This window comes from Balaenoptera acutorostrata, chromosome 7 (assembly GCF_949987535.1).
Source record: "Balaenoptera acutorostrata chromosome 7, mBalAcu1.1, whole genome shotgun sequence".
Taxonomy (NCBI): Eukaryota; Metazoa; Chordata; class Mammalia; order Artiodactyla; family Balaenopteridae; genus Balaenoptera; species Balaenoptera acutorostrata.
Window position 1 is genome coordinate 43957585 of NC_080070.1, and position 288358 is coordinate 44245942.

Consider the following 288358-nt stretch of genomic DNA (forward strand, 5'->3'; position numbering starts at 1 on the left):
GGGCGTATGCCCAGTAGTGGGATTGCTGGGTCATATGGTAGTTCTATTTTTAGTTTTTTAAGGAACCTCCATACTGTTCTCCATAGAGGCTGTATCAGTTTACATTCTCACCAACAGTGCAAGAGGGTTCCCTTTTCTCCACACCCTCTCCAGCATTTGTTGTTTGTAGATTTTTTGATGATGCCCATTCTAACTGGTGTGAGGAGATACCTCATTGTAGTTTTGAAATTAGTGATGTTGAGCAGCTTTTCATGTGCCTCTTGGCCATCTGTATGTCTTCTTTAGAGAAATGTCTATTTAGGTCTTTTGCCCATTTTTTGATTGGGTTGTTTGTTTTTGTATTGACTATATTTAAAAAATTTTTTGTATCCTTAATACTCTGGCATTTGGTGCCTTGATCTTAGAGAGACTGCCCCTCCCAGGGCCAGCTAATTCCTAAAAATAGCAAATGATTTCCCCAAGAGTGCACCTGTCATATACAAACCAACCAACCCAGAGCCCACATGTACGTCATCTCCTTTACCAAACTTGCACACAACAAGTCAGTATTCCTCCTGCTCTTAATCACCCTAGAGCCAGGTGCCAGACACCTAGAGACCACCCACACAGCCCAGAGCCTGCTGAAATTCTTCAAACTTTCCCATCCTAAGTTTACTCATTGTACCTACCCTGCCTGGCCCATCCTCTCTGGGGAAAACCCTAATAAACGCTCTGGGCCATGTTCTCTTCTCTTGCCTCTTCTGCCTCCTAACCTACCCTGGTGCTTCTCATGTGGCCCTGCATGGCATGGCATGGTGTACTTGTTTCTAGGGATCTGTGAGTATGAATTTCTTCTTCTGTGACAGTCTTGTCTGTGTCATACCTGACTGAAGCAAACCTGGGTACATTTTAACACAGAAACAGACCCCAGGACCGAAAGCTCTGGGTAGGGAAGGGTGGAAGGGTGTGCGTATGTTGGAGGGAGGATAACAAAGAACCCCCTTCTCATCTTCTGAGAGGACATTCAGTGGCAGAGGCTATGTGGACAGTGGCCTTAGACCCTGGGATGGATTCATGAATTTCATGCCAATGCACAGAAGACCATCTGCACTGCTCAGAAATAAGTGGAAAAAATATTATTTGGAATAGAATTTGCAGGAATTTCCAGTAAAAGGGTCAGAAAAGAAAACATTCTGTTGAGTATCTACATTGTGCTTGTGTCAGGGACACAACAGCCTCCCAAAGAAGGTACTATTTAGCCTCTTGTTACAAATGGTGAAACTGGGGCATGGAAGTCCGTTGCCCAGCTTGTAAGTGGTGAGGCTGGGACTGGGGCACATGTGTGTTGCTCCAAGGCCTCCCTGACCCCATCCGCCTGTTGTCTCTAGACCAGAGTGACGTCATCAGACATGCACACAGGGACAAGGGAGCCTGAGGTCACCCCCGTCCTTTGGGCAGTGGGGGTGGAGAACAGAAGTAAAGAAGAGAAAGGAATAAAGAGAAAACCCTATAATCCTGTCATCCTACCACCCAGATATCTATGCATCTATATATCTAATGTGTGTGTATTTGTAAAATTGGAAGTATACTGTTTATTATATACTACAAAACATATACATGCACACACACACAAAAACAATTGGAGTTACACTATAATATTGGCATTTAACTACCTTTTGTTAACAGCATTTTGCACAGTTGGATGGTAGTATTATTTTGCATAAATCAATACTTTTCAAGTTTGGCTGTGCTTCATAACAGCCTGAGGAGCTTAAAACTTTTTGTAAATTCCTGGGCTCTTTCCCACATGCTACTCTGTCAGAATTTCTAGGTTTGAATGCTGCAATTTCACAAGCCTCCCTGGTGGTTCTGACATAGCCCAAACTGCTGTGACCCATTTGCAGAACCACTGGTGTCCGTGTGCCGTCGTGAGTGGTAGGAAGTAGCAGAGGGCCCAGGACCACCTGCAGCACGTGGTGAGAGCAGAGGAGCCAGGAAGGCCCCGCTGGCTGAGCTTCTGGCTTTCTCCTTGAGGGCATCACGCAGTCAGCCTCCTGGAGCTGACATGGAAGAGAGGACTCCGGGAAAGAGGAAAGGCTTATCGAAATGGATAAGTGCCGGGGTCTTCCTATGTGTGACCTCATTTTGTTAACGCCTCACAGGACATATAGTCCACCCCCCACCCTGTTTCTCACCTTCCAACTAATGCCACCACAGGTATCCTTCCCCCCACCCCTTTTTATTCTGTGAGCATCTCTGATCATTTCTTTCATCCTCTTCAACTCTTTCCCAAGGGCTGGACCCTGCTGCTGTGTCTGGGTCTGCTGAGGGGACAATGGCATCATGGCCGACTCCAGCTGAGTGGCTTCCTCACAGCCTCACAGACACCCCTCAGGTGTCAGCTCTAATCCTGTCCCTGGGGGCTGAACAAATCTCTAAGCCCTTGTGCGTAAACACACAGTCCCAGACCAGCAACAGTAATCTCACCTGGAAGTTTGTTAGAAATGCAGAATCTCGGGCTGAATCCAAACCTGCATTTTCACAGGATCACAAGGGATTCCTATACACATTGAAGCTGTGTTCTAAGGGGTAACATCTTCTAAAGAGCATAGCTGCTTCCGGTGCCCTACACTCAAGGGCCTGTTTTGAGGGGTGAGATCAGAGGCTGCAAGTTCAGGCAAGCCACTGAGAGTCCCAGTAAGGGCACCGGGACCTGCAGCTCCATCACTGGATTGGCCTGGAGATCCTCAAGTTTAAGGTGAGGAATCAAGCCATTCTCCAAGAGGGTGTCAAGCCCCAGCACTTCCTGGAGGCCTCCAGCTGTGCTGGCTCATGCCCTTGGTGACACCTGGCTGCTATTGTTAGGGGAGAATAAGGACCAGCAGGGACAGTGGCACTGCAGATACTGACTAAAAAGGCGAGGCTCCTATCTGTATTTGGAATGACAGGCCAGATTCTGTTTCGGAAAGAAACAATGGCTCTTTCTTCACTGGATGTTACAGGATTTCAATGGCAGGAACCAGCCAGATAGGCGAGGGGATGATTAAGAGACAAAATGCAAGGCACTGTGTGTACACCACACTTAGTCCAGCCCTGAAAGCATTATTGTAACAGCCTTTGTTCACATAGCCCCTGCCTGGGCCCTACCACCTTCCTCAGAAATACTGTAGGCCTTGGACATGCCGAGGTCTATTCAGCTCTTCTCCAGAAAATGAGGGTGAAGCTACAGCAAACTCTGATGGAGTCTTGGGAGGGGGAGTGGGGAGGGGGAGATGAAGGGGCAAAGGACATGTGGACAGAAGAAGGTGACAGTGAGCGTTGGTTAGGTCATAGACCACAGCAGATCAAGGAAGAGATGTTGGGAGCCAGATCAGTAAATGTTGTACTGGGGCTTTGAGGAGAAGAGAGAAAGAAGAGGGCAGATGAGGGCAGGGAAATGTCACCACTGGTTCACACCATGAGACAGGATATCAGAAAGCCCGAGTTCAAACCCCACACGCTTTAGGGCTATGTGGCTTGGACATTTTGCGTGCCCTTTTTGAGTCTCATTTTCCTCATGTCTAAAGTGCAGATACTGACATGTGCCTCTTGAGGGGATGTGACAATGAAATTAAATGAAATGGAGCATGAGAAAGTAGCATACTTGGCACAAAAATCATGAGTTCTAGTTCAGAAAGATGTCGCTTTCTGTTGCCTTCGACTAATACACACCACCACCCCTAGCCCTGCCAGTTTCACCCTCTAAGAAAGGTTCAAGTTGTGATTCCCAAAAGCAGTGTGTGGGGAGGGTGTGAGGCAAGTCTGGTGGTAGTTAGAAGACTATGGCAATTATCCTAGTGGTAGTTAATTATGGTCTGAGCTAAGGCGGGGCGTGTTGGAATGGAGAAAAGGCAGCGATTTTAAACAGGATCTGATGTCACCAAATTTGCATTTTAGAATAATCAATTTCAAGCACTCTGAATGACTGGGCCTGTGTTTTCTCCCCTTGAATTGTTTTATTGTTTCACTTGAATTGTTTTACTGTCCAATCCCTGTTTCACTGATTCTTGCCCTCACCTGGTAATGAAAGACAATTCCTTCCTCGCAGTTTCCAGAGAGTGTTGTTCAGGAACAGTTCTGTCTGCTATCATACTGGGTCCTGGGTCAGCCCTGTCTTGGAGGGTGGCAAGGTGGACAGTCTTCTTTCCGTGGTCATTATGGGACTCTCTTCCTCAGAACCCTGGCCCGAAATGCTGCGCAGAGTGAGCTTTCCTGTGAGGTCTTTCCAGTTCCTCACGAGAGGTTCGTCTCAGCGCCACCTGGAGCCACTGCTTCCTGCAAACAGGCTTGGTGTTGCCGCCGGGGCCCCTCGTCGTCTGGCCGTCCCCACCCAGGCCTTTGGCAATGTGAGGAGTGGCGGTACCTCTTTCCCCATCTGTATTCTATTTTGACGGTGCTGGAGGGGGGACAAAGCAGCCCTGATGGGTTTAAACTGGAGTTGCTGAGGTGGCAAGCACAGTGCCAGATACCACAGGACTCCCAGTTGCTCTCCTCTGAAGAACCAGGCCTGTGTTACCGGGCCGTGCTGGGCACCCAGCTCTTCCCTTTCGTGGGAGTTCACTCTCTCTCATGCCAAGAGCAGGCTCACCGCCACCCACCTCCTAGACAAGCGCAGATGCTGCTGTGTCCCAGAGGTGGGCCCTGCTAGGGTTGACGCTGGGTGTCTAGTGCAGCTGTATGTTCAGATCTCATCCCTTCCTTTGACTTGGGGGATTACTCTCTGCTGAGGGACCTTCAACTCTCATTGGTCAGGGATGCTGAAATTCCCAGTCTCAGTGTTCTCCGCAGCTAGGTCAGAGCTACTCAGAGATGGATGAGCCAGGCAGGCATAAGGGAGTGCGGGGAGGTGCTGGCTGGGGGATGCTGAGGGGAGGTGCTGAGGGGTACTGCCGCCTCATCTCTCCCTAGCTTTCTAGTGGAGGATAATGAGGGGTTCCAGACTCCAGCTCGCTGTTACTTCTGGCATACCCCCTGAAACCTGCCTTTCTCCTGCCGACTTCTTGCCCTTTAATAAAGGAAATTCACCAGAGGTTTATCTAATAGTATTCTAATGTACACCAGATTATTTGGCTCCTTGGCTAGTTTGAACTGTCAGTCAAATTCATCTCATTTGATGGCCTCACTAACTTCTTTATTTTCGGGGCAGAAGATTGAGATAATTCAATATATTATAGCTTCCCATGTTATAAATTTTAAAGATTGGGAATTTTTTTTTTTTTTTTTGGCTGCACCGCACGGCATGAGGGATCTTTAGTTCCCCGGCCAGGGATCAAATCAGTGCCCCCTGCAATGGAAGCGCAGAGTATTAACCACTGGACCACCAGGGAAGTCCCAAGATTGGAAACTTTTAATAAAACTGACGGGCTTTCTCCATCTGGGGTAGATGTGCCTCATTAGTTTATTCATTCCACAGATTTCAAAGTGCCTCCTTTTCATATCTGAACTCCCTTATTGAATGTGAGACTATGCACACGCACAATGTCCAGCACCACGGTGTCCTTGAAGAAACCTCCTTTGTTTCCCCATGTGGCCTGGAGAATTCTTCTTGCTGTGATGTCTTCTCCTTTACCCTAAACTCTGAGCCGCATAATAACCTAAAGAATAAAGCAAAGATTCACCTACTTATTCTCCTTTCTTCCCAAAGTGCTGATCTTGCCAAACTCTCTATTATTTATTCACAACTTCTTCCCAAAGCTAGTTGCTCAAGCCACCTGACAGGTAGGTGGGAAGAAGCTCACATGTTCATGGTCTTCTAAGTGATCACTCATCACAGTCTGATAACATTTATGGAAATGATTTGTCCTAGTCAGACAAGGCACAGTGATGCACTCAAGTTAAGTCAAGGAGAAAGAGGGTTATTATAAGGACAGTTGTAGAAGGAACTGAACAACTGTCAGGATCCAAGATACCGCCGTGGATGGGTTCCTCCAAACTGTGTCCTCTCCCTCTCTTTCTTTCTCTCGGGCCTCCCTCCCTCCTCCTCTCTCCATTTGCATTTCTCTGTACAACTACCCCATTGTCCTTTCTCTATCAGTCAACTTCCTCTGCTTACTCATGGGTCCTGCTGTCTTATGGGCTTGAAAGTGCCCATTGTGACCTCTCCCATTTGAATCATATGAAATTTAGGTTTCAATTCCCACTAAATGACTCAGTCTCTTGTCCATAGTATGCTGACCAGTCTGTGGATGAGCCCCCATGGATTGGGGGTCTACCTTGGTCTAATCTGCTTTGACCAGGAGGTGCTAGGCCACATGGGACCAAACGTTGGCCTGAGTATTTAAGGCTGTGCAGGACAGTGTCCTTCAGAAAAGACTGTGGGTGTGGTAAGCACACTAAAGGGAGCCCAGGCCGGCATTATTCCTGCTATGGTGAGGATCTGAGCTTTTCTCTCTCCATTTCAAGCAAAGGAAGGTGGTCTCCAGGGCAGGTGGGCTCTGAAGCAGGGAGTTGCTGAGGGCACAAACTTCCCTCAGAAAAAGCCTGGTGATTTGTAAGTAAATGTCACTATTCTTTAAAAAAAAAACAATAAAAGAATGTGCTAAGGATCTCCTGTTATGTCTACCGAGAATGACCCTTTGTGGACTCTGAAATTGGGAGCAGGTAGAGAGGCAGGTCAAGAAAGGTTGTTTCTCCTTTAACTTTCACCCAACTTTGTCCAACGAGGACTATTTGGCTGGCTTTCCGTGGGCTAGTCACAAGAGAGAAGCAAATGTAGTTCTCCTCTATTTTATACCTAAGGAAGTTAGGAGGGGGTGTGTCTTGAGAAAGAGCTAACTGAATCTGGATGGGGAGCAAAGGAAAGATTGTTGGAGGTCAAAACAGGGGGTGCACAAAAAGAAAACACTCTTTTGGTGGGGAGATAGATCCTTCCCTGGGAAGGTGTGATCATTTTAGTCTCTGGAAAGAGGACCCCTCAGTCCTACCTGGTGGAGCTTAATCTGATTGGTTTGAATGTGGGAAGATGACACTGAGCATGCTCAGCTCGGCTCCACTCTCTTCCTCCTGGGCTTGGGCTGTCCACAGGGTACAGAAGTTTTCTTCTGCTCCTTTGTGTCTCCCCTGCACAGCTAACTCCCTGCTGTAGGAAAACCTATCCTGGGTCAGTGCTTCCAGGAACCTGGTGGGCATATCAGGCAGGGTGACCTAAGTGCTGCAAGAAACAACTTCTGGAAATTGCTTAGCTTCACCCTTTTCTAAGTTCTCAGAGTTCTTTCCATTCAGCTTGCAGATGGAGTTGGGAAGAGCATGAGAAATACTCATGGGAAGTTTTTATGGATCATGCTAAAAGGGAGCACATAAGGGTGTTGTTTTAATTTCCCTTCTGTCATCTTTTGTTTTATTTTATAATCTGTTCAAAGCTCTCATGGGAAGAGAGAGGCTATTTTTGGACCCCTCAACTCCAACATTTGGTGCAGGTCCTTGGAACATTGAGGAATAAAACATAGGAGTTGAATAACAAATTGGGAGGGAATTGGACTCTAATTTTCCTAGAACCTTAACTCACAAGGGGAAGAGAATATGATTTTGGACCTTAAACCCTTTGGACTTTAATATCTTTGGACTGTAACTTAATCATTGACTTTAATCATTGAAATTTAATTTCTTCCCAGAAAATTCATGGTGAGAAGGGGTTGATACTCAAACTTGGAACATCTTGTAATTGGTATTTTATTGCTGGAGTATATTACCGTCATTTAATTTCTTTGTAGAACATATAATGATCTATATTTAGAGTGACAATATAATTTATCACCCAAACTAGGATAGTTTTGAGAGAGAAAGGAGGCTCTATTAATAATTATGCTGGGACAACAGGCATAAACCTATACTGTTTGGATCGAACTGGGCTGTACAGTCACTCTAGCTATATTGGACAATGTGGAGAGACATCATTAGGAAAGAGAAATGGAATAGGGAATTAATTTCCAGCAATGTAAAGATTTAATTAATGGAGATTTTCTGACTCATGTAGGAACCCTCTGGGGATCAGTTCTAACTTGTCCACCAGTGGTCCCAGGAGGATCCACAAAGGAGCTGTACCAGTCAGGGGCCATCCGAGGGAAAGAGCAGCTACCATCCCTCAGACTGGGGGAACAAAAGGAAAGACGTGGAGTTACCCTACGAGTTCAGAGGAGGGCCCCCAGGGCAAATGCTGGGATTCTTGGAGCAAGCTCTATGCACCCGAGGAGAAGTGTGGTCTGAATCCTGCTAGTAACTCTGAGGAGATGATGAAGCTGATGATTGGAATACAAGAAAGAAGCCCCTCATACTCCCCAAAATGTGTTCTTTTTTTTTACAGTATCCTGCCCATCTCCCTTTGGTGGACCCTACCTAACAAGAAACAACTGTCAAAGGAATTGGGAAATGTGGTTTGCAGAGTTCCCGCCCCAGCTTCAGCATCAAAAGTGGAGTGGAGGGTGGGCTTGGAGCTGAGAAACAGTAGGGACATAAAGGGCCCAGATGCTGTGGATGGTATTGGGGGAGTGTCTGATGAAAGAGGAGTAGAAAGGTCTTGATAGGACTTCTGGTCTCCTCATCTGAGGATCACCACACCCCTGGTTGACCATAGGCTAAATAGTTAAAGCACAAGGGGTTGAGAACAAACAACTGGGGAAAGTCGATGGTGGGTGATGCTTCTTCATTTCTGATGTTTCCTTTCATGTGGAGATGCCACATTTTCAACTTTTATTTGCTCTTCAGTCGCCCAAAGGGGAAGGAATGGCCTAATCTGTGTCAGGAATTTGGAGAGAATAAACTGGGCATGCTCAGCTCAGCCCTCCTCCTCTCTTGGATGCAGGCTGCTTGCAGGATGCTGATGTTCTTCTCTGCCCCTTCTGTAAATCTTACTAGTTCACTAATATTTATTGACACCTACTCTATCCCAGGCACTGTTCTGGTCCTGAGGATATAGCAGTGAACAAAATAGACAAAGATACTTGTCTCATGGGAGATGCAGGCAATAAGCAATAAACATAATCAATAAGTACATTATATAGTGTATTGGGAGGTGATAAATGCTGGTGCAAAGAAAAACACAGAACGGTGTGAGAGATCTGGATTGTGGGGTTGGCAGCTGCAGTATTAAAGAATGTGGTCTGGGTAGGCTCACCTAGCAAGTGCATTGAGCAAATGAGGAGAGCCATTTGTCTGCCCACACTCAGAACCCTGTAAACACCACAGCTTTTGAGGTGAATACTGGCCAGTCTGTTTCTCAGTCCAAGCACCACTCGTCCCCAGTCCTGGACATGCCCTGAGTATCTTGTTTGAGTAGGACTATGGGCTGTGGCTCCCAGCAGAGACAGGTTTAATCACTAGGTTTACCTGTTGAGGTGTCATCTTGGAGCAAAGCCTCAATCATAATTGCCTATAATTAGTGCTTTACCCGGCTTTGCAAACAGAGGCATGTGGACCATTAGCCTACCCACCTCACCCTGCCTCAGTTTTGCAGCTAAGACAGCAGTATTAAAGCAATAGCTATTGCTATTGGCAAACAAATGTGCACACTGTTTTTCTTTAAGGCAGCAGTCTTCAAAGTGTGGTCCAGATCCTGGTGGGTGGAGAGTACCTTTCAGGGAGGGTCTGTGAGATCAAAACTATTTTCATAGTAGCACTAGAACGTTTTTTGCCTTTTTCATTTTCATTCTCTCATGTGTACAGTGGAATTTTCCAGAGGTTACATGGCATGCAATAGCACAACAGATTGAGTGCAGAAGCAGATTAAAATACTTCTTTTTTCCCTAACTACATATTTGTGTGAAGCCTGATTTCTTTATATATTTCTATCAAAACAACATATTGCCACAGATTGAATGCAGATCTGAAAATCCAGCTGTCTTCTATCAAGCCAAACTTAAAGAGACTTGCAAAAAGTTAAAACAAGTCACTCTTCTCGCTAAATTTTTTCTTGAAGGGGGTAATACAGTTACTTTCCATATAGGAGATATTTATGTTAATATGTAATGAGTTTATTATTGTAATTTATAAATGAATTCATAAGTAAATATTAAACATTTCCCCCCTTTAAATTTTAATGCAGTAAATATCTGTGGGTATAATCCACATAAACAAGCATAAAGGGGTCCTGAGATCAAAAAGTTAAGAAAGGCTGCTGTCAAGGGCTTCAGTGTGATACCCCATTTGCATGTTGTTACGGCCCCCAAAACATCCCTTCAGAGGTATCCTTCCTTGTTCCCAGACATCACATAAACTTGTGGCCATACTTCCCCACTTGACTTTCTTTTGGGGTATCTACCTGCATGCAGAACTACTTTATACTAAGGTCTGTCTTCTTGGGTTGCGGGGGAACAGCATTTAGTTCAGACTGGAGGGAAGAAATTAGAGTTGTCCTGGGTTTACCTAACAGATATCTGGAGAGTTGCAAGGTGATCAAGTTGGACTCTTAGAAGAACATTTGTCCTCAGGTTGGACCCAGGGCAACTGGACAGAGGTAAGGAAAGGTGGCCCACACATTTCGTGGCCATGAGGAACTTGGGTTCTAACGACCCGGCATGCTTTTGAGTGCTGGCTCCTCAGTACTGGCCCATTGAAGAGCTGCACCAGAACCCCTTGCACCAGAATCATCTGAGTTGCTTGCTGTACATATGGATTTCCAGGCTCTACCCAGAAACCAGTGAATCAGAATGGGGTTGGGGATCTCAAAATCTGTACTTTTTTCTAACCCCTTGGGTGATTCTGTGATGCAGCCAGATTTGGGACCATTTGATCAGCCTTCTTAAACCCTGTCAAATCGTTATAGAGATGAATTACATGATTTTGGCCCCAAATATTTCTTCTAGCCCCCTCCTGCAGGCCCAAAGTACCTACTTTTTAGCAATTAGTTCTTTGGGTATAGGTAACACCACCTCAAATGTTACCTATTTACATGATATCCTATCTAGAGGAATGCTGATTCAGCTGTGATCTGGGAGTAACATAGCAGGTGTATTATCTATCTGCTATACATGAGGGATGAGAAAGGGCAGAAGGGATGGAGACAAGGAAGAGGAGACTCTTTGTAAGTACATGGGAGGCTAGGAGTAAAAACTTCAGGACTCAAGGACCCCTCAATAGGCAACAAGAGAACAGAAGCTAGTTATGGATTTCTGCTGAACTGACACCCAAGGCTCTGCAGAGGAGCCAAGATATATTTCTGCAGATTTTGAAAAATGTTGGCATCAAATATTCCTATTACTGGATACTAATGATACATGCTGGCTCGGATGCAGAGAAGGAACCCAGAAGGATCTTTCAGCCATCTTATCTGTGCTGTTTCTTGTATGTAACTGAGACCCAATTGATCACCTCTCTGTTTCTAGTCTGGCTCCCTTCTCTGCACAGCTTCCAGAATACTGGTCCTAAAAGGCTTTTAAAAAATACAGTCTTAGAAACTCTTTTTATTGTGCAATGTAACACACATTCATAAAAGTGCACAAAACGTAAACATATCGCTTAATGAGTAATTAGAAAGTGAACACCCAGAGCAAGAAGTAGAACCCTGCCAGCCTCTTCTCTGCAGGCTCCCTCCTAAGCACAGCTCTTCCCTCCCCACAAAGGTGCCCCAATCTTGGCTTTTATAAAAAGTAGTTTCCTTGCTTCGCTTTAGAATTTTATCGTCCATGGGTGCGTTCCCAAATACAATAGTGTAATTTGGCTGTTTTTGAATTTTACATAAATGAAATCATATAGTATCTTTTGGTATCTATCTTCTTTACTTTTATATTATGTTTTTAAAGAATGTTTCATGTTGTGGCAGGCAGCTAACGTGGGAGTTTTGGTCATTTTTGCTGCTTCAAAGTAGTCTATTGTATGAAATATACCACAATCTATTTATCTGTTGTACTGGTGGGCATTTGTTTTCCTCCAGTTGGGGTTCTTATAATCAATGCTATTATGAATATTCTTTCACAGATATCAAGGTACACATAATTATACTCTTCTGTAGTATCTGTACTCAGGAATAGAATTTCAAGGCTACAGGGTACACGCATCCTTAATTTTTATTAGTTAAAGGCTAGAATGGTTGTACTAATTATTTACCCACAAGCACAGAACGAGAATTTCTGATACTTCACGTCCTCTCCAACACTTGATATTGTCAAAGTTTTTTAATTTTTGTCAATCTGGTGGGTGCATTTAGTATTTCATTGTGGTTTAATTTACTTTTCCCTGACTTTTAATGAGATTTAACACCTTTTCATGTGTTTATTGGCCATTTGGAAAATCTCTTTTCTGAAGTCAAGCCTTGCCCATTTTTCTATCTGCCTTCTATTGTCTTTTCTTAGTGATTTGTATGAGTTTTTATATATTCTAAACACTACATCTTGGTCATTTGCAAATATCATTTCTCATTCTATAGCTTGCCTTTTCACCCTTTTTTTGATGTCTTTTGGTGAACAGAGTTTCTAATTTTAGGTAGTCAAATTTATCAATCTTTTCCTTTTAGAGCAGCAGTTTTTGTGTTTTGTTTAAAGAGCTCTTTCCCTATTCAGAGATCTTAAAGATATTCTTCTACATTGTTTCTTCAAGGTATTTTGTCTCATGCAGTTAGATCCAGAATCCACCTGGAACCACTTTTGCATATAATCCACCAGGCTTTCATTTTCAATTTTTCCCATGTAAATGCACAATTGCCCTCACATCATGTATTGAAAGGAACACCCTTTTCCCATTCCTCTGCAATGCTATCTGTGAAATAAATCAAGTTTTCCTATATTTGGTCATCTTTTTCTGAACTCTTTTTTCTGTTGCGTTTGTTAATTTGTCTACTCTGACACAATACCACAACTTTTATTATTATGGCTTTGTGATAAGTTTTGGTATGTGGTCAATCAAACATTCCCATTTTTTTCTTCTTAATCAAGAGTATCTCGGCTAATTTTGGCCCTCTGCTTTTCTATATAAATTTTTAGAAGCACCTTGTACAGTTCTATAAAATTCCTGCTGGAGCTTTGTCATTGTATTAATTTTATGGATTGATTGGAGAAGAATGGATGATTTTATGATATTCAGTCCTCCAAATAATAATCATGATGTATTTATTTCTACATTTAGTTCTTTAATACCTCTTAATAGTATTATGATTTCTCCATAGAGATTTATACACCATTTATGAACTTCATCTTTTAAGGATTGTAAATAATAATTAAAAAAATAAATTTCTATTTGTTGCTGTCGTGTGGAGATGATGTAGGTTTTTGTATATTGATTTTGTATTCTGCAACCTTACTAAACCTCATGATTACTTCTAATAATTTATCTCATTTAGAATTATAATAGAATTAATAATTCTAATAATTGTATATTATTTTTGATATTCCACTATACATTTATATCATTAATACTGATTTTAATTACTCATTACCAGTTCTTACACCTTTCTTCTTCTTTTTTTTGCTTGCTCCACTGTATTGGCTAGGATCTCAATATGATATTGAATAAAAGTGATGATGCTGGCATTCTTTACTCATTCATTCTTTATTTCAAAGGGACCACCTCAAAGTTTTATCATTAGGTTTTTTGGTACATAGCCTTTAGATTTAGGAATTTCTTTTTATCTCAAGTTTTTGAAAATCTTTTATCATGCCTGAATGCCCAATAATTTTATCAAACATTTTCCTGTATCTATTACACTGATTTTTTTTAATCTTGTAATCTATCAGTGTAATGAGTTATTTGAGTGATTTTCTAATATGAAGCCAGCTTTGCATTCCTGGAATGAATACAACTTGGTCACATGCTTTAGTCTTTTTATATTTTGCTGGATTTGGTTTGCTAACATTTTATTTGGAACTTTTTATTTTCATGACAGAAGTTCACTTGTAATTTTCCTTTTGGTAATATCGTTGTAGGGTTTTGGCATTAAGTCTTTTTTAGTCTCATAAATATTTTAAAAGTCACTCTTTTTGTAGTCTCCTGAAGACTGTATAAAATTGGAGCTTCTTTGTACTTCATTGGTGTTAGAACTCACCAATGAAGGCATATTCTTTCTTTAGTAGTTATGATACTTACTACTCATATTTTCTGTTTCTTCTTCTGTCATAGTAAGTTGTCCTGTTCATTTATATTTTCAGTTTGTTTTAGTATAAGCTTGATCATAATATCTTTTTATTATCTCTTTATTGACTTTAAGACCTACAGTGATATCCTTAAAATAAATGATACTGCTTATTTGCGCCTTCCCTCTTTTTTCTCCTTTGCCAGTCTCACAAGAGGTTTATAATTTTATTATTTTTTCAAAAAACAGAATTTTATCTTTTGAGCTTTTAAAATTATACGTTTGTTTTCTTTTCTTTTTTTTTTTTTTTTGCCATGCTATGCACAGCTTGCCGGATCTTAGTTCCCAGACCAGGGATTGAACCCGCACCCTTGGCAGTGAAAGCTCAGAGTCCTAACCACTGGACCACCAGGGAATTCCCATATGTTTGTTTTCTATTTCATTAATTTTACTCCTACTCTTATTATTTTCTTCCTTATATTTCCTCTGGGTTTATTTTGGTGAATTTTCCTAAGTTCATAAAATAGATGATTTATTCATTGACTTAAAGGAAAAGAAGAAAAATTCTTCTTTTTAGTGTTTGTCTGTATCCTGCACATTTGATATAATTTCATTATCATTCAGTACAATTATTTTCTACTTTCCATGTATTTTCTTCTTTGACCATAAGTTATTAAGAAATATATTTCCTAATTTCCAAACATATGGTAATTTTCTAGTTATACTTTTGCTCTTGAGTTCTAGCATAATTGCATTGTGATCAGAGAAACCAGACTATATGAGCTCAATCTTTGGAAAGCTTTTTATTTTTTAATTAAAAAAAAATTTTTTTTTTGGCTGTGTTGGGTTTTTGTTGCTGCACGTGGGCTTTCTCTAATTGTGGTGAGCGGGGGCTACTCTTCGTTGCGGTGCGTGGGCTTCTCATTGCGGTGGCTTCTCCTGTTGTGGCTCGTGGGCTCTAGAGCACAGGCTCAGTAGTTGTGGCGCATGGGCTTAGTTGCCCCGCGGCATGTGGGATCTTCCCAGACCAGGGCTTGAACCTGTGTCCCCTACACTGGCAGGCGGATTCTTAACCAGTGTGCCACCAGGGAAGCCTCCTCAATCTTTGAAAGTTTTGAAGCCTGTTTTATGGCCTGGCATATGGTCAGCTTTTATAACTGCTTCACATGTGCTTGAAAAGACTGTTTACTCTGGGGTGGCAGGATAAAGTGACCTACCTGTGTTACTCACGTTGTTCCAGTTGTGCAGATCATTCCTTATTTTTGCCTGCTTCAATTACTGGAATTAAGAGTGATAAAATTCCCCACTACGGCTGTGGATTTGTCTGTTTGTTTTGTAGTTCTGACAACTTTTTGGAATACATACTTTGAGGCCATATTGTAAATGCATAGAAATTTAGAATTATTGTATCATCTTACTGAACTAAAACATTTATCACTTGAAATGTCCCTGTTTAACTCTACTAGTGCTTTTTGCCTTAAAGTTTATTTAGTCTTTATTAATATAGTCTCACCAGCTTTCTTTTAGTACTGTTTCCACGGAATGCCTTTGTCAACTCTTTTACTTCCAGACTTTCTGTGTCGTCGTGTTTTAGGCATGTCTTTTGCAAACAATAGTCTGACGATCTTTGATTATTAACTGGAGCATTTAATCTGCTTACATTATTACAGTTACTGATATATTTGGACAAAAAAAATCCACCATTTTCCTATGTGCTTTCTATTTGTACCAGATGTTCATGTTTCTATATCTCTTTTTTCTTGCCTTCTTTTGGACTGCTAGAGTGATTTTATCATTTGTTTTTCTTCTCTTTTACTTTCGAAGTTATATATTTTACTTCTATTATTTTAGTGATTACAACATGGATTCTTGAAATTAAAACATGCATTCTTGGTGTATCAATGGCTAATGGTAATCTATATTTTACCCTCATTCCAGATAATTCAAGGATTTTAAGCAATTTAACTATCTTTAGTTTCTTCTAGACTTACACATATACTATTGTTGTGTGTACGAATATGAATACTGAGTCACCTCTTTGGGACTTCTCAGGGGGTCCCTGAGCAGACTGAAAACCATGAGACTACATGACCCAAGCCTCTGTCCACCTTAACATTCTATATGCATGGAATTGCACTTTAAAAATGTTAACCAAACCAGCCCTGCTGAGGATAATGCATTCTTAAAATGCAACTGCAGAGAAATGAAGCATGTGTTTTTCAGGTTTCCAAAAGCTAGGAGGTTGGCCCCTAAACAGGACTATCTCCTTTCAATCAAATACAATTGAAAAGCTGCAGAAAACACTGGTAGATCTGCATATAAAATGAGGTATATTCAGATGATGATAAAAGAACTGTAGTTGCCAGTAGCCCTGTAGTTCACCTAAGATGATCCTAGAAGAGCAGAACTGCTTTATTTCCTGCCAAAAATATTTTTGTTTTCCTATTTCCCCAGCAGACTCAGGCTTGTGGTCCCTTTTGACACTGTGGATGCAGAAGGAAGAGTCAAAGTCCTTTCTGTATATGGATGTACAGATTTGTCCAAATGAAATGAGGAAGCAAATTTAAGCTGCATGTTTGTTTGGTTGAGAAGGAATACTTTTTTTCTCATCATTAATCACAAATTAAAGCCATTAAAAAGGTATTACCAGTTTCTGGGGGGAAAAAGTGGGAGATGTTGCTTGGCAAAATTAAACTTCCATTAAATTATGCTCAACACAAGCCCTGAAAGTAGAGAAGTTTTTACCATTTATATTTTAGTTCAGTAAAGCGGAGACACATTTTCTCTAGCATGGCTAAATATATTAAACACACTTATTCTCGTTATCCTGAATTTTCACCTGTGCCTAAAGCTATGCGATAATGCAACCATAGGTTTCTTTGACATCTTGGTGTGGGAAGTAAGCACCTTTATTTTATATAGCACCCTGCTGGCTTCTCTGCCCCAACTTGGGCATCCAAGGCTACAAACAGTGACATCACAACACTAAGCTGCTCACTTTCTCCAAGAGCTCAAACTGTATTTCCCAATTAGGAAATGATGTTTCTCTCACTTCATGGTGATAGAGGGGGAAGTGACAGCTTCTAAAGAGCAAATAACTCAGCTTTGAGTCATATAGTCATTGGTCCCCTGGGGAAGAAATTCCAGAAGCTCTGACTCTGGATGTAATTTAAGTCTTTACAATCTCAGAACCTGTATCTCTAAAGAACCCACAAGACCCTCTGCTCCAGACTTATTTTGTTCCCGTCCTACAGATGAGACAGTTGATGCTCAGAGACATTAAATAATTTGTCCAAGGTCATAAGACTATGGAACAATTACCAGTGTTCCTCAATGTTTAAATCATGTTTCCTCAAGCTCAGAAAATACATGAGAATGAAGATTCTAGAATCCACACCAATATGAAGCAAGTTTCATTTTAATGGCCGCTTACCCTGCAGCAGCCTGTACCATCATCTTACTGATCTCCAGTCTTCACTGGGAATGGGAGACACAGCACCACAACAACTACAATATCACATTCACAATTTTTAAGGAGCACAAAGCCCCTCACTCAACTCTCTCCTTAACTTTCAGGGTCTATTGATAGGTGAGGTAGGCTTGTAATGTCTTTTGCAGACCAGAGCTTGACAGAGATTGAAAGCATCTGTCAAAAGAACCCAGGCCTCCCATTTTGCCATTTAGGACAGCGGCCAGATTTTGCTCTGTTAATCGGCTCCCATGCAGGCAGTTATTTTAGCAGTGATTCTGTGGGTCTTCTGTAGCACATCTTGATTTAAAGTGAAATGTCAAAAAGCACTTCTCAACCACTCAAAGCTTCCAGGGTGGGCTTCCCTGGTGGCGCAGTGGTTGAGAATCTGCCTGCTAATGCAGGGGACACGGGTTCGAGCCCTGGTCTGGGAAGATCCCACATGCCACGGAGCAGCTGGGCCCGTGAGCCACAATTGCTGAGCCTGCGCGTCTGGAGCCTGTGCCCCGCGACGGGAGGGGCCGCGATAGAGAAAGGCCCGCGCACCGCGATGAAGAGCGGTCCCCGCACCGCGATGAAGAGTGGCCCCCGCTTGCCGCAACTGGAGAAAGCCCTCGCACGAACCGAAGACCCAACACAGCCAAAAATAAATAAATAAATAAATAAATAAATAAGAAAATCCTTTAAAAAAAAAAAAAAAAAAAAGCTTCCAGGGTTTCTCACTTTTAACTGATTGGACAGAAAGGAAGGCAGCCTTCAAAACTGTTCTGTAGACATACAACTAGATTATTCAGTCTCTTCAAATTCAGAAAATAATTCGGAGAGATGGTGACTGAGGAATCTGATTTCTGCCTAAGAAATACTTTCCCTAAGGTCAGATGGAATTGGAAAGAGAGTTTATGGGGAAAATGCCACTGTGACCTTAAATGTGAAATCTTTGGGTTGACACCATAATGAGGAATAGAGTGCTATTAAAATATATTGCAGATTTTAATAACCCCACTAGCAGTAGACCAAAAAAAAAAAAAAAAAAAAAGGCTTAAGCTCAGAATAATTCTGGGAAGGAGGGTTTTGCCAAGGAGATTTTAATGTCAAGAATGTATGTGAGGCTAAAAATAAGGAGCTCACGCGCATCCCAGAGCCGTGGGTGTGGATGTATATATAATCAAATTAAATTATTCCACTTCTACTTATGGAAAAATCTGATGATAAAAGTTGACTAGAAAACATTTAGTCATATTTCACTTGGATTATGCTTATATATACCAAACTCTGGACTTGTCAAAATAAGCCTCACCAGCACTTCCCAGCCAAGGTGTTAGATAGACAATGGGTACAACATGCAAAAATGATAAAGATCTTACAGCAACATCATGCCTGGAAAAGCCACAGGAATTCAGCTCCCAACTAAAGAGAGAGAAGTGTCCCTGAGGTATGATGAATAGAGCCCAGAGTGGCCTAAATGTAGAATGCAAAGGGAGGAGCTTTCAGAGAGCCGAAAAGCCATGTGTTGAGACCCAGGTCCCAACTCTCAGAGCCTGGAGGTCAGGAACCCATGACTTTTTGCACTATTTCTTTTCCTACCAGGGAAAGTACCCCTCAATTTCAACCTTGCTCTGGAGGGCCAGCATTTGTGTTCTTTCTACAAATCATTTGTTGATACAATGAGACTGTGAGGTTGGCTGCTGCCAACACATCCATCTGCCAACCAAGGCCATCTGCAGAGGAGACGCAAAGCTTCAATGCCTGGAAGTGAATTTGTTGGCATTTCAAGACAAACATCTCTTTGGCTACAACTACTGAAACTTAAATCCAAAAATGGGAGGAAAATCTAGGCCCAGGTAAGACTTTTATTTACTTCTTAAACTGTAATTATAAGACATATGTACCATGCTTCTTTAGTTCCCTCTGCTTGCCCAAGCCTAGGCCCTGGGCCAGTGAAGTCTCTGTCCATTGATTTCTGGTGCTGACCAGTGGGACGGACAGCTGGGAGTGGTGGGGAAAGAAGGGGCATCTTTCCTGGCTGGTGTGAACAGTATGTGACTTCATATTGGCTAAAACTTGGCAATGCAGGTGACACACACTCATTAGGATGTTTTCCTTGTGCATCCCCCAAGTGATGAAAAGTGCAGGGTGGAGAAGTTGGCTCAGGCTTCGTGCACATGCCCAGGGTGCTGATGGGGACCCAGGAGAGCTGATGGGGCTCAGCCTAGCAATACCACTGCCTCAGGGTCTACATGAATTCTGGCTTGGACAGAATCTGCATCTCATGCCTCTCAGTTCTCTCCCGACATGTCATTCTGGAATCCCGTGATCTTTGCTCCCTAGAGAAAGAACAGAGCAGAGAGGAAAAATAATTTGACCTGATGAAAAGGGAAGTAGGGATGTTAAGAGCTAACAGTTATGGAGAATGTATTAAGAATCAGACATTATGCTAAGCACTTTATATATAATACCCCTCACCTTCCTTCCCCACCCCTCACAGCCCTCCTCCCTACTGGTCAGCACCAGAGCCCAATGGACAGAGACATCACTGGCCAAGAGGTAGGCACTGCTATTAGCCCCTTTTTACAGGTGAGGAAACAGAGGTTTATGGAAGTTAAATAACTTTTCCTAGGTCACATGTAGCTATGAATCAGCAATGACAACATCAAACCCAAGCCTGAAACCATTCTATGATTCTATCACGGAGACAAGAGGAAAGGGGAGGGGAGCGGAGGGGAGTGCGGCAATGAGCGAGAGGCCAGAGGCAAAGCGGGGCAGGGGATGGTAGCCATTCTAGTACTTATCAATGAATTTTAGGATCATTGAGAAATGCTACCATCCATAATTCTAGAAGGACTTGAAAGATCTTGTCAGTTGATGGAGGAGAGATCCAGTGGAGGGCATCAAACCCAAACCTGAAACCATTCTACGATTCTATATCCTATGGATTTTTCCACCTACTCCCTGTAGCTGTGCAGTAAAACAGCTGAAAAACAGCAGACTGAGTAGATGTGGGAGGGATCTAATTTCAGCTCTGCAACTAATTATTCATATAATCTCAAATGTCATGTAACCTTGTGAGCCTGAATTTATCTGTAAAATGATAATAATGCTTCATGTTCTGCTATCACCAAGGCATTGTATTGCGACAACTCATGTAGAGAAGCTTTGAACTAAAAATAAAAAGGTCTTCTATATGTGACCTGATTAGGATGGTTGCTATAGGAGGTGATGTGATATAGGAGAAAGCATGAGCCATGGATGAGGCTGGATATGAATTTGTCATACTAGCGGAACATTTTTGACCCTCCAGTGTCTCATCTATAATCTGCCAGAGAGCTCTGGCATGAGGAAGACACAGGTTGGAGGTGACTGCAGTGGGCACCCCCATGTCTGACCCAGGCAGGAATGCCCCTTACCCACAAGGGAAGCAGATGGAGCTGCTGAAAACACAGTAGATGAGGGGGTTGATGGCGCTATTCAAGGCCGGCAGGTTCTGAATGATCACAGAGGCATAGAAACGCTCCTTAGTGTTTGGAAGGAGGCTGAAATTGTCCAAGATATCGAAGAGGAAGTACGGACTCCAACAGCAGATGAAGGCTGGGGAGAAAAGAGCCGTTAGCACCATAGCAGCCCACAGCCCAGGGGGCCCTCTGTGTCGGCCCTGATTGCAGCTTCAACTAGGAGCTTCCTTAGCACCTGGAATCTCTCAGGAATATTTAGAACAGTTGTGTGTGTGTTAACATTAATGTCATATTTACTTAAACACACATATCTACACATACATACATTACATCCCACAGATGCATTTCTAAAATTGAGTAAATTTGCTGGAGCTTCTCTATTCGTAAAGGGAGGCTCCAATTTGACCACTGTAGGGATTACTGAAAGGCTGGGAACTGTTCAGCACGGCCTTAGCCTCTCATTCTACACAGTGTGAAAGAAAACCCAGCAAAGCCCTTTGGAGACTCTATGGGAAAAGACAGAAAAGGGAGCACTTTGCCCAGATAGTGACTCCTGATTTGGGGTAGACAAGGGGAACGATGGTACCTAATGTTTCAAAACACAGCCTGGCTAAGTCACAAGATTCTCAATTTTCTTTTCCATTTCTAAGTCAACCACTCCAGAAAACACCGACCCTATACCTCTTACAAATCAGGTGGTGTGGGTAAGACTCTGTCTGATTTCTGTTTGGATCCAAATCCTCAGAGGAAGGGGATGAGAAATGGAGATCCAGAGTGTGATGGCCAGTTTTATGTGTCACTTTGACTGGGTCATGGGGTGCCCAGATATTTGGTTAAACGTTATGTCTGGTTGTTTCTGTGAGACTGTTTCTGGATGAGATTAACATTTGAATTTGTAGACTAAGCAAAGCAGATTGTCTTCTCCACTATGAGTGGGCATTATTCTATCCACTGAAGTCTTGAATACAATGAAAAGGCTGAGTGGGACTTTCCTGGTGACTAGTGGTTAAGAATCCACCTGCCAATGCAGGGGACATGAGTTTGAGCCCTGGTCCAGGAAGATCCCCCATGCCACGGACAACTAAGCCTGCGTGCTGCAACTGCTGAGCCTGCGCTCTAGAGCCCACAAGACACAACTACTGAGCCCACGTGCCACAACTACTGAAGCCTGCACACCTAGAGCCCATGCTCCACAGCAAGAGAAGCCACTGCAATGAGAAGTCTGCACACTGCAATGAAGAGTAGCCCCCGCTCGCTGCAACTAGAGAAAGCCCGTGCTCAGCAATGGAGACCCAACGCAGCCAAAAATAAATAAAGAAAAATTTTTTAAAAAAGAAAATATCTTCCTAACACTGGTTAGGGGAAAAAATTTAAATAAATAAATAAATAAGGCTGAGTGAGAGGCGAGTCACTCTGTCTGCTTGACTGTCTTCTAGCTAAGACTTTGATCTTCTTTTGCCTTCTCACTTTGACTCAGACTGAAACTATACCTTTAGCTCTCCTGGGTCTATAGATCTGGGGACTTCTCAGCTCCACAATCATGTGAGCCAATTGCTTATAATAATCTCTTTACATATATATCTATCTTTTATTTCTCTGGAGAACCCAGATTATTACCACAGAGATATACCTTCTTGGGGTTGACTGGACACACACATGTGCTCTTCTACTTTCTTGCAACATCCTCTCCACCCTTTTTCTCCCCCTTTCTCACGCAAAGGATTTTTTCTGCAGAGAAGTCAGGCTTCCTTTACCATCTGGCTGTAGGAACCAACTTTCCTCCGTAACGCTTTGACTGACACATTTTTTACCCCAGACCTTGGCAATCTATTAAAAACAGAGCAATTCAAACACAAAGACCACTAAACATTCTGGGCTAAGGTAGTGAAGCCTGGCATTGGCCCAGAATAGTGGTTCAGGGGCATGGAGGGGCAAAGCTTCCATTTGGGGGAATTTTTTAAATGCATGTTTATGTATTTGTGTGTGTTAGGGGAGGGTTCCGGTTTTCCTAGGGATACCGGTCCTCCTGCACGATGCGGGCAGTCCCACCCATGTCCCATACATCCTTCAAATGTTATGTAGCAGAGAACCCTGTTTATAATGACCCCAATCTAGAAACCTAACTCTGTTTTATATATGAACACAATATTTTAAATAAATACTGAGTCTTCCAGAAGTGTAATTCCCTTGGAAACAGAGGAAAGATTACTTTGTTTAATTTGGAACTTTAGCAGGATTTGCTCACCTGCTGGGAAAATAAAGTCACTGGCAGCAATACTGCTTTATTTTTCACGTCTCCATGAAAACACACCTGCATTGGTTTTCATTTGGAGCTATTACTACTTCACTGGGCTGTGCCCAAGTATTTCTATATTGAAATCTGTGTTATTTTATTATAAATTATTTTCTTTCTAGTCCTCCCTTATATTATTGTATATTGATCCTTTAAGAATTACGTTAACTAGATAGTTTTATGTATACGTTTCATTTCATGGTGGTAAAGGGGCATTACAAAATATTTGTTATAGGAAGGAGCGTTTTGGTCTGACTGGGCTGTTGACACTGGCTGACCTCCTTGTGGGCATCGCTGTTCTCTGACTAAAGGGAGCCCAGTGCCCGGGAATATAGTCCCTGATTACGAAAGGCTATATTGGCTCTGAAACACATGATAAGTTTCCTAACTCAACATCCAGGGAATGTGTATCTGTGCTTCTGATTATCTGGGAAGGCAAGATAATCTTTGATCTACTTCAGAAGCTTCTGGGAAGGGATTTTGAGCTCTGGTGGGTGGTATATGCTCTATTCCCAGGTCTGCCTGCAGTGTTGTTTTGTGACTGTGTTCTGCTTGCTGAGTCACACTGTTTGTGGTCTATTTGGCATTTTACAGTTGCATTTTAGAAAGGTGAGATGGACGGTTCTGGTGATTTGATACACTAGAAGAGCTAACATGAGAGCTATGCTCCCAGAGCTCCCAAGAGCTGCAAGAAGGGTAGGGAGGGGTAGTATTTGAGCTAAATAAAAAGGAAATGGTACAAATCCCTTTCCTTCTTGCATAACCTCATTCATTCATTCAACTAATATTAATTAAGCACCTAGTGTGCGTGGAACCCCTAAGGCCTTGGTGATAAAAATGTAAGGAACATAAAAGCAAACATCATTGCTCTTGTGGATTTCTTATGCCAGCAGGGGAGACAGACAATAAGCAGATCAATATATATCCTATACTGTCAGGTAGAAGTAGAAATATGAAGAAAAATAAGGTCGGGTAAAGATTACAGGAGAGCTATTTAAGACTTACAAAGGAGGTCTTTCTGAAGAGGTGGTATTGTTGGAAAACAAGATGATGTGAGGGATAAGCCATGCCACCATCTGAAGGCAGAACATTTCAGGTGGGGGAAACAGTGCAAGGTATGAACAAGTTGACATTTTGAAGAAATAGCAAGAAAACCAGTGTGACTGTTATAGAATAGGAAAGGGGGAGAGCAGGGGAATGGGGCTGGAGACTTGGCTGGGGGATAGATCACACAGGCCATATAAGACATGGGAAAAAGTAGGACTTTATTCCAATGTAATGGGAAGCTATATGTGGGTATGCAGTGTAGTGATAGTGTCTGATTTACATTTTTAAAAAGATCACATTGGCTGCTTTGCAGGGAAGGAATAAGAGAAGATCAGTTGCAGGTTCCAGGGAGAAGTTGGTGGGAGCTTAGACCAAGGAAATAATTGTATAGATGCTGAGAAATGGTTGGATTCGAGATCTCTTTTGTAGGTAAAGCCTCTAGGCCTTACTGATGGACTAGATATGTGAGGTGGGAGAGAAATAGAATCATGACAGACAGATGATTCTTAGATTTTTGGTGTGGACACTGGGTGAAAGATGCTGTCATTTACTGAACTGGGGACAACAGGAGGAAGAGTTATCTTGCAGGAGGTAGGAGAGCATGCTGAGACTTCTGGGTTTTCATGTCGAGTATGATAAGCTTATTAGAAATTACACACAGAGATTTCAAGTAGAAATCATAGATATAATTTCCAAGCAAAGGAAGAATTCCAAAGAAGGACGAATCACATGTTGCTTAGAAGTCAAGTAAGGTAAAGATTGAGAATTGATATTTGGCATTTTGTTGGTTGTGGTGACCTTGATAAGGATGCCTTTACTAGAGTAATAGGAAAGAAAGCTAAGAGAAATAGACTCCAGAGAATGAGAGGTGAAAAGTGGTGGAGTTCTGCTAGAAAAGAGAGTGTTAAAGAGGGTTATGGGAGAGTTTATCGAGGGAGCTATTACAGTATGCTTGTGTGCATATGATCCAGGCAAGGGGGACATCTGTGGGGGAGAGGAGATGACTGGAGAAGCAAATCTTGAGTTGGCAGGAAGGAATGGGATACAGGGCTCAAGTGAGCATTTTGGATTTAGAAAGAAGCAGACAGTTTATCCATAGTAATAGGAGAAAAGACAGAGATGCAGGTAGGTCCATGGATGTGAAGGCAGGAGAATGAGGAAGTTCTATTCTGGTAGAGTATTTTCTAAGTGAAATAAGAATCAGGATCATTAACTGAGAGGGTAGAAGGTAGAGAAAATTTTGAAGGTTTGAGAATAACAAAGAACGTACACCAATCTGACATAGATTAGGTACTCTAGAAATACCTTTTTTTTTTTTTTTTCCCTGAGATGAGGTGACTTTATGGGTGTTAAGAGTAGAGAGAAAGGAAAAGGAAAGGGAAGACGACAGTAGGGTGGAGAGAAGATAAGGCATCCATTAAGGAAGGATTTATAGTGACCTTGACATTAAATATCCAGAAGAAATGGAATGCCACTTTTGTCTTCCTCTGGTTGATGGACTTCAGCCCTGAGGAGAGTGTGCCTTCAGGAAAGCAACTGGGTCAACTGGATGACGGTGAGCATCAGCTTCAGCCAGTTATGTCCTAATTAGATTTTCTCCACATTATCCACCCCAGGGCTGTGGTGGACAACAATATTCATAAAGAGACTGATTAGAAACCAAATGTCAGCCCTTGAAGGAGGCATAGATGGACTGATTAGCTCCACATATTCTTATCTAATCAGACAAAGGTAGAAGTGCCTGTAGACAAATTTTTTAATTGTATGGGCTCTCTACCTACCAGGTTCTAGGTACAAATTTGCTTTTGGAATGTCCACACAGTTCTGCAACAAAAGGAGGGACGTTGCTTACCAAGAATGATGACAATGCTATACTTGATGGCCTTGATTTTTGCCTTTGAGATGAGCCCTCGGTTGGAAATGGTGCAGCGCTTTCCATCTGCAGGCACAAAAGGAGAATGGTAAAATAAATGCTGCTTCTGCCAATAGGAGCATCATAGGTTAGACCCACAGTTGTCATGGGACCACTTCCATCTTCCTCACCTATGCCCAGGAAGACCCCCCTTGGACATTTTCCTAAAGATGGCTCTGGGCTGGATGCTGGAAACTGCTCAGTTTGCAGCTTAATGTAAAATGCAAATGCATTGGGACATCCAGACTCTCTCAAGAGGCTTGGCTGGATGCCCTGAATCAACTGAAGCTGGAATTAGCCATGTGACCACAGGGGGCGATGCTGAGACACCCGTCTTGTCCCTTCAGCAACCTAGGGCAAAGCGGTTTGCCTAGAATTGTTACCCCAGACTAGCATACTCATTTAACTCAGAAACCCTACTCTCAACAAAAGCTCAAGCCAGGGCTATAATAAAAAGCTGTCCCAAATAGGAGCCTGGTTATAACTTTAAGCCTATGTGGGTTGTTTGATAGTAAAACATGTGAGGGTTAAATATAAGAATCCACTAGAATGTAAGCTTAATGGAGACAGAGACTTTGTGTTGTTTCTGCATCCTCTAAACTTAGTGAATGATTAACAAATATTTGTTGAACGAGTTAATATAAACCTCTCTCTAGTCAAGAAGTAGTGGTAAAACAAATATTGATTAGGATGGGCAGAATTCAGTGCAATAGTTCTTAGTAGAAGGAATAGTTAGATGACAAATTTGGGGATGGAGATGTTGTACACAGGGTGCCTTGATGTGGGAGAGTTTTTACTGTCAGGGCTTCCACCAGCCCGTATGGTGCCTTTGTGAAAATTGTGTAAAGGTGCCCTCCCTCCGGATATATGCAGACCTGCCCCAGGGCATACCTTCAATGAGGGAGTCATGGATAGAATGCTAGCCCCACACACCCTCAGCTGGGTGCCATTGATTAAGGCTCAAGGGGTACAACTCTAGTGGTGGCCCAGGTCAGAGGCCCACCCAGGGCGCCTAAGTCATATGGGGCAGGGCGGTTATACCCTAGAGGCCAACCACTGTGCTCGCTGGTCCTCACTACATTATTCAGATTTCACGTTTGAAGCGTATTTAAATCCTCATGGAAACTGGTGTGAAATTTACCTTTGCACTATTTATTCTACCCCCTCTGCAATCCAATGCAGTCCAACCCACCAAGCATAGCACATCTGCTAAGAGATAAGGACTGAACAAGATAGGCTAAAACAGAGTTCCTCTTCTCTAGGAACTTTCAATCCAGCAGGAAAGATCACACACTCCGCACACGGCTGGGTGAGATGAGAATGAGGAAAACCAAAAAACCGACTATGAACGAAGACGGAAGCCATCCCCCTACCGTTAGGCAGAGGAGGCCGTGCGGCAGAGGCAGAGATTCCCAAGGCAGAGCTGGGGATAGGGGCGTGGGATTGGGAAAGACGTGTGAAGCAGAGGGAACGTCCTCAGCCAAGACACGGAAACAAGAAAATGTAGGAAGCGTTTGGACCTCGGTGAGTCATCTCGCTTGGCTGGAGCCTGAAAGGACGCTGGATTTGAGAGTGGGGAGAAGAACTGAGGCCAAAGTGGGAAGACCTTAAATGTCTCCCTGAGGAGTTTGGGCTGAATTTCTGAGGCAGCTGCAAGCCATCGAAGCTTCTGAGTGTTTTCACAGCGGGAACACTTACTCACTGGAGAGGACAAACGGTTAGCAGGAATCCTAGGAATAAGGGGCTTTTTATGTGCAATGAACTGAAATGCTAATTAGAATTGATTTTTATTTCTTAATGTCTCCCCTGGAAGGCCACTCTTAGGCACTATTAGGGCCTTCAGATCATTCTGTGCATTTCACAGCACCACAAAACTTCAGTGGTGTAAGGAAGCAAATGCTTCAGAAGCATTTACAGCCGTGGTTCTCAAGTGAGGGCAATATTGCCCCCTGGGTTATATTTGGAAATGTCTGGACACATTTTTTTTTAAATTTATTTATTTATTTATTTATTTATGGCTGTGTTGGGTCTTCGTTTCTGTGCGAGGGCTTTCTCCAGTTGCGGCAATTGGGGGCCACTCTTCATCGCAGTGCGCGGGCCTCTCACTATCGCGGCCTCTCTTGTTGCGGAGCACAGGCTCCAGACACGCAGGCTCAGTAATTGTGGCTCACGGGCCTAGTTGCTCCGCGGCATGTGGGATCTTCCCAGACCAGGGCTCAAACCCGTGTCCCCTGCATTGGCAGGCAGATTCTCAACCGCTGCGCCACCAGGGAAGCCCCATGGACACATTTTTGATTGTCACAAATGTTTGGGTGTGGGTGCTACTGGCATCTAGTGGGCAGAGGCCAGGATGCTGCTAAACATCCTTCAGTACACAGAACAGCCCCTCGCAAAAAAGAATTATCTAGTTCAAAACACTGATAGTGCCAAGGCTGAAAAGCCTTGATTTTCAAGGTGATATCTTGGGAAGGATACAGACTTTAGGGTCAAACCTGAATACACCCTCCAGCTCCACAACTTACTAGCGGTGTCACCTTATGCAAATTGCCTACTGTTTCTAGCCTCAGTTTCCCACTTCCAAAAATGAAGCATAAAACACCAAACTCACAGAGTTATTTGGATAATTAAAATAAAATAATGTATTCAAGATGCCAAGCCCCACACTGAGAATGTCAATTCCCTTATTAGTTGAGATGATGGGTTTTAATGGTATTTCAGGAGGTATGAGCTGCCTTTATGGAAGTGAACAGACGGTATTACCATATACATTTAGATAGGCTATTATACAATGTTATCTGTATATAGGAATTGTATACATCAAATAATTATCAGGGTGGGATTATAGCCATGGGAGGCAAGTAAAAGACAGCAGATCAAATTGTATCTTTTTGGGTTTCCCTGATGGCGCATTGGTTAAGAATCTGCCTGCCAATGCAGGGGACACAGGTTCGAGCCCTGGTCTGGGAAGATCCCACATGCCGCAGAGCAACTAAGCCTGTGCACTACAACTGCTGATCCTGCGCTCTAGAGCCTGAGAGCCACAACTACTGAAGCCCGTGCGCCTAAAGCCCATGCTCTGCAACAAGAGAAGCCACCGCAATGAGAAGCCCACGCACCGCAATGAAGAGTAGCCCCTGCTCGCTGCAAGTAGAGAAAGCCCACGTGCAGCAACAAAGACCCAATGCAGCCAAAAATAAATAAATAAATAAAATTAATAAATTTATTTTTAAAAAATTGTATCTTTTCAAAGTATCTCCATTTGCTGGACTAACAGCTGGCTCCTAAACAGTATGGCTCTGAAGACTTAGTTGGTTTTTCAGAAAACTTCTCGAGAATGACATTTGTGCTCTGAAATCTGCTTAAAATGGAAACTTGCAGTACTTTCCACAGAGCAAATGGGTGACAATATAATCAACTCCTGCCCTTCGATCTCCCAATGAAATCAGTGAAAAGCATATTTAATCTAACCACTCTAGGAAATGCAAAGCCTCCAGCTCCTAAAGATGGCTCTTCAAAGTGAGCTGAGCTACAAAATCCCAGTATTCTCCTTTATTGGGAGATAAAAGGATTATTTCTACTCAGACCTTGGGGCTGAGCTGAGGCCAGAAAAGCAGTGAAATTCAGCTGTCACTGTGCATTAATAGGGGGCAGCCTAGAGGCGGTGGGTCGATTAGATTCAGGACTGGAAGCAGCATGCTGCCTTAGGCTGTCTTAGTTCAAGGATGCAACCCTAGTGGCGGCCCATGCTGGAGGTTTAGTCTCCAAGTGGCCAGTTCCTGCCCCTTACCTTCCCCATGCTTCATGCCCCTTGCAGAGTCACTGGGAACCTATTTTTCTTGTGCACTGAGCCCATGAAGGGGGAGCAGTTGGTATCTAGAGATTTTGAGTGAAGCAGAATTTATTCCTGGTGGGTGGAGGGGCCATCAGTGGACCTACAATGAGTCCAGGTGATTTGTTTGTTAACAAGGAAGACTACCTGGTTAATATTTTTAAATATTTTTTTCATATGTTGGGAACTTTATGTACTTCAGGTTTATTTAAAAAAATTAAACATTTTAACAGTTAGGCCTGATTGCCTGATTTCTAAAATTTTTAAACTTAAAATTCACTTTCAATTTCTGATCATTGATGACCTCTTTATCTACGAATATAACCTGAATGTTAACTATTTTTAGCATGTTATGTCTCATCTGCTTAGCTGCAGGACTTTGGCCACTTCCTTTTGTTTTTTATAGGAGGTCATAGCTAGATATGAGGAGGTATGACCTAACTTACCTAACCCTGACAGACCTAAAATAATTGTGGCAGAGACAGGTTAGCTATCCACCAAATCCTTTCTTTGCCCCCAGGGCACACAGAGAGACTACATTTCCCAGTCTCCCTTTCAGCAGGGGGTAGTCATGTGACTAAGTTCTGCATGTAGGAACATGGGAAGAATCCATATGTACCATTCCCAGGCCTGGCTCAGATAAACCCCATGAGTAATCCTTCACTCTCTCTTCCCCCCTCCCCAGACTGCTGGATGCTGATGCTAAGCAATACCTTAGCAGCCATCTGTTAAGAGTGGCAGAATCTCCATCTGCTTGAGTTTCTGAATGACTGTGTATCCATCCCTTTGACCTTTACTGTTAATTGGACTTTAATTGAACAAGAAACAAACTTCTATTTTAAGGCTGCTGTATTTGGGGGTTTCTCTGGTATAGCTTCTAGAGTTTCCTTAACTAAAGCAGAGGTTGGTGCTTCATACGCAGCGCTGTCATAACACAAACCTAAAACATGTGGCATTGGCCTAGTGAGCAGGCAGCAGGTAATAAGGAAACTGATAGGGAAAGCTGGGACACTAGAGATGCATTGGATAGAACCGTTATATATGATGCTTGGGAAGGCAGATTGTGTGCCTACTGAGACTGGACCCCCGGGGAGGGTACAAGGGTGGTGTGGAGTTAGGACTCTCCAGAGAAACAGAACCAATAGGATATATATATGTGGAAATTTGTAATAGAAATTGACTCATGCAGTTATGGAGGCTGAGAAGTCCCATAATCTGCTGTCTGCAAGCTGGAGAACCAGGAAAGCTGGTGGTATAATTCAGCCCAAATCCAAAGGCATTTTCATGGGAGAAATACCAGGGGAGATGATGGTATAAGTCTAAGTCCAAATGCTGGAGAAACAGGCAACCAATGGTATAAATCTCTAAATCCTAGTCTGAAGTCCCAAGAACCAGAAATGCTGATGCGCGAGAGCACGACAAGATGGATGTCCCAGCTCGAGCAAATTTACACTTCCTTTGCCTCTTTATTCTATTCAAGCCTTCAGTGGATTGGATGATTCTCACTGGCATTGGTAAGGACGATCTTCTTTACTTAGTCTACAGATTCAAATGCTTCCAGGAATGCACTCCAGACACACCTAGAAATAATGTTTTGCCAGCTATCTGTCTAGGGCAATCAAGTTGACACAGAAAATTAACTACCACAGTTGATAAACAGAATGTTAATAGTGTGTGTTGATTGCCACCAGCTGTGTTTAGCAAGTATTAAAAAAAGAGATGAACTCAGACAAGAGTTGGTTGGTTTATGAACAAAAATGAAAGGAAGTTAAGAGAATGTTCTAAAATTTGGGATCTTGTAGAATTGCAAGGGTCAGTTGCTCCTAGCCCCTCGTAGCACCAGCTATATACTTTGCGTGGCTGGGTACAAAATGAAAATGCGAATGTGTATACCTTCTGAGTGTGCAGGTCTTGTGCCGATGAAGCCTGAACCCAAATTCAGTTATTACAGTGAGGAGTTTAAACCAGCAATGAGGGGAAGATCAGACTAAGGATGTGGCCTCCCACCTATGGTTTCAGGTGGCCTCAAGCTAGCTTCTGTTCAGTTAGGGGAAAGGGATTGGGTGAGGAAGCAAAGAAACAAGTCAGGCCTGAGAATTATTTTCAGAAAGACTTTTTGAATATGATTGCTGGCATGTGAAACTGACTGGAAGCAAATAAATCAGAAGTCTACTAAGTTTTTTAGGAATGATATTGCCAGATGAACCATGAGGTTTATATCTTTGTCAATATTTAGAAATAACAGACTTCAAAATTTTTACCAGTCCTGTGAGTGGAAAATTGTATCTAATTGAAGTTTAAATGGGCACTTTCCTGATTTATCAATGAGGTTGAGAATCTTATTTTTGGCTATTTCTCTTTTCCCTCCTGTGAAATGTCTGTTTGTGCCTTGCTCATTTTTCTTCTATTTATCTTTTTCAAAAATATATTTGATTGATTTTTAGGAGTTCTTCATACATTCTTCCTACATTTTCCCAGATTATGTGTTGCAAATAGCTTCTCCCACTTTTTGGCTTGACTTTTAAATATAAATAGAGTCAAATTTATCCATGAGTTTTTTTGGTTTAATGTACCTTGTATCTTGTATCTCGTTTAAGAATTCCTTTATTCTAATGTCATAAAAATAACACCCTACATTTTCTTTAAAAATTTTTTAAAGTCTTACATTTCACATTTAAGTCTATAATTTCCTGGAATGTAATTTTGCCTAAGAATTGAGGTGAAGTTCCAATTTCATTTCTTTCCCTATGATCTTCTGACATGTATCAAGTTCTCATATATGTGTAGTTCTATTTGGGGGCTGTTTTATTTTCCATTTTTCTATTGAATTGTGTCAATACCACACTCTATTAATCATTCTAACTTTATGATAAATCAATATTTCGTACAGTAAACCTCTACTACCTTGTTCTACTTCTCCAGAACTGTCTTCATGGCTTTTTCTTGGCTCTTGAAATTTCCATGTATGTTTTTTTTTTTTTTTAAATATAAGCAACTTTTTTTTTTTTTTTTTTAAGATTTCTTTATTGATTGATTGATTGATTGATTGCTATGTTGGGTCTTCATTTCTGTGCTAGGGCTTTCTCCAGTTGTGGCAAGTGGGGGCCACTCTTCATCGCGGTGCGCGGGCCTCTCACTATTGTGGCCTCTCTTGTTGCGGAGCACAGGCTCCAGACGCGCAGGCTCAGTAGTTGTGGCTCACGGGCCTAGTTGCTCCACGGCATGTGGGATCTTCCCAGACCAGGGCTCGAACCCGTGTTTCCTGCATTAGCAGGCAGATTCTCAACCACTGCGCCACCAGGGAAGCCCCCATGTATGTTTTTAAATTGGCTTGTCAAGCTCAATAAAATGTCCCGTTTCAATTTTGATTGGAACTGCATTAATCTGTAGATCATTTGAGGAGAATTGACATCTTTATGGTACTGAATCTTACTATCCATGAATATGCTATAAGTGTCATTTATTTATATATGTGTATATATATATATTTTTTTTAAACTTTGGGTTTATTTATTTACTTATGGCTGTGTTGGGTCTTCGTTTCTGTGCGAGGGCTTTCTCCAGTTGCAGCAAGTGGGGGCCACTCTTCATCGCGATGCGCGGGCCTCTGACTGCCGCGGCCTCTCTTGCTGTGGAGCACAGGCTCCAGACGCGCAGGCTCAGTAATTGTGGCTCATGGGCCCAGCTGCTCCGCGGCATGTGGGATCTTCCCAGACCAGGGCTCAAACCCGTGTCCCCTGCATTGGTAGGCAGATTCTCAACCACTGCACCACCAGGGAAGCCCTGTATATATTTTTCATAAAGTTCTTTATGTCTTTTGCTGAAGGTGTTGTTTGCAGAGAAGCCATTATACTCTCATGTACTGATGAAGAAAGGTACTTAATGGGCTTATTTCAAGTTCATTTAGTTAGAGGTGAACAGGACTCTAACCCAGTTCCTAATCCGAAGATTTTTCTTCACCTCGTTCTGCCCCATTTAATTGGAAACATGTACTTTGGATATACATATACTTTGGACAGACTCAGTTATATCAGATAGGTTATACTTCATCTATTTCATGGGTGCACCTCCCCCATCTCCTGCCTCCATGCGATAAATGTTCTGTTTTAAAGGAGTAAACACCCCTGGGCATCAAGAGCAAGCTCATTTATGAAAGATAACCTACGGGATTGGAAACCTCATATTCTCTACCTCTCACCTTCCACGCACTTGTTTTTGGGAAAGTCTGTAGATCATTTATTAAATAGTTCTTTCTTTTCCTTTCTGTCAGCCTTTGAGGGGGAGAAACTTGATTCTTAAACTTGAATTTTGCAGCCCATGTTTACAAAGTGAGCTTCTGTTCACACTAATCATTGCTTATGTCCCCTCGTTGAGGAGCAGTAATCCTGGGGTACTAACACCACTGGAGATCCTACTTACCAGCCAACTCCAGAGCTACTTGGCTGTAATGACAGATAAAAAACCAAGTGGGTTCTGCTTATGAATAAGATATAGAGAGTATACCGGCTTTTGAAACCACCATCTGCCTGCTCCTCATTCCAGAAAGGGGTCAGTGATGCTGATATAAAGATATAGACAACTAAAAAATAGGTGTGATGGACATATAAACTTGTATTAAAGAATAAAGACTGACTGTAGCCATTTCCACCTTTGGGGAGGAGTAATGGCGTACTGTGTATCAGTGGGAAAATGGATCTCTCTGTGGCTTTGTAATATCTCAGGGACTAGAGGATGGGGGAAACCCAAGAGTGCAGGGACTGGAAAATCGAGTAGCAGGGAGATACGGGGCACCCTGGGGAGAGACAGGGGCCCAACCACAGTGGTGAGAGGCCTGCTGAGAAAAAAGGGGTGGGAGACACCCCGGGTGGTGGGGTAGCTGACAGAATGTGGAAACTTTTCATCACCTCAAACCTAAGGAAAATAAGGTGAATTCCATGGTTCATTGGACCAGGAGCAGAGGGAACAGAAGAGCTGTTGGAGGTGAGACAGTGGGGTAAGAACCCAGAGGGACAGGGAGAGAGGACACAGCAGTCTCCTGGAACTGGCAGAAGCCACAGGACAAGGGTTTAAAGCAATCTGATTTAAATCTGAAAGTACAGGAAGACCTCAGCCTACTTAAACAAAATTAGGTCACCTTTTAGATTTTTAAATATATCAAAACAAAACATTTGGGAGATGACTCTGGAATAGTGCTCTGAAGGCCAAGCACAGCAGGGAGGCTGGTGAAAGACGGCCATGCCAACAATCCTGTTTGGGTTTTTTAATTAAAAAAATGGTTTGTTTGTTTTTTTTTAGCTTGAGCTCTTTTTTCAGTCATTGACCACCTTCCTTTCTGTCATGTCCTTCTTTCTGAGAGGGAGCTTGATGTAGAGGAGAAAACATAGGCTTTCTAGCCAATCATATGTGCATTTGAATCCTGTTGTGTCATGCGCTACCTATGAAAACAAGCAAATTGCTTTACCCTTGAGCCTGTCTTCCATGTGCAAAAGATAGACGATAATATCACCTTTCAGGGTTCTGTAAGGATTCAGGGAGGTAAAGTATGGAAAGGACCCAGAAGTGGCTGACAGTAAGTGCTCTATCTGTCCCTCTGTCTTGTCAGTCTGTGTTGACAGACGGAACAAACAAATGGATGGTGGCCAGATCATATTTTAAGATGGAACTCTGACCCACACTCTGCAGCAACCAGCCCAGGAAACCAACCCATTGTCTACAGTAACCAGACCAGGAAGCCAACCTGCTATGTGCAACTCAGACTTGGAGGAAGTGAGACCACTGTCTCTATCTCGCAGTCCATAAGCCAAATAAGAATACCTGTAACAGTCTACCCCAAATAGCCAAGACTTGATAAATGACTGACAGCTTCTTTAATATTTGCCCCTATTTTTTACTTAAAGCCATCCTGAGAAAGCCAAATATACACCCCTAACCCATCACACAGGATGCCATGCTTCTAGTCAGTGCACTTACAGCTTCCACATGCCAACAGCCACCAATCAGGACGTACTGGAGGCTTTCTCACTCCACTGCCTGCTTTTGTATTTCTGCCAAGAGACAAGTGATGGTGGCTGAGTCCCTTGCTATAGCAAGCTTTGAAAAAATAGCCTTTGTCTATTCTCATTTGGTTGGTCTTTGTTTATTTCCACCATCTCTTTTTTTTTTTTTCCTGACTCTTCCCCTGTTATGGACTGAATGTTTGTGTCCCCACAAAATTCATAGGTTGAAGCCCTAACCCCCAATGTGATGGTATTTGGAGATGGGGCCTTTGGGAAATAGAGTTAGATGAGATCACGAGAGCAGGAACCCTATGATGGGATTAGTGCCCTTATAAGAAGAGACATTAGAAAGATTTCTCTGTCTCTCTCCTCTCTGCCGTGTGAGGAGATAGCAAGAAGGCAGCAGCGAACATCTGCAATCCAAGAAGAGAGCTCTTACCAGGAACAGAACTGACTGGTACCTTGATCTTGGGTTTCGAGTCTCTAGAACTGTGATAAAATAAATTTGTTGTTTAAGCCACTCACTGTGGTATATTGTTGTGGCACCTGAGCATACTAAAACATCCTCCTTTTCCCTATGCATCCTTCCAACCCAAAGCTCTGGACCTTCCAAAGCCCTCTGGTCACACTACACTTGATCTGTTCACCATCACACTAGGGTCATGCACTCTGTTAAGTGACAACTCACTTGAAAAGCTCCCCAGGCAATGCAATGATATATCTATATATCTTTATGTATATGTATAAAGATATGTGTAATTTAAAAATTAATATGATTTCCATTTGTAAAAGATAGAATATAATTTTTACAAAATGAATATATGTACACAGTCTCAGCGTTAGACCTTTCAGTGTCCAAGCACAAAAAAAAAAAAAAAAAGAAGAGGAAAATAAAAATCAGCTAAGATTCTACCACTCAGAGATAATCACTATAACATTTAGTATTTGTCTTCCCTGACATTTTCTATCTGTCTATCCATCCAGCTATCATCTATCTGTACATGCACTTATATATTCTATTGTATATTATATATTCACACATTTATAAAGGCAACACCATACAGCTTTCTCCTTCTTAATCTAATACATCGTAAACATCTTTCTAAGGCAATAAGTATACTATACAATAATCTTTAGAGCTGTAGTATTTCATTGTATGGCTGTATAATTAATGTACTTAATCCCTCATTGTAGGATGTTCATACCTTTTTCAATTTTTCCTGATTATAAACAATAATTCATATATTTTCTTTTCTTTCCCTTAATCAGTAGTTTATTTCCTTATAGCATATAAGGTAGCAATCATGTGTATTTATTTTATTTATTTACCTACCCATCTATTTTCAAATAGTTGGTTAGTTTTCTCAACAACACTAATTTTCAAACAATCTCTATTTCCCTATCAGTCTGAACTACTTCATCATACCCTAAATACCTTAGGTTTCCTTTAGAGTTTCTGTCCTGTTCTATTCCCCCTTTCATGTAATTCTGTGATTGTTCAACAACTATTTGGTGTATTTCTTTGATATCTGATATAGGAAGGATGCCTTCATCCATCTTTTTTTTTCAGACAAATATTCTGATCTTTGACCATCACCAGCCACCCACAAAGAATAAAATGAATGTATCCCCTCTGATTACTCTTGTTCTTCTAGAAGAACCAGAGTGCAAAGACTAGACCAACATGAGGGAGGCACAAGGATCTGTGCTGAGCCACAAGCAAATGATAGATTCTTCATGGGTGGAAAATTTCCCAGCAGCCTGTGAACACCTCTGGGTTATACTCGTCACTCAGAGTGGAAGTCTGCTGCCTGTGACAGTGTCTCCTCCTAGACCAGAGGCTGTCAAACATGGATCCACATTAAGATTATCCAAAGAGCTTTTCCAAAATAATGATGCCCAGACCCCACCCCAGATGAAGTAAATCAGAATCTCTTAGGCAGCAGTTTCTGGGTACTGGTGCATTTGAAAAGCTCCCTGGGAAACACTCTTGTGCAGCTAGGGCTGAGACTCAGTGCACGAAACTGTAGGCTTCCTATAGTCAAGATCCATGCTATTTACTCCTTAGCATTCTTGGTCCTTTGGACCACTCCTGACACGTGTTGGAACACAGCAGCATTGAACTGAATTCAGATGAAGTCACCAAGACTTATCCATCTCTACTAATTCTCCTAGGGAAAGGGATACAGATTATTAGTGCCCAATAATGAATCCTCTTAACTTTCTCTCCGTTACACTAAAAGAGGTAGCTTCGATGTGGAGGAAAACAAGCTCTGTCTTGGTCCAGTAAAGGTAACAGCTGAAAGTCTGAAAAGAGGAAGACTTAGAGAGAATCTAATCTGTCCCCTCATTTTAACCCCTTGGAGTCCAGAGAGGTTAAGTGCCTTTGCAAGGGTGGCCCAGCTCTTAGTGGCACATCTGGAACAGAAACGAGCTCTTCTTACTCCAGGGATTGGTGTTGTACCTTGCTGCCCTTGTGTGAGCCTGTGTGGGTGAGTATGTATATGTGTGTGCATATGGCCGTGTAAGTGTGTGTGTGTGTGCGTATGTGAGACTGGGTGTTTCAATGTGTGTGTACATGGAATGGGAAGAGGTGTGGAAGCTCCATGGGCGCAGAGCTGGTCCCCTCCTTCAGAACTAGTCGCATTAAAGTAACTAGACACCCAGGAACACTTTCTCTTTTCTTTCGGGCACGTTGGTTTGCTGTGTTCTCTCCAGGTTGTCCTCAGAGGCCCAGCAGTGTCTGCCTGGGAAGCAGGGTAGGGTTCCAAGTCTCAGCACCTATTGTGTAGGCGGTGCTCGGCATTAAGGTTTGCTGAAGCGGGATTTGGGGAAGGGTTGTAGCTGGCAGCCTCAGGCTCATTCTGCTGTGCGGTGGTGTGCTGGGACAGTGGGGACGGCATGAACCATGCCTTGACTGTCCTAGGGTCCAGGACTGTTCTGTGGATAGATGGCAGTTTTCTTGTGAATGTAAGCCAAGCAGAAATGTTTGTCCTCATGTTTTGCTGAATGTGCGGCTTCCTCCCTGCACTGTCCTCTCTTTTCATCCCAGAGTCCTCCAGGGGGCCTCTCTCCCAGACCTGCCAGACTAGGGTGACCCTCAGATCCTGGCTCAAAGGCTGCTTCGAAGGACTCTGCTGGTACTACTTGGTCAGGCCCAAAGTCCTCCTTCCTCACTTTTTAGGGAAGCCACGTGGAGAAAGCAGAGCCTGCCCGGGACAGCCTTTGGGGGTCTGACCTGCCAGCTGGGCCCTGATATAACAGAGCAGGCTTGTTATAACCACAAAACCCAAGCTCATATTTGCTAGAGGAAAACCTGTACAGAAGCAAAATTAGCTAAGAGTTGGGTAATGCAGATGTGAGACTTACCTGAGCAGCTGGAAATCACCGTTTCATGGGCTTTGCTTTTGACCCAAATAGTTCTGATCACAATGGCATAGATGACACTGCGGAAAGGACCAAAGATACTATTAAAATGTCTGGTGGGTCCATTCTGTGAAGACCGCTCCCAGTTCCCTGAGTGTGAGGTGTGGAGTCAGAGGTCTCTCAACCACGGTCTGCCCACCTCTGTAGAATCACAGTAGATGGCAGCTACTTCTTTTTTTTTAAGCCAGGAGGCTTGGACCTCGTGAAGTTAACTGATTTCGCCAAGATAACTCATGTGGTCAGAGGTATAGCTGAGGTTGGAATCCAAACACAGGGTTTGGGGTCAGATTTAGATTTGTAACCAGCTCTACTACTTGCTGGTTATATGACCTTGATTTTAGACAGGCTTTCATGTGCCTCCATGATTCCCGCCTCGAGTGTTCACATCACTGTGTCATCCTCTCCCCTTGAGTGTGGCTGGACCTGTGACTTGCGTCTAATCGATGCATTGGGGTGAAAGTGATGGGATGTCTGTGATTACACAAGTGTGTAGCACCTGTCTTGCTAGTGTCTCTCTGTATTCCTAGCTTTGAAAAAGCAGGTTGCTGTGAGTCCTACAGCCCCAGGAAATCAATTCTGCCAGGAGCCCAGGGGAGCTTGGAGGAAGATCCTTCCTCACTTGAGCCTCTGATGACACCCCAGCCTTGGCAGACACCTTGATGGCTGCCTTGCCTAAGCAGAGGACCCAGTTAACCCATGTCCAGACTCCTGACCCACAGAAACTGTGAGATAATAAGTGTATGTTTTAAGTCACTAGGTTCATGATAATATGTTACCCAACAATACATAACTAATACACTGAGCGAAATAGGAGGAATGTTTGTGTCCCTCTCCTCCCCCAATTTACATGTTGAAATCCTAACGCCCAATGTGATGGTATAAGGAGGTGAGGCCTTTGGGAGGTGCTTAGATCATAAGGAGGATGAAGTCCTCATGAATGGGATTAGTGCCTTTATAAGAGGAGACCCCACAGAACTTTCTTGACCCTTCTGCCATGTGAGGCTACAAGGAGAAGTCTGCAACCTGGAGGACAGCCCTCACCCGAATGTACTGGCAACCTGATCTCAGACTTCCAGCCTCCAGAACTGTGAGAAATACAGTTGTGTTGTTTAGAAGTCACCTACTCTGTGATATTTTGTTATAGCAGCCCGAACCCACTAAGACACTGGGCCTCAGTTGAGACTGTCAAATCGAGGTAGTAATACAAACCTTTTAAGAGGTTTATAGGGATCAAATGTGACAACATTTAAAGTGCTATGCACAGGGCTTGAAAATTAGCAGAGGCTAATAAATGCCATTTTCTTTCCTCTCTTTCTTCCCCAATTTTCACATAATATCACACCTACTTTTACATGATATAATCTGTACCTAAAAGGAAAAAAAGTGTTAATGACTCAAAAGCATTAGCAAATTTTGTATCCTTTGTTCCCTTTGATAAATATAAACATGCATGCCTTTCTTTAATTAGTTATTTGACATTTCTAATTTATTAAGAACCTTGACTAAAAACTTTGAGACAAAGCACTTCTTCATTTTAAAACTGCACTAACTTCCCTCTTGAGAATCACTTGGTTGAAAAAAAATCAGTTCTAGTTTGCAGTAGCTGACAAAGCACTAATTGCTTTTAATGATCTTTAGAATATACCTTAATTAATGGCTGTGGTAAAACCCTCCTTATTGATTTTCCCCTGCTCAGAGGAGCGCTCTGAGTGTTCCAGGAAAGCTCAGGGCCTTTTTGGAGCATCCTCACTCCTTCTCGTATACCTGCCCAGGGACTTTTCTGGAAATTGTTTGTCTACATTAAAGAAAAAATGAGAAAGAAAACTGCTAATGAGTCTATTCTTTACCCTGAGTTGAATATTTGTTAGAGCAGGGAAACTTTTTCCCAGGTAAATGAAATACAAGGAAAGGTTACAACCACCATCAAGCATTAATTGTGTACTACAGTTGCAACCCCAGGGCTTAATTGATCAATAATTCAAATATTTGTTGACCATCAACCATATGTACAATGGAAAATTAAGAAAGATTTTATGTGTTAGGGGTTTGGGCTTTAGTCACCCCCACCTCGTTTCCTTAGGATCAATCAGGCAGGTGGAAAGCCAGTACCAGCTTTACTGTTAGCCAGGAAAACTAATAAGTAAGATGCCTCTTTAGTTTATTCCCCAAATCCAGCCACTTCTCAGGGTGTAACAGTCATGCGTCAGAGAAGACTCTGAATACATTGATTTCCTTCTTCTTGCTGATTTCTTTCATCTAATTAATCAACAAGTTCTGTGGACTGTCCTTCAAAATGCCTCCATCACCTGCACCTTCCTCTCCATTCCTGATCTTCACTATCACTTCGGACCCTTATGATCTGTTTTTGTTTAATATTGATATTTCAGTGATTTTTTTATTGTGGTAAAATAAACATAACATAAAATTTACCATTTTATCCATTTTTAAGTGTATAGTTCGGTGGCATTAAGTACACTGACATTGCTATGCAGCTATCACCATCATCCATCTCCAGAACTTTCTCATCTTCCGCAACTGAAACTCTGTACCCATTAAACACAGAAGTATGCATTACTTCACAAATTAATGTGTCATCCTTATGCAGGGGCCATACTAATCTTCTCTGTATCATCCTAATTTTAGTATACATGCTGCCAAAGCAAGCACCCCTTATAATCTCTTGCCTGATTATTTGCCATAGTCTTCTAAACACCTCCGCTCTGCTAACATCTTGAATGCCCACACCTCCTGCCATCAGAACTGGAGCTCTGGGACAGAGCAGCATTCCCTGGCTTAAAAATCCTCCAGTGCCTCCACTCTCCTACAAGATGATATCCAGTCTCTCAAGCAGGGCATCCAAAGCCTCCCACAATCTGTCTCTGCTTTCTTCATCTCTATCATTATCATCCTGCCTCCCTCCCTGCCCACTGTCTCTCAACACATTTTTTCTGTGTGGGCAACAGGAGAAACCAACTAAACTAACCCCGATTCCATGCTTAGTTTGTGGTTGACTTTGGGTGAATGTGAGATCCAAGGTCTTCCATTTCTCTGTGTCTGCTTTCGTTTCTTCCTGAAAATATTTTTTTTAGCCCATTCTCCATATATCACTTTGCTGTGAAACCTTTCTGAGCTGCCTCTGTCCCTCAGTGACAGTTAGCTCCCCCTTCCTTGGGGCTTCCATGCTGGTGTAACACTAGGCACGCTGACTTTTGTCTACGACAGTTGTATCTTAAAGATCAAGCAGACCTAGAAATAGCCCATTCTCAGAAACAGAGCTGAGGAATAGCACCTCCATTCTTTTGGGTCAACTTCTTCCATGTCTTTTCTTTATCTCCACTCCCTCAGCAGGTGTAGCTTTTCTTCAAGTTTCTTAAAAATCTGAAAACCTAAGGGTCACTAAGATTGGGTAAAATACCTCTTCCCTGCAACTGGCTGGTTTATTTCTTGATTTTATGGAAGACAGTCCAGACAAAGACCCGTTTTCCTTCATTACCTTCATGAAGGCAGCTCCTGGCGGTGGGAGAGTGCGGGAGTCCAAGCCAGAGGAAGACCTTTCAAGTGGCATTAAGTACTTAAGAGGATGCCTGAGGCCAGTTCCTGAGTCTTGCTTCTGGATTGTGTATGAGGAGTGTCAGGAAACAGAACAAAAATTCTCTCTGTCCTCAAGACACATGGAGAGCATTCCACTCAGACCAAAAGTGCCCCTTTCACAAACGCTGCAGGACTCAGCAGAGGCCTGGGGACTTGAAGGGTGCCCATCGCAGTCTTGGGGCCACAGGCTTCATCTCTGCCTCCACCTTTGCCTCATTTTGGGGCCTGAGGATGATGTCCAGTTGTGCTCTGAAGTTCTCATTAGACGCCAAGCATAGGGAGGGGGAGTAGGGGGAGCTGATGCTTCACTTAACACGGTCCTTTTTACTCTTCTCCTAGCAGGGGCTGAAGGATGCTCCCTGACCAAAAGTGTCTCTCCCCTTTATTAGTTAATTTCACTAGTACTAATGCTATGAAGATAAAATATAGGGAGATACAAGAGTATATAATAGAAGGCTTGGCTTGTTCTGGGGGTCATGGAAGCCTTCCCAGAGGAGGTGAAATTTCAGCTAAGATCTGAAGGATAAAATTGATTTTTTAAATGCAAAAGAGGATGATCATTCAGGCAGAGGGAACAGCACGTGCAAAGTCGCTGAAACAGGAGGGATCATGTGCATTTGAAGAACTTAGAGAAGGCCAGCATGGCTGAAGCATGGTGAGTAAGGCAGCTTGTGTGCCTTAAGATAAGGATGGAGAGTGAGGCAAGAACCACATCACACATGGCCTTTAGTGCAGGGTTAGAGGTCTTGGACTTTATCCTGAAACAATGGAAATCCACTGAATGGCTCTAAACAGGAAAGTAAAATGATTGATTAACATGTTTTTTCAAAGATCAGACATTGTTCAGTGTGTATAATTTGTTTCTATACATATGTATATGCTGGTGTATAAATTGAACAGTCCTGGAAGGGTATATAGCAGGGGTCCCCAACCCCCGGGCCGCGGACCGGTAGTAGTGCATGGCCTGTTAGGAGCCAGGCTGCACAGTAGGAGGTGAGCGGCCGGTGAGGGAGTGAAGCTTCATCTGTCACTCCCCATCGCTCGCAATTCCGCCCAAACCAGGCCCTCCCTCCCCATCCCCCCATCCCCGCCCGTGGAAGAATTGCCTTACACGAAACTGGTGCCAAAAAGGTTGGGGACCGCTGGTGGATACGAAATTCTTAACAGTGCTACTTCTGAGGAGGGGGACAGGGCAGAAGTGGAAGGAAGATTTTTATTTTTCATTTCATACTCTTTTGTTGCTTAGAATGGGGAAATCTTCCAGAAGCTCTTCAGAGAGCTCACATTTCATTGGCTAGACCTGGATGACGTGGCCGTTCCTGAACCATTCACATGCCGAGGGGAGGGGTTGCCATGAGTGGCTTAGAGTGGAATGGATATGGGAAATTCAAACGCAAGCGTCCACCGTAACCTGGCAGGCTAGTGATAATGGCTTTTTCAAAAGACCTAGCTCTTGCCACCCCTCAGGTAAAAATATATAGGATGTCACTTCCTTCACTGATGCGATGGGTCATCTGACCTTGGCCTTGGACTTCATGTCATGGACAGTGCTGGCTAGGATCTTGGGCCCTTTTCCCCACCATGGCCTTGTAGGCCATAGAACTGTACTGACCTCAGCCTGGGGCTTTCCCACAGTCTGTTCCCCTTTCCCCAAGCAAAATAAGATGGATTTTTTTTTTTTTCGTGTAACATAAATCAGTGCTCCATGACAAACGTCCTTTCTTCCACTTATTCCTTTGCAATTGTCGGCTCTGGATCTTTTAAGCCTCTACCTTTGTCTCACAGAGTAAAAATGATAGGAGAATGAGAAATCAATTAGGTAGCAAGAAAATAACCATAGCTAAAGTAAAGCAATTACACCAGGGCTAAAAACCTTTCCCAGCAACAGTTAGACAGTTGTGTCAAATAAATTTTGAAACAACAGGAGTTGTGTTGACCCAGAAAAACAGTGTATTGCCTTTATTGTCAGTCACTGTGGTTTCAAGTCTTGGGAGCCTGATTTAATTAATGAAAGAACAGCTAAATCTTTATCCATACACAGCTCTCATGACAGTTTGCCACTGACAATACAACTCCTTCCTTCCTCTCTTTCCCTCCCTCTCTGCCTTTCTTCCTTCCTTCTTTCCTTTCACATATATCTATGGAGTATCTACCATATGCCAGAAACTGATCCAGGCACTAAATAACCAGAAATTTCCATACTAGGGGTGTGTGTGTCTCTGTGTGTGTGAGAGAGAGAGAGAGACAGAGATGGAGTGACATGACACTTCTGTCTGATTGATGAAGTTCATCAGTCAGGTCTGCATTGTTTATTTAATCAAACATTTATGAAGTGTCCGTTGTGTGCTGGGTTTGGAGTCTAGAGATTAAGAGACAAGAGTCCATGTACTCAAGAAATGTAGCCACGCTAGCAGGCAATGACTCTCCCGTGAAGCCTTAATGGCAACGTGGACAAGCTGAGGCGGGATGCGGCCTAGGATTGGCAGGGGCAGCTCCGTGTGGGGTGGGTATTTGAAATGAGACAGAAAGAATGTGAATCATTTTGCCAGAAGCAAGGCAGGGTGAGTCTGGAGGAGTGCTCAGGCATAAGGAGTGATGTGCACAAAAGCCCAGGGGTGAGAGGAGTGCGGGGTGTTACAGAAACAAGAGATGGCTTGTTCTGGCTGCAGAAGTGGGTGCAAGGAGAGTGTGTGAGCAGCTTCTCCAGGAATAGCCACGGAATCTGAAAAGGACCAGCGATCAGTCTTAGCAGATATTAAATATATATAAAGCTAGACTAATGAAAACAATGTGGTGTTAGGGGCAGAAAAACCACTAATTTAGTTATTTGTGTGTTTTCTCCTTTTCTTAATTATGTCAATCACTACTAACTGGAAACAAAATGAAACCATATTCAAAGTGAAGAAACAAATGACAAACTAGGGAAATTTTTGCAACATATTAAAAAAGAAAAAGGTTATTGCACAAAGAATTCTCTAAAGATAGAGAATAGAGAAAATAAAAACAGAATAAAGTGAAGGGAATAGAAAGCTCAGAAACAATAAGAGCATTTATAATATAAATATGCATATGATAAAATTACCATTTCATACCATAGAGAAAAGATAAATCACTCAGTAAGTGATATTGGGACAAATGACCCAGCATTAAAAAAAAAAACCAGACAAATTTAACTTAGATCTCTAATTCATATTACATAAAAATCAAATTAAACATCAAAATCAAATAAAAAATATTTTAAGGTGATATTTTTAACATGTTCTCAACACTGAAATTATTTTCAAATAATTAAAATTATAAATCATTAAAAAGTTAAAGTATAGATAAGTTTGTGAAAGGGACAATTTCCTAAGAAAGAAAAGAAATGAAAAAATGTAAAGAAAATTGTGTGTAGATGTGAATACATTAAAATATAAAATGCTTATTTATTACAGAAAAGCCATATACATTTCATTCATATTTTCACATGCATTTATATAAAGTTTTGCAAAGTGCTTTCCTATGATTCTTTTTTTAAATCGAGTCATTTGACTTTCTAATTTAGGTATTCATGATTTCTCTCCTTGATTATGTCAGTCTTATTAACTGAAAGCAAAATAAAATCACATTCAAAATGAAAAGGCAAACTAGGGACAAACAAGGGAAATATCCTAATCGTATAAAAATAGGAAAAGTTTTTATATAAAAAATATCTCTAAAGAGAGAGAATAGAGAAAATAAAATAAAATGGAGAAAAACGGGTAAAAGAATACGAATAGGTAATTTACTTAAAAAACAAAAATAATAACGAACATATAAAATGTGTTCAACCTCATCTGTGATGAAAGAAATGCGAATTAAAACAACAATAGTATATATGTATTTTTGCCTATCAATTTGGTAAGAATATACATATATATATGTATATATATATCTGTATATAAATGTGTCACACATGAGCTTCTTTTGTCTACTCAATCTTGGAATTAAGAATTTAACCTTATCTGAAAGAGTCACTAGCAACAGAATCAAGCTCAGGGTACCAAAGTGTGATTAAGAAAAACAACAACAAAAAGAGTTGAGCTTTAGCTCTGAGATGAAATTATAGCAACTTATCCCTCAACTAGCTGGCAAACAAATCCTTCACAAAACTCCATCTGGGCCTGGTCTTGGTTCAAGAAGCGGGGAGTTGCTATGCTGCATCCCCCAGAGAGAAGCTTTCTCTCCCGCAGAAGCCTGGCCATGGAAGAGGAAGAGGGAAGATGATGACTGAGTAGGTAGGAAATGCTTCAGGGAAGCTCAAGGACAGACAGAGCAAGGTCACTGAATTTTCATGGTTCTACCCCAGCTGGAAGCAAGGAGCAAGGAGCAGGATTTACTGAGGCCTTTGTCTGACAAGGGCTGAGTGATTTTGAAATCATCCCCTTTAATCATTAAATTAGACTTTGCGTTTTCCAAGGACACTACAAAAATGCACAAGTTGGGCCGTAGGCAAGTTGGAGGAGAAGAAGTGGCAGCTCGAATTAATGGGGGAAATTTCAGACAGTGAAAGGCCCGCATGAGGGATCTGGCCAGACAGCACGTTGTGAGCCTGTGGTTCACGGCTGCATCCGCCCTGCTGAGCAGGGGTTTTGACTGATTTCAGGAGCTGATGGGAAATTAATCAGGAGAGAAGCAGGGACATTTGCTGCCACCGAAATCGTTATGTCAGTTGCCTGTGACGGCCTGAGTCACTTCCTTACAAATACTTTCTTACCGCTGCAACTGGCCTCTTTCCTCTTCCATGGGCTTCTTTTAATGTGGCTGTTACTTACCTTTGATTGATTGTCTAAATAACCTTCATCTTCCCTTCAGGTTTCCCCCCAGATTCAGCTTGGTGGAGAGGAGAGCAGTAAGTTGAAATACAATATAGATGTTAACTTGTAGATTGAGCAGAGATGACTGGACAATATCTAATCTCAGTAAGGCTGAGGGACTAACTGTGGGACTCACTCTGCTCCTGTCCAGCTCAACCTCTGATGCTGATGGAGAGGAAGTCATTTTGCATCTTTTAGCCCTAAGTCTACTCGTGAAAAGTTTAGGGGCTGGACTATGTGGTAGATAACATTTTTTCCAGCTTTAGTATCTTAAGGGACTAAAGACGAACAAAGAGCAAGAACAAGAGATTCCTATAATGTCAGAAAACACTTGAAAAATACCCAACCACTTAATCTAAGAAATGCACATTGAAACAATGAGGTACTTTTTTAAACCTCTGTGGTCAGCAAAGACTTAATAAAGAAATGATACCACCTTCCTCTGGATCAGGGGAGGTAAAATGAGAGCTCTTGTTTACTGTTGGCAGGAATACACATTTTTTAATAGGGCAGTTTATGCATATGCATCAAAAGTCTTAAAATGAGCATCATCTGTGATCTAGCAATTCCATTAGAATGAGTTCTGAGGAAATAATCAGAGACTCATGAATAATTTTAAGTACAAAGATTTTTATCACAGCGTTATTTATACTATTGAAACCCAAAGGCTGATTGATCTTCCTTTGCCCAGGACGAATTACGTGACACTCGATGGCAGGCTTGGGGACACTCAGAAGGTGCAGGATGAGCAAGGCCCATGTACATACTCAACATGCCAGGTGTCTCCCTGCAATTCCTGATCCCATCCACCCCTGCAGAGCCACTCTTTCAGAGATGATCCTGCCATGTGACCAAGGGAGACCTTGCCTTGTCCTGGTGGTTGTGGTCTTCTCTGTTGAAAGACCATCTTTGGCCCACCATTGGCTGCAGGACAAAGGGAACATACTATGGCTTGTTTCCTAAGGCCCTTCACAATTGAGTCTCACCCCATCCAGAAAGAGCTTATTGCCAACTTCTTTTCCATCGGCACTGCCTGCCTGTCCTTTCCTGTCACCATACGCACTTTGACCCCCGGTTACCAGGGAAACTGCTTTCTCTCCACCGTCCCCTTCTCCTATCTGAAGCCTTCCTTCCTTCAAAGGATGCTTCCAAGAAGTGTTCCCTGCCATTTTTTGACCTCATTGCATACATTGTCTAGCATATTTTTGTGTGTTCTTCATTTTTTTTGCTCAGTTTTGTTTCAAGTTTGTCTTTTCGATTATAAGATCTCTGAAACTGGTACTACTACATCTTATATATGAAAGGTTGCATGATATAGGAGAAAGAACAGGGTATGGAATCAGACAAACCTGGGGTTAAATCCTGCGTCATGTTGGGTAAGTTACTTAAGCTCTCTGAGTTTGAGTTTGATCACTTATAAGATGGGGATAATAGTTATTTCATAGAGTTGTAGTGTGGTTGATGAGATCAGTGCTAACCACTTGGTACAATGCCTGCCCCACAGCACATACTCAGAAAATGTCAGTTCCCTCCTCTTTATCCCACTTTGGAGGAGTTGAGCTTAGCACAGAGCAGCTTTAGGTAAAATCTTGTCACCTAGCCCATTCCCCAAAGGACACTAGGAGCAGTGAGTGACCTGTAAGGGAGGAGAGCGGCAGTTGGTGAACAGGGAAAGCCACTGTATGGGTCTGGCCTGCTGGCCTCTTACCTGATGATTGTCAGGGGGATGAAGTACACCAGGAAGGCCACGATGGTCATGTATGGGGTCCAGTAGGAGTCGTCGGGCCACAGGGCCCAGCACTGCACTTCACCATTGGAGAGTTTCCTTTTCCCAAATATGATAAGGGTGGGAATGGAGAACAGGAAAGAGAGGCTCCAGGCAATCACGCTGAGGACCTTGGCCTGCTTTTCTGCTCAAAGAAAAGAAAGGGATGCTTGGGCATCTGGAAACATCCTTTGGGGGCACGCTTGGTGTCTAGTGTGGAAAAAGATCATGGTGGAAGAGGGATTCTGGAACTCTCAGAGCCTCAGTTTCCTCATGCATAAAATGGGGATAATAGGACCAGCATCTAAGGCTGATGCAGGGATTAAAAAGAGTATGCTTACACAGAAGCTAGAACACTGCCTGGCATAAGGTCAGTGTTCCCCAGTTTCTCCTCTTTTTCTTCCCCGATTTACCTGCTTGACTTGAGATGCTGATGCATCCATTCCTAAAGTATTACGGAGCTCAGTTTGTACCGCATACATTTGATAGGTTGCTGTGCAAATGCTTGTCTCTTGTACCTTGCCCATCCTCAAAGGCAGGGATGGGACCTTTTGTCTGTCTGTCATCCTTCTCTCGTACCTAGCACTGTGAAGCACTGTGACAGTGTTTGAAAGCTGTTTGCCAAACGTTAAGTAACCTTCTTTCATTTGAAGGAACAAGGGAGGAATTGTAAGGCAGAGAAAGAACACTGGACTTGGTTCTGGAGAGCAGGGTTCATTCAAACCAAGCCCCGAAGCCTGGTAGATATGACCCCACACACTAGATTTGGGCTCTTTCACATGTGATATTTTGACCTTGGGCAAATCACTCAGTCTCAGCCTGAGTTCTTCTCTTAAGTGGGATTAAAAAAAAATACACACTCTGCTCACCTAACCAAGTCATGATGGGGCTAGAGAGAGACAATTAGTATACATGAGAGTGCTTTTTGAAAACAGTTGTTTTGATGTGATGCTTTCTGTTAAGCTGTTGTTGAAGGTTTTCATCTTCATCCCCATGGTAGCTCTGCTGTCTGTGCTGACTGGTCCTGGCGGCCCTTCTTCATCCAGGGACAGGAGACCTCCCTCCACCTTCCAACTTTCAAATTGGAAAGCAGGTGCATGTTTCTGGGTGGGGAGGGAAACGTAGAGTCCGGTGGTATCGTAGAGAGGTGTGTAGGGTGTGGTCAAGGAGCTATAAGAAGTGAGAACAATTCTAGAAGAAACTTGGGACTCTAGTAGAATCTTGAATCCCAAATACTTGGGAGAATAATATCTGGGGTTCTGTTCTTGCTGAATTGTCACTCTGAAAAGAGTTATTAGAAAGATTTAGAAAACAGATACTACTGGCACACTGAACAAGCAGGAACCTCGGGGTGGAATTATAATACAGTCTTTTTAGGTCTTTCCGTCGTCCCCGTACATGGATCCAGTGATCCAGTGGAGTGGGAGCTCTTCTGCTGCTGTTTGAAAACTCAGCCCCTTGGTGTCAGTGATAATTAGGCAGTTAAAAAAAACCCTGCGGTCACCTTAAGTGGTAAACAGTGCTTCAATGTAGTAATGAACTTAAAAATTAATAAGTAGAATCCCAGATAATAATAAAGATTCAAAATTCCTAAGATGACTTCAAGTTAAGTCTTCTCTCCTCAGATGGGCCTGCATCAGGCATGAACATGGAGTCTGGGAAGGGGGCCGAGCCCTCTGCTTGCTTTTCTCATCTGCTGTTCCTACTCCTCCTCCAGGCTGCCAACAAGTCTGGGGCCTCTCTAAGCTGGGGTCGGGGGGGCAAGGAGGGGAGAGGGGACAGGACAGCTCTTACTTGACTAGTAGTGTCACAAGATGGCTTTTTGTCCTGGCTCCTGTTTAAGGCAGATGCTTCATCTCCTGAGGAACTTTCCCGGGTTCTCTGGAAACTCCTCTCCAGTTTCCAGTTGCCTTACTTGGTTGGCCTCTTTCCACTGGCTGACTGCTCCCGTTCCTCCCTGGTAACCTCCAGCCTCTTTCCTTTTCATGTTCTGGTAGCTCAGGCTGAGGCTGGGTGACAGCCAGGATCTTCCAGACCTGTCCTGGAGCAGGTCCACAAAATAAACCCTCCAAGGGCCAGTGTGTGAAGTGCAATTTAAAAAACACGGACAAAATAACATTTTTCCATGGTTAAACTAAACTCCAATTTTTCAAAGTATTATTTAAATTGTTTCCAATTATTTTGTATTATAAATAATTCATATGCATCTCTTTGCACTGCTCTGGTTATTTCCTTAGGATGAACTCTTAGAAACTGAAGATTTGGGCAAATATAGCTAAGTTTCCCACAAAGTGTCTACAATTTATGGCTCCCACTGGAAGTGTACAGAAGTGTCCTTTTCCTTATAGTCGCCCAACACTGAGGATTCTTCCTCTTAGTCTAGTTATCTTGTTGGTAAGATTTCCTATCCAAATGTTTAATCTTGCAGTTCTTCAATTAGCAGAAACAATAAGGGAAATAAAAATAGTTTTTACTAAATACAAGTTTTAAAATTATTTATAAATAGGAAACATTGTAAACATACTTAAAAAGTAAAATGACAAATAGGAAATATTTGTATATGACAAGCAAAGGGCTAATATCCTTCTTATAAAGAACACTGGCAAAGAAATAAGATCACACCAATTGAAAAAGTGGGCAAAGGACATGAAAATATTATGAGAAATTTTTAAGAAACAAAGCGACAACTAAATGAACGATATATAGAAATGATCTTTTTGACTACTAAAGAACTGCAAGATTTCTTTCCTAGAAAGATATTTTCCTCACCAAAATGATGAAAGTTTTACCCATACCCATACCCTCTCATGTTTAAAATTTTTGCTTTTTCAATCCAATTGGAATTTACTTTGTAATGAACTGTGACATGTAGTGATCTATTTTTTAAAAATGGCTAGACAGGGGCTTCCCTGGTGGCGCAGTGGTTGAGAATCTGCCTGCCAATGCAGGGGACGCGAGTTCGAGCCCTGGTCTGGGAAGATCCCACATGCCACGGAGCGGCTAGGCCCGTGAGCCACAATTACTGAGCCTGCACGTCTGGAGCCTGTGCTCCGCAACAAGAGAGGCCGCGATAATGAGAGGCCCGCGCACCGTGATGAAAAGTGGCCCCCACTTGCCACAACTAGAGAAAGCCCTCGCACAGAAACGAAGACCCAACACAGCCATAAATAAATAAATAAATAAATAAATAAACAAACAAAAAAGTAAAAAAAAAAAAAAAAATTAAAAAAAAATGGCTAGACAGCATTCTAACACCATACACTGGCAAATTCATTCTTTTCTAACTGATTTGGAATTCTATATGCTTTAGATAGGTTCCAGTATCATATGGTTATAATTATCAAAGTTTTATATTATATTTTCATACCTGCCACTATATATCTCTCTTCATTATGGGTTGATGTTTTTCTAATTATTCTCACAGTTATTTTTACTAAAGAGCTTTAAAACTGACAACTCCTCTGGAGCTGCTGGCTAAGGAAATTACCACTTTAGTAAAAAGCAATAAAACATCAGTAAAAATGTGCCACCCCCCGCCCATTTCTGCTCTCCTTCCCTTGGTTTTGTTACCATTGCCATGTGCTTGCTCAGCCACTGGAGGGGTCCCCCTGGCTTCCACTGGCTCCATTTTCTATGCTGCTCTGTGGGGAATCTCTTTCTCCTGCCTTCTCTCAGCTCCGTCACATAAACCCCCAACCCTGCCCCTCACAGCTGCCCTTACATTCCAACGTGCTGGAACACCAAGGTGACTCTAGCCCAGGGTTCCCTGGACCTTCTTACACCCTGTTCCACCAACTGCCACATCCTATAACCCTGCGGATCTTTTCAACTTCCTGCAAGGCCATGAAGCTTTCCTAGGGGGCTTGGCATCCTTGTTAATATTTAATCTGCTCCCTGTGTGCTGGGAATTCCTTGAAGTTTCTGGTCTTTGGATGGTGTCTTTCCTTGGCTCCCATCCCAGCTGCAGGTCTCCTCCTATTTGTATGCTTCTTGCATGACTTCAGTTGGGATTGGGCAGAGGAAGGGAAGATGGCTAATTTCTGTTTCCAAGCTTGCATCTTTCCCTGAAGCTATTAGAGATGATTATTTGCCAAGTGCCCTAAATGAAGCGTCTATTAATTTTATAGTGAGGAAGTAAATTGCTTTACATCTTTTAAAGAACACTATAATATTCATTCCTGCCTTTCCTGTAACTTAGGACATGATTTATAATACTGCACAGTATCTCCCAGAACCAGTCATATTTCCCATAAACTAAACAGTTGATTAATTTTTATCTAATGAATACGGTGGTGAGACATGTAACTGACCATGTTTCCCTCTTGACTGTGGATCCCAAAGCCTTGACCTCCAGCAATTGTCCTGGGACACCCCTCACATGTTTTCTTATACTTATGTTCACTTTACTCCTATTTCTTCGCCTTGAAATACTCTGGTGTGTGTGTCTTTTTGTACACCAAATGCAATCCTTCCCAGAGCCTGCAGGATGTAAATAAGTGGTTGGCTGAGTAAGAGTATCACACTTTTGCATACATATATCATAAAATGTCTCTCCCATTTACCCTTGTCCCCTCCCCTGCATCCTTCTCTGCCGGGGAAGATGCTAGAGCATGACACTGTCTGGAAAGCTTGGTGCGAATTGCACACCTTCCTACACTCACACAACCTACAAAAAGCCTGAGAAACAGGTATAAATTCGATCTTAAAATTACTTTCAATTGCACACAACACACTGATATGTTTCTGGTATAAAAATTCCCTAAAGGCATGTAAGTCCCTGTGTTCTCTATGGAGAGTCCAGCTCCCATCCCCAGAGGTGAGGACCAGTTGGTGTGCATTTTTGCGGGCAGTTGTTTATTATTCTGAGACCTCACTTTTTCTTGCATTCTCTCACACTTTTCTCTCTCTGTCTGTACACAATATCTAGCATTGTTTTGAGTTTTTCTTTACAATAATGTTATCATACAGTATGCATACTGCATGTATGTTGTTTTTATTACTCAATATATGATGTAGATGTTTTCATGTCAATGCATATTACTCTCCATGGCTCTACCACCTCCTCACTGAGAGACAGTAATCAAGGACACCTAAACCGAACCCAGACCATCTGGGTTCAAATCCTGCCTCTGCACCTACTAGCTGTGTGACCTTGGGCACACTACTTTAACTCTTTGAATTGTAATTGCCCAGATTAAGATGCAAATAATAATAGAATTTACATCACAGAGCTGTTGTGAGGATTAAAGTATTTAACATATGTAAAGAACTTAGAATCATGAATAGCACATAGTATGCAATCAATGAACCTAAGCTACTGAAACTTCTACATAGGATGCTAGCCTTTCCTCCATTGAGGGACACCAAGGTTAGCATTGAATTCCTGCTATTCTAAGCAATGCTGCAACACACAACACATGCGTGTGCATGCACAGATGTGAGTGTTTGTCCAGAGAAGATACCAAGAAGTAGAATTTCTATGTCAAAAGGCTGCACATTTTATATTTTATTAGATATTATTAAGTTGCCATTCAAAGTATCTGTGTAAGTACTGCCTGATGTATTTAGTAGTATCTGATGACATTAATTCTACTTATTCTAAAGTTCTGCTTGCTCTATTAATTTTACTTCCTTAGCTGTAAATTCTGCAGAATGGTATTTTAAACGTATTATCTATTTTCCACAGTTTGGCTTTCGTCACATTTTTTGTGATATTTGATTGCACCTCATTTTTGTAGGGAAGGTTTCCTATTAGGTTCTTCATTTTATCAGTTTCACAGCCTGCTTGGGAAAGTGTAGTATGTTGGCTTCTTATTTGCTTTTGGGGGTCAAAGAGGTAAGTGGGCTCTGCCTGTGGGCGGAGCAATGGACAATTAGTCCTGTGACTAGGTACCCACCATCCCTCTAAGCTGTCATTGCTTCCCAGGGCCCCACTCTGTTTCTCCAAATCCAATGTCTCCACGACTTGGAAGCAGAGACCTCCATCCCTCCTGCATGCCTGGGAAGGGGAAGAGCAGTGGGAAGGGAGATGTGCTGTGATTAAATGTCCTCATTGTACTCCAGGAATCATCCTGCCAGTTTCCTTGAGTCCTTCTTGCTCTGGACATTTACATGATCTATTTAGGAAAACCTCTGCCATATTGCTGCATCATCATCTGTGTGTATTGTGGGTTGTGTGGTTTCAACCTTCCCTCTGACCCATCTGCTTCCTTCTTTCAGGGATTCTTTGCTACCTCTGGATCAAAGAGGGCTTTCCTTGTTTCTATTATAATTATAAATTAAAACATCTTTCCAATTATTTCCATGGTTTTAGGGTAAGGAGAGCAAGGTGCTTGTTTCTGGAAAATAAGCAAGTAGAAGTGGGATTGTTCATTAGTTTGGATAGGTATGCGTGTTGACACTGCTCTTAAAAAAAAAAACCAAAAAACCTGGCAGCGTCAGCGTCAAGGTAAATGGTCACAAAGTAGGCCCAGCAAAGCACCTTTCCTAGTGGCTCTTGGCCATGTATAGAAGCCATCAGCATTTTCCCAGGCACCCAAACTTTCTTTTCTGCATCTTTTTGGACAATCAGACTCATGAAGTGGGGGACGAAGTGGGAGAGGAAAAGACCATTACTAAGAGGATAATATTAGTGAAAACCCTCACCCAAGGATAGTACTTGTTTGAGCCAGCTCACCTCCTTGCAGGAACTTCATGGGGTAGACGATGGCATGGTACCTGTCTATGCTGAGGGACACCAGGACATAGGTAGAGGCATAGAGCAGCACAACCTGAAGATAGAAATGAGAGGAGGTGAGTGGCCTCACAGAGGTGAGGAAATGCACATCATGGAAAGAAGAGCATTTTGTGCTATTTAGAAACCTTGGCACTGAACCAGAGGATGGATGACATTTGGAGTATGGACAGGAATGACTGACTCCCATGTCAGGAAGAAGATTGCTGTTCTTGGTGCTGGGATTTGCACTGCTGGCTGTGACAGGTGAGAGTGCTTCCAGCTCTCGCTTGCTCACTCATTCACTTGGCTTTTCGGAGACGCCGCATTTCTCCAAGGATCAGTCCCTCTTGACATTTGCGTGGTACATTTGTTTGTAATTGACTTTTAAAGCTAAACTAATTTTCTCTGCCACAATTGACATTCCAGAATAATTAGAAACAAACGTTCATTTGCCTTTTATCAATGTGAGCTGTTGAGAGATGATAGAAGGGATCTGGCTTCAGGGAGCCCATGTGCTGTTTTGAATCATTTATCACCATCTGTGCTGACACTCTCAGAGCTCCCCTGCCTCATCCACTTCTGCAGCAGAGCAGTTCACTAGGGTCAGCCCTTGGGTCCCCTCTTCTGCCTTCCCACCCTCTCTTTTATTAAGCTTACCCATGCCCTTTAGTGATATTTGCATACTTTGCAGAGAAGGAAATTGGGATATAAGAGGTTAATATCTCTTCTGTGAAGAGCATACTCAAAATGTAATTAAATGAAATACCCCTGAAAGGATGATCAGGGTGGAAAATTTTTGAATAATTTTGAGCCTCATTTCTACCAGGAGTCTAGCCATATCACTGCTTTGTAACCTTTGGGTCAAATTCAGAGTGGTAGAAAAGTAGCTCGAAGAGTGAAATCTAAGGGTGAGTGTCTGAATTTCTTCTAAGATGAAATAGAAATAACATGACTTTGGTAGTAACCTTTGTCTGAATTTGTATCTTTTTGTTCATCCGCTGGCTCAGACAAACAACCATCAACTACATCGTTGTTCTTTATTATTTTTATCTCTGTAACACTACCACAAATGCATCCCAGCATCAGTGTTGTAGAAGGTGCCGTAGGGAGGGCGTTCTGAAGACTGATCAGAGATTGAAGGCTCCCCTGAGGCATATAAGAAGAAATTCTCGTCTTGCTAAAAAGGTGATGAACGGTCAGAGAGATAAATGATGGCCAAATTTTACAACAACAAAAATAAGATGACTGTCTCCTTAGAGAAAACTGGGATTTTTATATGGGATCCATGAATACAGAATTGTTAAGGCTGGCCACACTCAGTTGAGGAGATAGCATCAGAGAAGGATGGGAAAGAGAGCTCCCAAGGGCAGAACCCCATCGGGTAGAATGTTGTGATGAGACAGTCATAAGAATGGCGGCATCCGCGGCTGTGTTGAGTGAGATGGCTCACACAAGTTCAGAATCTGAAGCAGGAGGAAAGGTCACAGTAGAGTGCCCAGAGGAGCAGGCAAAGTCGATAAAAAGAGATCTACTTTGAGACACAGTCAAAAAGAATATTTAACTTCAGAAGTCTTCAAACATCTAGGCAGGGTGGGAGGGAGATGCAAGAGGGAGGGGATATGAGGATATATATATATATGTATAGCTGATTCACTTTGTTATACAGCAGCAACTAACACAACAATGTAAAGCAATTATACCTCAATAAAGACGTTAAAAAAAAAAATAGAGTGATGGCCAAAGGTATACTGAGCAACTGAAAACTAAAAGAAGGCATTCATTACAGTACTACTGTTAGACAAATTAAGTTCAAAGAAAATAGCACTACATGGAATAAAGGGATTATTTATATTGATAATAGATACAAGACACAATGGCAATAGAATATTAATAAACCTAAATGTAACAAGTAACATAACTCTAAATATATAACTAAGATGTTCAAAGTTCTACAGAGGAAAAAATCACAATAATACATAGGTAGAAATAATTAAACAAACTCTAAGAATAATACACATTATTGTAAAATATCTCGGCAATATTTCAAAAATTAGTCATACACTAAACTACCAAGAAGAAAAACCCTCAATAGATTCCAAAAAGTGGAATTTATACAATTCACATATCTAAAACAACAAGCAATAAAAGCTGAAATTAGTATCTTCTTTTTTAAAAAATACCACTTGGAAATTTAAACATCCTTATAATTAACTTGAGTCAAGAAGGAAATTAAAGTATAATTATAGTCAATTCATAAATGTCAACAATGAAAATTCTACATGTCAACAACATATGGGATACCATTTGTAGAACAGATGGCAGCTTGAGGACATATGTCTAAATTCTCACTACCCCACCCTCGATTCTGACAAAAATGACCTAGGAAATATGAAACCAAAAAAAAAAAAAAAAAATCCTTGTAGAAAAGTGAGACTTAAATGCAGAAAACTTAAAAATTTTTATTTAGAAAAATGCCAGATTGGATTCATTTAAAGTAGAATCTCTGGACTGACTTTTAAAAAAAGTCAATATACTTTATTTTTTAGAACAATTTTACTTTTACAGAAAAAATTGAGCAGATAAGACAGAGAGTTTCCATATTAGCCCCCTTTCCCCACACTTTCTCCTCTTATTAACATCTTACATTAGTGTGGTCAATTTTTTAAAATTGATGATCTAATATTGATACATTATTATTAACTAAAGTCCAAGGTTTATATTGAGATTCGCTCTTTGTGTTGTACAGTTCCATGGGTTTTGACAAATGCGTAATGTCATTTATCCATTATTGCAGTATCATGCAGAAGAGTTTCACTGTCCTAAAAATCCCTTGTGCTTTATCTATTCGATCCCTCCAAATCCCTGGCAACCACTGATCTTTTTACTGTCTCCATGGTTTTTCCTTTTCCAATGTCATGTAGTTATAATCATACAAAAGTAGCCTTTTTAGACTGGCTTCTTTCACCTAGCAAGGTGCATTTAAGATTCCTCCATGACTTTTCATGTCTTGATAGCTCATTTTGGTTTATTTATCCATTCAGCTTTTCAAATTTTCTTTTTTAAATTTTACTTATTTATTTTTGGCTGTGTTGGGTCTTCGTTTCTGTGCGAGGGCTTTCTCTAGTTATGGCAAGTGAGGGCCACTCTTCATCGCAGTGCGCGGGCCTCTCACTATCGCAGCTCTCCCGTTGCGGAGCACAGGCTCCAGACGCGCAGGCTCAGTAATTGTGGCTCACGGGCCTAGTTGCTCCGCGGCATGTGGGATCTTCCCAGACCAGGGCTCGAACCCGTGTCCCCTGCATTGGCAGGCAGACTCTCAACCACTGCGCCACCAGGGAAGCCCCTATCCATTCAGCTTTTGAGGGGTATCTTACTTTTAGTTTCTGGCAATTATGAATAAAACTGCTATAAACATTCTTGTGCAGGCTTTCATGTGGATATAAGTTGTCAACTCAATTAGGTAAATACCTAGGAGCACAATTGCTAGATCGTATGGTAAGAGTATATTCAATTTTATAAGAAACTACGAAACTGTCTTCTAAAGTGTACCATTTTGCATTCCCACAAGAAATGAATGAGACCTCCTGTAGCTACACATTCTCAGCACCATTTCATATTGTCAATTAAAAAAATTTTTTAGCCATTCTAATAGGTGTCTAGTGGTATCTCATTGTTGTTTTTCTTTGTAATTCCCTAATGCCATGTAATGTTGAACTTCTTTCCATATGCTTGTTTGTTACCTGTGTATCTTCTTTGGTGAAGTGTCTGTTCAGTTCTTTTGCCCATTTTGAAGAGGGTTGTTTGTATTCTTATTGTTGAGTTTTAGGATTTTGTTGTATATTTTGGATATAAATTCTTTATCAAATATATGTTTTGCATATTTTTTCCCATTCTGTGCCTTGTTTTTCCAGTCTCTTGACAGTGTCTTTTGCAGAGAATAAATTTTAAATTTTCATAAAACCCCAACTTTCAACTTTTTCTTTTATGGATTGTGCTTTTGATGTTGTATCTAAAAAATCATTGAAAGACCCAAAGTCCCCTAGATTTTCTCCTATGTTATCTTCTAGTAGTTTTATAGTACTGCATATTTCATTCCAGTCTGTGATCCTTATTTAGTTAGTTTTTGTGAAAGGTGTAAAGTTGGTTGGATTCTTATTTATTTATTTTTGCAAGTGGATGTCCAATGACTCCAGCAGCATTTCTTAAACAGGCTATCCTTTCTCCATTGAATTGTCTTTGCTCCTTTGTCAAAGATCAGTTAGACTTTTTGTGTGTATCTGTTTCTGGGCTCTCTATTCTGTTCTATTGATCTGTTTGTTGATTCTTTTCCAATATCATGCTGTCTTGATTTCTGTAGCTTTATAGTTATTCTTGAAATCAGATAGTGTCAATCTTCCAACCATGTTCTTCCTTTTCAATATTGTATCTGCTATTCTGTGTCTTTTGCCTTAAACTTCAGCATTTGTCCATATCTATAAAATAACTTGGTGGGATTTTGATTGGGATTGCATTGAATTTATAAATCACATTGGGAACAATTAACATCTTAACAATAGTGAGCCTTCCTATCTATGAACATGGAATATCTATACATTTTAAGATATTGTTTGATTTTTTTAAACAGAGTTTTTCCAGTTTTCTTCATATTGCTCTTGCATATATTTTGTTAGATTTATACCTAAATATTTCATATATCTGGTGCTAACATAAATGGTACTGTGTTTTTAACTTTAACTTCAAATTTTTTATTGCTGGTATATGAAAAAACAACTGGCTTTTGTATATTAACCTTGTATTCTTCAACCTTGCTATTTTTCACTTAATTGTCTACATAGACAAACTTGTCATCTGTGAACAAAGATGTTTTTATTTCATCTTTCCCAATCTGTGTACCTTTTTATTTCTTTTTCTAGTTCTTTTGAATTAATTGGAACTTCCAGTATGATGCTAGATAGGAGTGTTGAGAGGAGACATCCTTGCCTTGTTTCCAATCTTAAGAGGAAAACTTCTAGTTTCTCACCATTAAGTATGAGGTTAGTTGTAGGTTTTTTGTAAATGTTTGTTATCAAGTTGAGGAAGCTTTTCTCTATGCATAGTTTTCTGAGCGTTTTTATCATGAGTGGGTATTGGATTTTGTCAGATGCTTTTTCTGTATCTATTGATATGATCATATAATCTTTTCTTACCTTTTGTTGTTATGAATTACATCAATTGAATTTTGAATGTTGAACTGGCCTTGCATACCTGGAATAAACCCCACTTGGTCATGGTGTATGAGGAAATAATGAGAAATCTGCAGTCTGGAAGGCAGCCCTCACCTGACCATGCTGGCACACTGATCTTGGATTTCCAGCTGCCAGAACTGTGAGAAATAAATGTTTATTTTTTATAAGCCACCTACTCTGTGGTATTTTTGTTATAGCAGCCTGAATGGACTAAGACAGCCAGAATACGTCAAAAGGAATAGTAACCCAGAAATTTTACCTAATGCTTGAAATATGAATGTTTATGTTCTTATTGTTTCTTATTTGTATTTTCTTTATATAGGTATTATTTTTAACAACCAAAAAAAAAAAAAAACCATGAAAAAAATCTTAGAAATTTTGCTTCTCGTTTCAACTAGAAAGAAGTGAGCCGTTTGTTGCATCAGAGTGCAGGGTTTTATATTATCTTCCTTATGAAGAGTCCAAGAGCTAATTTTGGTGTCAGTTTGTCTCATCACATTTGGAAGGTGCTACATACCTGCAAATAGCGGACTACTCGGCAAACCAGATCAGGTGCCATGAAGTCTCCAGTGAATCTCCAAATGATATCTGTCAAGATGTTAACCAGTCCTGTGAAAGAGTCTAACAAAAACACACAAGTGGTTGATTTCAGTCTCTTTCAAATTTGCAGCTATGCTACCGTAGAAATGAATTCCTGGGGAGATTTTTTTTTTTTTTTTTTTTTCTGATTTGTTAGGTGGCCATTGAGGGAATGTAAGACAAGGCAGGAGTTACTTGACTTTATTACTAGAGCCTGTCGCCACTCAGATGTAGCTACGCAGGAAGGAGTTTTGTAATGACTGAAGAGGAATTATATTAATCACAGAGTTGACCTTTTAAGTCAGAGAAGAGGAGTTTTAAAGGTGTTTAGACCTGTACTAAAACAAGGACTGTGTGAGGATCAATAAAGGGCAAAATTGAGAAAAGGAAAATATTTATTCTCATGAAGCCCCTCAAAATTTCCCTTTCTGCACCCATCATTTTACAACTTGGACCTCTCGTTACCTCCCTATATCCAGGTATGACACCCTTCCCCAGGTTCCTCTGCTTTCTTCTTCTTTCCCCTTTCAAATCCACCTTTGGAAAAAGTCAAGTGCATGATTTATCAATTTCATTGACTTAGTTGGTTAAACTACAGAGGAATTGAGGCCAAGATATGAGACCAAGGTTAGAGATTTTGTGCTCATTTCTATAGTTACAGACTATATAAGTTGTACGGATGTCTCCAGAAGCTATGGTAAAATATGCTATATGTCTAGAAGTTACTTCTCCCCCCACCCCCATGACAAATATCTTTAATTGATTATGTGATCCAGAATCTTTCTCAAAACAGTGCTTCAGGGATTCTCTGCTGATTGATGAATAGGACTGGAATTTAAGACTGATTCACTGACTTAGGGTCACTTTCTTGGGAGATGAATTATAACACTTTGTCAAGGACCTGAGAGGCAGGAGGGTAAATCTTCCCTTTCTGGATCTTCACCATTAATAGGGTGAAGTCTGAGCCCCTAGTTTAGCATCAAAGCCTTCCACGATCTGGTGTTGCCTGCCTCTTGCCAAGTCCCTAGCTGGCATTTTTATATTGAACACCAGTGTTCTGCCTGTCTCTTCCTTTTTGTTTCTCTATAAGTAACAACAATTAGAAGCATTGGCAAGCACACGGGAACTACCAGAAAATTGTCAGAAAAATTGGAGGAGAGAAATCTCATGGCAGTTCTGGGTAGTCAGAGAAGTTCTAACTGAGAAGGTCAGATGAGAGCAGGGTCTTCAGAATTGTGGGCTTGTGATTTGATCAAATAGGAATTTTACAGAGCTTTTCATGGCAGATGTGGACTCATTGAATGAGTGGAATGGACATTGGAGTTACTTGGATATGCTCTTTTGGTTTATTTATTCCTTAATTTAAAAATAATGAGGAAAAAACCCCCAAGCTTATATTTCTCTAGAGCTAAGTGGCTCTATGAACAATTACAATGTACTCCAGTAAAAAAACTTTGCCCCTGGAGCTCAAGCTTAAATAAGCCCATCTCCGGGAGGAGACTATCAATAGACTGTGCCACTGCATTTGTTATTTGTTATTAAGCAAATGCTGCTCAATCTGATCGGTAAAAGCTATTTAGTTGCCTAAGTAATTGAGGACATTGCAAATAAGCCTTTCCTAAATGGTAATTAACAGGACCTTAGGAACAAAGGGTACACTTTAAAGGCTTAATCACTTCCATGTATTACTCTTGCTTTTTAAAATTTCTTCTGTGAAGGATTCTAGGAAACTGTTACACTCAGAAAAGCCAAAACCAGCTCCTGGCAGGCTTTAGTGTTCCTTTGACAGGTTCTTGTGGGTTCCCAGTCCAAGCCTGAATATGGGTGGTGTGGGGAGAAATCAAAATAAGATGACACCTGGGCTGAACCCTGAAGGGTCAGTAAGGATAGGTCAGGGGAAAAGGGAGGGAAGGACATTGATTCTGCCATAGATGACAGCATGAACAAAGTTATAGGGGTGAGACAAAGTGAGATGAGAAATTAAATGGCTTGTGCATATGAAACAACAACAATTTGTTGAAGCATAAAATAGGTACTTGAAAGTGGCAAGAAATGGGCATTGAGAGACAAGAATCCAGGGATTTTAGGGTCTTATGTGCCAATTAAAGGAGCTTTTGTTTTTTCATATACTGAGGGAACAATTAAATGTTTATGTACTCAGATATGTTTTAAATAGATTTATTTAGTTACTGTAGTGGTTGTGGCGGGGAGGGACGGGGAGATCAGTGTGGTAGGTCCAGTACTGGAATTACCATTTAGATTTGTTAGGGAACTGTGCAGAAGTTCAAGAAAGAGATCATAACAATGAAAACACGACGATCTAAAACCTATGGGATGCAGCAAAAGCAGTTCTAAGAGCGAAGTTTATACCAATACAATCCTACCTTAAGAAACAAGAAACATTTCAAATAAACAACCTAATCTTACACTAAAGCAATTAGAGGAAGAAGAACAAACAAACCCCAAAGTTAGCAGAAGGAAAGAAATCATAAAGATCAGATCAGAAATAAATGAAAAAGAAATGAAGGAAACTATAGCAAAGATCAATAAAACTAAAAGCTGGTTCTTTGAGAAGATAAACAAACTTGATAAACCATTAGCCAGACTCATCAAGAAAAAAAGGGAGAAGACGCAGATCAATAGAATTAGAAATGAAAAATGAGAAGTAACAACTGACACTGCAGAAATACAAAGGATCATGAGAGATTACTACATGCAACTCTATGCCAATAAAATGGACAACCTGGAAGAAATGGACAAATTCTTAGAAATGCACAAGCTTCCGAGACTGAACCAGGAAGAAATAGAAAATATGAACAGACCAATCACAAGCACTGAAATTGAAACTGTGATTAAAAACCTTCCAACAAACAAAAGCCCAGGACCAGATGGCTTCACAGGCGAATTCTATCAAACATTTAGAGAAGAGCTAACACCTATCCTTCTCAAACTCTTTCAAAATATAGCAGAGGGAGGACACTCCCAAACTCATTCTACGAGGCCACCATCACCCTGATACCAAAACCAGACAAAAATGTCACAAAGAAAGAAAACTACAGGCCAGTATCACTGATGAACATAGGTGCAAAAATCCTCAACAAAATACTGGCAAACAGAATCCAACAGCACATTAAAAGGATCATACACCATTATCAAGTGGGGTTTAGCCCAGGAATGCAAGGATTCTTCAATATACGCAAATCAATCAATGTGATGCACCATATTAACAAATTGAAGGAGAAAAACCATATGATCATCTCAACATATGCAGAGAAAGCTTTCGACAAAATTCAACACCCATTTATGATAAAAACCCTCCAGAAAGTAAACATAGAGGGAACTTACCTCAACATAATAAAGGCCATATATGACAAACCCACAGCCAATATCGTCCTCAATGGTGAAAAACTGAAACCATTTCCACTAAGATCAGGAACAAGACAAGGTTGCCCACTCTCACCACTATTATTCAACATAGTTTTGGAAGTTTTAGCCACAGCAATCAGAGAAGAAAAAGAAATAAAAGGAATCCAAATCGGAAAAGAAGAAGTAAAGCTGTCACTGTTTGCAGATGACATGATACCATACATAGAGAATCCTAAAGATGCTACCAGAAAACTACTAGAGCTAATCAATGAATTTGGTAAAGTAGAAAGATACAAAAGTAATACACAGAAATCTCTTGCATTCCTATACACTAATGGTGAAAAATCTGAAAGTGAAATTAAGAAAACACTCCCAGGGCTTCCTTGGTGGTGCAGTGGTTGAGAATCTGCCTGCCAATGCAGGGGACACGGGCTCGAGCCCTGGTCTGGGAAGATCCCACATGGTGCAGAGCAACTAGGCCCGTGAGCCACAATTACTGAGCCTGTGCGACTGGAGCCTGTGCTCCGCAACAAGAGAGGCCACAACAGTGAGAGGCCCGCACACCGCGATGAAGAGTGGCCCCCACTTGCCGCAACTAGAGAAAGCCCTCGCACACAAACGAAGACCCAAGGCAGCCAAAAATAAATAAATAAATAAATAAAATTTAAAAAAAGAAAAAAAAGAAAACACTCCCATTTACCACTGCAACAAAAAGAATAAAATATCTAGGAACAAACCTACCTAAGGAGACAAAAGACCTGTATGCAGAAAATTATAAGAAACTGATGAAAGAAATTAAAGATGATACAAATAGATGGAGAGATATACCATGTTCTTGGATTGAAAGAATCAACATTGTGAAAATGACTATACTACCCAAAGCAATCTACAGATTCAATGCAATCCCTATCAAACTACCACTGGCATTTTTCACAGAACTAGAACAAAAAATCTCACAATTTGTATGGAAACACAAAAGACCCCGAATAGCCAAAGCAATCTTGAGAAAGAAAGATGGAGCTGGAGGAATCAGGCTCCCTGACTTCAGACTATACGACAAAGCTACAGTAATCAAGACAGTATGGTACTGGCACGAAAACAGAAATATAGATCAATGGAACAGGATAGAAAGCCCAGTGATAAACCCACGCACATATGGTCACCTTATCTTTGATAAAGGAGGCAAGAATATACAGTGGAGAAAAGACAGCCTCTTCAATAAGTGGTGCTGGGAAAACTGGACAGCTACATGTAAAAGAATGAAGTTAGAACACTCCCTAACACCATACGCAAAAATAAACTCTAAATGGATTAAAGACCTAAATGTAAGTCCAGACACTATAAAAGTCTTAGAGGAAAACATAGGCAGAGCACTCCATGACATAAATCACAGCATAATCCTTTTTGACCCACCTCCTAGAGAAATGGAAATAAAAAGAAAAATAAACAAATGGGACCTAATGAAACTTAAAAGTTTTTGCACAGCAAGGGAAACCATAAACAAGACGAAAAGACAACCCTCAGAATGGGAGAAAATATTTGCAAATGAAGCAACTGACAAAGGATTAATCTCCAAAATTTACAAGCAGCTCATGCAGCTCAATATCAAAAAAACAAACAACCCAGTCCAAAAATGGGCAGAAGACCTAAATAGACATTTCTCCAAAGAAGATGCACAGATTGCCAACAAACACATGAAAGAATGCTCAACATCATTAATCATTAGAGAAATGCAAACCAAAACTACAATGAGGTATCACCTCACACCAGTCAGAATGGCCATCATCAAGAAATCTACAAACAATAAATGCTGGAGAGGGTGTGGAGAAAAGGGAACCCTCTTGCACTGTTGGTGGGAATGTAAATTGATACAGCCACTATGGAGAACATTATGGAGGTTCCTTACAAAACTAAAAACAGAACTACCATATGACCCAGCAATCCCACTACTGGGCATATACCCTGAGAAAACCATAATTCAAAAAGAGTCATGTACCACAATGTTCATTGCAGCTCTATTTACAATAGCCAGGACATGGAAGCAACCTAAGTGTCCATCAACAGATGAATGGATAAAGAAGATGTGGCATGTATACACAATGGAATATTACTCAGCCATTAAAAGAACAAAATTGAGTTATTTGTAGTGAGGTGGATGGACCTAGAGTCTGTCATACTGAGTGAAGTAAGTCAGAAAGAGAAAAACAGATACCGTATGCTAACATATATATATGGAATCTAAGAAAAAAAAAAAAGGTCATGAAGAACCCAGGAGCAAGACGGGAATAAAGACGCAGACCTACTAGAGAATGGCCTTGAAGATATGGGGAGGGGGAAGGGTAAGCTGGGACAAAGTGAGAGAGTGGCATGGACATATATACATTACCAAATGTAAAATAGATAGCTAGTGGGAAGCAGCTGCAGAGCACAGGGAGATCAGCTCTGTGCTTTGTGACCACCTAGAGAGTTGGGATAGGGAGGGTGGGAGGGAGGGAGACCCAAGAGGGAAGAGATATGGGGATATATGTATATGTATAACTGATTCACTTTGTTATAAAGCAGAAACTGACACACCATTGTAAAGCAATTATACTCCAATAAAGATGTTAAAAAAAAAAAAAAAGAAAGATCACTGGTACCTAGTATATGTCAAATTGGAGTAAAAATATAGAGAAAGATGCAAAATTGACATATGTTTTATAAGGTAAAATAAGAAGGATTTGGTGACTATTAGATGTTTTAAAGGTGAGGTAGAGGGAGAAGTTGACAACGTATTGAGTTGGCCAAAAATTTCGTTCAGGTTTTTTGTGACATCTTACGGAAAAACCCAAACGAACTTTCGGGCCAATCCAATGTTAAGGTCCTGGCTTGTGCGGCCATGGTAGATGGTGGCGCCTCCTGCAAATACGGGAGGATAAGCTCACTCTGTTTGGGTTGCTTCCAGGCTTCCTAAGATTTTGTGTGAACATAAGTTTTCATGTCCTCAGGGTAAAAGCTCAGGAGTAGACTGTTGGGCCATAGGGTAAGTATGGCCTTTCATAAGAAACTGCTGAACAGTTTTCCAGAGTTGCTGCACCACAGTGATGCTCACCGAAAAAGTATGATTCAGTGCTTCTGCATCCTTATCAGCACTTGGTATTGTCTGTATGTTTTCTTTCAGTCATTTGACAATGTATGTAATGGCTTCTCATTATGGCTTCAATGTGCATTTCCCTAATGGTTAATGACATTGTTGCTGTGGTCATCCTCACCCTGTACAGGCTTCAAATTCCTCTTTGGATGCTCTGTTATGGTGGGAGCTGGGGTGCTGGAGGGTTTTAATGCTGCACTCCTGGCTTTCAGATGCATCTCTATTCCTGTAGCACTGTTACTATTTACCACGCAATGCTTGCTAAGTTGGTGGTTGTAATGCTCTGTTTTGTCCTGGCTCATCCTCAGTCTCACATAGACCTGTACACCTGGGCCTTGGGGCTGGGACATTTTCAGTGTTCTAATTCCTCCCTCCCATGGCAATCAAACTCCTGCCTTGTTCTGTGGTGGGTCGTGTGTGGGAGAGAGTTTCAATCTCTTCCCCTAGTGGTAGGAGACTTCTAATGGCATTGGTATAGTATCCTGGACCAGCTGCTTTTTACCTCCATCCCAAAGACTGAGGGTTTTTTAATGTTTCTGTGCCCTTCGCTGTGCTCTGGGGGCAATAGAATTTGGTCCCACAGTGGCCTAGGGTTTTTATTGAGAGAAGTGACTGACAGGAGGGCAGCATTTCATGCCTTTCCTGCAGGCATGGCCTAAACCTGCCTGTATACCTGCACACCGTCTCTGTAACAACTCCTCAATTCTGCCATTGTAGTGTAGAAACAGCCATGGGCACTCCTCTAACTGAATGGGCATGGCTGTGTCCCAATAAAACTTTATTTATAAAAATGGGCTTTGGGCTGAAATCGGCCTGTGGGCTGTAGTTTGCCAACTCCAGGTCTACAGAATAAACTCCAAATGCCCTGTTGTGACTTTTGGATCCTTCCTGCCTTTCTCTTCAGTGTGATCTTTTCTCATCCTATCCTAAATTCATACTTCAAGAGAAACCCTTTCAACCAGCACATTAATAGTGACATCCAGTTAGTTGGTCAAAACATTGGTTAAAGAAAGGAAACACACCCACAAACTCATCTTAAAACATCTTAACGTAAAACATTCACGGACATTTATTTGTCTTTTCTTTAACACAGGGCCAAGACTTTTATTTGATTTTATGCCTCATCTTTTTTTGTATGCATAAAATACCTCCATAATGCATTTTTTATGATTTCCAGTTCTGGTTTCTTTAGATTAGAATGAGAACTTGAGATATCAGCAAAGCAATTTGAAACAGAATCTCATTGTAGGGATTTTTTATAATCCTCCTTCATTCTTTTATATTTCCATTCTCTGGGCTTAATTCTATTGCGACTTCTTTTAGTGACTCAGTAAAAATAAAAAAGTCAAGTCTTTTCAAAGTATCCAACTTAATTTTCACAGAAACAACAACTCTTCAATGTTGTTTATGTTAATTATATAATTTCAGTAATGAGTACAACTGGCATAAACTGACTGGGAACAAACATCTGTGACTCAAATAAGCCAAGAGGTGGAAGCAGAAATGGACAGGCTTATTAGGGTCCATCCATCTTGTCATGGATGCTAGTTAGTCAGGGTGTTTTCTGCTAGTTTGCAGAAAGAGTGGAAGTGTTCGTTAATCCAGTGAGGCACTTAAGATGTAGCTGAGAGAGCTTCTACTGGGAAGCCCTTACTCCCTTGACCATCCCCAGCTGTTCCCTCTGCCATCCCCTTTCTTTATGTTGGCCCCTTGACTTAGGAGGTTCTTTATGCATCTCTACCTGAAGGATATCTCCTAACTTTTTTAAGGTTTAGTTCAATGTTACCTCCTTTATGATGCCTTTTCTCTTCTTCTTCCTGAAGACTACTGAGATTGGCTGATTCCCTCTTCTGGGCTTCTCCCTACCCTACTATCGAAGTACCTGTAACACATTAACATTTTAAAAATTTCTTTCTAATTCCACTATACTGTGGGAGGATAGAGATTTTTTTTATTCACCTTCACGTCTCCGGACCCTAACATTGTCTTATTTAGTGGTAAGAGCTTGGTAACTTTCCACTCAGTGAATGACTACATTATTACTGCTGTTGCTTGATTGGCTGGCTGCAGCAGAGGCGGTGCCACAGAGCAGACTGAGCCACATTAACGATCTCCTTCAGTGTAGATTAAGATGATGATTACAGAATCCAGATGCTGGAAGGAAGAACGTGATTGGAAATTTTGATCCCTCAGCAGATTTCTAAAAGAGCTCTCTCGATTCTAAGATCTCTGCTAGGTTGCAAGACCACAGTGGCTGTGCCTGACTCATGTTTATAGTCTCATCCCTTTTTATAGTGTCTTGCAAGATACTCAGTGCTTGCTAGATAAAGAAGGAAATGTTGGCTTATAAAACAGATTTGCAAACGTCTTGAAAATGCAAGAGCACCAGGGTAGGATTCACTCTGCATAGAGAGCAAGTTGAAGCTCCATTTCTTAGATTTCTACTTGCTCTGAGTTGATGATTGAACTTTCCCATGCAGAGCAGAACTATTGGAACAATGAACACCTAGCAAGCTGAGTAACTATTTTTCTTGGTAGGTGAGTAGTACATGAACATTTGTTGCACTGGATAAGGGGCTATTGAATACAAACACAATTTTTATAACATCAACATTTCTGATAATGTAAGATCCTTTTAGCTCCAACTATGGGTTACGGATGAGAGGTGCTCTGGTTTTACTGTAGGGACACTCTGGGTAACAATTTCAACTGTGAATCTCCAGGGTTTATGATGCTTCTAGCTCAATTCAATGTCTTTAGTGTTGTTTGTTTTGTTTTTAAAGCAGGGGAGGTGATAATAGTTTATTTGCTTGCAGTTGCACAAGAAACTATTTTTGATATTACTAAGGATCCCACTCTCTCCCACTTTTCTTTTTTAACAACCATATGCTTGAGAGCACTCTAAATGAAACAAGATTTCAAGACATTATGTGAAAGATTTTTAATGATAGTACTTGCATTGCCCAAACTGATGTCAGGTGCTTAACTGCCAATTAAAATTATTTCTCAAAAAAGTAAGTTCTTGTGTCTCTAAGTTTTGGGCTCATTTTACAATACTAATATGATTCTGGCACTGTGCCCTTCGCCAAGGTTAAGTACTAGCTGAGCTTAATGGCCTAAACTGTCAACTCCCCAAGCTCTTTATTAATCCCGGGAAAGTGGCCTGCACCTCAGTCATTACTGCTCAATTAGGTAAATAATCATCACATCCATTCTCATTAGAGCACTCTTCACAGAAAGCTTTGTTCCTGAGATTTTTCAATTAGTCTTAACAAGTCATAAAATGCCACTAATGTCTTCCTTTCTCCATTGGTCCACCAAACAAATAAAAATCATGTGTCTAATTAAAGAAACCCAAGTCCTCCTAAAACCTATTCCCTTTGATTCTGTTGTGCTCAAAAGCCAAGAATCTCATTGAATGAGGCCAACTGGCCAGCCTGGGTCACTGATCATTGCTGAGTGGTGAAGAAGTCTTATACTGGTAAGTGCAAACATCAGGTTCAGCAAGAGAAAATGTTTGCTTGAGATGAGGGAAGATAAGGCACTGAGTCACTGCTATTTCTCCTCTTCACTTTAAGGGGAAATTTCTTGAGGCAGGGTCGTACTCAGTCATCATTGCACAACACGGGACTCAGATTGACTCAGTATAAATATAAGAAATGGACAACTTGTTTCCTCTTTTAATGAGATTGTGTTTTCCTAGTAAGAAGAATTGACATCAATGACCTGGGATGTTTAGACATCTAAGTGTAGGGGTGGGGAGTTCCATTTGCAGTTATCCAAGAGACAGTTCTTTGAATGTCTTTTTTTTTTCCCTTTGCACTCTTGCCCAGGGACAGCTGAGTTGTAGCAGGTTGGGACGGAAGTGGTCAATAGTAACAAGAAATATTTGGTTCTCATCTCATCCTGCTGAAACCAGGTATAAATTTGTACATAGGGACATGAGGCAGACATGGAGATACACTGCTCAGATCCCTCTTCAGGAAAGAAATTGCTGTCGAGCTGCAAGGAGTGTGGTTCACTGGCATCCCCCAGCTGTTAGATTCTCAAGGTTTGCCTCAGCTTGAGATCATGTTATTCTTAATCCAAGCTCTGCCAGTGCCTGAGGTGCAGGTAGAAGGGTCTAGTCATTTCTATGCAACATGGGAATCCTTTAATGAGCTGGCAGAATCTGGTAGGTTGCCATCATGCTCTGATGGGTCCTCCTGACCATTCCTGTTTCTTTCCTTTTCTTTTCATAGGTGTTACTTCCCCCAAAACCTTTGCATGCCTAATTCTATTCTAACATCTCTTTCCCAAAGAATCCAACTTGCAACAGGAGGTAAGGCAGGAAGGGAGACAAGATCATTCATTGTCTTGGGATGGTCTTTATGGCTGCCCTCTTGCATAATCTAAGATCTTAGCAAATATCCTATTTCACTGACCCTACCCAGGACTGTACTGTGCACTTCTCTGTCATCAAGGGCTTTGTAGTTAATATATATTGTTTAATAATCATAGAGGACCAGGTAGCCTCTATGGTCTGTTAATCCCCAAACAATGAAAACCTTCGCTGATATATACCTGACGCCCATGAGACTAGTTACCCATCCATAAATCTTAAGTTAGGAATGCATGTCCTGTTTCCAAGCACCTACCCCCATACCGTAGATTAACTATAAAATTGTCTCAGTGGCCCTTCGTCAGTGTGGACTACAGCTGCGAATGCTTCTGCATCGTTGTCTGCCTGAACCTGATCCCATCCTGTGAGTAAGTTACCCTATAATTAACTGATCCATTGAGTATATGGAGCTTCCTGCCTCGTTTTTTTGGTCTCAAGATGCCTTCTCAGTTCAATGGGCACTTTTCATTTCCTCTGTCCTCCAACAGGCTTCATGCTTTCAGATCCTATTGAAGGTCTGTGAGAATCACTGATTCAGTTACTGTAAAGATGTTGTTGAGAACATTCTACTGAAGTCTTACCCAAGTCCTGTATATAAGGCTCCACAGAATCAGTGTTCATGCTCAGGAAACATCTTATGGTGCATTTCCCTCAAGGCTGGAAGGAATCATATCTGAGGAGTTTTTACCCTTAGTTTTGGCTACTAGGAAGCACAGAATGAAATATGCTCAGTCGCAGTAACTTTGTAGTACCTCAAAGCTTAAATTTGTTTTTGATGTTGTTGTCTCTGTAGTTATGGTTTAATATTTTCCATGACTCTCGTATTTTATTTTGCATTTTTCATTTTATTGGGTACGTCTTACATGTTATAGGCAGTGGATGCAGCGTGGATCCTGGAGCCTGACTGTAGGGATTTCAATGCTGGTTCTGCCACATAATAGCTGTGCCATCTCAGGCATGTCACTAACCGTGCTGAACATCAGGTTCTTTGTAAAAATATGATAATAAGAGTACGTGATTTATAGGGCTATTGTGAAGGTTAAATGAGATAATGCATGTAAACTGCTTGGTAAAATGCTTGGTGTAAACCCTGAGTACCTCTGATGGGGGGTGATGCGATGAGTAGGGCTGAATGACTAGATGGAATGCTGCATGGACTGGAAATGAAAGGGGCTTCATTGTAAGGTAAGTTCTGAGCTCATAACCAATTTCTGGAAGATAGTTTTCTGAAAAGAATTGATAAATAAGTGGTTGAGGCTCTGATTAAACTAGATCAACAGTAAAGACTGGCTGTTTTATCTGCTATAAGGCATGGTAGTTAATACATTGGGCATCCACTAAGAAGAGGGTGGTGATTAAGTTAACTGAGTGCCTGACAAGGCGAATAGAACCAAGCCAATACTTGAGGGAGCAGAACTCAAGATAGACGAGCTGTGATGAGTGGCTCAGGGATTGGATAGCTATTTGTTAGCAGGGATGCTGTTTGAGGGGCCATGCTTTGTTAGGCTAGACCGCTCTGCGCATTACAGGAAATTTCACATCCTTGGACTCTGTGATAACTCCAAATGCCCCACCGTTTCTAAATGCCCAAGGACTGCTTCTAGTTGAGAATCACTGAAGTATGAAAGGATATTTGGGCTTAGATTGAGAATATAAGCTGATGTCCCTAGAACATTCACAGTTCCTGTAACCCTTTCACTCAAATGTATCCTGGTCTACGTGGCTCCTTGGAGTTGGCTGATTTCAGGCCTGGGGCTGGGAAGAATACAAGATGAGCCTGGAAGTAGAGAAGTGCCTTGGCCTCATCTTTCCAGGTGATGCCTTTCCCAAGAAATAGCTCTCTGAGTCTGATCCTTGTCTTTAAGCAGGATGGGGACAAATATTGGCAGACTATCCTTGTGCCAGGCATTGTGCTAGGCAATTCACAGACATTCTCTTATTTAATGCAGTGTTTTGTATGAATGTATCTGAGCCAAACTCTACTTTGCACATAAATAGAATTAGTGACCACTCAGAGTGTGCATTCAACTTTGGTTCAGTGAAATTTGGAGTATAAATTGGACTTTTATGTACTTCTAATTGAATAGAATAATTCTAACCAGATGAAACAAGACAAGACTTTAGATTCACTCTAAAGTGCAGTACAACTACAGATACTAAAAAAAAAAAAAAAATCACAGAATCTTAGAAGAAGCAGGAACACTATCATTGAACCAACATAGAGACTTCTGCATATGATGAGGATGAACCTCAAAAAACAATGAAGGCCAAGGTAGACAAAATTATGTACATAATCTCTTTCTAACAAACACCGTAACTGTCCAAAGAAAGGCAGTAATATAATTTCTGCTTCTTGTGGTCATTATGAGGATTAAATTAAGTAAAGCACATGTCTCAGTGCTAACCACAAAGGAGGACCTGAATGCATGGTACCTGCTCTGCTCATTTCCCCAGAGAGAAAGGAAGCTAGGAGAATTTAAGTAATGTTTTGAAAGCCACAGAAAAAATAAATGGTAGAACCAGGCTTCAAACCCAGATCTCTAGACTCTGCCACCTGTTTTTGTACAGTTGTCAGACTAAGAATCTTTTTTTTTTTTTCAAGAATTTTGAAAACATTTTTTTTCTACTCAGTAATTTCATATCAAGGATTCTCTAATAAAAAAGATAAAATATAAAGACTTACATCTATCTCAGATGAAGAATCTTTAAAAATGTTTTAATTTTTGAAAAAATCAAGAGAAGAAAAATTTTCTGTGGCACATGAAAATTATATGAAATTCAAATTTCAGTATCCACAGGTAAAGTTCTATTGGAACACAGCCATGCCCGTTCAGTCACATATTGTCCATGACTGCTTTTGTGCTACAAAGGCAGAGGTGGTTGGTTGAGACAGAGACCATATGACCCCCAAAGCCTAAAATGTTTAATATCTGGTCCTTAACAGAAAAAGCTGGCTGACCTCTGCTCTAGAACTTAAGACTCTGCTCTTTTCATTATGCCCAAGTGCTGGTGGATCCAGATTGCTTGTGACTTTACCAAATCTTCTGGCATTCTTGGGGAATTATTAAATTGCCATGCAGGTTGCACTGAAGTGCTTCCTGCTGGCTTACGTTGGAGAGGTTTGAAGGTATCAGATGGGACAGATTCCTTTCTTTCACCTTAGCCAAAATCCAATCTCACTCTCTTTCATGTTCAAAAGGATCTGATTAACTAGGACATGAAGGGGGAAAAGAACAATCCATGCTGTTGGGCTGGGCTGAGCGGGCGTTTGGAGCTGCTGTATTTCAGCTCCTCCTCCTCACTTCTGACCGGCTCCCCGGACGCCCAGCCCTGTCTAATGGAGACTGTGCACCAGAGGTTAAAGTACAAGGGTCAGGGACCTGTGTTTGAACTCCGCTTGCTAACTATGACTCTGGGCAAGTTATTAAAACTCCCTCAGTCTCAGTTTCCATAGGTCAAAAATGAGAGTAATAAGAGTATCTATAGCTCAGATAATTTGGAGGATTAAATGAGAAAATAAAAAGTTTTTTTGTTGTTTTGCAAAGAGTTGGTTCAGTAAGCATTCAGTAAATATTAGCTATTGTTATTAATTTTTCTGCTTACTTGTCAGCAGGGAAGGAGTGAAGTCTCTGATCCAAGTTAAAATGCCCTAGAAGGTGTTTTAAAAACATGTTTTCCATGTTTTTTTAAAAAAGTAACGCAAACACACAATACAAAATTCAAACAGTACAAATAATAAAAATAAATGTCTCACCAAACAATGAGTCTGAGATGTTCAAGGCAGTAATAGTCATAATAGCTCTAAACTGGAAATTACCCAAATGCCCATCACTAGTAGAACAGAGAAATCGACTGTGGTATATTTATACAATGGAAAGCCGTTCAACAGAGTGAATGGTCTATAACTATAGGCAACAATGATGACGAATCTCTAGAACAAATGCTGAGCAAAAGAAGCCAGACAGCAAAGCGCACACCTAGATTCCATCTAGATAAGGTACAGAATCAGGAGAAATCTCACCTTTGCCTCAGGGATTACCCTGGGTGCGGGTGAGGGGTGATGATGGGAAGCTGATGGGAGGAGGCTTGGGGGGCAGCTAGTAATGCTCTGTTTCTTGATTTGGGTGCTGGTTACACAGGTGTGTTCAGTTTGTGAAAATTCATCAGCTGATTCTTGTAAATGCTTGCACAGGATTAGACTTCATATTTTGACAAAATAATAAAACCTAAAAATAAAAAGGCACCCTCCTCCTGCTCTTGACTCCTAGTCACTCAGTCCCCTCTTCAGAAGCAGCCACTGTTACCATCAAACAGAATATCCAGAGACAGTCACTGAGTGTATAAGAACGTGTCCGCCTGTATGTAATATGTGCATTATTATTGTTCTTCTTCTTCTTCTTTCTTGAGAGCAAATTTTTGTTTTATTTTATAAGGACTTTATTTTTGAGAGCGGTTTTAGGGTCACAGCAAAATCGAGTGGAAGTACAGAGCATCCTCATATATGAGGGTTCACTCCTGGTGGTGTACATCCTAGAGGTTTGCACTGAAGTATAGTAACAAGTATCCATCATTATAGTATCCTTCACTGCCCTGAAACTCCTCTGTCCGAGAGCAAGTTTTGATGTACCTTGTCTTATGTCCAGTCAACCACCAGCTGCAAAGGGGATAGTAGATCTCAGGAGAAGGTCAGGTAGAGCAGAGGAGATGAGAAGGGGTCCTGATGCTGGGTGACCCTCTTGGACCTGGCAAGGTTTCCACAAGTGTTCGTTGAACTGTCAAAGGGAATTTAAGTGCTTCAGGATGGCTGGGCCTTCTTCCTAGTGTTGGGCTGGGCCCCAGATAAAGTCATCCTATGCTTTCTTCGTGTTTAAAACTCTAGGTATCCCATTGGGCAGTCCTGCTCCCCAGGCCTTCTGTTCATGATGAGCATTCAGCTCGGGCTGTGATTCAGAATAACACCCTCTTCTCTGTGTAACAATATTCCTCATTCTGAAGCTGGCAATGTCTGACAATAGGGTGAGATACTTGAAACCAGGACCACCATGAAATATCTGGGAAGACATTCTTGTATTTCTGGTCTTTTATTCTGTCTTACCCTTGTAGCTGGTAACTTACTCCTATACTTTTGGCAACATCAACAACCCCAAATGTTATTCATCCTCTAAGACCCAATGCAAGCTCCACCCCCTCCATGAAGTTTCCATCAGGTTTCCCTGGAGGTCTCTGATTTGCATCACTTTATTTAGCACTTATTTACATAATCATCAGTCTATAATTATTGATTTCTGTCTACTAAGCTTCAAATACCATGCCATATGCTGGGAATTCAAGAAAGAAAACTCTATTTCTGTCCTCAAGTAGCTCACATTCCAGTGTCAAAGGGAGGCATGTAAAATATCAAAGAGTATTACATGATATCGGTATAAAAGATACAGTAATTGATTAAATCTGTTACAGTAGGAACCAAGAGTACAAGGCAAGCTTCACAGAGGTAGCCCTTGAGCTCTGCACCTTGAAGAATGAGCCGGGCTTTGTTAGACAGACCAGAGTGAGAGAAGGGCACTCAGGTAGTAAGAGCAGCACATGTGAAGGTATGGAAGTATAAAGCACATATTGTCACTCACCATCTAATATGTCTATGTCTAATATGTCTTAAATTTACTAGTCTTTCCAACCAGATTGTGAGAGACTCATGGATAAGACTCATAACTTAGGCTTCTTTATCCCCCATTTCCCCAAAAACCTAGTAAAATCCTGGTTATTAAATTAGATAGATATAAGAGTAAGGGCAAACACAGGAAGAGTCTCTTAAAAGATGTAACCAAAGACCTGAATTTTAAATATTCTAACAGATTTGCATTTTTAGAATGTGAACTTCTCATCAGATTTGGAATATAAAGGAAACCTTCTAAAGAGATAAAATTGAACTTTAATTGGAGCAGTTGTTATAATCAGGGCCAAACTGAGATGAGCAGCTGGTGTCCTCCCTTTCTGCCCTATTCAACGCCCCACCCTTGAGTCCCCGGGGCTTGGCTCTCAGGTTCTCAGGAGGATAGGAATTATTATTATTGTTATTTTTTTAACATCTTTATTGGAGTATAATTGCTTTACAATGGTGTGTTAGTTTCTGCTGTATAACGAAGTGAATCAGTTATATATATACATATATTCCCATATCTCTTCCCTCTTGCATATCCCTCCCTCCCACCCTCCCTATCCCACCCCTCTAGGTGATGTTCATTGCAGCTCTATTTACAATAGCCAGGACATGGAAGCAACCTAAGTGTCCATCATCGAATGAATGGATAAAGAAGATATGGCACTTATATACAATGGAATATTACTAAGCCATAAAAAGAAACGAAATGGAGTTATTTGTAGTGAGATGGATGGAGTTAGAGTCTGTCATATAGAGTGAAGTAAGTCAGAAAGAGAAAAACAAATACAGTATGCTAACACATATATATGGAATCTAAGGGATAAAAAAACCACATAGGAATTATTTTGATTGTAATTGGGCCTGGCCTGTGACACAGTCACTATCTGAATCCATTGTTGGCCACTGAATTGCTCCGTGACCTCAGGCAACTTACTTAGACATCTTGGGTCTCAGTGGCTACCTTATAAAACTGAAGTAAGTATACTTACTTCGTCAAGATTAAATGGTATAAGTGTTTGAAACATAATAGACTCTCAATAATGTAAGCTTTCCTTCCTTTCTTCTCCTCACTTCCTTTTCTACACTCTTCCCTTTTTCCTTGGAATGTTCAGGAGGAAATTTGGGGGAAGAGAGAGGCTAGAAGACAGTGAATGAAGAGATTCTGAGCAGCTTATGGAGACCTTGGGAGAGGTAAATGGATGGACCCAGAGGCAGTTTAAGACATTTTGCCGTGTTTCGTGCAATTTACTGCCGCAGGTAAATGCCATTGCCTCTGAGAGGTTTCCTTGAGACCAAAGGTGGAGGTTTCTTTGGAAGAAACGTCAAGCCGGGACCAGCCACAAAGAGGGCTCGGAGTTGTTAGGGCTGCAGGGAAGGGATAGGGCATGATTTATCCGGAAGAAGAGGAGATTCAAGGTCAAGCTCTTGACTTCAGCGTGTGTGCCTGTCACGCCTTCCCTTCAAGGCTGTCACCTGGGAGGAGCATTAGACTTCAGGGTAATATAGGGCTGGGCTCAGGGTCTTCTCTCTGTATTATCTTGGAGCTCCCAAGTTGCTTGCCTTAGGAGGAGATGATTAGCCCCGGATCCTCAGTCCACTTGTCAAGAATTCAGGCACTGCGGGGAGAGGGATGCACCTGCGTCTATGGTTCTGTAATGACTCACTAGGATCCTTCCCTGTGTCACCCATCCCACTCCCAGGCAGGAGATTCCCAGCGCTCCACTTAGCCTTCTCCCACCTGCTCCCACCCCCACGTCAGCCCACCAAAGCCAAAGAGCTCTCAGCTGTAAACAAATCAAACTGACAAACTAATTCTCGGGAGCTAATGGCTAAAGGCACTTAATTCTCTCAACAGCATTTTCGTTTTAATGGGGGCATCAAACCTTGGCCCAGGAGGGACTCTCTAATGGAGGGATTCCAGGTGGTGTGGGATGCAGAAAGGAACAGAATGTGCTGGCAGCTTGCCCAAGGTCACACAGCGAGGTGGTGGCAGAGCTGTGAGTCAAACCCAGCCACCTCGACTTCCAATCTCACACTGATGGAGGCTGCCTCTTGTTTGGTCACACTGGGACTCCCTGCCCCATTCTTGAGCTGCGTCAGTGACTGTGGCCCAGCTTGAGTGTGCAGAGGCTGTGATGTGAGCCTAAACCGTCCACCTGCACTGCCAGAACCTCTCAGGAAGAACAGTAGCATTGAGGAGGCTTGATCAATAAATATGATGCAAATGCCTAGAGCAATAACATTCCCTTCCATTACCAAGCTAACAGTCCCCGTCAAGAGCCTGCCTGCTTTCTGACGGTTTTATTTTTCCTGGTTTGTCAGCCTGAAATCAGGGTCTGACTGATGTCCGTATGAAGCATAAAAGGTACATGACTGGCAGAGGCCCAGTTCCTTTTTCTCTGAATTAGAGACCCTTGCTCCATGAGCTGGCAAGAGGCCCGGCTTTGTGCACAACAGTCATGTTCTCTGACTGAGAGCCTTGCTGAGCAGAGCCAGACGATAAACATTCCTGGAGCCATGATGAGCCTCATTTGTGATGCGGTCTCCATAGAAAGAAAGCAGCGAGGCAGCGGTACCCAGATCCCTTCCCTCCATCCCCTCTTCATCTCTTCCCACCTGTCACCCAGCTAAGGGATCCCGGAATCCGAGCATTCGTTACACTTCTGTTTGTAGTTGTACAAGAAAAATAACATTCTTCATCTTCTAAAACTGAAATTAATTGCTACTATGAACTCTTACTGTGCTGGATGTCAAAACTTAATTGCAGTCAATTAAGTGTTTACCCTTCTCTTGTCTCTGTAGTCCTCTTAAAGTTCTAGAAAGCTTATTCAGTATCAAGTCCTGTGTGTGCGTGGGCGGCGGGGTGGGGGGGGTCTGGTCACTGGCGTCATTCCTTACCCTCATTGACATCTACTGAGTTGATGTCCCCAGCTCCATCTTGCATTTGGTTGTCAATAGATCAAAGTGGTGCCTCCCTTTTTTCTAACTGCAGGACCCCTTTAAGGCACCAGCTCTCTCTGCTCTTGGTTGCTCAGAATACATTCTCTGTCCCCACAACAGAATGCAGGGTCCAGAGATCATATGTGGCTGTTTCAGGCTCTCTGCCTAGATACCCACATACACATTTCTTCTCACTTTCAGCGCTACATGGAGGGGGAACCCAGTGCCTCACTCATTCCCTGGACTGTCTCTCGAGAAAGTGGGTAGAGTGAGTCACAGATCTTCTTCCTCTTGAATTTCTCCAGCTTGTATCTCCCCTCCCATATCCTCTGCAATGTTTGTCCTGTGGTGGCTCAGGGCTCAAGGTCTCCTTCCCAGCAATGCCCTGATGTTCAAGCTCCTGTCTCCTGCACGTGCTCTCCGCATCCCTTCCCATTCTTAGATCCACATAGCCTGGCTTTTCATTTTTTCTTCCAAATCATTTGAAACTCAAAAGTCAACAAGTAGACTATTTTGTTTTCATGTTCCTTTAATAAACCTTCATTGTAGCAGCAAAAACCTCATGATATAGCTGTCTAAGTGGAGGATTATGTAGTGATAGAAATTCTAAAGAGGAGAAGGGGAAAACACATTGGTTAAGAATCAAAAATATTATGTAGCTATATGATGTATTTTTTAATTGCTTGCAGTCTATCTCAACCAGAGTTCCAGAGAAAATGATTGGAGCTTTCATTTTCTCAATGTTCCCAGCGTTGGCATCTTCCTAAAAGTGCCACGGGCAACTCCCAAGGGTAATTCTCGATGCATAGGAGAGAAAGAATTCATTTAAATCAATGGATGCTTTAGGGAGGTGATTCTCAGTGTGATCTGAGGATCCCTAAGGGTCCCTGAGACCCTCAATCTATCAGATCAAAATTATTTTCATAATAATACTAAGACTTTATTTGCCTTTTTTACTTTCATCTCTCATGAGTGTACTATGACCTTTGAAAAACTCCACTGTGCAAACATGAACATCTGTGTACACACAGAAATCAAGGGTTCAGAGATTTCATATATTGGAAATATCAGAAAAACAATATTATATAGCATTTAAAAATACATTAAAAGAAATAAAGCAGGGGATTATAAATTTGATTATATTAAAAAGTGACTCTCTAATTGACCAGGTATATTAAAACAAGAACAAAGTAAAACTTTTAGAAATGACAAAAAATTACATAATAATTAAAATTAGTATCTCAATAAACATGATAAAGAGAAGACTGGAAACAGATGAAAAGAGAATCAGTAAACTTGAAGAGAGATCTGAAAAAATCAAATTGAACGCAATAGAGAGAGACAAAGAGGTAGATCAAAGAGAAGTTAAGAGACATAGTGAACAGAATGAGAAAGTCTAATAAAAATCTCATTGGAGTTCCAGGAGGAGATGATAAAGAGAATGGAAAAGAGGCATTATGCAAAAAGATAGTGCCTAGAAATTTTATACAATCAATGTAGGATGTCAGTCTCGGGTACAGGAAACCTGAAAAAGTCCCCGTTTAAAATATCTCATACTATTTTCAGACAACGTCACAGCTTTTGGAAGAGGAAATGGTGTCTCAGAGATAATGGATGTTGTTCTGAATCACAAACCAAATGGAGTGTTTATCGTGAACAGAACACTTGGGGATCAGGGCTTCTTCATTGGACACCTAGAGTTTCAAACACAAAGAGGTCATGGGGAAACTTTATCTGAGTCCAAGGCCAACACTGGAGAGAAGGCCTGGTCATTTAATTCACTTTGATGCCAGATGAAGGATCAGGGCTTCTTCGCATCTCCTCTGCTCTCCCTGTTCCTCTTATCCTGAGGTCTACACCCCACCCCTTGGGAGCAGGTGGTCAAACTGGACACAGGGCTAGACACATGAGTACTTGTTCTCAGGAAAGCAGAAAAAGGAAGCACCTAAAACATAAAAGCTAAAAATATTAAAATAAAAATGACATATGAGTAATATGTCAAATATTAAGTAAGAGAAAGACACTATAGCTACACCAATATAAGATAAAGTCCTTAAAGTTAAAAGCATTACTAGAGACAAAGAATTACTGAATAGTGACTGAAAGTTCAATTCACCAGGAAGATGTATCGATTCTAAACCTGTTAGAATAAATAAAGTAAAAACTTAATAAAACTGCAGGGACAGGCTTCCGTGGTGGCACAGTGGTTAAGAATCTGCCTGCCAATGCAGGGGATACAGATTCAAGCCCTGGTCTAGGAAGATCCCCCATGCCACGGAGCAACTAAGCTCCTGCGCCACAACTACTGTCTGTGCTCTAGAGCCCATGACACAACTATTGAGCCTGTGTGCTGCAACTACTGAAGCCTGTGCACCTAGAGCCCGTGCTCCGCAACAAGAGAAGCCACCACAGTGAGAAGCCCGCGCACTGCAATGAAGAGTAGCCCCCGCTCGCCGCAACTAGAGAAAGCCCATGCGCAGCAACGAAGACCCAACGCAGCCAAAAAAAAAATAAATCAATAAAATAAATAAATTAAAAAAAAAAAACTTCAGGGAGAAATCGACAAATCCACCACCATAACTGCAGATTTTAGGAACCTCTTTTAGTTATTTATAGATCACTAAGGATAGAGAAAATTTGAATCACGCAGGAAACAACCTTGATCTGATGTAAATAATTAATAATACTTCTCAAATCTGGAGCACACGTATTTTCAAAGGCACATGGCACATGGCACATTATAAAAATGTTATGCATTACACCGTATGTCAAGTTTCATCCAATTTCATAAAACCTAAAACATAGAAGAAGTTAAGCTAGAGAATAATAACAAAGACAAGCCTGGTACTTTTGAGAATTAAAGTACTAAATAAAAATTTGTCAAAATTGTCAAGAAAGAAATCATAATAGAAATTATAGATTAATTAATCATAATGAGATAGGATGAAAATAATATCTATCAGGACTTGTGAGATGAGATTAAAGCATTTTTGACAAATACTTATGGTGCCTAAATGCCTATAATAGAAAAGAGGAAAGTGTGAAGCCAAATTATCCAAGTATCTAACTTAAGAACATAAAAAAGGTGGGGGTGATGTTGCTGAACATGACAGAGTAGGGAACTCCAGTGCTCCATCATCCCAGTAGCTAACACGCTAGTGAAAACTGTCAGGATCAACTTCCACAGAACTCTGGAATATGTTGGGCTGGCCAAAAAGTTCGTTCGGGATTTTCCATAACATCTTACGGAAAAACTCAAACGAACTTTTTGGCCAACCCAATAGTAAATAACTTACAACAACCAGGAGAAGGCTTAGTGAAGAAAGAAATTGGTGCACTGTAGTAAGAGAACACTACAAAATTTTAAATTGCCCACTTGCCATCCTCCACTCCCCAGGTCAACAGTGGCCACAAAGACACTGCACACCTAGTGCAGGTTGCTAGTGCCACAGGGAGCAATACAAACCTTATTCTCAAACAGCTGTGGTTGTTTGTTTTGACCTGTCTGTCTACTTCTAGGGGACTCCTCTGCATGATGGAGAAGAATCTAGGAACCGTATTTTCTAGATTCTCTTTCCCCATGTGGTTCCAGGTTAGAGTTTTTCAATGCAAAATTTGAAAAGGAAAAGTGAGGAGAAGGCATTATTGTCAGTAGCCGTAGAAGGCAGATGTATGAGCAACTGCACGGTGTATAGCTTCTCAGGCTTCTGGAAGAGCCTGCTTTGCTTCTGCAGTTGAGACAGTTGACGGGAGCTTTGGCATAGACCTTGAGAAATGCTGCAGTTCCCCAAAGAACATTTAAGAACCACAAGCTTTGGAGGTATTTCTTTGATCTTCTGGCTTCAGTCTTCTTGATCTTCACTCTTGTAACTCTGCTCACACTTAGGAAAGCACCAATTTATCTACTCAATCCCTTGATTCCTATAATAATTAGAGTAACTCTGATTTCCAGACCAAATCTTGACTAGTACAGATGAGAAAGAACCCAAATGGAATAGGTTTGGGGAGGGAAGATCAGGAATTAGTTTGGGACATGAATTGTTTGAGATATCTTTTTGCAGCCATGTATAGTAGGGTTGCATATTCAAGTCTAGAGTTCAGGAGCAAGGACTAGTCTGGAGATATAAGTGGGAGACTTGTTGGCATATAGATGGTATGTAAAGTCATGCTGCTGTGTGAGGCCATTAAGGAAGTGTGGCTAGATAAGAGTAAAGATCAGTGGACCAAGTTCTGGGACACCCAGCACTAAGAGATCAGGGAGAAGATGAGGAGCAAGGAAAGGAGATGGAAGGAGAGACCAATGGGTGAGTGAAAAACCAGCAGGGTATGGTGTTCTAGAAGGCAAGTTTGGAAAGCTTTTTGGGAAGGAAGGAGTAATCAACTGTGTCAGATTCTGCTGACAGCTCAATCAAGATGATTGAGAACTGAACATTGGTTATGCTTACCAAAAATATGGAAACTAAAGAAAAGTAGAAATTTGGAAGAGGAGGATCATACGTTGTATCATCACCAAAATCAACAGTTATTTGAGTTCATTTTTCCATGTAAGTCTTTACTTTTTTATATAGCTGGAGTTCACTGTGCGTATATAATTTTCTATCTTGCTTTTCACTTATTTAGGAGAGTTTTTCTATATTATTATAAATTTATTACTAAAATTATTTTTAATGGTAAACTATATTCTTTGGATGTAGCATATGTTATTTAACTGTTCTTTCAAAGTTGGACATTTAATTTGTTTACAATTTTCTACTTTATAAATAGCTTTGCAAAATGTCTTTGCAAAAAGCTTTATCAGCAGTTTTATATGACTTCCTCAGGGTAGATTCTCAAAACCTTAACCACTATTTAAAAGAAATGAACATTTTTAAAGCTCTGTTTTAGGCTTTTGGAAATTAACTCATTAAGCATTACTTTTCACAAGCCCCATTCTTTTTTCTCTGGGTCTGGAGTTGAGACCTCTCACTTTTCCAGCTCTTTTATTCCAATAATCACTCAGTTCATCTTTTGGAAGAAAGAAGGAAGGCTGGCATGGGGTTTGTAGGAACCATATGTGTGGCACCCAAGTGTATATTCATTTATTCATTCATTCAGTTATCAAAGTCAGCAAAAAAGAGGAGAGGAACAGGGCTCTGGGATAAGAAACAAGAGGGATGGCCTGCCATGAATGGCACTACAAGTTGGCCTTCATTTTAGCTTTAACCTCCAGGGTAGTCTTTTCTCTGAAACTTCCAGGGCCTTCCCATGAAGCACGACCATCTCTGCCTCCACACATGGGTATGCATGGAGACTGGGGAGGGAACACAGTAAACCATGGATTATTCCTGTGAATCACCCAGCCATGGTGAGGCTCAGGGAAAGGGAAAGTCAGAGACTCACTGAGGTTTTACTGGTCATCTGTTGGTTTTGCTTACCCTACATATATTTCTTCTCCTGATGACAGTATCTCAATTACCTTTCCCAGAGAAGGCCTTAATCCACATGATTTAGGTGGTGTTGACTCCATGCCCCCTGCCTAGTGTGGACTCATGACCCAATCAGAGTTGTCTACTCCATTGTCATAGTGATTGTTTATTAGCATTAAGGATAATGTAAGCCTAATGCTGCTGGGGTTCCTTGTGGAGAGATCCTGCCTGAGAGAAATACCTTCGCAGGGAAAAATACAACCATTAAATGAGAGAACAAGCAAGAGAAAAACAGGTAAGACCAGTAGGAGTTGACAGAGAACACATTTGCAGGTGGACGTGGGTTTTCAAGAAGACTGAAATCTAAGAATTGCTATGAAACTTCATAGCCATATAGACCAGTTTGCTGAGAAGTAGTGTCCTCTGATGAGATACTCCAACTCAGTCTTAAAGAAAAGGAATGATAAATCTAATCTCAGATAGGAGCAAAATCTTCACAATGAGATGTTGCTATTTCAATATCCAGATCTCCGTTGAGAACAGGCATCTATAATCAAGCCATATTTTTCTTGTAACTTTTGAAAGAATATAATTTTCCTGACATTAGCAAAGAATTATTTTTCAAATTATATAAGCTTTCTTTGCTGATTGCCACTCCAAGTTTGTAGATTTGTAGGGCAGGTTAGGTTTTGAAAAGACTACACGTGTATTCAAAGCTTGAAATATATTCAAGAAGTTCTCCATATTTTCCATCTTAAGTGCCACCCGATCCTCCAAGCTGTTCAAGACCTACACCATGAAGTTAGACACTTCCTTTTCCTCCATTTCCATCAGTCAGCCATCATGAAGGTCTATCTCCTAAATGTTTTTGAATATATCCACATCTATTGCCATCGCGTAGTTCAGAGCAGCATTCTCACTTCTCATCTTGCACCAGAATCATCTGGGGAACTTAAAAAAATAGTGATGCCCCAGAGATTCTGATTTGTTTGATCTGGAATGGTATTCAGGAATCCATAGTTTCCAAAGCTCCCCAGCTGACTCTATGATCCAACCAGTGTTGAGGACCACTGGATTTGAGATCCTTATCATCTTTTTAGGACAATGAAAATAGTCTCCTAAGCTGTTACCTTGACTCCTCCAGTCTGGTTTCTTACCAGTCTGTCTTCCACCAATCTGTCTGTCCATTTCCAGGGGAATCTTTCAGTGAAATTGGTTTCCAGGAGAACCAATCTGATTCCATCACTCTTATGGTTGTGAGCCTTCCGACTTAATCCCTACACATGGCTTGAAACTCAACTCATGGTCGGCTTCCCGCCTCCCATCTCCTCAGTATCATCTCCCGTGACTTCCCCCTCCCAGTTTGTTCTATAGCGGTACCAATGTAGTCTTTGATATTCTAAGACAGAAATATCTCAAGACAGTTGTAAAACTCCGTTTTCTTGAATGTCACATAATTTCTTTCTATAACTGAAAAATTTGTGACTTCCATGACTCTGTAACTGCAGGACTAGGATGATTTAAATAGCAATCACAGTATATTTGTCATGAAAATAATCTCCAGACAATATTACATTACATCTCTACAGTAACACTAACCAAGAATGATGAATGATGTTAACTATTCTTATAGAATCCACATTTGTACAGAGGTGTGTGATTAAGGTACCTCACTTCAAAAAGGCCTATTATCCACATTCTGCAAGGAAAAAATATATTTTTAAAATTTCCAACCAACTTTTATTTTTCAACATATACTATTTAAAGCCTTTATGGCACTTTTGCTGGGCAGGGGTTCCTGTACAGTCAAACACCTACTAACACTCTAAGTTAATCACCATTTTATCATTCATTTATTTTATCTCTAACTGGATGAGCAGTTTTTGAATTAGTGAGGCAATCATTAAAACAGTTTCATGGATCCCCTTTACCTCTTTCTAAATGTTGCCCTTGTTATCACTCAAACTCTAACCGATAACATGGGTTAATATTTCTCTTCTTTGTCATTTACCTAGAACTTCTCTTTTCTGTTCAAGAACTGTTAACCCTTCGCTCTCTGTCACCTAGCCTTGGCAATTAGTACAAAAAAGTAGTTTTGTGGCTACTTTTCACAAAAGAACAGCCTTGTATCATAAGCGTGTATGTGTATGTGCTGACAAATACACAAAAAGACGTCTAATAGAGACGTGACTGCTGGGCATGTAGTTAACCTCAGGCACTAGTTTTGTGATGTATTCTGCACACTACCCTTAAAGCATGGATGAGTCAAATCCAGCCTCAGTGAAATTAAAATCAATGAAATATATGGACCCCAGAATAGTCCAAAAGTGACCCTAAGATTCTGTTACAGATAAATAGAATAGTCCAAAAGCAACTTGGGAATTCTCACCGAGTGGCCTAGGTGATGAGCCAGTGGGGACAGTGGGTTTTCCCCAGGTCAAGAGGTAGGACTGCACCTGAACTCAACTCCCATGGGTCTCAAGCTGGCAGCTGGCTTTCCTAAACAACTGCGGTAAACAACTGACCTCTACACCAGACTGCCTAGTGGTCAAGAGGCCCTTTTTCTGCCACCACCACACCCTTCCCCCCATTGATAAACTTGTTCTATCCCTTGGTAAATAAGAAAGGTGAGCAACTGGGGAAGCTGGGTCCCTCCCCTGGAAGGTACACTCTGGCCAGTCCCAGCACTCCCCGGGGTAAGACATTAGGGAAATGTGCTCTTTTTACTAACCCTCGCTTTGTAAATTTCATTAAAAAATCTGTCTTTTACCCATAACCAGTGAGGTGAACTCCAACCTGAGCCCTATTACCTGATAGACATTCAGTGTCAAGTGTGAATTCTGGAAACTGAGAATTCAAGTTATTACTGCACCCCATGCTGTCCTGTGCCCATCTCCTTCTTGCACATTCTATTCTGCCTACAATCCATTCCTCCTTTGGGCACCTGGAAAACCTCTGCTGAGACTTCAAGATCCATCTGTGCAGAATTAACTCTCGTCCCCTGGCCTTCATCTAAAGCAGAGAAAATCATCACCCTCTCCTCTGTGCTACCAAAATTGCAACAGACCTAGGCTGTTCTCAGTATTGGGACATTGTTTTCCATGATTGGCCCAACCTAGGAGACAGGGATTTACCCTAACTATTCATTTTTAATGTACAATTACTTTTTTATTGCATAAGTAATATATAATGATGAAAAATTAAAAAGTATCGAAAAGCAAAACATGACCCATAGATAAACACTTTCTAATGCTTTGTTGATACCTTTTCAGATTGTATTTAATAGAAATGGCCTGATGCAGTACCAGTTTCCTGAAGCCTTCTTTCTTTTCTTAGTAGGCAGACATGGCATCTCATTGTTATTGTTTTTTGCATTTATTTAGTTCATGACATTAAACATTTAAAATAGACAATGATGAATTGCATTTCCTTTTCGTGTTTTCCTATTCACATATTTGTGTTTGTTTTTCTATTAGGTATTTTTCTTTTTATTATTGATTTGTAGGAAGTCCTTATTTGGTGAGTATATCAGCTCTCTATCAGCTATGCAAATACTACTTATATTGTAAATATTTAAATTAGTTTATAATTTTATTTTTAAAAATTTTAACTTCATAATTTAAATTTTATGTTTTATATTTTTGAATTCAAATCTGTTAGTCTTCCTTAATAATTTCTACCTTCATGTCCCACTTAGAAAAATTCTTCCCCACCCTAATTATTGAAATATTTTTCCTAAAAACAATTTCATGTTTATGTTGGAATTTTAACTCTATTTTGATGCTTATCTTAGTATGGCTTCCTCCTTTCTTCCTTTCCTTTCTTCATTCCTCCAGCAAATGTTTTTTAAGTACCCATTCTGTTCAGACACTAAATTTTTTGGCACTGAGGAAACATCACTGTATAAGGATGACACAGTTCTATCTTCACAGAGTTAACATTGTAATGAGAAAAACAGATAAAAACACAAAAACCAAATAATATAGATTATAATGGCACGAGGGATAAGTGCTATAACAAAATATCAAGCGGGGTATTGACATTGAATCGGGTGGAAGTGTGTTATATAAATAAGCCAAAGATGGTCTCTGTATATTAGCTCCTAGGTTGCTTGTTTCTTCATTGCAGACTGAGATCCGTTAGCTCAAAGGCCCACTGGCACCAACTCAAGTTTTTACATCTAATTATTTTATATATAGCCCATATAAGCAGATTTTTAGCCACTGACAGCCTTCCTGTTTTGTATACCCTGAAAAACTGTGCCCAACATCTGTTAGCTTTATAGCCATAGCTATAGCCATAGACTGTAAAGACCTCAAGCAGATGCTGTCAACTTTGGAACTCCCTGACCTAGACTCCCTGCTGTGCTGCTGAATGACATCACCTAGACACATAAACCCCTCTCTGATCTCACTCCCACCTTACCTTCCTTCCCTTCTGAACGGTGACCCCTGCACCGTAGCCACTTGACAGTCTGGCTGTGAGGGACTTCCTCACATGCAAACTTGTCAAAGTGGCACCTAAATAAAGCTTGTGTGTGATACTGGTACCTTGTGGTCACATCTTTTTCATTGATCAACCCCCAAATCCCTTAAACCCTCTACAGGGTGCTATTTTAGTTAGGAAGACCAAGGAAGCCCTCGCTGTGGAAGGAACACTGAGCAGAGACCAGGAATAGCTTTGGGGGAAGACTTCAAGTCAGAGGGCCAAGCCAGCACAGAGGGCTGCGGGCAGCACAGAGTTAAGTATGTGCAGGAAAGCCGGAGGGCTAATCTGCTGGAGCACACATCCTGCTCTGATTATTCAACCACCTTTCTTTCCCCTTGTTCATTTCAAAAGCATTTTTCTTATTTCCTGAAGTCCTATGTATATTTGATTTTTCCCGGCTTTTCATTCTGTTCCTTCATTTTTGAATCTCAAGGCAACATAGCCTTGTTTCCAGATGAGCAGTTACATTTTACTTATTGTTTCCCTTGTTATGAATTTCTTGGGAAAATATCACGAATATGTGTTTCCAGATGTGCTTTAAAATAGTATCTGCTAGTTTTAAAATTAACAATCCAACTGGAGTCTTTCATCTGAATTGCATGGAACCACAATTTTAACTGCAGTCTTTACAATGTGGACTTTTCTGACCAGAAACATTGAATAATTGAAAAATTATTAAATTAAAAAAATGTCACTAAGTTAACTTCTATTGATATAATTTTCTTCGTATAAGTCACTACATTTATTTTAAAGTGTATTCGTATGCATTTTGTGTTATTGAAAATGCAACCTTTAGTTTTTTATTATATTTTCTAATAGGTTACTGCTAGTATATAGAAAAGCTAATTGCTTTTTATGTTTGTTGGTTTTATAATCAGCTACTTGAATTAAATCTCTTATCAGGACCAATGGGATTTCCAAACAATCTTGTGTTTCCTTCTAAAATAGTCACATCATTTGCAAACTGATAATTTCACTCACTGTTTTTCACTTACACCATTTATTCTGTTGTCTTCTTATTGGGTTGTATTAGCTAAATTCCTTAGAGAGTTTCCTTTTGAACTACAGAAACTTTGTATGTGTTCATTGATTTTTCTATCAGAGGTTGTTCTATTTTTTTCAAGATGTTTAAATCTTGTAAAGTTCAGGGATATAGCTCTTCACTGGGATTGAACATACTTTGATTCTTTTATTCACAAGGAGATGGAAATTTTAGGACACAGAGAGGCAAATAGAGATCAGTCAATGGGCTTTGCTCCTCCTCTATTCCCTCTCAAGTGAAAGTCTCCAGAGATCACCGCACTGCTACAACTCCAGGGCAGGTGGGATGCTTGCATAGACTGGATCCTGGGGCTGACAAGGCTCCTTGGGAGAGGATGATGTGCTCAGGAGTGTTTTACTCAGAACTGAACCTCCGACGGGGGAAATAGGTGATGGTTCTTGCAAAGGGTAGGTGGGAGGGGTTAAGACACCCTGATTAATATCCTTAGGTCAGAAACTGTGGGCACACTCTGAAATCGAATCTAACTTTCAGTTTTCTCTTGGGAGCCAGAGGAGCAAGTTTCTCTACTCTCCTTAAAAAAGCAAGCAAAAATGCGTTCTAAACAAAGAGCTGTAATGAGAAATTTTACGTTCTCTCTCTGCTCCTATTTGCAGCTTTTCTGAGAAGTGACCCACAGAAAGCGTGGTTAAGTGCCACAGTCTTCAGGCCGATGGGCTTCCTGTGAGAAGAAAAACAGTGGATATAGTTGTCAGGGATCTCAAGCCCAGCAGAGGGGATTTTCCTGAGGGTCTTTCATAACATCAGATTTGGAGCTGAGAGTATTTCTTCAGAGATGCTGTTCAGATACTTATGTTCAGATACTTGGATGGTTTCTGAAAAACCTTAGATGAGCAGACAAGAGTTAAGGGAGAATCTTGGCCAGATCAAAGTCCAGTTATTTTTGGAGACTAAGGCCAGAACACTAGCTCCACCTAGAGCTTTTGAACTTTGTCAGGGGCTGAGACACTGCCCCATCTCTTGGTTTTCTGAGTTCTGGGCTGGAGAATGGATTCTTGACGGGTATCCCTTCCACTTACTACAAAGGAGGTTTTTGTTTTTCTTCCCACAAGCTGCTCTGAATCTGGTTAGAAAGTCTCAATTTTTTCTTTTTTTTTTTTTTTACCACATGGATAGCACTCTTTCCTATCATCAAGGATACATATATATATATATATATATATATATATACACATTTCCCCCTATATTTATGTTATATTATTTCAATAACAATGCTTTGGGGGAGGGCAACTAAACCCATGTAGGCTCAATTAACCAAGTTGAAATGGCTCTGAATAGTGTGGTGGTGTGCTTCCAATCCATGCATTTATAAACACCCGTCAGATCAAGACTTTTTAAAAATAAAAATGATTCGTGAGACTGACCCTATATTCAAGTAAGATCTATGTGCCATTTATTTATGTCATGCATTCAGTCCTCCACTCAGCCACTTGCTTATTTGTTCATCCAATGAGTCTTTAATAGTATCTTTATTATCTTAGTCGGCACTTGAACAAGGTATTGGGGTGGTGGTTATACGAATCAACATATGTGGCAAAATGGCACAGAGCTATACCCACACATTTTACCTATGTCAGTTTCCTGATTTTGATACTGTATCAGAGTTATGCAAAATGTTGTACAAACATCACTGGGGAAACTAGATAAAAGGTATGAGGACCTCACCTTACTGTTTTTGTAACTTCCTTTGAATTTAGTATTGTTTCAAAATAAATTTTTAAAAATCTAACAAGATGAACATGAGTCTTTCCCCACTTGGAGATCATTGTTTATAAATGAATTATAAAAAGCTGCACGTGTTGAAGATTAGCATCCACTTCTTTTTAAAAAAAAAATAGATTTAATTTTTTAGAGCAGTTTTAGGTTCACAACAAGATGGAGAGGAAGGTACAGAGTTCCCATATACCCCCTACCCCCCGACATACACAACCTCTACCCCATCAACATCCCCCGCCAGAGTGGTGCATTTGTTCCAATCAATGAACCTCCAAAGTCCATGGTTTACATTAGGGTTCACGCTTGATGTTGTACATTCTATGGGTTTTGATAAATGTATATAATGACATGAATCTACCATTGTAGTATCATACAGAATAGTTTCACTGCCCTAAAAACCCTCTGCACTCTGCCTATTCATCCCTCCCTCTCTTCTAACCCCTGGCAACCACTGATCGTTTTACTCTTTCCAGTTTAATTTTAGAATAGAATGGTCTTAGAATAGTTTTATCTTTTCCAAAATGTCATATAGTTGAATTCATACAATATGTAGCCTTTTCAGATTGGCTTCTTTCACTTAGTATATTGCATTTAAGTTTTCTTCCGTGTCTTTTTATGGCTTGATAGCTCATTTCTTTTTAGTGCTGAATAATATGCCATTGTATAGATGTTCCACAGTTTATTTATCCATTCATCTACTAAGGGACATCTTGGTTGCTTTCAAGTTTTGGCAATTATGAATAAAGCTGTTATAAAAATCCATGTGCAGGTTTTTGTGCGGATATAAATTTTCAGCTGTTTGGGTAAATACCAAGGAGTGTGATTGCTGGATTGTGTGGTAAGAGTATGTTTAGTTTTGTAAGAAACTACCACACTGTCATCAAAAGTGGCTGTACTATTTTGCATTCCCACCAGCAATGAATGAGAGTTCCTGTTATTCCACATCCTCACTAGCATTTGATATTTTCTGTGTTCTGGATTTTGGCCATCCTAATAGGTGTGTAGCAGTATCTTGTTTTAATTTGCAATTCCATAATGACATATGTGGAGTGTTTTTTCATATGCTTATTTGCCATCTGTATATCTTCCTTGGTGAGGTGGCTATTCAGGTCTTTTGCCCATTTTTTAAATTGGGTTTTTTTTTTTTTTCTAACTACTGAGTTTTAAGAGTTCATTGTGTATTTTGGTTAACAGTCTTTTATCAGATGTGTCTTTTGCAAATATTTTTTCCCAGTCTGTGGCTTGTCTTCTCATTATCTTGACCCACTTCCTTTTCATTAACAAGCTGGTGACAACAATTAGCTTGCATAGTGCGCTGAACAGCCTCTCCACTGGGTTTTGCCCACGTTCTGGGGACACTACTGTTCTCTTGACTACATGAGCAGTTCTGTGTGTGGGTTCTGATTAGGAGCACAGGCTTTGGGATGTGTTATCCTGGATTTAATCTGGTTCTACTGTCCATGAGGTGTGCATAAACACTGACTTAATCTCTCTGTCCTCAGTACCCTCAGTCGCAAATGGAGATCAAACCAACGCTCATCCTAGGGTGGCTGTCAGAATGAGCTAATTCCAGTAGGGGATTTGGCATGACACAGTTGATGGGACATAGTCAATTCTCTAAAAGTGTTATTATGGGTGTTATGATATGTATTGTGATGTCTTTTTTTGGCTGAGTGTCTTAATTACTAAGTTTTACTCTAAGAAATATGTTCTCTTTTTGGAATATGAGTGATTTCAGGAATGGTTATGAAAGCTGTATCTACAGTCACCTTGGTGACAGTCAGCAGTCTACTGTTCTGAGAGCTTGTGCTGAGAAGGGGTTTAGAGATCCCCTCCCTTTTTTGTTCCTGTTTAAAGTGGAATTTAATTGGATTATTAATTTGGGTAGCTTGATAACACGTATTGTGTGTTACCATTAGACATTTCTCTCACCTAACTCCACGGGCAATAGACATATGGGGATTTGTGCTTAGTTAGTTCTGTCCAAGAAAATGAGGGCTTCACTGCATACTATATTACTATCTAACTTTTCATATAATATAATGGTAATAATAATTACTTCCATTTATTGATTACCTACTGTAATCCTGACGCTGGGCTAAGCACTTTGCATATATACATTAGCTCATTAATTTACATATATTATTATCACACCCACTTGATAAATGGGAAAACTGAGACTTAGTTAATTGGCTTGCCACCTTCACCCAGTTGGTGACACAAAGAGCTGGGATTTGACTCTGGACCCTATGATGCCATGTTCCTAACCACTATGTGCATACCACCACCAAATACCTGACTCGAGATTCTCAAAACATTGTTCCAAAACCACCTGGGTAAGGAAAACTTTGAGGGGGTTGTTTAAAGAAATCCAGCTTCCTGGGATCCCCCGCCCCCCAACACCTATTGAATCAGGCTGTCTGCTTTCTGTCCCTTTCTGAACACATCTTATCCCCACAAATGTTTTACACTTATCAGAAGGAAGAAAACTTCCAAATCATGGGAGGAGAGAACAGATGTCAGGAAGTAAAGTTGTGTGGGCTTATTGGTAGAACTAAATGAGTTTATAGCCAACTATGAACAAAGGCTGCCAAACTCTAAGGGAAAACTTACATAATATGTTTCCTTTCTCTAGCATTGTCAGGTTTGTTTTTCTGAATCTGTTTCTGTGGCAATATGGCTATACTATTTTAGAGGTTTTCCTTTATACTAGTTATGCTGAAGGTGATGAAAATAAAAGTCAACATTAATTACACTTTTCGAGAAACCAGCCGGTAACTCAGGTTTGGATGACTTTGAGGGCAAAGGTCAAAGCAAATGTTTAATAGGTCTTTCTTGATAACAGCATATTCTTTAAAATAAAAGCCTAACTCCTCAGTGTGGGAGGTAGATGGGTTTTGGTTCAATCAAATGGACAAATTTTCTCCCTGACATCTGTGGAAATTGTTACCTTCTTCATGTTGATTGTTATAAAGATAAAATGAGATAGGTTTGTGATAGGGTCTGGCAAACTAAGAAATATTCATATTATTTCATTATGATTATCATTATTATTGTTAGAAATTATATCTGGTAAGAAATGTTGAATAGGTCAAGTGAAAAACAGTCTTTTTTGGATAAAGAACTTCAGTGAAGATTTGGAATGGAAAACCCATTGACCTGTCCTATTGACTTAAAAAGTCTGCTAAAGGGCTTCCCTGGCGGCGCAGTGGTTGAGAATCTGCCTGCCAATGCAGGGGACACGGGTTCGAGCCCTGGTCTGGGAGGATCCCACATGCCGCGGAGCAACTGGGCCCGTGAGCCCCAACTACTGAGCCTGCGCGTCTGGAGCCTGTGCTCCGCAACAAGAGAGGCCGCGATAGTGAGAGGCCCGCGCACCGCGATGAAGAGTGGCCCCCGCTTGCCACAACTGGAGAAAGCCCTCGCACAGAAACGAAGACCCAACACAGCCAAAAATAAATAAATAAATAAATAAATAAATAAATAAATAAATAAATAAATAAAATTAAAAAAAAAAAAGTCTGCTAAAAATAGATAATTACAGGCTACTGTATGGTGTGCCACTTAGGAATTTGTGCCCCCTTCACCCTGCATATAAAAGGGTGCTTTGTTCAAATCCTCTGGCACTTGGGGTCTTCAGGGAGAACCTGTCAGTGTGATGGATCTTCATGTTCTGACAGGAGCTCCCATACGCTGGATGGTATTTTGGATCAGGTCCTTGTGGGAAAGGACCCTTCATTCCCAGTGAAGGTCACAGTGATTATTACTGGGTAATGGGACATTGTTCTGTTATTGTAAGTCATTGGGGTCAAAAGAAAATTTTCTGGAAATAGTAACTGTGCTGTGCTTGGCTGGTCCAGGATTCCCAGGAGTTCTCCATTCAGGTGTAAATGAGGTGCTCAGCACAGAATAAGCCTTTTCTGCAAAGCAGCCTTGGGCAGCCTGTCTGGAAACTGCTACAGCCAGGATGGATGGATTCACTTTGACATAATGTGCTCAGGGTTTCCAGAGGGAATTATGCTTTCCTCTCCCTTTGAAAATGTTAATTCAACTTTGGTGGGTGTGTTTGCAATTTGGCTGGGAAAGACCACTGTAAGACAGGTCAACTAATGGGACACACACTTCTGGCTGAAATGGCCTTCCCTCCCTCTCCATCTGGCTGACTCGTCCTTATTTTAAACTCCAAGGAAGCATGATTTCTTACTGCACTGTAGGTATCTGCAGCCTCACTCCCATAAGTAACCAATCTCCAAGCTCTTCAGTTCTTGTCTTTGGAATCACTCAAGTCTGCCCACTTTTGCCCATTCCCACTGCCACTTCCTGGCTTCTGGCTGCCATCATCTCTCATCTGATTTGCTTCAATTACTTTGTCTCTTATATTGGCCCTGCAATCCTGTTTCTACCCTTGAAAATCTAATTATGTCACAGCCTTATTTAAATCGCTTACATGCACCTTGCAGAAAAACTGGAAAATCCAGATGAGCCAAACAAACTAGGATAAAATAGAAAATAACAAGCATGCAAAATCTTGCCATCTAGATATAACAACTATTAACATTCAACTGCAGAAATTTTTAGAATTTATTTTCTATTTACATGCATATATTTTTTTCTAAAGTAGAATTATACTGTAAATATTGGGGTTTAAGTTGCTTTTTTCTTTTTAACATGACAACATATTGTAAACAAACAGGACAGGGGATCCCTGGAGAAAGAGAACCAGGCATGGCTTTCTTGACATAAGAGAAGCCATTTTTGGCCTAAACCATTTTGTGATCTAAGCCTGGCCACAATGCTTGCCCTTGAACACGTCTCAGTAATTAATGATCTTAAAGGAACAAAAGAACAAACAGCTATTATCAGGCAAAAGAAGAAGCAATAGCAAAGATTATATATCAGTTGTTAAAGACTCCCAGTTTTGTTTCAATGGTAAAGATTATCCTAAAACGTTCAACCACCAGATCAACTGGAACCCAACGGATGCTGATGTCGACGTTTTCTGACCCTTGTGACTTCTGTCAACTAAAGCTTGGACTCAGTGGACCACCCAAGCCCCTTCATGAATATGCATGAACCCTTAGCTTAAAACTTCCCCAGTTTTGCTGTTGGGGAGACACTACTTTGGGAAAGAGTCTCTGTGTTCTCCTTATTTGCTGCAAGTAATAAGAAATCCTTCCTTCTCCCAATCTTTGGCTTGGTTATGTCTTTTGGCTTGACACCTACCAAGAAGTGAACCCATATTTTGGGTAACAATATCACAGCTTATTACCCTATAAATGGACATTATCTACATTGTTCTATTTTATTTCGTCGTAGATATAAATTATTGTTTATATAACCAAGGCCACCACTGTTTTATTCTTATTCTATTTTTTTTTCATTTTGTAACTAACATTGTAAATTATATCCTTGTTTAGAAACCATTATACCATCCTTAAATAATGGCTTGGGGGAAAATTTTCTACTCATAGAATTGTTGCGCTAAGGGTATGTACATTTATATACATCCTTTTTCTAGTATAATATTTGATACATGTTTTCAGTTTACAACCACATGTACCAATTATTTATGATTATCTGTGTTTTAATAATTTTAGGACTTCTGTACATGAATGACTTCTTCAGTTTTAGGCCTTTAATGCTGCTCCAGTTCTCCACTAGTTGTGGAAAACATTTACATATATTTTTAAATATTCAATACTAATGCCATGGTTTTTACACCACTGTGAAACCAAGCAGGAACCTATGGGGCCGTCCCGGGTACAAAAGCCCCTCATGTCCCCCATTTCTTGTTTGTAGAAAAAAAGCTTTAGTCTCCCAGCCCTTCCCTGAGTTCCAAAGACCAGACTCAACCAGTTACTAATTAGGGAAGTGAGGGAACGCAGAAGCAAAGGAAAAGCAGTCAAGATCAACAGTTCAGCAGTAGTTCCTCCTCAAGGGATACATATATAACAATCTGACATGTGTCTTTAAGTTGTTCTGCAGGAACAAAGACCGCCCCCCACCACTGCCCAGGTGGAGGATGGTGGTATACCCCAGACTGGTTGGAACCAGAAGGTTGATGTTTAAGATTCCTGAAACACCACCCTGTTACCTCACCATGAACCAGTCAGAAGAAGGTCCATGAGATGGCCATGCTCCTATGATCCCCTCCCCTAACACTGTCTTTAAAAACCCTTGCCTGAAAGCCGTGGGGTGTTTGGGTCTTTTGAGCATGAGCTGCTCATTCTCCTCGCTTGGCCCCTGCAATAAATGCTGTAGTTTCCTCCACCACAACCTGGTGTAAGTAGATTGGCTTGGCTGTGAGGCAGGCAAGTGGATCCAAGTTTGGTTTGGTAACAACTGCATACCTGCATTTGTCATTTTGTTATGTTCATACAGGAAAGGTAGCTTGGAAGCCTAAGAAATCCCTGAGCCCCCAAACTATCCCTTAAGATGATAGATGTCTTCTTCTAATGATCTGATATTTGGTTTACGGTGGGTATTGTAAGTAAACAATTTTGTTCTACCTAAATCTTTGAGGACTTTTCCTTCGATCATTATAATTGCAGTGCCTGGCACATAAAATAAGTATTTGTTGAGTGAATGAATAAAAATGCTTTGCTAAGACATGACTAGATGATGGTGGAGGTGGGGATACCCCAGGTATATTTTCAGTTACTGTGCCTAAGTATGGTAAGCTTTTGGAATCTGCTTCCACAAGCCTCTTTCACCCCTTTTTTGCAAGCTCAGGCAAGATTTCTTATGTTATAGGTTTGATTCTGCTTTTCTCTATTTTTGTTTCTCTTCCAGGAACACTCTTTGCTGACTTGATTCCTGTCTCCTCTTACTTTGTTTTGACTTCCTTATGCTTTCACTTGGCATTCTGGAAAGGCTTCTCAAACCTGCCCTTCCAGTAATTGATGGGATTTTCTGCACCGCAAACTGACCTTTTTTGGTTGTCGTTGCCTCACGCGTTGTTCTAGTGGCTTCTTTCCCCACAATGGCACCTTTCGTGCCATCCTCTTCCTCTCCTCTCCCTGCCTTTTTGCTTCCAACACTGTTCCTGCTTATGCCTTCTTACATCTCTGCATGACACTAAAACATTTCCTTGAAATATCTTTTTTTCTAGTCATTGAGGTGTATTTTTTTAGAGATGTCTTTTTCTTCTGAGCCTTCCAGATGTTATTTCTTTTTTCTTGGTGTAAATTATGCTTCTATAGTTAGAAATTATTTGATGGATTTCTTCTTTTTCTCAAAAAATAACCAGATTTCTTTTCAGATTTGATGCTTAGAAGCAGATAGGGTAAATGAATGACTCTTATTCCCACTCTCTGTTCAGCATATGGTGAAGCAATAATAACCACCCTTTATTGCATCCGGAGGCCAGGTCAAGGTGCACAAACAGCTCCAGGCCAACTCCAAGTTTCTGATGGGTCTTTATCCAAGGGAACTCATCCCTCTCTTTCAATTGCCTTATTCTTTAGGAGTCTTAATTATAGTAGTTAGGTATATACACACACACCCCACACATACCACATCCACATACATATATACACCAAACACATACCACATACGCACACACATACATGTATCACATACACACACTGCATACTCACACATACGTATTCACTCAGTACATCATACACACACACACACACCACACAATACAATGCAACACATACCACACATTACACATGCTACATGCGCACACAGGCATACACACATATACTACATGCCCCACGTGCCACACCCACACACGTACCACACCACACAAAACCACACAACTCCCAGTGCGGCCCGTTACCAGGGGACTTCTCTCTGCTCATACACCCGGCTCCTCACTTGTGGGACTACACGTGACATTATATCCTGAGTCTGCTCCTACATCCTGACCGTCAGCCTCTAAGGATGAGCTTGTCCTCGATGGGTGGGTCAGATCAGGCTGCAGACAATGCCTCTGTCTCGCTTTGTTGACAGTCTGTGTTTTGCATGGCGCACAGGGCTCCTTGGCTCAGTGTTTCTCAGTGCGACTCCATCTGCTTTATAAGTAGTGTCTATTCCTCTCTGATTCAGACATTAGATTGTCTGTCAATGATGGTTTTCAACAGTAATGAGAGTTTTCATTTTTTCCCATATTTTTAGAGTGAGAAAATGGGACAGGTTGTATCGAGGGCTGTTAGCCAGGCACAGTCGTGAGCTGGAAGTCCATCTAGATTTTTTGCATAAGAAAAGGAAAACAATCTGTCTGGCAGAAGTATGGGAATGCATTTGGAATCCTAGTTAAAGAATCAGGTATGAAATATACATTTATTTAGTCAGGTGCCAGCTGTATGAAAAATCCCTTTCTTGTTTCCCATAATATTTCTGAAACTTCTTAACAGTGCATAGAGGCAAAATATCATCATTATGCAGGGACAGCGTGTTATCGCTTTTTTCTTAGGGCAGATCTTTTCTAGGTCACCTGCTGCTTCAACATAGCTCTGAACAGTCTAGCGTGCTAACCATCTGACTCCATTCTCCTAAGTCGTGAGAGAGAAAATGGCTTTGCAGCAAATTATGCCAGGCATCAGCATTTAAATGAAAGGAGGGACAGGCTTCCCTCCCACCCTTCCCTTGAGAGGTGCGGGGATGGGAGGGTGTTTGCATACCCAGCACACGTGCTCTGAGGGCCTTTCTCCTCACTCTAGCCCTCTGACAACCAGTGAGGTCCATTTCATTTCCCACTCATTGTATATACCTCCCCAGTGCCGTTATTAGGTACTGAGTACTCATTCACTCCTGGCATAGTCACCATACGCCATGAGCTCTGGATAAACTTACAGAACAAACCCCATCTTCCACCATTCTCTGCTCCGTGCTGTCTCTGGACACAAACTCCAAGGACTCCTTGGAGTCTTCATCTTAAATCTTAATTATGAAAAAGTGATTTTTAACCTTTTTTGGACCTTTGAGACTTGTATGATGTATTCTGGAGCTAAGGATGGATAGTTTCAGAACAGTCCAATCACAGAAAACAATCCTCTAACACAGAGGTCTTCAGGTGGGGTCTAGGGACTCCTGGGGTCCCTTGAGACCCTTTCTGGGGGGGGGGGTGGTCTGCACAGTCAAAACTATCTTTACAACAATACTAAGATGTTATTGCTTTTTCTCTCATTCTTTCATATGGTGTTTTCCAGAGGCTACATGATATGCCTCTGTTTCTCTGACACCAACTGGGTATTCAACGGTCCAACTCAATCCTGACACTGACCGTCAGAGTTGGTATGGACTTCACGGGTTAAGAGTTCAGTCCCACAAGAATGCCCACTTCAGCCACCTGCCACAAATGGGGAGCCCAGGGGACCCACACTTCTGCCTGGCTGACTGCAGATTTGGGAGTTCCCACAACCTTCCCTGCCCCTGTTTGATAATTCATTAGAACAACTCACAAATCTCAAGAAAACCCTTTACTTATGTTCACCAGTTTATTATAGACGATACAACTCAGGAAACAGAAGAGAAGCACAGGGCAACGTGTAGGGGTGCGCACATGGCTTCCGTACCCTCTACAGGAGCACCGCCCTTCACCACTTTGATGTGTTCACCAACCAGGAAGGTTCTCAAACCCTGTTTAGGGGACTTTATGGAGGTTTCATTACATTCATTACATTACATTAAATCATTGGTCATTGTTGATTGAACTCAATCTCCAGTCCCTCCAGAAGGGGTGGAGCTGAAGTTTCCAACCCTATAATCACAGGGTTGGTTCCTCTGTGTACCAGCTCTCACCCTGAAGCTATCTGGGGGCCCTCCAAGAGTCACCTCATTAGTATAGACGCAGGTACAGTTGAAAAGGGCTTCTTAGGAATAACAAAAATTGCTTCTCTCACCCCCATCACTCAGGAAATTCCAGGGATTTTAGGAGCTCTGAGCCAAGGATGGGACAAAGATTAAATATATGTATTTCCTACTATATCACACATATAATATCATAGCTGACTGATGAAGAAACAAAGCAATCATTTTTTTTTTGGAAAAAAGTTACTTTTCATAGTGTATGTTATTTCTGTTAATATTTTATTACTGTTATTTAAAATAAATTAATAAAAAATATTTTTAATTTCTCAATTTTACTTTCCAAAATGGTAAATAATTCTAGAGATAAGTTAATCCACATAAACAAAAGTTCTTTGGGAGCCTCAATATTATTTTGAAGTGTGTAAACTAACAAATTTAAAACTTCTGCTCTAAAATATGATGCCCAAATAAATCCCAGCTAGATTTGCTCATCCATTTTGTTTATTCCTATGTTTATACTCCTCCAAAGGGCCACAGTGGCACATTTAGAGGTCCAGGCGATCTCAAATCCTTTAACTGAGTAGCAGGGTGGGCATTTGACATATTTATTGGCCCTCAAAATCCCCCATGCAGGACGTGTCCTAATAAAAATGCCTTTGGTTCCAAAGCCCACACTTGCTGGATGGGCACTCTGATTACTTCCTGTTCGCGGATGAATAGCTCCTCAGATTACTGTTATACACTCTGCAATCCCAGGTTGAAAGTAGTCTCCTCCTCGGGTGAGACCCTGAGAACCCTACGAGGCCTCTGGGGGTATGACTCATTTGGGGACATGGCCCATTCAGAGCAGCCCTGCTCCAAATGGTACCTCCACAGTGACCATCTCTGGAGTTCCCAGGGCTCTCATTTGGATCCTTTTCCTTCTCAGCTGCTTCTCAAATCCTCAGGCTTTTCATCCTCTCTTATATCTCCCCCTCGTCTAACCTGCTTTCAGAAAAGAAATCTGAGAAATTCATTTGTACTGAGGTAAATGTGACCGATCACTCTTCCTATGTATCTTCTCCCTGGAATTTTTATATTTTAGCTAAACGAATGTGCCCTGCCTTACAGAATTTTAAACATCAGAATGTGAATGGTGGTAAAATGTTATTGGTAGTGGGAATTTTCTGGTATCCAGTAAAGCGCACCAAGAAGGGAATTGTCTGACTTCTCTCCCTCTAAGAGAAGCCCTCGTTCACAAAGCAGCAGCTGCAGGGCTCGGTGTAATCTGCTCCTGAACACCCCAGTCTAGGCGTGAAGCAGACAAGAATAGTGGCAAGTTAGAGACAGAAGGGAATTAGGACCCTCAAGCTGTGATGCCCTCATCCCAGAGCGAGACCCCACAGTGCAGTTCTGTGCTCCCAGGAACTGTGTGGCAGGTGTGGAGAGGGGAGAAGTGACCTGTCTTAGGCATTTAGATGGGAAAAGGGGGGAAAGGGAGTGGGTAGGGATACCTGTCCAGTACTTTAAAGGATCCTGGTTAAATCATGATATCTAGCATTATTTAGGACTCATGTATCAGACACGGTACTTAGCATTTTTCTTCCTGATCCAGTATAATTCTTGTAATGACCTCATGAAAAAAGAAATACTTTCATCTCCATTTGACCGATGAGGAAATTGAAGCAGAAAGAAGTCAAATAACCACCTTGCAAGATCTCCCAATAGAAAGTGGGAGAGCAAGGATTTGAAGCAGAAACACTATGTCTGCAACCTGCTGCCTGTATGTATGCTCTCCGCTCTTCTCAGGTCAGGGTTAATGTAGGAAGACAGCGTTTTTGTGACAATGCTCAACTTTTCCAAGGTACCAGCTAAAGTGCCCAGAGGGGTGTGATGTTTGCCATCATTTTATACGTTGGTAAATACCATACATGGGCTCATTTCCTCTGTGGTGGATAGATGACAATGCCTTTGTTATAATCATCTCACGCTTCAAGTAACAAGACTCTCCATTGATAGAATTTAGAGCACAACCTTCATCTGAAGTACGTTCTCTGCTGAATGGGCACTGAAGCATGTCTTACCTGTTTGTAAGCTGAGACCTGAACAGCTCAATCCCGAGCACTATTTATACCATGTCCTGGCACCTCAACTCTGGGGGCCACCACGTCATCACTCCTTCTCCAGGTTTTCTATGCTTCCTTCTTTGAGTTTAACCAATACTATTTCCCTCATTCTGACTGTGGCTTCACTCAGCTTTCTTCTCTTGGAGGCACATCCTAGGATTGCTTCCGCTAACACCTCTCCAAGCTGAACAACAAGCTTTCCCACCCCTGTGCTGCCCCCACCAATAGCTCTCCCATGAGAGGGCTCCAGCATCAGGGCACCCCTAGGGCTACAAAATGAGCCCACCAGGTCTCCAGAGTAACAGCGTAGATGAGGCTTATGCTGCCTGCAGTAGCAGACGACCTCCAAATGCAGAGTGAGTCAGGCTGCTTTGCTCTAAAGACCCTGACGTGTCAACACAGCCTCCATACTCATTACTGCAAGTGGAGAGACAGACAGGGTAATCTTTTTTTTTTTTAAACATCTTTATTGGAGTATAATTGCTTTACAATGGTGTGTTAGTTTCTGCTGTATAACAGAGTGAATCAGCTATACGTATATGTATATCCCCATATCCCTTCCCTCTTGCGTCTCCCTCCCACCCTCCCTATCCCACCCCTCTAGGTGGTCACAAAGCACCGAGCTGATCTCCCTGTGCTATGCGGCTGCTTCCCACTAGCTATCTGTTTTACATTTGGTAGTGTATATATGTCCATGCCACTCTCTCACTTCGTCCCAGCTTACCCTTCCCCCTCCCTGTGTCCTCAAGTCCATTCTGTATGTCTGTGTCTTTATTCCCGTCCTGCCCCTAGGTTCTTCAGAACCATTTTTTTCTTTTTATTTTAGATTCCATATATATTTGTTAGCATACGATATTTGTTTTTGTCTTTCTGACTTACTTCACTCTGTATGACAGACTCTAGGTCCATCCACCTCACTACAAGTAACTCAATTTCGTTTCTTTTTATGGCTGAGTAATATTCCACTGTATATATGTACCACATCTTCTTTACCCATTCATCTGTCTATGGACACTTAGGTTGCTTCCATGTCCTGGCTATTGTAAATAGTGCTGCAGTGAACATTGGGGTGCATGTGTCTTTTTGAATTATGGTTTTCTCAGGGTATATGCCCAGTAGTGGGATTGCTGGGTCATATGGTAGTTCTAATTTTAGTTTTTCAAGGAACCTCCATACTGTTCTCCATAGTGGCTGTATCAATTTACATTCCCACCAACAGTGCAAGAGCGGTCCCTTTTCTCCACACCTTCTCCAGCATTTATTGTTTGTAGATTTTTTGATGATGGCCATTCCAGACAGGGTCATCTTAAAGGTACTTTTTCATGGCTTCAGCCTGGAGGTGACACAATCACTTCTGCTCACATTTCATTGGCTTGAACAAATTATATGACCCAATCCAGAAGGGAAAAAATATTTCTGCCAAGCATTTAAGGTAAGGTCACACAGAATATTCTGTACGGCTGACTGACAATTCCTTGGTAGAGGCTCCAATGATATGATTTTCTGAAGCATTTCTAAATGTTTCATTGCATGAGCTACTTTATAATCCACTTGTGCTGGATTGGCTGTCAAAAAGGGGATTTCCTTGGGAGAAGGACTTTCTGAATTCACATCCCCATGTGCTTATTCCAACAGGAATGCTGGCTTGGGATAGCATTGCCTTTACATGCTTGAGCTCCTTGATTTATTAAATTAGGTATTCTTTCTTTGCCGCCTTTCAAGCAGTCCGAATTGTGAGGCAGTCATAGATCTCCACTCTATTCTGAAGCATCAGCAGGGCAGAAGGGAACCTGCCACAACCTTGACAGCTATGCTCCTCTCACTGTCTTCCCCACATAGGCTGTCCTCAGTTAATCTTCTTCCAGACAGAGGAAACACAGTAGGACTTGTCATTTGTGCTAATCTGAGCAGACATCTCCACTGTGAATTGTGCTACCCTGGGGCTTCTGTTCAGAGATCAGTGCTGGGCGGACATGGGAGGTTTGTGATCCTGGTAAAGTTTCTCATAAACGTGCGTGTGGTCTTAGGTCCTTCAAAATAATGGCACACCTTCATTCGTTTGGCTGCTGGTCTCCGTGGCACTCCTTGATGCATAGTTAAAGTCACTTGGGAGCCCATCTACCCATCTAGCCCCGACCCCAGCTCTGCTTTACTCCTGAGGCTAATCAGGAACTGGGTCTGGGTCTTCGATGGGGAACAACCCTGCAGACCCCCACTTAGTCAGCCTTGGAGCTCACATCCCAGGTAAATGTCACCTACCTTCTACCTGACTTCACCTTCCAGGGGACCTATCACCTTTGGGAATTCCGAGGCAGTCCTGCAGGTGCTCTAATGAGAAGAGGTCCTTCTATGGGAGGAGTTTTATGATCATTTCTGAAGGGCGCCATTGGATTGTCTTATTCTGAATCCATGTTTCTATTTGGCTTTTACACGGGAATTCCCACAACCGCAGCCAAGGACTGACACATTGCCTGATTCCAGTAGCGTGGTCACTAGTCTCTAAAAATCCACTCCCGGCCCGCCTCCCACGGCAAGAACCATGTTTCCTGTTATTCACACCCTTGTGTGGTCTCGTCTTGAATCCTGGCCGGCGGGTGGCTCATGCCTGGTCAATGAAATGTGGCAGAAGTGAGACGTCATGACTTCTAAGCCTGGTCCATAGGTATGCTTTCAGCTTCTACCCCGTGCTCTTGGAACCCAGCTGCCACCCTCCAAGGAAGCTCTGGAGACACCCATGTGAAGAGGAGCTGTGGAAGCTGTCTTCTAGTCCTTGCTAAGCTCCCGTGGTCAGTCAGCGTGACCATGCCAGCCACGCCATTCAAGCTATTCCTAGACAAGTCCCAGACATCATGGAGTCCACGTCATGGACCTTGCTGTGTCCTGCTTGATTTCCTGACCCTCAGAAACAGGCGGGGCAGTAAACTGATATTCTAAGCCACTATCTTTTGGGATTATTTGTCACATAGCAATCAATGACCAGAACAGGGGACCCTTGTTTATGTGAAAGATGTCCTCCAGAGGTGTCCAGTGGACTTGGTGCCTGGTGTGTGGTGCACAGTGGGTTTGAGATCCTATTTCCTGAGGCTCTCATATCTGCAGGGACCTGAAACAAGGCCTAGGACAAATGGTTGGCTTCCCAGTCAGTGGGGAGATTTTCCATTTCTCAGTCACAGACGATGCAGTTTCCCCAATTCCAGGCTTCATTCAGGCAGTCCAGTTCTGTGCTCGAGTCCTGAAGCCTTGACCGTCTCAGAGATGTGACAACACGGCACCTAAAATATCACATCTTGATTCCCACTATATTCTGCAGGGCTTCAGCTCCCATAGCCTTCCAGCCTAAGGATTTGCTCTTTATTTCTGACACGTGAAGATTTCGCCTTCTGCCTTTAAGATAAGTTATTAAGTTTTAAAAATATATGTTTTTTCTTCTAGAAGTTTTAATTTGGGGTGGGGGGTGAAGGTGGGCTGCAAAGGAGGAGTTCCAGAGGCTGCTCCATCTGATATTTTAACCTCATTACCTTATCTTCTTTCTAGAATATTTTTGGGTATTTGCCCCCTACATCACAAGACTGTGCTAGCAAAACCATGAATGTGCTAACTCTTTTAAAAGATGCAAATTCTTTCAGAAAAATGAAACTAGGTCGTTGGTTTCTAGATGATTAAATTCATAGTTGTAGTCTATTGTTCCAGGATGGCTCTGACAATTGAAATGCTATTAGCTGTGGGGACCAGCAATGGCAGTTACAGATCAGGGAGACACCATCTCTGCCCAGTCTGGTCTTCTTTTTAACAAAGAGCTGTGTCCTTAAGATCATGACCGCTCGTAATCCATATCCACTGTAGACAACAGCTAATGGTGCCAGGCTGCTGACATGGATCTCCTAGATGATGTAGAGGGTTTTTCCCCCATTTATATTTAAATAAAACTAGCAGATGGGAATTCATCTGTAACATTCAGCAAGAGAATTAATATACTGAAATGTGGCCCTTTGACAGTTGCTCAAATGAGTATAAGGCTATCAGGGCAAGTGAATGGAGGAAAAAATAATTATAGAAGGAAGGAAACTGGAAACAGAACTGAGATGATTATGTAAGTCCTTTGAGAAATGAATAAAGGACCCTCTCAGAAGTAATTAAATCTCTCTCTTATATCCACATGCTGCATTCTGGCTTATACACTTAAACACGTCTCCGGTTCCACTGCATCTCTGCTCAAAGACATCAGTGATGACCCAGTGCCCGCATTTATTACACTCCAACTCCTAGAGTTGGTCTTGGGTCTCGGATGCTTCTGCAATCTGGCCTCAATCTACCCCTAGAATAGTGATTCTTAACCTTGGGTGCATTTTTGAATCACTGGGGACATTTGTAAATTGTGGGTACCTTCTCACATACACAAAAATAGACCAAATATTATAACTCACATGCATGCTAATTATATCATTGTCTGTATAGTATCATACCCACCGACAGACTTCAATGATAGAGTTGAATTTTGAAAAGATCATTTTGGCTACAGTGTGAAAAAAGACATGAAACAACAACAGAAGAAAGTACAGCTGGGAATGTAAGTGAAAAAGTAGATTGGAGAAGTGGGAGAGCTTCAGATGGGTATCTGCAGCATTAGACAATTAATTAAATTAATATTACTTAAATATATACAAAATGTTAGAACTGTGGTGGGTTCTGAGTGTAAGGGGAAAGAAAATGTATAAAAACAATATGAAACAAAACATCCACCTTGACATCAGGTGGTTCACAGTACAGTGAGAGAGATAATATAAACAAGCAGCTGTAACTGAAGTGGCATAAAGAACTACAAATAAATTATAATGGGGGAATAGAGATCAGATCATGTGGCGATGTTTGTGGAATAATTAATAATAATACTGATGTGTGGGCCCCACCCCAGTGGCGCTGATTTAATTGGTCAGGATAGGACCAGGCATCAGTACTTTTGCAAAGTCTCCATTGACTGGAATGTTCAGTCAGTGCCAAGGAGTGTGTTGTATGGTCTTATCCACGCTTCTGGGCTGCTGTGGGGAAATGGAAGGGACACTCCTCCAAGAAGCCTGGGCTCAAGTCTCAGATTTCCCAACAATGACAGCAGAGGACAAGAGCTAACATTTCTTGAGCAGGATCTGTGCTGAGCATTTCATGGACATCTTCTTAGTGTTTCTCAACCCTGGCTGCATATTAAAATAATCTGAGAACTTTGAAAAACTACTAATGTCTTGGTTTGGCCCCAGATCAATTAAATCAAATCTTTGGTATGAGTCTGGACATTTTTTTTTTTTTTTTGTAACTGCTCTTGCAGTTGATTATCTGCAGGATGTTGAGAACCACCAGCTTTGGGGTCCACTAGGTGATCATATTTTTATAAACCTACTCACTCCTTTATGGAGTCCCTGTTCCCTAGCCAAGCAAGCCTGTTTGCCATATCCTGAAAACATCACTAAGAAGACCCACAGGCCAAGGAGAGCTTCTCAATTATCCAATATCAGGCCAGGTAAAAAGGTCTTTCTCTTATTGGCTAAAGGACTTCTTTTCAAGCTTCTGATTAGTCTGTGAGGCTCCAGTATAGGAAGTACAAAGAGCACATTAGTCACTAACAGTGGAATCTAGAAATAGGTAATTTACATTTCCTCCCTCTGTTTTCACTCCTCTACCTGAAGGGAGGCCATTGTATATTTAGTTTAAGGATCTTGGGGAGAGGGCCAAAATAACTGGGGATAGTCCTTCCCATACAAACTTACTGAAGTTTGGTCAGAAAGTAGCCTTTCTAGGTATTCCAAGTAGGAAAGGTTTTAGATACAGGGAATGAGACTTAAGAGGGCTTAGGGAAGCTTTGGCTTGAGTTCATAAAATCAGAAAGCACCTGAGTGGCTACAAAGCACCTGCAGATGACCTTAGTTTGCCCATGGCACAAAAGCAGGTGGTTTACAGGAGCTCACCAGGAGCCTGCAAACTTCAAGAATCTTTGGAAGCACCAGGAAATCAGGTAACTTCCAAGAACTCGCTTAGAAGTTGCTGCTGATAATCGCATGTTTGCCATCTGCTCGTGTTCTGGCAGAACGGCCACTGGAGAAAGTGGTTTCTCCTTCTCAACTATCTTCCAGATCTCATGTCTGTACCCCTCAGGGGCAGAATGTGACCTGGAAGTAAATGGGAAAAACAATTCTGGGAAATGCAGCCTTCTCCCCTGTGATGCAAAGCAAAACCTGGAGAGAGGCAGTGATGACATGGAATTAAGAACAGACAATCTGGCAAAATGAACTCAAGGTAAGTCAAGACAAGCTTATTTGGGGGAAGACTTAGAGGGGGAAAAAAAGAAGAGGTGAGAAAAAATGTAAATGGGAAAAAGAAAGAAAGCTGAAGAAAAAATTTCTCTTGAAAGCAGAGTATGTAGCCAGCAGGAAGGTGCCTCTGTGTACTTGTCCCCACGAGGCTCACAGAGTGACTTTCCTGTGGTGATTTGAAATCTATGGTTTAGTCCTCAGCACGGCATCTCCAGAAATTAGGTGTTCAATCTGTAGCCACCTTCCCCAAACCTCACAGTTTCCTGATAACAATCTATACGAGAGACTTAAGTAGTCATCAGAAGGTGGTTTCATGATCGTATAATCAGAGAAAGAATTGGTGGCTGGTCTTGGAGACCCCTTCAAACTGTCCTAGACCAGTGTGTGTTTAATATCTGCACCCACACGAGACTTCTGTTCCTCAGGGCTTGGCACACTGTCTGTTTTGCTCACCACTCAATCCCTGGCGCTTAGCATAAGCCTGGTGCATGGTAGATGCTCCATGAGCTTTGATTAATTGAATGGATACATAATCATCGTGAGGCCTGATGACATATCCTTGATTCAAAGGACAGAACACTACACTAGTGACCTGATTTAGTACTTCTCTCTCTTGGTCAGTAGTAGATACTTAGTTCCATAGTTTCTCTCCTTTTATTAAAAAATTTCATATTGTCAGTCTTTTTGAATCTATAGATCTATATGTATATATATGATATGTGATATATAGACATATAGGTATAATATATATCCGTATATATAATATATGATATAATGTATCTGCATGTATTGTAAACTGTATCTCTGTATATTATATATATTTCTCTATATATTATATATACAGTTACAGAAAGTTATAGATATATATTACATAATGTATATATCTAATGTATATACATGTATTATTACATATTATATTATCATATTACTATTTAGAGGATTGCATATTACTGAATAATCTATAGCAAAGTAACTATTTCAGTGGATCTAGAAGACTCTGCCTTTTCCCATCATGGATCGGTTTAATAAATTTAACTATTAAATGGAAACCTTCTTTCCCTTTCTTTTACATCCGGGGCTTGGAGCTTTGTGAGTGTCCATCAGGATTTCCTACATGCAGATGCCAAGAAGCTCTACTAAAGGCATACCCCTCACCTGTGCTCTTCCAGCACTACCTGGCCAGGTGTCTTCCAGAGGGCTCCATGTTCCCTTCTATAGCCTGTTTTCTCTGCACTGACTCTCTAGGTGGATTAGACCATGCTCCTCCATGTCCCATTGATTAATTGATTGATTGATGCTTGATGGAGGAAGATCAAAACTTCAACACTAGATTGTTAAGCTAGGGCTGACTAATAATTTGCTGAGCAACAGGTGTGGTAAAGATTGTTCTTCCTCGCTTCCCTGGCTTTGCTTATGCTGTGCCCTTCATATGCAATACTGTGAGTTCCTCCTGCTACCCACTGTTTAATTCAGTTTAATTCTCTCTACTTTTCTGGGAGTGGTTCATGGTGTTCAAAGGAGCCTTCCCAAACAACTCTGTCCTACTTTGTTCTCTTTTATTCTAATCTACTCTGTACATTTGGCTATACTAGTCTTTTTAGTGCTAATTATATTCCATTATACTTTTCCTAAATTCCTTCAACTTTGTGTGTGATAATAAATTCTTGAGATAAAGGAAGATGTCACATATTGGGGAGTGTGTGTGTGTGTGTGTGTGTGTGTGTGTGTGTGTGTGTATTCCCCCATAGTGCTTAGCAGAATGTTAGGACCTGTAAATATTTTATATTCATTTTTCATTTATTCATTTGTTCATTCATTCTCTCAACAAATATTTATTGAATGACTACTATGTGTCCAGGCCCTTTTCTAAGTTGTTATAGAACAAAAATTCCTGCCCTATATTTTAGGGAGTGTAGGCAAACAATAAACAATAAACTCAATGCATAAGTAAATTATAGTATAGTAGAATGTAACAATTGCTGTGCAAAAAAAAGGAAAAATAGAAGAGTGTGAAGGAAGTCTCAGGAATTCTGGGATCTGGGGCTGGTGGGTTGTGTTAATTAGAAACCCACAAGAAACTGATATTTGAGCAAAGATTTGAAGAACACGAGAGAGTGAGCCATGCAGACATCTGGAGAAAGAGCTCTCTAAGCTGAAGATACAGCATGTGCAAAGGTTCTGAGGTAGGATTGTGCCTGGCATGTTGGAAGAACAGCAAGGGGTCCTTTGGGCTTGAGCAGAGTGAATGAGGGAGATAGCAGTAGAAGAAATCAGAGAGGTAATGGAAAAGCCAGATCATGTAACCTTAAAATGTATTTGTAAAGCTTTTTGGATTTTACTCATGGTAAACTGGGGAGTCATAGGAGGGATGTGAGCAGTGGCATCACCTGATCTGATTTTTATTTCAAAAGGACCTTTCAGATTGCCAAGTCGAGAGTATTCCAGAGACCTAAAGAGAAGAAAACCTTCTGTTTAAAGGGTCAGATAGTAAATATTTTAGGCTTTGTGGGCCATATGATCTCTGTCAAGTCTGTTCATTTCTGTGCCATTTTAGCACATAAATAGCCATGGACAATATGTAGACAAATGGGCCTATCTGTGTTGTAATAAAACTTTATTTACAAAAAGAGGCAGTTGACAGAGTTTGACTTATGGACTATAGTTTGCCACCCTTGGCATAGACTATAAAGAGGCAACTATAGAAACAGGAAGACCTATCAGGAGGCTACTGAAGTAATCCATGCAGGAGATGTTGAAAGCTCAGAACTGAGTGGAAGCAATAGAGATGGCAAGAAGTGGTTGAATTTTTTTTTAAGGCAGATGATTTTCTGATGAATTGCATGTGTGGTGTGAGAGAAAGAGATGAGTCTAGGATGACTTCTTGTTTGTTCTAAGCAATGACAAAGATGTGCTGGCAGCAGTTGAGGTGTGGAAAGCTGTGCATGAAGAAGGGCATTTTTAGACGTGTCAAGTAAGCGGTTGGCAACACAAGTCAGAGCATCGTGAATTGGATTAGCCTAAAAAGTATGCTACAAGGACACGTTTTAAACTCAAGTGTTGATTGCTCAAATTTTGAGACAATGACCCAATTGTACAAAAAGCTGGGGAATTCAGAAGCATGCAATGATATTACCATGGAGGAAGGAGTTGGTCATAGATCATGTCCAGCCTCTGTTTGTATAACAGTGATCACACTGTTACTGCCCAAGAAACAGTAAGCCAAAGAAAACTGAGTTAAAATTCACTGAGAGTTGTAAAACTTCCATTAATTATTAAAATTAGAAACAGGCAACAATTCTTAATGTTAAAATTTTTGGCAGAGTTCATCTAGAATTGAGCCAATAATTTCTGAGCCAAGGACAGAGTTGCACAGGACAGAGTTGTGGTGCCTATCTGTATACTAAGTTGCTCTACTCTGAGAATCCTCAAGGTGTGACCACAAGGACCCCTTGAACAGGTGCTGGTGGCTCTCAAACCCCTTTAGGGGAAAAGGACCACCTGCAACTCCAGGTTCCTCATTCTTGCGTCCTCACGCTGCAGAGGGGCTATGGGGCAGGGCAAAAGGCACTCGAAGACTTTTGCCAGGCCACTTACCCTCTCGGAGCCTTGTAATCCTCATCTGGAAAACGGGAATATTTATCTCACAAAGCTGGTATAAAGTTGAAAGTGATGATATTTGTAAACATCCGGAAGGTTTGTGCTCACCAATCACCCTTCTATCTGAATATCAGGGAGACAAACAAAATTGCAGTTCATTTGATCTGTGTAAGTTCCTGAGTTGAATCGAATAAGCTAACTTTATAACTTCATAAATTTTACTTTTCTCAGGCAGAGTTTTATTGTTTTTAATCTTCAAAGATATTTGGAAGGCTCCCAACTCTTGGGTAGAGATATATTCTGCCCTGCTCTGGATTCCAGGCATTAACTGCCCAGCTGCCCCAGTCCTGAAGCCCTGAGAAAAATCTCCCCCTGACCCCTCCCCTGAATAGAAACTCCTGAGGATTAAGGACTCTGTCTTTTCCCCCCTACCATTTGTAATGAGGTTATCTCTCCAACATCCACTTCTTCTTTTAGTAAGAACCCAACTTTTAGTTCAAATATCTCATCCCAGCCAGTGTGCTCTGGGGAAAGCTAAATCCCTAGGAGTGGGGCGTTTGACTTCAATCTGAGCTCATCAGTAATTGCATATCTTGTTCACACTGATTAGTTCACATATGAGCATATAGCTCAAGTTAGGTTGGTGAGGTGCATGTACGTGTTTGCTAAGCACTGCCGGGAAGGGTGGCTTCCTACATTTCTAAGGAAATTCCTAAAAGTCAGTCTTTCTCTGTGCATGTGGACAAGAGTTCCCCAGGAGTCATTAGTAAGCATCCTTTATGGGTTCACTTGTGTCCCCCTACCCCCCCGACAAAATGTTGTTGAAGTCCTAATTCCCAGTACTTCAGAATGTGAAAGTATTTGGAGATAGGGCCTTTACAAAGGTAATTAAGGTAAAATGAGGTCATATGGGTTGGACTTAATCCACCTGACTAATGTCCTTATAAGAAGAGGAGACTAGGACACAGACATTCACACAATCGAAGAAAGACCATGTGAAGTGTAAAAATTGATAAAGAGAAACCTCAATTAAAATAGAGTCAGGAAGCCAGAAGGGGGAGCTCTCCTGTCGTATGAAGACAGCAGAGCCCAACAGGAAGAAGAAAGACTTTCTCTTCTTGCCTGGCAAGAGCTCAGCCAATGAGAAAACGTCAGCACAACTCAGCCAATGAAAAGCCATTATCGTTTGAACTCTCAAGTCCTCCAGTGGACCCTTTGTTTCCTGTAGCCATCCCAGCTTCCCTTTCCCCTCTTTAAAAGAGTTCTCCTCTCCTTCCTGTGAGAGGACTTGCACATGGCTTGCCATACTTGCACACCCTGAATGGCAATTCTTTACTGATCCTGAATAAAACCTTTTTTTTCTGGAGAAATAATTGTCAGTCTATTTGTTATAGGTCAACAGAAGACAAAAAAAGAAGATGGCCACCAATTCAAGGAGAGAGGCCTCAGAAGAAACCAAACTTGCCAACATCATCATCCTGGACCTGTAACCTCCAGATCTGTGAGAAAAAATTTCTGTTGTTTAAGCCACCCAGTCTGTGGTAATTGTTATGGCAGCCCTAGCAAATGAACACAGCATCCTACAACCAGGATGAGGAACAAGGCTGAGGGGGATGCCTTCTACCATGTCAGAGACAGGGTCCTTGGTGGCATTCCTGAATTGCTAAGCAAATCAAGCCCAAAGCTTATTCTGTCACTGAACTTTGCCTGACAAAAGCAAAATTGTCCCCCATTTTGCTTTATTGTTTCAACTGTAACTAATAACCAAGTACACCACTGTGTCCTTAGTACCTAGAACCAAGCCTCATCGTGGTAAGTGCTTAATAGTATTTGTTGAATGACTAGAGGAAGGAATGAAAGAATAAGCCACCAAAGGAATTGTAGTGTGTTGATCTGGGAAGCCCAGTGAGGTAGCAAGCAGCAGAGGAGTGAGTCAATCTTATTATTATTACTATTATTACTACATTCCATTGGACACGTTCTATGTGGACCAGGAGACAGATATTACCATTTTTAAGCAACAGAGCTAATTCATAAAGGTGACCTGTACTCATTATAACAAAAGTTGTTTAATTGGCAGACATCTGAAAATGTAAAAATTCCCCTCAATTTCTACAACTGGAAATTTCTAATTAGAAGCACAGGACTACTAGAGCCAGATCACTTCTGGTCTCTTAAGATCATCCAGATAACTCCTTCATTTTAGAGATGAGAAAACGAAGGCTTAGTGAGGTTAACTGCCCTTTCCAGGTCACACAGTGTGCTAATGGTGGAGCAAAGGGAGGGAACAAAAAAGAAACCCAGTTTCTCTAAAGAAGAAAAAGTTTTCCTGGGATAAGAGTTCATTCCTTTTAGTTAAATTATTCCCATAGTAATAGGACAATACCTTCTTTTCCTGTTCAAGAGAAACTGATTTTCTTTACAAACATAGACCATCTCTTCTCAGAGTGGGAAACAATGATGGTATTGTATAGCCACTGTATGAGTAATGTAAATGAAAAGCATGCACATTTATTCAGATGTTAGCCAATCAAGCAACTTTTAGTGGAATGAGTGAGTCATATGGTAGAGAAATTTTGTAATGTTAAGTAGAAAAGAATACACAAATGTCAGAAAAAAAATCCTTTTAAAAAAACCCTTTTAGTTCAGGAAACATACTTAAATCTTAAGCAGTGTGTTTTGTGTTCTTTTTACACTTTAGAAAAACTTTGGCATTGTGGCATAAAAGGTGAAAGATGAGATAATAAGACATTAGGTAAGTTGTAAAAAGAGAAATACTGAGAAGTTGACAGCGATAAAACGGTACTGGATAATATAAGGAATGAATGTTTTGAAACTGTTCAAAGGAAAAGCAACTCTTAAGATACTTTAGAAACATTAAAAAGTAGAGTTAACACTGCTAATCAAAATCAAATCAATAATTAGAAAAAGTTTTAATAGTTAGAAGAATAGGACCAAGATATCTAAATGGTGAGAGACAAGGACCATAGTTACTGACGTATGAATAGTTAGTGCTCCTGAACATAAGAACAAATGGAAGATAATCAATATTCAGACATAAATAAAATGAGCTAAGAAATCACTTTAATCTGCAGATCCAAAGAGCTTACTTGGCAAAAAGCAGAACTGATATAGTGGATCAATAAATAGATATAAACAGGTAAAAGTATGAATCCTCAAAAAAAAAAAAAAAAAACTAGGGGACTTCCCTGGAGGTCCAGTGGTTAAGACTCTGAGCTCCCATTGCAGGGGGTGCAGGTTTGTTCCCTGGTAAGGGAACTAAGATCCTGTACCCAGCTCAGTGCAGCAAAAAAAAGGAAAAGAAAATCTGGAAACAAAAGGAAAAATCTGGTAAGCTATAAAGGAAGAAATTCCAGGCTGACTTTAGACTTCTCTGTAACGTGGGGTGCCAGAAGTCAGTGGAGCAACATCTATGGTGATCTGAGTTGTGAATTCAAGATGTCCTCATCTATACTGCCATTGTTGTGGAGGCAAGAGAAAGTCTTTTTCATTGATGCCAGGTGCTTGAGAATCCTATCCAGGCTGAAAGAGGAAAAATATTAGCACTCAAAGTACTCCAGAAAACTGGAAGCTCCATCAAAATAAAGGAACCAAGAATGGGGAAGCCAACTATTGGTGAGCACTGAAACATTCAAATATAGAAATACTTGCTGATAATTATTGCAAGCATAGTCACAAAGCAGAAGACAAATGCGATAAATATATTTTTTAAATGAGATTTTATTAAAATGCTTAGTCCCGTGCTTGGAAAGTAAATGCAATAAAAATTAAATAGATGCATTTAATATTAATATCACATAAATAAAATTTAAGCAAGCTAATAAAAGAAACTAGAAGGATTGTGTGTGTGTGTGTGTGTGTGTGTGTGTGTGTGTGTGTGTGTGTGTGTTTGTAACATTAAGCACTCAGACCTATATTAAAGATATATTAGTCAGGAGCCTTTAGGAGCCAAATAACAAAATGTTAAAATTTATAAAATAAATATTGATTAAAAATACTGGGAGAAAATGAGACAAAGTGTGAAACTTTTTAACAGCACTTTTAGTCACTCATGACATATCAAACAGGCAAGAAGTACATGTATGGAAATACAGAAAATCTGAAGACTGTAAATAAGGTCAAATTCAGAAAGATAAGCACAAAGAATACCTTGAGAGGGCTTCCCTGGTGGCGCAGTGGTTGAGAATCTGCCTGCTAATGCAGGGGACATGGGTTCGAGCCCTGGTCTGGGAAGATCCCACATGCCACGGAGCAAATAAGCCCGTGAGCCACAACTACTGAGCCTGCGCGTCTGGAGCCTGTGCTCCGCAACAAGAGAGGCCACGATAGTGAGAGGCCCGCGCACCGCGATGAAGAGTGGCCCCCGCTTGCCGCAACTAGAGAAAGCCTTCGCACAGAAACGAAGACCCAACACAACCAAAAATAAATAAATTAATTAAAAAAAAAAAAAAGAACCCTTGAGAGACTGAATATACATATGGACAATGACCAGACTGTATATAAAAATGGAACTCTGAACCACAACCTGAAGTAACCAGCTCAGGAAGCCAACCTACTATCTGTAGCAACCAGTCCAGAAAGCCAAACAATAACTGCTGTCGTGATCTGCCCCAAATAGGCAGCCCTTGATTAATAACTGACAGCTTCCCTTATTAATAACTGACTCTGCTTCCAACTTAGGACCAAACAGAGAAAGACAAATATGCAATGCTAACCAATCACATAGGATGCTGTACTTCTGGATAGTCTGCCTACTGCTTCCCATGCCAACAGTTTCCAATCAGGGCACACCTGCAGTCTTTTCTTTCTTTTTTTTTTTTTGCGTTACAAAGCTTTCCCACTCCTCTGCCTACCTTTGAGTCCTGCCAACACAAATGATACTGACTGACTTCCTTGCTATAGTAGGCACTAAATAAACAACCATTGCTTTTTTTCATTTAGGTGATTTTTTTTTAATTTCCACAATTTTAATATGTCCTAATTTTTAGTAAATGTTAAATATTTTTCAAAATAAATAATTACTTGTTATACCTCAAAGGTACTTTTAGTAAATTCCAAAGAGCAGGAATCCTTCTAAAAATATTCTCTGACTGCAAGGCAATACAATTAAATGTGAATTACAAAATGTTAAAGAAAAATAAAGTCACCTGGAAATTAAAGATAAAAATAACCACAAACTACTAAATAGTTATTTAGTAGTGAAAGAGGAAATTAAAAATTCAACACTAAAATATTTGGAAAATAAAAACAATAAGAATTATCTCATAAAATTTATGAATTCAGAAAAAAATCCATAGTCTTAAGCATTTTCATTATGAAAGGAAAGAATTACAAGTAATGTCATCAAGATGGCAACATAGATCATTCCTGACTTCAGTCCCCCTCACAAGAAGACCGACTAGCAAGTGTCCATAGACAAGACATGATTGTGAAAATGCTAGAACACAGGGGTGAGGTGAAACAACCCCCTGGACCACAGAGACCAAGAAGGACCACGTTAGAAGGGTAATTTGAAGAACTATACTCTGACAGCATCATCCTTCCCCCAGGCAGGCACAAGGCCACACTGAGAGGGCCCTACTGGGCCTACAACTTCTCCAGTGGGGAAAAAATATCCCAAAGTGAGCATCCACTTCCCCCAATGTTGCAGGATGCTTCCCAGGATGCCCTCTCTGGTCTCAACTCACAAGAATCACTGGGGAAATCTGCAGGGCTTGACCACTGTGGATCAGAAACAAGCAGAGAAGAAGGGTGGAGCTTATAGCAACCAGTGCTCAGATCTTGGCAGATGACATTTCTCTTCACACAGGCACCAGAGCAAAGATCACAGATGGTGACCCCATTTGGCTAGGGAGCTTAGTTGGTATTTTTGCCTGATTTGGATTGCAGGCTATAAAATCAACATACAAAAGTCAGCTGCATTTCGATGCACTAACAATTATCTGAAAAAGAAATAAAGGAAACAATCCCATTTTCAATAGCATCCAAAACAATAAAATACTTATTAATAAATTTAATGAAGGAGGTGAAAGATCTGCACACAGAAAATTGTAAGATACTGATTAAAGAAATTGAAGAAGACACAAATAAATGGAAAGATACCCCCTGTTCATGGATTGGAAGATTTAATATGTCCATAATACCCAAAACAATCTATAGATTCAATGCAATCCCTGTCAAGATTTCAATGGCATTTTGCCACAGAAATAGAAAAAAATTCCTAAAATTCATATCAAACCACAAAAGACCTCAAATACCCAAAGAAATTCTGAGAAAGAAGAACAAAACTGGAGGCATTACACGTTCTGGTTTCAAAATATACTACAAAGCTGTAATAATCAAAACAGTATGGTACTGGCATAAATATAGACACATAGACCAATGAAACAGAATTGAGAGACCAGAAATAAACCCATGCATATACAGTCAACTAATAGTTGACTGTAGGGAGCCAAGAATACTCAATGGATAAAAGATAATTTCTTCAATAAGTGTGCTGGGAAAACTGGATATTCACATACAAAAGAATGAAACTGGACCCCCTATCTTACACTGCTCACAAAGATTAATTTGAAGTGGATTAAAGAAAAATGTAAGACCTTGAAGCCATCAAACTCCTAGAGGAATACATAGGGAAAAACTCCTCGATATTGTTCTTGGCAATGATTTTATGGATATGACACCCAAAGCATAGGTAACAAAAGCAAAATAACCAGGCAGGAATATGTCACACTAAAATGCTTATGCATAAAAAAAGAAATGATCAACAAAATGAAAAGGCAACATATGGAATGGGAGAAAATATTTGCAAACAATATATCTGATAAGGGGTTAATATCCAAAATATATAAGAAACTCATACAACTCAATAGCCAAAATAGAAATAATCCATTTAAATTATGGGCATAGAACATAGACATTTTTCCAAAGAAAATATTCAAATGGCCAACAGGTACAAGAAAAGATACTCAACATCACTAATCATCAGGGAAACGCAAATCAAAACCACAAAGAGTTATCACCACAAATGTTAGAATGGCTATTATCAGAAAGACAAGAGGTAAGTGTTGGTGAGGATGTGGAGAAAAGGGGACTTTTGTACATTTTTGGTGGGAATGTAAATTGGTGTAGCCACTATGGAAAACAGTATGGAGTTTCCTTAAGAAATTTAAAACTCCCATATGATCCAGCAATTTCACTCCTGTGTATATATATCCAAAGGAAATAAAATCTCTATCTTCAAAGTATCTGCACCTCCATGTTTATGGCAGCATTATATACAATAACCAAAACATGGAAACAACCTAAGTTTTCATCAGTGGATGAATGGATAAAGAATACATGGTATAGGGCTCCTCTGGTGGCACAGTGGTTAAGAATCTGTCTGCCAATGCAGGGAACACAGGTTCGAGCCCTGGTCCAGGAAGATCCCACATGCCGCGGAGCAACTAAACCCGAGTGCCACAGCTACTGAAGCCCGCACGCCTAGAGCCCATGCTCCACAACAAGAGAAGCCAACTCCGTGAGAATCCTGCGCCCTGCAACAAACAGTAGACCCCACTCGCCGCAATTAGAGAAAGCCCACACACAGCAACAAAGACCCGACGCAGGCAAAAATAAATAAATTTATATAAAAAAAGAATACATGGTACACATACACAATGGAATATTATTCAACCATAAAAAGAAAGAGATCCTCCCATCTGTGACAACATAAATGAATCTTGAGGGCATTATGAAATGTCAGAGAAAGACAAATGCTATATGTGGAATCTAAAAAAAAAAAAAAAAAAAAAAGAACTCATAGAAACAGAGGACAGATTGGTGGTTGCCAGAGGTGGGGATTGGGGGAAATGGGTGAAGATGATCAAAGGGAACAAATTTCTCGTTATAAGAAGAATAAGTTCTGGGGGTGTAATGTACAACATGGTGACTGTCATTAACAATACTGTATTGTATATTTGAAAGTTGCTTAGAGAGTAGATTTTAAAAGTTCTTAACATACTCCCCTCCCCCGCCAAACACAAATTGTAACTATGTGAGGTGATGGATGCTAACTGAACTTATTGCAATAGGTACATACAGCATATCATTACTTTGTACATATTAAGCTTATACATAGTCTATGTCAACTTTATCTCAATAAAGCTGAAAAAATATTTAAAAAATGAATGAGCAGAATTAAAATAAATAAATGAACTGAGTATGCAACTCAAAACCCCAGGGAAAAAGTGAGTGAAATTAGCATTGGAAGTGGTAGTGAACTCCATGGATGGCCTTGAATACCTCAGTCTTCCTGGTCTCACCTCCCTTGCTGAACCTCTCAATTTTCTCTGCTGTCAGATAATTAACAGGAAGGCTTTGAGGGTGGCACATACCTTCGTTTATTAGTAAATTGCTCTCCAGAAAGTGCTTTGAGGCAAAGCTAATTTCCACCAATGTGAGAAGATTTGGTCCTATCAGAAGAAGGACGTTATTTGAATATGTGCCAAAAAAATATATTTTCTGTCTTTCCTTGGTTGAACACTCAATGGGAGTTACTCTCATTAGCTCCCCTTCTTTATGGCATTTGAATAAAACAGACAAGTCAGTCTTGAAGATGATAAATGACTAATAAATTTTAATTGGCACTTTAGCTCGTAAAATATAAACAGTCATTAAATTCATCCAGTAGATTGTTAAAATGGAAGTGCTAAAAATGGCAGAATATGCCAAAATAGCAGCTTTAAGAACTTCTGGTTTCCTTCCGTTCTCAAGGCTAATCCTACAGTCAGAATTCCTATGGAAGATATAGAGAAGAATTAGGGATCAGAAGTGTGGAGAAGAGGGAAGTGAATTAAAATATACAGATGCAAAATAAAAACAATTCTTCAAATGTCTGGTAAATGATGTGTTCTTTGTTTTCACAAATACTAGTGCTGCTATAGTTACTGTAGGGGAAAGAAAGGCCAAATTAGGTGTGGCTTCTTCTCTGATACACTAGCTAGGGTGGAAGAAAATGCTCCTTTTAAAAATGAGCAAATTAGACTTGAGTAGGTACAGATAGAACATTTACAGGTGAACAAAGAGAATCCGTGTCCTCAAGGAACTGGTCATGATTCTATAACTATTGCAAGCCAATAGGGCTTTTGTTTTCAGGGTCCTTTTTAAACAAGACTCAGTGTGGATCTGTGTTGGTAGCTTGTAGAGCATTTGTCCCATGACATTTTTCATCATCTTTTAATCCTGGATGACCTAACAGGACATTGGCCAGTTTGAAGCTCACAAAAGTGTCTTCTTTTGATGCAGTAAGTTCATGTCTATAAATTTTCTTAAATAAATAATAAAGAATGCTCACAAGATTTAATTGTGAGAATATTCATTGCAGAATTGCTAATAATAGCCAAAAACTGGGTTGGGGGGAAGGTTATGTGAATAGTCAACAATAGGAGTTTATCTACTTAATGGGGCAGTCATCCAATGGGTCACTGCAGTGTTTGGACAACATGCGAAGTGCTGGCCTTCCAAGACATGAGGTCTGAAGAAGAAAACATGGCACTCTGGAGGAAGCACCTTCAAAGCAGTCAAATGGGTAGTCAAACAGAGATTCATTGTCTAAACTTCTCAATTCTCAATGGAAACTGAAATACGGAAGACAAGCTATGCCAGAGACTGCTACTTATCTCTGTTCTCTCATTCTTCCTTAGGAAAAGAAGCTTGATTTTATTCTGGCCAATGGGTTAAAAATGAACAAACAAAAACATTTACCAGCTTTTCTTCAGTTAGAGATAACAAATGAGATGCAAGCAAAAATTAATGAGTGGGAGTTCTAGGAATGCCAGTTAAGAGGACACATAGCTGGCATGAGCCCCTCTTGTCCTTCCTCCTCTCGTCCTTTCTGTTAGACTAGAATCTGGGGATGATGGTAGGAGTTCTAGCAGCCATCTTGAGCCAAGAGCCATCCATACCATGAGGTGACCTTGAGTATGAAAGTCCTTTAATGGAGTAAAAATATACAGGAGGCTGAGGCCCCAGTGATAAGAAAATAAAATATGAGCCCTGGACCGTCTACCTCCAGAATTCTTTACATAGATGAAAATAAATCCTTGTAAACTTAAGCCACATTATCTGGATTTTATAGATGTGCAGCTGAATCTAACTCCAATTGATTCACCTACTAAATGGAAATCAAAATGTTCCTTAAAGAATCACTCAAGGATACCAGCCTGTAAGTAGGAAGCTGCTCTTAGGAGGTGAGTCATGATGGAAAATATTATTTAATGAAGGGCATTAATATTGCCTTACCCAGTAATAACTGTTAACGCTTATTTTTCTCTATCAGAAGAGCCAAGAATAATGTCTCTGAATTTAATTTTCCAAATATGTGTGTCACTGATGATGTCAGTTGAATCTGATGATTCAAGAATATGTTTATGTGAAAAAATTTGGTCATCCTATAAAACAACATTGGAGAGTCAAAGACACAACTGGTTGTAGCTGAAAGTTTTAAAAATATATAATATTCAATTTTAATATATTTGCTTTGGTATAATGCAATCTCCCTCTGTTGCCAGAAACATTTGACAAAGTCTTTTAAACATAGAAAGTTATGTTTCTGTGGATGATTTTAAAGAATATAAAAGAAAGGGGAGGTGAGGGCCTTGTTAGGGTCAGTATGGCTTAAAAAAAAAAAAAAAAAGACTAGGGAAGGTGAGATGCCTGTAAAAGAGAGCAAAGGTTCAGCAGAGTTAGCAAGTAAGAACCAGAAGTGATGACTAAAAATATAAACTCCAGAAAATTTGAAGAAATCTTGGGGAGGCCATTAGCATAGGATAGGGGACTCAAATCAAGTTTATGTAAATCTGAAAGAATAGGATCCTTCAGCTGATACCAGAGTAACCTTTTTATACATACTGAAGACTCAGATATGTATTCTCAAATCCCTTACTACAGGATCTGAGATCGTGGTGAAATGTGTATGAAGGAAATTTTAACACCTTAAATAAGAAGTTAGCCTAATCTCAGACTCTAGGCAAACCTTCTCTCTCCAAAAATTCTTTAGTTGAAATGCTCCTGATCTGACCCCTTGAGTTTTTCCAGAGGGAATTAACAAATTAATTTATCTAGACTATCTAGACTATCCAGAACATTCATGAGAAATTAAGCCCAGGTTAACACAGCAGACTATGGATTTGACTAGAACACGCAACTCTTCTTTTTGACAGTAGATGGTGAAATTTCAGTTGTTCATTTATTATTATTCTTGACAGTACTTTAAATTCTAAGCTGATATCCTTACCACCTCTAAATTCTTACACTCTAGGAGAACACATAGTTTTGTAGAATGTGGGTTACAACACTGTAATTGAAAAAATATGGTGAAAGAAAGTTATTATACCCTCATCCAAGAATTTTGCATTTACTCGATAATCCTAATTACCCTTTACTCTATTTTCTGGGATATATTCTTTAAGCTCATAAGACGGTATGATATGGTAATATCACCTTAGTGAACCATGGAGGCTGCTGTGTATAGGGAAAGTAGAACGCTTTGGTAGCACTGATAATGATATTTTCAAGTTTGTTGTATAAGGAGTTATTTTTATAATGGAATCTTATAAATATTTAAATATGTTAAATTTGCTGGAAGAAAAATTCAAATTTGAGTTTTATATCCCTATAGAAATTTCTCCCAAATTTGCGGTTGCATTTTGGACTGATAATACACCAATTCTATTGGTAAAATAATTGAAAGTGAGGAGCCGTTGGAATTCTGCACACACTGCAGTTATGTACCTGTGATGGCCAGCTGAGTCACAAAGAAGGTCATTCTCGACTTCCTCTTCCTTCTCCGTGTAGAGAACAGCACGATGGCATTTCCAACAATGGTGAAAACAAAGAGGACCCACAGAGTTATCAACTGCTCAGTCTGTGAGAAACAAAGCAACACAAAACTGGTGTATCAGTGAGGACCAGGGTACTTTACAGAATGGAAGGCTCAGGCTTTGGTGTTGAAATGTCTTCCTTCTGGTCTCCTATCCCCACCTGTCAAAGCTCTACTCTCAAGAGAACAAAGACACAGTGGTCCTTATTTATACTGGCAGCAGTGTAAATTGATGCAACCTTTAAAAAGATCCATTTGGAAATACATGTCAAGAGACAAAAATGTATACACAGTATTCTTGCCAAGCAATTTTAAGCCTATGTGAAAGAATTCTAAGTTTGAAAAAGACCACTACAATCACAAAGATGTGCATATTTATTGTAAGAAGAAATTGGAAATTGTTGAAAGATAATAGGATAGTTAAGTAAATAAAACACTTCAATTCAGTGAACTATTATGTAGCTATTAACAATGACAGCATGAAGATTATGTGGCAACATTAAAAATGCTTATAATATAATGGTAAATTGAAAAACATAATAAAATTGTATGTTGGGTGTGATTACAACTCTGCAAAATTATACATGTAGGGAAAAGACTGAAGTATACTAAAATGTTAAGAGTGGTTATTTTAGGGTAGTGTGATTATGGGTTATCTTACTATTTCTCCTTTGACAGGATTGTATAATATAGTAATATTAAAGTTCCACCGAATAATGTATAATTAGTAAAGATGAAAAAAGCAGGAATGCTACTCATTTAAAACGTCAAGTTCTTCATAAAAAGTTTTCCACTCTTCCTTCAAATGGAACTTTGCATCTACCTAAAGTCCATAGCCCAGAATAAGCAGAACCCCGGGGCAACGGGATGGGTTGGACATAAGGACGGGGTGGGCTGAGCTGTGGGTGAGGAACAGGAAGCCAAGGGGATCCAGAGGCAAGTCGGAGATCAGAAGCCAAGAGACTTCAGCACAAAAGGTCTGGGCAGAGTCCTGGTAAGAAGGCACACGTCTAAGACTGGGATGAGAAGTGCTTCTCCTGTTTGGAGAAGATGGTAAGAAGAGCCTGAAGAAACCCCTTGTGATGGTAAAATTGTATGTGTCAACCTGGCCAGGCTAGAGGACCCAGCTGTTTGGTCAAACCCTAGTGTAAGGTGGTTGTTGTGAAGGTATTTTATAGATGTGATCGACATCTACAATCACTCGACTTTAAATAAAGCAGATTACCCTCCCTAATATGGGTGGACTTCAACCAATGAGTTGAAAGCCTTGAGAGCAAAAGCCGAGGCTTCCCAGAGAAGAAGGAATGCTTCCTCAAGAATTCCTTGTGGAACATAGAGATCAAGCCTAAGTTTCCAGCCTGCTATATCCTTTAAGGATTTCAGACTTGCCAGTCCCCACAATCACGTGTACAAATTCCTTAAAATAAGTCCCTCTCTCTCTTTCTCTCTCTCAATAAAATATGTTATCTATCTATCATCTATCTATTTATCTATCTATCTATCTATCTATCTATCATCTATCTTCCTATTGGTCCTGTTTTCTGTGGAGAACCCTGCCTGACACACTCCCTGAGAATCTTGAGGCATCACGGCAGCACTTCTTACATACTAAATTAATTTTAAATTATACAATAACAGCCAAATAAATTCTTCTATAATAATTCAGATAAAGCTCAAATCCCCTTTGTCCACCACTTTCCATCTTGATCAACTCTTTCCATCTTGATCAACCCGTCTTGCAGAAGGTAAATATCCTTTTGATTACATTGTATATCCTTCCTAGCCTTTGAAAAATACGTCATAAGCATGCACACACACACACACATCCATAGCAAATAAATATCAAGCTGATATTAAGGTTCTCCATCTCACATTTACAGATGGGTCCTGAGGCCCTGGTGGAGGTCAGGGCCTTGGAGCCACAGACGGTGGAAGTTAGGGAGGGTGGGCCTTGTGGTGGTGCCGGGGGACGGGTGGGTGCACAGCTGGAGTGGGAGGACCGCAGGGTGGATGACCTCTGCTGCTTTGAAGGGCACAGGTGGCGGATACTTCACCTCCAGCATGCTTACATCATCTCCCATTTGGAGAGCAGAGTCTTTGCTCAGTGCCAGGCCTCCTGCTTTTTCTCTGGTCCTTTTCTATCTAGAAGGGTCACATTTTTCTGGATGATTCAATTCTCTAGCAGCCTACATATGGGTGGCACTGAGAAAGCATCAGGAATGGAAACTAATTATTTTGAAAAGGGTTATTCTGAGTGGAGTGAGGGAAAGAGTTTTTGTAGGAGAATTCTGTTCTTTGAGATCGATGGACGACTGTGCTGTCAGGAGAAAATACAGCAGGGGAAGCCTTGATGTACCAGACTGATGTTCTCCATTCAGGATCTTGTGTGTAGGTGGTGGGACATAAATAAGTGGTTTGAACTTGGAGGACCTACTTTATAAAACTGTAGAGCAACTTGGGGACCAATGCAAGAAAATAGGTGGCTTGGAAATCTCTCTTAGCAGAAGGTCTCACGGACACTGTGATACTGATAGATGATACAGGGGATACATAAGGCATCTATGTCCCCAATATGGTTGTACTGTAGTGTGCTGCCAGGGAAGATGATGGCAGCCTGGGGGTGTTCATGGTTCAGAAAAGATCAAGGAGCCCTTGGAGCAGGTGATGTGACAGGTAGGGGCCTGCGAAGTCCTTTCCAGCCCTGCTGAGAATGCAAATGAGGGATTTTCCACGAATTTCTCCTATTTCTCTTAGGAAACCTTTTTCATCTGGAGAAGCGTTTTGATGCCTTAAAGTAATTTCTTGTTTTGAATTACAAAGCACTGTATCACATTCAGCAAATTTTCTCTGCTTGGGTAGTGGTGGAGGGTAGTTTATTTCCACAGTTTTCCAGTACTACGTCGATCTCTGTTGAACTCCTTCAGCCTCAGATGAAGAAGGAAGGGAAAAGTTAGAATGCTTGTGATGTCTCTTTGTCAGATCAGAAATCCAGCTCTCCATGGTGAATAGGGAGAGAGCAGTGTTGGGAAGCAGACAAAGGAAGAGGCCTGGCACTCTGCAGGGGACGGTGGAGTGTCGGGAAGGCAGTGAATACAGACTGTTTTCCTCACTGAGTCGCTTGTCTTCACCAGCACCATCCCCAGGCCTGCCCAGCTCCCGCATCCCTTTAGCTGGGAGAAAGCAGCTGGCGTGTGCGGCATTCAGCGAACGTCCCACAGAAATCTGCCCCAGACTCAGCCTCTGGGCTGAGCCTTCCTGTGGTGGGATTTCCTGGGGGCCGGCCCCCCCTCCCCGATTCTCCAGGGTGACTCTTACTGCACAGGAGACAGAGAGAGAGTGAATGAGTCTGCTGCCCTGTGCTCGGGCGTCTTACCTCCTCTACACCTTATAGAGATAACCTCCAATTTTCCAGCAGGTGGGCATCAACCTTCCCTATTTTCTACTTCTGACTCTGATTTTTTCCAACTAAAATTACACTCTGAAGCCCTTTTGGCTGAGAATTAGAAAGAGTAGGAGAGTTAATCAAGTGAAGCCAGGGTAATTGTGAACTAGAAGTCAATGCCTTTTCTAGAATACACCTCTCTTCATGCACCCCTTTCCTGACATAACTAGTGCCTTTGGTAAGCACAGTTAGGCCGCAGTTCCAGAAACGCAACACTGAACTGTGTAAATGATTTGCTTTTCACAAAGTGTGTTGGTGATTATGCTGCTTGCACCAAAAGTCAGATTTCCAGAAATCAAGTTTCTCTAATGGAGGAGCCCCCTGACCTCCCAGTGGGCATGGAACGGCTGCTTTCTTCATCTTTGGACTGCATGATCCCGGCCCAGGCATCCAATCTCTTCAAAGTAGGCTTGGGGATCAGAACCGCTCTGCTGGGAGCACAGAGTGACAAACACTGCAAACCAAATTATCCCGCTTAGATGTATCAGTGAATTGGAGGTCAAGTCCCAGGAGGGCTGGAGCAGTCAGTGCTGGCTCGGCTGAGCCTTTTCTTAGGAGCTTGCAGCAACTGTGCTTTGGGCTGGCTGTCCCAGGGTGCTCTGTGAACAGGTCAGGGTCTGTTCTCCTTGGGATTAGATGATGTGTATGGAGCAGGTTGAACAAATCCTGTGAAATCACGTCCACTCCTTCTGCTTTGGAGTTTTCTACTGAAAGACAATCTCAACCTTAAGTCACTGGCTCCAGGAAATTTCCAGATGAAAGAAGTTCCCTACTGTTGCTTTCCAAGAGCCATGTTTATTTATTTGTTAATTCATTCGGTATCAGTGAATTGTCTCTAGTATAAAGTGTTGGTACTACAAAGGAGACTAAAACATGTAGATTGTATAAATGATACCCAGCCAAAATTAAATCCTGTTTCATCAAGTTGTACAAAGGTCATTAAGTATGAAAACAATTGCATAGTTGTAGGATCATTTATTCATAGTATGCTTAAACCCATGCTTGCACATACACCTAAACACACACGCATCCCAGGGTAATATGTGGATTTGGAGAACTATGACAATAGGAATTGGGGAAACAAGTTTAGAGGCATTTGAGCATCACAGTCAAGTGAGCCATTTAGTAGAAAAGTGAGTAGGCATTCAAACCAGCCTGATTTGGAATCAGATTCTTTACTACTTGCTAGATGTGTGACATATCAGTAAGTGGTAACCTCTCTGAGCCTGTTTTCTCATTTATAAAATGAAGACAAAAATAAAATCTGTCTCAGGATACTTGTGATGGATAGATATGATGACAAAAATGGAGATTTCTAGCTCAGTGACTGATGCATAGTACACACAAAATAAAAATTGGTTTATCTCCTTTCTTAGTTTCATGGACTACATTTAGGTTTGAGTACTGATTTATAAATAACTCACTACTTTTTAAGAATGATGCTTGAATTTACCCTCTTCGTCCTATTTTCAGTTCCAGTCTGCTGAAATTTCACTTGAGCCTAACAGGCCTTCCACCTGCGCCTCTTCCCCACAGGTACGGATGGTATACCAACACCATTCTCAGAACCAGTATTTAAGAATATAGTTGGGGATTAAATGCCCCCTAGTGGTCATGTGAGGCAAAAATTCAAGCCAGATGCTCAATAGTGAGTAGAGGGAATAGGTGAATTTGGAATTTTTCAGTGACTAGAGACTGTTTTAAACTCAGTTAAATAGTTGTGGGATTATGACTAATTGGTTTTTAACCTCAAGTTACTGAGGTCACGCAGTGATGCCAGCTTCCTGCAGATCAGAAAATTACAACCTTGGTTTGAGAGGGATGAATTGCAGTGTTCTCTTGACGATGCTGGTGCTGCCATGGGGCTGGTACCTGGGATTTGACTCCATGCGATATGCTTCCAGAGCCAAAAAGATTTCCATGAGGCCAGGCATTAAGTCTGAGTCACCATTTTGGACTGGCATTTTATCTTCCCCTAGAAAGTGATTAATAAATATCTGATGGATGAATATATGGTTGATGACAAGGACAAGGGTACTTATAAGTATCATAAGAGGTTACTTGAAATGAAAATTATATCAGGAAATACAGGACATTTAGCTGTATGACTTGTTGAAACTAGATATGTCAGATTTGTCTGGAGAGGAAGTCATGATTTATTCAAATCCAAGGAATGATAATCCTCTTTTCCTTTGCAGTCCCGGAAACTGAAAACAAACAAAACAAAACAAAAACAAACAAAAAAACTCTAAGGTATCTTTAACAATCACAGAGTGAATAGGAACTAATGTTATTTGAGCGAATCACATTTTAATCTAGCACCTGACTGACTTAGTTTGTAATGCATAATAGGTACTCAGTAAATAGGTACTCATTGGTCAGGCTGCCAATCGTCACAGCCTGACTGATAAGATGACACTGTCCTCAATCTTATGGGTAAGGAATTAGGGCTCAGAGAAGTTGCCATCTAGGATACCTGGCTTCTAAGCGATGCAGCTGGAGTTTGAACATGGCTTTGCTTGCCTGAAAGTCCATGCCCTGCTTACTGTAGTGGCTTTCTGCTCGAATTTTAGGCCAGAGACGGTGAAGCTGCCTCATTTCTCTTCAATTTTCGAGTGGGAAACAGATCTTCATTTTCCTTCTGACCCAAACTTGTCTGAAGCTGGGTTTCTGGAGCTGAGTCGGTTTCATGACTGTCTTCCCCAGGACTGAGAGTAAGGTCAATGCTCAGTATGTGTTTGGGTGGATGGGCTCTGGAGTAATGTGTGGCTTCCACACAACAGAAGTTGTAAATATCACACAAGATGCAGCTGCATCCTCTGCCCCAGGGATCACAGGGCTTTCTCTACCCTTTACATTTGCATGTTTCATTTTATGGTTCTTGTTATTTCTGTGATGTTGAAGATGAATATCTCAAACACAGGAAGGAGAGAATACATCATACTTCCCAAGAGAGGAAATGAAGTCTCAGAAGGTTATGATTCAGCCTCAGTTCTCAGCCAGCAGGCCAAGAAGCTCTGCTGTCCTGTCACTGAGACCAGTGTACCACCTGTCATTCACAGCATCAGGCTCTGAGGTCTGCTCCAAGCCTCAGTAATTGGCTTAGGTGGGTTGGAAATATCAAAAGCAGAGCTCTGAAATCATCTAATTCCATTGAGGCTGAATCACTATGTAACACAGGGAGCATACAATTCAAAGTGAGATAGGCAGGAGCAGACTGCAAAGCTTTGGATTCCCAAAGCTGCTTCATTAGACTTGGGGAATGAGATGCATTAAGAGGATCTGTAGACCCTTGGGCAGTGACCATTTCTGAACCATTGGAAACCTGTCATTCAGGAGTTTGTCCCAATTTTTCCCTGTGTCTTGCCCTACCTGCTGCTTCAGAAGCATTGCCAGGTGGTCAACAATCACTAAGGAGGTCAAGCAGGAGGCGTGGGGGCAGGACCAGGCTTGCTCATGAATGCCTGCCTTGGCTACTTCCCCACGACCCCCTCCTCCTGCCGATGCCCCTTTGGAAGATCTGCATTTTCACCATCCTCCCAGTAACCCAGCTTGGAGACATCCTTGCAAATACCATGGAATTATTGTCATCACAACCACCTATCTGCACTCACATTTTCTAGCTGTTTTACCTGGACCTCTGGGAATTCCATCTTGGATTACTTCCAGGATAGCCTTCATTGCTAATACTCAATTATGAAAAAATATGTAACGAGACTTTTTAATTAGTTACTATTACAAAAAAGTTAGAGAATTACATAAAGCTACATGTAAGTGTGGATGTTAATTCCAGTCTTATATTTTTGTAAGGCTCTTAATATCATTTTAACAGGGGTCTTGAACAGAAATGTAGGTTGCACCCTCTGACTAGGGGCTGGTAGGACCAGCTAGCAGGAGGCCTCCTGCATGTAGAAGAGAGAACATGAATGGAATGGGAGGTATTGTCGGAGCCTGGGTCTGTTGAGGTTGACTGTAGGGCTGTGGACCGAGATGGTCCCAAATATCAATAGTTGGGCACTAAGTGTCATCCTGTGATCTCTCAGATCACAGATCTGAGTGTACCAGAGGGGGAAGGCATTTACCCTAAGGGGAGAGCCTTGGCATATACCTATATGTTGGTGTAGAAATAATACTCAGGCCCGAAGTAGGAAGCTGTCCTTGAAGTCATGTTGCTGTGACAATGATTATACTGGTTTGCAGTCTGTATAATCAAGCTCAACAAACATTTATTGAGAATCTAGCAGCTAAGTTCAACATATGTTGGGAACTTTACCATAGTTCCACAGAAGTTCCATAGTACCATGGAAGGAAGGCTAGGACAGGGAGCTCCTAGTCTGGTGGTAGAGGCATATATGTAAACAAAAATTTTCAGTGTGAGCTACTGTAATGGAGATGCTGTAGGATCCCCAATAAGGGACATGTAGTAGAACCTGAGGAGGGACTGGTCATGGTTGGTCAAAAGGTATATCCTGGAGAAATTAAGATGTGAGTTGAGTCTGAGAAATGAGTAGAAGTAGCCAAACAAACAAGTAGGTTGCTTGGCAAGAGTATGCATGAAGGCAGACCGAAAACTTTCAGGTTAGTGATGACAGACAAGGACCATCCGTGAACATTAAGTGTGGTCACAGATCAGAGAAAGGCTTATAATGAGAAACTGGACTTGTGTCCTAAAAACTATTTCAAAAGTGGAGAAAGGTCCACCCTGAGTCTTTGTCCTTAGTTAAAAGAACTTGCTACCAAGAGGAAATATTCCTCCCCATCCGGAATCTTCCCCAATTGTCTTCATTGCATGTACTACCTTTGCCCTACTTCTCAACACCATCATCATAGGGGACAGAATACAACTTTAGCTTCCTCAAACTGGGACTGAACAAGAAAGCAATTCACTGTCTAACATTTATTTCTTAGTTTAGCCTCCAGGACATACTGAATAACTGTATTATTCAATACAGCTCTTTCTACTCGGACCAGAAAGGGTTAGTTACTAGTCTGGAGTATTTGATCATTACTGCCATGGGTCATATTTAGAGTTTAATTAGCAGTGTTAACTTCCCACTGCCTAATTGTTCTCATTCATATCAGGCTTTGGTGCAAATCAGGGACTGCCTTTGCATGACTGGCTGATTCAGCTTTCTGGTTACTAGTGAATCCTTGAATTTCACCAGAAACAGAAATGCACGTGTCCCACATTCATTTTAATGTGAGTCCCTTCTTGTGATTCGTTCTTGAATCACAAAATGACCTCCAGATTAATCACAAATAGGGTATATTGGAAGCTTTGAGGCAATTAAATTCTGGGATTCCATCTGAATTCCCATAGTATATCAGACCACAGATGCTAGAAATCATCTTAAAACCCACTGGGCTCCAGTCTAGGTAGAAATTAATATTTGTTGAACAAATGAATGAAGTGTCTGCTGTGTACCAAGAACTGAGATTAACATTTAAATTGCTATTTGAGCTCTAGATCCTTGAAATATAGAACACTAACATTTGGATAAATTAGGACCAAATCTCTACAATGTAGTAGAAACCAAAGTAATTCTATGTAATAAAAATACCAAGAAACTCTTCTTCCTCATGATCCACATAATTAAAAAAATAACACTGTGGGAATTTGTTTTCTGTTTTGGAGGTGCTACTAAACAGGGAAAGTGTCCGAGGAAACTTCCCCCTGAGGGCTCATCTCAGCTCAGACCATGATACAATCAATCTGTCATTTCCAGTCCTTCCAGGAGGCTCAAAATCAGGTAGCTAGGAGAAATCTGGCGGAGTGAGCAAATGGAAGAGCAGAGCAGATGCGAGGCCAGGGCATGGAGCCGAACATCCTGGTAGATGAGAACGGGTGGGGGAAAGGGGCGTGAGAAGGGCTCCGTATGAGGATTCCAGGGAGACGGTTCTAGTCCTATATTGCTACTCTTGGCGGCTTCATTTTCTGTGCATCTAAGTTGGGTGGCTGGTCAACAGAGTTTAAAAGGCTAATGAGTTAGTGTACATCCAATGACCGCTGGTCATCTGCCTTGGTTTCCACTGTCCTCTCATTCTCTTGCCTGCGTTTCTAGTCCCCTACATGCTATCTGATCCCCTACATGCAAGCCTCCCAAGCCCAGGGTTGAATACTAATCCTTCCACCTCTCATTAGTCACTTCATAGGCTCCCTGGGAGCCTATCCAAAGTCGACACGTGCAGGCACCTGCCTGACTCCAAGCATCACTCCCACTCCACCCAAGCCTCTTGGATGTCGATGGAGTTGGCCACATCACCTTGGGCCTATGCTCAGGAGCCCTGGTTCCTAGCAGAGGCCAGTGCCCTGGGCCAGGTTGATCCTCTAAGCCTGATGCCTGCCTCTGTCTAATCCACCTGCCTACTAGTCTCAACTTAACATGGAAGCCCGAGTGCACTTTATGGTTCAGCCCATCCCAATGATAATAGAAAAATGACACAATTGGAAAATGGAGTTTTAAAGGAATAGATAATTCACAGGTTGCATGCTTAATCCAGAAATCACTATTAAGATACTAATTGGGGGTCAGAGTGGGGAAAAAATTCTAAGAGGAGCAATATGAGAGAGGGGAGAAAGAAATGAATTAGGAGAATCACTGCATTCATCACTAAATTCCTGAATTCTGCTTTGGCTCTGAAAGTGTGTAAACTTCATTATTTGAAGACTGCATCCCTCTTGCACCCGCACAGTTCATTACTAGGGAGACGCTGGCAGGTCTTCAGACCCTTCGATGTGTGATTCTTGGGGGCCAGTGCATTATCTGGAACCCTTTCTTCTTCCATTTGACCTGCTTTACCATCACAAAGGTGTCTGCTTTCAGATGCCTCTTAGAGCCTCCCTTGTGATTTGTCTGCAGTGGAAATAGATCCTTTCATTTGCTCTCATGGAACTGCAACTTGCAAAATATTTTTGAGACATTGCATAGTGTATTTTACATGATTATTTTCTTGATTCTGATAATAAAAGTAATGGGTGCTCACTGTCAAAAATTTAGTAAAATATATTAAAAGTACAAGGACAAAACCCCATCTGCCAGAGAGAATTTCTCACTTTCCCATTTTTGGTATATTCCTTTTTATATTTTCTGGCTACGTATCTATATATCTGGATATGAGTAGGTATTTATATATCTGTAAAACTTGGAATATATTATATATGCAGTTTATTTTGCTTTTTAAAAAGTTTAACATTCAATAAGGAACAATGATTATTATAGGTGCATAATATTTCTTAATATTCCATCCTGTGGCTGTGTCACAATTTTACTTTTCTACTGTCAGATATGTACTCAATGAAATAATCTAACACAAATGACTATGTCTAAAGTTTCCTTGAATATTTCTTTACTATTCTTAAGGTTTAATCCTGCAAGTAGACCTACTAAGTCCAAGTGTAAATGTATTGTTCATGCTTGCTGTATATTACCAAATTGCTCTCTAGAAAAGTTGGGTTAGTTGTCCCGATTTACTTTCCCACCAACAGTCTACAAGACTGTCACATGCTTTTGTAACATTTGTCTTTAATCCTTACTAATTTGATATGTCTCATATTATGCTTCATGGTTAAGTTTGAATTGTTCAGACCACTAGCAAATAACATTTTTTTATACATTAAGTCAGCATTTAAACTAAAATTGTTTTTATTTCCTTTGCCTGTTTTTTCTGTTAGAAATATCTTTTTTCTTCTAAGAGCTTTTATATATTAAGGACTTTAGTCATGTTATATTTGTAGTACAACTATTTCATATTATAATATGTAATATTATATTTATGTACATATAAATATTATATATTTATTTTTATTGAAAATACTTTTCTTAGTTTTTTTGTTTCTCCTTACATTTTTATTGTTAGGCTTAGAAAGTTCTTGCTCATCCCAAAATTACTCTGCTAATTATGCTTTTTGCTGTCTATTTTGTAAAAACTTAGTTACGAAATCCAACAGAAATTGATCTTACAACTTTACATGAGATAAGAATCATCACTCATCCACTCACTACTCTTATTGCCAAAATATTCATTTCTTCTACTAATTTTTGTAGTGTCTTTGTAGTAGTAAGTTCATATATGTACTAGGATTTTATTTTCAGGGCAAACTATTTGTTATTATTAATCTGTCAATTACTGTGCTAATTCTAAAATGTTTTGCTTAATGCAGGTTTATATTTATTAATAACTGATAGAGAAAAATCCCTCTTCCTCATTAGCATTTGTATTCAAATCTCTTAGCTTTTCTTACCTTTTTAAAAAGAGCTTTTAAGTTATTTTGTCAAATTAAAACAATCACATTGAAGATTTGATTAAATTTTCTAACATTATTAAGAAATTTGCAGAGAATTGACATCTTCACAAAATTTAGTCTTCCTATCCTGGAGCACCACATACCTTTTCATTTATTCAAATATTTTATATACTTCAGTAATGCTTAGCATTGTGAGTTATTGCTATCTTAAATTTGACTAGTGCTTTCTAGTTTATAAAGTACCCTCTTATTTTCATGATCCTCTCAACAAGCCGACCAGGAGTTCTGACTTTTATCTAGAGACTATGGTTCTTGTCCTGACTACCATTTAATTGCTGTGTGACCTTGGTAAGATCTCAACACGATGTTGCAGAGCCTTTTCTGCGGTATGTTCCAGGGGACATTGTCTTCATGGTGCACAGAATTAGAGGTAACACTGTAATGTTATGTGGTCAAATAAATTTAGGAAATTCAGGTTAAGCAGAATTAAACAGGTTTCTTTACTGTAAGCCTTCTCAGAAACTTAAATAGGCTAATACATCTCTAAGTATATGATGATACATAATGTGTGTTATTTCCCAAACTTTTTTGGCTATAGTCCCCTTTACCTGCTTAGCAGCTCACATAATTAGGCTTCTGTGGAGCATCCTTTGAAGAATTCGGACATGGTAGAAAATGCACATGCTTGGGAACCGTATCTGGGTTCGAAGTTTTGGACTATGAACTATTGTGTGGACTTATCTTCTCTGAGCCTCATTTTTTTCCCCTGTAAATGGAGGATAATAAAACCCAGCTCAGAGTTTTAGTAGTTGCAGACTGTTCCGATCACTGTAGGGGAGCAAAATTTGCCACCCCCAAATGTATCTCTTTGGCATGAGGATTAATGCAGGTTGATTATTTTTAAGAAACAGAAGATGGGGGGGGGGTGGAGTCAAGATGGCAGTGTGGGAAGATGCAGAGTTCATGTCTCCCCACAGCTAGGGCACCTGCCGGATGTAGGTGGGGGACCCCGATGCCCAAGGAGATGGGAAGAACCCCCAAGTGAACTGGTAGGATGTGGGGGGAGGACAAGTGGAGGCCGGACAGGATTGGCTCCCCTGAGGCATGGCTGAGGGGGGGGGGAGGGGTTCTCATGCTTGGAAGGACCCTCGGAGGCTTGGATCAGGGGGGAGGGTACCTGGCGTTTCCCCTGCCCAATTGGCCAGGGAAATCTGCCTGGCTCTTGGCCAGGTCCTACGCCCTCAGAGGTCCCCTCTGGGCGGGGTTAGTCCTGCGGGGGTAGGAGGGAGGCCGGGAGAGAACAGGAGAGGCAGGTGGGAGGGGCCCTCCAGGACCAGAGGAGTGGAAAAGGCCAGAGGGCGTTTGCCCCACCCACTTGAGCCCAGAAAGCCTGCTGGGCTCCCAGGTAGGGTCCCCCACCCTCTGAGACCAGAGGCAGGAGGCATGCCTGGGCCCCTTCTGTTCTGTTGAGCCTAACCACCCCCCACCCCCCCACCTCCCAGCCTTTTCCATCCCTGTGGGTCCTAAACATAGGCCCTGCACACTGCCCAAACCTCACCCTTGCTTAGGCCCTGGCCTTCACAGCCAAGGCTTTTTCCATCTTTTTATTTTTTCTCCTCCTGTTTTTTACTATTGTGGTTCTGTTCACCTTCTGGTTGTTGTTTCATCTATATTTTAATTTTTGTATTTTTTCTAACATAGCTGTTAATTTCCTGGTCTAATTTTAGTTTTTACTTTGTTATTGTTCTCCTTTTTTTTTTTTTTTTGCCACCCCGTGCAGCTTGTGGGATCTTGGTTCACGAGCTGGGGATTGGGCCGAAGTTCCTGTTGTGGGAGCTCCGAGTCTGAAACACTGGACTAACAGAGAAACTCAGACCCCAGGGAATATTCATTGGAGTGAGGTCTCCTGGAGGTCCTCATCTCAGCACCAAGACCCAGCTCTACCCTACAGCCTACAAACTCCAGTGTTGGAAGCCTCAGGCCAAACAACCAGTAAGACAGGAGCACAGTCCCACTCATTAAAAAAAAAAAAAAAAAAAATGAGATGGCAAAAAAATATTTCACAGATGAAGGAGCAAGGTAAAAACCTACAAGACCAAATAAATGAAGAGGAAATGGGCAAGCTACCTGAAAAAGAATTCAGAGTAATGACAGTAAAGATGTTCCAGAATCTCAGAAATAGAATGGAGGTACAGATTGAGAAAATATAAGAAATGTTTAACAAAGATCTAGAAGAACTAAAGAACAAACAGAGATGAACAACACAATAACTGAAATGAAAAATACACTGGAAGGAATCAATAACAGAATAACTGAGGCAGAAGAACGAATAAGTAAGCTGGAAGACAAAATGGTGGAAATAACTGCCAAGGAGTAGAATAAAGAAAAAAGAATGAAAAGAATTGAAGACAATCTCAGAGACCTCTGGGACAACACTAAATGCACCAACATTCAAATTATAGGAGTCCCAGAAGAAGAAGAGAAAAAGAAAGGGTCTGAGAAAATATTTGAAGAGATTATAGTGGAAACCTTCCCTAACATGGGAAAGGAAATAGTCACCCAAGTCCAGGAAGCACAGAGAGTCCCATACAGGATAAACCCTAGGAGAAACACACCAAGACACATATTAATCAAACTAACAAAAATTAAATTCAAAGAAAAAATATTAAAAGCAGCAAGGGAAAAACAAAAAATAACATACAAAGGAATCCCCATAAGCTTATCAGTTGATTTTTCAGCAGAAACTCTGCAGGCCAGAAGGGAGTGGCAGGATATACTTAAAGTGATGAAAGAGAAAAACCTACAACCAAGATTACTCTACTCAGCAAGGATCTCATTCAGAATCGATGGAGAAATCAAAAGCTTTTCAAACAAGAAAAAGCTAAGAGAATTCACCACCACCAAACCAGCTTTACAACAAATGCTAAAGAAACTTCTCTAGGTGGGAAACACAAGAGAAGAAAAAGACCCACAAAAAAACCCCCACAACAATTAAGAAAATGGTAATAGGAACATACGTATCAATAATAACCTTGAATGTAAATGGATTAAATGCCCCAACCAAAAGACACAGACTGGCTGAATGGATACAAAAACAAGACCCATATATATGCTGTCTATAAGAGACCCACTTCAGATCTAGGGACACATACAGACTGAAAGTGAAGGGATGGAAAAAGATATACCATGCAAATGGAAATCAAAAGAAATCTGGAGTAGCAATACTCGTATCAGATAAAATAGACTTTAAAATAAAGACTGTTATAAGAGATAAGGAAGGACACTACATAATGATCAAGGAATCAATCCAAGAAAAAGATATAACAATTATAAATGTTTATGCACCCAACATAGGAGCACCTCAATACATAAGGAAAATGCTAACAACCATAAAAGGGGAAATAGACAGTAACACAATAATAGTAGGGGACTTTAACACCCCACTTACACCAATGGACAGATCATCCAAACAGAAAATACATAAGGAAACGCAAGCTTTAAATGACACAATAGACCAGATAGATTTAATTGATATTTATAGAACATTCCACCTGAAAGTGGCAGAATACACTTTCTTCTCAAGTGCACATGGAATATTCTCCAGGATAGATCACATCTTGGGTCACAAATCAATTCTTAGAAAATTAAGAAAATTGAAATTGTGTCAAGCATCTTTTCTGATCACAACGCTATGAGACTGGAAATCAATTACAGGGAAAAACACTGTAAAAACCACAAATACATGGAGGTTAAACAGTGTGCTACTAAATAACCAAGAGATCACTGAAGAATTCAAAGAAGAAATTTAAAAAATACATGAAAACATAAAGACCCAAAACCTATGGGATGCAGCAAAAGCAATTTTAAGAGGGAAGTTTATGGCAATTCAATCTCACCTCGAGAAACGAGAAAAATCTCAAATAAACAATCTAACCCTACACCTAAAGCAACTAGTGAAAGAAGAACAAAGAAAACCCAAAGTCAGTAGAAGGAAAGAAATCATAAAGATCAGAGCAGAAATAAATGAAATAGAAATGAAGAAAACAATAACAAAGATCAATAAAACTAAAATCTTGTTCTTTGAGAAGATAAACAAAATTGATAAACCCTTAGCCAGACTCATCAAGAAAAAAAGGGAGAGGACACAAATCAATAAAATTAGAAATGAAAAAGGAGAAGTAAAAACTGACACCACAGAAATACAAAAGATTATAAGAGACTACTACAAACAACTATATACCAATAAAATGGATAACCACGAAGAAATGGACAAATTCTTGGAAAGGTACAATTTTCCAAGACTGAACCAGGAAGAATTAGAGAAAATATAAACAGATCTATCACAAGTAATGAAACTGAAACTGTAATTAAAAATCTTCTAACAAACAAAAGTCCAGGACCAGATGGCTTCACAGGCGAATTCTATCAAACATTTAGAGAAGAGCTAACACTGATCCTTGTCAAACTCTTCCAGAAAATTGCAGAGGGAGGAACACTCCCAAATTCATTCTACGAAGCCACCATCACCCTGATACCAAAACCAGAAAAAGATATCACACAAAAAAAGAAAATTATAGACCAATATCACTGATGAACATAGATGCAAAAAAAAAAAATGTACTGATGAACCTATTGGCAGGGCAGGAATAAAGACGTAGACATAGAGAATGGACTTGAGGACATGGGACAGGAGGGGGAAGCTGGGGCGAAGTGAGCAATATCGACATATATACACCACCGAATGTAAAATAGATAGCTAGTGGGAAGCAGCAGCATAGCACAGGGAGATCAGCTCGGTGCTTTGTGACCACCTAGAGGGGTGGGATAGGGAGGGTGGGAGGGAGGCACAAGAGGGAGGGGATATGGGGATATATGTATGCATATGGCTGATTCACTTTGGGGTACAACAGAAACTAACACAGTATTGTGAAGCAATTATACTCCAAGAAAGATCTAATAAAAAAAAAAAAGAAAGAAAAAAAAAGATCAGGAAGTCTTTCTTTTTACCTCCCCCATAGCTGCCTAGAGATCAGAGTTCACTCTGTTTCCCATTGTCTCTGTGTGGCCCAGCAAACCTTTATCAAACATTTGCTTTTCCATCTCCTTGTGAATTGCCTTCCCTCCCTTTGAGGTCCCAAACCACTACCCCCAACATTCTCTTTCATCTTGAGCTGAAGATGGTATCTAAGGTGAGAGTTTCGACCACTTTGGTGAGTTACTCAGTTTTCCTGAGTCTCTCCCACGGATACATGTTATTAAACCTTTGTTTTGATTTTCTACTGTTAATCTGTCTCATGTTAATCTAATTCTTAGAACAGCCAGAAGAACCCAGAATGGTAGAGGAAAATTTCTTCCTCTCCAAAGTCACCAATACGCCCTGCCTTTCCCAGAGGGAGGATTGTATTTCTCTACTCCATCTACTCTACATCAGATCTGACCATGAACTTACTCCAGAGCAGAAGTGATATGTGCCTTTTCTGGGCAGAAGCTGCAAGAGCCAGTGCAGGGTTCCCTGTTCTTTCTGTCTCTCTGTCCATCTGTCTGTCTTCTGACTCTGGTATTATGCAAGCCTGTGTTGTGTTCAACAATAATCAGTATCGAGGGTGCAAAGAACAAAAGAACTTTATTTGGGGGTCTTAAGAATTGCAATTTGGGAGACACAGATTGGGATAAAACCAAAAGAGTCTTCCAGGGAAGAGAAAGAGTCAGGGACTTTTAAAGACAAAAAGCCACAAGGTTGTTAAAGTTGCCTAGCAACAATTGTGACTGACTCTGATGCAAGTCAGGAAATGTTTGCCCTTGAAGAATTACAAGTTGTTTTAGAATACGGATAGGGGTCTGATAAGTAGACTGGCTGTCATGAGTTATTTTAGGGTAAGGGTTTCATAAGTATCTTGAGTTTCTGGCAGAAGTTCTGATGCCTTTGTTAGGACAGTAAGTGGTCAAAAGGTCAGAGTCCATCAAAGATGACACAGGCATAAGTCACACTTTCTCCATGACCTCCTGGCTCCAATTTAGAGAGCTCTCTTAGCCATACCTGCTCCATTTTGGTTTTCCTTCCATGGCTGAGATGGAGCTTCCATCAGTCTGGGTCCCTAAGTGACTACAATAAGCAGAGGTCCCTTGCTAACCTGTAATAAACATGTGGCATAAATAGAAACTAAACATTATGGTTTTAACTCTCTGATAATACCTGGTTATTAGTTACCATAGCATAACCTAGTTTAACCTGAGTTAATGAAAGAGTAAATAAGCTAATCAATGGAAAAGACTAAGTGTTTGGCAGAGTTAGCTTTCAATCAATTAGTTTAAGTTTTCTTTTGGGTTAATAGTTTCTTTATTCTTGAATACATTTTGCATTTTTATCCCAACCTAGAAAAAAAAAATTCTCAAAAGGGACTAAATACATTGGAAAGGTGATCAAATTTATTCTTTTTTTTTTTTTAACATCTTTATTGAAGTATAATTGCCTTACAATAGTGTGTTAGCTTCTGCTTTATAACAAAGTGAATCAGTTATACATATACAATATGTTCCCATTTCTCTTCCCTCTTGCATCTCCCTCCCTCCCACCCTCCCCATCCCACCCCTCTAGGTGGTCACAAAGCACCGAGCTGATCTCCCTGTGCTGTGCGGCTGCTTCCCACTAGTTATCTATTTTACATTTGGTAGTGTATATATGTCCATGACACTCTCTTACCCTGTCACATCTCACCCCACCCCCTCCCCATATCCTCAAGTCCATTCTCTAGTAGGTCTGTGTCTTTATTCCCGTCTTGCCACTAGGTTCTTCATGGCCTTTTTTTTTTTTTTTTTCCCTTAGATTCCGTATATATGTGTTAGCATACTGTATTTGTTTTTCTCTTTCTGACTTACTTCACTCTGTATGACAGACTCTAACTCCATCCACCTCATTACAAATACCTCCATTTCATTTCTTTTTATGGCTGAGTAATATTCCATTGTATATATGTGCCACATCTTCTTCATCCATTCATCTGTTGATGGACATTTAGGTTGCTTCCATGTCCTGGCTATTGTAAATAGAGCTGCAATGAACATTTTGGTACATGACTCTTTTTGACCTATGGTTTTCTCAGGGTATATGCCCAGTAGTGGGATTGCTGGGTCGTATGGTAGTTCTATTTGTAGTTTTTTAAGGAACCTCCATACTGTTCTCCATAGTGGCTGTATCAATTTACATTCCCACCAACAGTGCAAGAGTGTTCCCTTTCCTCCACACCCTCTCCAGCATTTATTGTTTCTAGATTTTTTGATGATGGCCATTCTGACCGGTGTGAGATGATATCTCATTGTAGTTTTGATTTGCATTTCTCTAATGATTAATGATGTTGAGCATTCTTTCATGTGTCTGTAGGCCATCTGTATATCTTCTTTGGAGAAATGTCTATTTAGATCTTCTGCCCATTTTTGGATTGGGTTGTTCGTTTTTTTGTTATTGAGCTGCATGAGCTGCTTGTAAATCTTGGAGATTAATCCTTTGTCAGTTGCTTCATTTGCAAATATTTTCTCCCATTCTGAGGGTTGTCTTTTGGTCTTGTTTATGGTTTCCTTTGCTGTGCAAAAGCTTTTAAGTTTCATTAGGTCCCATTTGTTTATTTGTGTACTTATTTCCATTTCTCTGGGAGCTGGGTCAAAAAGAATCTTGCTGTGATGTATGTCATAGAGTGTTCTGCCTATGTTTTCCTCTAAGAGTTTGATAGTGTCTGCCCTTACACTTAGGTCTTTAATCCATTTTGAGTTTACTTTTGTGTATGGTGTTAGGGAGTGTTCTAATTTCATTCTTTTACATGTAGCTGTCCAGTTTTCCCAGCACCACTTATTGAAGAGGCTGTCTTTTCTCCATTGTATATTCTTGCCTCCTTTATCAAAAATAAGGTGACCATATGTGTGTGGCTTTATCTCTGGGCTTTCTATCCTATTCCATTGATCTATATTTCTGTTTTTGTGCCAGTACCATACTGTCTTGATTACTGTAGCTTTGTAGTAGTCTGAAGTCAGGGAGTCTGATTCCTCGAACTCCGTTTTTCTTTCTCAAGATTGCTCTGGCTATTCGGGGTCTTTTGTGTTTCCATACAAATTATGAAATTTTTTGTTCTAGTTCTGTGGAAATCCTCCTTTTTAACTTGCTTATGTCTTGTTCTGTCACTTCCCCCTCACCCCTGTCTTTTCTCCCCTTATCTAAGTGACTGCATTCTCTTCCCTTGTATCATAATTATTGACTATCTTTTTCCCGCATTAGACAGAATTGTCTGAGAATGATGTACTTGTTTTGTTCATCTTTGAAACCCCAGTGCCTAAAGTAATAGTCAAGCCCATCTGTGATTCTCAACTGGGTAAGGTAAAGGGGTACATGACATATGGGGAAGAAAGGAATACAGTTTAAAAGATTGTATTCTGCATGTTTATACTTTGACTTATTTTTAGATATGATATTTAATTTATTTTGAAATTTAAATTGAGAGAGAAATATTTATGTTTATCTATAAGTGTTAAGAATTTTTTTGCAACTTTTTTTTTTTTTTTTTTTTTTTTTTTTTTTAAGATTTCTTTATTGACTGATTGATTGCTATGTTGGGTCTTCGTTTTTGTGCTATGGCTTTCTCCAGTTGTGGCAAGTGGGGGCCACTCTTCATCGCGGTGCGCGGGCCTCTCACTATTGTGGCCTCTCTTGTTGCGGAGCACAGGCTCCAGACGCGCAGGCTCAGTAGTTGTGGCTCACGGGCCTAGTTGCTCCGCGGCATGTGGGATCTTCCCAGACCAGGGCTCGAACCCGTGTTTCCTGCATTAGCAGGCAGATTCTCAACCACTGCGCCACCAGGGAAGCCCAGTGTTAAGAATTTAAAAGGCTGAAATCACCTTAGTAATATTTGTTGAATGAAAGCATTAGTTTCCCAGCCCCTTAGGACAGTGATAAATCCTCTTTGGCTCCCTAGTCCCTAGTATAGGGTCCTACCCAGCAAAAGCAGCTGTAGTCTCATTGTTCACAGCAGAGACACATTTTCTGCTTGAAGTGTCCAGAGGCAGCAGACAGGAACCATGTGTGACTACCTGATTGAGATTCTAGTAGACAAGGCTGACACATTCACCCCACTGGAGCAGATCCTGTTGTCCACAAGTGATGCTCTCTACCCTCTGCACTTTGCAGAAGATCTCTGTGGCTGAGTTTCTATAATCAGGCATCAGAACACATAAATGGAGAGCAGGGATGTGAATGTTAACTCCCTTATCCAAAACCTGCCCGATGTTTTAGGGCTCAGAAGTGGATGGCTTCCAGGTCTCAGATGTGGAACCAGAGCTGACGACAAGGGAAGGGGAACAGACAGATCTTGGATGTTGTTTGCTTCAGGTCTAATGACCTGTCTACACATCCTCCCGCCAATAGGGCATGCTGTGGTGTCAGGAATTCCCTAAAATCATGGTACCTTTAAGTTCAAACCCAGTGGCTTGTAGAATAAGGATTAAGACTCCATCCACTCTAATGTGTTCACACAAATTTACTGAGACCTTAGGAATAAACTTGTTATACAGATTGTTTCTTGATATGCTCTTTCATTCAACAAAATATTTTTTGACCATTTGTCTACCATGTGTCAGGCACTACACTAAGGGTAGTGGGATCTAGAGCTGCCTTAAAATGACTGACATCTTGTGTGTGTGTGTGTGTATCTGTGTATGTGTGTGTTGGTCTATGTTTATGTGCACACATATGTCTGTGTGTGTGTGTAGGCGGACATGCATGTCAAGAGATGAATCTTGTTGCACAGAGATTTGAAGTGCTTTGGAAGCATAAGAATAGTGATGATGCTGATCTACTAAACAATCTGAATTCTTCACAGATGAGGGGGCAATTGAGCTTAGATGTGATACCAGAAGAAAAAGCTGTGAGAAAGGCATTCCTGACAAAGGTAATATTTCCCTGGAATATGGTATTCAGTGCAGCATGGTACAGGAGGAGAGGAGAGGAGATGGGAGGGGGTGTTCCAGTCAGACTGTGCAGAGCCAGAAGGCCAAGGCTGAAGAGTTTGGGTTTTATCGTGCAGAAGGTGAAGGTCAAACCAAGCTTTACAGCAGTGTACTATGTTCCCCGCACTGGGGGCATTCAGTTAAGCTACATTTCCTATGCCCATCAGCTAATTAATTCTTGCCAACGGAATCAGAGTCAGTCATGTGTCATTTCAGGCCAAAGCAGATAAGAGATGCTTTGCCATCTCCCTTGGAAACTGCTTGTTCTAGAAGGCAGAGCTACAAGTTGATTTGCTTGTAACTGGGACATGAGAGAAAAATAAACTTTTGATGTGTTAAACCACTGAGATTCAGGGTTTAGTTTTTCACTGTTGCAGAGACTAACCTATCCCGACTAAAATCGGCAGTAGACCATGTTTATTTTTCCTTTTCTTTTTCTTTGTTTCTTTCTTGCTTCCTTTCATTTTATTTTTTAGAAAGTACACACCTCTAACTCCTATCAGACTTCATGTTCACATCTGGTTACAAAAAGGAATGCTATTTTAAACCCTCCTAGAGGGGATAGGGAGTCAAGTGAAATCATGTGATGTCAAGTTGTTAACTGTATGATGCTGCAAAGGGTAAGAGACCCGTCATTTTCAGGCAGCTGTCAATACTGTCTAAGTGAAAAAAAAATTAGTCCTTAATGACTTCATCATGACCTTGGGTGGTTTTGCCATCCTGTGGCCCAGAAAATCTTTCTGCCAGGGTAGAAGCTCATCTCTTCTGGATGGGATATAATTTCCCATCTCTGTAAAAAGCCCTTCTTGTAGTGGGCCATTAAGCTTGCATAGATAAAAATTAGATATTGTATAAGGACAATAAAGTAAGAAGTGGAATCTTCTCTAAATATCCTATTCTACATTTTTCATGGTCTAGTTGAAAGAAAAGAAACAGCTCAATTCAACACCACTGTTTGAGGGCCTAAAGCACATTAAAAAGCTGTCCTGAAGCTCCTCAACTGCAGGGGTCTCTCAGAATCTTCAGAAGCTTCTTCCATGTAGATAATGGGGGCTCCTCATCTCACAGTCAGTAGCTTTAGAAAGGAGTGAAACAACTAATCCTTGGGGCTATAACAGCTAACATTTATCAGACACTGTACTCTAGGCCATCACTGTTCTTAACGGCCTCACAAGCATTTAATCACTTAACTTGTCAAAACAGCCCTCTGAAGGACACCTAATTCTCAGCATCATTTGTCAAGTAAGTAAACCAAGGCACAGGTAGAAGCAAACTGCCCCAAGTTCACAGCTCGATGGTGGCGGCACTGGGACCTGACCCCAGCAGTCCGACTTTACAGCCTGTGCCTCACTACAGTGATGGGGAAGATTCGAGAGCCTGAGTTTACCTGGGGATGACTAGGCTACTTCTTCTGCCATCAACTGGACTGAGAGGTCCAGAGAGAAGCTAAGTTCAGTTACAGAAGATAAAGTTACATTTCTTGTCCACTTGAGTACATAGCTCAAAACATTCTTACCCACTATATCAACAGGAAATTATTTCAAGGATGATAGGGTGACATTTTTTTTTTTGAAGCATTCATGGATATGCTCCTTTCTACTTCCTTGAGAAAACCTCCCAGAGTCCAGACAGCCAGAGAACTCTACCCCATCTGCCCTCAGGGTAGTCTTTACTCCAGCAACGCAGACAAAGAGAAACAAGTCAGCTCGGGGCTTTCAAAAATACCTCATGGAGGATATCATAAATAGCTTGAAGAGAAGTGTCTTTTTCCTTTGCAAGAGGTTGTGTCATTTGAGCATTCAGAGCAGAGAGTCTGGAATAATAAATTTGTCAGAAAACAGTCAAGTCAGTTTCCCCACCAGAGAGAAAGCAGGCAGCGGGAGACAGGCGTGTCAGACGGTACAATAGTGGTACAGAATGTGAGAGGCTATTGTATTTGCCCCTTCTAAGGCTACCACAAAGAGAGAGCAGGAGACCAAGGCTGGGAGCACAGGATTAAAAGGTGCTGAGCTCCACTTACTGTATAGGAACCAGGGGATGGCAGCCCCTGGGGATTTACCCAGATTTTATGGCGTGGGAGTTGAATAGATACGATGGCCACGTGAAGAGAGAGAGGACCAGCCCAAATTTGGGAGGGAAGCAGTCAAACTTTTTATTCCCAGGAAGGATCCAGAAATTCAGCCGCAGTTGAGAGAGGGAAAGAGGGAGATGTGGGCACCCGTGTACCTGATGGAAACGAGACAAAGGTACGCTGCAGCAGAAAGCAGTGCAGTCTGACCTGGGCCAGATGGAGATCCAGACAAGGGTCTGGAACTAACATGACCACTTATGAAGGCCAGACAGTCCTCTTCATCTTAGCTGACGCCAACTCGCCCAGATTCCTCCCAAGGTCAGCCTCCCTCCCTCACTCTGACCACACACATGTGAACACACACTCTGTAGAAGCATCATTCCTAGAGCTTAGATGCCTTTCCTGAGTCAGAAAGTGGGAAAACCCTTCACAGGCTGGAAAACTCTGCAATTCTGAGTTTACTCCAAATGAACTAAGATTGTTTCCTGCCATCAGATATATTAGTGATCCAAAGAGAAAGTTAGTTAAGGAAGTTTCCCTTTTTCACACACTAGAGTACATAGCTTGGGAACTGCACAATAGCCTTGTGGAGCCAACAGATGACACGTGTGCCTTTCTCAAGGACATGGAGTGAAGGTGAACATGGTAGAGCTGGCCCAGGGCAAGGGATTGGAAAGCGGTGTGCAGAAAAAGGCAGTGATAGCAGCCCTTTAATAATTATCTAACTGGGCAAAATTAGTAGTAATTTCCCTATGAACAGCCACATTATTCAACTCTCGAAACTCAAAATGAACATACTGAATGAAACTGATTAGAGGAGGACGAAAAAATGTAAATGCAAGACCCTTGTTATAACTTGCAGGAGATACATTGGGAGGTCCAGGACTGAGGGCTCCTGGATTCCAGGAAGGGCATCCCTGACATTGTCCTGGGGTCCAAGCAGGAAGTGAGACTGGCAAGTCCTGCAGAGCTGTGATGGGACAAGAGGAGGGTTCAGGGAAGCAGGCAAGTGGGCAGAGAGGAGCTGAAGTGACAGTCACTGAAGGTGAAAATGCTGGTACACAGTAGGTAGAGAGAGATCTTAGAAATGACTTGTCAGCCTAAATATAATAAAAACAAGCACAGTATACTTAAGCTTCTTAAATTAAGCTTTTCCTAAAGCCTAGTGTGAGATAATTGGGACATGGGTTGAACTGGAATTGGCTTTTGTTATATTAATGAGGAAGGGTGTGTTAACAAAATTAACAGTAAGACTGCAGGCAAAGGGTGCAAAACAAAGGCAACAAACTGTCCAATCACCCTCAAGCACTTAGAAGCAACCATTTACATATAAACAATAGTTAGACTAATTGCATATCATTTGTAATGACCCACTGAAGGAGATTCAATAAAAGATCTTCTTCAGGTAATATTTTCACAGTCTTGGTTCATATTTCTCCCCTCACTTGAGAGTAATAAAACTGAGTTCATTTGCATTATTTTATAATTTTGGCAATTTACTAATTCAGGCAGGTTTCCCTCCCAGTTACTTTGAATTAATTTTCTCATCATTAAGAATCAGGGATTCAGGAAACATTGCTAACGAATTCACAGTCAAAATTAAAGGCTATTAAGAAGAGAGTTTCATCTTTGTCTTCCACTTGGACAGGCTTATATTCAGGTCCTCCATTCACTTTCTGATGAGCCAGGTCTCATCCTCCTTGAAAGCGTCTGGTAGATTCTTGAAGCCCATATAATTGCTTAATGCTGGGGGGCTAGGAATGGAGGAGGTGAACTGGATGAAACCTTGAACGTATGAGAAACTGGAAACTGTGAAGGAAACTGGGGTCTGAGCTGAGAACCTTGAACCCAGGACCACAGAGCGTTAGTCATGTGAAGCCCACGATAGAGGAAGGGGGAGGTGAACTCACCTCTGCCTTCCCCGCTGATATCCAAGGACACACTTAGGTTGACAGAGTAGGTTAGAGCAGTGGGGAGCAGGTGTAAGAATTTGGAGATGGAGATGGGGAAGAAAGAAAAGGCTCTGAGCTTGTGAAGAAAAGGCTAGTAAGATCTAGACAGGGATGTCTTGCCTCCTGCCAAGAGAGCTTTGGGTTCAGAGGAGAAGTAGAGGGCTACGCAGGTAACTAGATTAGAAGTCCAGGCATGAAGACTCGGTAAGGCAGCCGAGGCTAGGTAAGGCGGCAACGGGGTGGGTATGGGTTCTCCAGGGCTTAACCAGGTACGAGGTATGATGGCACAGCTACTTCCGTACCCACCCACTGGCAACTATAACTTAGCTTCATCACATTGGTTTAGAAATGGAATAAGGATGAGCCGAATGTGCCTGCAGAGAAGGGCCTCGGTGAGCACAGCTGATAGAGACCCAGCAGGGCAGGGGCTGATGTGTGGAGTAGCAGTTAACAAGACCCCCGCCTCTGTCACTAAGAAAGCAAACTTCCTGTTGCCCAGTCTGACAACATGTAGACAGTAGACAGAAACAGAACACCACACTTCATTTATTCAGTAAATGTTTATTGAGTAAGCCTAGCATGGTGCTGGTTTCCGGAGAAAACATGAAACAAACATCAGGCATTCCTTTCACTCAAGGAGCTTAATAGCTGTTACACATTTACCTGATGCTTATTGCTATAGCAGCTAAGGAGTGTTGGATTAAGTGTCAAGGAGAGAGATACACTCCAGGACACTACTGGAACTCAGAGGAGGGGTGGGTCGGGGGGGCTTCAGGGAGGAAGCAACCCAAGAGGAGCCTTAAAGAGTGGGTAGAATTTAGATAAACAACAGGTGAAGATGGAAGGCAATTCCAGATGGGAAGATACAACATGGGTTGAGAATTAAATGAGATACTCCGCAAAAGTCATTTAGAAAAATTCCTGTCACCAAGAAAGCCCACAGCCAGTGAAAGGTGTGACTATTGCTCTTGCTATTAGCTCTGGTAAGGCTGTTACCATTTCAATTTTGATGACATTTTTACTGCTTTTGGAAAAGGCAACAGAGATGAAAAGGACATGTTTGGGAGACAGTAAAGAAGCACATTTCTGACTTTCTTCTTGAGAAGGTTGTGGGATAAAAGGGTCACAGTTTTCATCAGAACAAGAGGAACAAGAGTTTGCATCCGAGCTGTTTCTGTATCAACAGTGCATCAAACCTGCTTGTGCTCAAAGGGGACCACGGAAAAAGTTACACTAAGACACTTAAGCTAGTTCCCACCAACACCACTACTGACTTCTGTGTAACTAAAAATCACTGTTTTAATGAATGATTATATCTCTCAAAAAATGAAACAACATTCTAAGCTCCTGGCCAGACATAATTTCTCTCTTTCTGCTCCTCTCCTTGTCTAATGGTCCAATTGCTTGAGAGCAAACTTATTAATAGAAATGAGATGGAAACAATGTGATTTTCCTTAGTGCCTAGAGATGATGTTGCTAGGACAGTACAAACACTAGAAGAGAGTGAGAAGGGATTTGTTTGTCCAGATACTCAGAACATCCCCTTAGGAGCTGTATTCAAAAAACGGCAAATGAGATTTCAGCTGAGAACGATTACTGCCTGAATCTCAGAACAACTGCCTTATTGCCGATTATTATCCCTCTTGCAGTGGCCCGTCTCTCTCCGTTCTGTTTGCTGTCATGTTCTATCAATATCAAAGAGGCTGCAGAGGCAGCATCGCTGAGAGGAGTGGTGTGTTTCCTGGGTGCAAAAAGCCTGCTTCTCTAAGATAGAATCTCTGGACCGACCTGCAGGCTGATTTCATAGAGGGGATTATTCAGTCAACAGTAAATGGCCCCAAACTCCAATTTCAGCTTCTATTTTCTGTCGTGGAGCCGGGCAGCTGGGCTGTGTGTGAGCAAGCATGCGTTAGGAGGTGGTGCCTAGGGATGGGTCCCGTGCAGTCAGCTGAAGTGACTCGTTCGGCTCTGCTTTGCTATATTGTCCCTTGGTCTCTCCAGCACCAGTGAGGCTGGCTCCCGGGACAGCTCCCCGCTGAAAGTTTTATTCTGAGTGTTGGCAAAGAAGCAAAGCTCCAAGGTGGATATTACAGCAATTCTGCTTTGTCGGTAAAAATCAAATCATTTCAAGAACACCCAGAGGATTAAAAAAAAAAAAAAAAAACTGATAGAATTTTTCCTGAAGTATTTTCCTTTTTGGTATAAAAGACCAGTTTGAGCCCTGGGAATTAGTGTAACACCTGAAAGCACCATCAGGCAGCCTGTGAAGTAACCTGACGTCCCAGCATTCCCATGCAAGAAGCAGGACACTGTTTTTCAGATGCCCGGTTTGTTCCTGACCACAGTCTTGTTCAGAAGAGGAAACAGTATTAGCTTAATGAGGACATTTTCCTCAGTGTGGCCCTTGGATACTTTGAAGGTGAAACTCACCAAACTCTGATTTCCTCATCTGTTTTAGGAGGGCAACTTGTTGCAAACAGCGACACCACCAACTACAGTCAAAGACCCTATTTCTCACTGATGTTCAATGCAAAGGCTCAACAAAGAAAGTGTGATCCTTCCTTCCTTCCTCAGCGCTGTCTATCACTGCATCAGGTACTGTCCTGGGCAATGTGGGCTTTCCACCCCTCTGATGTTCCTAGCAAAAACCTCACAACAGTAACCCTTAACAAGAAACAGACGTTTCAAGCACTACTACAGGATCAATTAAAAGTGCTTTCACCTAAGGAAAAGGGGAAAATTAAAAAGTCATCCACTCATGAATGTTACTCATGAGTCACACATTTTCAGCAGCAGCAGAAAAACAAACAAACAACAAACCCCACCGGTACTCTTAAGAAATTACAATATAGGTCCCTGCACAGTATGAAAAACTCATTGCTTTAGATCATCAGGTTTTTTTTTTTTAACTCTTTTCAGTAAAGAAAATAAACTACACTCATTCACAATATTGGCTACGCTCTTTTAACTCAGTCTAACATTCTACTTTGTCTTACGACTTAAAATCAGTGTTCAGAGTGGAAGGCAGGAAACTCACCTTAAAGGAGTAGTAGAAGGAGCCCCACTCCTCTCCTTCCACCACTGCAGTGAAAGTCACCGTTTCCGTGCAGAGGGCGGGAGAATCCAGTGTCTGCCCAGTCCCGTTGGACTTGGGGCTGCCCTCCGTGAGGTTGGCCGGCATGGCTCAGGTGGGGCTGAGCCCAGCTGTCCCTGCGCCTGCAGCCGGGGACAGAGTCCTGCCCTCTCGTGAGAGCGGGGCAGCAGCTGCAGCTCTACACCTCCCCTGCCTCCCTAAGCTTCTGCTGGAGCTCAGCTGAGCAGAGACACAGAGCCCTGTGGAGCCCACCTCACTAGAGAGCCCTGCCTGCTTCCTGAAGCCACGTGCTGCTCAACACCCCACATTCCGGCCCAGCACAGGGGGCCTGGTCCCCAGGGCAGGCAGGAGCCCCTCACAGCGACACACGTGGTTCCCCGGACAGGCTTCCCTGCTCAGTTGTACTTTTCCTCACTTCCGGGACAGACCGCCACACATCTGCTCCAGCTTCAACAATATAGGAATTTGGACTCAACAGACACTCGATTCATTCAGGTCATGTTTGCATTTCTGAAATCAAATCATAATGATGCATTTGTTCCAGCTGAGGGTGCCTTCTGACTTAAAATCCTCACCCAGCCATTTACTTAGTAGCCTGCACGTTATTTCAGTAAATGTGGGCAAAGGGCACATTTGTATTTCACACCTGTGGTTCTCCTCTAGGTTTTCAGAGGGCAGTGCTCAGAAAAGCCTGGGGTCTGTGTTTGTCAGTCAGCCACAACCCCTCATGATGCGACTGGGATTGCTGCCTGGTAGATACTCTTATCACCTTGATGTTCTTTTATCTGATCTTCAAAACAACTCTGCGAGGTAAGCAGGGAACATATCTTTATGTTCTCATTTTACACTAAAAGAGACTGCTTCTCACCGTGAAATGACTTGCTCAAGATCCCACGGCTGGTGGTGGAAATGAGATGATAACTCATTTCTTCAGAAATTCCTAGACAGAGATGCTTTTACTGTAACATACACTGATTTGCATCAAATCTCAAGGGCCTATTGAGGCATGAAGTTAACATGAGTGAGGGGAGCAGGCCAGGTGTAAAGCAAAAGGACTAAGCTGCTTGTACTACAACCAAGCATGATACCTGATAACTTACACTGAAAATGCTCTGTGAGCCAAATATGCGCAGCCACTGGTTAACGACACCTAGTATAAGAGGTAGTGATGGTCATAAAAGAATATAGCCCCCATGATATTTCCTGGGAAAGTTGTAGCATAATCCATCCCGCCTAGGAAGAGTGCAGTGTGATAGAGATAAGATGTTAAGTCTATACTGAAGGGGTAGCAAATAGGAGGGAGCTGTTCAGGAAACAGGATGAGCTGTGGACTCAGGAAAGGGTCAAAACAGGACGACAACCCAATAGCAAAATGAGCAAAGAGTATTCTGACTGGCAAACACGAAAAAAGTGCTTAACCATTAAATTAAAGAAAAACAACTTAAAACAAGACAGAATTTTTATTCATTGGCATAGTGAAAACTAGAGTCTGACTACCCCAAGTGTCGACAAAGATGAGAAGAAATGGGTTTACATTTTTACTTCTGGTGTGAGAGTTAGCTGATATGGTCACCTTGAAGAGCAATTGGTCAGTATCCGGTAAAGCTGAAATTACACGGTCTATAATTTCCATCTCTTGATCTGGGTTCCTTACATGTATTTAATTTAGGGAAATTCACTGCATTACACACATAAAATGCATGCACTTTTTTTGTAGGTCTGTTTTACCTCAATAAAAATTTATAAAATGAAATCTGTGAGAAACTTCTGGGAAAGGACAGAAGTCAGTTAAGTCATAGTGTGGTCAGGATGAAGAGAGAGAAAACGGTAGATGCCGTGAACAGGGAATAGGTGGAGAGAGAACCTCGGGTTGTGCTGTTTTCTTTCCACTCATGGTCCAGTTGGATCAGTTTTTGACCTGTGGCGACCCAAGAGAAATGTTTATGTATGTGTACAGGAAACATGCACAAACATGCCTTTGCAATATTGCTTGGAAACAAACCAGAAGTAACCTAAATATTTATGGTGACAAGATCAATTGCGAAGCTCGGAACCAGAAACTACCCACATACCCATCAACAGTAGACTGGATAAATAAATTTCTATGTAATCATATAATGAAATACTATACATCAATGAGAATGAATAATCTATAGCAAATGTAAAATTTCTCAGGGCTAAAGAATGGTGTAAGACCTTAAATTGAAAGGCTACAGCAAGTGTGAAACAGGAGCATAAAAGTCTAAACAAATAATAGTAAATTTAAGAATACTGAAGACAAGAAAATTCTAAAAATTTCTAAAGAGAAAAAGCAGAACTCTTACAAAGAAACAAACATCGCACAGGTATCTGATTGTTAACAATAATATCAGATGAAAGTACCTAGAATTTTATATCTAGAAAAGTTATAATTTATGTGTGAGTATAAATAATGATTTTTTTTCTGACATTTGTGGCTCCAAAGTGATCTAGTTTGGAGGGTGATATGATTGGCAGATCATCTTGACGTGAATACCAGACTATTTTTAAAAAGAAAGAAAAATAAATGTATAATTTGAGACATTTACTGACACCATTCTGCAGAGCAGCATATTTTATACATGATGATATGACTTTTATACATTTAAAAACCCCTCATCTTTTGCTATTTAGGGCAAGTATTGGGTTGACCAAAAAGTTCGTTTAGGTTTTTCCGTAACACACGGAAAAACTGAACGAACTTTTTGGCCAACCCAATACCTTTTATTGGGTCAATAATTGGGAGCACTCCTCAGTCCTAATATAAATTTACCACACAAAGAGTCCAAATAATGGACTATCACATTCACCATATTCAGTAGCCGACACCTGGAAACCTGATTCTAGAAGTTCATTTGCAGGGGGTACAAAGCAAAAATGTGGGGTTAGCAGATTCCAAGTCTGCATCTGTCTTCAGAAGCTTCTCTGGATATTGTAGTCAGAGCTAAAGAACAGAGCAGGGTGTCAGGTGACTGTGAATTTAGTTGGGATTTTCTTTCAAGGACCAGTGATGCTCACGGTGTGACCTAAGGACTGGGATCATCTACCTCATTACCTGGGAGCTTGCTAGAAATGCAGATTCTGAGGCCCCACCCAATACCCACTGAATCAAAATCTCTAGGGGTGGGGCTAAGGCATTTGTGTTTTAAAAAACCCTCCAGGTGATTCTGAAGCCTGCTAGAGTTTGAGAAGCACTCTCCCAGAGAAGCATGCCAAAACTCATGGTGTCATCAGAAGGATGAACTGAGTGATGTTGGGTGGAGGAACATGAGTGGAATTGGTGAGGGATTGAAATGCATCCATTGGCGTTTAGGCATAAAATGAATGTGATTACCTTTTGACATATTTCCAGAATCAATTATGTTGTTCTCTAACATGATGCATATAAAAATGGTATTCACATGCCTAGAACATTCTCTCCTGTGTTTACTGAGATTTTGATGAATTCCCCCAAATCTGTAGGGAAGTAAACTGTGTCACAGTATTATGATAGCTAATAATTGTTACAATTCATTTCCTTCAGGGATAGTGACTTTCTATAGCTTTGGGAATAGGCACCTCGTTTGGGGCAATTCCTCATCCTTAGTTATAACATCATCCCTTGCTCTTTCACTCAACACTTACCAGTCAGGTCTCATGGCAGGAAAGAGAGTCCTTGAACCTCTATCAAGAGCTCGTTGCTTTGTGACCTCTTGGTAGCTTTTACTTTGCCCATCATATTGCTCATCTCAGTTTAATACTTTGTTTAAATATCTCTGCTCTCTGATAGACGATAAGCTCCATGAGGGTAGGGACCACAGCTGTTGGGTTGACTGCTTTATCTTTAACATCTAGCACAGTGCTTGGCACACATATGATAGGCATTAAATAGATATTTGTTGAATGAATGAACCCATCAGAGTGCAAGTGTGTGAGTGTGGTGTTGTTACAAGGATAACCTTGAAACTTTTTTAATTTAACAAAAAAATGTAAATCATTGGAAAATGTCAGTACTTTGACTTTATTAATTAGCTATTACCCCAAAACAACAATACCCACAAACCCAGCATGTTGTGATGGTGCAGTAGAGAATCTTTGCCTTGAATATCCAACAGTGCTGGGGGCTGGCTCATGGCAGAGCCTGGCAGGTACGCTCGCAGTGACTCGACTCTGTTTTGAGAGCACTGGTCTCTGCCCAGTATATCGCTAGAGGCAGTGCACCATTCCCCACCATGCCACCTCCCTAATACAAGCCTTAGTAAATGGTTTGCTGACAGATTGCAATGAAGTGAACCTCAAACCTCTACATTCCCTGTAGAAACTGGGAGCCCCCTCAAAGCCCTGTATTTTACATGCTCACTGCTCACCAGGGTGGGGTTCTCAGTCCTGGTTGCACATTGGAATAACCTGGGCTGCTTTAAAGAATATTAATGGTTGGGTGTCACCCTCAAAGTTTCTGATTAGATTGTTCTGGGGTGCAGCCTGGGCATTACGAGTTTTAAAGTCTCCCCAGGTGATTCTAATCTGCCTCCAGGAGAGGGAAACCTTGTCCTAGGAGGGCAGCAAGCTGCCTGACTCCCACTCTGCGATTTTTGCTGCCTGCCGGCGGCATTCATTCTGAGGCTGCCATCCTGTCTGGCCCTGCCTGGTCTTCAGCCCTGAGGGCTGTTTCTGGTGCTCCTGGGACCCACAGTGAGCCTGACCTCATTTCTGGGCTCTGCTTTCTCAAGACCCAGTTTGAGCCACTGGACACCTGTAGTCTCAGAGGAACAGAGAGAGGGAGGGAATTTTCCTTTATCTTTGGGCCACCAGATTTTCCTCTTTCTTTCTCAGCACCAGAAGTCATGGAGTCATGGAGAAGTCTCCTCCATTTTGGAGACCCTCAAACACACAATTTGAATCACATTACTAGGACTAAGTATTGCCTTCCTTAAAAAATATCCAACTAGAGCCTGAAAGAGGGATTTTCAGGTAAGGAAGGGAGTATAGGTTGTAAAACTCTAAATCGTCTGTCCCTTAGATTTTCTCTGTTCTTGGGATGGTTCAGTAATTCATTCTGTCTTTCTGACCTCAGGGTAGTGGGTCTCTCAGTTTAGTTCTTATACCTAAGAATGTAACAGATCCTGGACTGGGGCTTCTCAATAAGATGCCACCAAGGCTTGGAGATAGCCAAAGAGAAATTCGCACAAATTGCTATGAGACCGCTTTACCAGGTGTCTTATATTCTTCCTGCTTCCGGGGCACATTCAGGCTGTGGGGCTTTGGAAAAAAAAGTGGTGTCTGGGGAGTTTCACCTTTTATTTTTTGTCCAACTTTGTCCCGGGTATGTGCCCCGTTCTTCTCTCCTCACACTCTCCCACCCCTTCCTAAATCAGTCAAGCATTTAGTTTGGAGGAAGGCACCTCACGTGGCCCCAGGCAGGCAGTGAGACCACCCCTTGTCCCTCACTACCTTGGTTACTCTTTAATCTCTGGTAGCTCTTGAGATGTGGGCAGAGTTTCTGCCCTGATGGAGAACCTAAAGGTGTCAGCTGAAGCAAATGTCCTTGGTGGCCAGTGTCAGGGACCACATGGAATCAGTCTGACTGCTCCCAGCTGGCCTCCCATTGCCAGAGTGGCTTGAATATGGGGAGTTTCCCCGAATCTCAGGGCACCGATAAACATTACACCTAATGGACAATCTATGGGGACATGTCTGCCATTGTTGACTATCGGATATTGCTAGATGTCAACAAAAGGACGGCTGAGAGCTGACTTGGCTTCCACAAGGCCCTCTGCCTTTGGCTCACAAATGACCCTCCCTGCAGTGACTCTTTTCCTCCAAAGCACTGACTGGTGTCCAGCTCTTTGGGCTTGACAGGCGGATGCCCTTGGGCTACAAGTAACTAGATTTTACAAGGACTGAAGGAAAGGAATACACACATTTATTTTGAAATAGTATCTTGACATATTCTGATCATTATGAAGAGGTAAGATTTTCTTGGTTTTGTTTCGAGGCCTTTCTGTGTTCTTTGCTATCTACTCTCAGCCTCTTCCCCCTCTAGATTAAGGTCACCTTTCCCAGGGTACTGGCTCCTTTCTTCACCTCTACTAGAATCCCCTTTGCTCAAAATCAGTCTCATAGCAGACGCATACCCCTTGGAGTTATCTGGTAGCAGCATTTATTTTAAGTCTTAACCTTCCCAGTATGAAAAGCTTTGCCCTGGGACAGGAATTTCAACTTCAACAAACAAAACAATGGAGAAGTTTGGAAGAGAGATGCTCAACGTTCCACAAATCCCCCCAGCTTCCTGCTTCATACATTTATCATGGGAACCCTGGCTACAGCATTTATGTCCTTAAACACATACAGTGTTTTCCTGGAATGCTAAAAGAAAAGAGTTCATAAGCTTTGGAATAAAAATTATAGGCAAAGTATTTAAACTTGTTTCTTATATATGTATATTTAATGGCTATTAGGGTCCAACTCAATAGGAATTGCCATTCTGCCTCACTGCAGTCTGAAAGTCCAAAGGTTTCTCATCAGTCCTATGTAAATGAGAGAGATAGAGTTCTGGAGCTCCCAGGTACCTCCTGACATTCCCAGCACTCATTCGTTATTTGAAATTTTGGCATTTTCATGTATTAACTGTGACCTGGGCTGTCAGCACCATCTGGATCCAAAGCTGGCTCTGATTCTTCCTTTCTGTGGATCCATGGACACCCCCAAGGCTCTCTTTACTTGTCTGTTAACTGGGATGACAATAGTGCCTGCATATTGAGGGTGTTGGAGAATTAAATGAGATAATGCTTATCCCTTAATGCTAATTGTCTTCCTTCTTTCCTTCTCCTTCTTAATTATGACTATTATTTTTTACGTGTGTAAGTTTTTCTGGGCTCTTCATTTAGTCTCCAAGCTCCCGAAAGGCAGAAGCTGCCCCTTTTCTTTTTGGGTCCTCTGACAACATCGAACTTTACCTGAACTCTGTGATCTTGGAAAACAGAGAAGTTTACCATTTCTCTGCGGTCCAGAAACAGCTTACTGCAGTAACCATTATTCCCCACATGACTGAGATCAGACTCACAGATGCCTCTGTGTAGGTCATCAACACCGACAACAAAGCTAGACACAGACCCTCCAATTCCCTTTCTTTGTCTCATAAATGGTTAGCTAAGCTGTCTAGTCCCCACTGATCAATCAGAACAAAATACTGGTTAAACAAACTTTGTTAAGATTCTGTCCTTTCCGCAGGCTGAACTTGGGCCCCCTTAGCCTGAGACAGCTTATAACCCCTGCTTAACAGCCCTTCACTGGAATAGACTGACGGCTCTGCTGTCAGACCATGCCCATCTGTCCATCCCTCTTCTCCACACCTGCTTCTTTCCAGACTCATAACCCCTTTTTGCCTAACCCTGGACATACCTGCAGATCTCCTGGTGGGAAGATTCTCCTCATTGCAAAGGTCCTCCTTTCCCTATTTGCAAGTGGTCTCTTGCCCCTCTTGCCACAATCCTTTCAAATGAAATCTCTTCTTACCAAAGTCCCAACTTATTCTTTGACAGCTCCAAACTTTTCAAAAATGCATGGGCTACTGAACTGAATTTGTTGTTGGTCATAAAAAATCTGTTTAAGCAATTGTTATATGAGGGATTCATTATGCAGGTGATGTGGGGAAGTTCATGTTTCCATTGGAGAGAACAGATATGACACTCCAGGTTAAATCACAGAAGGACAGTGAAATAACATAAAAGGAGGGGACACAGGCAGCATGTGATTCATCTCCAAGTGAATAGTAAAGAGAATTAATATTTTGACTTTGGAGGAAGATAAGATCATAGTTTTGAGGTTTACATTTGGATGTTGGTGTTTTTAATTACTTTGGATGAAGCACACAACTTTTCTTTTCTATCAGTGTGAAGAATGGTTGAATAAGTGTGGGTTTAAGACAAAGGACATTAACTCCTCTGGCAGGATTTTAATTCTCTGATACCAGAATGTGCCACTGCCTTCAGAGACTAAATTTCTCATGGTTAAGGTGCTAAAAGACACTCCATCCTCCACGACTTTTCTCTCAAAGGGATGAGCTGACAGTCTAAGGTTGCAGTAGCCATGATGTCACAAACATTATCTAAGTTAGATACATCACAGCTGCTGCACTTGAACCTTTATTCCCTAAGTGCCTGTTTAGAATCTATGTAAATATGCATTGGTTAGAGGAGTTTTAATAATAGTGCTAAGAGTAGGAAAGGATCTGGGGGAAGGAAATAGGGAATTCCACCTAATTACTGTGCTGGGTGCTTGACCTTTATCACAACACTTAATTCCCAGAGTATTACTTTAAAGTAATATGTACAAGTTCCCCATTTTAAAGCTGCAGAGAGCTCTTGGTAAAGGAGACCTTTTCAAGTAGAGAAAAAGAATTAGAAACAATCATTGACTCCATGTTGGTTAACTTTCCCTAGTCCCTTTATTTTTGCATTGCATTCTGACGTGGTAGTAAGGGCTCTGAATCATTAGTATGAAATAATAGTAGTCTCTAAGAGAAAATTGCTTTGAAGGCAGAGATAAATCCTTGGGATACTGGAGAAAAGATAAAGGCAGTATTGCATTTGGTAATTGCTTGCTCTAATAAGTACAGAGGTTACTCATGTTACAGTGATTAAGAGGTATATTCCCTTAAAAAAATGGAATGCAATGTTCTACTTTAAAGAGGACACTGGAAGAAATATGATATAACAGTTCATGCTTTTAGGGTTTTATTTTTCTAGTTACAACAGTAAAACTTTTAAAATAAATACCTGAACATGCAAAGACACAAGTTGTATTAACTGCTAATGTATTCATCAGTCCCCAGGTGAAAGCATACCGTACGTTCTGCTTTGCATTCTACTTTTTTTTTTTTAAGTTTCTCTTTCTTTTTTTTTTTATTTTTTTTATTTTTTATTTTTTTTAATTTTACTTATTTATTTATGGCTGTGTTGGGTCTTCGTTTCTGTGCGAGGGCTCTCTCTAGTTGTGGCAAGCGGGGGCCACTCTTCATCGCGGAGCGCGGGCCCCTCACCATCGCGGCCTCTCCTGTTGCAGAGCACAGGCTCCAGACGCGCAGGCTCAGTAGTTGTGGCTCACAGGCCTAGTTGCTCCGCGGCATGTGGGATCCTCCCAGACCAGGGCTCGAACCCGTGTTCCCTGCATTGGCAGGCAGGCTCTCAACCACTGCGCCACCAGGGAAGCCCTGCATTCTACTTTTTAATTTCACATATTGTAGGCTTTTAAATCAATAAATATAATGGTTGTTTTTAGTGTCTCTCTGTAATGCTAGTATGTGATGTTCCCGTGATTTATTTAATCATCTTCATGATAACTGAGTTTTAGTTGTCTGAATTTTCAGAAATTGTGCACTGAACACAATGAGTCTTTGAGCACTTGTCTGATAAATTTCTCAAAATATTTTCTTGAAGTATGATTGCTGATATTTCTTTATTCCTTCTTCTGTCTCCATTTTGCTGTTTTCTAATCTGAACCCTTGGATTAAATAATTAACATTTATTTTCATTCCTTCATGTTTAAGGCAATGAATTTTCCACTGAATATGCTTTTAGCTATGTCATGTAGATTCTGATATGTATTATTCTTATTATTTATTATTTCCTACAGTATATGTAATAAGTGTTTTGATTTCTTCTTGGAGCAAAGAATTACTTGTGAGTGGCTTCCAAATGTTGCTATTTTTGTTCAATCCAATGTAATTTCATATTTTATTTATTCTTGAATTACATTTTGAAGACAAAATTTATATTTTGAAATGTTTAAAAATTTTTATATAATCAATTTTTGAAAAAAATCCATGGAATTCTATTTATAAGACAATTAGTTTGCACACACACAAATACTTTCATATGCATATCTGGGCATATTAATAAGGGCATCCTTATTAATTCTATTGTATTCTTTAGAACCTCCATTTCCTTACATATTGGTTTTTGTCTACTCAATTTTTCAAAGACTCAGAGAAGTTTGGTTATGTTTTCTATTATAATTGAAATCCTGTAAATGTCGTCTTTCATTTCCTGTGGGTTTCACCTGTATGTTTTAGTGTTGGATTATTGTCATAGAAAATTTATGACACATACTCATGTTGGACTATATCATTTTACTCTAAGGATCATCTGTAAAATGGGCATAATTATAGTCTGTGCTTCCTAGGGTTGTTGTGATGGTCAAACAAGTTGCTGTATGTGAAGGGCTCAGTGCAGTTGTTGGTACATTGTTATCTGGTATTTATTATTGTTAATGATAACTTAATTTATATTTAGAACTCTCTTCAACTAAGAGAAAATTTTAAATAATATCTTTAATTTTTAAATGTTTATTCTCTCTTGCACTCCCCAGAACACTGTTATCCTTTTTTTGGTTCTCATTTTATGTTATTCATATCTATCTATCATCTATTTTCTGATCACATTAATCTCTTTCTCCTTCTCCTCTGTATTGTCTGTGATGTCTTCAGTCCCATTCTGATCATGACTAAACTAGTGTTGGGCCTTTATTCTTTTTTTTTTTGAACACCATTTATAATTATGTGATGGCATTATTAATTCCTTAAATTGTTTCTTTAGCACTACCATTTCCTTTTAATATAATTCTGTCTTTTCATACTATCATCTCATTTTTTATTTCCAGTTAGGCTCACTTTCGATATATGAAAAAGGGGATATAATATCAACCTTATCGTATCGTTTATATGGTAAAATGATATAGTGCACTTAGAACAGTACCTGGCATATTGTAAATGTTTAATATATAGCTCAAGGGTTTAAAAAAAAATTCCTACAGATTAAATTTTTTTCCTATTCCTTAAAGTAATTTTTCAAGTAATAGTCTTTTTTACAAAATAAATAAATTTATTTATTTATTTATTTATTTATTTATGGCTGCATTGGGTCTTCATTGCTGTGCGCAGGCTTTCTCTAGTTGCGGCAAGTGAGGGCTACTCTTCGTTGAGGTGTGCAGCCTTCTCATTGCGGTGGCTTCTCTTGTTGTGGAGCACAGGCTCTAGGGCATGCGGGCTTCAGTAGTTGTGGCACATGGGCTCAGTAGTTGTGGCGCACGGGCTTCGTTGCTCCGCAGCATGTGGGATCTTCTCAGACCAGAGCTCAAACCCGTGTCTCCTGCATTCTTAACCACAGGTGGATCCTTAATCACTGTGCCACCAGGGAAGCCCTCAAGTAATAGTCTTTATTTTTGGCTGTTATGTTTATTTTTCCTTAATTTTTCAGAACTTTAAAGCTAATTCCATATTGTGTCTTTCTAAGCAGTTTTATTGTGATGTAGTTTACATCCCATACAATTTGCCAACTTGAAGTATATAATTCAATTGACTGAATAAATTTATGGAATTATAGAACCATCATCACCACAATCCAGTTTTAAAATATCTCCATTATCCAAAAAGAACGTCTTAAATCAATTTGCAGTCGTTCCTTATATTCACCTCAGCCTGAGAAACCACTGATTAACTTTCTATCTCTGTATATTTGCCTTTTCTGGACATTTTATGTAAAGGGATCATAAAATATGTTGACTTTTGGGTCTGGCTTCTTTCACATTGCATAATGCTTCTGAGGTTCATGCATATTGTAGTGTGTATCAATATATATTTTTTTAATGCTGGAAGTGTTTCATTGTATGGATATTCCCCATTTTACTTATCCATTCACCAGTTGATTGACTTCTGGGTCATTTCCACTTTTGGTGAGTATGAATAATGCTGCTATAAACATTCACAAATAAGTCTTGTGTTTGTCTTTGTGAACAAATGTTTTCATCTCTCTTGGATAGATTACTGGTTGTGGAATTTTTGAGTTGTACGGTAAATATATGTTTAAATTTTTTTGCTTTTTATTTAGTTTAATTTTTGAAAGAGGTTAGAGTATTACATATTCCAAAATAAAAATAAAAATAAAAAGCATTAAAATGTCATTTTTTCCCCTTTATTCTGTATTTTAAGACTTTACTTTTTTGGAGTTGTTTTAGGTTCACAGCAAAATTAAGGGATGGCACAGAGATTTCCCATATACCCCCTGCCCCCACATATGCATAAACTCTCCCATTATCAACATCACTCACTAGAGAGGTACATTTGTTAACATTGATGAACCTACATTGACCATCATAATCACCCAAAGTCCATACTCTACATTATGGTTCACTCTTGGTGTTATACATTCTATGGGTTTGGACATATGTATAATGACATGTATGCATCATTATAATGTCATACAGAGTATTTTCACTACCTTAAAAATCTTCTGTGTCTGCCTACTCATCCTTTCTCCCCTTAACCCTGGCAACCACTGATCTTTTTACTGTGTCCAGTTTTAGTTTTAGAATAGAATAGTTTTATCTTTTCCAAAATGTCATATAATTGGAATCATACAGTATGTAACCTTTTCATATTGGCTTCTTTCACTTAGTAATATGCATTTGTTTCCTTAATGTCTTTTCATAGCTTGATAGCTCATTGTTTTAGTGCTGAAAAATATTCCATTGTCTGAATATACCACAATTTATCCATTCACCTGCTGAAGGCCATCTTGACTGCTTCCAAGTTTTGGCAATTATGAATAAAGCTGCTAAAACATATGTGCTCAGATTTCTGTGTAGACATAAGTTTTCAACTTCTCTGGGTAAATACCAGAGTGTGATCCCTGGATCATATGGCAAGAGTATGTTTAGTTTCTTAAGATACCACCAAATTGTCTTCCAAAGTGGCTGTATCATTTTGCATTCTCACTAACAATGAGTGAGAGTTCCTATCGTTCCACATCCTGACCAGCATTTGGTGTTGTCAGTGTTCCAGATTTTGGCCACTCTAATAGGTATGTAGTGGTATCTCATTGTTTTAAGTTGCATTTCCTTGATGACATATGATGTGAAGCATCTTTTCATATGTTTATTTGCCATCTATATATCTTTTTTGGTGAAATGTCTGATAAGATCTTAGGCCCATTTTTTCTAAGTGAGTTGTTTGTTTTCTTATTGTTAATTACAAGAGTTCTTTGTATATTTCGGATAACAGTCCTTTATCTGATGTGGTTTTTGCAAATATTTTCTCCCAGTCTGTGACTTGTCTTTTCATTCTCTTGATAATGTATTTTGCAGAGCAGAAGTTTTTAACTTTAATGAAGTCCAGATTATTCATAACTTTTTCCTGGATTATGCCTTTGGTGTTTTATCTAAAAAGTCATCACCATACCTAACGTTATCTAGATTTTCTCCTACATTATCTTCTAAGAGTTTTATAATTTTATATTTTACATTAGGTCTATGATCCATTTTGAGTTAAGTTTTGTGAAGGGTGTAAGGTCTTTGTCTAGACTGATTATTTATTTATTTATTTATTTATTTATTTATTTATTTATTTATTCAGCATGTGGCTGTCCAATTGTTCCAGCAGCATTTGTTGAAAAGACTGTCATTGCTCCATTGTACTGCCTTTGCTCCCTTGTCAAAGATCTTTTGACTACATTTATGTGGGTCTATTTCTGGGTTCTCTATTCAGTTGCATTCATCTATTTGCCTTTTTTTTTTTTTTTTTTTTTTGCCAATACCATACTGTCTTGATTATTGCAGCTTTATAGTAAGTCTTTAAGTCAGGAAAATCAGTCCTTCAACGTTGTCCTTCTCCTTCAATACTGTGTTGGCTATATTGGGTCATTTGCTTCTCCATATAAACTTTACAACCAGTTTGTTGATAACCACAAAATAACTTCTTGGATTTTTGTTTTGATTGCATTATATCTCTAGGTCATGCTGGGAAGAACTGACATCTTGACAATATTGTTTCTATCCATGAACATGAAATGTATCTCCATTTATTCAGTTCTTTTTTTATTTAATTCAACAGAGTTTGGTACTTTTTTCATATATACCTTGTATATATTTTGTTAGATTTGTACCTAAGTAATTGGGGTGGGGGGCTAATGTAAATGGTATTATATTTTAAATTTCAAATTCCACTTGTCATTGCTGGTATACAGGAAAGTAATTGACTTTTGTATAGTAACCTATTAACCTTTTATCATGCAACCTTGCTGTAATTGCTTATTTGTTCCAGGAGGGTTTTTCTTTCTTTTTTTTGAGGGGGGGGAGGGCTATTCTTTCAGATTTTCTGTATACATAGGCAATATATCATCTGTGAACAAAGACAATTTTATTTCTTCCTTCCCAATCTATATAAATTTTCTTTTCTTGTCTTGTCATATCATATTAGCTAGGACTTCCAGAAATATGTTGCAAAGAATTGTGAGAGAAGACATCCTTGCTTTGTTCCTGATCTCAGTCAGAAAGCTTTGAGTTTCTCACCACTTAGTATGATGTCAGCTACAGATTTTTTGTAGATATTATTTATCAAGTTGAGGAAGTTTCCCTCTATCTTAGGCTGCTGAAAGTCTTTAATCATGAATGGGTGTTGGGTTTTATCAAATGTCTTTTCTGCATCTATTGATATGATCATGTGTTTTTTTTGTTTGGTTTTCTTTTAGCATGTTGATGTAATGGATCACATTAATTGATTTTAGAATGTTGAACAAGCCTGGCATAGCTGGGATAAATCCCATTTGGTTGTGGTGTGTTTAATTTTTAAGAAACTACCAAACTGTTTTCCAAGATGGATGTACCATTTTATATTCCCACCAGCAATGTATGAGGATTCTAATTTCTCCACATTATGACCTCCACTTATTATTATATGTCTTTCTGACTATTGCCATCTAGTTGGTATAAACTGTTATCTTACGTTGTTTGGATTTGCATTTCCCTAATAGCTAATTGTAGTGAGCACATTTTCACGTTCTTATCAGTCATTTGGATACCTTCTATGGTGCAATGTCGATTCAAATCTTTTGCCCATACAAAAAATTGGGTTATTTGTCTTCTTATTGAGTTGAAAGACTTATTCATGTATTATGGTTTCTATATGTGTTGTTGTTGTTTATTGCTTTATCAACTTAGAAAGGGGTGTAGTCTATACAGCCTTTCTATTTCCATATACTGATGTGGTAGATGCTTTCTTCCTGAAAAGAGCAGATTTATATTAACATTGTGTCATTTAGACTGAGGACTGCAAGGAGAGGGCAGGAATCCAGACAATCAGATCTCTGGGACTTTTCTTTCTGCACATTTTCTCATATTTTAAACTACTTAATCTGATCCCAAATTATAAGAGTATCTTAATAGAAAAAGTAACCTTAGAGTTACAGATTCTTCTGTTAAGTCAGGATGAATCAGCCTCATTTGTGAGAATTTGTGTTAGAATTCAACCTTGGATAGAATTTCAACCTTGGATAGAATCACATGGGGAGCCTTATACATAACCGTTTCCTGTGATTCGCCTCCAGATTTTGTTATAATAGCCTGGGGTACAGGTTGGGCAATGGGGATTTTAAAAAGTTCTGCAGGTGATTCTAATGTGCAGTCAAAGCTGAGAAGTACTGAGTTAAACAAAGCAGTTGTGCCTGAAGGTTTTCTGTCTGTTGACAATAAATGACCCACCCCTACACATTTAGTTGGCAAGTAAATTGGTTAGCCTGTGTGCATGGCCACATAACTTTCAGATTGGCAGTGTATATGTGGGCATGGGGTTTTCACTCAAGTCAGAGGAAGAAGGCACTGCAGTTAAGAAACTGTTCAGAAACTGTCTGAGAAAAGCTGAAAAAGGATACTCACTTTGCCTTCAGCTAAACCTCTTCTCAAAATTTTCCTACATGCCGCGGGTAGAGAGGCAGGAAATGTTGCCATCCTACCTACTTTCTGCACTTTACTTACTTTCCATAACACTATATCAGTGATTCTCAAACATTAATGTGTTTCAGAATCACTTGGAGAGTTAATGAAGAATAGAGAGACTCAGACACATTAAGTAGGTAAAAGCCTGGGCCTCTATATTTTAACTATTTATCAGATGATTCTGATACATATCAAAATTTGAGAATCACTGCACTAAGATATTTTCTTGAGAACTTTAATTAGTAAGAGCCTTAAAAAAAGGAGATTTGTGGGCTGTTTTGATGCATATTCTGCTGTGGTTCAAACTTCGATTATACTTAGTAGAAATTTCTTGAGCTGTTATCGTCCTACTTTACTTGACTTTTGTCTTTAGATGCATTCCATTGGGTTGGCCAAAAAGGATATCAAACACTAAGCACAATCAAAAGCATAACAATAAGGAACAACACTTTATAAATACCTAAGACTTTAATCACATAGTTTATTCTTGCCTAAAAGTCTGGAGATGTTCTGATTGTATATTGTTGTGTCACAAACCACTGCAAAACTTAGTGGCACAAATCAACAACCATTTTACTGAACTTACAGATTCTGGGAATCAGGAATTTGGACAGGCCATAGCAGGAACGGTTTGTCATTACTCCGTGATGTATGGGGCCTCCCTAGGAGAACTTGAAAACTTTGGGTAATTTAAATGACAGAATGTTGGAATATTTTTGAGAACTTTATACTCATATGTTTGGCACTCGAGCTGGGATGTCTCTCTGCTGAGCTCAGTTGGGACCGTTGACCAGAGCGCCTACACTGAGTCTTTTCATATGGCTTCCTCAGAGCCTGGCAACCCCAGGGTAATTGAACATCTTGCATGGCGGCTCAGGGATCCCAAAGTGAGCATGCTTACAAATAAGTTACAGCTAAATGGCCTTTTATGACCTAACCTTTGAAATTACATAGCATCACTGCTATCATATCGCCCTCTACTGCTTAAAGTGGTAACAAATCCAATTTGATTCAGAGATGAACATAGACCTCCTTTCTTTATGAAATGCTTTACACTTTAAAACCCCACAAGAGGAGAAGCAGTCTGTCAAGGATAACCTGGATTGACTAAACTTCAGTGTAGGATTCTCTTGTTTAACAAGTAACCCATCTTACAGTAAACAACACTAAAGTTTCATGTATGTTATTCGATTCCAACTTATACAGTATGATTAGCATTCTTCAGTTTTTTTTTTTATGTTTGGTGGTTTCTTTCTTAAATTCTTTTTTTCCCCAGTTTTATTGAGATGTAATTGACATACAGCCCTATATGGGTTTAAGGTGTACAGCATAATGAATTTTTTTGGCCGCGCAGCACGGCATGTGGGATCTTAGTTCCCCGACCAGGGATCAAACCCGTGGCCTCCGCAGTGGATGTGCCAGAGTCTTAACCACTGGGCCACCAGGGAAGTCCCTACAGCATAGTGATTGGACTTGCATACATCACAAGATGATTGCCGTAATAAGCTTAGTGAACATCCGTCATCTCATATAAATATAAAAGAAAAGAAAAAGAAAAAATATTTTTCTTTGTGATGAGAACTCTTAGAATTTATTCTCTTAACAACTTTTGTATATAATATACAACAACGTTAATTATATGAATCATGTTGTACATTATATCCCTAGTACTTATTTAACTTATAACTGGAAGTTTATATCTTTAACCACCTTCATCCAATTTCCCCTCAGCATTCCTCAGTTAATTTTTACTTTTAAGTATTATCATGGACTCAAGACTTGCTTATAAATTAACCTTATTCTAATGGATCCTAATTATGATTTTTCTGGTTGGTGGAGTGCTCTGTTGTGTAAGCACTCACTCAAGCTTCTACTTACCTGTCTCTATACTATCTCCAGAATATCTAAATAGATCACTGCTCTCCAACCACAAATTGTCCCAAGCCCATCTTACTCTCCCATCCCAAGATCTGGCACCCCTACTTTATAGGGAAACTCTAATTACCTTTAGGAAGAAAATATAAAGATTGAATGCAGACTATAGGGGCTGTAGGTTTCTATTACAATTCCTGACTTCGGATGGAATGATACCAGGCATATCTAGGTAATTTTAGTTTCAGAGTAAAGGTTTTTCAAAGTCCACAGTTCATGTCAATGATTTCAGTTTCTACTTTTATATCTTTCTCAAGTATAAGGGCTTCTCAGTCAATTATTTTTCCTTATCTGAATTGCCAGCTTTTCTCCTTCTCTCTTCACTCTTATATGAGAAATTGGTACCAGAATCAAAATGTCATGCTCCATATTGTCACACTAAACTCTTTTTAAAATTAGAATGCTGTAAAGAATCTTAGAAATAGCAATGCTGATGTGCATTTGTTGAAAATGAAATTAATAAGCTCAATCTCCTGTCACTCAAATAAGAGAAAATTCATTTCTCTAAACCTAATGTATGCTGATATCAGGTATCCTGCATATGTCAGCTGAAGAGGAGGTTCTGTCTGATTCAGGAGGCCACCTAGGCCTCCCTAGGAATGTCCTCTTTTTTCACTGTTGCAGAAAATGCGTCTGCCATTTGATTCATGCAAGAGAGAGATTAACACTCTTAAGGTAGGGTGACAGGGAGATGTACAGTCCCTGGTCTCAGTAAGTCCAACCAGTTACAAAGTTTCTGCACAACTAGTGGAACAGCACCAAAATGTCTCTTGGCAACATATTCACTGGATCATAGAAGAAGGGAATCAAATTGCTATCCCCATTCCTTGCAAGCAAGATGGTAAAGTCAGTTCTTGGCTGGATGTGGGGTATCTGGGGAAGTCTTGGTTAGCTGTTATGACTGTGGTTATATAAAATCAGAGAGGGAAGATAATAGTGAGTTAGAATTATATCTTGCCCAAGGAATAAGGATTCTAGGATAACAAGATTCCTGTTCTTTATGTGCTGGCATACTTCTGGTTGTCTGGAAACCAGAGCTATTGCCCTAGTTTCAAAGACCCTCTCCCCAAGGCAAATGACATGGTCAGTATACCATCCCAGTGATTCAGAAGGCAAGATACCAGTGCCCATGTGTGTTTGATTGGGGTGGGAGTGATGGAAATGGTCCTTAAGAACTCCTTACTGCCACCTAGCTTACTTGATGTGTTTCTTCAGTGGCCTTTCCTAAGTTGGTCTTAAAACTACATCCTCAGAACTCAAACCTATATCCAATACTTTCATGCTTATTCCTGCTTGGCCTGGCTTCTCCAACTTCCCATTTATTTCCTGACTTTGTTCTAACACAATCTTGGCTTTGGATCTATGAATTAGATTTTTGGGAATCCTCCTATACTCTCTTTCTTGGGATACTCTCTGGAGCAGCTACTCTGGGTGAGACCATGATTAATGATGAATTTGCAGTGAAACAGAAGCTAGCGCAACATGAGTGGGGCTATTCAGATTGTCCTTTTCCCTTACTCCCCATCAACTATAATGTAAATATGTTCTACAATGGATTTGGCTTCTCTGTCTGAAACTGGTGACTTTTAGCCATCTGGACAGACTCAGGGCCCCATAGATGGTGTGGGAAAAGCATACCTGGTGATGAGGAGGAGTAAAAAAAGAGGTTGCCCACCACTTGAGTTCGGGCCCATTCAAATACGACAAGGAGACTGTGGATTGTGACTGGGGCTTTAGGGAGGCATCTTTATGCTTTTATTTTACCTAGAGCAGAAATTGAGGGCCTATACTGACAACAGCAAATTTCTTTTACTTTTTTGGGGGCATTGATAGGATAGTTTCTTATGTTTACACACACACGCATATAAATATCAAAAGAATACGTAATTTTAAGCAATATGGGCTTTAAATGAAAATGTTTGACTCAGTATAATTTGAAAACAGTAATTTCCAAAAAAAAATGCTTTCAGATACTACAATTTCCCTTCCTCTTTAGAGAAATGAAACTAGGGACCCCTAGGCTTTGGAGTACCTTGCTCAAAAGTAAATGACACAAGCTGTTCTTCTCATCCACTTTCTCTATAAGACAAAAATGATTATGTGGAGGTTTCAAGGGGATTTTCTTGAGGCTTCCCAAAACTTCTTCCCAGATGCCCCACCCCTTTGCATTTTCACTACCTTTTTCTTTCCTGATAACCGAATAGGGCCCTTTAAGAAATAAAATAATAAATTAGGGGAGAAGGGAAAAGGGTGCTATGTCTTATTTCCTTAAATATATTATAAATTTTGTAGAAGTCAGGAATGTGGCTTCTTCTCTTTGTGTCTCCCGAGTCACCTAGGTAAGTGTCTCCCCCGCCCAGGCCCTCAATTAGAATTAATAGACTGTGTCATGTTGTCATGTTTACCTCCTCTGTTCCACCTGCTATTTACATCTGTTCAATGATCAGAGTCTGCCAATGCTCCTCTTTGATGCTTTTTGGAACCTATCTATTTCTCTCCATCTCCACCATGCTAATCTTACTTCAGGCCACCATCATCTCACACCTGAATTACTGAAACAGTCTGATACAGTCTCCTTGCTTCTAAGTCTTGGTTTTGAGTTTGATATATTTCATCTTAGTCATGTATCACCCTGTTTTATCTCTGCCATGTGTTACGGAGCCTGGACTATCCCCTTTTCTATTCTCTGGCCTTGGGGATGAGATTGGCACACGTTTGATACAGAGTGAACATCTGTTGGATGAGTATCAGTGGAGCCATCTCTAGCTATTTAAGTGGATTACAGGTGGGTACCTGAGAGTTGTTTAATGTTTAATGGTCCTTTTATTATCTACAGTGGCTACTGGGTACAGCTAATGCTGAAATTAATTAGATTAACTAAAGGATGAAGTCACCACAGTTGTTAAACCTTAGCATAAACACATTGTGCTTAAACTCAAAATAAGGTAAAATTTAGAGCATGACATAACAAAAGAAGGGAGAAAAAGAAACTGATATTTGTTACATTTCTTTTATGAGTCAGTGGAATTGAGCGCTTTATACCTGTTACTTCTTTTAATCTTCAGAAAAACATGCTGAGATAGATTTTAGCCTTCACACTTCACAAATGAGGAAAATGAGGAAAGAGTAATACACGGAGCAGATTATGGAACAGGGATTTGACCCAGGTAGTCTGATCCCACATCCATGATCATTCTAATATTCTGCAGTGGCCTAGGTGGTTGCTCTAAACTCTCTTGTGGTATTTGACTTGGGTCTGTAAGTTGAACATTCTCTTTCTGGGTTCTTTAGAATGCTGAATGGCATAAAACATCATTCACAGTGAACTAAGAAGCCTATGTGTCAACAATGAAATGTCACTCACAACAGGCAGGTCTCCCCAAGAACCTGGTATCAGAGGCAAATCCAGTTGAGTGATGCTTCCTGTGAACAAGGTCCATTCTTGAGCGTGGAAGTGCTCTGTGGTGAGAGGTGGAAAGGCTGATCAAGCCATCTTCCTCTGGTGGGCTTGTGCCTCCTCTTTGCAGCTGTGAAATAAAATCCATGCTTAAAACTTCTTAGCTTGTAGGATTTCTGCACCTCGGGATCCTCAACTTGGGTCTTTTCCCCTAGGTCAGATGGAAACACAAGTCAGTAGTCCTCTGGCTCAGACAAATCAGAGTCAGACATCATGGCAATGGGGCTGGTGAATCTTTGGGAAAATTGCTGTTATCTCAGATAGATGAGTCCTAACATATTGTATTCAAGGGATGTGAAATTGTCTGCTAAAACATTAAATTTTATAATACCAACTCAGATGGGAAAAATGAAACTTTATTACAGAAATCAACTTAGTTCATGAAATACCATTTCTGTTCTATAGTAGAAAAAAAAGCATCATTTTTCCAGTCTTTTAATTTTCAGGTAACTCATTTTAAACTCAATCTCTGAATTGTTCTCCTTCTACTTTTTCTTCCCATGTCTCTGATGTCATCACTTTATGCATCTGCTATATGCATCTGCTATGGGCTCATGAATCCCTGACTGCACTCCAGCTCTTAATTCTCAGTTGTCTTCTGGGCCCCTTCTGGGGAAAGGTTGGGAAATTTTTGAATCTCTTCCAAGGTCTGAGATGGGTTGGTCTTGCTATGCTATTACTAATCTATAGCAGTCTACCTATGTTGATGCAAGGCACTTTGCATGGCTGTCTTCTCTCTGAATTCCAGGCAAAAAGTGTGGTACAAGCCCTTTCTGTATTCACATCCCCAAGCCTATTTTATCCAACACCCTGTCAATGGGTCAAACCTGAAGAAAAGGGCATCCAGAAGTCAGACCCCAACATTAGCATCTATTTTCTTGTTCTTCATTTCCAATCCTCTGTAGGAAATATTCTTCTCTTCCCTGTGTACAGTGAGAAAACAACTGTTAGGTTGAATTCTCCTCCTCCTGCCTTACTGTATAAACTTTAGACTCTGAGTTCATCAGGAATTTTTGGAAGAATCTGGTTCTAACAGTGAAAAGTTAAGGCTTCCAAGATTTATGGGCCTTTTGCTTCTACAGCTTTATAAAAATGTCACTTAAAGATTCAGTGACTTCCTCGTTCTGAGCTGTATCTACGTAGACAAATTGGGCAGAGCATGTAGGAAGTTACTGCTCTTGTCCGCTTGATGGTGTATCTGCTTTAGGATGCTGTGGGCTGCAAGGAGCAGAAGACTCAACTCACAGTAGATTAAACCATGGAGACGTATTGTTTATACCCCAGAAGGCTGGAGCTGAGCAGTATCAGGGGAGGTTGGGTGGTCCAACAAGGCCATAGGGCACCTCTTGACCATTTTTATCATGTTGCCAAAGTCTCCCCTCATGATTACAAGATGGCTGCCATCCCTAGTCATCATATTTTCACAGGTCAGTGTCCAAAACAAAAAGCAAGGATGGTAATGGGGGAAAAAGGGTGGGGGTTTGTGGAGGACGGCATTCTTCTTATCTGTCTCTCTTTTCCTAGAGGAAAATATTTTCATGGTGCTCATGAAGGTACTGGCAGTTATCACTTTGTATCTTGGTGGCAAGAAGGAGAGCACACAGCAACCCCTAGCTGTAAGCGAGTCTGGAAAATGAGTGCCTGGCTTTTAAAGACTCAGGAGTGGGAGACAGCAAGGAAGAAGAGTATTAGAGATGACTGAAGAGTGGCTGAGTTGGGAAATGGCTACAAGGAAGCCCGGGGGGAAGAAACCTAACTTTATGTCAACATGTTCTCCTTCTCTACATCAGCCCTGGATGCACTCCCCACTCTGCATGCCTGCTGCCTTTCCCACACCCACTGAGGATGCCACTAATGGACCACGGCACTTAGTCCTGCTGCACCCTAGTATATCCTTGCAGTTATTCTCAAGACAGTACCATGAGAAATTGGTCAGGTTGGCTTAAAAGGTAAAATCTATGTTCTGTTTTGGAAACTTTTGAGAAAAATATTATCTCTGGCTTTAGACCATTTTGATTTGATTCTCCAATTCACTTCTCAGTAACTAGCTACCTTTGGCAAGTTAAATCTCTCAGCTTTGATTTCTTCCTGAGGGAAATGAAGGCAGTGATGTACATACCAGGCTTTGTAAGGAGAAAATACAAATGTACATATAGAGCACCTGGAACAACACAGGTGCTCAATCAATGTGAGGATTAACAGCAAATGACTGGAGTAGTCAGTGTGCTCCCAGAGTTGAGAGAAAAGGACCCCTTGAAGATAGTGAAAGTGAGGGTAACTCACAGAAATGCTGCCGATTGTGTAGACTGTGTGCACCTTGGGAATAGGTAGGGACAAGAGAGAGGCAAGATGACAGTCTGGATATAGGAATAACTAGAGAAAAGTTGTGGAGATAAGAACTTGAAAGTAATATTAGAAGAAGAGTGGAGACTTCAGGCTGTGAGTAGGGGGAGATAAAACAAAAACTAAATGCTGGCAGATTTTGGAGTGTCCTCAGTGACAGGCTAAAGAATCTGAACTTGATTCTGTAAGAAAAAGGAAGGCATTGGAGATTTTTGAGCAAGGAAGTGGTATGATCCCATCCTGATTTACCTGAGGGAAACTTTTCCCTCCTTTATCATAATATTTAAAGACAACATTTTGATTGATAGTTGATGGTTAAAAAAATAGATGTCAATCTGCTGGTTCTCAGGAGCAACTTTATGCCTTATGACAAGACGTTGGTAATGTTGGTTTTTTTAAGTTTAGCTAATTGAGTGATAGAAAGACAGAGACTGATTATTACAGAAGTATAAAACAAAGCAGGGAATCCTCCTATGTAGGCTTGGATTTTTTTTTGCATGTCTTTGGCATATATTTTTGTATATAATTTGAATATAGTATTGATATTGGAACTGACCTATACTTGGAGGATTCTGGAACAAGATTAACTGGTTCAAATCCCAGCTCCTGCACTCTTTGCTGTGTGATCTTGGGAGTTACTTAACCCATCTGTGACTCAGTTTCTTAATAAGTAAAACGAAGATAATAATAGTAATGCATTTTACATGTCATGCATTTTAGAATAGACAGTGTGTGGAACATAGTAGGTGCTCGATAAATGTTATTAGTAGTAATTGCTCAACTTAATTTGTAAATATGTTTTACTCTGTCAATCCCCATTTAGTGACAGTCTCACTTGCAATGAACCTTGATGTGATCTGGCTGCAAAGGGAGAAACCTGCATTTATGGAACGTCTGTGTTGCACCAAGTAGTATCCTCTCTGTAACTACTTATTAAAAACTTAGGCTGCACTGGGAACTGTGCCAGGTGGTTTATATATGTTATTTATTACCTCCATTTTGCTGATGGGGAAACTGAAGCTCAAGGAGAGTTTTAAAGTTTACCTAAATCACATTCACCTAGCTAGCTATGAGAGAAAATTCCAACTGAGGTATGTGCGATATCAAAACTCAAATTATTTTTGCAAGGACGTCACAGAAAACATTGTGTGCTGGGGTTAGGCAGTCTGGGTACTATTCTGAGCACCAGTCCTTAATAACTCCACAATGCAGTGAAATTACTTAATCTCTCTTAAACTATTTATAAAAATGGATATAATATTATTGTCCTGCTTGTTCCAGAATTGATATGAGGATTAAATGAGGTAATAAATGTGAAAGTGGTATAGGAGCACTCTAGTGCTAGACAACTGAATGACGTTTGAGTGAAGGAAATAAAGATATCATCATCATCATCATCATCATGGATAAATATAAGGAGTAAAATTAGAAAATCTCAAGAGAAAGAGGAAATCAAGTATGAGTCTTGTACAGGGCATGTCTCATCTCAGCTCCACAGTACTCTTTGGCAAGTTAAAAGATGGAGGAATTAATATATAACATAGATCAGGGCATAAAGGGAACTGTGTGGAAAGTAAGACAAGCAAGACTTTTGAAAGAAATAAACATCATTGACTTAGAAAATAATTTACCCCTAATTTGGATGAAATTAATTTCTCTACACAGTTGACATCTGATTATCCACATCAGTTAAAACTTCAGGTGAAAAAAATTAATTTTATTTTGTGAATCAAAAGATGGAATGTATTTTAAGAAGTAACACATGCATGCTTGCTTCAGCAGCACATATACTGGAAGTAACACATGCCGACAATTCATTTGAGCTGCTTGGAATGTTTTGAAAAATTAAAAATTTGTAAACAGGGAACACACTCATGTGTCTGTTGTAGTTAAAGACCGTATGTTGCCTGGATAAGAATTCATTCTTCTCCTCGTTGTTTTTCGGTTCTTTGCTTGTAATGGGACTCTAATCATTAACCATTTGTGACCGTTCTCTAGATCCGTATCGCCTCAAGTTGCTCATTACAATGAAAATATCTTTTGGAAGAGAATAAATCAAGTAGTACATATATATATTTGTCATCTATTTAAAAACATTTAGGAATTGAAAGGGTACCTTATGCCCTCATAATTGTATTGGAACCATGGCGTCCTCTTTATTTTAAGGTTGTACTGTCTGATCTCTAAGATCTTTTCTGCTTTGGAACAGAAAGAGTTGGCAGGGAGAACGTTACCTCTTTCACACACGTGGAAATAGTGCTGATCGTACGCGCACTATGCTAACGTATTAATAGAGGATACATATAGGAAGATATATATTTTTTCCAATTCATAACTCCAGCTTTTTGGGATTCTCTCAACTGTGCCAGATGGCGAATGAGGTCTCTAATCAGGTCTAGAATTTAAAGGAGAAAGAGAATGTAACTACATCTTGGAGATAGATTATCTACTTTGCTTCTAAGAAGCTCCTGCCAAGAAAACTTCAACCAAGAAACAATTTATATCATTTAAGATTTAAAGGAAAGAAACAGTTGTAGTTGTGTTTTTCTTTGTCTACATAAGCCTTTTTGAAGTGGAAACAAACAGTGCCTGATCAAAGTTTTAAATATTTGGCCAGGAATATGACCAGGCCACAGATACTTTAAGTTCTGTTAGAACAATGATTACAATACAGCATCGTAAAGTGTGTTATTATGACTGTCATCAGCCTCCTGGCTGTAGGGCTAAGGGGTCTTTCACATGGAACTCAATGAATCGACAGAGAACTGTTTATTATAGTGACTCACACGAGACCCAAGTAAGCAGTGGCGGCTCCTGGGTGGAGCCAGCCCAATATTTCCTTTAACTTCCTTCAACCTGTTTAGATGCAGTAGTCTGGCACCTTCCTTCAGGGTCTTGGAGCCTGTGTTCCAATCACTTTCCTTTCAGTCCTTTAATTTTTACCTCTGCCAAACAAAGGGAGTGGCAAATAACAATTTTCTTTACACAATTGGAGGCAAAATGTGCTTTTTATTTTCCCTGAGATTTTATGAGCTAGGGGACGGAGAAACAAGATGTCAACTCAGTGTATAATTGTGAGAAGACAGAATAGTCATGTTTTTACAATTTTGTGTTTGTAACATATTTAGAAGACCTAAAAGTTTACAGAAAGAAGGAATAAGCACAGACTCAAGAAGAATCTGGGGTATCATGAGCATGTGAATTAATATGAGAACCATACAAGACATACTTAAATACAAAAATATATAGGCTTATATAGTAACCATGAATTCCATGATTAGAGTCAATGCCCCTCCAAGGGAATTACATACAGTATTGTATTTTACCTTAATAACAACTCTATGAGGTCGATATTAGAAGGAAACCGATGACCAGGGAGATTAAACAATTGTTTCCAAGATGCAAGGATACATTTTCAGTAGTAAATGGAGAGACAGGTTTCAAAGCCAGCTTTGTCTGACATTAAAGTTCCTGTTGTGAATGATGCCTTATGACAACAGAGCATTTGCAGAAATGTTGCTTTCTCCTCTCTGTTTGCTGCCCTTACCTTTCCTTGCTTTTTGTGATCCATTGGACTGTAAGCTTGGTGAGGCCATGGACTGCATCTATCATATTTAAATAATGCCTCCCAACACCAAGAACAGTGCTTACCACAGAGCAGGTGCTTGGTTGTATTTGTTGAACGAATGAATGAAAGAACCAGTGAATAGCTAAGCTTCCTTGATGACTTTGAATTGAAAAGCATCTCAGAAGGGTTGAACTCTGATTGTGAAGACAAACTTTTTAACCAATTAATTTCATGTATATTTTCCTTTTCTGTATGTACAAGAGTGATATATGATAAAAATCTGAATAAACTTAAAACAGCTTTTTTAGACAACTTTCTGGTTCATTAGAAAGCTTCATGTGTGGTTTAATTAGTGTTGTTGTTGTTGTTGTTTTTATAATTTCTTAGTGGTACATACAACGTTGTCTCTTTTAATTCATTGATTCTTAGAGTCTATGACTTACTATCTACACAGTAGCCAGGAGAATTTTTTTCATAACTTAAATCAACTATTTTCTCTCTCCTGGTCATCCCCTCTAAGTAGTTTCTTATTTCACTTGGAGTGCATTGCAGAGTCCTTACCGTGGCTGATACAGCCTTGTGTGACCTGCTCCCTCTCTGGCCTCATCTTCCTGCCTGACTCCAAGCCAGCACCTTTCCAGCTTCGCTGGCCTTTTTTCTTTTCTCTGTCAACATGCTAGATACGCTTTTGCTTCAGCATCTTTACACTTTCTCTTCCTTCGACCTGGTATTGCTTTGTTCACAGATGTTCCTAAGATGCATATCATTCTGATCTCTGTTCAACCGTTACATTTTCAGAGTCCTTCTTGATCACTCTCTAGATCCCTGCTACTATCTTTTCATACTGCTGTATTATTATCTGTAGGACTTATTATCCCCTGACCTTCTGTCACGTATTTGTGCATTATCTGCCTCGTTCCTGCCTTTCCCTCTCAGCGCTCACTGGAATGGCAGTTCCAGCAGAGACTTGATCTGCTTTGCTCACTGTTGTATCTCTAGTGTGTTGAACAATGTCCAACACGGAAAGTTATAAGCAAACACTTGCTGAATTAGTTAGTGAATGGATGAATACATGGATGAATAAGGCTCTCTAAGACCAGCACAGGTCTGTGGGAGTGCATGATAAAAGGCCAGGATACGACGAGCCACCGTATTGTTGGAGGTGGGGGAGGGCATATCATTTAGAAGGCCTGAGAGTGAATATACTTTGTACCTGAGGGAGGGCTCTTAGGGTCCAAATTCAGAAATTCAAACTTGTTATTTGGTGCAATGGGCACTAAGAGCAGGAAATGAGATAAAAATAGCAGGAGCTGCAGACAGCCGAATAAATAGAATAATAAGGTATGAGGGCCTCTCAGCATCGGGAAGCTCAAAGCCTGTTCCTCTTGAGCACTGACTGAGCGAGCGGAAGACGGTTCTGTCTTTTGCCATTTTACTAATTAAGGTAAACAACTCCCCCCACTTTTTATTCCAAGCCTATTTTACTCTGTTTTGGTCCCCAGTCCTCCTTTTCACTCTCAGAAATAGGCATAGAGTCCTGTTATTTGCAGACACTCCGGACAGGAGCTGTGTGGCATGTTCTTGTGCTAATATCTCTCAGCTTCAAAACACTCGTCTGCACTCAGCTTCTAACCAGGTCTCTGCAAACACCATTTGCTTTGTCAGCCTGCTCCCTGCTTTGTCTGCTATGTCTGGGGGAGCTACAGGGAGGGTGGCCGGCTGCACGAGCGAGAAGGGACAGCTTCGTCTGTCTGTTTCCTGTTCATCTCAGCAACACTGTATCAATGGATGTTCTCCCTGGCAGTAGCAGCAGTTACCCAGTTTGTCGGTAGAAACAGCCTCATGGTCTCCCCTCAGGGATTGCAGCGCTGGCTGGCCAGGGACCCCTTCTAAGAGGTTTAAGTCCCAGCTCCTCAGGAAGCCTTCCACAAGGCTGTACCAACCAGGCGGTGCCCTCTCCTCAGAGGTCCCCATCCTCGTTCCTCGGGACCCCTCCTCTAAGCATTGACATTTTAATAATCCCAGTGCCTTCCCTTTGTCCTCCCAACCCTAGGGATAGTTGCTAATTCTTGCCGTTACAACTTGTGTAATACCTCAGAGTCCCTTATTTGCATTTTCAGTTCTCCAAAACCTAACTAACTGTACTTTGTATTACATTTTTTTGTAAACATAATTGGTGTGATTGTTACCTTCAGGCTGGATCCTGACTGAGAAAAACCTAGAGGAAGGTTAACTGGTTTTTGGTGGAGAAGTTAAGGGCTTCTCATTTTACTATTTCAGGTTGGCATCAGAATTATCCTCCCAAACAAGAACTACATTCTAATACTATTCAAATAATATGGATGGTGTTTTGACAGGGAAAAGAAACAAAATTAAAATCTAAGGGAGAGGGAATACATGTTTTAAAATAAATGTTACTAACTATGAGAACCATAAAACGGACCTACCTGAATTATAGAGGTTAACATGATAATAAACAAATGTGAAAGGAGTTCTTCATGGAGATGACTCATAATGTACTGTTGAAAGAGATAAAAAAGGAATCAGGTGTAATATACCTTATTATTTCAGTTATATGTGGGAGTAGAGAAGGGCAAGCAGAAGTCAAAATACGTTGAACATTTTGTTTGATGGTCAACGTCAGAGAGGCAGTTGTATATTTCATATTGGTAGATGAATTTAAGCTCTTTTTTTTCCCCTCTAACATAAAGTCTCTAAACGTGATAAAGATAGCTCATCTTTATGTTCAATATTCAAGGAGCCAACAATCTAATTGCTCTTAAACACAGAAACACAATTATCCTTTTATTTTAAGTCATTAGTGTTAAATATTTATTTTAAAATAACTAGACAATACAGATAAGCCAAAAATACCATCATCCAGATGATGCTAGCATTAATATCTTGGTGTGTGTTCTCTAGACGTTTTCCTATGTGCTTAAGTATTTATGTATGTATTTATATGCCTATTTGGAAATATATAAATGTTTATAACCCATTTCTTTCCTTAAAATATATCATGAATATGTTTTCCTCACCAGTAAGTATCACAGAATAGTTATGCTGCCTTATTGCCTGTTTCCTCTCAGATTCATTCCCCATCTTTTCCTACACTCTTCTGAATTGCAGGGAATTACATATCCCAGATGCCATCGCCTCACTAATTTGCAGAGAGATTCACCAAAGGGAGGAACTGGTCAAAGATTGGAAAGGAAAAAACCAGGGTATTTCTCCGCCTTTCTCTTTGCATTGAGTGTTACTTTTGACAGCCATGAGTTTCTTCCTTGGTTCCAGCAAGAGTAGGACAGCCCTTTCCTTTATGGTCCCAGACTTGCCTGGAACCTTGCTCTGGTACCGTACCTCCCATAAGAAGGTCTCGACTTCTGGTTCCAGTGACACCACTTCCTCCCCACCATCAATCCAGGTGTGGAGGCGTGAGTGGCTTCCTGCTGTTGTTAAATTCTGCATTGCCTCATCATCCCATTTGCCTTCTCAGTTTTTCTGTCACCTGTGTAACCACTTCCCTGATTGCACTGTGACTGACAGTGGCTCTACTGCTGGAGCCTTTTCTGCTGTATGTATATGCTGTGATATGTTTAATATTGCTTCATTATTGAACAGTTGGGATGCTTCAATTTCATACCATTATAAACAAAGCTACAGTAAACATCTTGGCCCTTTAGTCTAACTACATCTTTATGGCTTTTTTTAAACCAAATTTTGCCCAATTTCCCTCAGTGCAGGTTAAAACATTTAATATCTACCAAAAGTGAGTAATGACAATGAGTGGGATGATGACAATAATTATTAACATTTTATGAGTGCTTACTACGTGCCAGCGTTTCTTTTCGTATAACCATGTGGTTTACTGTTAGTGCATGCTAGTGTAGCATGCATTTTTTTCCTTCCCATTTATTTGAGAAAATAATTTGTTTCTCAAATTAAATTTTAAGGGGCTGTAGGGGGCACCAAAGTTAACTTTTCAAAAACAATTCATTGACATTTTGATTGAAATGATTTTAATTTATAGGTTAATTTGAGAAGAACTGACACTTTTATGACATGATGTATTTGTTTGTGTAGGTTGCCATAAAAAATTCCACAGGCTGGGTGGCTTAAACAACAGACATTTATTTTCTCATAGTTTTGGAGGCTGGATGTCCATTATTAAGGTGCAGACAAGTTTGATTTTTGTTGAGGGCTCTCTTCCTGGCTTGTAGGTGGGTGTCTTCTTGCTGTATCCTCATATGGCCTTTTGTCAGTACACGTGGAGAGAGAGAGAGAGAGAGAGAGAGAGAGAGAGAGAGAGAGAGAGTGAGCTCTTTGATGTATCTTTTGTAAGAACAGTAATGCTACGGGGTTGCAGCTCTACCCTTATGACCTTATGACTTCATTTAACTTCAGTTGCTTCCTTATTCCATTTACAGCCACACGGGGGATTAGAAATAATCTATTGGAAGGTGAACATACACAAATACATATATTGTAGTACCACTCATTTTAGAAAAAAGAAAAAAAGGGAGGGAGAGACCTAAATATTTATGGTTTAATGAACCATGGTACATAAAGCATAATGAAACATGAAGCTACTATGAACACATTTTTACAAATATGGAAAGTACTTGACATAATATATAGTTAAACTTGACTATAAAATAGCAAGCATGGTAATATGAATAAACACGAGTGCAGAATGATGGATGGTTTATTATCATTATCTCTTTCAAAGGCCCTTTAATATTACTGTGATATTGTCTCTTCTACTAAAAAATCAATGATCTGGTACTTGATTTAGCTACTTAACTCATTTCCTTCTTTCTGCTTCTTACTCTCCAGAGTGAGTGAGCTTCTCAGACCACATCGCTTCTTTCTAAACCCTCTCTATTCTGACTTCTATCCCCACCATATAAGGGGTAACACATTTTCAAATGTCTCCAGTCACCATCACCACCTTTGTGCTAAACTGTTTCTCAGATCTTGGTTATCGTGAACTTTATACAAACTTTAATGGCATAGACTTCAATGCTATATCCTAAACTCTGTATTTTCCCCTAATGTGTTATGGTAAAACATTTCAGCCATAGAGAATATTTGAAAGGATGGTACAATTACAACTAGGTTAAAAATTATTTGTATTTTATCACATTTGCTCTCCTTTCTTTCTCATATTTATGTATATTTCTCATATATATACGCATATATGTTGCTTTTGCTGAAGTATTTGAAAGTAAGTTACAGTTATGATATCTCACTCCTAAATACTTCTTCATGCAACTTCCCAAAGCAGGACACTCTTCCATTTAGCTACATTATCACACTTAAGAAAACTAATAGTTCCCTAATATTATCTAATACTCAGTATATTTAAATTTATTTAGTTGTCCCAAAATCTTTTGTTACTGTTTATTTTTAACCAAGCCCCAATCAAAGTTGACATAGTGAACTTGACTATAGAGTCTCTTACTTTCTTTAAAATTAAGTCTCCATACTTCATTCTCCCATGATATTTTCATCTTTTGAAAATCCCATATGTATATATGTGTTTAAGTTCATTTGTTTCCAGTCACGTTCAGTTTTATAATTTGCTCTTTTTTTCCTTTTTGATTTAGTTTTATGTTTGGACTACATGTAAGATAGTAACATGGTTTGAAGGTCAAAGGTATAAGAAAAGTTATTACTATGATACTCCCAGAGATAACCATTTTCATAAGTTTCTTGTTCATTAGTTCTGTGTTTCATTTTGCAAACATAAGCATATACTTAGTTCTTGTTTCCTAAAAAATTGATATATTAATTCCCCTTTCTTCTTACACAAAAAGTAGCATGCTGTAAATACTGTTTTGTAGAAACCATCTACATCAGTTCATAGAGATCACATTTCTCTGTAAGAGCTGTGTCATAGTCTGTTGTGTGGATGATCTATAGTCCTTCATTGAGAGACTTTTGTTATTTAGATAATGTCACAATTAATGACCAAATGCATGCACTTTTTCATATTTTTGGAGGTTTATTTTCAGGGCAGATCCTGAGTGGGATTCTTGTGTCAAAAGGTGAATGCATGTGTAGATCTGTTAATTGTTTCCAAATTCTCTTCCACGGTCAACATTGACTTCCTGATACGCTCCCTTTGGCTACCAGAACACTATATTTTTTTCCTCTCGACTCCTGAGTTTTTTATTGTTTACCAGAAATAATTTTCCCTTCCAGTTATATCCTTCATCCATTTATTCCATAAACATCTGCTGAGTCTAATGCAAGGTACCAATATTTGAGAGATGAACAAGTCACAGTCCCTGATTTCAAGGAGCTCACAGTCTAATGCAGAGAGTAAACTGCAAACTGATATTGAACCATAAGGAGTGATGTGTTGATCGAAGCATAAACGAAGTATTATTGGATTCTGTGGGGAATCCAGCTTGGACTTGTTGAGGAAGTCTTTGAAGAGGAGGATCTTTGAGATGATTCACATAGGAAGTGAGAAAGGGCAAACAGATGAACAGAACTTTGTGTCAGGACATTGTGATGGAACCTGGTATGCTGAGGGATGGGAGAAGGTCAACGAGGCTGAAGCACCAGGTGAGGCAAGAAATGAGACTGGCCAGGTTGCTGGAGGCCAGCTCCTGAAGGATGTTGTATGCCACATGAGATCTGGATTTTTATCTCACAAAGCAAGAAGAAAATGGGATATAATTAGTTTAAACAGATGTGTGTTGATTATATGCAAGATATCATACTAGGTAGTTACTGAAGATACAAAGTCAAAGAGAAAAAGATATGAAGTCGAGAAGCCCATAGGTGTGTTGGAAAGAAATAAACCATTGAGTAGAGCATGCACAGGGTACCATGGAAGCACAAAAACAGGACACTAAATTCTTCGTCTGCCCTATACCTGCTCCTCCTCTTGGATTCTCATTTTTCATGAAGTAGTAAAGTGGTTTAAGCCACAAATCTGTGAGTCATTGTTGCCACCTTCTCTTTCCCAACCCACACATCCAATACATCACCAAGTCCTGCTGATTTCACCTTCAAAATGGATCTCAAGGGGCTTCCCTGTGGTGCAGTGGTTAAGAATCCACCTGCCAATTCAGGGGACGCGGGTTCGAGCCCTCGTTGAGGAAGATCCCACATGCCGTGGAGCAACTAAGCCCGTGAGCCACAACTGCTGAGCCTGCATGCTACAACTACTGAAGCCCGCAAGCCTAGAGCCCGTGCTCCACAACAAGAGAAGCCACCGCAATGAGAAGCCCGATCACCACAACAAAGAGTAGCCCCTGCTTGCCGCAACTGGAGAAAGCCCATGCACAGCAACGAAGACCCAATGCAGCCAAAAATAAATAAATTTATTAAAAAAAAAGGATCTCAAAATTTTCCTGTCTTAGTCAGTTCAGGCTGCTATAACAAATTACCATAGACTGGGTAACTTAAACAACACACATTTATTACAGTTCTTAAGGCTGGGAAGTCCAAGATCAAGATGCTGGCAGGTAGGGTGTCTGCTGAGAGCCCAATTTCTGGTTTGCAGATGGCCATCTTCTCATTGTATCTTTACTTGCAGGAGAGTAGAGAGACAAAAACAAGCTCTCTGTCTCTTTTTATAAGGTCACTAATCCCATTTGTGCGGGCTCCACTCTCATGGCCTAATTAACACCTGCAGGCACTACCTCCTAACACCATCACACTGGGGTTAGGATTTCAACAAATGAATTTGGGAGCGACACAAATATTCCATCCATAGCATTTTCTTCTCCATTGTCCTTGAACTGATTTTGCCTAGACTGTCAGTCTCCTTGCTTTCACTCTTTCATCAGTCATTCATAGCAGCTAGAGTGAACATCTTCCACATAAATATGATCCTGCAAATTGCTTACATCTTCCCAATGCACGTTGCATAAAGTTCAAACCCTTAACGTGTCCTAGATGCATATATGATCTGGTTCCTCTCCAAACACTCCAGTTCATCTCTAACCATTTTCCCTCTTACTTACCTTCACAGGTTTGCTCATAGCTTCTGGAGCATGCAAACCTCTTTCCACCTCAAGGTATTTGTATATGCTGTTTTCTCTGTCTGGAGCACATTTCCTCTTACACCTCTTCTCATGGCTACCTCATCCCTCAGGACCATGTCAGTTGCTCAGGGAGATCTTCCCTTACACCTAATCTGCATTAAGTTCCACTCTGACTTTCTCAAAGCATCATGAGCTTTTCATATATGTCTACCAGGGAGGAACTGCTTTCCCACACCCAGAGTGTAAAAAACCTCACATCTCTCTTATTTTCTAAAGAACATAGTCCACAGCTCAAGAGTCCCATTCACCAAGAATAGGAGCTCATTTCGATGGGAAGACCCTGTTTCCTTCATCTGTGTTATCAGCTTGGCTCCTTCTGCTAAGTGATGCTGCTGTTGAAGGTTGTCCACCATCAACTACTGGCCTGGGAATGGACTACAGATATGCTTCCTTATCCCCCGAAAGTTTGGTCACGAGGGTCTTTGCCAGGATACCAAGGCCTGGGAGCTTAGTGTGTGTACCCAGGGTTACCACCCACCCATCTCAACTGAAGGTCTTCCTTCTTCAGTAACAATAATGTTGAAGAAGGATCGTTGTTTCTGTCACCTGCAAATGCATGAAGCTCCTCCTCCTCAATACCACTCTTCATGAACTCAACTCCAAATTTCATTTTGGGACCTTCTCCTCTATCTTGTATGTGCAAACTTTGCCTATCCCATCTGCACTTTGTACAGCTCATCCTATTACCTTTGCTGTGTCTACACCCACTGTGTTCTAATATGGTAGCCACCCACTATCTGTGTCTATCAGCAGTTGAAATGTGGCTAGTGCAACTGAGATGTGATGTGAGTGTAAAATACACTGGATATTGAAAACTCGATGTGAAAAAATAAATCTAAAATATCTTATTAATAACTTTACATTAATTACAACATTAATGTTGTAATTATATTTTAGATATTGGGTTAAATAAAATATACTGTCAAAATTAATTGCACTCATACTTTTGTGTGTTTTAAGGTGGGTTATTAGAGAATTTAAAACTACATATGTAACTTATAATATATTTCTGTTACACAGTGTTGTTCTAGACCTTCCAAGACAGAGGTTTGGACCTCTTCCCCATTTGAAAGCCCCATCTCCAGGAGCTGTCAAAGCCTGAATATCTCTCTGTAGGAGGAAAGGGAGAAATTACCTCTGTTTCTTTTCTTAAGTCAGCTACAGCCAAAAAAAAAAGGCACAGGGTAATTTCTTTCTTAAATTATTGATACACCATCATCCTGCCACAGCAGTCTAACCACAACCTGTAATTATATGTGAATTATTTGGTTAATGTTTGATTCATCCACTAGACTATAAGCTCCATGAAGATGAAAATTGTTTCATTTTTGCTCACTTCTAAATCCCTAGCATCTGGGGAATCTTGAGAACTTTCAAGATATGTGTAGAATGAATGAATGGGGGTATGGTGAGGAAAGGGTGTCAAGAGGAAATGCCTTGAGTTAAATTCTGAAGAATGAGTAGAAATTAGTTAGATGAGGAAGACAGAATTAACGCTTCAGACAGAAAACAATATGCAGGAAGGATGAAGCGTGACTCAGCATGCTCCCACCCCGCAGAGCAGAATCATGATTGGCAGAAGCCACATCACGGAGGTCTTTTTTTTTTTTTTTCTTTCCAATAGGTACTGGTGATTTTGTCTCTTATAGAAGAAAACAAGAATATTAAGTGTATGATGCTCTCAGACGGTGGGCCAGGGGTAGGGGTAGGTAGAGAGAGAGGAGGAGACAGCTTTGTCATAAATTACATTTCAAGGTGAAGACAGACAATAAACTTTAATGGAGACTTGTGAGCTCTGATATTGAAACCATGTCTGAATGTGTCTGAAATCCCAGATCTCCTTGAGGTTAATTTCTCTATCATCAGGACACTTGTGTTTTATCCCTTAAAGTAGGTATCAAGGAGTGGAGCAAAGTGCTAGATAAGTTATTCACCAAATATGTGCAGGAGCAAGAAATACAAAAAAACCAACCTAATTTGTTTGTTAGTGACACTGTGGGCACATCATACCAATCGTTGCTAATTAACCTTATTATTCTTAGCAGTAACTTGTGCTTCCCTGGCCACTACTGCACAAAATACTGACCTTTGGCTGGGTCCTACCAGCTGGGACGTCCCCTCCCCATTTCTCTATGCTTCGTCCCTGGTGTCAGAAGTGTCACAGCTCTGGCTGTAGCCATCAGCACGTGTAAGGGTAGCATCATTGGCTGCGGTGACGGACGTTTTCCTGTGGCTGCTGCTATTGTGTGCCGCCCCACCCACTCCAGCCTCTGAGAGGCAACCTTTGGTGGTGACTCAAATTCTGCATTTCCTTAGAAGTCACTTTCTGACCCTGACCTGATCCAGGATATAGGTTCTGTTTGAGTTTTCTATTGCTGCTGTGACAAATGGCTACAAATTAAGTGGCTTAAAGCAACACCAAGGTATTGTCTTAGAGTTGAGTAGGTTGGTAATTTGCACACACAGAGTGGCTCAGCTGGGCTCTCAACTTTGAGTCTCTCAAGGCTGGAATCAGGGTGTTGGAAAAACTGTGTTCCTGTCCTGAGGCTCTGGGGGTAAATCTGCATCCCAGCTCATGCAGGCTGCTGGATGAAACGCCCTCCTTGTGGTTGTGGGACTGAGGTCCCCATTTCCTTGTTGGCTATTAGCTGGGGACAGGTCTTTGCTCCCAGAAGCTACCTGAGTTCCTTCTCATATTTTCCATGCGGCCTCCAGTAATGGCATGTTAAGACACTCTTGTGCTTCAGATCTCTCCCACTTCCCTTCTGCCATATCTTTCTGACTGCAGCTGGAGAATTCTCTCTGCTTTTTAGGCATCACATAGTTGGACTGGCCCTCCTGGATAATGCAGGGTAATCTCCTTATTTTATGGTCCATAACTTTAACTACATTAGCAAAATCCCTTTTGCCGTGTAATGTAACATAGTCACAGGTCCAGGGATAAGAGTACATACATTTGAGGGGGGGGGGGGGCTTTGTGGAATCCCTTACCTATTGCTTGAAGCAGCTGATATGCACTTTGTCGCTGATATGAATTGAAGCCTTCCCTTGGGATGACCCCAGGGATGCTATGAAGACATTACAGGTAAACCAATTTCCTAAATATTTAAGGGGACATGTAAAAATAATATAAACAAACAAACAAGAAAAAACAACCCCCTCAAGGCAGCTTCTTGAAACTATCAGTGAAAAGGCTCTGTCTCTAGAAGCATAGATGTCTGCATCAAGTGGAATCTTTTCTTCATATTTTCCCGTGCTTCTTAGGAAAAACAGAGCAGTGTCCTTTGACTAAAATGGCCAAGCTACTGCCCCTTTGCTGGCATCCCAGGCGGGGTCTCAGAAGAGGCCAGCCATGGTTCCTAAAAAGCAGCAGAAGGCTCCCATCTCCACAGGGTATGAATCTCCCAGAGGTAAAAATAGCAGATGGGAATTTGAATCTTACAATTCCATTTCGGGAGCTTACTTTGAGCCTTCCCAATTAGTCAGAGAGGAAAATTAATTCTCGCCATGTATCTTCCTAATCAGTTAAATGACTCTCATTAGAATTGTTAAATAACATATTTTCAAGTGAATTGATAATTAAATGAAGGAAGAGACTCAACTCCCCCCCATCCCCAGGAGGCGTGATGGGAGGCAAAAAGAAGAATTTTATCTGTTGTAACGCATTTTTCTTGTTTTGTGTCATTTTTTTCTGAAGAAGCGGCCTGGTTCAGAGAAACAAGTGCACTGTGGAAGTTCCAGCAGCACGTGGGTGAGCTGAGTGACCTGGGACAAGTCACATGCCAGTCTTAGCCTTGTGTCTTTAGCTGTAAAATCTGGTCCCTCTCTCCCACCCTGGTTAGGCAAGTTTGCAGACGCACACGTCAGCTCTATTACTCAAATGGAACTGGCAGAACTTAATATGAGACTCAGTACAGCGCGGGGGTTGATGAGAACAGCTGACATATATAGCGTGACTAGTCACTAGGAATTGTTCCAAACATTTTGTGGCGTTCAGAGTGACAATAATTTTTTTTCATGGCACATCTGGGACAAAAGAAATATCCATCAGATCCATTTACTAAGTAGTTAGGTCTCAACAACTTATTATTTGTAATATTATATAGTACATATTATAATATGATGACATTATTATAATATTTATGTCCTAACAACTCAAGTAGCCATTTGAAAAAGATGACCTACACACATTAAAAGAAAAGACGATACTTTTATTTCATTGTAAAATAACAAAATTACTTGTAATGGATGTGTGCACCTGTTGGGCGCTGCGCAACGTCTCAGATGTAGGGATCAGACTGGACGTGGCCACACTCAGCCCCGCCCCGCATTGATTTTGGGATGGTACTTGCCTTTTTTTCACAGTGTTCTTTGAAAACCCAGCTTCGTGAAGATATATCATCATCAAAAGGAAAGCAGTGTAATCTAATGTTGCAACTGTGAACTACTGCGAGCTAGGAGTTTGCTCAATGTCTGACAGATGTCAAGTATCACCACATTTCCCTTGAAAATTTTAAAAGTCCCAGCAACCCTATATGAGTTCCTCGTGGTGCCCTGAGGCACCTTGGCTCACCGGATAGGAATCGCAGATCTAAGAACTTTCAATGTATTAACTCATTTAATCCTCACGACAGCCCTGTGATTTGCTGTCTCTATCACTACCCCACATTTTGGAAATGAAGACATTCCAGCACAGAGATGTTAGGAAATGTGCCCAAGGGCACACAGCAAGTGGAGCCAGAATTCGAACCCAAGTGTTTTGCCTCTAAAGTCCTCACACTGCACAAGTGCACAGGCCAGGGATCAGGGAAAGCTGGCTCAACCTCTCAGGATCTGCTTGACAGCTAACCAACTAGGCCTCTAGGCCTCTAGGCCTCTAGGCCTCAGTGTCCTTTTCCGATAAAAGCGGATCATAACAGTTGCTCTAAGGATTAAATGAGACAACAGAGACCTGAGCTTAGTGCCATCACTTAAAACTGGTAAAATTTTGCAAAGGGGTTCATTTGTCCATTGTTCTTTCTTTTTCCCAAAAGAACTTTGTGAGATAGAAGTTGGTTTTAGGAAACCAAAGCCCAGAGATAACTCAGAGGACATTGCATTAAGCCTGTGGTGAACTGCTTCAAACCTAGCCATCTGGGTACAGGTCTCCCTGAGGGTAATCTTTTTATATCACTCCTTCTCACTCTGGCCTTTGTAAGAGAGAAGAATTGAGCTTTAAGGGGGAGGTATTTCCTATCAACACAGGGTAAGGATTTTGAGGAACTGATAGAAAACATCAAATATTTTGATTAAAAAAGCTTTGTTTTTCTGTTGACATAAAATAAAGGGAGAGTGAAAAAAATGTAGAGTCCTACTTATCTGACAAAATGGAAAACAGAACAAAACAAACAAGAAACCCAAAAAACTTCTCCAAATTAAAACATGAAGCACTGTGGGAGAAAAAAATTGTCCCCTACCCCCTGACCAATTTCTTTCTGCTCCAAAGTCTAAAATTGTTTTGTTCATGTCCCGCAAACGTGGAAAAACCATTCTGACGTGTTCATGTCATATAGCCCAGAGTAGCCTCCCTCATGGCAAACACTTCCCTCAGAGACTTGTGCCCGTTTCCAGAGCTTTTCTTACACGTGAATTACAGTATTCTGTTTTAGTTAGCAATGGTTAGCTGTGGGCTTCTCCTCTGTACTACACAAAATAGTTTAATAGAAAGAGGATGAACCCTGAAACGGAGCAAGCCATGCATTGAGTGTCACTCCATTCTGCCACTAAGAGTTGTATGGACTCTTGAAGTCTCACCTGTACATGTCTGCATTTTCTCATCTGTAATACTGGGACAACAACATTTCCCTTTCATTGTCATTGGGAAGATTACCTTTGATAATAAATGTGAAGATGAGGTATATAATAGACATTGTATTGACCTTTTCTCAACTGTAAACGTTCTATCCATGTTTTCTCAACTCCAGAACTTCGTTTCTATTTTCCTATCACCTCCACCCTCTTAGCAGAATATAGGAATTCCTGGGCTGTTTTCTTCAAGGATGCTTTTTTCTACCTTAAGCATTTATTTTCCTTATTCATATTTATCTTGTTTTCCATAATGCTAATAAATTGGTTTCTGAATTTATAAAGAATTTGCATGTGCTACGATTTGCGTAGTATGTCTCATTTGGCTCCTTTTCGATGGGAATGAACATCAGAGACCTGCTAGAGTTACAAGGATATTAGAGAGATAACAGAAAGAAAATTAATGAATAAATCCAAAGTATCTTTCAAAACAATTTCCCGCAGAGCAGATTTTCTCAAGCCATCTTTTCACTCTTTTGGGAACAGATAATATTTAAGAAGTTTTGTCCCAGAGCATTTTCTCTGTTGCCATTTCCACTAGAAGTAACCTTAAGCCTGAATGAGACTTGCATAATTTAATTCTTAGCAATTGAAGAAATTTTGGGCATTCATTGCAGAGATTGATAGAAGAGAGGATGGTTGGACTACTTAAAAGCTAGCCTCCCTCACATATGGACACCAAGGGGGGAAAACTGCGATGAGGTGGGGATGGTGGTGTGCTGAATTGGGCGATTGGGATTGACATGTATACACTGATGTGTATAAAACTGATGCCTAATAAGAACCTGCAGTATAAAAAAACAAACAAAACAACTAAAAAAAAAAAAAAAAAGCTAGCCTCCCTCTTATTTGATGACTTAGTACTAGCAAGTTAGTTCACTTTCAACTATTTAAATAGAAAGGACAGGAACCTGCGTTAGGATATTTAGACAAATGTGGCAGCGGTGGCTCATGAGTGGCAGTGTGACACACGTTCCAATATTAAAAATTATATTGCTAATAAAATAATAAAAAGTTTGTTCAATGCATTTAGCATTTTAGGTACTGTGTTTAATACTTCTTATGGGATTTTCTCATTTAAACATTACTCAACCTAAAAAGGGAGGCATGATAATTATATTTTATGGATGAGGATATTGGGGCTTTGAGAAATGAAAAATTTGATCAAAATCACAGGGCTGGCAAGTTAGAGGGCCAGCATGATTCTCAACCCTGGTGTCACATTAATCTTGGATATATTTGGAAACAAAACATCTGTCTATGCTCTTTTTAGATACTTTGATTCAATACATTGGAGTGGAACCTAAGAATGTGAATTTTAAAAACTCAATGAGTGATCCACTGCCATAATTTGCCTAAGGAGCAAAGATTAGAATTTCTGGACAACTGCTGATTTATTATATCAACTAAACATTCTACTTACAAGATGCTACTTTAATTGTGATTAAATTATACTACTTCCCTTTAATTTTTATTAAATTATATTATTTATCTGATCCAAGAATTATCAATTTATTCTATACACTAATAAAAAGTTTATGTTCAAAAGAGATTGGTTTGCAAATTCATCTTTTTGTTTATTCCATAAATAATTATTAAGTACCTGCTATGTACTTGGCTACCCTGGGGCTACAGAGATTTTAAAAAAACCACTATCTTTGCCCTAAAGGACTTTTCAGGCTGTGGGGCAACCTGAAATAATCTGAGAGTATGATAGATTGATACGTTGAATGGATTACTTTCTTTGACTTAAATGATTTATTGAATGCATAGTTTGTGGCAGCCTCAGGAAAGCTTTGGAGAAACAGAGATGAACGGAACAGTCACTACCCTGGAGCTCACATTCTAGCTGGAAAGACACCACATGCTAAACAGTCAAAATGCCACATAATAAATCCTATAATAATTATGAACAAGAGCCATGCAACCCAGAGGAAGGAATGTCTACCTCCAACTGAGGGAGTCATTGAGTAGGTAACTTTCAAAGCTGGGTCTTGAGTGAGAATGTGCCAGGCGGATGAGCAGAGGACAGGAAAGGCATGCCTTCGAGGAATCTTACATGCTGGGCTCCAGAAGCATGAATTGTTGACGATTGTCCAGAATTTTTAAAGAAGTGGTGAGGAATTCACAGTTATTGGGACTGGGGAGGGGTTGCCATTGCCAGTAGGAGAGCCCAGTAAGATAGCCATTGGCAGGAGAGGCCCAAACAGCCATCTAGAATTAGCCCAAGTAAGCTGCTATCCTTGGTTTCCAAACCAAGCATAAGTCAGTCTGAGTGGGAAATACCGGTGCTGACCCCCTATACAACTGTGGGACGGAGGGTAGGAATGAGTCTCTCCTCAACTGGATAGTAACAACTTTATAGCTAATATTATGAGAGGTCTGATTTATAAGTATTTTGTGATTATATTATTTACTATTCATAGCAACCCTGTAAAGTAGGTACTATTTTTATCTCCACTTACAGATGTGGAAACTGAGACATAGAAAATCAAGTAACCTGCTCAATGTCACATGAAGAACTAAAGCCAGGATTTGAACCCAGACAGTTAGACTTCAGAATCCATACATTTTGCCACCATTATTATCAGTTTTGTTAATAGTTATATATCAGATGTCCTATGGGGATCGCTTATTGCATGTCAGGGACTGTACTTTACATACAGTATCACTTTTTAAAAATCCAATGATGTAATATTTTTACTCCTATTTAACAGATGAGAAAACTGAGGCCCAAGATTACACAGCTGGTAAACAGCATGGCCATGACATGAACCATGTCAGTCCTATGCCAACGTCTTTGCCTTTGTGCCACTGCACAATTCTGCCTCTACTTGAAAAAATAACCAAGGGACCCAGGTAGGTGCAATTGTTACCAAGAAGAACTCGAGTCCACTCACCCAAGGCTCAGCAAAGCCAATCTACTGACTTCCTTGTGGTGAAGGAAAGTAGTGTTTATTGCAGGGCGCCTAGCAAGGAAGTGGGAGACAAGCCTCAGACTCTCCTCAACTTGGTCTTTGAGTTAGAGGTATTTTTATTTTTATGTTCATAACAATTGCTTTTATTGTTTATTATTTTAAAAAAATTTTATTGTGGTATAGTTGATTTACAATGTTGTGTTAGTTTCAGGTGTACAGCAAAGTAAATCTGGGAGTTAGAGGTATTTTTAATGAGGAAGAACAGAGAGGCTGGGATTAATCATCATCTTGTGATATTTCTGTGCTTAATCATAGTTTCAGGAGTCAGAAGTTCTTTGGTTTATAATTCTCAGGCCAGGTGGTCCACAGCTTGGGGGTCTATTAGCTCATCTTGTTGGGAGAAACAACCTGAGTTTGTACCTTAATGATGGTATCTACAACAGCAATTTTAGTACATTAAAGATGTTATCGACAACAGCAATTTTAGTCATCTGATTCCGGTTGATTGGTGTTCAGTTAGCACAGGATTGAGGTCAGAGGGGAAAAGAAAGGGAATAAAGTTTTGGGTAGAGAGGTTAGTCATAAACTCAGTAACGGAACTCAGTTTTAGGGGGACTCGGTTTCACAGTTACCCAATTTTCTGGGTTATAGCTTGGGCTAGAATAACCTGGTCCTTCAGTTTCCAGAAAAGCTGAAGTTATTAAGTCATGCAGCTATTAAGGCATTTCTCTTCTCCCTGAAATGACAAAATGATACGGAAGAAAGAGAGAGAGGAAGAGAGCTCCCCAGCTTTCCTTCTCTGTGCCTGTATCTCTCCCACTGGGTCCCTGTCCACCCCTCTCTTACTTATTCCTGGATTAAGGTCTTGCCCTTGAATGTTCAGGGCCAGTGGGAAATTGGTGAGGAGAAGGAGCCCTAGATGTAAAGGTGTTTCCACAACTAGAGAAAACTTTCTTTTACGGAGTTCTCAGAAGAGTATATCAGGTCCCAGAACCCATTTTCCTCTCTGCTCCTTACATTGTAAATCTCATCCTTTAGCAGGACTGAGAATCCATAGGATGTTTTAGGAACCCTGTATTCCAGTATTGCATGTGTCAGGATATGTACTTGTTCAAATTTTTTTAAAAATTTATTTATTTATTTATTTTTGACTGCATTGGGTTTTCATTGCTGAGTGCGGGCTTTCTCTAGTTGCCGTGAGCGGGGGCTACTCTTCGTTGCAGTGCACGGGCTTCTCACTGCTGTGGCTTCTCTTGTTGCAGAGCACGGGCTCTAGGTGCACTGGCTTCAGTTGTTGTGGCGTGCCGGCTCAGTAGCTGTGGCTCACGGGCACTAGAGTTCAGGCTCAGCAGTTGTGATGCATGGGCTTAGTTGCTCTGTGGCATGTGGGATCTTCCCGGACCAGGGCCCGAACCTGTGTCCCCTGCATTGGCAGGCGGATTCTCAACCACTGCGCCACCAGGGAAGCCCTACCTGTTCAATTTGAGTCATAGTCTCCCATCACTTCCTCCCTCTAAACTCTTTTGGGAGAAAATCTTCCTGCAGAGAGCATAAATTCTGTTACTCTCCTCCATGCTTCTCATTTTAAAGGTATCTATTCCTCCAGACTCCTTACTTCCAGGGAATTTCCTATTTGGAAGCCCACTTGACCACAGATATAAGCTCTGTTATCCAGCCCTGCCTTTAGTAACTGTTTCCAGTAATAAGATATTCTGCTTACTCTTTGACTTATTTTTCATGTTGGGTGGATCTCAGCACTTGGATGTTGTTGAGACTACTTACTTGCCCTGTGTAAGGTCATGGATCATGGTACGGTTACAGTGAACAGATTTATAATCACCATGTATTTTCATGGCCATTACCTTAGTTATACTCATCCCTTTCAAACTTTCTGGGGGAAGGGAGAGGCAGGGAAATTACTCCAACAGTCTCTCAACTGTGTATGATCATCTGCTGGTTTATAAGCTTTTGAATGAGATATGCAGAAGACATAGGCTGATGATCTGAAAGGGATGTGGCCCCCATCCTGTGGAGTCGTGAGCAGAAGCCAGACGGTACTGACTCAGGAGAAAGGGACTGAGGGCATTGCTTACAAACTCTGCATACAGCGACATCACCTTGGTAACTTGGAATCAGCATTGATGGGCATATTTACATCAAGGAAAGTGGCCTATGCTACAAATCAGGAATTTTAAATATATATATACATATATATAAATAATAATAATATATATAAATATATATATACATATATATATGTATATATACATATATATAGAGAGAGAGAGAAAGAGATCTGTCTTACCAGCACCCCACTTTCTCCATTTCAAATATCTCCAAACTATTTTTCTAATTAAAGGGTTCAAGTAAGTATCCCAAATCAGTACAGAATTTGACGGCTGGGAGTTGTGACTTTATCTGGTTTTCCTTGAACTCCATAGGAAAGCAGAGAGCTGCAGGAGAAGTCAGAGACAAGACCTGCTGCTTAGGTCTTTGGAGAGTGTCCCATGTGGGACATACCCTTTTTCAACCAACCCTCTCCACCTCTACAGTCCTCTGTACTTAATCTCTCTATTCTCTCTCTTTTCTCAGGACATTCCTCTCTTCAGTAGCCCCATTAACTCTCCCCACGTCTAACAAACACTGGCCCTGGTCTACAGCTCTACGCTAATGAAGTTTTTCTCTTCCTGGGCTTCTCTTTGTTCTGAAGAGGGTGGAATGATTCTTTTTTGGGGGGGGGGGTAACTGGCTTAAGTTACATGTCTGCTTTCTCCATCCGTGGGGCTATAGCTTATTTTCTCCTGAATCACCTAAAGAAAAACGCATTAACTACTATGATTATGTATCTCCTTCCAAAGAGAAGCTAGAGTTGGCTCACTTGAGGAACTCAAATTTACATATTAGCAATGACATTGACCCTACCTTGGTCTTCTGCTGAAGATGCAGTAGGATCCTTCCTGGACCCATAGATGGAGGCCCCATCATCAAGGAGATGTCCTTTATATGCTTCAGTTCAGTCATTTGTTGTCTTGATGTCTTATTGTGTTTTACTCATGATTTGGGGCTCTCAGACAAGCATGGTAGGGAGAGGCAGTTTTCTTTAATGTTTGCAAAGAAAATAAAGAGACATTGTAGGTTTCAGGGCTCTGACTCAGTTACTTAAGTTTTAAGTCCCCATGAAAGGGATCACCCCAGGATAATAGCCATTGCAACCTTATGTTTACAGCAATAAATGTAGCTTCTGCTCAAACAGCTTCTATAAAGCTGGAGGAAGGCTATTGTAAAGGAACTCTACTATAGCCCCAAACCTACTCATTCATCATTCTGCTAATGCAGAGAGTGCAATTAAAATACAGCTTTGTCTGTAAGACTTACTTCAGTTTATCCCTCCAAATTTTTAGGAGGCACCCACTTGCTGAAGATTAATACTCTGCATGAAGAGGATTCAATACTTACACAATTCCAGCAGTCAAGAGGAGATTAGGGAAATCATTCTACCTTTTGATTGTTGGCTCCCAGCTACCCCTAATACACTGTTTGAGGCTGTTGATTTACTTTTCAATGTCTACAAAGTCAAGAAATGTTTTAAAAATAATATTTTACTTTCAATGCTGCAGCATAGTGTAATAAGTAAGAACAAGATCTTTGGATTCAGTTACCTGGGTTTGAATTTCAACCCTATTACTTACTAGCTGTGTGGTGTTGAGAAAATTACCTAACCTCTGTGTGTCTCTGTTTTCTTCTCTGTAAAATGGGAAAATTTTTGCCTCATAAATTTGAGCATTAAATAAGCTAATATTTATAGAGCTTTTAAAAATAGTCCCTACATATAATAAGGGCTGTATAAGTGTTCATTAAATAAAATAATTTAAACATGAAATATTAATAATAGCAGTAAAATTATGATCTGCAGCTATTACTTTTAGCAACAAAGTGAATACAAATTCTTCATGACATTTAACAGATGAGGAAACTGAGGCTCCTAAAGATTAATGATTTCCGAGAGCCAGGAGAATGGTGTAATCCAACAGGGTCTGGATTCTAACTTGTGGTTCCACGACTCGTCCCTTGCATCATAAACTGAGCTGGAAGAGAAAAGTCAGACCTGCTGGGTGACACTGTCTTTGAGGTACACAGGATGGACACCCCGGGACAAGAACCAGGAAATGAACAAGTGGAAAACTTTAGACTTTCAAACTTATTTATTGATACTTGTCATTTTCCAGATATTCTAAACTTTCTTTCCTATATTTACCCTTCTAACTAAGAGAAAGTATGGTTTTGATGTGAGTGAAAATAACATTGATTCAGCCTCTTGGTTTGTTCCATCTGCCAAGTGATGGAGAGGTGTCTTAGGATTTTGTGTGTATATTTAAATGCTTTTTAAAAAAGCATGACTCATAACAAGTATTTTTCAGTTGTCACATTACTTTTCAGAACTACCTACAAACATACACACAAACACATATTTATTTCATACATAAATTTAAAAATATGTATATATATAAAACTTTAATTTTTTTCAAATGCCTGCCATTTTCCACGGATTGCTGACACTTCCTGCTTTCCCACTGTGTAAAATTTTGGCAAAGTTATTATTCTCCACACTGAGTTTACTCTGCTTAGCTGAAGCACCCTGCACTAACTTTAACTCGGTATTTTTATGTAGTTTCTTTCAAAGGAAATTGATACTGTGACTCATCAGTGACTAGACATGAGTGCTCTATCAGGCAGTGTGGTAAAGTCCAATTTCTAGACATTTCTGGTTGGTGATATCCTGGATGGCTAACATTTTTCCACCTGCAGCCCTGCTAACACAGAAAAGTGCAGTGGTTTACAGACTGTGCTGGCAGACCCTTGGAGGCAGCAGTGGTGAACAACCAGTATGCATTTGTGTGGCTGACAATGGTGACAGGTGCATTCCTTTTGATTGTTCTGTGACTTTGCCTTACCATGTGGTTAAATATTCTCATTATAACCTTCCCCAGAGGTCTTATGGCCATGCCTCAGGGCAGGATCCAACAGGTGGGGAGGATTCAGCAGGTGGGTCTCCAGGACCCACTCCTGCTTTGAATTTATCATCTTTTTGTATTGCCTTCCCCATCTTATTTCATCTGGAGAAAGAGTCCAGTGGCTAAAAATATTGTGAACCAGTGGTGTGTGTGTAAAGAGTATAGTGTTGAGTCAGAAGATCAGGATAGATCTTCTGTCAAAACAAGTAGCGACACTTTGAGAAAATTACTTAACTTTCTGAGTGTGGTTTCTCAATTTAAAAAAGGAAGAGGTTTGACTAGGTGACCTTCAAGTTTTTTCTCCCACTCTAACGTTGTGTGATTCACTGGGACTAATTACAAAACACTTATGCCAGCCACACAAGCTGTTATTAAAATAAAGATGTAGACAGAAATGTGAGAAGAGAAGGTCAGTGGTTGCAGAAGTCAGGAAGGGAGAGAAGGTAAAGGAAGCACAATATGTGAAGCACAATACATTAGCACCACAGGCTCATCTTACAGCCGAGGAAACAAGGTAGTATGTCCACGTGAGCCCAAAGTGGCCAAATCACCCCATGAAATATTACTAGATTGCATATCAATTTTCCATGTCAACTAGGGTTGCAAGCAGATTAAGAGCTTGAGGCTTTAGATTTGAAACAGAAGGCTGAAACTCAATAAAGTAGGAAGTTTGGTAGGTTCTTATGTTTGGTCTCTGTGGGAAATCATGATAGTTGCTTACCTTGATTTGCTGCAGACTCTCCCGTGGGTGAGACTGCTGGATTCCTGGAATTTTTGTCCTTGGATGATTGGGCAGGCCTGGGAGACTCAAGGGCTTCCTTAATTAAGATCAGAGGAAATAAATGGTGAGATCTAAATGTGTTAGAGTAGGATTTTTTAAAATCTGCTGACACCTGAGTTATCATATTTGTTTCATTTGGGGAAAAGCTTACTTTTTCAGGATTTCCACCTTTCTGTGTGCCTCTATATCTCTTCACTTACTGGGAGGAACGATTGCTGAGTGCCAGAGGCTCTGATGTGAGCTTTTAATCTTTCAAAAGCCTGTTAATATCCAAATCAAGATGGCCCGCCACTGTGGAGATAATGCATGCATAAATAGTTAAAGGAAAATGACTTAAAATTTCTCTGGTCAAATATGGCAACATCTTGGTCCTTCTGGAAAAGCCCCATAGAACTCATCATGAGAGGTAAACATTGGCCAAATGACAGATTCCTGTGAGTGTAAATCAGGAACTCAGGTTAACCGATTTGTGTAAGAGAAGAGACAGCTCTTTGGAAATTCCATGATTTAGTCCTTTTCTTTGATATGAGTGCTTTGTGGGAGGAAAAAAGAAAATCATTTCCTATTCATTGCACAGAACTCATTTACTTCACTTCCATGCAGTGATTTTTCATTTTTATGACTGTAAATTACTGAGGTTCTTTTGTGGCCTGAAGGCTGAGGAGGTGGTCCTCAGAGAGCCAGAACCAGACAAGGGTAAACAAATGCCCAGCCCTATTAATTATTAATGGACCCTGCCCTATTTAAACTTTGTCTAAAGTTTCTCAGGTGGGCAGTTGCCTCATAATTTTACTTTAGCAGAATGAGAGTTAAGGAACCTTGGTGCAAGCACACTGTTCCCTTCAATCATTTCATCAGAATAGCTTTCATTTCTCAGGGACTTGCATGAGAAAAAGGAGGAAGATTGAACTTCTTAAATTCCTTGAAGGCCATACACATTTTATAGACACCATATTGTGGAAGAAGGAAAGCTGTCAGGTGAGTAATTTTTTTTTTTAATTAATTAATTTTTTAAAATTTTTGGCTGTGTTGGGTCTTCGTTTCTGTGCAAGGGCTTTCTCTAGTTGCGGCAAGTGGGGGCCACTCTTCATCGCGGTGCGCGGGCCTCTCACTATCGCGGCCTCTCTTGTTGCGGAGCACGGGCTCCAGACGCGCAGGCTCAGTAATTGTGGCTCATGGGCCTAGTTGCTCCGCAGCATGTGGGATCTTCCCAGACCAGGGCTCGAACCCGTGTCCCCTGCATTAGCAGGCAGATTCTCAACCACTGCGCCACCAGGGAAGCCCCAGGTGAGTAATTTTTAATAAAGCCGCTTTGCCTGCTATTTTTTTTTTTTTTGCCCGCTATTTTTTCCAGCCTTTTGTCTTGACCAATTTCCTCTTTGCTTTTGAGGAGAGGTAAGTAAGGGTGGTGACGTGGAAGGAGCAGTTAGTTAGGTGTCAAAAAATGTAGATTTGAACACCTGTCTGAGTCTCTGAATCAAGCTCTCCAGCATGGGGGAGAGTGATCATATTTTCCCTTACTTTACATGAAGGTAGTTGAAACACAAATAAAATAATGTCAGGATGGGGCTGTTAAAAGTTCACGGTTATTACTTGTTTTTCTCAGGGAGAAGCTCAAAGCTTTTTGCTACTTCACTCTACCCTTGAGAAAGAGTCGTTGAGGGGAAGAGGTCAAGATTAAGGTCGTTTTATTGCTCAGTGAGAGAGTGTGGCATCTCATCCCCTGATGGATAGGGGAGCTCTTTCTGGACTTCCACTGGTGGGAAGTGAACTCTAGGGGAGCCAGCTCAGCTGTTTCCACCTCTTTGCAGATTTTTGGGTACCACTTAGACCACAGGCACTGAGGCTGTTTAATATAGAATTTGAGTTCAGTGTTTTTCTCCCTAACTGCTATATTTTTTATGGTCAATGTGGGTTTTTTTGTTGTTGTTGTTATAAATGTCTGTGCTTTCTTAAAGGATCATTATATGCTCAAATAGCAAGGGTATTTGGGGGTTCTAGAGTGTAAAGCTAAAAGACCAATCTCAACCATTTTCAAGAACAAAAATAAAGTTTCTTTGCAGTACAACAAATGCTGACCAACCCAGAAATGACTGCTTCACACTGACAATATTGGAAACAGAAAACCTTTCCTCTGCAACTGCCTTAAGAAAGCCGGAGAGCTACACACACACACACACACACACACACACACAAATGCACACCTCAGAGAAAGGCTTCCAAGAAGTGTGATGAGTAGAGCATCGACCATGGCCCATTTAACCAGAGATGATTTCTTTCTGTAGCTGTCAGTGACCCACCCACAGACCCTCACCCACCCCGATGTCACTGGAAGAAAGGTCCTGCACTGCCTGGGGTATTTGCTGTCTGTGGGAGAGGGCACTGCACCCACCCATCCCCGCTGCCCAGCAGGTCGGGAGTCCCAGCAACACTCTCCACCTAAGAGTAATGAGAACTGTTGTCATCAATGGTAGAATCTAGGTGGTGGTGTACACACAAGGCACAATCTTTACACTTTTCTGAATGTTTGAAAATTTTCATAATAACATGTTGGATGGGATGGTATTGTGAAAAACAGATGGGAAAATATTTACCATACGTTGTTCAGTAAAAGTGAAGTGAAGTTTACAAAGCAGGGTACACTATGATCATACTTTTGTAAATATAAAATGCATCTGTATATTTATACACGTTGAGTGTATATACACACGTATAGAGATATAGATATGTATATGTCACTTTCAATGTCTTTACATGTATTAAAATATTTCCAGAAGGAAAAACAGCAGAAAGATAACAATTGTTAGCTGCAAGTGGTAGGCATACAGAAAAATTTTAAATTAATTAATTAATTATTTTTTAAATTAATTTTTTATTCCTTCTCTTGCACTTCCAGGTATTACACAATGTATCCGTTTATATAGTCAGATTAAAAAGCATATCATTTACAAATTGTGTTTTGAAGAGTGTTTAATGACTGGGGAAAATAAGGATACACCTAGTTATTGTTTTATGATATGATTACAATTGAAAAACTACATATGTGATTATGAAGGATGTAAGAACTTTTTATTGCTGTTAGCTAAGGGGAGACAAATAAGAGTATACTGGAAGTTAAATCACAAGGGTAATGATGCTTATCTCTGAGATGTGCTTTTATGGGGAATTTGCTTTCTTAAATTCTTAAAGCGTTTTGTATATCCAGACTTTCTACAAGAACATTTATTATTTTTACGAATAAAAAAATCCATTTTATTTTAAAGGGAGAAGACCTAAGTTCTTATTCCAGGTCCAACACTTTTTGTATCTATGCTTATCTCATAGGACTGTCATGAGTTTCAAATGTATGAGAAAACACTTTTTTAAAGGTAAAAATGAAGAAATGATAACATATATTAGGGTAGTTTTCTTACAGCTTTTCAAACTCAAGAAGTGATTTAAGCATTAAGAATGTAAGACTCTTAGTACAAATAAAATCTTCAGGCTCTACTGATTCACATTCCTGAGACTCATTTTTCATTGAATAGCCAGAGCATAACAAGCTTCATATGTCATTCTCTAAGTCGAAGGGCGGTAAGACTCCATAGCAGGGGAGAATTTTATTAATCCTGTGTGTTCCAGGGCTCTCTTTATTCTGCACTCAGAGCCCAGAGCGACATCGCTCATTGGAAACATGTAGAACATGTAGATGGGCTTGACGTTGGTACACAGAGGCAACTGTGAGGCACCCTCAGTCCGTTAGAGCAGGGGTGCCCCAAACTCATCCCCAACCCCTGGCCGCACAGCAGGAGGTGATCAGCTGGCGGACAAGCAAGTGAAGCTTCATCTACCACTCCCCATCGCTCCCCATCACTCGCATTACCACCTGAGCCATCCCCAACCCCATCCCGGGAAAATTGTCTTCCACAGAACCGGTCCCTGGTGTCAAAAAGATTGGGGACCGCTGTGTTAGAGTGTGGGAAAGCTTGACTGCCATCAGTTCCTTCCCTTCCTGTACACTCTTGCCAGTTCTTCACCAAGCAGAGAAGGTTATCCCTCCACTCGCTTGATCCTGGACTGGCCTGAATGCTTTCACCAATAAAATATGGTAGAAGTGACATTATGTCAGCTTTGGGGCTAGGCTTTAGGAGGGCTGGCAGTTTTTGCTTCCTCATGGCTAAGCCCTGAGCTGCATGTAAGAAACCCAGGCTAGTCTTCTGGATGAGAAGTCATGTGCAGGAGCACTGAGGTGCCCAACGTGTGACCTTCTTCCACTAGAACATTTGGTCTCTCTTCCTCTGCCACATGTAAGGCATCTACCTCTGTTAGGGAACCATGAGCTCATCCAGCTTTATTAGTGACCAGGTTGGCAGGTTTAATTTCTGTTTTGAGAGTGGCACTGAGAGGAACAGATGGTCCAGGATGCTCCTTGGGCACCAGCTCTAAGCTGCATTCCCCAATCAGCTTTATCAGTGATAAAGCGCTTGTGTTCTCCATCTGTCTGACTACGTCATCTGATTTCTCAACCTTGAGGTGGGGATTGGGAAGAGGTTTGCGATATTACCATCTGCTCAAACCTCGACACTTGAGAATTTTCCTTTATCTGTGTAATTAGAAAAATTGCCAGGATGGACTGTAGCATGAATCCCTTGTCATTGATTTTTGTCTGCATTGCAGCGAGCTATTTCAGTTACGTACAGATGTCTCCAGGTCATCAGAGTATTATGATACAATTAACCCCTGCCATACAAGCATAATCAGCTCCAAAGTTTTAGCTAGTGGGCAAAAACACACATACATTGTATTTTTAATATTAATATGAAAACTGCTGTGTTTCTATTAATGGAAAAGAAAGTTCAAGCTTTAAGCTATTAAGATCAATAATGAGTGTTGGTAATTACATACTGTAGATAATTACAATCTCTATCATTATGCAATTAAAATAAAGAAAAAACTCATGAAGTAACAGGGGTTTTGGTAATAGTGGTAACATTAGTGTTTGCCATTTTGCCACTTTATTGTTTTGTTTGTTTTGTTTTTTTGTGGTGCAAATGACAAGTGATGGTTGAAATGTATCTGGGGCACAATTTTGTTACAAATTAAAATATTATTAAAGATAAAACTCTAACTCTAAAAATTGACAAGTACATGAGCAAAAATTTATGTCATATGCCTCTGAGCTGACTACAACCAGCTTCAACATTGTAGAAGTGAAAAAAAATCCTCTGTTGTACAGCAGAAGAGGGTGGTTTATAAATGTGTGGGTGTACAGTGTGAAAATATAAAGGTAGCAAATGAATGGATGTATGTTTTTGATTATAGCTTCTGTTATTCTTTGATCTTTCATTCTGGAACATCAATTACTCATATCAGTCCTCCGTATTCATCAGTTCTCTTATTGTTTAAATCTCTGTTCATTTTTTGAATATTCTGGGAAGCTATCCCATTTACCTCTCCATCATTACCTGTAATCCCTGCATTTCTGTGCTTATTTCATGAAGATCATAGTTTCTTAAATGCTTTTGACAGATAATAATGATGATGCCAAAAGTATTTTGAAGACTAATAATGCGCTACTCCAAATAGTCATTGTTTTGTGTACATAATCCCATTGCAGGTATTAGGAATTGGAGTCTTATGAAGGTCAGGCAAACTGTACAAGATTGTAGTTATTAAATAATGAAACTGGAATACAAAACCTTGTTTCTCTGATTTCAAAGCCCACGTCTTCCACCACTAGATTATATGGTCACACAGTTTCTGAAATTTTGCTCTGGGTCCTGCCTAGATCATTTTCATTTGTGTTTCTCCTCTGAATCACCCTTATGTAGGGCCACTTTGCATTCCCTTCAATGAACAGAAACTCTAATAGGCTTAATAGATATTTTCTCTTACCTTTTCTGCTGATAACGTAAATTTCCTTGTTTCCATTATCCATTTACGTTTAATCCACCAAAAATTACTTTTATTTGTACTTCTTTTTCATTGTTCCTGTTTATAATAAAAGAGGTTCCTCATCCTGCCAACAATTAATTTCTCTATCTACCCTGCATCCCATACCCCTTACAGCTCTTTCATCAGGGACTTGCTCCATTGATTATTCTCTCTCCTCTCTGCATGTTCCTTCCCAATGGCATTTGAAAAAATCCTCTCACATTTACAACAAATTTTAAAAAACACACAAAAAACTCCTTCAACCCATGTTTTCCTCTGACTACTTCCCTACTTCTCCTGCCAACCCTCCTGAGAAAGTTTTCTAAATTTCCTGTCTTCACATCCTCATGCTTTACCGATTTCTCAAGCTCCAATAACGTGGGTTAGTGACCCACACCTTGGCCCCATGGTCCCATGGCGTGGTTCTCATTTGTTGAATCAAATGGGCACCTTTTCATGCTTGGCTCAGTTGCCCTTCAGCATTATCTGTCTCTGTGTACAACCCACTCCTAGAAACTCTCTCTCCCGGGCTCCCTTCCTTGTACAAACCATCCTTGTGTTTTCTTCCTGCTTCTCGAGATGCTTTCTCTGAGTCTCCTTAGCAGGCTCTTGTGTCTCTACCCATCTCTTAAACGTTCACACGACACATTCTTTAGTGCCCTTTCCCCTGCTCCTTTCTAGATGTGTTTTGAAGACATCTGCTACTTTCTGTACGCACTGACAGGAACCTAGATTCTAGCAACAGTGTTCAACCTAGTTTCCCTGCTTTTGGTCTTGCTCTAAAATACAGATCTAATCTTGCTGCTTCCCTACTTAAAATACTTTAATGGTTTCTTTGTAAACTTAGGTGAGATTCAAACTACTTCCCATGCCTTAAACTTTTAAACTGGGCCAAATTAATGTTGATTTACAAATTTATGGATTAGCATTCCAGCAGCATGGCAGGATCCTGTGTTGATGTATGAAAGAATACCATTTGTCACAAATTTAACCTGTGACCCATGTTCCTATTGTTTGAGTTTGAGTAGGCTGGGTTACCTTAACAAATAGACACCAAATACAAAAAAAAATGTGTATTTCTTTACATCATGGTCTGAGATGAGTCTTTCTGTATGACAGGCAGCTCTCTCCTGTTTAGGATTCAGGGAACTCCTATGGCCTCTGCATTATATGTATCCAGCTGACAGAAAGATAAGGAGAGCATGGGAAGGCATTAGAAACTGAAGCACATAATTTCCACTTTCCTTCTCTTCACAGTAACTATTCACACAGTTATACCTAGAAGAAAAGGGTTAGCTCCAGTATTGATATAAAAGGAAAAAATTAAAAAGAATGATTGAGAGCTTGGTGTGTGTCAGACAGGCAGGTAGGTAGTGATTGTGGTTGGATCGCAAGGCTGCTCTTTCGGAGGTCCAGGCAGGACGCCATGGAAATTTGAGGGGTTGTGGCTGCGGTGATCGTGAGGGATGGGGTGTGTGAGCTTATTCTTTATCATTTTCCTTCTCTCAGGAGCGAGACTAGCTGGCCTGTCTTGTCATTCCATATTCAGCATCATATAATATTTTGGCTCCTCTCTCTGCCCCCCACTTTTTATTAGGCAGTTGGAAGAATGAAACTTTTTTAAAGAGAAACATGTCATTCTCTGCAAGAGTCCATTGAGACTAATTGATTGAGCCTGTAGGAGCCAGTAGACTCTGCTCTCTGAGGAACTTCACTGGAACTCTGATTCCAGCCAGAGTGAACTCTCAAGCCAGGAAATGAGCCAAAACTCTACTGGGGATTTTCTCTCCTTTGCAGCAAATGCTTCTGCATAAAGAAAAGTCCACAAACGTTTCCTTGGGTATATTTAGCAACAGAGAACTGGCCCTGAAAATGTTTCTCTTGCAATCTTGCATTCTAAGACAATGGAATATTAGCATTTAATAATTACCGCTGGTAACAGGAAAATGCAAACCTACCTCTTATCACACAATCGAAGATGATCACTAAAATTGTGTTTATCTGGGGCAAACTGTTTTAGCAGACATCTACCCAGGAAACGCAAATCCTTGTGTGATATTGGACACGTTTAACCTGGTTTGCACATGTATAGAGTATTGCTAGTAATAGCTATCTCATAAGCTTGTCATGAGGATTAAACAAAATACGCTGTAGGAAAGCACTTTGCCCAGAATAGATGCCCGATAAATGTTCATTCCTCACCTTCCTTCCTCCCTCTTTCCCTCCCTCCCTCCTTTCCTTCTTCTCTCCTTTCCCTTTTCACAATCCCTTCCCATCTCCTCCCTTCCCTTCTGTGGTAGAGCTGAGATTTACAGGAAAGGACCATGGACATCTAGATACAGAGGAGACTGACTCTGGGTACCACAAGGGAAGGAGAGAAAAGTCAGAGAACAGGGCAAAGGGCAGGCAGCAGCTGAGAGGGATGGACTTGCAGAGCCAATAAAGGAAAAGGTTTTGCAGTTAGAAAGTGTCATTTGGCACTGGTGATATCTGAGGCTTGAAGAGGTCAAAGAGGTATAGATCACAAGCGTCCTACAATCAGTCCCTATGGCTGAACGCAGGGACTCTCCTGGCTGAGTCGGCCTCACATATTTCAGTGCCTAATGAGAAATAACAGGGTAGGGTGTCCCCAAAGCCCACTCCAGCCCCTGTCCCCCAACTCCTTCCATATCCTTTATTTGTAAGCCCTTATTTGGGAAGTTCTTTATCCTCCACCCCAAATTTGCCTGCCAGTCTTCTGCATATCTTTTGATACTCTGTTTAAATGGCCCTTAGTCAGTGTAATTAATTCTTGCAGGTGTTCCCCAAAGCATCTTGACTGCACTTCAGATGTGCATTTATTAGTTCAGTTCAGGACAAAAAGCACTGTGGGGTCTCCCATGTTCCATGCATTAGGCCAGGGGGTGAGTGTGAGAATATATATGACTGAGACAGGGTCTCACTCCCAAGGCATCCCAGTAGGGACAGTGGTTCCCCAAACCCAGTTCTCACTGGACAATTCATTTCAGAATGCATGGGGACCATGTGTTCAAAATGTATATTTCTAGGCCCTACCCCCAGGTACTCAGGTAAAGATAAGCCTTGAGGCTCTATAATTTAAGAAGCTCTCCCAGGTAATTCTGATGTGCAATCAGGTTTGGGAACTTCTGGAAAGGTGAAGGAAAAGAAAGCAATTTAGAATATTCTCTCTGATGGGGTTTGGATTGTTGGTGTTCTGTGTCACCAATTCTAGCTGGGTCCAAAAACTTCAAAGAACAATTAGGTGAGTTTACATCTTAATGTATTGTCTTAAAGGTTTAAGGTTCTAACATTTGGTTTGGTTAAGGTTTAGCCTGCAGAGAAGGTAGGTGAGCAAGCCCCTGTCATTGGATGCACGTGCAAATAGATAGCCCAGGTGAAAAGAACATGAAGACCTTAGGCTTCTCTGGTCTTCTGCTCTGGTGCCTGGATTCTAGCTGGCTTAGCAATGTGACAGGGAGGTTGGTACCAAGGACTGAGCTGTGGACAGCAGCCTTCCTCCATGTTGTCTGTGGAGTCCTTTCTGACTACACGTACCTCCTTTCTCTTGCTCTCACTCCCCCCCCCCCCAACTTGGAGTCCTGGTTTCATAGCCCAGGCCACACCCTCTGATGTCTTGTCCCTTCTTTACCTGGTTTATTGCTGTCATTCCCTCACTCCCCTCTTGGCTCTGTGTGCAGCACCATTCTTGGTGAGAAACCCTGCCTTCCAGCCAGAGACTTAGAGTCCTGCTGGGCAGACTAAGCCCACGCCCCCCACTGTTAGAGGAGGTGGCTTCCTACCCATTTGACCACCTTCACCATGTTCCACAGAAGGCAGGTCTGTCCCTGAGTCACCTGAGACCTCCCTGGGGAGCCAAGATGTTTCTTAGGCCCCTTTCAAGTCTCTGCAGAGAGAAGTACTCCTTGATGGGTTCCCAGAGGGGCACAGGGCACAGGCAAACCAGCCAGCAGGAACAATAAGACGTCACGCAGAATGGTCCATGGTGGCATTAAAAGTGATTACTCGTTCCTTTGGGGAGGTAGATGCCACTTCAGAGAACTGGAGTTGAAACCTCTGCCCCAAGACTGTGAAGCCAAAATCTTTCTTCCTGAGGTGAGTTTAAAGTCAAACATGGACAACATCCTGAAGTGGATGGGAGGATGTATAAAACAAAACAATGCAAAAACAAAACCCATTTTCCTGAGAGATTTAACAGAAATTGTTTAAATCATCGTTAAAAAAAAGGAGGCGGGGGGAAATACTGTGATCCCAGAGCATTAAAAAGAGAGAGTCATTCATATCCAAGCATCTATAAGAGCTAGAGACCACGAAATACACTGGGCAAAAGGGCTTGATAAACCAGGGCTAGGTGGTCTTGGGCTATGCCCTTGGGACAATGCTGGTGCCCCTATGAAGGGTGGGTGGATTAAGCCAAACCTCTCGTTCTAGGGAGCTTTGTTATCTCTCCCTTTCCATCTTATCACCTGCTGCTTCCAGGTCATTCTGAGAGAGAAAGGATCTGAGAAAGGAAAACAGGTGGAAATATCAGCAACTGTATTCATTTCCTAGGGCTTGTAACAAATTACCACAAACTATGTGGCTTAAAACAACAGACATTTATTTTCTTATAGTTTTGAGTGCTAGAAGTTCAAATCAAGGTACGGGCAGGCTCACGCTCCTTCTGAAGGCTCTACAGGAGAATTCATGCTTTTCTCTTCCAGCTGCTGGTGACTCCAGGCCCTCCTTGGCTTGTAGCTGCCTGACTCTGACATTTGCTTCCATCATCACATGGCCTTCTCCGTGTTGTCTCCCCTTCTCTTCTGAGGACACTTGTCATTGAATTTAGGGCCCACCCTAATTCAGGATGATCTTATCCTGAGATTCTCAACTTGATTACATCTGTAAAGACCCTTTTTCCCAAACAAGGTGATGTTCACAGGCTCTGGAGGACATTCAACACACTATGGCAAACTTAGAGGAAATATCCTCTAAAATAGCCCTGAAAATAGAAACTGAGACCAGCCTCTTAAGACGGCTCAGGTCACAAGCTGACTCTGAGTTATACTGCTCATCTCCGTTGTCTTCAGCCATTCATCTGGGGGTCACTGGTCCCCTTCTTCACAGCCATCCAGGCACACTGGCTCTGCATCATGTCCTTGAATTCACCAAACCCCTTCCCATCTTGGAATCCTCATACTTTCTGCAAGGAAAGCCCTCTACTGCACCTTTTTTGCATGTCTCAGTCCTTCTCAGTCTATAATTCTCATCTCTAATGATTACCTCTTCCCAGACAGACCTTCTCTGACCACCCTGTTATTATTATTATTTTTTAATCACAACTGCTGTTTGTTTCTTTTAAAGCACTGACCGCAATTTTCAATTACTCACTTGATTATTTTCTCTTTTCCCCACTAAACTGAAGTGGCAAGTAGGCAAGAGGCAGGTCTACCCTGTTTACCCTGTTTACCCTACATACCCAGCACCAGGTACAGTGTCAGAAAAGCTAATAGTTGATAATTAAGGATGGAACACATTGAACGAATAGGCATATGTTTGTGACATATGCATTTCTTTTCCTATTTTTTGGACTTTCTTACGTGATTATCTCAAATTTATTCTTGTTGTTATCTAAACCCTGTTGGGATAATAACTGATGGACGGACTTTTGCTTCTGCTCCTCTAAATAGTTTATTGTATCTCTCTGAATTCTATGGGAATTGAGAGCAAAACAACTAAGCAGTTGTTTCTGTTGCACCAAGCACATTGGGTGCAGTGTTTTGTGGTCATGACAATTTCCTCCAAGGAAAGGCATTCAGGTCAAGGGGGAGAGGAGGCCATAGCTACAAGGGCAATTGTCAAGCTGGAGGGAGTATAGTAGTAAAGATGGATGAGCAGCCTGTCAGCTCCCATGCTTGTGGAGACTGGCTTTTGAATTTTCCCTGCTAAAATGACAGCACCCTATGTAGCCTTAAACTATAATACATTTCTAACACTTTGGTGAAGATTCCTTTATTAAAGCTTTCTTCTTCCTTGTCTTTATGGAAATGATACATTCTTATTGTAAAAATTCAATCATTATAAAAATGTGTAAGACTGAGAGTTAAAAAAAAGTTACCCAAACTCCACCACTGAGAAATATAATGAGCATCAGATGGGCATGATTCCAGTCAGCTCTTTGTGCATATATACATATGGAAGGATGTATGGTTAGATAAATAGTCTGAGAAGTAATTTTCATAACAATGGGATGATACTTTACATTATATAATATTTTTGGTAAGAAGGTATGAAATTTATTTTTATATGAATTAAACAGAAGGAAAAGAATTTGATTTGAAACTGAAGTACTTGCTGAATTTGTTATTTTTTTAAACAGAAGAACTATTAGATTCTAGAGGATCCTTCTAAAATTAAGGGAAAAATTACTTTAAATACTTCAAGAATTGCCACAGTTATTTACTGTTCAATCTACATTTAAAGGAATCCATGCTTCTTACCAGACTGTCTTCATTCTGAGTTTCTTTATTTGGGCATATAGGGGCTACATTCCTTAAAGTTTAAGATTGATTACCTTCTTTTTTTCATACACAATTAACATTTATCACCTCCTTAAGTTGTTCTAAATCGTATGTCTCAAGAATTTACCTCTTTTCTTGGAATTCTCTCCTCATCCTCCAATCTGTACAAGTCAGTCTACATATCCATAAAACTGTTAATTTGGGAGCTTTCTTCTACTATGCTCCTACTTTGGATTCACTGTTTTTAAAGATATCATGTCTTTCTCTATCTTAATTACGTTCTTATTTTGCTAGAGAATATTTTAATCAACTCCCCAATAATGTATGTTGAGAAGAAAAACACTTCTGAGTCACTTCGTATCTCAAAGAGCCTTTATTTGTTTGAATGATAGTTTGGCTGGGTTTAGAATCGATTGTTATGGGTTCTCAGGGGTCAGTTCATCTAAAACACAATTTGAAGACTCACTTCCACTGGGAATATTCCTTTGTTTTATTGTTATCTGGAGATTAACTCACTGGTTTTTCTTCTTTATTTCAACTGAGGTCTAATTTACATACAGTTTGGTGAGTTTTAACAATTGTGTACATTCGTGCAACACTACCTCAAACAAGATATAGAATATGTATGTCCATCACCCTCCAAATGTCTGGGGTCAACTCCTGCCCACACTCAATAGAAGTAGCCACTTTTTAATTTCTAATACCATAAATGAGTTTTGCCTTTTCTAGCACCTCATCTATATGAAACCTAACAGTATATCCTTTTATGTATAGCTTCTTTTGCTCAGCGTGTTTTTGAGGTTCATTCATGTTATTGCATATTTCAGTAGTATATTCCTGTTTATTGTTGAGTAATATTTCATTGTATGACTATATCACAATTTGTTTATTCGATGTCCTGAAGATAGACATTTGGGCTGTTTCTAGTTCTAGAGTATGGTGAATAAAACTGCTATGAGTGGAATATTATTCAGCCATAAAGAAGAAAATCTAGCCATTTGCAGCAACATGGATGGACTCTGAAGGCATTATGCTTAGTGAAATAAGTCAGACAGAGAAAGACAAATACTGTATCATCTCACATATATGTGGAATCTAAAAAACAAAACAAAACAAATTCATACATATGAAGAACAGATTTGTGGTTGCCAGAATTAGGGGTGAGGTGGTTGGGGAGTGGGAGTGCGTGAAATAGGTGAAGGTGGTCAAAAGGTACAAACTTCCAGTTATGAAATAAATGTCATGGGGATATAATGTATAGCGTTGTAACCATAGCTAATAATATTGTATAGTATATTTGAAAGTTGCTAAGAGAATAAGTCTTTAAAGTTCTCATCACAAGAAAAAAAATTATAACTATGTGTGGTGATGGATACTAACTAGACTTACTGTGGTGATTGTTTTGCTCTATATACAAATATCAAATCATTATATTGTACACCTGAAACTAATAATGTTAAACGTCAGTTCTATTTCAATTACAAAAAAGAAAAAATGAAGAAGAACATTTCAGAATTTTCTTAAATATATCAGCCATGCATATGTTCATATTAAGATCAGTTAATTTTTAATGTAAAACAGCAAAAAAATCCCTGCTATGAACATTCTTGTAAAAAAAGACTTTCTGTGCACAAATGTTTTTATCTCTTTTAAGCAAATTCCTATGGGTGAATACCCCAGTCATAAAGATGACATGGCAAAAGGAGCCGGTGTGTGTGCATGCGCGTGCCCACATGCAGGCGTTATGGAGGGAGGTTAGAGGGAGGCTTCTCCCCCACCCATATACAGGGAAGAGGTCTTCTCAACCCACGTGCTTGTTACAGATTCCCATCCTAGAGTCTAGATTCACATATGAAGGTTATCAGAACACTGCAAAGTGGCTTTCGTCTTACACCAAACACGGACCTCAAGTGACAGTGATCTGTGGTTCTGGGTTAGGAGGTCTGACTGACAGATTAACTCAGGCCCAGATCTTTGACTACAACCAAATACCAAACTTTCTCAAAAGTACAGTGCCAGGTCATGCTGGTCGATTGGTGTTTGGGATTTTGAGTGGCAGAGCCTGTGTGATGATGCAGGGCAGGTTCCACATGTCTGAAGTCTACCTGCTCTGGAAGGTGACATTCCCAGTGAGGGTTTTCCGGCTTCTGGGTGTGGACACCCTAGTGGTCATCAATGCAGCTGGAGGGCTCAACTCCAAGTCTGAGGTTGCAGATATCAGGCTGATCCTTGACCACATCAATCTATCTTGTTTCCGCAGTGAGAACCCTCTCAGAGGGCCCAGTGGTGATAGGTTTGGAGTTAGTTTCCCTGCCATGTCTGACTCTTATGACCAGGATATGAAGCAGAAGGCTCATAGTACCTGGAAACAAATGGGGGAACAGAGAGTTACAGGAAGGCACCTACGTGATGGTAGCGGGCCCCAGTTTTGAGACTGTGGCAGAGTGTCATCTGTCGCAGAAGCTGGGAGTGGATGCTGTTGGCATGAGCACAGTACCAGTTGTTATAGTTGCAAGGCACTGTGGACTTCGAGTCTTTGGCCTCTCCCTCATCAATTACAAGGTCATCTCGGATTATGAAAGCCAGGAGAAGGCCAATCATGAGAAAGTACTAGAGGCTGGGAAGCAAGCTGCTCAGAAATTGGAACAGTTTGTCTTCATTCTTCTGGCTAGCATTCCACTGCCTTATGATGCCAGTTAACCAGCCCTGGAGTGGTCTGGCCTCTCCTGTATGGGATTCAAGGAGCTGCCACCTACTTTGGCCTCTTGCTGGAATCACATGCCTCTGCCCTTAGGTAGTGGCAGAAAGGAGTGTTGCCTTCCCTACTTGTCCCACCAGACCCTTCTGGTGCTGAGTCCTCTTCTGCTCAGTTGTCATCTCAAAATGATTTCCACCCCTATTCCTCTTCAAGAACCAGAGCCCAAGCCCTACCATACATCCGAGGATATGCCCAGGATTTGACTTGCGGCCGTCGAACTCAGCACAGTAGCTACTGCTAGCTTCCTGAGATGATCCTCTCACATTCCTGGGGGCTCAGTTCTGCCTCCTCAAAGCACTGGAGACCACACAAGGAACAGCCTATTCCTTTTGGACTTTTATAATATCATATTTTGAGAATAAAGAGAAAGATGTAAAAAAAAAAAGACATAAAGTTAACTTTATTAGAAATTTCCAAACACTTCTGAAAAATTATTTCCATTTTACACTTCCACCAGCAATGTGTGAGATTTCTAGTACCTCCATATTATTGCTAACATTGGACTGTCAGTGTTTTTACTGTAGTCATTGTACTGGGTATGTAGTCATATGTACTGTGGTTTTAATTGGCATTTCCAAGATGATGGAAAATTTCAGCATCTTTTCATACACTTAGCATTGGCCATTTATATATCTTCTTTTGTGAAATATCTGTTTAAAATTTTGCCCATTTAAAGGATGTTTTTAATTTTTTTTTTTTAGATATAGAAGATTTTTAAACTAAGTATATTCTGGTTACAATTCCTTTGTCAGATATACACATTTGAAATATTTTCTACCTGTGTTTCATTGCCTATTCAGTTCTTAATAGTGTTTTTAGCAAATTGATTGCAGTATAATTGTGACACAATAAACTACACATGTTTAAAGTGTACACTTTGATAAGTTTTGACATATATATTCACCCATAAAGCCATCACTACAGTACAGATAATATACTTATTACTCCAAAAGTTTCTTTGTCTTCCCTTGGAATCCATCCATCCTGGCCATACTGAGGGAACCCCATTCTTCAGGAAAACAATGACCTAGTTTCTGTCATTGTAGATTAGTTTGATTTTCCTAGAATATTATATAAGTAGAATCATAAAGTCTGAAAATTTTTTGTCTGTTTTATTTCACTCAGGCTAATTATTTTAGGATTCATCTACATTGTTGTATGTATCAGTAGTTCATTCTATTTTATTTCTAAGTAGTATTCCATTATATGGATATACCACATTTTGTGTACTGTTCACTTGTAATGAACACTTGGGTTGTTTTCAGTTTGAGCTATTACAAATGAAACTGTTGTGTACATTCAGAAGAGTCTTTGTATGGATATATACTTTCATTTCTCTTACTAAAGCACCTAGGAGTGGAATATGAGTTCCAGTTCCTTCAAGTTCTTACCAATGCTTGATAAAGTCAGTTTTTTAAATTTTAAGCATTGTAGTAAATATGTAGTGGTACATCATTATGATTTCAATTTACATTTCCCTAATTAACAATGAATGTTAAGCATCTTTTCTTTGCTTTTTGCTTGCTTCCCTGCCTCCCTCTTTCTCTTTTTCTCTCCATTTTTCTTTCTTACTCCCTTCCTTCCTTCTTTCCTTTCTTTCTCCCTCTTTCCTTCTTTCTTTCCTTCCTTCTTTCTTTCTTTCTTTCTTTTTCTTTCTTTCTTTCTTTCTCTCTCTCTCTCTTTCCTTCCTTCCTTCCTTCCTTCCTTCCTTCCTTCCTTCGTTCTCCCTCTCCTGAATTCTCTTTCTCTCTCTTTTTCTATATGGTTCTTCAAGTGTTCCAGTTCTATTTGTTGAAGAAGCAAATTATTTTTTCAATTTTGTCAAAATTTTCTGAAACTCTTCTCCTCCCTTGATTGATTTATCTATCATGACTCTATACCAGACTGTATTCATTGCTCTAGCATAATAAAGTCTTAACATCAGATAATGTGTGTTCTCCAGTTCTTTTAAAAAATGAACTATGTGATTTGTATTTCCAAATGAATTATATATTCAGTTTTGTAAGTTTCTACAAAATTCCTATTGGAATTTTGAGTGGGATTGCAGTAAATATATAGATCAACTTGAAGAGATGACATCTTAAAAATATTGGGTGTTCTGATCCATGAACATGGTATATGTCTCCATGTGTTTAGATCTTTAATTTCTCAGCAGTATTTTGTAGTTTGTTTGTAAGCATATCTTTCACAATTTTTGTCATGTATATCCATAAGAATTTCATGTGTTGATGTTATTGTTAAATGACATTACTTTAATTCAACTTTCTGATGGTTCATTGCCAGTATATAAAAATACAACTGGTTTTTGATATGGATCTTATACTCTGCAACCTTGCTAAAATTGTTTATTAATTCTAGTGGTTTTTATTGTAGATTCCATAGGATTTTCTTTGTAGATCATCATGTCTTTTACAAATAGAGCAGTTTTATTTCTTCCTTTTCAGTCTGGATACCTTTTACTTCATTTTCTTGCCGTTTTGAATGGCTAGAAACTCCAGTGCAATGTTAAACAGAAGTACTGACTGTTGAATCCTTTCTCTGCTCATAATCTCCAGAGGAAAATATTTAGTTTTTCACCATTAAGTGTGGTATTTGTTAAGGTTTTCATAGATGCTCTTAATGAGGTTGAAGAAATTCTCTTCTACTTCTACTTTACTAGGAGTTTTAATCAGGAATGAATGTTGAATTTGTCTAATGTGTTTTCTGTATCTATCAAGATGATCATATGTTTTCCCCCTTTTTATTCTTTCAGCATAGTGCATTACACTAATAAATTTTCAAATGTTAAACCAATCTTGGATTCCTCAGACAAACTGACTAGGTTATGGTGTGTTAGCATATTCATGTATTCTTGGATTCAATTTCCTAACTTTTAAATGACATTTTTTCATGATAGATGTTGGCCTGTAATTATTTTTATGTATTTCATTTTAGTATTAAAGTAAAGCTGTCTTACAGAATGAGATGTCTTTTTCAATTTTTTGGAAGAGTTTGTATAGAGTTGTTACTTTTTATTAAATGTTTGTAGGAGTTTGTCAGTAAAGACTTTGGTGCCTAGAGATTTTATTGTGGAAAATTTTACTGTAATTGAGAAAGTTTTATTCTATTATTAGTTTGTTGAAGTCTATCACGAAGGATGTTAAATTTTGAAAAAAGGGAGCAGAGTAAAGTTAGATATTTATTGTCTCAGCTCCCTCAACGTACTACTGTTAAGCTGGCCATGTCCTTCAACTGAGTTCACAACTCAAGTTGGTACTCTCTGTACAAGTATCCCTTTCCATGCAAGTAACTACTTCCTCCCCTTATTTCTTCAGGCTTAGAAGTAGTAAGAACATCTCACTATTACTAACCCCAGGGCACTACATCATCCTTCATCATTTCTCTACATATTTCCAATGCTTTTGTAATTTGTGTCTTTTAAAAACTCTGCTGGAATTATCCTATTTTAGACATGCCATCTGTTTTTTGCAGTGAACTTAACTGATACATGTCAGATGGTCCCTAGTATTCCTACTATTATCTAATGTTTTATAATTTTATGAACGGGTCTTTTACCAGGCTTGGCTCTTTATCATTGCAGAAACCATTTCAACAAGAGTTGAAATACTCCTGACAAGATATATAGAATACCTTTTCTGCAAGCCAAAGCCTACACAACCTGCAAATACATCAGTAGCCATACATTTTCTCCATTCGCTTGACTTTTTAAAAGAACCTAGAATTGGCTTTTTCTGTGTTGCTCCAACTGAAGTTTATTTTCCGACAAAGAGAACATTCACATAATAGGCAAAGGTAAAATTGATTGTCTTTGTGCCCATAATTGTCAAAGATAATGCCCTCTAAGTAGTAGTGTGATTGAAAAAAGTGGTGTGAACCATCTGTTCTTTCTTTGATATCTGTATACAAAAGGAAGCTTTGGTTGCTTTGACATTGCAAGTGCTATTCGCAGTGTATTTCAGTTCATGATTCTGCCTTCGGAACATGCATTCTTCTCAAAATCTTTGCTAAGAAAGATTGGTCATTTACACAAATACGCTAAAATCAAGTGGAAATTCTTGGAACCTTTCATTTTAGGGTTCTCATTGTGTTGGAATTATATTTTATTGATAATTATTTGAAATGCTAGTCATATGTTAGAGCACAGAAATATTTTTTTGGTAGATATACAGTTGAATAGTAATAAAATTTGGCCAAAAAGTAAGAAACACATAGGAAAGAATAATAACAAAGCAGTGTTCTCTATCTTTGAGGCATCTGGCAATCTGCCTCTGTGTCAAGGTACTGCTTGTTCTCACTGAGATCAAATTCCTAAGAGAGCAGGTGCTTTCATGTAATGGTTTATATAGCATGGAAACTTCTATTTGTTTCCAAAAAAAATTAATAAAATAATAATTGGAGTTAAAATTTTTAGAAGATGTGTTCCAGGCTGTGAAAGATCAAAGATTGAATATTAGGCAAGATTGTAAAGGAAATTTATAATTGTAAGGTTTCATTTAGTATATACTTATATCAGAGATCTGATCTTATAAGCAGAGAATGAATCCTGTTAATTATGTTGTAGGCCAAAAAAGAAAACTCTAATAATTTCTTCAGAGTAAAAAGTATAAAGGTCTCATTTGACCACAATGCAAGTAAATCGGCATTAGCAAGGTAGCCTAGGATTGTAAAATGGCTCCTGCCAGGGTCTCAGTTTCCAGGGGGCATCCCAGTTGGTTCCTGCTTCTCTAGCAGATGCTTAAAGATTAGTTAGTGGGTCTCCTTCACCTTTGGTCCATGCACCTTTCACTCTGGTGGTTTTGCATTGGTTTAGGGGTTGAGTGAGTCTGTGTATGAGCTCTTTAAGAGTGTTTTCCATTCCTTCCTGTTCTATATTTTGTTCCTGGACATAATCCTTGTTGGTTTTCAAAGCCAGATGTTTTGGAGGCTTGTCTCCTCTGTGCAGGATCTAGGAGTGGCAATGCCTGATGTGGAGCTGGAGTCCCTGGCTGCTCAGGAAAAAGATTCCTACCTTTGTGAATCCTCTTGATTGTTTATCGCTGTGGCTGCAATGTGGGTTTTTTCTTTGGTGAGGCTGAATCTCTGCTTCTCCTATCCGTCTTGATGCTGTCCTTTTCCCTTTGTTGTGGAGGCTCTGGTCATCTAGTTTTCAGGTTCTTTTTTGAGGGAATTTTTCCACATGTAGTTATAGATTTGTTGTGTCTGTGGGAGGGGGTAAGTCCAGGATCTTCCTACACCACTATCTTGAACCCTCTTAGATATATATTTTGTGCATATATTAGCCCTTTATGATACTGATTTTAATCTATTTGTTAAATTTTTTGAATAGGTACAACTTTCACATAGTTTAAAAATTTAAAATGCATGTATAAGTAAACAATAAAAATAAACTATTTCATCTACACATTTTCTCCACCTTTACATGTATTCCCAATGGTTCTAATTATTGATATTTTTTCAGAATTTCATTATGCTTATACAGGTTATTACAAAGGGAGATTCTTTTTCTTTCCTTCCGTTTTTTTACACATATTATGTACATCGTACTTTACTGCCTTTCTTCACCAAATTTATCTTGGAGATCTTTCTATATAGTGCATAAAGAGTGTCCTTATTCTATTTATTTATTTATTTATTTGTTTGTTTGTTTGTTTGTTTGTTTATTTATTTATGGCTGCGTTTGGTCTTCTCTGCTGCGCACGGGCTTTCTCTAGCTGCCGCGAAGGGGGGGCTACTCTTCGTTGTGGTGCATGGGCTTCTCATTGCAGTGGCTTCTCGTTGCAGATCACGGGCTCTAGGAGCATGGGCTTCAGTAGTTGTGCCTTGTGGGCTCAGTAGTTGTGGCTTGCAGGCTCTAGAGGGCAGGATCTGTAGTAGTGGCGCATGGGCTTAGTTGCTCCATGGCATGTGGGATCTTCCCGGAGCAGGGATTGAATCCGTGTCCCCTACATTGGCAGGTGGATTCTTAACCACTGCGCCACCAGGGAAGTCCCAAGAATGTCCTTATTCTTTTATAAAGCTGAATAGTATGCTAATGTTTGAAGACACAGCAATTTAAAGAGTATCCAATATAGGAACATTTGGGTTGTTTCCATTCATTTGTTAGTTCAAATAATACTGCAAAGCATAAACTTACACACATTAACACACACACATCATTTTACACACATACAAGTATATCTGAGACTCACTTCCAATGGTGAAGTTGTGGGGTCAAAGGATATTTGCATTTTAAATTTAATGGATATTGTAAAATTGCACTCCATAGGAATTTTTATCAACTTATACTTCTAATGACAATATATGAGAGTGTCTATTTCCCACAGTGAAGAGTGTGGCCCAGAGAGCAGCAAGCTGGCTGGACACAGGAAAGAGATATTGGAGTGAAAGATTTTAAGCTGACTGAAGTTTTCAGTACAGTGTACAGGAAAGAAGGTGACAGCAAAGAGAGGACCTTCAGAAATCTGCAGAGATCCTTTTAAGTCTTTGGCCAACTCTGAAGGAAGTTCTTGAGGCTGATAGGAAATGACATGACATGGAAACTGTGATCCACATTTAAAAAAATCAAGAGCACTAGAAATGCTAAATAAGTAAATAAATATGACTGTTTCCTCATTAACTATTTCTTGAAAGACAATTGTTTCTTTGACTCAAAAATAATAGCAATTAATTTTGGGGTTTATCACATACATAGACATAAAATGTATGAAAATTATAAACCAATGGAAGAGAGAAGGCAAAAGAAAACGTGTTGTTTTAAGGGTTTATATTATATATGAAGTGGTATTTGAGATAGACTGTGGTAGGTTGAAATGCTTACTGTAACGTCTAGGGCCGTCACTTAAAAAAACTGTCAAAAAAACCCCAGAGGAGATCAAACGGAATACTAAGAAATACTCAGTTAATCTTTTAAAAAGCAGAGGATAAGGAAAAATAGGCAAAAAAAAGGAGTTAAATAGAAAAAAATAGTACAATGGTAGACTTCAACCCAATCTTATTAATAATTACATTAGATGTAAATAGAGTAAGTGATCAATTAAAATGCAAAGGTTGCCAGATTGGATAAAAAAAGAGAGATCCATAAATGCGACCTACAATAGACACAAGTTAAAAATAAAGATACAGAGAGGTTAAAAGTAAAAGAGTGGAACAAGATAATGTGCATGCAAATACTCATCAGAAGTAAACTGGAGGCATTATACATTAATATCAGACAGAATAGACTTTAAGAAAAGGAGTGTGTTAAAGAGGAATGTTTCATAAGGATAAAAAGGTCCGTTAATCAAGAAGACATAAGAACCCTGAATGTTATGTACCTAATCACAGAGCTTCAAAATACATAACTAAAGGAGAAGGAGACAAATCCACAATTATATTTGGAGATTTTAACACTCTTCTCTAAGTTTTAGGAGAAATATAGACAATAGAAGGGTAGACAACACTAGTGTTCAAACTAGTATTCCTGTTCTGGTGTCAGAAACATTTCCTTCCCAAAGTAGAAGATGCACACATCCCCCTATATCTCTGTGGTTGACTGAGGTATCAGTTATCAAGATAATCACATGTCACCTGATCAAGTAAATCTGGACTTGGCATGCATACTTTTAGATATAGGTAAACATATCTACGCTGTGCACTCTGTTTTTCCTCCCACATGAAGAATCAAACTGGTATCCCTAGAGACCTGACAACTCCATCCTTACCTCAGACCCTCTTCTTTAGAGAATGGGAATATATCCAGAAGTGTGGCTGGGAGAATTGGGAGGTATACATTTAAAGGTACAACATCTACAGATTTTCCATAGAAGAAGTATAAAAATATGGCAGATTTAAGGAAGAAATGTCTGTTTTAAACCACACTACATGTGACAGCCAAAGAAATAGTCATATGTGTGTCCAATGAGCTAGAAATAAACTTCAATAGAAATATTTTGAAGAAATGCTAAAGTCAGTTCTGCTTCCTGTAAAATGCCATCATTATGAGTTTAGGGAATGGGCAGAGGGACTTCTGCTCAGCTGGGAATACAAGCAGCCCAAAGGCAACTTTGTGACCGAAGACATAGCTGGCATGTGTTCACCACTAAAAGCCATCTCTGGAGAATTTCCAGTGATTCATTCAAATCTCCAACAAAGAGGAAAATAGTCAGTCCTGGAACAATGGACAGTTTGAGCTGGAAAGCTGAGCTCTCAAACAAAGATCTGGCCAGATTCCTACCACGTATTTTATTGTTAAGGAGTGAAGTTTTGGGAAGGGAGCAGAAATGGAAAGAATTATTAAGTGAATATACATTTGGTAATAAAATGGATGCTTTTGCAAATGTCTAAAAAGACTTTTGTTTCAGTTTTGATTATAATACGATACATATAAAACTGTAAGATGTCAAATAGAGAATTATAAAATTGAAAGTTCAGACAGCTCTATGTGTAAACATATTACCAATAAAGCTGCTCAATTTCTCTAAGCTTCATTTCTCTCATATGTAAAGATGCTAGTAAGAGCTCGCTCATAAGACTGACTTGCATGTTAAAAAAGACAATCCATGGAGAGTGCTCAGTAAGTGTTGGTTATTATGTTATATTGATATTAGATATATTATTATATATGTAGGATTATTTATATATTCTGTTTTGTAACTTCCGTTTTCACTCATCAATACTCAGATAAATTTCTAAACTAGGAATCACTATGTGTTCACTAGAGAAATGAGGAAAGGAAGATGCAAGTGGAAATTTTCTATTTAGTTTCAGTCTTTATTTCTTAACACTCTTCTATCACAAAGTCTTCTTATTCTTGCCAATTACAAAAAGTCATTAATTCAAAAATTATTAAAAGCTAGCTTAGGGACTTGCTTGGTGGCGCAGTGGTTAAGAATCCGCCTGCCAATGCAGGGGACACGGGTTCGAGCCCTGGTCCAGGGAGATCCCATATGCTGCGGAGCAACTAAGCCCGTGTGCCAAAACTACTGAGCCCGCGTGCCACAACTACTGAAGCCTGCGTGCCTAAAGCCTGTGTTCTGCAACAAAGAGAAGCCACCACAATGAAGAGTAGCCTCAACTAGAGAAAGCCCTGGTGAAGCAAAGAAGACCCAACGTGGCCAAAAATAAAGAAATAATTAATTTAAAAAAAACCACCAAGCTTAATTGAATTTTCAGCCCAGGGATACTTTGGAAAAGATGTAACTGAAACAAGGGATGGAAAATTTGGTCTTGAAGATCCCAACTAGCTTGTGTGTTCCCGAAGCAGTGTGTTGAGGAAAGTCACTTCTCTGTTCTTTATTTTAATACTTGGATTTGTACTTTCCTTTGATAACATTGAACTTTAGGTTTATTTGACTGAAAAATAGATCTTGAAATTTCTCCTCAGATGAAATTTTTAACTGGGATATTTCCAACTTATTCATTTTATTTTAGGAATGGGAGTAGAATCAAATGTATACTAATTCTGTCATTGCTTGTTTAGTAGAGAATTAGTAGATGTTATTCATAGAAATAGAAATTTAAGTAATAATATAACATCTAAATAAAGCTGGTACAAACTTCTCAAATAATCAGAAAGAAACACACATAAGAAAACTGAAAGTCCTAATTTACTGAAAGATAAAATAATAAAAGATAATAAAAGCAAAAAAATTGATATAGGACACATTAAAGTAAGAAGACTCTCAGATTGAATCACAAAGCAACACGTGAAAGTGTACTGTACGTAAGAGACACAGTGAATGAAATGACTGTGAAAGGATAAAAATTAAAAGAATAGGCAAAAGCATAAAAGGCAAATGCAGATTTAAAAAAAGAGAGAAAAGGTCCAAATCTTAGTATCTCATATGTTAAGTTCAAACCAAAGGCATTAAGTGAGAAAAATAAGAGCACTTTATAATGGTAAAAGTTATAATCCATAACAATAATCTAATATTTCTGAATATCCATGTACCAGAAGCAAAGTATCAACCTTCATAAAACAAAATATATAAGAAATACAAGCAGCAATGGGCAGAAACACATCATTAGATTGAGACTTTAATTCACCTCTCAGTTCACAGCAGTTCAAGTAAGTTAAACATACGTAAGGATATAAAAATCGACATTACTTAAACAATATACGTTGATCTCTGAGACAGAAAACGGAGTCCAGGAAATAGTCATAAAAACTGACAATGTATTAGACACAGACAAAACATCAATTAAGTTCCCAAAGTAGAATGGTACAGATAATATTCTCTGATTGCAATTCAACAAAACTAGAAATTAAGAACTGAAATAAAGAAAAAGTCAAAACAAGAGTCTTTGGAAATAACACCTGGAAATTAAAATAATGCACCTGGAAATTAAAAATAATTTTATCAAAGAACTTTTTGTTAAAAGACGCACTCAATTGGGCTTCCCTGGTGGCGCAGTGGTTGGGAGTCTGCCTGCCAATTCAGGGGACACGGTTTGAGCCCTGGTCTGGGAAGATCCCACATGCCGCGGAGCAACTAGGCCCGTGAGCCACAGCTACTGAGCCTGCGCGTCTGGAGCCTGTGCTCCACAACAGGAGAGGCCGCGATAGTGAGAGGTCCGCGCACCGCGATGAGGAGTGGCCCCCACTTGCCGCAACTGGAGAGGGCCCTCGCACAGAAACGAAGACCCAACACAGCCAAAAATAAATAGATAAATAAATAAATAAATAAATAATAAAAATAAAGGAATTCCTTTAAAAAAAATAGAAGAAGCACTCAATTAAAAAATCAGAACTTTAAAGAAATGTTAGTAAAAACACCCCACGTGAGAAGTTATGGATACAGGTAAAACGATGTTCAGAGAAAAATCAGGGGTACTAAATACTTGCACCAATAATTAAGAAAGAATGAAAGTACATGAATTTAGCCAGAAGAAGTTAAATAGAAAAATGTAAGGAAAGATAAATTCTGGATTTAATAAAGTATAAAAAAGAAGTAATACATTAGAAAACAGAAAAAGATAGAACAAATGCATAAATCTTAGAGCTAGTTACGAAAAAAATTTAAAATAACAATAAAATAAAGAAGTAAAAATATATAAAATATAAGACAGGATAATAAATATCTAAAGATATAGAGGAAATTAAAATAATGGTAAGAAACAACTTTGCCTAAGTTTATGCAATAAATTTGAGAACCTAGCTAGAAATGATTCATTTCTAGGAAAATATAAATTAGTAAAATTGACTGGAAGATATAAAAATAATTCCAGACTAATTGCCACAGAAAAAATTTAAAAAGCTGTCACTGAGCTACACTAAATGAAAAGCACTAGGTTAAAATAGTTTCACAAGGGAATTCTACCAAACCATTGAGGAACTGATTATTTAAAGCCATATAAAATATTTTAATCCAAATATAAAAAATAAAAGTTTCTACATTCTTAAGCACACATGAATACTGCTTTAAAAATCCTACAAAGATAAAAATTACAAGTTAATTGTAATTTTATGTGTCATTGTGAACATCATTGAGTAAATTATTAGCAAAGAAAATGCAGTAGCACTCTAAAGGATTAATAGAGCAAGACCAAATAACTACAATTCCAGAAATGCAAGAATTTATTAATATTAAATACCTTTTAATAATCAAAAGGGAAAAATCATAATATTACCCCTATTAATTCTGAAGACATATTTCATAAAATTCAACATCTTCTCTTGAATAATAACAATGACAATAATAACAATAATATAAATTACCCATCAGTTCCTCAATATGGTGCCTATGCCATAACATTCTGAAATCTATCCCTTAACGAACTACTTTTTGCCATTTCCAATGCTAACACTCTACCTCTGTATCCTCAGTTCCTTGGTCCACTGCTATAACCTCTTTCCTGGTCTTTTGTATATTTCTTGCCCCTGGAATTCATTATTATGTATCAGAGTAATTTTGTGAATATAAATAAGAAAATTTTACTTCCCAGTGTAAAATTGTTTAACAACTTTCCTTTATGCTCAGCATAAAATTCATGCTCTTTAGCATGGCCTGCAAGCACTAAATGATCTTGTTCCTGGCTGATTCCCAGACCTCATCTTGAACCACTTCCCCATCACTCCCTGTGCTCCCAGCCCTCATGACTGTCTTAATTTTCCTAGAACAGTTCAGGCTCATTTCTGCTTTGGGTTTTTACATTTACAATGAGTTCTCCCTGAAAATTTTCTCCTTGAAATATTTTTTCTCACTCAAGTTTCTACCCGAATATTGCTTTCTCAAAAAATTGCCTGACTACCCTCTCATACAGCTTCCTTCTCTTGCCTGGAGTCCCCATTTTTATCCCATTATACTGTTTTATTTTATTCATAGAACTTCAATCTCTCTGAAATTATCCAGATTATTTGTTACTGTCTTCTTCTTCCTAGTAGAACGAAAGCTCAATGTAATCAGTGTCATTCTTTTGTTGCACTCAAGCCAGAACAATGACACCCTACTAATGTCATGGCCAGAGTATGGGATCTTACAGGTATTTGGGCTGGTTTAAGGCATGCTTAGGACCCTTTCAGGAAGTGACTGCCTTTGCAGAAGATGCAGCTCGGCCAGCGCAAGTCACGGAGAAATGTAAACAACAAAATTCTCAAACAATAGTCCCGATTTCAAATAGCACAGTATTTATAATTCAGAACGTCTTTATTGCAGTATAATTGCTTTACATTGTTGTTAGTTGCTGCTGTATAACAAACTGAATCAGCTATACGTATACATATATCCCCATAGCCCCTCCCTCTTGCGTCTCCCTCCCACCCTCCCTATCCCATCCCTCTACCACTCACAAAGCACCGAGCTGATCTCCCTGTGCTATGCAGCTGCTTCCCACTAGCTAGCTATTTTACATTTGGTACTGTATATATGTCAATGCCACTCTCTCACTTCGTTCCAGCTTACCCTTCCCCCTCCCCGTGTCCTCAAGTCCATTCTCTACGTCTGCATCTTTATTCCTGTCCTGCCCCTAGGTTCTTCAGAACCATTTTTTTTTCAGATTCTATATATATGTGTTAGCATACAGTATGTGTTTTACTCTTTCTGACTTACTTCACTCTGTATGACAGACTCTAGGTCCACCCATCTCACTACAAATAACTCAATTTCATTTCTTTTTATGGCTGAGTAATATTCCATTGTATATATGTGCCATATCTTCTTTATCCATTCATCTGTTAACAGACACTTAGGTTACTTCCATGTCCTGGCTATTGTAAATACACCTGCAGTGAACATTGTGGTACATGACTCTTTTTGAATTATGGTTTTCTCAGGGTATATGCCCAGTAGTGGGATTGCTGGGTCATATGGTAGTTCTATTTTTTGTTTTTTAAGGAACATCCATACTGTTCTCCATAGTGGCTGTATCAATTTACATTCCCACCAACAGTGCAAGAGGGTTCCCTTTTCTCCACACCCTCTCCAGCATTTACTGTTTGTAGATTTTTTGATGATGGCCATTCTGACTGGTGTGAGGTGATACCTAATTATAGTTTTGATTTGCCTTTCTCTAATGATTAGTGATGTTGAGCATCCTTTCATGTGTTTGTTGGCAATCTGTATATCTTCTTTGGAAGAATTCTATTTAGGTCTTCTACCCATTTTTGGATTGGGTTGTTTGTTTTTTTTTGATATTGAGCTGCATGAGCTGCTTGTATATTTTGAAGTTTAATCCTTTGTCAGTTGCTTCATTTGCAAATATCTTCTCCCATTCTGAGGGTTGTCTTTTCATCTTGTTTATGTTTTCCTTTACTGTGCAAAAGCTTTTTAGTTTCATTAGGTCCCATTTGTTTATTTTTGTTTTAATTTCCATTTCTCTAGGAGGTGAGTCAAAAAGGATCTTGCTGTGATTTATGTCATAGAGTGTTCTGCCTATGTTTTCCTCTAAGAGTTTTAGAGTGTCTGGACTTACATTTAGGTCTTTAATCCATTTTGAGTTTATTTTTGTGTATGGTGTTAGGGAGTGTTCTAATTTCATTCTTTAACATGTAGCTGTCCAGTTTTCCCAGCACCACTTATTGAAGAGGCTGTCTTTTCTCCATTGGATATTCTTGCCTCCTTTATCAAAGATAAGGTGACCATATGTGCATGGGTTTATCTCTGGGCTTTCTATCCTGTTCCATTGATCTATATTTCTCTTTCTGTGCCAGTACCATACTGTCTTGATCACAGTAGCTTTGTAGTATAGTCTGAAGTCAGGGAGTCTGATTCCTCCAGCTCCGTTTTTCTTTCCCAAGATTGCTTTGGCTATTCGGGGTCTTTTGTGTTTCCATACAAATTGTGAAATTTTTGTTCTAGTTCTGTGAAAACTGCCTGTGGTAGTTTGATAAGGATTGCATTGAATCTGTGGATTGCTTTGAGTAGTATAGTAACTTTCACAATGTTGATTCTTCCAATCCAAGAACATGGTATATCTCTCCATCTGTTTGTACCGTTTTTAATTTCTTTCATCAGTGTCTTATAGTTTTCTGCATACAGGTCTTTTGTCTCCTTAGGTAGGTTTATTCCTAGGTATTTTATTCTTTTTGTTGCAATGGTAAATGGGAGTGTCTCCTTAATTTCTCTTTCAGATTTGTCATCATTAGTGTATAGGAATGCAAGAGATTTCTGTGCATTAATTTTGTATCCTGCTACTTTACCAGATTCATTGATCAGCTCTAGTAGTTTTCTGGTAGCATCTTTAGGATTCTCTATGAATAGTATCATGTCATCTGCAAACAGTGACAGCTTTACTTCTTCTTTTGCAATTTGGATTCCTTTTATTTCTTTTTCTTCTCTGATTGCTGTGGCTAAAACTTCCAAAACTATGTTGAATAATAGTGGTGAGAGTGGGCAACCTTGTCTTGTTCCTGATCTTAGTAGAAATGGTTTCAGTTTTTCACCATTGAGAACGATGTTGGCTGTGGGTTTGTCATATATGGCCTTTATTATGTTGAGGTAAGTTCCCTCTAAGCCTACTTTCTGGAGAGTTTTTATCATAAATCGGTGTTGAATTTTGTCAAAAGCTTTTTCTGCATCTATTGAGGTTATCATATGGGTTTTCTCCTTCAATTTGTTAATATGGTGCATCACATTGATTGATTTGCGTATATTGAAGAATCCTTGCATTCCTGGGATAAATCCCACTTGATCATGGTGTATGATCCTTTTAATGTGCTGTTGGATTGTGTTTGCTAGTATTTTATTGAGGGTTTTTGCATCTATGTTCATCAGTGATATTGGTCTGTAGCTTTCTTTTTTTGTGACATCTTTGTCTGGTGTTGGTATCAGGGTGTTGGTGGCCTCATAAAATGAGTTTGGGTGTGTTCCTCCCTGTGCTATATTTTGGAAGAGTTTGAGAAGGATAGGTGTTAGCTCTTCCCTAAATGTTTGATAGAATTCGCCTGTGAAGCCATCTGGTCCTGGGCTTTTGTTTGTGGGAAGATTTTTAATCACAGTTTCAATTTCAGTGCTTGTGATTGGTCTGTTTATATTTTCTATTTCTTCCTGGTTCAGTCTTGGAAGGTTGTGCTTTTCTAAGAATTTGTCTATTTCTTCCAGGTTGTCCATTTTATTGGCATATAGTTGCTTGTAGTAATCTCTCATGATCCTTTGTATTTCTGCAGTGTCAGTTTTTACTTCTCCATTTTCATTTCTAATTCTGTTGATTTGAGTCTTCTCCCTTTTTTTCTTGATGAGTCTGGTTAATTGTTTATCAATTTTGTTTATTTTCTCAAAGAACCAGCTTTTAGTTTCATTGATCTTTGCTGTTGTTTCCTTCATTTCCTTATTACTTATTTCTGATCTGATATTTATGATTTCTTTCCTTCTGCTAACTTTGGGATTTTTTTGTTCTTCTTTCTCTAATTGCTTTAGGTGTAAGGTTAGGTTGTTTAATTGAGATTTTCTTATTTCTTGAGGTAGGATTGTATTGGTATAAACTTCCCTCTTAAAACTGCTTTTGCTGCATCCCATAGGTTTTGGGCCATTGTGATTTCATTGTCATTTGTTTCTAGGTATTTTTTGACTGCCTCTTTGATTCCTTCAGTGATCTCTTGGTTATTTAGTAGCATATGGTTTAGCCTCCATGTGTTTGTATTTTTTACAGTTTTTTCCCTGTAATTGATATCTAGTCTCATAGCGTTGTGGTCAGAAAAGACCCCTGATATAATTTCAATTTTCTTAAAATTACCATGGCTTGATTTGTGACCCAAGATATGATCTATCCTGGATAATGTTCCATGAGCACTTGAGAAGAAAGTGTATTCTGTTGCTTTTGGGTGGAATGTCCTATAAATATCACTTAAGTCCATCTTGTTTAATGTATCATTTAAAGCTTGTGTTTCCTTATTTATTTTCATTTTGGATGATCTGTCCATTGGTGAAAGTGGGGTGTTAAAATCCCCTACTATGATTGTGTTACTGTCATTTTCCCCTTTTATGGCTGTTAGTATTTGCCTTATGCATTGGGGTGCTCCTATGTTGGGTGCATAAATATTTACAATTGTTATATCTTCTTCTTGGCTTGATCCCTTGATCATTATGTAGTGTCCTTCCTTGTCTCTTGTAACATTCTTTATTTTAAAGTCTATTTTATCTGGTATGAGTATTGCTACTCCAGCTTTCTTTTGATTTCCATTTGCATGGAATATCTTTTTCCATCCCCTCACTTTCAGTCTGTATGTGCCCCTAGGTTTGAAGTGGGTCTCTTGTAGTCAGCATGTATACGGGTCTTGTATTTGTATCCATTCACATCCATTCTTGTATTTTAATCCATTCCTATTACCATTTTCTTAAATGTTTTGGGTCTGTTATTGTAGATCTTTCCCTTCTTTTGTGTTTCCTGCCTAGAGAAGTTCCTTTAGCCTTTGTTGTAAAGCTGGTTTGCTGGTGCTGAATTCTCTTAGCTTTTACTTGTCTGTAGGTTTTAATTTCCCCATCATATCTGAATGAGATCCTTGCTGGGCAGAGTTATCTTGGTTGTACGTTTCCCCCTTTCATCACTTTAAATATGTCCTGCCACTCTCTACTGGCTTGCAAAGTTTCTGCTGAAAGAGCAGCTGTTAACCTTATGGGGATTCCCTTGTATATTATTTGTTGCTTTTCCCTTGCTGCTTTTAATATTTTTTCTTTGTATTTAATTTTTGATAGTTTGATTAATATGTGTCTTGGCGTGTTTCTCCTTGGATTTATCCTGTATGGGACTCTCTGTGCTTCCTGGACTTGATTGACTATTTCCTTTCCCATATTAGGGAAGTTTTCAACTATAATCTCTTCAAATATTTTCTCAGTCCGTTTCTCTTTCTCTTTCTCTTCTAACTCCTATAATTCGAATGTTGGTGCATTTAATGTTGTCCCAGAGGTCTCTGAGACTGTCCTCAATTCTTTTCATTCTTTTTTCTTTATTCTGCTCTGCAGTAGTTATCTCCACCACTTTATCTTCCAGGTCACTTATCCGTTCTTCTGCCTCAGTTATTCTGCTATTGATCCCTTCTAGAGAATTTTTAATTTCATTTATTGTGTTGTTCATCATTGTTAGTTTGCTCTTTAGTTCTTCTATGTCCTTGTTAAACGTTTCTTTTATTTTCTCCATCCTATTTCCATGATTTTGGAACATCTTTACTATCATTATTCTGAATTCTTTTTCAGGTAGACAGCCTATTTCCTCTTCATTTGTTTGGTCTGGTGGGTTTTTACCTTGCTCCCTCATCTTCTGTGTATTTCTCTGTCTTCTCATTTTGCTTAACTTACTGTGTTTGGGGTCTCCTTTTTGCAGACTGCAGGTTCGTAGTTCCCATTGTTTTTGGTGTCTGTCCTCAGTGGGTAAGGTTGGTTCAGTGGGTTGTGTAGGCTTCCTGGTGGTGGGGACTGGTAACTGTGTTCTGGTGGATGAGGCTGGATCTTGTCTTTCTGGTGGGCAGGTCCACATCCGGTGGTGTGTTTTGGAGTGTCTGTGAACTTATTATGATTTTAGGCAGCCTCTCTGCTAATGGGTGGGGTTGTGTTCCTGTCTTGCTAGTTGTTTGGCATGGGGTGTCCAGCACTGTATCTTGCTGGTCATTGAGTGGAACTGGGTCTTAGCATTGAGACGGAGATATCTGGGAGAGCTCTCGCCTATTGATATTATGTGGGGCTGGGAGGTCTCTGTTGGCCCAATGTCCTGAACTTGGCTCTCCCACCTCAGAGACTCAGGCCTGACACCCAGCCAGAGCACCAAGACCCGGTCAGCCCCACGGCTCAGAAGAAAAAGGAAAAGAAGGAAAAAAATAAATAATTAAAATAAAAAATTTTAAAAATATTATTAAAATTAAAAAATAATAATAATAAAAAAAAGAAGAGAGAAACCAAACCAATAAACAAATCTGCCAATGATAACAAGCACTAAAAACTAAACTAAGATGAACATATAAATCAGAAACTAGTCAGTCACATACAACTAACCCCAAGTCTACAGTGGCTCCCAAATTCCACTGCCTCAATTTTGGGATGATTCGTTGTCTATTCAGGTATTCCACAGATGCAGGGTACATCAGGTTGATTGTGGAGATTTAATCTGCTGCTCCTGAGGCTGCTGGGAGAGATTTCCCTTTCTCTCCTTTGTTCGCACAGCTCCTGGGGTTCAGCTTTGGATTTGGCCCCACCTCTGCATGGAGGTCTCCCTCTGGTATCTGTTCTTTACCCAGACAGGACGGGGTTAAAGGAGCGGCTGATTCGGGGGCTCTGGCTCACTCAGGCCAGCGGGGAGGGTGGGGTATGGAATGCAGGGCGAGCCTGAGGCAGCAGAGGCCAGCATGACGTTGCAACAGCCTGAGATGCGCCGTGCGTTCTCCCCGGGAAGTTGTCCCTGGATCACGGGACCCTGGCAGTGGCGGGCTGCACAGGCTCCTGGGAGGGGAGGTGTGGATAGTGACCTGTTCTTGCACACAGGCTTCTTGGTGGCGGCAGCAGCAGCCTTAGCGTTTCATGCCTGTCTCTGGGATCCCCGCTGATAGCCACAGCTCACACCTGTCTCTGGAGCTCGTTTAGGCGGTGCTCTGAATCCCCTCTCCTCGCACACCGTGAAACAATGGTCTCTTCACTCTTCGGCAGCTCCAGACTTTTTCCCGGACTCCCTCCCGGCTAGCTGTGGTGCACTAACCCCCTTCAGGCTGTGTTCACGCAGCCAACCCCAGTTCTTTCCCTGGTATCTGACCTCTGAAGCCCGAGCCTCAGCTCCCAGCCCCCTCCTTCCCTGGTGGGTGAGCAGACAAGCCTTTCAGGCTGGTGAGTGCTGGTCAGCACCGATCCTCTGTGCGGGAATCTCTCCACTTTGCCCTCTGCACCCCTTGCTGTGCTCTCCTCCATGGCTCCGAAGCTTCCCCCCACCACCCCCTGTCTCCGCCAGTGAAGGGGCTTCCTAGTGTTTGGAAACTTCTCCTCCTTCACAACTCCCTCCCAGAGGTGCAGGTCCCATCCCTTTTCTTTTGTCTCTGTTTTTTCTTTTTCCCTACCCAGGTACCTGGGGGAGTTTCTTGCCTTTTGGGAAGTCTGAGGTCTTCTGCCAGCGTTCAGTAGGTGTTCTGTAGGAGTTGTTCCACATGTAGATGTACTTTTGATGTATCTGTGGGGAGGAAGGTGATTTCCACGTCTTACTCCTCCGCCACATTGAAGATCCTCCCTAAAATCCAGGTTTTAAAAAATATTAAAAATAAATTCTGGAGCAAGATAATTAGTAAATATTTTTAAAGTTTAAAAAAATTCCAAAACCTCAACACAAAAGGTTTCCATAGCAGCAAAAGGTTTAATGAGGAGAAAAACAATCCCTTTTTGTAAGTAACAACGTTTTATACCCGCACATCATTTTTCCCTTCTCATACAAACCACACTTTTATTATTTATGAACAAATTTCATAACATGTTTTTTCCTTCCTTATTTTTTTTCTATTTTCTCATTTATTTATTTTCTTTCTTTATGTAAACTGATGAATAGATTAACATCTCAGGAAAATAGAACTAAAGTGCTTGGGCTTTCATTCTGAACCATTAACTATTCCATCAGATTTGATATATGATGACTTTTTTTGTGGGAAGGCATTGCCATAAATGCACTGGGTTTTTAATGAGCCAGCTACAGGACAGGGGTGTGTGCATGTATATATGTGTGTGATAGGTACAAAAAAATCATTGACTCTTCCCTTCTCTTTCAAATTTCCCTACTACTACCCATAAAATTCTTTTGGGATGTATTAAGTAATGACAAAAATCACAATAATTACTCTTTATTGAACTTGTCTGTCAGGATATCATTACCTCTTTTATCATTACAACAATCCCATGAAGGGGAGAAGAAACAAGTTTAAAATGATGTGCTCAAGGTTACATATCTGATGTTAATAAACTGATAAACTAAAATAACTCATGTTGACCCCATAGCCATGGTGTCTGTACTCTGAGTTGAGAAGCGCTAGCAAGGTAGCTGCCAGTGACATAAATGCAGAGGCTCCTGGAAATATCTCCTGCTCTTCAAAACACTTCTGATCACTTGCTGATGCTTGATATTTTTAAAAATAGACTAATTTTTTGGAGCCGTTTTAGAGTCACATTAAAACTGAGTGGAAAATGCAGAGTTCCCATACACCTCTTATCCTCACATGCTCAGCCTCTCCCACTATCAACATTCCCCCACCAGAGTGGTACATTTGTTACAATTGATGAACACACACTGACACATTATAGTTACCGAAAGTCCATAGTTTAATTCAGATCCACTCTTGGTGTTGTATATTCTATGGGCTTGGACAAAGGTATAATGGCACACGTATCCACCATTATAGTATCATACTGCCCTAAAAGTCCTCCATGTTCTGTCTATTCATCCCTCTCTTCCCCCTAACCCCTGACAACCACTGTTGTGTTTTCTTTTTACTGCTGAATAATATTCCCTTGTCCGGATGTACCATAGCTTAATCATCCATTAACCTACTGAAGGACATCTTGGTTGCTTCCAAGTTTTTGTAATTATGAAAAAAGCTGCTATAAACCCAAATGTGAAGAATTTTGTGTGGACATAAGTTTTCAAATCAGGAAATATCTCCTGCTCTTCAAAATACTTTTGTTACTCACTTTGCTGATGCTTAGAATTTTTCTCAGGTGTTCCAAGAGCTTCAGTTTTGCAGTAACCAATGAGACTTAACAGTGCAAAGGTCTCTGGCAGAGATGATGTTCTGGACTCACAATAGTGTATACAAAACTACATCTGAAACTTTCTTCAAAATAAGCACTGGGGACAGCTCTGCATCTAAAACAAGGTTACAAAAGAAGTTTCCAGAAATTGCAAAAATGTGAAAAATGTAAGAAATGTGCATCAACTTGAATTACAAAGTTTTGCTCCTATTTGTTATTTGATTTGTTGCTGTGACCAATTATGTTTTTATCCCTCTCTTGGTCTCTAGGAGTCTTCCTTAGCAACTAGGCAATGCGTAAACTTGGCTTCTGGCTTCCAAGCTCTCCCTGACCAAGTGATGCATCGGAGTTCTGTCCTGTGTTGATACAAAGAGAGAGAATGCTCACATCCACATTCCCCCATCTCAGGAAACACGAGTTCCTCTTTATATTTAAAGGAAGAAATGTCAAGATGACTTTAAACACTTTTATTTTAAAAAGATTAGTGTGATTTATGTATTTAAAAAGACAATACAGGAACATTGATGCACATCAGTGGTGCCCACCAGATATTACTTGCACACCCGTATTTCCCTGTTGGGTGTCCAGTTTGTTTTGTTTTTTAAACAGGAAAATTTCTTTGTAATGATGAATTTGTTAATACACAGTTCTAGAATAGGGCCTCTCACTGGGCCACAAGGAGGCAGTAAGGGAGCAGGTCTGAGAAGGACCAACACATTCCAGAGCCCACATTGCACTGACACTCATGTTGGGAGTGACCATCACGTAACTCCTCAAAGTTCGGCCCACCCACCAGTTCAGTCAAGATCAATGTCACTTTCAATTCTTCAGCTTTGGCCATTGAAGATAAAATCTACCATGAGGACAGGATATCAGGCTTGAACTTCTCTAAGCAAACAGTTTTTGTCATATCACATATGTGTTTCTTTCTAGCATCTTTTTATATATATTTGCTATTCTGTAATTAGCATTTCATGTTTCTATTTCAATAAGAAATCAAGTTCTCTTAGCCTATTTTCCATATTATGATTGGAAATAGTATCCATTGATGTCTACTAGGCAAGCTGCAAACTGTAGGATGTATCTATAGTGTATCTTTTCCCTTCTCCTGCTAGTAGTTTTAATTAGGATAATCTGAGAACTTACATTCAGATTACCATTATGAAAAATCATATTAATTAATTTATTATTTTTCAAGAATTGTTTTTACACTTTTACCAGGTTGCAAAACCATATTAAAACTGTTAAAAATAAAAAGAACATTGCTACCACTGGATCTTAGTTCAGATTATGGCAGTCGAAACAAGGAATGCATGTTAACTTCATTTATTTGGTCAGTGTGTGTGTTTTAAAACAACCTGCTAGGTCTTTGATTAAAAAAAATTTTTTTGTTTTTAAAGAGAAAAATAAAATAAGCCATGCTTCCTATGGGAAGAAAACATATTTACAATAATTATTTGGACAGTAAGTCTAGTTTTAAGTAGTTTCATTATTTTATATCTATGCGTTTATACCACATCTTCATTTTTCCTGAGTTATTATTATTTTTTAAGTGGCACAATTATTTCCTGAGGAACATTTTCTGGAAGGGTATGAGTCCTTGAGCATCTGAGAGTATCTTAATGATTTTACTCATTAAGTAAATAGTGGCGAGTACAGAATTTTTCCTTTCAAAAGCTATGCAAACTTTCCCTTGAGAATCTCACTGAAATGTTCCACTTTCATTTGGTATTCAATGCTGTAAACAAGAAATCTGGTTTTATCCTGAGTTTTTTTTTCTTCTATAAGAGACTTCTTTTCTGTTGTAAAGCAAGATTTCCTTTCTTTTTATTATTAATGTCATCTGATATTTGACAATCTATTTCCTGGTGAAGATTCAAATTTTTCTTCAACTTAGGACACTTTTATTCAATTATTTCTTTGATTTTGCTTCTCTTTTTGCTCAGTTTCATCCTCCAGTGCTACGCATATCATGTGTGTTGGATCTCCTGGATCATTTTTCCTAGTCTCTTGCCATTTTCCTTATTATTATATTCTTACTTTTATTTTTTCCTCTGAGTTTGAGACAATGTTTTGTGCTCAGCTTTTATCAGCTTCTCAGTTTCCTTCATTATTCAACTGGCTAGTGACTGCCTCCACAGTGTTTTTTAAAATGTACGAATTGAGCTTATTATCTGAAACAATGCTTTCCTGATATTGAATATTTCTTTTCTAACATCTTTTTCCTACAATGTCATCTGGAATCTCATTCATTTTTATCCCAGTTCCTTACCTCTATTCCCCTTCTGTTGAACAGCTAAATCTTTTCATTTGGTGGTTTTTATTTGTTTATTCTTACATACAAGAGCAGAAGAAGATATGGCATAGACATGCTAAAGAATTTTCTCTGTGTTAAGTGCAAACTAAAAGTAGCTGATTCAGACCCCTTTTCCCACACCTCTCCTCTATCCTCAGAAAAGCATCCACGTATAACTTTGGAGAGAGAATCATAGTCTCAATCCTGGTACACTCCTTGAATCATGGTCAATTTCTTTCTCTCTTATAGCCCACTCTTGCTCCCACCCATATCCCTTCTAGCTTAGAATTCTGCTAAGTATTTACATCCACTTATTTCCCAGGTGTATTTTCCCCTTGTACATGGTAATATGTAAGAGCTTGCCAATACCTTAACCCCATTTGCCTACTCTCCAGAATTTCCAAAATTCTGAAATTCTGAATTCTGAATAGTACCCTTGCCAGGATCCAGGGATCTCTATTATATTTTCTCAGTCACTTGGATGCACATGAGTTAGAGAGAAGTGCACAATAAGGGTGATCAAATTATCATCCTAAATGGAAATCCCCAGGGATTCTTGTCCTAGAGTGGCCCTATAATAAATTAGATGTCTCACAGTTAAGCTTTCTATAACCAAATAGCATCATGCATGGGCCATCTTTCTGGGATTCTCTGCACTATACTGAATAATTTCTCTGAGGTGGGGCCTGAGGTTCTGATGTTGACATTGCTGCTCATGGACCACACTTTGAGTAGAAAGGATGTAGTCATTAACAGAACAAACTGAAGTTAGAAGAACAGAACAATGTAAGCCTAACGGTCTGATTTTCTCAGATTTCCTGGGCTAGGAGCAGAAAAAATACCTCTTCTAGTCTCCTCCCTGGTGAAATAGGTGTCAACTAGCTGACTTCTGCCTCATTCAGAGAAGAACTATGGTTAACAAGGAAGAAGGCCTGGGTTGGTATACATGACCCTACCACTTCTCAGCTGTATGATCTTGAGAAAACCAGTACAGCTCCAGGCTTCCTCTTTGATTAAAGGTGGACACTATCTCCTAGGTGTACACCTGTGGTTTTCAACTCTCTCTGCACATCAAGATACCTTGGAGAGCTTTGAAAATATTCCAGGGCCCACCATCAGAAAATCTGACTTAATTCGTCTAGAGCAGTGATTCTCAAACTTGGCTTGACATGGAGAGTTTATAAAAATCCTAATGCCCTGGCAAAACTCAAACTAAATATGTCAGAATCTCTAAATGTTAGAATCAGGCATTACAGCATCTTAAAATTTTTACAGGTGATTCCAATTCACCGGTAAGTTTGAGAATCACTGATCCAGGGTGAAGCCTGGATATTCAAACTTGTTGTTGGTGATTCTAATGTGTGAACAAGGATTGAGTGCCACCGATCCAGACACTCACATAGTATTATAAGGATCTGAAGAAATTATGTAGCAATCAAAGTTAACATCCCAGTAATAAGACAAACTGAGATCCCCTGCTTCCTGTTGTGATGGACTGAGGAGGACATGATATCACTTCTTTGATATTCCTGCCCAAAAGGCATAACTTGAATGTAATCATGAGGAAACACACTAAAATGAAACTGAGAAGTGTTTTTAAAAATGCACAATGTACTGTACTCTCTGAAAATGTCAATCTTATTCATGAAAGACAAAGATGAATAGTTCCATGTTAAAAGAGACTAAGGAGATATAGACGCTAAAAGTAACAGATAATTCTTGGGAAAAAGATGTTATACAGGATATGATTAGGGAAATTGGCAAAATTTGAATATGGACTGTGGATTAGATAATAATATTGTGTCTATGCTAAATTTCTTGATATTGAAAACTGTACTGTAGTTATATAAGAGAATGTTCTGTTGTTAGGAAATAAACACTGTACAGGTTAGGGGTAAAGGGGCATGATTTTTGCCACTTACTTTCTAATGGTTCAGGGGAAAATTACATACATATATGAGAGTACATAAGAGATAGGGAATAGTGTAGCATATGTGGCAAATTGTTAACAAGTGGTGAACTGGGGTGAAGGATATATGAGAATTCTTTACATATTCTTGCTTCTTGAAACTAAATCTGGATGAAGTGTGTATGAGAGTACATTGCATTATTTTTGTAGTTTTTTGTAAGTTTGGAATTATTTCAAAAATAAAAGTTGAAAGAATACAAAGTAAAGCAAAAATTAAAACAAAAAAAAAACAACTTGTATTTAGACTTGGCCTAGGTGAATGGTTATTCACTGTGCAAGTGTCAAGTCCAGCCTAGGGAGGAGAGTGATCCATGACTATGCACAGATGCTGCTGAAGCCCCTTTTGGGCTTATCTGTCTGGTTTGCCACTGTTGGGTCTATGTGGAGGACTCTGGACATCCTCGCCCGTACCCCCTAGGCCTGGGAGTATAGCTGCCTAGGACAAAGTGACAAGGACATGGAAGGAGACTAAGTGATGCCCTCTCACCCAGCACAGACAGCGGAAGCAGGGCAGGAGGCAGAGTGCCACTTCCCGTGGGAGGAAGGACGGCTCTTGCACCTTCCAATTCTGCCACTTTCAGAAGAACACCACTCACAAAGCCTCCCTCATTCTTCCTGGGTTCAGGCATGACGGGTGCCTGGATGGATGCCACGTGCAGAATGGTGTGAGTGTCATAGTTGAGATACGTGACATTAAAGCAAAGCGAAGAGCAAACAGAAGAACTGAAGGGCTTTGCATGATTTCTTCCACCTTTGCAGCCCCACGAAATGCACCAGTAAACAGTGTTATTAATAAAGCAACTCACACCTGAGCTAATTCCTACAGTCCTTTTATCATTCTACCTTTGGAAGCATTTGTTGTTGCTTCTCAGTTTGAAGATGTCTTGCCTCCTCTTCTTCTCCTTTGTCTTGGTGATTTGGTCACAACGTGGACAGTCACAGCACTAGGCTTGCCAACACTTCTGCAGTTGACTGGTAATTGGGCCCTCTCCTCTGGCCAGTCCATCCACACGTGGAGATGGGTTCTGGACACCGAAGCTCCTAACACCATCCATGTTCTGGACTTGAAACTTCATCCTGCTTTGAATCTTATTCCCCAACTTTTCCCCAGCATTCTCATTTTTGACTCCTTGTTTTATCTTTTGCCTTCAGCTCTACATTTACTTCTAGGAAACTGACAGCCATTAGAATTTCCCTAGCCATTTTCAGAGGAGGAAAAGAAGTATAGAGTGATTAGGTAATTTATTAAGGTCACACAACTGGTAAATGAAGGAATCAGAACTGGACCCACCCCTGGCTGACTCCATGTCCTTGACCTTTGTACTACATTATTCCTCTCAAAGCAGAAATTCCCTCTTCCCCTTGTATTCAGAAGGATAATATTAACGAAATGTATCTAATGTGTCTCTTCTAAGTCATGAATTAGGGAACTAGAGCTGGGCTTGTGTTTGATAGAGCTACTAAGCCTGAATGAAAAGGTGCCAGGGGTAAGGGAAAGTATGGATATGTTTTCTTCTCTTTACTGCAGCTGACTATTCCTTTAGAGTGTACAGAAATAGAAGGAACCGATGTGATTCCAACGAACATATTCTATCAACACTATCAACACATTAAGAGATAATTTGTAAAGAAAAAACCCCAAAACATAGTATTAATTAATTTAAGCAAGGTCTACTTTTCCAGAAGATTCTACTCCTCTCATGTCTGGACACTGGGTTTAGTTGAAAGTAACTCACCTGCAAAGAAATATAGAGACAGCTGAATGTAGCCTGCTGCTTTCAACCTAACCCTTGCCTCGGCTGCCAGAAAGCTCTTTGCTAGCTTATTTTATTTCAGTGTCTGACTTTTGTTTCCAGTTGTGAATGCTGAATGAACCGCTTTCAAAATCTGTGCTACCCGAGCTCATCCTTCCTTTCAAAAGGTTGAACCTACTCTTCTACACGTGGTCACCCTGGTGTCTTCCTGCTGTAAATATGCATGGTCACAGTGAGTCTGAAACTCTCACCCTCCTACTCCTCCTCGGGATGCTTTTCTGATCCTTTTTTCAGCTGAGGATGTCCATTGTCTCAAGAAGTAGTCACTCCCTATGATCCTGTCTCTTGGAGATAAAGATAAAAGCCCAAGGACAGTACTGACTTGCTTGAGGTCAGACAGCTATAGGTGACTGTGCTGGAACTTAAGCTCAGGTCTCGACTCCCTGATCAAGCCTCTCTGTGCTACATGATGCCTTTGAACCAGATCGTTTCAGAGGAGAGGTAGCCTGATGAGGTCCTGTCTCTGGAGTCCAGCAGATGCAGATTAAAGCCCCAGCTCCACCACTTGCTGGTGGTGGGACAGTGAGGAAGTGGATTAAACATTTTCTTTCCTCAGCTCTAAAATGAGAATTATCATCCCTAACATACAAGGTCGTAAAGATGAAAGGAGATAATATGTTAAAGTACCATAAATGCAAAGTTGTGCAGTAAGTGTAAATATCCGCCTCCACCCTTTTTCAGAAATGCCTGGGGTGGTCAACCTGCCCTTCCCTTCAGTTGATTGAAATTCTGCAAAGACAAGTAGGGAGCCAGGGTCTTACACATGCAGGTAGCCCATGAGCACGAATACCTGATTCATTTCCCAGAACTTAAAAAAAATCACAACTGTGCAAACAGAGAAAGACATTTTTAAAAACCATGAAGAAGTTTTAGAAGTTATTGTTCACCTCACTTATTCAAGGTGAGTAATAGAATCCCACATCCTTTCATTGCATAGAAAAGGAAATAGTCCATGTGAGGTTGAAAGTCTTACTCAACGCTCCGTGCTAATTAGCATCAGACTGGGACTAGAACTCAAATTTCTTGATCTCCAGGCTACAACCTTTTAGGCACCACATATGCTGGGGTGTATGATTAGAGAAAAGTATTTGTATTTTAAGAGAATTATTTTACTTACGAGATAGCCAAATGTGAGGTTTTTGACAACCATAATGAGCTTTTGTCTAATGGAATTTTATTATTAAACTCTCAGAGTAGGATTGTACATCTTTGCAAAAACTTCCATCATCCCTTTATTCATTCATTTCCTGTGAGTCTTCGTGAATTTATTGCTTTACTTATTCAATATAGCACTTTTTTTTTCTACAGACTTTGCAAGCAACAAGCATATTTCACAGCTGATAGAAGCTAAGACTCCTACCAACTCTGCCAGCTTAGTTGCTATGGTGATAAATGGTTTAAGAAAGTCTCATTTATTTGAAAATATATTTAGAAATAATTGAGCCCCTTGAGAGCAAAATGTCCAAAATTCTCTCTATCGTAGTACTTGATACTTTTCCTTCAGGGGACCAACAGCTTTTGAAGGAAAATTCTCTTAATTGTGGTGGGTCAGTTGCTTGTATATGAGTTTCCATGTCTCCTTGATTACATCTTGGGCTAGTAGGACTTGTCCTAGGCTCAGCAAATACCCTCCTTGATTACACACCACCAGGGATTAAAAGAAGTGTTGCATGGGGGATGCATTTTTCCCTGTAGTGATTATGGATTAGAGTTTGATGTTAATTAGACAAAATGTGATTAGAACAGAAATGAATGCTGGAAGCCTGACAAAGCAGACACTGGGGAGCAATGCAGGATACGAACTTGTTACTTGGGCAAACGAGCAGGAGCCCAAGCAGTTTGCGTGAACATAACCCTCTCAACACCCTCCCATTCCACACATTATCCTCACTCTTTCAAGTTTCTTGAACTAGTACCTGCTGTAAGGTCCCATTAACTCTTATGTAAAAAGGAGTATTAGGCCCACTTGACATGATGGATAATAATTTATTGGGAACATTCTATGTTCCAGGACTCCACTTACATGCATTATCACTTCTAATCTTACAATAAACCTATGTGTGGAAAATACCATTTTTATGCTTATTTTACAGATGAAGAACCTAAGATTCACACCCGTTTTGGGCTGGGATCCAAGTGTATGCCCTCTGGATGCCAAGGCCTTGCACTGCCATAACATGGCCTTGGGGGGTTTGAGCCAATTCTTCCCAAGCGGACCCTTGAACTCACTGCCTTAAGAACTAGCATTCCCATCCCTGTAATGAACAGAGGTCGTAGAAACCTTGGAGCCTTGAGGCTCTTAGTGCTATTCCACACAGGACAATTTGCCACTTAGTTTAGCATGTGGCTCTCCCATCTGACCTGGCAATTATACAAATCCTACTGTCTTTAGCTCCCTTTTTTCATATGTTGCGAATAGTAAAGGGTGACTCTCCTCATCAGGCATCAGCAGTGGCAGCATAGTGTGGTGGGTGAAATCATGTGCTCTGGAGTCAGACTGCAAAGGATCAAATCCCAGTTCTACCACTGACTGGTTGTGTAAGACTTTTCTATACTTCCATCTCCCTATTGATAAAATGGGGATGATAATACTGCCTACTTGTGAGGATGCTCCTGAGGATTAAAAAATATGCATAAAGCTCCTAGAATGTAAATCCACAAAGCCAGACCCTTTGATATATTCTCTACCATATCTCCAGATCCAACACACTATTGTCACTCAATAAATATATATTGAATAAATACACTACTTAGTTGATCAGGGAAATATATTTTAAGGTGGAGGCTCCGTCAGCTGGAGTCCTTGAGTTAAGCCACACTGCCTACCTGTTTGGCCATATAACATGAAGAAGAAGTACAAATTTTGTTCTTATAAAGCCAGTGAGAATTGAAGGTTGTTTGTCACTGCAGTACAGGCTAGTCTATTTGGACAAATAGCATCTGGGGTTGCTGCCCACTTCAGCCCTGGGCCATTTCAATGGACTTCACTACCTTACTCAGTACAGGAGTAAGCTGCACATCCTTTCTTTTTCCCCTCACAGAGACTGATCCTAAATCTTTGCCACAGAGTTCTTCCTCCTCTCATGTCTAGCCTGACTCTTCCCCAAAGAATCCTTTGGGGATTTAATAACTGGTTGCATGGAAGCCTTATGTTTCCAGGGCAAGTTTTCATTGATCCACCCTTGATGGTCTCTGCATTTACCTATGGTTAAGAATAACAACTTCATTTTTCTTTTTCTGAACATAATTTAGGTCATGGAAAGACAAAAACTGAAAGGTTCACCGGGAATTATAATCCCAATGTTCTTTGAACATTTCCAGTTTGTCTTGAAATATGGCCAAACCTGTTATTATTTGGCTTGAAAGAAGTGATAACTCTACATGATAACCGAAAGAAATTGAGGTACCTAATTGCCAGTACTAAAAGTTGCCCATGTTTTCAAGAAGATGCCAATTATTTTTCCTGGCCAGAACTCTGTAGAAGAATTTTTCAGACATGGATCAGTTTATGGTAACATCTGGTCTTCTATTTAGTTGAACATGGAGCTTTCTGTAAACATTTCCCTATAGCTTTTTTGTTGCTTGCTTCCTCTGGATCACATCTCCTAAACATTTCCCATGCAAACCATGTTCCTTCGGTCTCTAACAAAGTACAGACATACCTCAGAGATATTGCAAGTTCAGTTCCAGACCACTGCAGTAAAGTGAATAACACAGTCAAGTGAGTCACACAAATTTTTAAATTTGTCAGTGCATATAAAAGTTATTTTTATACTACACTGTAGTCTGTTAAGAGTTTGTGCAATAGTTTTATGTCTAAAAAAACAATGTACATATCTTAATTTTTAAATATTTATTGCTAAAAAAATGCTACCCGCTCTCTGGGCCTTCAGTGAGCAGTTATTTTTTTGCTGGTGGAGGGTCTTGCCTTGATGCTGATGGCTTCTGATTGATCAGAGTGGTGGCCGCTGAAGGCTGGGGTGGGCGTGGCAATTTCTTAAAATAAGACAACACAGAAGTCTGCCACATCGATTGACTCTTCCTTTCACCAACCATTTCTCTGTAGCACGCAATGCTGTGTGAGAATATTTTACCCACAAATGGACTTCTTTCAAAATTGAAGGTAATCCTCTCAAACCCTGCCACTGCTTTAGTAAATAGGTTCATGTAATATTCTAGGTCCTTTGTTATCATTTTAACAATTTTCACAGCATCTTCACTAGGAGTTCATTCCATCTCAAGAAACCGCTTTCTTTGCTCATCCATAAGAAGTAACTCCTCATCTGTTAGTTTTATCATGAGATTGCAGCAATTCAGTTACATCTTCAGGCTCCACTTCTAATTCTAGTCGTCTTGCTATTTACTTCCTGTACTGAAGTTTTAAACCCCTCAAAGTCATCCATGAGGGTTGGAATCCACTTCTTCCAGACTCCTGTTAATTTTGAGATTTTGACCTCTTCCCATGAATCACGAATGTTCTTAATAACATCTAAAGTGGTGACTCCTTTCCAAAATGTTTTCAATTGACTTTGTTGAGATCCATCAGAGAAATCACTAGCAATGGCAGCTATAGCCTTACGAAATGTATTTTTTGAATGATAAGACTTGGAAGTTGAAATTACTCCTTGATAAAATTACTCACTCCATGTGGTTCTAATGGACAAGGTGGTTCTGGCCCATGGACAGTGAATTGTTGGAAATAGTGCCAGACTTGAAAGTAAACTGGTTTCAAATTCTGGTTTTATCACATAGGAGCTAAGTATCTTTGGGAAAGTTATTCACATATTCTGAATAGCTTCTCATGAGATAACACTGTTCATTTCATTAAGTTGTGAGAATAAAAATTTTTAAATAAAGCATATGTGATGGCCAATAGCATGATCAGGCACATTGTAGTTGCACAATAATATAAATCTGAATCTTTATTCATTCATTCAACAATTTTATTGAATGCTACTAATTACTAATATTATTATCATCTGCAGTAGTACTAGTACTAGGAGTAGTAGTAGCAATTACTCTGTACTAAATGTTGTTCTAAATGCTATAGGTATATTATCTTTCTTAATCCTCATTCTACTCCAATAGTTTACATATGATTATTCTAATTTTCTAGATGTAGAAACTAAGGCATGGAGATGTTAGAAATCTTGCTGAATTTCCACGGATAGTAAGTACTGAAGCTAAGATTTAGCTCTAAAAGTGAGACCCTACTGACTCAGCACTGAGTACTGTGCAGCGATGTGTACCAGCCTAGAAGATGAGAAAGGGTAAACAAGTAATAGCAAAGAATAAAAAGCTAAGAAGGAAGTGAACAGGAAATTAGAATAGAGAATAATGAGGTGGGAATGTTACTGATTTAGAGATATAGGTGGACTCATCTCCAGAGTAGTGATATTTACACTGGGACCTGAAGAATGAGAGGAAGGGCCACCTGGCAAAGTGTTGGAAGGAGCATATCAGGCTAAGGGTATAACAGTGTACACTGAGGCCCTCAGGCTGGACAAAACTCGGTATGTCTGGGGATCAGTGTGGCTTCACCTTAGTGCCCAAGGGGTAGAATGGCACAAACTGACATTGGAAAGGTGGGCAGAGGCCAGGATATGTAGAGGCCTTGCAGGCCGAAAAAGGGAACACTAATTTTATTTGAAACGCAATGAGGAGTTGAACGGTTTTTAAGCCATTTATATTTTTAAAAGATTACCTTCAGTGCTGTTTGAAGAATGAATTGGGTTAAAATAGGGCAAAAGAAGAAGCAGAGAAGACAATTATGATATTACAGCTGCGGTCAGAGGAAAGGTGATGGTGATTTACTCTAAGCGAAACAAAATTAAAAGTCTAATTTTTAAAAATAAATTTATTTATTTAATTTTATTTTTGGCTGCGTTGGGTCTGCATTGCTGCGCACGGGCTTTCTCTAGTTGCGGCGAGCAGGGGCTACTCTTCATTGCAGGGCGCGGGCTTCTAATTGCAGTGGCTTCTCTTGTTGCGGAGCATGGGCTCTAGGCACGCGGACTTCAGTAGTTGTGGCTCACAGGCTCTAAAGCACAGGCTCAGTAGTTGTGGTGCAAGGGGTTAGTTGCTCCATGGCATGTGGGATCTTCCCGGAGCAGGGATCAAACCCGTGTCCCCTGCATTGGCAGGTGGATTCTTAACCACTGCATTACCAGGGAAGTCCCTAAAAGTCTAATTTTGAACATATTAAATATATGATGATTATATTAAATGAAAGAAGGGATATCAAGCGGACAAGCGGATATCTAAGAATAAAGCTCCAAAAGAGAAGAAATATAGAAGTCAAGAACTTCTTTACTTCTGGTATTTAAGCCGGAACTCCTTAATATACTTCCAGTCTTCAAAGGAGCAGGGGAAATAAATGCAATCTCCTAGAGTTTGGGTTAAGAGGGAGACTGAAAAAGGTGAAAAGGTATGCTAGAACTGATACCTGAAGAAACTTGAGTTTCTCTAACATTTGAAGCTTAGTCAAAGTTAAAGGATGCAGTAAAAAAAAAGACAGTAGAATCAGTCATAGAGATCTGAGGAAAATAGGCAATATGCCCCGGAAATCAGGAGAGAAAGTATTGAAGCCATAAGGAGTCGTCATTGGTGTGGAATCTTGCTGGGAGGTGAAGGATGATGGGGACAGGGAAATGTGCTTTTAATTTGGAGAGTCCCGTTGACCTTTAAAATAGCAATTTTAATATAGTCACAAGCAAAATTCAAAATAGAGCTGTTGTAAGAATGAATGGAAAGAGGTAGAAAGATGAGGTTCTAAGAATTTTGAATATAATGGGGATCAGAGAAATGGGGCAATAGCTGAAGGGTATTGTGGAATCGCAAGATTGTTTCTGTTTTCTTTTCTTTCTTCCTTCCTTCCTTCTTTCTTTCTTTCTTTCTTTCTTTCATTCATTCTTTCTTTCTTTCCTTCTTTCTTCTGGTTCTGTTTGTTTGTTTTTGTTTCTAACATGGTAAATACTGAAGCTTATTTGGATTCTCTAGAGCATGGTCCAGTAGAGAGATTGGTGGTATAAGGAAAAAGAGGGGGGAAGTAAAGGAACAAGGGATGTACTCAGATAACAGGGCAGGCGCTCCAGACCTCAAGTATAAGAGGAGAAAGAGCTCTTCCTCACTAGAAACTATGAAGGCGAAAATATGGAGAGATAGGATGGATCTCTAGACCTGCTCATTTTACAGCGAAGAAATTCTCTTTTAAAGAGTTCGAGTGTTTTCAGTAAAAGAAGAGGTAAGTTTTGCAAACTGAAAATACAATAGGGAAAGGAAAGCTGGGAGGCTTGAAGATAAAGAGATGTAAAATCAAACGTCACTGATGAGTGAGCAAGAGGCAGATCAGCAAGTACTGAGTAGGACACTTAGGGCAGAATGTCCATCTGGAGCTAGTAATCATCAATATGGAGAGATGCCAGCCCTCCCAGGTATGTGATTTTTCTCCAGTAATACTGGCCTCTTGGGTACATACCCAACAGTGGCAGTTTTTAATGTTCATCCAGATTTTTAGATTTGTGAGAACAAGTATGATGGGGGAGAGTGAGCAGGGAGCTCTGAGTAGTGTAATCTAAACTAGGTATGGAGGAAAATGAAGACAGAAAAAAAATGTATGGCTGAAGAATGATGTTAAGAAAGGATAAGAGGAATTGCCTTCATACTTTGTAAATCGGTCCTCTTTATAAGTTAAAACATTTCGGCACATAGCCTTCATACATGCATGGATGTTTGCCTAACACTTACATGTACTCATTGCGTTCCAGTACAGAGCTAGGTGCTTTACAAATATTAACTTGCTCAAGCTTTGTAACTTCATAATAACTTCATGAAGTAGAAACTACTACTATACAATTTTACTAATGAGAAAACTAGGCGTAGAGTAGTTAGGTGACTTTCTCAAGTCCCCATCTTAAGTAAATGGCGCAGAATTTGAATTCATGGAGTTTTGCGGCCGAGTTCATGCTCTTATTTATGTGTGTAAAACTATTCTAATGAGTTATTCTACTAGGCCATCATGTATATACACAATAAGGTGTATACAAAATGATGGGTTAAACATAACTTGAGGTTCTAATATTTTCTTCCCACAGTCTAATAAATTTTTTATGCAGCTTCTGAGCTACATGCACTTTGGAGCCTAATGTTAAAGTGGTGGTGAACACTGTAAACTGTGCAATTTAAACAACCGAACCACAAAACTACAAGGTTGTGGTTAAAGGGTTAGATTAGGCATTTGTGATTTCAGGGGTGGCTTAGTTTATATTGATGACAGGTCCAGGAGGTGCCCTTGAAATTGTGAGGCTAAAATGAAGTGATGGAAAGTTCTTTGTGATAAGGAGGTAAAGGAATTAAGAAGATAAGGGATTAACTGTGTCATCCGCACAGACCCTGATGTCTCTGAGAATGAAAGCAGGAGTTGAGATGGAAGATGAGACTGTACTCCATCTTTCAACATCTTTGTAGAAGGAGGAAGGATGATTAGGAAATCAGCCTATGACAGTGATGAGGACGAGAGGCAGTGGAAGACTTGTCCACAATGGATGCATACCCAACTGTGGAAATACAAATGATGGTTTATCCTGCAGGAAATTTTAGGATGTTAGATGGTGGAGGGTTGCAATGCTGACTATAAAGGAAAGGTGACCTTAGTGAGCAGAAATTTGGGAATACTCAAGGTTGTAATAAAATGATGCATGGGCAGGAGGAGACCCCACACCTGTGGGCAGCATCAAGGAAGGATTCACAGAGAAGCCAATACTTGACTTGATTTTGACTTTTGGAAGAAAGGGAATATGTCAGCCAGATGGACCATGGGAAAGAAAGCATTAAAAATGGAAGACACAGGGGCTTCCCTGCTGGCTCAGTGGTCAAGAGTCCGCCTGCCAATGCAGGAGACACAGGTTTGAGCCCTGGTCCGGGAAGATCCCACATGCCGCAGAGCAACTAAGCCCGTGAGCCACAACTACTGAAGCCTGCGTGCCTAGAGCCTGTGCTCCGCAACAAGAGAAGCCGCCGCGACGAGAAGCCCGCGAACTGCAAAGAAGAGTAGCCCCTGCTCGCTGCAACTAGAGAAAGCCCGCGCACAGCAACGAAGACTCAATGCAGCCAAAAATAAATAAATAAACAAACAAATAAATAAATAAAATCTTTTTTAAAAAATGGAAGACACAGCATATCACAGAATATGATGCTGATTCAGTATTACTTGAGTGTAAATTATTAAGGAGCGGGGGGGTGGGGTGGGGAGTGATGAGACTGAGGAAGTAAGGAGAGGCCAGATCAAGAAGAGAATTGCCTGCCATTTTAAGAAAGCTGAGATTTGTCCTGGATTTGATGGGGACCCATAGAAATATTCTGAGCTTCTGTGGATCACAGTCAGATCTGAACCTGGAGGCAGTGTTGAGGTCTGATTGAATGGAGTTAGATTGGAAGAAAGGAGATCAGTTATGAAGCTCTGAAATAGTCCTAGAGAGACATGATGAAGCCCCAAAGTAGGGAAAGAGAAGTGTAGCTTAAAAGAATAAAGTGAGAAATTATAGGAGTATTCAGGAGGAAAAAAGTGACAGGACACTGTTTGAGGAGTTATGGGGTCAGAAAGAGGGAGGAACCCATGATGACTCGCAGGTTCCAGAATGCCTGGGTGATCTGCGCACTGTTCACAAACACAGGAAAGGCAGGAGGAGAAGCAAGGTGAGAGAGAGGTGGCTTCTGCTTGGCTGGTGTTGAGTTTGAAGTGTCTGGAGGTTGCCTAAGAGGGTTGGGAGTCCAGAGGATAAGAAACTCTCTTTTCCTTTGGCTCTCCCAAAAGAGCAAGGAAGTTTCTAGCCCTTCTAGGAACATCTAGCTAATATCTTATATTTTGTTGACCTGAATTGATCCTTCAAGGATAAACCCGCTGATCCTTCAAGGATAAACCATGTTGCCTGGATATCGGATACACTGATTATTTTTTTAAAAGACAATCTGGTCATCCCTGGAGCTGAGGGTGGATAAGTTTTCCCCAGACCATATGGCTGACCCTGGGGAAATCTCCATCAAATATCCACTACACGGAAACTCCACCACTGTCAGGCACGGGGCAAATTATAAATAAATTTTTGTCCCAGCTCCCAGGGACACAGACCATGGTAGCGCAGAGAAGGGACGTTTACCTATATATCCAGGGGTATTGAGAAAGGTTTGATAGAGGACTTGACTTTTGAGTTGGGTTCTTCAGGACTACACAGAAGTTTTCCCAACAGTGAAAGCGGATGGACAAAGATAAGGGTATTTTGATAGAGAAATAGTGCTCAGAAGCCAGAGGCCCAGACAGCAAGGCCTGATTGGGTTTGTCTGGAGAATTTCCCTTGCTTGTGATTCAGAGACCATGCTCTTTAGGCATCACAGTATCTTGTTTCTATGTAGAGAATTATACGTCGATAGCATTGTCTTAATCCATTGCACATAATTTTAATTATAACTTTTAATTTTCATTCCACCTAATTTTGACAGTGGAAAAAGGGAAGGGGTGTGTATATTGCACTGTATTATTGGATATAACTACTGTTGTCATAGGTTTTGCCCAACATGACTCATTTTTGGACATAAAGGAGTTTGTATGACAGCTGTTTAGTACTAGCTTTGGGAACTTGAGAAACTTATCTAACTTCTGTGCACCTCAATTTTCTCATGTAGAAAATGAGAGATAATAATACCATGGCTGTAGCCTCATTGTTAGATATAAACACTATAGCACATGTAAAGTAGCCTGTAGATTGTATCTCTCTACCCAAATCAGAAAAATTATTATTATCATCATTTTAATTATTATTATTGAGAATCATGGGGAAATAAACCAAGAGGAGCAGTTTAAGACCTTTTTTGGGAAGAAAAGTTGTAGCGACCAGATTGCAAGTAGATGGAACAGCAGGCGCCAGCCGTCCAAGCTGGCTGAGTGCACTGCCTCTTACAGTCTTTTGGTTATAAAGGAGATAACCCATCAACTGATTTCATCAGGGTCAAAAGTACCACAGCCACGAAAGACAGAAGTCAGAATATTGCCTTCGTCAGTAGCATGAACTACATTGGTTTGTGGAAATAACAACAAGCGAGTTCCTACTATGTGCAGGGCCCTCACTCTAGACATCTTCATATGCTATCTCATTTAAGCCTCCAATCAATCGTGTAAGGATTAATATATCTAAGTGTGCTATTGTTTCAAAATAAAAAAGGAAAAAGATAAATAATGTTGATAGATTTAATAATCAGCCCTGGAATTTGCCTTTATTGTTGCCAGTGATAGATATTGTTGTAAAGATTTTTTGGAACATAAACTTAATACAGTTAATTGTTAAGTGAAAGAGATCACAGGACAAAAACAAATTCCTAGGTTTTAAAAATGAGTCCTGTGGCTTAGGAAAATTTTTTACAGTGGAAGCATCATACTCAAACTAAAACTCAAAATGGGCCATATCTCAAATTACTTATATGGAAATGAAGATAATGTGTTCTGGAAAACCATGTTAGATGACTCAAAAACTAGTTCTAATGTGGATATAGCCCTGGTGTTAAAGATGCATGTGAAAAATTTGAACAAAATCATTCCATGAAGTGCAAGAGTAAAAAAATATATATTTCTAAATTAATCCATGATTTTCTATGGTAACTTAGATATATATGCATATGTATGCATAAATGAGTTGACAGACCGAAAATGATGAGGCAATTAACTATTTAATCTATAATCCAAAAGTTTAAGCATATAAAAAAGCTAAAAACTGAAAACCTCTTTGAGGGAATCTTTCTATCAGAAAAACTTGGAAGCACCTTATAATTGATACCTTATGTTTGTGAATATATGGTAATTTTAGAATATTGTTTAGAGTATTGTAAGATGAATCTTGCGTTCATTGATTTGAATAAGCACGTGGTAATGTAATAATTGTAACCACATCCACAGAACACAAAATAATATAATACTAAGGTATCTTAGTGAAAATATAGGCTCTGCAGTCAGATAGACCTGCATTTTAATCTCAGCTCAGTCTCTGACGAGCTCTTTTATACTGAGAAAATGACCACTCTAATTCTCAGTTTCCTCATCTACAAATTGGACCTAATGATATTACCTGCTTATTATTAATGGTAATACTATTAAATGAGAAAGAACCTGCAAAGCACTAAGTGGAATCCTGGCACATCATAAGCTCTAAGTAAATATTAGTTATTCCTATTATTGTTTTAAAGTTGTGGGGTAACATTCTTTTTATGCCCCTTTCTACAGGCTATGGTTTATACCATAGTAGAGTAGTCTTTTTTTAAAAAATTTATTTATTTTTATTTATTTTTTTTTTGACTGCTTTGGGTCTTCATTGCTGCACACGGGCTTTCTCTAGCTGTGGGGAGCCAGGGCTACTCTTCGTTGCGGTGCACAGGCTTCTCATTGTGGTGGCTTCTCTTGTTGCAGAGCACGGGCTCTAGGTGCGTGGGCTTCAGTAGTGTGGCACGCGGGCTCAGTAGTTGTGGCTCGCGGGCTCAGTAGTTGTGGCTCGCGGGCTCTAGAGCGCAGGCTCAGTAGTTGTGGCGCACGGGCTTAGTTGCCCCACAGCATGTGGGATCTTCCCAGACCAGGGCTCGAACCTGTGTCCCTGCATTGGCAGGCGGATGCTTAACCACTGTGCCACGAGGGAAGCCCTAGAGTAGCCTTATGTCTTAACTCAAAAGAGCAGAAAATCAGAGTTTGGGGATCTGATGGAGCTGCCTGTCATCATGCAGCAGACAGCCTTCAAGCTTGAAGCCAAAGAGACTCAGATTCATATCAGAAATGGTCGCTATGTGAAAGTAAACACAAACATTATGTTTTTCCCTTTATTTTTTGAAAAAACATATGGTAGTTTAGAGCAAAATTATAGCATTGTATGGTAGAGTTTATAGCATATTTAGATGTAATCTATATGACAATTGTAGCACAAAGAATGTATGCATAAATGGAACTCTTCTGTTTAAAAAGAGAGAGAGAGATTCTGATTTAAATCCTAGAGCCACAGCTTCCCAGCTTTGTGACCTTAGAAACAATGATTTCACTTTTCTGAGCAACCATTTTCCTTGTTGATACAGAGGGAATAGTTATACCAACCTACAGGACTCTCAAAAACTCTAAAGCCTAGTGATTCTAGAAGAGAGTAAGTGCTCAAGGCATTTGAAGTCCTCTTTCCTCTTCTGCTAAATGTGACCTTGATTGTAAGTAGAAAGCACTTTTTGACACCGTACGGAAAGATGAGCTATTTTAGAGTAGTTTTAAATTAAAGAATCCAAGACAGTCTAATGTAATTCGCCGTATCCCACCAACCCCTTCAAATGAATTATAATCTTTTAATATCAGGAACATAAAAAAGGAGTGAGGCCTATTCATGTGTATAATTAAGATACCAGGGTAAAGTGACAGCAACTGTCAATAATCATAGTCGTGATCATCATAATAGCGAGCACTAATTGAGCGCTTCCTATGTGCCATTATCACTTTACTTGTAATAACCCAATGAATCCCCACACTAACCTTCTAAAAAGAGTTTGAAGTTTGGATGCAGAACATGTAGCCTAGCTTGAGTGCCAGACTTACTATGGGAGGCTGGCTGGCCACACAGAAAGGGCTTTTAAAGTGAAATTACCTTCATAAATTAACCAGTGTTGAGGACCTGGCCCTCAGCCACGTAGGCTCATAAGAACCCTCTCATATATATCCCCAAGTTAATTGGATTTGGAAATGCTGATTCAGGCTTAAAGAAAAAATAAAAGGACTTACAAAAGACTGATGAGTAAATCAGAATCACAGTTTATCCCTTTGCAATAAGAAATAGCTGTCAAACAAAATAGGTATTTGTGTCTGCTTGACCAGTACATTCCCGCCCTGTAAGCAACTCTGTAGAAAAAAATAAAGCCAAATAATATTTAGGAGGACTCTTGGTGAGTGAGGGGAGTTTGGCACGATTTGACTACTGATTAGCATCAGGCCGTGTTAGTCCAACATATCAATTTCCAGATGGGGCCAGTCCTTCCAGATGGGTTTTGGGTCAGTCAGACATTGAGAGGATTTACTCTGCTAAAATTTGCTTCTTTAACTCTCTACTTGCTTCTGATTATTTAGATACAAAGCCTTAAGTCTATCTCTGTGAACTAGAATGTTTTTATTATGACTTTTCATATTACTGTTTTAATGCAGGAGTTGGCAAACTATGGCCCACAGGCCAACTTCAGCCAGCCATCTGACTTTGTACTGCCCAAGAACTAAGAATAGTTGTACTTTTTTTAATGGTTGAAAAATAAACAAAAGAATATTTCATTCCATGTGGAAATTATATGAAATTCGAATTTCAGTGTCCATAAACACAGTGTTATAGGAACACAGCCACGCTCATTCATTTATGTGTTGTCTGTGGCTGCTTCCTTGCTACAAGGGCAGCAGCCTACAAGCTGTGACACTGACTCTGTGGCCTGCAAAGCTTAAAATATTTACTCAGTGGTGTTTATAGAAAAAGTTTGCTGACCCTTGCTCTAATCCATTACTTTTATTAATTAACCTCTGAACAAGCGATCCTATTTCTCTTACATTCTTGAGGGGGCTACCTAGTGTAGCCCACTTGCATCTGACATATTTCAGGTCACCTAATTTTATTGTCATAAAATCTTGGCTAAATCTGGAGCTAGCGTATAAAGTCATTTGATCATAATTGATAGTCATTTACTGAGCAGTTAGGAGCTTTATGTAATGCTCTTATTTAATGCTTTCCCATCACACTGTCATCTCACATTAATAAACCAAAAAGGAATTAGGAAGGTAACAATCCATTTTCCGGCAAAACTATATTTAAAAAATAAAACCTGGTTTTATTTTCTAAAAGGGTGCTGTTCATGAACATCTTCAAAACGATCCCAACAAGGGTCATGGCTAAGCATTTTCTATGTCAAGAGTGACAGAATCAATGCAGCAGAGACTAGGCGGATGATGCAGACAGGTGACATGGACCACACGTAAGAAACATTGTGTGATCTTCTTTGTTTAATTTTCAGTGTTTAGTTTCCCATTTTTATATAGACAATGATATAGAGGCTATTACTTTAAAAATAAGTAATCATTCAAGCACTAGGCTTGTGGTGAACTGAGTCTTCATGTCCTGTGTAAAGGGGACAGATGTTACTCAGAACCAGCTAGCGGCTACTATGAGGGAGTTAAGGACCAGAGTTTCCAGTCTGGTTTTTCAAGGGAAGTCATAGAACTGGATTTTTTGTCTCACCACATCATGCGAATCTTAAACACCATACAGGTCAAAAAATACCTGTCTTCAGGTCAAATATGGCCTGTGGGCTTCCAGGCTGTAACCTCTGGGTTATAATAGATAGCCAACATGTCCTCTCCCTCAAACCACATTGCTCTCAGCTAGTGTAGGCCCTGTAACCGGATTCCTGCTCACATCTTCATCTGCAAGGACAGAGGCATATAAGGATGGAGGCAATAAAAGTCACATACAAGGCTTTAATTATCCAAATGGCCCTTTTAGCACTAAATTCCATCATAACTATTGTATCTAACAGGCTTTTGATCTCCCTCAGGGTACTGCCTCCTGATTAAAAGTCTTTTCTGCCTTTTAAAATTCCTCATCCAGTTTTGATGTTCTATGCCAGCTAATTTGGCAGGCTTTCTCTACTTTCTTCTCAAGTCTGTTGGGAATAAAACAAGCCTGAGAAGCAGTGTGCTTGCCTTCATTTGTGTTCTTTCTAGATGTGTGCATTCCCATCGAGGGATTGACACAACCTGCCTTACAAAACCCACTCGCGTGCCCTGCCTTGTTGAAAGCCTCCTAACAAACCCAAGTGTTCATTCCCCCCCACTCAGCTACTTAACATTTTTTTAACAAAAATAGTGAACCAGTTTGAGCTGGAACAAATCTATTTCTATACCTTTGAATCAGCATTCAAAATATCTTTTGATCTGAACCTGAACCCAGCCAAAATTTCGTTCTGTTTGGGACTCTGATTCAAAGAATTTTTGAGAAGGAACCTTAAAAAGAGCAATTCCAGCATGGCCATTTGAAACTCTCCTTGTCTGATTAAGTCTTTTTTCTGATACTCTCATCCACTTCCCACACAAAAGCTCAGTTCCCTGTGGATTATCACTGAGATGTCCTGGAGGGGTCACAACAAATTGGGTGTGCCCATCTCATGAGATGGAATATTCCTTCTTGACTTTCAAAAACACTGTTTACTCAGATTTATATCTTTGATGCCAGGTACAAAGTAGGTATTCCATGAATGTTTATGGAGTAAATTATGGATAATTCCAAGAAGACTTTCTCTTCCGCGTGGTTCTGGTGTTTATTGCACTTACACTCCCCATCTATACCCTAAGATTAAATCACAAAAGATCTGAATGCCTCTAAAAAGATCATATTTGTGTAAGTAACTAGGCTTTTCCAGAGAATGAGGCAAATCTCATGAACTAACTAGTCATTTCTTCTTATAACCTGGGTTTCTAAAACATAAAAACATTTTCTAAACATGTGGAGACCAAGCAGAAGGAAAAATTAAGCTCAATTTAAACTCAAAATGTTTCTTAAACTTTTTCTGCATAAGGAAAAAAAAACATAAATAATTTTAGGAAAACAGAAAATATTGCCCTTGACTTCTTAGAACTTGGCATTATCACGTAGACCACCAGAGGCCAGTGGCAGTAGCCAGGGCATGGTGAATGTTGCAACATAGAAGTGATGGGCTGAGTATCAGAGGGGAAAGAGGGGAAAAAAGTTAAGACCCAAGGTTCTTGTGGGGAGTAGATGTTTCTGGAATTAGACTCATTCACTAGCACTAGTCACCAGGACAAAGTGCTGAGACTACCACAGCTTGCAAAACCTGAATGATTTTATTAATCTCACGGTTCCTGCTTTCAAAGTGGGAGTGGGACATACAACTGATCTAATTCAGCCCAAAAGATTTGTATGAACAAATATCTCAAGTCCAGAGCACTTTCCCAGTGCACCTTGCTTACCCTCCACTATTCCACTCACAGCCCCATTTTCACAGGAGCCTAAGTCTGAGGATGAGCAGCGAGAGAATCACCTGGGGGAGACTTTTCTCCAACCAGTTGTGCAAACTGGGAAACCTGTCATACTATAACACCTCCTGATCCCAATCACTTATATCCAGCCAAATAGCTCTCAAGTCCATTCACTTCCCCCAATTTCCCTGCCCTCCCTCTGGACCTGTTTTGACTGTGAGCATCTTTCACCAGGACTGCTGCAGCAGCCCCCAAATTGGTCTCCCACCACTCTGTTTACCCTTCTCTATCATGTTATTTTCTGACTTGAAATTTTCCAATGACTACCTGTAGTTCAAGATACAAACTAAACTACATCTCACTCTCACCACTCCGTCTCTTCTCTCTGGTCACAGTGCCTTCTCTGGAATATTTGCCTTCAGGAATATGCCACATAGGGCCTTTGTCCGTACTTGAAACATCCTTACCCCACTCTTACCTTTGCCTAGTTAATTCATTCTCACTCTCCAGAATGAAGTTCAAATATTAATTCTTCAAGCAAGATTTCTCCAGCCCTTGATCAGGGCCCCAGTTATTACCCTTTGCTTCACCACATCCTTTTCAGCTTTCTGTTCTTCACTGGTAAAATGGAAATAATAATAAAGCTCATCTGTTAAGAGTAAATTAAGACAACACTTGTGAAGCACTTAGCAAGTACCTGGCACGTGGTAAGCACCAAATGAATGAGCTGTTGTTCTTATGCATTATTATTGTTAGTAGTAGTGGTTGTTGTAGTAGTGGGTGGGTCTGGGTAGGAAATAATGACATGAACTAACTAGACCAGATTGCCTAGGTTTGAATCCTAGCTCTGGATCTGACTAGCTTGTGAATCTGCAAAAGTTGCTTAACTCCTCAGTGCCTCCGTTTCCTTATCTGTAGAATGGGAATGTTATATAGTAACTACATCATAGAATTTTGAGGATTAAATGAGTGAATATAGTGCAGGGCCCAGCATGCACAGGGTTCGTATTCCTCCCCGGAGAGACTCTACTTCTCAGAATAAGACAGGGCTCCTCCAACACTGGAAACTGGCTTGGGAAACTCAGGGGACTCAATTTTTTCAGACTCCTCAGAGATTAAACACTAAGCATTTGTCAAAATATGATAGAGCTGTAGTTGCATGTCACTATTAGCCTCCAGGGTCTTGGAGTAGAGCAAAGATTTATCACCAACATTTTATTGAATTGTGTGTCAGGCCACTTCCAAATTAAAACTAAATTGATCCCACTGCACCACAGCATGTCCCTGGTTAAAAAGCCAAATAAAACCCCCTCCAATAGAAGGTGAAGCCTGCCCCAAAGTATCACTCCAAGATGATTTTCCACGACTCCTGTTTGAGGTTTGCTAATGGGATCCCCAATGGCTTCTCACTTGTGGGCAGCATGTCAATTGAGTTCCCATTTCCAGGGTATGGTCCTTAAATTTTAGCCCCAAACGTGGTACTTGCTCACCAAGAGATACAGCTTCCTGTGATGGATTTATTTTGACCAGATTCACATGAAACCAAAGTATAAATTAGATAATGTCAATGTTTTACATTATAATAGAGACCTTTGTGTGTGTGTTTTTTTCAGAGCCTTCTTTTCAGCATTAACAATAACAACAATGAAAATAGCTGTTATTTATTGAGCACTCACTATGTGGAAGGTGTTTCCCATGTATAATCTAATTTAGTCCTCAATAACCCCGTGAGTTGCCTACTTTACCCTCATAGAAAATGAAGATAAAGCTGTGATAACTTATCCCCCGGAGGTCAGAATACTATTCAAGATTCTTTCAGTTGCAAGAGACAGGAACTCAATATAGGCATGCTTAGGAAAAGGGGGGTTTGGAGGGTAGGGTGGGGTGGTCTCAACCTGATAAAGACCCTAGAGTTGTTCACAAGGAAATCCTGCAGGAACCAGGCCCTCGGGGACGGGAACTAAGGACTGTCCATGCCACCAGGGGGCGCTGTCTCATGCCCTCGTTCCCCATTCATCCCTGCTCATACCTTTTGGTCTCTCTTTTGCAGATAAGCTCTCACATATGAGGGGGAAGAAAGCGGCCAGTAACCCCATGTGGAAACTTCCAGGGAAGAGCTCTGATGGGCCTGGTGTGGGCCATGTGCCTATTCCTTGGACTTGTCCAGGAAGACATTATACAGTAATGGGCAAGAGGAAGAGGCTGACCAAAGAAAGAGGAGAGGCTGACCAAAGAAAGAGGAGAGGCTGACCAAAGAAAGGGGGCAGGTTTTTATCAGGCAAAAGGGGATGGGAAAATGAGTGTTGGTGACAAAATCAGCAGCTTCAGCTTCTACTAAAGTCGCAAAGTAGTGTGATAGTATCAGCACAAATCCACCTGTTCTTGTTCAAAAGCCTGCTTCTCTGTCCATTATACTTCTCTGTTTCCACATAAAGGTGAATTATTGGGGGGCTTCCCTGGTGGTCCAGTGGCTAAGGCTCCGTGCTCCCAATGCAGAGGACCTGGGTTCGATCCCTGGTCAGGGAACTAGATCCTACATGCCGCAACTAAAGATCCTGCGTGCCGCAGCTAAGACCCGGCGCAGCCAAATAAATAAATAAATATTTAAAAAAAATTATCTGAAAGCTTACTGGACAGGAGGTTGGAGTGGTTTCAGGAAGACATTTCACTTAAACTCTGTGAAAGCAAAACACGATTCAGTTGCTTACCTCCTCAACTCTGACCACGCGTTATATTTGGGGTTGTATATTTATCACTGACTAAAATAATAGCAGCAGTAATAACAGCCACCTCAACAAAATCCAACTAGCTGTGTGATGTAGGACAAGTCAATTAATCTCTCTGAGCCTGAATTTCACTATCTGTGATATAGTCTTTTGCTAATAAGGTAGTGATGGAGAATTGAATCTAACAATGTGTCTGAAGCACAAGGCAGTGTCAGTGTAGGCATACCTCATTTTATTGCATTTTGCTTTATTGCACTTCATAGATATTGTGTTTTTTACAAATTGAAGGTTTGGGCAACCCTGCATTGAGCAGGTCTATCGGTGCCATTTTTCTAGCAACACTGGCTCCCTTCATGTCTCTGTGTTACATTTTTGTAATTTTTGCAATATTTCGAACCCTCCACCAGCAAAAGGATTACAACTCACTGAAGGCTCAGATGATGGTTAGCATTTTTTTAACAATAAAGCATTTTAAAATTAAGGTATATACATTGTTTTTTTAGACATCTGCTATTGCACACTTAATAGATTACAATATAGTGTAAACATAACTTTTATATGCACTGGGAAACCAAAACATTCGGTCTGGAACTGAACCTTCAATATCTCCAAGGTATGTCTGTAAAGGAAAGGCCCAGCAAGTGATTAGACCAGTCTGGCTCTAGACTGTGTTCATTTAACTGTTTCAAATTACTGTCTCCATTAGCTCACTTTTTTCCTTGGCTTGGGAGCCTTGTGTGGCCTAATAGTTTTAAAAAAGACTTCATATTCATTACAATTGGGACTCACTTGGTAGCTGCTTTCTTAATCAAATAGTTGGTTAAGTTCAGTACATTTTTTAAAATGGTTAGCATTTTGTTTTAAGTAAATGTACATTTGTACATCCTCCAGTCAATCTTTTAGGCCAGAACCAAGGCTTTTGAGTATAGATACATTATTTGGTTTTCACCTCACCTTTCATGTCAGAGTGCATCAATAACGCCTTACCTACCATGTCCAGCTTTAATGTCTTTAAAGTAGAGTGAGAACCTAAGGATACATTGTGTAGCAGTATAATGCAGCATCCTTCCAGATTTTAATTTTTTCTTGGATTTGTTTTTTTTTAATAGTTGTTTCCCCCATCCCTACTTTGACAGCATTTTTTAAGCTATTCTCTGCTGTCTTTTCAAAACATTTAACCAAGTATTCATAGAAACATATGTCTTTCTTCAACTCTGCTTCATCAGTTCACATAATATTTCATTATATTTTGGAATAACAATAGCAACTATAAATGTCATTAACAGGTTTGGAGGTGAACACGACTGAATCTTGGTGGGTCAGTGTGCCAGACAGTTGTACAACTTCCCTGAGCATTCAGGATGCTTGGGACATTAGTCAATGTCCTACAGAAATCAGTTAAGAAAAAAAGTCAGTGGTGTACGTGAGAAAGGCCCCAAACTATTTACCTTTCACAAGTCCTCTATTCTACCCATATACATAATTTCCCCTGCTTTGCATCTTATCTTACTCTGTTGTGCTCTGGGGCAAAGTCTTCCCTCCTTCGGTTTCCAGCCAGGTTTCAGTATTCATTCATTTTCATGCATTCAGCAGCCCTGCACGGAAGACGCCCCCTTATGCTGATCTTGTGCTTGAGGCTAGGGGTAACCCGGATGTAAATGACACAGGCCATGGACCAAGAGTTCAGGATCAGGTGTGTTCAACTGCCCCTCCCTTGTACAGCCCTCCTTAACCTCTGGTCTTATGTTCAGTTCCCCAAAACAGACCTTGAGAAAATGATTCTGGTGAAAAGGGTTTATTCAAGAAGAGGTAACATGAAGAAGGCCAAACAGGTCAAGGTAACAAGCAAAGTTTCAGAGAGGGCATTACTGGCTCAAAACCACTGGGAAAGTCCGGAGACAGTGTAAGTAACCCTTAGATTTGTCCTGATCAGGACACAGGAGCTGGAGCATTTATCCCCCATCATTGTTGAAGACTATCCCCAGGGGGTGCACGTTCCCAGGCATCTCCCGACTCCTTATTCACAGAGTGAGGATAGCCCACTTGCCCATGAAGATTTAAATATGATTGTCTCAAACTACCACAGTCTTATAGTGGGAAATAAAGTACCCTTCAACTGTCTCAGAGAAGGAACACAGGAGAGAGGGGATGGGTCCGACTTTTCTCTAGTTCCCTCTGACTTTAACCTCCTACTTATACTAAAAATCTTCTCATCTGCCTTTCCTTTCCTGTATAACATTTTTCTATACCCCCTGTCCAAACTCCCCCTCTCCCCCAAACTGGATAGATTCTTCTTATTTCACCTCTCAAAGTACCTTTGACTCATGCTTATATTTAGCAAATTTTACGCAAGGTTTGTGGTGATGGAGATGGGCTACGTCCCCAAATAGTGAAGCACATTTCTTAAAAGTGTAGGAGAGATGTCCCTGTGCTTAAGAGCTTTCATCATTTTTCTCACTAGGGAAATTTCTCTGATTCTTTCTCCTACCAGTGTTCAGGCCTCCCACAATTACTCTGGGTCATTCTCTCTTCTAGAATCTTCATCCCCTTTCTTAGCTCATTTGCCTTCACTCTCACATTCCAGGGCCTCATCTTTATTATTTAGTGTTGGTGTTTCCCCCACAAATGCCAGGTCATCCTGATAGGAATTCTGTGATTGGCTCTTAAAAGAACCATTTCTTCCTTTTTTCAAGCACATGAAACATATTTTTTGTTAGATTGGCAGTTGTTGTTATTAACTAGATTTTTTCTTATTTCTTGCAATCAGTTTTTTAAATTAATTAATTGATTAATTAATTAATTAATTTATCTTTAGGGGAATTTTATGTATGTATATACATATGCATTTATTGTAGCTCTTGCCATCTGTTCCGGGGTTGTTTTTTTTTAAATAAATTTATTTATTTTTAATTTATTTTTGGCTGTGTTGGGTCTTCATTGCTGCACACGGGCTTTCTCTAGTTGCGGCGAGTGGGGGCTACTCTTTGTTGCGGTGCGCTGGCTTCTCACTGCGGTGGCTTCTCTTGTTGTGGAGCACGGGCTCTAGGTGCGTGGGCCTCAGTAGTTGTGGCTCGAGGGCTCTAGAGCACAGGCTCGGTAGTTGTGGCACACGGGCTTACTTGTTCCGCGGCATGTGGGATCTTCCTGGACCAGGGCTCGAACCCATGTCGCCTGCACTGGCAGGTGGATGCTTAACCACTGCACCACCAGGGAAGTCCTGTTCCAGTGTTGATTCAATATGGCTTATGTCACAGCTACAGAGTGGATCTTCATCTGTTTTAATTGAGGAGAGTTGGTTTTTATCTTTATTCCATTTGGCTTCTATGCAGTCTCATTGGTGATACCATGCACCTCCGTGTTCAGTGAGGAAGTCTTATCCTTTCTGAATTTTCTTTTAGGAAAATGTTCTCCCAGGCTGACTGCTGTAGGAGTTATATCAGGTTCCCGTTCTCCTGAGTTCCTTTCTTTGCTATCTACCCAAGGTCAAGTCCAATCAGTGCCTTTTCCAGCCTTTTCTGAACAACTTCATCCTTCCTCTTGCTAACTCCCAGTTCTCCCTAACTTACTTTAGTTCTTTTCCCTGATTTCGCTATTTTTTTCCCACATATCATCCACATTGGTTCATTATTGTCTGTCCCTCTATTGTATGGTTTTTTCTTAGCTTATGCAAACTGATAGCTCTTGTCAGTAAACCAAAGAAATGTAATTATAATATGAAAACAAGAATCGGGTTGTGTAATTAATTCATTTAATAAACAATTATTGTGAAGTGTAGTGTGCAAAGCATTATGGTAAGCACTATGTAAAATTTATAACATAAACTCTACCTCCAGTAATTTTATAGTTCAGTAGGAGAAAAAACATACACGGAGAGAAAATTATAACCAAGTTAGACGTTGGTAAAGGCGTTAGGTACAGATAAACTACTGCAGAAACAAATTAAAAGTTTGCAAATTTTCTAAATTACCTCCCCTCATTGTGGATGTTTAGCCAGAACTTAGTTTTTCTAATCTTTAGCAAGGGTCATGTCTTGCTAGGGTGTCTGTGTCTAACAATACTTTCCAGAAAAGGGATACCTCTCATTGACAGTTCTGAAGGCCTTCATTTTTCTGACTACAAAAGAAATAACATCTTCTCTAGAGATTGCATCAGCATGCAAGATGGGAAAAAAACATTTGATTTGGCTTTTAAAAATACCTGAGAGCAAATTCTGGGTTTTACTTAATTTTACTTTTGGCCACTGGATAGAATCATGACTAATACAAGCACTTACTAATTTTCTTACTTTACTCCTCTGAAAGCCATCTGTATGATGAGGATAATAGCAGAGTTGTTGTGATCAAAGAAATCAAGTGAATATATTTCAAAATACATAAAGCACTATGAATTTGGTGTATTATTATTAATAAAAGTAAATGAAAAATCTGTAAACAGATGAGAAAATAAAATTCCAGCCTTAATCAACAAAGAACTGCAAAAATGTGGGTGGGAGAGTCATCATTCTGCCCCATTTAGAATGGCTTCACTTAGATTTCCTGGCATCTATTATCAGGGACAATTGTGTGTTGCACATATAATTTTCTTTTCTTTGTCAGACCTACATGCAACATTTACCCTTCTGAGAATACTCAGGATACAGAGTGACATTTTTAAGCTACCCGTGAAGATTCACTTATCTCAGTGGAGTTGTTTTATGAAAGGTACAGGATACAGCGGCTAGAGCACAAAAGAGGTAGTCAGCAGATAATAATATAAGTAGTGATAATAATAAGGCTTTGCCTACGTACAATTTTTTTCTCTTAAAATCCATATTCTGGCTACATAATACATTCTTTTGTTCCTGAGTAATTAAATAATTCTAATACATAATGTGTTGTATATTAATAAATTGAGAGAGGGTAGGAAATAATTGTAACGAGTATTATCATAGTAGTACTTTGTATACTGTGTATCAATTATAATTAATTGCTAAGTACTGCTATCCAAAATCTTATCACAATTTATAGCCTAATATAATTTATAGTCATTTGCACCTAGAAATAGTATCAGGTATTTGTCAAGTTTATCTTAATTCGATTACAATCCTTGCCAGAAATTTATTTTTTTCTACTCATAATGTGCTGAAGGAAAAGATAGTTTTATAACTTCTCCCTCTGGCCTGTTCAAATACTTAACAAAGGAAATTTCTCTTTATTCTTAATTTTACTTTTGGTCATTTTCTTTTATATTAGAATCATGACTAACGACAAAGAGTAATAGACCGTCATTATCATTAAAATAACATGTAATACATCCACAGATAACTAAATTATTCAACATTTTTGTTCTTCATATTCTTCTTGACTCTTCTCCCAAGCTGAAGATAAAACTTATTCTTGCTATGATTTACACTTCTCTACTCTTTCCCCTGACCAGGTATGTATAAGACCTGTGGTCATGCACTGAAAACGCCTAATTCCATTACTTCCCTAGCCTCAGCCTCACTGCTTTTCAGAACCTACACAGCCTGGCTGAGGCAGATATAATATGGCACTTAGCATCATTTTGGTGTGTGTGTGTGTGTGTGTGTGTGTGTGTGTGTGTGTGTATACAGCTTTTTTCCTCTTCACAAAAATGGACTAATCATGCTACTTCTGGTAGTGGTAGTAAGAGAGGGGGAGGGCAGGGGGAAAAATTCCCCCCTTCCCCCATGAAGAGAAGAATAAACTGAATAAAATGATTAAAAAAAAATTTCAGGGCACAGGAAATTGACCAAATGCCAACAACAACTTGAGAAGGTTTACTCAGGAATAACTGATGCTTCCTTGGTAAATAATGGTGACCTTATATTGTATTGTATTGTATTGTATTGACCTTGTATTGTATTCTTACAATACGGCCATTTCTACCCCTCCTACACTTAAGTAGTTAAAACCTATCACTGGGGTGTTCTTAGTGGGCTTAGTGTGAAGTAGGTTACAGAGCAGCTAAGAATTTATAGGAGGATTTTGGTAATGAGAGCCAAGAGATTGTAGAAGAACAGATAATAAATGTTCCATGCATGCCTGGCTAACTGATAAACTACACATGTGTATGTGATACCCCAGGGAACCAAGCAAGCTTGGAGAGACATGCAAACATGTTTTGCCTTTGAATGTGTTCCTCACATTTAGGATAGCTAAAACTAAAAAAAACTGATGCTATCAAGTGTTGACGAGTTGTGGAGAAACTGAAACTCTCCTGTCTTGTTAGTTGGAATGTGAAACAGTGCAGCCACTTTGGAAAACATGTTGGCAGCTTCTTAAAAACTCAAATATAAGTTTACCATATGACCCAACAATTCCACTACCCAAGAGAAATGAACATTTTTGTCTGCTGATCAACTTTATGCAAATATTTATAGCAGCATTACTCAGAATAACTTCAAACTGTAAAGAACACACATCCACGAACTGCTGAATGGATAAACAAAATGTAAGATATCCATACCATGAACTATTGTTCAGCAATGAAGAAAGAACAAACTACTAAAACACTAACAATACAGATAAATCTAAGAAACATCATGTAAGTGAAAGAAGCCAGTCACAGAAGCTTACATTCTGTATGATTCCATTTATATAATATTCTAGAAAAGGTAAAACTGTAAAACTATAGTGACTGGAAACCAAGCAGTTGTTCTCAGAGGTCAGTCCTGGAGGCCTTAACTGACTGCTTAGGGATATCAGGTACTCTTGAGAGGTGATGGAAATGTTATTATTAAGTTTGAAAATGCTTGTAGCTGCATAACTATATATATTTACTAAAAGTTTTCAACCTGTGCACGCAAAATGGGTGAATTTTACTGTATAAAAATCACACCTCTATAAAGCTATAAAAACATGGATTAAAGATCCTTTTCTTATTTGCTAGTAATCCCCACGAATGAAGGGAGGTGTCTAGAAGCCTCTAATTTTTGAAGTCCCTCTTTACAATTTTCATATTACGATTTAGTATTATTCCTATAGTTCTTTTCAGTTTCTCCTCTATATATCAGAATCTCTGTTTCAGTCTCTGCGCAAGCCATTAACAATGTGTGGACAGCACTGGATTAATACCTGCATCTCAGATATTTTATTAAAATTATATACTACTGATTTAATTATTAAATAAAAGTGTTGCTGATGTAATCTGCTATGATTTCTTAAACTTTCTTTTGTGTTTTGAAAGGTTTCTCTACTTTATAAGCTATATATGCAAAGGAAATCCTATATTTATGCTGAAATACTTTTTTTTACCATCATGTTATAACGTTTGGCTAGATTTCTGTAATTCAGTTTTGCCCAATTCCTAATGGAATACCTATGGGAACTCAGGAAATGATTACAATTTGTAATTACATCTAAAACTAAGGCTGACAGTCAACATATTGCCAGACCATAGGGAGCATTTTCATTAATTAAAAACATATGAAGCAGAAACGAGAATTTGAATATGAAAGAGACATTGGCATATGGTTTTCACCTAAGGGAAGGGAAACATTCTTGCTTGAGTATAAAGAATATAAAATTTCTCACTGACATCTTTGCTTGCAGATCAGAAACTCAGACCTTTATCAGCCCGAAACAGCACATCTATTTCTCTGCTATAGTAAGTTATTATTTTGAAGTAGTGAGACATTGTTCCCCACCCCACTCCAAAGTTCCTCTTAGTCAAGTGGCTTCAGAGATTGCAACCCCCAGAAAACAATGAGTCAGACAATGACAGGTGGGCACACTAGATCTAGATAGTTCTCTTCTCATCATTTTGAAGACTTGGAAGAAATCATATCACTAGAAATAATTTTATGAATAAATCAAGCTTTTAAAAAGCAGGGACATGAAGCCTTTAAAAGAGAAGAGATAAAATAAGTACAGAAATTCAAAGGGAAATGGATGCTATAAGGAAACTATACAAACGAATTTAACAGCTAAATTAAAAACAGCTCATTCAGCTCAATGTTAAAGAAACAAACAACCCAATCCAAAAATGGGCAGAAGACCTAAATAGACATTTCTCCAAAGAAGACATACAGATGGCCAAGAAGCACATGAAAAGCTGCTCAACATCACTAATTATTAGAGAAATGCCAATCAAAACTACAATGAGGTACCACCTCACACCCGTTAGAATGGGCATCATCAGAAAATCTACAAACAACAAAAGCTGGAGAGGGTGTGGAGAAAAGGGAACCCTCTTGCACTGTTGGTGGGAATGTAAATTGATATAGGCACTATGGAGACCAGTATGGAGGTTCCTTTAAAAACTAAAAACAGAATTACCATATGACCCAGCAATCCCACTACTGGGCATATACCCAGAGAAAAGCATAATTCAAAAAGACACATGCACCCCAATGTTCATTGCAGCACTATTTACAATAGCCAGGTCATGGAAGCAACCTAAATGCCCATCAACAGACAAATGGATAAAGAAGATGTGGTACATATATACAATGGAATATTACTCAGCCATAAAAAGGAACAAAACTGAGTCATTTGTTGAGATGTGGATGGATCTAGAGATTGTCATACAGAATGAAGTAAGTCAGAAAGAGAAAAACAAATATCGTATATGAACACATGTATGTGGAACCTAGAAAAATGGTACAGATGAACCAGTTTGCAGGGCAGAAGTTGAGACACAGATGTAGAGAACAAATGTATGGACACCAAGGGGGGAAAACTGTGGTGGGGTGGGGATGGTGGTGTACTGAATTGGGCGATTGGGATTGACATGTGTACACTGATGTGTATAAAATTGATGACTGATAAGAACCTGCAGTACAAACAAACAAACAAACAAAACAACTAATACTAAAAAAAACAAAAAGAAGGAATGAAATACTGACACACACTACAGCATGGCTGAACCTTGAAAGCATGGTCTCACTGAGAGAAGCCAGACACGATAGGCCACATATTGAATGATTCCATTTCTATGAAATGACCCAAAGAGGTAAATCCATGGAGACAGAAAGCAGAGCAGTGGTGACCAGGGACTGGGGTGACAGGAATGAGGAATGACTGCTTATGGGGGGGGGTGGGATTATCTCTTGTGTTGATGAAAATGTTCTAAAATTGGTTCTGGTGTTGGTTGCACAAGTCTGTGAATATACTAAAAACCATTGAATTGTGTACTTTAAATGGGAGAATTGTGTGATATATTATCTCAATAAAGTGGTTTATAAAAAAAAAACAAAAACCTTAGTTAGAAGACGGAAATTCAGAATCTTGAATAAGGGATATAAAGGTCAAATTTAAGAAGATGCAGTGTAATGTAGGGAAAAATGACATAAACAATGAAAAAAGTTAAATATTATCGTAATGGGAAGATAATAAATGGAAATCCAATTTAAGAATTATGAATTTCTTGAAAAATAAATCACAAGAATTGGAATAGAAGCAACAATCAAAAGATACAACTGAAGAACACTTGGCTTACATTGAAAATATAACTGCGTGTACAGATGTTAAAAAGAAAAGTACTGAATTTCTTACATACCCTAGAAAATTGAACTGTGAAGAAATAAATAAACTTAATGCATCTTAAAAATATAAATTAAGGAAAAAAAATAAGATACAACTATACATCTATTAGAATAAAGTGGGTAAAAACTGACAGTAGCAAGGTTGGTGAGAATACTGAGCAAAAGAACTTTCATTCATTGCTGGTGGAAATGCAAAGTGGTACAGCTACTTTGGAAGACAGTTTGCCAATTTCTTACGAAGTTAAACATAGTCTTAACATATGATACCGCAATTGCACTCCTAAGTATTTACCCAACTGATTCAAAAAATTATGTCCCTCCAAAACCTGCACTTGAATGATTATAGCAGCTTTATTCATAATTGCCAAAAATTGGAGGAAACCCAGATTTCCTTCAGTAGGTAAATGGATAAGCATACTGCAGTACATCTACATAATGGAATACTTATTTATTAATTAAAAAGAAATGAGCAGTCAAACCACAAAAAGACAGATGGATCTTAAAAATGTATTGCTAAGTAAAAGAAGCCAAACTTATAAGGCTTTTTAATGTATAATTCCAATTATCTGACATTTTGGAAAGGTAAAACTATAGCAAGAGTAAAAACATCAGCGGTTGCCAGGGTTATGGGGGAGAGTTGACTAGATGAAGCAAAGGTGATATTTTAGAGTGGCGAAATTCTTTGGTATGACATTGCAAGGGTGATACATGACACTATGCATTTATCAAAACCTATAGACTTTGCAACACAAAGAATGAACCTTAAAATAGTAATTTTAAAAATCAGAAGTTCAGGGTATCCCAAGATGGAATGTAGAATGTGACAAAATAATTTGACTGTTACAGGTATATGAAGCAAAGTGGGAAAAGATTCTGACCTAAGTAATTTTGGAAATGAGGGGCATCTGTAAGATGAAAGCAAAAAAACTGTATGTAAGCCCTGTACTCTAGTTAATAAAATTCTTTCTTACAGTTTACAGGTTAAGAATTCTGATACCACTATACATATATACTGGAATTGAAAAATTAAGTAAATTGATGGCAAATAGTAGGAACAAACTTTCTCACTTTTGGAGTGGGAGGTTATACACAGAAAGAGGAGGAGGCTAGAATAATCCACATGGTAATAGATTAGAGTTAAAGATACTAGTATGAGCTCATTTTTAGTTTACTTTCAATATAGATGGCTATATAGAAATATTTATAGTTATGTGTACATATATGGTTTAGTATACACACATATATTTCCTTGCTCTGTAAACTAAAAGAACCTAGAAACAAGAACACCCCAGTAGCCATGAGCCCACCTACCACCCAGATCTTGGTTCCTAATACCATTCTCCAATAAAAGAAACCAGAGCTACATAGAGAAATGGCTGATTCTATAATAAGAACAGGAAATGTACAGGATGAGCATGGTGTATCTTTTAGTGCCAGAAAGTATGTGTGTGTGTGTGTGTGTGTGAGAGAGAGAGAGAACCTAAATATCCACACTGATGAGGGTATATGTCAAAGGGACACAACATCCAACTGAAAGAACTCCCAGTGGCCAAAGTTGGAACAATTTGAACAACAAAATGAATAAAGTAGTAATGGGTTATTATTTAGTGTAAAAGATAGCAATTAATGAGTCCATACTCATATAAATAAATAAAGTAGTAATGGATTATAATTCAGTGTAAAATATAGAAATTAATGAGTCCATATAAATAAATAATTGAATAAATAAATGTGAAGAAAGAGACAAATCTCTCATGCAGAATTCCAAGTCTTTATGTAGATACTCCTCCCTCAAGGAGGTGGAGCATAATTCCCCACTCTTTAAGTGTGGGCTACACATAGTGAGTGACTTCCTTCCAAAAAAAGAGGCTCTTGGGCTTCCCTGGTGGCGCAGTGGTTGAGAATCTGCCTGCCAATGCAGGGGACACGGGTTCGAGCCCTGGTCTGGGAAGATTCCACATGCCGTGGAGCAACTGGGCCCGTGAGCCACAGCTACTGAGCCTGCGCGTCTGGAGCCTGTGCTCCGCCAAGAGAGTCCGCGATAGTGAGAGGCCCGTGCACCGCGATGAAGAGTGGCCCCCGCTTGCCGCAACTGGAGAAAGCCCTCGCACAGAAACGAAGACCCAACACAGCCAAAAATAAATAAATAAATTAATTAATTTAAAAAAAAAAAAAAAAAAAAGAGGCTCTTGCCCTCACTTACTACCCTTGTTCTAGAGAAGTCTTAAGACCAGTGCCCCAGTGGTAGCAGTGACAACAGTTAGGCAATCCAAACTATGGACTCAGAAAAAACCACTGTGCTAAGAGTCAGGAGCCTCTGATTCTAACCTCCACACAACCGCTGAGCGAAGTGTCTGAATCTGAAGTATCTCATCTCTAAAGTAAAGATAATACAATTTACTGTTCTACAGTCAAGAGATTCAATACCAGATGATTTTTAAGTTTTCTTATAACTCTAGGATTTATGATGGCAGGAAGATGTGGTAATGACCTGGTTCTGTCCCTTTCTCTGGGTTCCCACTCTTACTCCAACTAAAGATTGGCTTGGATACTTTGACCCAAGGTAGACCTGCCAGAGTCTAAGAAAATTGTCAAGTCATGACTTCTCGGTCCCAAGTAGTAGTCCTGCAGATTCCCTTTTTCCTTTTCTAGTTCTTTTCCTGACATTTTCAGATCCTTGGCCTTGGAATCTGCATTGGATTTCATAAACTGTGATCAAATACCAAGGAAGTAAATAAAACAAAACTGATTCTGTCCCAAGAAAAGCAGAGAAGCTCTCAAATTTAACTCTGGGCGACAGCAGGATGTTCACCTTAGCTTACCTGTTTCCAACATCAGCAGGTAGCAAGATTCTTTACATTTCCAAAATAAATGCCAAAGCAACTGCTGAAAGCCAAAGTTAAGAAGGGTAAAGTGTTTGGTACTGAAAATCAAAAAAGCTTTACAATTAGCAACAGCTAATGCTGCGTAGTTGTTTGAAATGTGCTTTTCTTATGTTCTGGTGGTGCCGTTAATGAGGAGAAGGGATGAGGGGTCACCAGTTAAGTAGGAGAGCTGGACCAAGGGGTGGGCCAGCTGGGCAGCTGCTGAGGTCAGTAGTATACATGGAGCACTGAAACTTTGCACCACTAGACTATCTGGGAAAGTGATGAGATGGAGCAAATTGTGTTGACCAGGACTCCTTTCAGGAAGGTTATTGGATGTGTTCAGAAGAAACATTTGATAGGCTGCCTGGGACAAAGAGGAACATATCCAATTCCTGGAGGAATGTCAAATAAGCAGCTCATTTTTAAAAATTTTTTTTTATTGTGGTAAAAGTCACATAATATGAAACATATTATTTTAACCATATTTAACTGTACAGTTCAGTGACACTAAGTACATTCACATTGTTGCACAACTCTCACCATCATCCATCTCCCAAATTTTTCACCTTCCTAGACTGAAGCTCTGTCCCCTTTAAACACTAACTCCCCATTTGCCCTCCCCGCCCCACCCCCACCCCTCAGCCCCTGGCATCTACCAGTGTGCTTTCTGACTCTATGAATTTGATTATTCTAGGTACCTCGTATAAGTGGAATCAAACAGTAATTGTCTGCACCTAATGTATATTGGAATGCATTTTTAAGGTTAAAAATGGTACAGATGAACCTATTTGCAAAGCAGAAATAGAGACACTGACGTAAAGAACAAACATATGGACACCAAGGGAGGAGGGGGGATGTGGGATGGATTGGGAGATTGGGATTGATGTATATACACTACTATGTATGAAGTAGGTGGCTGGTGAGTGCCTACTGTATTAGCACAGGGGGAAAAAAAAGAAGGTACAATCTGTTTGCAAGCAGCTCATTTTTAACATGATGAATAGACTTGAGTTCTACCACTACCATCTTGTCCTCACTAAAGTTGCTTCCAGTTTCTCCCATCTCAATAACTGATCCCCCATTTGTTAAACCCAGAATCTAGTAGATGTCCTTGATTGCCTTTTATGTTTATTGCCCTAATCCAGTCCATCAGCAAATCCCTTTTCTCTATCTCCAAAGCATGCAACACAGTCATTCACTTTCTATGGTCTCAATTCTTACCAGGCTAGTCATTTGTTTATTTTTAATATCCATATGGAAGGGCATTTTTGTTTTCTTACTTTGCTACTAAGTTCAAGTTTTGCATAGGAATGCTGTATATATATAACATGCTGCATATATATATGTGCATATATATACATACACATATATATTTCAGATATTCTTTGGGACTTGTTAAAATTTTCTTTAAGCCTACCAGTTATCCGATCAATTTCATAACTAATTCACATGCAACTGAAAATAAGGTATATTATTCAATACAGAAATTCCATACTAATTATTAAGCTTTTTTAGATCTTCTATATCCTTATGAATTTTTCATCTTTGATTTATCTATTTCTGTGAGGACTGCGGAAGTCTTCTATTTTCAGAGTGTGTTTGTTCAATTTTTCTTTTCCCTGTAGTTTCTGCTTTATGAAAATTGATGCTGTTACTGAATGCATAGGTATTAACAATTATTATATCTTCATTTACAATTTACAAATTGTAGTTTTTAGTAGTATAACGTGTTTCTCTTTGTCTCATTTAATACTCTTTGATCTGAATTCTACTTCGTCTGATAATAAGATTAAGTCCTCTATTTTCTTTTTCTTTGAATGTCCCTGGTAAATTTTTGAGCACCCTTTTGTTTTTAACCTTTCTGAATAATTTATTTTGGATGCATTTCAGGAATAAAGCATAACGCTGGATTTTGCTTTGTTTGAAAATCTCGTTCTTTAGAAGGGGAGATAATACCATGTATATTTATTGATACATTAAAATCCTTCACTGTATGTCTGCTTTATTTCCTCTTTGGTGAGGAGTCCTTCCATATTCTTAACTGTGTGAATGTAGCCTTTATAATTAAAGGAGAATTTTGCTGATTATAAAATCCTATTTCATATTTCCTTTCCCTGAATACCTTAAAAATGTTGTTCCATTGTTTTCTAACATAAAAAAAGGGACTGTCAGAATAACATCCTAATCTAATTTTCTTTCCCTCATAAGTAATATGGCTCTTTGCCTGGAATCTCAGATTCCTTTTTAAAAGTCCTTTAGTTTTACTACAATATGTCTCTCTCTTGAATGTTCTGGGTTGTGTTTCCAAGGTACATGATGATGTGCTCTTTGAATATGAAAATTCAAGGCTTCTTTTATTTTAGGAAGGGTTCTTGAATTATGTTTCTTTAATATTTATTCTGTTCCACAGCTTCTTCAGTGTCTTCAATTATATGAATATTTTATTTCCTTTCCTTGACTTTCATATCTATCACTTTCCCTCAAATGTATTTTATTCCTTTTAAAAAAATTCCCTTTGATTTTTTCACTTTTCTTCTTTACATCCCATATCTCCCTTATTATATTTTCCATGGTGTCTATTCCTTCCTGTGTACCTTCTCATTAGGTCTTCATTTTCAGAATTTTTCTTTTAAAGTCCTTTCCTATGTTATGGCAGTTCTCATTTCATATCTTCTTGTTGTCTAACCATATCATTTCTAAATTCATCTACTTCTGATTTGTGCCAATTTTAAATCTCCAATCATTTTTTAAAGTTTCTTTCAACTTGGTTTGAAATATGGTTACAGTTTTGTCTGCTTTGCAGGCACATTTTTGGTACATTCTCACTGTCTATCAGAATGTTATTCAGTATATTTTCATCTATTTTTCTTTTTATAACTCTGTATGGGGTTATGTCATATTCCTTCTTTGTTTCCATGTTTAAATGAGGTAGTTTTTCCTGTGATGGGAAAGGGATGGGTCAGGGTGATTTCCCAGTTTCATGATCCAAGAGCTTCCCTACTGTACCAAGAAGGACCAGTGCATGGTCTCAGTGTATCAGTGGCTTCCTCTCTCAGAGCTTGCTCTGTTTCAGGGAGGTTTTCTGCCTCCATCCTTGTGTTTACCAGGGACCCAAAGGCCTCACCTTCTGAGACAGTGCTCTCACTTTAGGATACATTTCCTGCCCAATATTTCCTGGGATCTGCTTCCTCTGGGCTCCTTTTTCCCTTAACCCCACATTTGTTGTATTTTGCTCAATTTTTATCCCTTTTCTATCACTAGTCACTCAAGGTGAGGCTTAGTCCTTTGGAGGGAAAATGTTTGCTGAATAATTTTGAGAGTGGGCTTTGACTGATTTGTCTATATCACTGTGTAGCTTGAGCCCTTTCCCTACCTCGGAGCTCATGAAGGCATTCCCAAATATTGCCCATTATTTTACTGAAGATACAGTCTGCGGGAGTTTTTCCTTTGCTATCCTAGATGTTCCATTTGGGTGCAGATGGTTTGCAATGACATAAAACTACATCTTTATCATAATTCCACTGCTCCAGTGTCATTTCAAGACATAAAGCATGCCCTATCAACTTCCAGCTTAAAACACTCAAAAGTTTCCCACAAGACTCAAAACAGAACCGAAATTCTTTATTCCAGTCTACAGTTTCTCACAAGATCAGGTTCCTACTAACCTCTCTGACCTCATTTCTAATCACTCTCCCCTTGCTCCCTACACCCCAGAGACACTAGCCTTCCTTCTGCGTCTCAGACACACAAGCTCATTCCCCAAGAGGGTCAGTGCCTGGAATAACTCAGAAAGATCTGCCCTGTCCTCCAACCTAAAGCAGTCACCCAACTACTCTCTTATCATGTTGTCTTAATAATCTTCCCACCACTTACCATGGTCTGGTGCCATTCCTGTTTACATATCCATTTATGTTCTGTCTCCTCTCCATTAGACTGTAGTCTCTGTGAGAGCAGAACTGCTGTCTACTTGTTTATTGCTCTACTCTTAGTGCCAAGAACAGTCCCTGGCACACTGACAGTCACTAAATATTTATTGAGTGAAATACGGAAGAATGGGAGGAAGAGAAGGATACAAAGGCAGAGTTATGAAAAGAGTATTTTGCTTTGGACACAGAAAAATGTGAATTTACATTGTACTTCAATTGCCGATTAGCTTTATGACTTTATGAATCTCTCAAAGACTCAGATCCCTAAAATCTGAAACAAGGAGGAAATAATCATCTTTCTCACACTACTTGGGGGGAATATTAAATGCAATAACATATGCAAAAGCATTTAGCAGAGAAGTTGACATAGAGAGGTTTCCTTTCTTCCCTTTTCCCACTCTCACCCTCACCTTCCTTCTTTCCCCAATCTCTCCTCCTCTAACTTATACTTATGCCAAGTTAACTAAGATGCACGTCTTTATGACCATTCTCAAACATGGACTTTTTTCTTCAAGAAGGTATCAGACTAACACTTTGGGTACAAAGAATTCCTTGTGCTTGATCAAGTGCGTATGATTCTCTTAAGACTCTGCAGTTGGGTGATGATCCTTATATCTGTATACGACAATGTCTCTGCTTTCTTTGGTTTATAGCTACACCGGGATAGATTTGTTCTGGTTGTCATTTCAATTCTGGATAATTCCACTAGTATATGAAAAGGTTCATTCTGACTCATTGCTCTCCTACAGACAAGTACAGGAAAAAAGAAACAGAAGAGGGAAAAGGCTTCCTTCTGAATCTCTTGAACCATTCTTCCTTTCACCTAAAAGTCATTGCATAACAGTTCAATTAATAGCAAAATCCTCCAAACATATGAACATTCAGATATTCTTTGATTTTAAAATTCCTAGGTAGAGGAGACTTTCCCTTTATTGTTATTAGTTCTGTTTTTTATTAAATTCTAGTTTTATTGCATTGTGAACAGAGTGTTGCTTACACTATTCATACTTTCTGGGAGATACTGACATTTTCTTTGTTTTTCAATATATGATCAATTTTTGTGAATGTGCCATGGACAGTTGAGAAGAATATGTAGTCTCTATCATTGTGGTACAGGGTTTGATACATACCCACACGATCTACTCAGTTAAGTTGTTTAGATCTTCTATCTCATTAGTTATTTTTGTCTTCTTGATCTGACTTATACTGAAAGATGTATATTAAAGTCTCCTATTATAGGTGTATCTCTAACTATGTCTCTTTGCACTTTCTGTAGTTCTGTTTCATAAAGATGATTGATCTCTTATTTATGCATAAATATTCATGTGTTATATCTTCATTATGGACTATAGCCTTTAGCATTAAAAAGTATCTATCTTTGTCATGTCATAGCTTTTGGGCTTGAATTATTTGTCTGATATTAACATAGCTACCCTGCTCTCTTTCTATTTCCATTTGCCTGGTATAAGTGTGTCCATTCCATTATTTTTAGCTTTTCTGAATCATTTTAAGTGTGTTTCTCGAATATAGCACAGAGTTGGGTTACATTCTGTGAACTAAATTGAAAACCTTATTTGTTTAGTACATAAGTTTTTTTTTAAATGACCAATATGTTTTATCTCAACTCTATCAAAATATTTTATGATTCTGTGTATTTTGGTTTATTTGTTATGCTTCTTTCTCTATGAGATGTGTATTTCTTTGCATATGTATACTATATATATATATTTACTTTTAAATAAATAACATAGTATATATTCATGTGTATGTATGTATTGATACAAATTTCCTATTTTTGGTATTTAGGAAAATTTATATTTTTGTTCTAGTAATTACCTTTGCATCTATACCTTTTTAAAAGTCCTTAATCCCATTTTTCTTATTTGACTTTTTCCTATTTGATATATCAGGGATTTTTGTTTTTGTTTTTGCTTTTTTTGTATCAGTTAATGTTACCTCTTAGCAAATAACAATGAGCTGTATCTATTTTCCTCTTTCCCTCTCCAATATCCTCCCCAAATTTGCATTACTTCTACTTTGTCACAATATACAACGTTTATATATTCTTCTTCCATCCTCATCTCCACCTTTCCTTTATTCTTATATGTACATGTATCTATTTTATAATGCTCACTTCAGTTCTTTTGCTGAATTTTCTCCAGTCACCCCTCTATTGAATAAAACTCATCCCTAGTAGATTCCTCAGGAAGGCCTGAAGGGCTCATTGTTCCCCAAATTCTTGTATGTTAAAAACTGTTTACATATTTGTTGATATTTGAAGAATAGCTTGGCTGGCTATCGAATCTTTACTTCACATTTTCAATCACTGAGTTTTCTAAAAGTGCTGCTCCATTGTGGCCTTGCTTGAATGTTAACTTTGAAAGGAATTGTATCTAATTCCTTTGCCTTTGTAAATATTTTATCTTTTTGCCTGGAGACCACAAGGAATTTATCTCTGAAATCTAATAGTTTTACTAGGATATGCCTCAGAATTAATCATTCTGATTTAATCTTCCCAGGTACACAGGGAGCCATTTCAATGTGCAGATTCAGATGTTTTTCTATTTCTAGAGAGGCTTTGTGAATTACAATTTTAATTATTTTAACTCTCTTCCATTATTTTTCTTCTTTATGTATTCCAATAATGTGGATATTATTGCTTCTCTGCCAGCCTTTCTATTATTTTTCTCTTTGACTTTTATTTTTTACTTCATTCTTCATGTCATTTTTAATTTCTTGCTTGTTTTATCACCTTCCTTCAATGCCTCTTATTAAATTTTCATTGGAGTCTATTCTACCTTGGGCTCTTGCAATTTATTCATTTATAATAAAATTTTGTCTTTTTCTTCCACTTCTTTCCTGAGTTCAATCACCCCTTATATTTTTTTTCCCCTATTTTTGTCTATTCTGGTTTAAGTTCAGAATTTTGGATTCAAGGTGATTTTTTTCATTTCCTCAAATGCTTGAGTATGTTTAATTCTATTTGGACTAAAATTTAAAATTACATTCTGCTCCATGGTTGGTTTTTTTTTTTTTTTTTTTTTGGCGGGGGGCGGGGTTTCCTTACTTGACCGGTGTCTAAATACTGGTCTTTTCCTCAGTGGTACAGCAGTGGGAAAAGACAATATTTAGGTCCTTCCAGGTATGGCAGCATGAGGTGGACTGAAGCGGATGGAGGCTCCGGGGACCCTGCATGGACACTCCCAATCTTGCGACCCCGGGATAGCAAGGGAGGCGGTTCCTGCCAGGGCGTGTATCCCCAGCGTGTGGCCATATGCCCCACCCAGCCCTGCGCAAGTCGCCCCACCTCCCCAGCAGGAACTGCCCGGCTGTGACACCGCGAGGCGAAGGTGAGGGTGGGGACATGGACCCCAGAGGCAGCCGACCATGGAGGGGTCTGGCGGAACACAGGGAGGGGAAGAAAGGCAACCCAGAGGCAGTCCCACCGCCATGGGTCCCAGCCACGCGGGGCAGGACCCTCCCGCTTCCCAGCATCCGGGGATATGCGCACAAACCGCCCATGCGTGGCACGAG

At 40.0% G+C, this 288358-nt stretch overlaps 2 protein-coding genes and 1 non-coding gene across 5 annotated transcripts; 1 reads left to right on the forward strand and 2 right to left on the reverse strand.

Moving 5' to 3' along the window:
* Nucleotides 1-19713: 19713 nt before the first annotated feature.
* NPSR1 (neuropeptide S receptor 1) lies at nucleotides 19714-156809 on the reverse strand. Of its 3 annotated transcripts, XM_007183685.2 has the most exons (10): nucleotides 156666-156809; nucleotides 127844-127976; nucleotides 62081-62184; nucleotides 56300-56393; nucleotides 49567-49768; nucleotides 39376-39452; nucleotides 26122-26208; nucleotides 20887-21065; nucleotides 19944-20045; nucleotides 19757-19804 (listed from the first exon to the last, which is right to left on the reverse strand). In XM_007183685.2, the coding sequence occupies exons 1-10, from the start codon at nucleotides 156807-156809 to the stop codon at nucleotides 19757-19759; spliced, it is 1170 nt and encodes a 389-aa protein (XP_007183747.2). The 3 variants fall into 3 exon arrangements, with proteins under 3 accessions (XP_057406267.1, XP_057406268.1, XP_007183747.2); XM_057550284.1 differs by lacking the exon at nucleotides 19944-20045 and having other exon boundaries at nucleotides 19714-19804; nucleotides 20885-21065; XM_057550285.1 differs by lacking the exons at nucleotides 19944-20045; nucleotides 56300-56393; nucleotides 62081-62184 and having other exon boundaries at nucleotides 19714-19804; nucleotides 20885-21065.
* LOC114238122 (U6 spliceosomal RNA) lies at nucleotides 41993-42099 on the reverse strand. Its single transcript, XR_003623540.1, has one exon. It is a non-coding gene; the product is annotated as a U6 spliceosomal RNA (small nuclear RNA).
* Nucleotides 156810-216311: 59502 nt separating the features above from the next.
* On the forward strand, nucleotides 216312-221536 carry LOC103015492 (purine nucleoside phosphorylase-like). The gene is given in 3 exon segments (XM_057549647.1): nucleotides 216312-216431; nucleotides 220660-221216; nucleotides 221218-221536. Coding segments are annotated over 3 exon segments (996 nt in total).
* Nucleotides 221537-288358: the final 66822 nt, after the last annotated feature.

Excerpts from the sequence above, each read along its gene's own strand:
- NPSR1 (XM_007183685.2), bottom strand. The coding sequence starts at position 156,809 with ATGCCGGCCAACCTCACGGAGGGCAGCCCCAAGTCCAACGGGACTGGG. Across the intron at positions 127,977-156,665 it reads CCTTCTACTACTCCTTTAAG|ACTGAGCAGTTGATAACTCT; the intron begins GTGAGTTTCCTG and ends TGTTTCTCACAG. Across the intron at positions 39,453-49,566 it reads ATCCCCCTGACAATCATCAG|TGTCATCTATGCCATTGTGA; the intron begins GTAAGAGGCCAG and ends TCCTTTCCGCAG.